Genomic DNA, 256,870 nt, shown 5'->3' on the forward strand with positions numbered 1-256,870 from the left:
GTATAAGATGTGAGGTCACATTTTTGGTTTGCAAATAGATATCCAATTGTTCCAGTCATTCATGTACTCATGTAAAGCACAAGTGTGCACCATGGGGCTGAATGTTCACTAGAGCACGTCCAGTTACACACAGAAAGGACACAAGAATACCCCTTTGTGCCACACTCCTTTCCCACGGTGGGAGACGGTGCTTGGCAAGAAGTGCCCTAGGCTTGGGATCAGATCTCTGCTCTGTTCCCAGACTGCCCCTGGCTCTCCGGAAGAAGTCATGCTGTCTCCCTGGGCCTCGGTTTCCTCTGAGCAAATGCCGTGAGAATCCTGACCTCGCTGGGTGGTTGTGAGGGCTGTGGAGGTGTAATCCGGCAGCGATTCTAGACACACTTCTAACTGAGGAGCTTTTCTAACGCAAGGAGATGGGCCTGAGCCAGAGCGGTAGGTGGAGGGACAGGGCTGGCTTGAATGGGACAGGAACTCCTCTTGCATTTCCAGGGAGCTGTATCTCTGGAAACCAGACTACTCTGGGTTGCCCTGTTCTCTGTTTCTTTGCGGTGAAACGGGCTTCCATTGCAGTTGAGGGACTGAGGTTAGACGTTGGGAAGAACTTTCCCTCTGCCGAAGGGAGAAGTGAAAAGGGCTAACTGAGTGGACAGTGGGCAGAGTAGCGTGGGTCTTTCGTGGCTGCTCCGGTCCAGACCGCCTGCCTTTCCGGGGGGTCCGCCGTGGCCCTGACCCGGCCGGGCCCCTTCAGGCTGCTGTGCCGCGAGCCCGTCCCTCGGGCAGAGCCCCCGCTGCCCTGCAGGTGGCGCCCTCGCGCCCGCTCAGGAGGCCGCGCCGACTGGGTCCCGCTCCGCAGCTGTGACCTGCGGCAGGGTCTGGTCCCCAGCCTGTGCCCCCAGCAGCCTGGAGCTGCAGGCCCCCAGCCTCGGCCCGAAGGAGCCGGAAGTAGCTGCTGTGACAGCAGGGTGAAGACGCAGAAAACCCTGGGTTCAGGGGCCGCCGACCTGCCCCAAACCGTTCAGAGGCCCCGCAGGTGGTCCTTTCCTGTGGTGGTGCTCCGCGTGTAGTGAGTCCGAAAAACCCGGTTCAAATCCTGGTTCTGCCCGTCACTGCCTGAGCACACGCGGGACAGTTCTTAGTTTCTCTGTTTTCCCACCTGAAAAAAGTGAATAATCCTTCCCATTTCATAAGGCTGTCAGACAAATAATAAGCACTTAATAATTGTTAGCAATTATTGTTATTCAGCAAACATGATGTGTCAAGGAATCAGGAAGGGTCTTATTGCCAACTAGATGGGCATTGAAGGCTAGAACCACAGCGGTTTCATTTTTATAAAATCTTTAAGAAGATTTAATTACAATTTTAAAACATTAAGTTGAGACTTCCAGGTTAAAGTAAATTTTGATATTCATTACTTATAATTTGTATTTGGCCTTTAAAGTTCGATAGATAGTTTTTAATATTTTAGAAAAATAAAATTATTTTTCACATACATTTTCAAAAAAATCAATTTTTACAGTTGATTTAATTTACATTTCTATGATAAAAATATATGCAAGTTTTGTACTCTGGATACAATTCAATTTTTAAAAAATCGCTTGGATCATTGAGAATGAGGGCAAATAGAGAATATGATAAAAAGAACAATTACAAAAGTGGAGCTCAGGCAAAAGAAAAAGAAATAGAAAATCTTGAAAGAGACAGCCTACTTAAGTTTTTTAAAGTGTCAACAACAAAAGTGAGTAGATTTCATTTGTATCCCCCAAAACCACTCACATGATTACTAGAGACGGGAAAAGGGGCTCGGTAAATAGCCCACCACGGACAGTCTTCAATAAAGATAAGTAAACACCAATAGGGAACATTGATGGGATGTTCTTAAAAGAATAAAATGATGTGCCCTACATTTATCCAAACACAAGGCTTTGTTCGGGGTGGGGGAAGGTACTAATGGCATAGTAAATAGAGAAAAAAAATAATAAAACCTAGATTTAGTCAAAATGACTTTAAATTTTGATGCTAAAATAGCCAAACATGTACGGTAGACTGTTAAAAAGTGAACCAAATAATTATCTATGCTGTAGAATTCAAAAGGAAATTATTAATTTGGAGGGTAAAAAGTGAGAAAAGAAATTGAAAATAAAATAAAAAAATAGAAATTGCTCAGATCAGTTAGATTGTATCAGAAACAAAAGCCACATTGAATGACTAACATTTATTGCATGAGTTTTGAACTACAGAAAAAGAAAAAGTCACAGTTAAGGGGTATTTCATTAGTTTTATACCTTTTATAAAAAATAAAGGTTTTGATTAAAGTGACAAACTGAATAAATAGCCTTCAATTATAGGCATTTGCTTTTAAAAAACTGTCAGGGATAAACCTATGACCATGCCACTAACATGATTGTAAAGAAAAAAGCGCATGAGCCAGAATTTGAGCCAAAAATGTAGAAAAGTTCTCTGCGCTGTGCACAAGTCATGGTTTCAGTTCACGCTAGGAGACGTGGCTTCAGCTGTGCCAACTGTCACAAGACTTTCTTTGGACAATTCAACAATTATATATGATATTTTCTGGATCTGCCCCAAGACAGAACATCTTGATGAAACACATATCAAATTTGACCTTACAACCACTCACAAACACTTGATGGGAATGCCAGCAAAAGGCTCTTAAAGGAGTCAGATGTAATTTGCACAAGATACAATATGACCAGAAGGGTTAGTGAAACAGCAGAAGATCCTCAAATAAAGAGCAAATCATGGTCTTTGACAGAAAATGAAATTATTTTTTAAATTTGTACTACCTGTAATTATTGGGTATAAACCATTGCTTGCCATTAATAATGTTAGCAAAGCTTATTTTAAGAAACAGAGGGGGCCAGCCTGGTGGCATAGTGGTTAAGTTTGCATGCTCTGCTTCGGTGGCCTGGGGTTTTCAGGTTCAGATCCCAGGCGTGGGCCTACACACTGCTCATCAAGCCATGCTGTGGTCATCCCACATACAAAGCAGAGGAAGACTGGCATAGATGTTAGCTCAGGGCCAATCTTCCTCACCAAAAACAAAAACAAAAACAAACCAGATCCAAATAGGCTGTGTCGTTTTTAAAAGGACTGAAAATATTTTTAAATGTTTAGAGAACATTTTTTTTTAATAAATAGAACTTTCACATAAAATATGCAATAAAAGTGATATTCCAATAAAACATAAGGAAATTAGAAAACGAATAAAATGCTCATATGACTACAAAGGAGAAGATTCCTATTCAAAGAGTCCAGTTTATAAGATTATTTTCTGGCCATTATAGATTAAGGCAGAGTCTCAACTGAAGAAAGAGTTGAACAAATGCACAAAATATTGGTATTTTTGGTTTTCTTTATAATATCCCAGTGTAGAAAAATGTGAAAGAATTTAAGAAATGCTATGGGTTTTTCATGCTAATTAAGGAATGTAATCAACATCCTGCTGCCTCCATCAGGAAAGTCGCGCTATGAAAAGTACCAGCTGGATTAAAGTGTGTGCTTAGGGCGCATCCTTTCACAACTTCCCTATCTCATCATGGACCAGCAGCAAATGGTTCACGGACGGGCATTCTGAGCAGCACCAAGATTCTGCTTCCAGAGGTGTTGAACTCTGTAAGTGATAGAAATTTATATGGAAAAATTAGAATATTATGTAATGTTTCCTGTGATGAGTTATCATATAGAAACCTGTTACACTGTTTGAAGATGATACATAAAATTTATGGTTCGTTTCTGGTTTTGTTTTTTAATTTATTTTTATATATTTTTGAAGGTTGGCACCTGAGCTAACATCTGTACCAATCTTCTCTTTGTTTTTCCTTCCTCTTCTACCCAAAGCCCCCCAGTACATAGCTGTATGTTCTAGTTGCAGGTCCTTCTAGTTGTGGCATGTGGGACGCCGCCTCATCGTGGCCTGATGAACGGTGCCATGTCCATGCCCAGGATCCGAACCAGAGAAACCCCGGGCCGCCAAAGCGGAGCATGGGAACTTCACCACTCGGCCATGGGGCCGGCCCCTATGGTTCCTTTCGGAATCTAAGTACTGCTTTAAGAAATATATCGGTAATTCCAATTGCTATTGTCTCAGAAAGTTGAAGTTTTTCCATATAGGATTTAAAGAAAAACTGCCTAAGAACTCAAGAAAGATTGCCTAATTTGGCATTTCTTCCAATAGAACAAAATTTTTGTAAAAATCTTTATTATAACAACATACTTAGTAATTTTGTTGAAATAAAAGGAGAGAAATTTTATGAAATAAATGAGTAATGTATAACGTATGCATGTTTTTATTTTATTATTCTTTCAAACATCATTAGCCCATCAAGAGAACCCTCAGACATACATAGCGTGTTGTTTCACGATGGGGATACGTTCTGAGAAACGTATTGTTAGGCGATTTCGTCGTTGTGTGAACATCACGGAGTGCACTGACACAAACCTAGACGGTATAGCCTACTGCACACCTAGGCTACAGGGTACTAATCATACGGGACCACCATTGTAGATGCGGTCCATTGTCTTACCGAAACATTGTACAGCACGTGAATTTGTAGTAATGATTAAATTCAATCATTGATGTTTTACTAACTCTCAGTCAAAGAAAAACCAGTTTTTGGTCACATGAAAAACACTATCTTTAATTATTGTCATTATGGAGGTATATTTGCTAAGGTAGGAGGCGCAAATATTTTTCTTTTAAGGAAGGGTTCATGAGCCTGAGAAATAACTTGTAAATATTTAGACATATAGTAGCTGGGCCTCCGTTTGTACTCTTGTTCCAGGCCCCAGAACTGTTCGGAGCCAGCCCGAGGACATCTGCCCACCATGAAGTGCTATGCAAATGGCGCATGCCTTTCCTGGGAGAGGCTGTGAGGCTTAATGGGAAAATCCTGGGTTTGAAACAAGAGGACCCACCTTACTTGCCTTATTTTCCTTCATCATCCACAAATCAAGGGCGCTACTGCCTGCCTCACAGCGCTGTTTAGAAACCATGTGAAAGAATTACATGGAAGCTCCATGACATGGAGAGGATTATCCAGATGGAAACTATTCTTCCGATGGCCCAGGACCCCTGGTTTGTGCCTTACCTCCCTCCTAAGGAACACTGGTTTGCTCCAGCTGTTGACTCAGTGGCAGCTTCAGGCCGACATACTTTCTATCACAGGCTTCCTCTTACCCACAGTTGACCCAAGGGTGGTCAATCTATGACATAAGACAGGAGCAGACAAAGATGAGCTGGAGCAGAGAACATTTTGATCTTCCCATTGATTCCCCTCCCTGCCCAGGACATCCTGGCCTCTGTTGTGCACTCAACAACTTAGGATGCTGCTCAACTCCTCTCTTTTCTACCCTGCCTCCCCTCTGCATCACCCTCTCTCTCTGTCTCATGCAGATAGTCATAATTTTCTTGTGGATTAAGCTAAGAAATAGTCATAAACTCTAAAGTCTTTTACCCAATGCATAAAAAACCGAGATGGCTAAATCAGTAAGGTGGTTGCCTACTAGAACTCATGAAAGAATCAAATGTTCTTGACAAAATTTAGAATGAAATTTGACCCCAGAAAATGGACCGGGTATCAATAAAGTTCACACACACACAAAAAACTTCACCATGACAGAAGCTATCATCAGTGAAATATGATATTGGCAAAAATTTGATCTACGAGCCAAATTTCTAATATAAAATTTAAGTAAAAAAGAATTGTTCCCAATGAAAATAGTTTCAGTCAACCCAGAATGAAAAAGCAAAAAAATTGGAATTAGCTTAACTGAGCTTTATAGAAAATTGATCAAGGAATTAAATTGACTTAATGGAGCCCATTCCGGAAAACTCTTTCCCAAAGAAAATTCATCAAAGTCAGCATACTTCCTGGTTACATGTCTGTATTCAAAACGTCTCCAGTAGATTCTCCGTGGAATTTTCATTAAGAAACAAGGAGAGGTGGTCTGTGGTGGGAATTGTACCTGAGAGGTCACGCCGTAGACGGGCTGGGAGGGTGTGATGGGCAGAGGCTTTGGGGGTGGGCCCCTCTCTCCACAAAAATAGATTAAAAGTTACATGCGTTGGTATAAAGATGAATCTAATCCAGGCTAGATTCATCATTTTGCATTCATTATTATTAAATTCACTTTTTCTTCTGATTTTAAAATAAGTTAAAATTGAAACATTTTCACGGGCCCCTAAAAAGTTTCGTGGGCCCTAGGCACCATGGCTAATGGCTAAGTCAGCCCAGGTAGGGGCCCAGGTCCAGAGTAAGCAGGAAACTCGAGATGAACCTGGGGGTGGGGCGGGGCGGGATGGAGGGGAGAGACAGGGCTTCATCTGCATCGAAATGGAAGGTGCCAGAGTGACGGCTCCAAGCCCAGCCTTCCCGAGCTTCCAGTGGCCGTTGTGTTTTTCCCAAGGGCTGGGAAAAACATATCCATTCACATACCACTGCACAATGACTGTTCCCCTTTCAAGGAGCGCTGGGTGCATTCTCTTCTTGCAACCTAAAGAGCCCAACTACACAGTCAATTCTAACGTCCCCTCCCCAGACTCGTGGAGCCCCTCTCAGGGCAAATTCACCTCATGGTGTGGGCCTGGGCTGAGCTGTCTGCGTGGAGGACAGCCAGTGTGCACTGGATCCCCTTCCTGACTCAGCTGTGTGCTCTTTGGGGCCGAGATTGGATCTTTCTCTTCAGACCCACCCCCAGCCCTTCCACCTCGTCAACAGGCCCACACTGAGTGTCCACTGGGTGCCAAACGCTGCACCATAGGCCCTGGGAGCACAGCTTTAACTCAGATACGGCCCTCCCTCCAGGAGATCGCTCAGGGCCAGCTCAGCCTCGCCACTACAGACCTTTGCGCCAGATAATTCTTCGTTGTGGGGGCTGGCCTGTGCATTGTAGGATGCTCAGCAGCATCCCTGGCCTCCACCTGCTAGATGTCAGTAGCACCACCCCCCAAATTGGGACCATCAAAAATGTCACCAGATATTGCCAAATGCCCCCTAGGGGGCAAAATCTCCCCAGTTGAGAACCACAGGCTTAGGGAATGGATGTTGACTACAGAGTCCGCGAGGGCTCAGGGGGCACAAAGTAGCTCATTGTGGGCTCCCCCAGAACACCCGTAGTTAGGAACTGAAGGGTGGAGGATGTCGGTCTGGCTGTCAGGATGCTTCACGGCTGAGCTGCTGCCTAACTTGAGCCTTGGAGCACGTGCAGCCCTGGAAGAACTGACAACATCACGGAGGGGGATACTGAGAGAATTCTTATCAAGAAAGACTGAGGAGAAATAGGCTTCTGTTCATTAGGAATGATTGGGGTTAGATATTAGGTAAATCTCATTACCAATTGGAGACAGGGGGCAGGTATAAATACCTAGAAAATCTTAAGACAATACATAGGTTACCCATGAATTTAAATCTAGTCTAAAGATGCATTTTGTTTTGTCTATCTAGTAATAATTTAATTTTGAAATGATTTTAACTGCTTCGTTTTAGCCACAGTCCCCACCATTCCTTATCACCCACTGACCTGATTATTCATTTACAATATTTTCCTTGCCAGGTTTCTGAAGGCTTGTGAGTTTGTGCTTTTAAATATAAAAAGTATGTGCTGTATGGACCCTCTCCAGATCCTTGGACGAAATTCAGGACATCTGGAGGCCCAAAAGTTGTGGGCAGGGACCATGAGGCCCTGAAAGGCATCTAAAATTCTCTGAGCATTTTTCTGGTGAGAGAACCCCTGACTTTCATAGAGTTCTCCAAAGGGCTCCCCATCTCGCCTGAAAGAGGCCTGGCTGGGGTGGGGGTCTCTGCGGGTCCCTGGAGAAATTTTGTGCAATCAGCAAAGGAGAGACCCAGGGCTGAATTCTGCTCACTTTCCCCCCCATTCTATTTTAATTCAGTTGGTAATTCAAAATATTACTGCGCTGTGAGATCTGCTTAGAGCCCAGGCTGTGGCTGTCACCGGAGGGCTGGGCGCATTGATTTAAGGCACAAAGTGAGTTACGTTGTGAAGCAAAGAGAAGCCCTCGGTTCGGGATTTCCTCCTCCCCTTTAGAGGCCGCTTTGGAGGACACAAAGCCGGAGGACGAGGCAAGGAGCGCAGCCGGGAGGCGGCCGGCAGCCGGGGGACGCTGGGCGGGCCGGGTCTGGCGCGGCGCGCACGGGTCTCCATAGTTCAGCCCAGGAGTCTCTGACTTCCGGGCCTCTCGCTGGGGCCGCGTAAGGGTGGAGGGTAGCTTTGGGGAGGGTTTGTGAGGTGGAGGTTGGGGACAGAGCAGGAGTCCTGTCCTCAGACTCAAATCCCTTTTTCTTCAACTGAGAATTGGAATTGTTCTTTGAGACCCAAGGACAGCAGGGGCATTTCAGCACGGTCAAGAACTCTCCTTTCCACTGAAAAGACAGCATCTGGGTGTGATTTTCCTGACTTCTCTGGGTTTTTGGTTAACCCTACCTCCGTGCAGATTTTGCCCAGAGGATCTGCTGGGTTCCCCAGGCCTGGGCGGAACTCTGGATTCCTGGGTAGGGTGGACAGGCTGCACAGTGCGTGCGTGGGGCGGGGAGGGGGGTGGGGAGGGGTCCGGGGCTCACCCTGACCCTGACCCACTTCCCCAGCTGAGCAGCCACCAGAGAATTCCGTGCTGAGAACTCTGGGCAACTAGTTTGCTTGGGGGGGATGGAGAAAATGAGAAACTTTGGGGATGTCCTTGTCTGACCGGGGTTCTGCCCCTACCCTGGGGGATGCCCTCGTCTGATGGAGGAGACACGGCCCTCCTGAGGGGCTCCTTGAGGAGGAGAAAAACAGGGCCCAGAGCACCCTGCAACCAAGAGAGGGCACCCAAATATAACCAAGAAGGGCGAACAAGTGCCCTGCCCATCCCTGAGCCCAAGACAGGGAGGCAATTCACATTTCCCTTCCCTCTTCCCACCCTTGTCAAGCCTCACCCCTGCCCATTCCTGAGCTTTGCTCTCTGCTTCCCACCAGGAAACACTAGACACCAGCTGGTTCTGCCCAGTGGCTGCACATTACCATCAGCTGGGTAGTCCAGGCCACACCTGGACACATGAAGTCAGAATCCCTGGGGCAGGGCCCGGGCATCGACGTTTTGTGTAACTCCCCAGGTGACTGCAGCGCGCAGGCAAGTCTGAGAATCAGCGCACCAGGAAGTGCTTCTGAACCTGTTATATGCATACCAGTTACCTGGGGATACAGGTAACATGCTGACTCTCATTTGTAGGTTTGGGACAGAGCCTGAGAAGTGTCATTTCCGGCAGGCTCCCAGGTGGTGCTGATGCTGGAGGGTGTAAAGAACCTGGGCAGAGTGTTGTGAGAAGAAAGGTAGCTCCCAGCCCCCCTTGCTTCTTTGGAAGCTTGTGTTCATTCATTCATTCATTCACTCAACCACTCACCCACCCACTATTTATTGAGTTCATTCCATGGGCCGGGCTCTGTGCTAGGTGCTAGGAATAAGGTAGAGACCAGTCAAGCTTCTGCTTTCAAAGAGGCTGCATTCCAGCGCACACGTAAACCAATGCAGGAACAAGTCCATTCCTGTGGGTGAGAGAGGCTATGCAAACACAGAAAGCAGGGTGCCGTGATGAGGGGCACCCAGGAGGTGGTGGGTGGTCGGAGAAGGCCTCACCAAGGAGCTGACATTGGAGCTGATGGCTCACTGAGGAGACACAGCCAGCCCCATGGAAAACAGGAGACAGTTCCTGGCAGAGGAAGGGCAGTGCAAAGGCTCAAACCAGGAGTCCAAGAAGCCCTCAGGGTGGAGCCAGGCGAGTGACGGAGAGGGACTAAGAATGAGGGCAGGGTAGGGTGGGGTGGGCAGAGGCAGGGGGCAGCTCGTCGTGGTGGACCTCCCAGGCCTGGTGAGAAATTGGATTCTGTTTTTGGGCAATGGGAAGCCGTTAGAGAGTTTTAAGCAACTGATTTTTGTTCTAAAATGATGTCTTTGCCGGCTGTGTGGACGCGGGATTCGAGGGAGGCAAGAGTGAATCCCTAGGGGCCAGCCCGGTGGTGCAGCGGTTAGGCGCACACATTCTGCTTCTGCGGCCTGGGGTTCGCCCGTTGGATCCCGGGTGTGGACATGGCACCGCTTGGCAGGCCATGCTGTGGTAGGCGTCCCACAAGTAAAGTAGAGGAAGATGGGCATGGATGTTAGCTCATGGCCAGTCTTCCTCAGCAAAAAAGAGGAGGATTGGCAGCAGTTAGCTCAGGGCTAAACTTCCCCCCCCCAAAAAGGAGTGAATCCCAGTGGTGAATAAAGTGGACTCTGTAGTGCAACACACACACACACACAGTCCTCTTTCCTCTTCATACCTTCAAATACCCAGGAGAGGCCCCAGTCTTTGGAAGGCCCTGTGGGAACATCCAGACTTCCACCTCAGCCAGCAGCTCTTCTGTCAGCCGCAGCCTCAGTCCTGGTTACTCCTCACCCTGCACAGCCAGTCCATCAGCTCCACAATCTACCCTCAGTCCAACCACATCTCCCCACCCGCCTCAGTTCTGGCCACCCTCCCCTCTCTCCGCAGTTCTTGCATTGTTCTCCCCACTTCCTCTCCTGCCCCTGCAGCCTGGTGTCCACACAGCCACGGAGCCACTGAGGTGTGGAGAGGTGATGTAACTGGCTCCCCCTCCCACAGCCAGTGAGCAGGGTCAGTCTTCGTCCAACGTGACGCGGCCTTTCTCAGGGCTCCGTGAAAATGAAAGGCTGGGCAGCCACTCTGTGGTGTAAGACACTGCTTGGCTTTTCCTTGGGAACAAAATAAAATGTATTTTCTTTGAATAAAGCCCAGCTTTAAACAAGGTAGACATGCAGACAGGCCTTCAGGTGGTTTTCTGGGTCACTTCCTTCTGTGCTGTCTGTGACAGCTTAGATGTGATGAGACAGAGAACAGATAACCAAAGAGCAACAGAAACCAAGAGAGCAGAGCCCCCTCCCCACTGCTTTCCCGCCAAGCCTGGGGCCGAGGGAGACCGGCCGAGGCCCCGCCCAGGCCCATGCCAGGCGCCAAAGTCACCTGGGCTCCTTTCTGGACTCCTGTCCAGGATGTGGAGGCAGCATGATGAAGAGACTTAAACAGCAAGTCCACGGACTCAGGCTCCGCTCTGCCCCCAGCACACAGACCCCAGGAAGTCACCACATGCCTGAGCCTCTGCCCCTCTATGAAAAAGAGATGCCCACTCCACTGGTTCCTCAGGACCACTCTGAGGGGGAACTGAAATAATGAAAGGACTCTAAATGTTTAATGTACAGCGTTCTTTAGAATCTCATTCAAACTCTAATTTGGACTTGGTAATATTTAAACATGCTTTCTTTTCACAGCCAAGAATAAAAATGTGTGCCTCCCGAATCCGTTACTTCACAGACGCAGAAAGGGCAGGGGCAGTCTTGCTTATTGTTGCATCCCAGCAGCCAGCAGAGTGCCTGGTAACTGCTGTGAATCCTTCTAGATGTTTTCTGTGCATTTACATATGTGTGTGTATTTGCACACACACAAACACAAACACAGTCTACATCCATCTTACTCTGCAATCCATACAGCTTTTGAAAGTGCATCAGGGAAGACAGTAAACAGTAGGAGGGGCTTGGAGAGAGGCTACAGGGGGCTGTCATGCTGGGTCGTCCAAAACCTGACGTAAACTGGCAGTCCAGGGATGCTGAGGAAATCCATACCAAGGAGGCTTGATTGCTGGCAAAACCTTCGTCTGTTTCTGGGCTCTTCTAAACATTTTGTGGAGCAAGTACCAATTTCAGCAGATCTGCCACGGAGGCTGCAGATGAAATGGGCTGACGTTCTCCTCCGGGACGTGGGAGAGCGCTGGCTCTGAGATCTGCGTCCCCACTTGAGCACCGTGTGGGACCCCTGGGCTGGAGTCAGGAGTTAGTGGATCATGGCTTCCTCTTGGGGACAATGGTTCAGACCATGGAATCCGGGATCAGACATACCTGGCTTCCAGACCTTGGTTTGTCAAATAACTGAATGACCTCTGGCAACTTGTTTAACTTCTCCAAGTTTGTTTTTTCATCTGTAAAATTCACATAATACTTCCTCCCAAGATTGTCAAAAGAATTAGAAAGAACGCATGTGGAGTCCTTTTGCAAGAGCCCACCTGCGGGCACTCAGCCGCCTTAGCTGTCATTATTACCACCATTGCCTGGTCTTCGGTTTTGGAAAGGAAAGGCTGCCCCAGGCAACCTGCTAGCAGAGGGAGAGTGCTCCAGGCTGTGACAGGGCAGGGATGGGATCCTCTCACCTTTGCTGTCTTGGCAGTAGCACATGACAAGGAGGGAGGTGTCCAATAAGTATTTAGTGAAGAGAACTGCATGACCTTGAGCAAGTTACTTCAACAGGGTTTCATTGTCCCACCCACCACCAGAGTCAGGCTCGTGTCACGGTGAGCCGTACATGAGATTTAGTTGGAGGCGCGCCTACAAGGGTGTTTGTCCCCTCTCTGGATTCCTAAACTGAGATGATCAAGAAACACCAATCCAGAACGATAGTTTGTGTTCCCCAGACACTAAGAACTCTGAGTATTTGTTCAAGCTTACAAGACGTTGCCCAGGGGATGCCTTCCAGTGGGTATTTCCAGATGGAGGCAGTGCCTCTCCATGTGGTCTGCAGGGGTTGAGAAGATGCTCTCTCCTCCTGATCACCTCGCCTGCTGTTGATGGGATTGGGGAATTTGTTGGAGGCCTCTCACTCTATTTTTGAATTGCAGAGATTTAATTGCATTGCTATTAAAAAGGAAAGAGAATAACAGGAATTAAATTAAAATCACGCATTTTTGCCAAGACCCTCCCCTGCACCTTGCCCTGGGGATTTAGTTCCTTCTCTAGTCCTCAAAGAGACGAATGCTCTTTACTGGATTTCCTAAACTGAAATGGAGCAGCCATTCTCACCTCAGTGATTTCACCAGGTGCTGATGAGAAAGAGCAAAACCCCAGGAAGACACGGCTCTCCCAGGCGGCAGGCTGAGCTGCAGGGAGCCTGGGTCGCCTCATCAGATGCTGTCTGTGTGTTGACCATCAGTTCACGCGCTGCTCTATTTCTGATCCTTCACAGGACTTTTTCTTCCCCTCTTGCTGTTCTCTTTGCTAGTGCTCCTTGATGGTTTGCTTTGCAGTCCTGTCATTTCACAAAACCCTTCCACTCCTAGAAGAGGATTAGCAAAATCACACGGAGTTGCAGCTACTTAACATTCAGCAAAGGCAGCGTGCGCACGCAAGTTACCAGTCACGCTCACCAGATGGTAAATGTATCTCTTTTCACCAGAAAGTGAGCAGCAAGCGTTCAGATTCATCACCACTGTGACATTAAAATTCACATTCGTCTTCAATTTGACATCCTCAATGAGTTAGTATAATGAAAATCAATATTTTATCCCTATATTGCTAACCATTTGTAACAGTTACAATAATGCAGATTGGGGATTAAAAAAATTGTCATTAAACAAAATCTCACAACTTGCAATTTTGATATACTCTGTATTTATACATACTTTTTCAATTCCTCAGAGTTCTATATTTGGAATGGGCTAATGGACATGGCACATGTCAGGAAGAATAAACATCTAGCAGCTGATGTTGGTGTCTGCATGTACATATTTCCTTTTATTTTACTGAGGTCCTAATAGTTTATAACATTGTGAAATTTCAGCTGTACATTATTTTTAGTCAGTCACCATATATATGTGCCCCTTCACCCCTTGTGCCCACCCTTCAACCCCCTTCCCCTCTGGTAACCATTAAACTGTTCTCTTTGTCCATCTGTTAGTTTCTCTTCCACATATGAGTGAGATCATACGGTGTTTGTCTTTCTCTGTCTGGCTTATTTCACTTAACATAATACCCTCAAGGTCTATCCATGTTGTTGCAAATGGGATGATTTTGTCCCTTTTTTATGGCTGAGTAGTATTCCATTTTATCTATATACCAAACCTTCTTTATCCAGTCATCAATTGATGGGCACTTGGGTTGCTTCCACATCTTGGCTATTGTGAGGTGATATCTTAGTGTAGTTTTGATTTGCATTTCCCTGATGATTAGTGATATGAGCATCTTTTCATGTGCCTATTGGCCATCTGTATATCTTCTTTGGAGAAATGTCTGTTCATATCCTCTGCCCATTTTTTGATCAGGTTGTTTGTTTTTGTTATTGTTGAGTTGTATGAGTTCTTTATATATTTTGAAGATTAACCCCTTGTCAGATATACAACTTTCAAACATTTCCCCAGGTGGTGGGTTGTCTTTTTGTTTTGTTCCTGGTTTCCTTTACCTTGCAGAAGCTCCTTACTCTGATGAACTCCCATTTGTTTATTTTTTCTTTTGTTTCCCTTGCCTGAGTATGCATGGTATTGGAAAAGATCCTTCTAAGACCAATGTCAAAGAGTGTACTGCCTGTATTTTCTTCTAGTTTTGTGGTTTCACGTCTTACCCTCAAGTCTTTGATCCATTTTGAGTTAATTTTGTGTATGGCGAAAGACAATGGTCTACTCTCATCCTTTTGCACGTGGCTGTCCAGTTTTCCCAACACCATTTATTGAAGAGACTTTCCTTTCTCCATTGTACATTCTTAGCTCCTTCGTCAAAGATTAGCTGTCTGTAGATGTGTGGTTTTATTTCTGGGCTTTCAATTCTGTTCCATTGATTTGTGTGTCTGTTTTTGTACCAGTACCATGCTGTATTGATTACTTTAGCTTTGTAGTATATTTTGAAGTCAGGAATTGTGATGCCTTCAGCTTTGTTCCTTTTTCTCAGGATTGCTTTAGCTATTCGAGATCTTTTGTTGCCCCATATGAATTTTATGACTCTTTGTTCTATTTCCGTGAAGAATGTCATTGGGATTCTGATTGGGATTGTATTGAATCTGTAGATTGCTTTAGGTAGTATGGACATCTAAACTATATTTATTCTTCTAATCCATGTGTTTGGAATATCTTTCCATCTCTTTATGTCATCATCAATGTCTTTCAATAATGTCTTATCGTTTTCATTGTATAGGCCTTTCACCTCCTTGGTTAAATTTATTCCTAGATATTTTATTCTTTTTGTTGTGATTGTAAACGAGATTGTGTTCTTGAGTTCTCTGTTAGTTTGTTATTAGAGTATAGAAATGCAACCTATTTTTGTACGTTGATTTTGTATCCTGCAATTTTGCTGTAGTTGTTGATTATTTCTAACAGTTTTCCTATGGATTCTTTAGGGTTTTCTAGATATAAAATCATGTCATCTGCAAACAGTGAGAGTTTCACTTCTTCATTGCCAGTTTGGATACCCTTTATTTCTTTTTCTTGCCTAATTGCTCTAGCCAGTACCTCCAGTACTATGTTGAATAAGAGCGGTGAGAATGGGCACCCTTGTCTTGTTCCTGTTTTCAGAGGGATGGCTTTCAAATTTTTTGCCATTGAGTATGATGTTTGCTGTGGGTTTGTCATATATAGCCTTTATTATGTTGAGGTACTTTCCTTCTATACCCTTTTTTTTTTTTTTTTAAAGATTTTATTTTTTCCTTTTTCTCCCCAAAGCCCCCCAGTACATAGTTGTGTATTCTTCGTTGTGGGTCCTTCTAGTTGTGGCATGTGGGACGCTGCCTCAGCGTGGTCTGATGAGCAGTGCCATGTCCGCGCCCAGGACTCGAACCAATGAAACACTGGGCCACCTGCAGCGGAGCGCGCGAACTTAACCACTCGGCCACGGGGCCAGCCCCTCTATACCCTTTTTATTGAGAGTTTTTATCATAAATGTATGTTGGATCTTGTCAAATGCTCTCTCTGTGTCTATTGAGATGATCATATGGTTTTTATTCCTCATTTTGTTAATGTGTTGTATCATATTGATTGGTTTGTGGATGTTGAACCATCCCTGCATCGCTGGTGTAAATCCCACTTGATCATGGTGTATGATCCTTTTAATGTTTTGCTGTATTCAGTTTGCCAATATTTTGTTGAGGATTTTTCCATCTTTGTTCATCAGTGATGTTGGCCTGTAATTTTCCTTCTTTGTGTTGTCATTGTCTGGCTTTGGGATCAGAGTGATGTTGGCCTTGTAAAATGAGTTAGTGTTCTGTCGTCTTCAGTTTTTTGGAGTAGTTTGTAAAGGATAGGTATTAAACCTTCTTTGAATGTTTGGTAGAATTCTCCAGAGAAGCCATCTGGTCCTGGACTTTTATTTTTGGGAAGGTTTTTGATTACTGTTTCAATCTCTTTACTTGTGATTGGTCTTTTCAGATTCTCTATTTCTTCTTGGTTCAGTTTTGGGAGGTTGTATGAGTCTAAGAATTTATCCATTTCTTCTAGATTGTCCAATTTGTTGACATATAGCTTTTCATAGTATTCTCTTATAATCCTTTGTATTTCTGTGGTATCCATTATAATTTCCCCTTTCATTTCTTTTCTTTTTTTACAACTAACACTGCTCCAGTTTTGTTTTTGTTTAAAAGATTGGCACCTGAGCTAACAACTGTTGCCAATCTTCTTTTTTTTTTTCTTCTCCCCAAAGCCCCCCAGTACATAGTTGTATATTTTAGTTGTGAGTGCCTCTGGTTGTGCTATGTGGGACACTGCCTCAGCATGGCCTGATAAGCAGTGCCATGTCCACACCTGGGATACAAACTGGTGAAACCCTGGGCCGCCAAAGCAGAGCATGTGAACTTAACCACTTGGCCATGGGGCTGGCCCTCATATTTCTAATTTTATTTATTTGAGCCTTCTCTGTTTTTTTCTTGGAGAGTTTGGCTGAGGGTTTGTCAACGTTGTTTATCTTCTCAAAGAACCAGCTCTTAGTTTCATTGATCCTTTCTATTGGTTTTTTGGTTTCAATTTCATTTATTTCTGCTCTAATTTTTATTATTTCCTTCCTTCTGCTGACTTTGGGCTTTGTTTGTTCTTCTTTTTCTAGTTCTGTTAGGTGAACTGTAAGATTGCTTATTTAAGATTTTTCTTGTTTGTTAAAAGGTGGGCCCATATTGCTATGAATTTCCCTCTTAGGACCGTTTTGGCTGCATCCCATATAAGTTGCTGTGGTGTATTTTCATTTTCATTTGTCTCCAGATACTTTTTCATTTCTCCTTTAATTTTGTTAGTGATCCATTGGTTGTTCACTAGCGTGTTGTTTAGTCTCTGAATATTTGTCACTTTTCCAGCTTTTTTCTTGTAGTTGATTTCTAGTTTCATAGTATTATGATTGGAAAAGATGCTTGATATGATCTCAATCTTCTTAAGCTTATTGAGACTTGTCTTCTTTCCCAAAATATGGTCTATCTTTGAGAATGTTCTCTGTGCACTTGAGAAGAATGTGTATTCTGCTGTTTTGGATGGATTGTTCTATACATATCGATTAAGTCCATCTGGTTTAGTTTTTTGTTTAATCCCACTATTTCTTTTTCTTTTTTTTTTTTTTGACTTTTTTTTTTCTTGAGGAAGGTTAGCCATGAGCTAACATTTGCTGCCAATCCTCCTCCTTTTTGCTGAGGAAGACTGGCCCTGAGCTAAAATCCATGGCAATCTTCCTCTACCTTATATGTGGGACGCCTGCCACAGCATGGCTTGATGAGTGGTGCGTAGGTCTGCACCTGGGATCAGAACTGGCAAACCCCAGGCCACAAAAGCAGATCATGTGAACTTAACTGCTGTGCCACTGGTCCGGCCCCATAATTCCACTATTTCCTTGTTGACTTTCTGTCTGGATGATCTATCCATTGATGTAAGTGGGGTGTTAAGGTCCCCTACTATTATTGTGATGTTGTTAATATCTTCTTTTAGGTTTGTTATAGTTTCTTTATGTCCTTTGGTGCTCCTGTGTTGGGTGCATAGATATTTGTGTGTTACATCTTCTTGGTGGAGTGTCCTTTTGTCATTATACACTGCCCCTTTTTGTCTCTCATTACCTTTTTTATCTTGAAGTCTACTTAGTCTGATCTAAGAATGGCAACATCGGCCTTCTTTTGTTTGCCATTATCTTGGAGTATCATCTTCCATCCCTTCCCTCTGAGCCTGTGTTTGTCTTTAGAGCTGAGATCTGTTTCCTGGAGGCAGCATATTGTTGGGTCTTGTGTTTTTAATCCATCCAGCCACTCTGTGTCTTTTGATTGGAGAATTCAATACATTTACATTTAGAGTGATTATTGATACATTAGGGCTTAATGCTGCCATTTTATCACTTGTTTTCTGGTTGTTCTGTATTTCCCTTGTTTCTTGTCTGTGTATTTCAGACTGCCAATTTAGTTTAATAGTTCTCTATGATGGTTTTCTTTTTTCTCTTTGTTTATCATTTGTGTCTCTGTTCTGATTATTTGTTTAGTGGTTATCATGAGGTTTGTATAAAAAATCTTGTAGATGAGATAGTCCATTTTCTGACAGCCTCTTATTTTCTCAGTCCAAGAAGGTTCCATCCCTATCCTCTTGCCCTTAAAATTTGTTGTTGTCACAACTTATTCCATTTTGTGTTGTGAGTTTGCAGCTAAAATGATGAGATTACAGTTATTTTTGATGTTTTCCTTCCTTTTATCTTTAATGTTATAATTGTTTGCTAACCTATTCTGATAGAATGCTGCAATTTTATGATTTTGTCTGCCTATTTATCTCTTTGCTCAAGGCTTTGTAAACTCTCCCTTTTTTCTTTTTCTTTCAGGTATCAGGGCATTCTTGATCATTTCTTATGTGTGTGTGTGGGGGGTCCTGTGGCAATGAACTCCCTCAGCTTTTGTTTATCTGTGAAAGTTTTTATTTCTCCATCATATCTGAAGGATATTTTTGCTGGATAGAGTATTCTTGGCTGAAAGTTTTTATCTTTCAGGATTTTGAAGATATTATTCCTCTCTCTCCTAGCCTGTAAAGTTTCTGCCAAGAAATCTGCTGAATGCCTGAAAGGGGTTCCTTTGTAAGTTATTTTCTTCTGCCTTGCTGCCCTTAATATTTTTCTTTGTCATTGACTTTTGCCAGTTTTACTACTATATGCCTTGGATAAGGTCTTTTTACATTGATGTAATTAGGAGTTTAATTAGCTTCTTTTACTTGTAATTCCAGCTCCTTTCCCAGGTTTGGGAAGTTCTCAGCTGTTATTTCTTTGAAGAAGCTTTCTGCTCCTTTTCCCCACCCTTTTTCTTCTGGAATACCTATAATCCTTATGTTGCATTTCCTAATTGAGTCAGATATTTCTTGGAGAATTTCTTCATTTCTTTTTAGTCTTAGTTCTCTCTCCTCTTCCATCTGAAGCATTTCTACATTTCTGCCCGCCAAATTGCTAATTCTGTCCTCCATAATGTCAGCTCTGTTATTTAAGGACTCCAGATTTTCCTTTATCTCATTCATTGTTTTTCATCTCCAACAGTTTTTTTTTTTTTTGAGGAAGATTAGCTCTGAGCTAACATCTGCTGCCAATCCTCCTCTTTTTGCTGAGGAAGACTGTCCCTGAGCTAACATCTGTGCCCATCTTCCTCTACTTTATATGTGAGATGCCTACCACAGCATGGCTTGCCAAGTGGTGCCATGTCTGTACCTGGCATCTGAACTGGCAAACCCCAGGCTGCCGAAGTGGAATGTGTGAACTTAACCACTGCACCACCAGGCTGACCCCTCCAACATTTCTGATTGGTTTTTCTTTATAGGTTCAATCTCCTATGTGAATTCCCTCTGTTCATTAATTTTATTTCTGATTTCATTGAACTGTGTTTCTGAACTTTCTTGTAACTTTTTTTAATGATAGCTATTTTGAATTCTCTGTAATTTAGATTGTAAATTTCTGCACTGTCAGTATTGATTTCGGGGTGCTTGTCATTTTCCTCCTCGTCTGGAGTATTAATATACCTCCTCATATTATTTGATGGGGTGCATTTGCACCTTGGCATAGTGATAGTATCTGGTCACAGATTCCACCTGCTGCCACTGTTTGCAGGGGCTGGGGGGGGGGGGGGAAGCTATGTATTCTGAGCCCACCCTGATCTCTGGCATCTGTGCCTGTCCTTTGGAATCTATGCTGACAGGGCCCATCTGTGATTGTCCACTTGCAGCTGCTGCTTTACAAACGTATGTGCAGGTGCTCTGGCAGGGGTTCCTTGCTCTGGCCAACCCACAGAGCTGGTGTGCCAGGTGGGGGAAAGGGCACTTTCTTTCGCATGTAATCCTGGGGACATTTTCACTCTTCCCTTGCTATCTGCCCTCCTGGGATGCTGGCTTGATGAAGACACCCGGCAATAGCTTAGCCTCCTCTGTGTGGAGCTTTCCCACAGCTGGGAGGCAATTCAGAGAGTGAAGATATTCCTGTGGAGAGCTGCCCCTCCCTCTCTCCTCTGAAGCCATGCACAGTCCTGCGCCCTAGGTTGCTGCTGTTGGGGGAGGGAGAGGAGATCCCTTTACGTCCTTCCATTTCCTCCTGGGGAGTCCAGCACCACCTTGGGACGTACAGCTGCGTGGGTCTTTCAGATGTTCATTGTGTTGTGTGAATATCCTGTTGGTTTATGAATGTCCTTTTTGTTGCATCTTCGTGGGGACAGTCTAAGGGAAGAGCTCGCTCTGCTATGATGCTGATGTCACTCTATTTTTGTTACACCATGCTTTAGTAGTTAGCTTTTGTTAGTTTATAAAAAACTTTAAGATCAATTAGTTCTCTCTTATTGGGCTGTATTATGAGGCAATTGAATCCTATGGGGTGGAACACGTTCCTGATGCTACAATGCAAAGCCGGGGAGCCCTGACTCCTGAGTCCCAAATCTAGATTTCTGCCCACCTAACGTTCCCTAAAGATCTCTGAGTTTGGCTTTAGCTGGTTTTCAACAAATTAAGTGGCAACCCTAGCTAGTTCATTTTCTATGCACTTATGGAGAAGAGTGGTTGTTATGGGCTGAATTGTGACCCCCCAAATCCATTTGAAGTCCTAACCTCTAGGACCTCAGATTGTGACTATTTGGAGATAGGACCGTTGAAGGGGTAACTAGGGTAAAACGAGGTCATATGAATGGGCCCTAATTCAGTATGACTGGTGTCCTTAAAGAGATTAGGACACAGAAAGAGGGATGACCATGTGAGGACACAGCAAGAAGGCGGGCATCTGCAAGCCAAGGAGAGAGGCCTCGGAATAAACCAAGCCAGTTGACACCTTGATTTTACACTTCTAGCCTCCAGAACTATGAGAAAAATGTCTGTTGTTTAAGCCACGCAGTCTGTGGCATTTTGTTATGGCAGCCTTAGCAAATACAGTGGTCCAGATTGGAGGAAAATGTACAACTGACATTATATTTTTTCTCTACAATTGAGACACTGTGTTATTAATTATGGCTCATTAGTTCTAAGTAGCAGAAATCAAATCCAGCCAACTTAAGCACACATAGGGGATTTATCCTAAGGAGACAGTGGTTTCTCATGAAACCAGAGTGGAATGCAGCTGGCCTCAGAGATGCATTAGACACAGGGCCTGGGGCACTGTCAAGATTCTGTTTTCATTTCTGCTTTCCACTGTGTATCTGCTTTAGTTTTTTTTTTAATCCATATCAATTTTGGATGCCAGGGAAAAAACTGATTGGCCCAGCTTGAGTGAGGGACTCACCCCTGGTCTAAGTCATGGCTAGAGGAAGCAGGGTCACGTGGCACACAGAGGCCATCACAGTCTGTGGAGACAGAGGCTTCCTCAGGAAAGGAAAGACCATGAGGCTACGGAATAAGTCCTCTGGCGCATGAAGGGGCTGTCCCCTCTCAAGGGCAATGGGGAGACACGTACGTGACGTTCAGTGTGCTAAAGCAGGATGGCTAACGTCTTAACAGTTTGGCTACAAAATCAGAGAGCAGCCTGAGCCCTCATCTAGACCAAGAACTGCTCACACCCTTATGGCTATGTCCCAACTGGGGGTGACAGAGGAGGAAGAGATGTCAAGAAGCTGATTAGCAACCTGTCAAAACATGTGCACCCATCAGCTGGAAAAAGTAGATCAGTGATCGACTGGGATTCCATTATACAGATGCGACAGAATGTTTAAATCCAAAAAATAATGTGCAATGAAACATAACATGAAGCCAGTCTGGCCTCTGGTTTTATATGTACTTGGGAGCCTAAATCATTTTTCTCTGAGAAGTGAGGGGAAAAGAATAAATAATGCTTATTGTTCGAAAGAAGAGGCAAGTAGAAAAGCCAGGGAGGAGGAACTTTCAAATAACTCTAAAGCAGGTAAAAATGGTTCCCAGCCTGGACGAGCAGGGGAGAGGGCATCCTCGCAGCTGGCCAGCGCCTCGTTCCTGCTCACGCTGCTCCCTCGTCGTCTTCATCTTGGTGCTCAGGCCCGGAACCTGCGCTGAGAACCCCTTCGCTGACTGACCACACGAGGCGGCATTTCTCTTTCCTGAAACTGTTTTGTGGACACTGTGTCCCCCATGGACTAAACCTCCTTAGGATGAGGGCCCATGTAAGATCCTCTTCCCCAGTTTGTCTTCAAGGGCCCGATACACCTTCAACGAACATCTGTGGCCTGACTAGTTGTCACAAGCTGAACAGGAAATGATGGTTAGAAATTTGCCTGCTGGGCTCAAATAATCTTAGAATAATTAGAGAAGAAAGAGAAAATATCCAGCTATATTCCTTTTAAGATAAAAACTTTATTTTACAATTTTATAAAGCAGCTTTACATTAAGCACAAACAATCCATTTACTTTGTATAGAAACAAAATACCTTTCCATCTGCAAAAAATCAAGTTTTGCTGTATATAAAACTAACATGTGCACATTGTGCTTAAACTGCAAAGTCTGTACAGCTTTACAAAGGACTACCCTTCAGAAGGGCATCCAGTAAACTCTTTATTGCATATTTAACACATGGTATATAACCCACATGTACAATGGAGAAGAATCAAGAAAAACAGTTACAAGGAGGATGAAAATAGCAGCTTTCAGTGAAAGTTCGCACACTGACAAAGAAAAAGGACTGCCACATCTGGAAAGTTGTGCTTGTGTGTCATTTTTGTATTTGCTCATGTACACTGGATGGTTTTTGGATGAAGCAGTTATGTACAATAAACCCTAAAGGGTCAAACTTGACCTTTATCTGGAAACTTTTGGCTGGTTTTACAACTGAAGTGGCAATAGATTTAATTTAACCTCAAAGCTAACTCAAGATAAGTGTAAAAAAAACTATGAGCATAATCTTGAAACAAACATTTAAAGAAACAAAACAAAATAAAACTTTAAATACATTCCCCACTCTCTCTAAGCTCAGAGTAAGTAAACACTTTACATGATTTAAACCCCAGAAAACTCGGCAGGTGTTTAGGAACCAAAGCTCAACGGCTGGTCTTGGGCAGTGTTCCTCTGCATACGTCCCCAGCTCAGCTGCATCAGAATCGCCCGAATGCCTGTAAAAATGCAGTCTATCACCCTTCACAGGCAGATTTACTGAGCATCTGGAATCTGTATTTCAACAAGCTCCCAGGTGATTCTGAGGCATCCTAAAGTTAGAGACCCACTGGTTTGTACTGACAATGCTGCTTCAGGTTCAACTCACCCTCTTCGAAAATTCTGGGATCACAAGAAAAAGCAAGCTGCTGTTGCAATGTGGAAGGCAGTGTGAAACCAACAGCATTGAAATGGGAATGCCATTTCTAGATCAAAATGTCTTTCCTTATTCAGTGGAAAAGCACAGCCACATTGTTAAGGCACTGATATTTGTCACAGAAGCAGTACCATACTGTTTTCACTGGTTCCCTTAACCTGAAGTACCAGTATGCAAACACAGTGCAGAAGTCTGGACTGTCCTAAATAATAACAAATACAATGAAGTAAAAAGGGTTTCCAGATTGGAGAAAGTTTATTTTTGAGCAGTGAGATTAAAAAAGGAGTCCAGATATTCTTGTTGAGACATCTAATGTATAAGAACCACAAAGGTCAAAAGCTAGGGGGAAACTTAATAACCCACTTTGTTGTGTTGTTGTGGACAAAAGAGAGTTGTGGTCACGTAAATTGGGAGTTTAAGCTTACTTTTCCACGGCCAGTTTAATATTGTCTTCAGTGTAGATCTATATTGTCTTCTTTGCTACTGCTCCCATTGCCACTAACATACATATTTTGCATATATATAATATTCATATATACGTATATATTTCCCGGTTTCTAAGTAGTGTTTGGGGTGAGTTCAGTTAAGATGTAGTGTGCAGGCAGGTGCTCACGTGGCTCTTGCTGTGCCTTTATTATAGGTCGCAGACAAACTGCACTGTGTTTGTCAGACTCAGTCCCCTGAAAGTGTGGGGTCTCATATTTCCACTCTGTAAGTTGTAGTGCTGACTTAGTGTAAAACAGAAGACATCAAAATCAGCCTCCCTGGGTTTTGACTAACGCCTGAAGCCGTACAGCAGACACTGTCCCGGGTACGAGGGCTAGGAAACCTATTTACGTGAGGTACAGTGGGATGTAAAACCCGAATGAAGGCCTGATTACACGTGTACAGCAAACGCAGTAGGACCACTTCTATCCAACAGCTGAAAGAATTTAAAATTGAAATTGCAAAGGAAAGGTGAATGGTTTGAAAAGTTGATGAACAAGAACGATCTAAGTAGGAAAAAATCCTCTTATGATTCTTGGACGTAATATCTGACCTAGTATTTTTCTGTAAAGAGAAAAAAGATCCTCAAAGGGCAGTGGTGGTGGACTATCACAATTACTAGCTCCTTCCCGAGTGTATAATAAAATCTCTGAAATGTCCCAAAAACATCCCCCCGAAACAGACAAAACTCTTGAGTGTAGCCTGAAATGAAATACAAAAGTCTAGATAGCGACAAAAACAACCATCACAGTGGGGATGGGGAAGACAGACTGATTAGCAAACCTTTACTGATTGTAGATCAAGTTTCATAAAACAGCTAACATTTTTGTAATTTCTTGTGCAGTCAACAAGTTTCACTTTAGTTGTGCTTACGTTATATAACTGTGAAGCCTGAACACTGGCTGTGTTTTTAATTTACACATTTTCAGAAAACCATAAATTCAAAATATTCTCCATATATAATAAATTGAACAAATGCAACAAATGCTCATTCACCCCCAAGAAATGAATCTATAGAAAAGAAACATCATTTTAAAAAGTTGCACACAGTCCACTATTCAGGCTACAAGTACATATTTACTGATTATAGCACATTATTTTTTTAAAGTCTGCTTTCAACATAAACATAAATAATCACATTTTAAAAGAGCCCCATACTAAGTTGCCAGGTAAGCGCTAGACAGCTGGCCACAAGCAGCTGCTTACCATGATCTTTCCCAAACCGAGAGGGACCGGCTGTCTGTGGAAGTGTACAGGATGACAAGCAGGGCAGAGTGAAACAGCTTTGTTCAGCCCATTGACTAAACACTTTTCTCTAAATGCCACCTAAACACCCAACCCATGGAATGCAATGATCTCAGAAGACTGGTTTTAAGGATCATTTATCACTTTGATGTAACCCACAAAAAACTAGTACGCAACCTTTTAAAATGTGTCCATGCTCTGCCGAGACAGAGCCCATAGTTTCCGTGCGCAGCAGAGGCTGACACAGGATTTTGGTTCTGAGCTTTAGTTGTGCTTTGCCCTGCCGCCCTTAAGGTAGCTCTTCCACCTCTTGACAAATTCTTTGAAGATCGGGGACTCATCGATGGTGCTGAGCAGCTGCAGCTGGTTGATGTGGGTGGTGTGATAGTCCCAGCGGGCCAAGTTGGGGGCAATGCCAAGCATGAAGTGCCGGAGGTCATAGATGGTTCCTGAGCCGGTGTCGTACAAGGGGAGCATAGCTTTCAGGGACTCCATGCCACGCTCATACAAGGACTTTGCTTCTTTCCCAAGCTTTTCCCCTGCAGTTTCTTTTAAGTCATACAGCCCAATTAAGGAATACATAAAGCCATTTAAAACAAAAGAGCTAGGTGTGGTTGGATATTCTTCATACCAGTCGTGTTTATTCATAAACACAGCTTTAACTCCATGCTGCTCTGATGGAAACTTGTACGGGGCTGTTGCCCTTAAAGCTGAATTGAGGAATACGTGGTCTTTTGTTAACAGATAGGCCCTGACTAGTGTAGAAATGGCTTGCCCTTGGGCCATGGCAGAGTACCACCCTGGCTCTAAAGACTTGAACCCTTCTCCTAACTTACGGGTCACCATTATTGGCCAGCCACCTTTCTCATCCTGGTTCCTTACCAGCCAATCACTGGCAGCAAAGAATGCGGCCATGTGGGCTGTGGTACAGATGGTAATGTTGTCGAGGAATCCTTTCCCTTTTGCAATCAACCTAACCACCTTCTTGGGCATGATTTTGGTTGGCTTGACAGCTTTTGTGTTGGAAAGACCCACTCCTTTCCTGAGGTCAGTGACTAGGTCCCTGGTAACAGTGCTCCATGAAGTTCTGGGCCCGATGCCATAGTATATGTCTCTTTCTTTAAAAGCAATTAGCTGGGTATTTGAGACATAATGTACAGTGAAGAGCTGATTCTTTTCTGTCGTCTCTAGAACCACGGACACACTTCCATTTGTCAAGAACTTGAGGTCAAATGAAATAATAAAATCTTTTGTGTTCCCCAGTTGCAAAGATACACCTTCACTGGTTTCTGCAGGAGGAAAATATACCAACAAAGACCGGTTAGAATAAAAGCTCCTTGTATTTAAAAGTTAACCACAATTCATCCTTGACAATCACTGACCAGACAAAATCAACACTTCCATATTTTATGTGTCAGATCATGATCATTTATTTATTTTTGGTGAGGAAGATTGTCCCTGAGCTAACATCTGTGCCAATCTTCCTATTTTGTATGTGGGACGCCACCACAGCATGGCTTGATGAGCAGCGTGTAGGTCTGTACCTAGGATCCAAACCTGTGAACCCCAGGCTGCTGAAGCAGAGTGTGCAAACTTAACCACTATGCCATTGGGCTGGTCCTATTATATCTTTACTAAACTAACCACAAACAAATGACAGAATTGGTGAGTCCATGATGGTTTGTCAACATCAGGCCAAAGATCTTACCTTTTGACTTGTCTAGTTTACATTAGAGAGTTATCAGAGCAAATGGCTACGGTATTGTTGATCAAACTGCCTTTTCTACTAGATCAAATGCTAGCTGACCCATTCTGTATACCCATTCTGCCAAAAGAAAAAAATAGCCAAAAGCTGGCTCAGCATATTTTGTTGTAAGAGAGAAGCTAGAAGGAAAGAATGGCTATACATGAATTTAAAATTTTTTATTTAATTAACATTTAATAAGTATTTACTGTGGTCTAAGGGCTTTATATACGCTAACTCATTTAATCCTCATACAAATTACAAGAGCAGGTGCTACTATTAGTCTCAATTTGTGGATGAGGAACCAAGACACAGAGGAGTTAAGTAATTTGCTTAAAGTAGAAAGAGTTGAACCCAGGTTGTTGAGTCTGGCTCCATAATACATGCTCTTAATCACTATTTGCTGCTGAAAATGATAGCTTTGTTTTCAGGTATTTGCTGGAACTATGAATAACATATCTGGAAATTAAACAATGGGTTCATGCAGGCTACAAAAAGTGAGGGATACTCGGGGAGGGGGAGAGAGAGGCTTTGAGTTAAAACAAAGACAAAAACAAGAACCTTGTTTGAGGGCCGGCCCCGGGGCCGAGTGGTTAAGTTCACGTGCTCCGCTTCGGTGGCCCAGGGTTTCGCGGGTTTGGATCCTGGGCGCGGACATGGCACCGCTCATCAGGCCACACTGAGGTGGCATCCCACATGCCACAACTAGTAGGACCCACAACTAAAATATACAACTATGTAGTGGGGGGATTTGGGGAGAAAAAGCAGGAAAAAAAAAAAAAGGATGGCAACAGTTGTTGGTTCAGGTGCCAATCTTTAAAAAAAAACAAAAAACCTTGTTTGAATTCTTACTCTACGACTTACTAGCTTTGAGATGCTCACCAAGATAGACCTCTTTGAGCCTTAGTTTCTTCATGTGTTAAACAGAGATATTACTGCTTTGGAAGGTAATTGTGAGGATTAAAAGAAAAAAGATAGTGGCTTGCAACGGTCAAAGATGATAACGATTCTTCTTCTTCTGAAGCCATTGGCTTCAGAGGTTGATAAAATAGTAAAAACTGTTTTACCTGGCAAGTTATCAAAGAAGAATTTTCTCTTGCATGTCTACAGTGAGTGCAAGGATGCCTGACTCCCAGAAAGATGATTTTCTGAATACTGCTGGTTTAGATTTACCAGGAAAAGAAACTGAGCATATTAAAACCAGACGGCGGCAGCAGCAAGAACAAGCACAATGACGGCAAATATATGTAGTGCTAATTTTAAAATATTAAAGGTGAATGTGTATATCTTGATCTTTATGGAGCTTAGGAAACACTTTCACATGTATTATCTCACTCGATATTTAGAATAATCTTCTGAGGCCAGCAGAACAGGAATTACTAACTGCATTTTAGAGATGAAGATACGGAGGCTTTGCAAGGTTAAAAGGTTTGCCCAAAGCCAAAAGCTAATTAGTAGGAGACAGGGACTAGAAACCAAGATTCCTGGACCCAAGTTCAAAGACTATGAAAAAGGAATGATACTGGAAATGACATCCCCATGAGAATAATCAGTGGAAACGTTATTTCTCTTAAATAGAGCCACAGAATCAGATCTGCTTTGAGGAGTCCTTGAGGAAATCTTTAGTGCGTCACCAGGAGCAAAGACCGGAAATGTGAACTGATGATGGTGTATACAGTGGGATTAGCTTGGAGAGTTATTAGCACATTGAGTTGATTGATTAACTCTCCCAACACTGGATTCTACCAGTGTGGATATCATTGACCCAAGGCTCTTAATTACTTCATTTGATGGAAGAGACAATTATGGATGTTGTAACAAGAATGAGAACATCTCGATAGACTTATGCATCAAATGATGCTTTGAGTGACTTTTTAAAAAGTGATTTCAGAAGTATACTTCTAATACACTAAAAATCCATTTATTCTAGAAAAATGTCAACATGCAATCTCTCTCCTTTTTTTTGGTGAGAAAGATTAGCCCTGAGCTAACATCTGTTGCTAATCTTCCTGTTTTGTATATGGGATGCCACCACAGCATGGCTTGATGAGCGGTGTGTAGGTCCATGCCCAGGATCCAAACCTGCAAACCCTGGTCTGCTGAAGTGGAGCACATGAACTTAACCACTATGCCACTGGACTGGCCTGGCAATCTGTCTCTTAACTAGCATTTTTCTGCATCTGTAGTAAAATGGAATCTGATGCTCAGTCCAATATCCCTGAAACACAGCAGGATTCTGTATTGACTTATGAATCACTCAAGATTAAATTATACTCAGTAGAGCAGACTATCTTTATTTCTTCATTCTTAGGGTTATGCCCCATTAATAAGACAGTATTATTAACTATGACATCCATTCTCACAAAACTGGATAACAAAGACCTATCTTTAAAAGTCCAAATGGGAGGAAGCTGAAGAAGTACCCATTTCCCCACCAGAATTCCATTCTGATTTTCACTTTATGTATAAAAATCCAATGAAATGATATAGTTCAATCAATTACCTTATGTCTCAATATAACAGATTAAGTAACTCATTAATGAAGATGTCACGAGATGTAACCTTGTAAAAAAGAACTATTAATTTTCCTAAACTCTTAAACACCACCAAGAGGGGATTATTAAGCTACACAGGAGAAATGACAGAGAAGTCACAATCTCCAATTTAAATTGATCAACCAACAATTGTAATCTTCGCAACAATCTTATGAGATAGGTCTTTTAATTCCCATTTTATATAAGTAAGGAGAGGTTAAACAACCTGTCAGCATCACTTAGAAGGATCTGAATGGTAGCAAATGGGATATGACTATGGTTGTGGCAACTACTTTGGAAATATACTAGGCAATATACCATAAGACCTCCAATACTGGAGGTCTTATGCTTTCTGGAGACCTCTGCTTTAAATATACTAATAGAAAGTTTTGAGTTTCCTAACTGTTTGAAATCCACAGTCCCTCCTCTCTCTGAGCAGTCATCCCAGGAGTCACTCTAAGTGTCTATTTTTGGTCTATGTGTACACGTACTTTAGGCAACAAAGGATGATAAGCATTTAAGAATAGTCTTTAAATCAATGTTTTCAAATACAATACAAACTGTTATCATTCATTCAGTAAGTTTACCACATGGAATGAGAAGAGGCCCTACTCAGAACCTCCAGGAACACTGAGAGACAAGGATCAGGCAGAAGAGAATCTCACAAGAAGCCTGAGGAAGAATCGCTACAGAGAGAGGAGAAAGTGAGCTCACGGAAATAAAATGAAGAGAGTACTTCAGGAAAGGGAAAGCTAATTTAATTCAATAGAGCAGGACAGGTATAAAGTTTCAACTCATTCCATTTTAAAATTAGGAAGAGGAACAAAACATTATTCAACGAATAAAACAATACAAAATATACTGCAGAACCATGTTATGGTTCTTTCCTCTAGATGATTTTGTCCCCTTTCAGGGAAAATAATTCAAGGCCAAAAACATAGAAAGAAATAAAAGGCCAAGAGCATTCAGGGCCTGGTCCTCCAGAGCTTCATCTCACTTAGGCCTATGCTTTTATGTGCCACACAATGATATTTCAGTCAACCAGGACCACATATGCAACAGTGGTCCCATAAGATTAGCACCAGGTAGCATAGGCGTGTAGCAGGCTATATCATCTAGGTTTGTGTGAGTACACTCTATGATGTTTGCAGAATGACGAAATCATCTAATGACGCCTCAGAATATATCCTCATCATTAAGCGATTCATGACTGTACAAGTCCCAGTTTCTTTTCAACAGTGATTCTCTGAATTGATCTCCTACGTGGTCTATATCCACTATAAAGCCTCATCTTCCATATCTACTCCTTAATAAAACAGTCTCACCTCTGTGATTTCCTTCTGCTCTGAGCAACAACTCCTACGTAACTCCAACTCACTCTCCCTCATACACTTGTATCAAATTCAACGCCAAGCATATCCAGGATATCAAAACCACCAGCTCATTCCAAGCTAGCACACTCCCACCAACAGGGAGTTCCAACTGTGAGTAGCTTGTGTTCCACTGGCAGAGTGGCTGTCACATAGTTCTCTCCTCCATATGCTTAAAACAACCTTAGGAAGTAGTTTTATCTCTAGGTACTGGCTGCACAACAAAGGGCTAAAGTGAGTGTCCCTCACTTAGATGAGGGGACCTATGCTTTCTATTACCCAGGACATCCAAAAGTGTACAATGAAACCTATTGCTCTAAATAGGACAGAGTTCTATTTAAAGACTGTTCTAGAAAACTTCCCAGCACTTGGGGAAATCAAGATAAGGGCTGCTGTTTTCCACCCTAACTCAATGTTATTAATTAGTGCAAAAATAAGCTCCTTGGTTCACCCTAAACCTAAGGGCCTTTTGCTGAGTCTAATCATTTCCTGCTGCAATAACCTCTTAGGTACCACAAGCTAAATATTCTTAAACATTTCCACGTACTTTCTCACCTAGCCACATCTGTTGTTTTACAATAAGCAAAGATGCTCTATATGCTGGAATATCACAGAATGACATAGGAGAAAAAGAAGTTCTAGTCACAGAATAAAAACTAAAGGTCACCCATTATTTGCACTGCCTTAAGCGCTCATAAATCCATTACGTAAGGCCATCTAGAATAAGTAGATTTGTATTGTGGCTTTCAAGGTCTGTGAATTACACAGTCATCAATAAAGGACAAGGAGAGAATACAGAAGAGGTCCTACAATCTTTTCTCTCTTTTTATTTACCAAATGCAAGGCTAGGGGAAGGAGGAAGGGTTCTGTTCTTGACATTTCCCTGTAGAGAATTAAGCCTGAGGTGCTAACTAAAATTATTTCATTGTCTTTTTACGTAATGGACTCATTAATTCTCATGGATATTGACTAGTGGAGAAAAACACATTACATCCTAATTAATGAGACTGTCTTAGTAAAAGGGGAAATGTTGCATAATGTTAATTTGATTTTATAAACGATTTTATTAATGAAATAGTTTTACATGAAGTTTGAGACAATCTAGTACATTAACAAAATTCAATATGGGAAGCAGGCCTGGTTGGTAATCTGTATTATCTTGAAAAAATAAAAAGCTACTAGTAAAAAACAAGGCAAAGGAAAGGATGGTTCTCTCTATAAAGGAAAACTTCTACCATAATGCAAAATAGTTTAAAAATTAAAGAATAAATACTGTATTGAAATATTAAAATAAACCAAGGAACTTCATTCCTGTGAGACATAGATCCCTGGGAGATACACAGCATGCAGTAAGCTCTATTTTAATATTCAATCGATGGCTTGGCTCTTCACACAGTAAATACTCCTTTTAGAACCTTAAATTTTTAGAGTTCCTTTTTGAGGGATTTCACTTGGGTGACACCATTTGTTTCTTTACATACATAACATAAAGGGTTTGCTAGAGTGTTTTCAAAACCATAAAAACAATTTTCAGGGAGTTATCAGTGCATACATCAACATAAAATTAGCAGATGCATATTACACATCCCTTACCTGGAGCAAGGAACTGTTTGACATTGGTGAATCTAGACTTGTCAGCCACGCTGGCCACAAAGCAGCCCTTTGGCACGGTCCAGTCATTCAGCTTGCTGTTTTTGTCCCTGTCTTCTGCTGTCTCATATACCTCTATGTGAGGGGGCTTCTCAGTTAGATTCTTGCTGTAATGACTTAACCCATACTGTGCAATCTGGATTGGGTAGAAATAGCCTTGAGGGCCCCACTGGGTAGATAAAGGTACACCTATAAAATAGAGAAACAAAGCAAAAAACCACGTCCAGACATTTACAAGCCTGTTTTGAACACCATTCTTCATTGTTTTACTTCTGGGGGAGGTTAGAGGGTTATCAGCAACTTTTGAGCATTCTTATTATACTGCTGATATAATTACTAAAAACTAGTATCAAATTAACCAGATAGAAAAAACAAAATTAAGCATTCATTCACTCTCTTTCATTATTTGTTAATTGACAGCAATGCAATGCTGTAGAGTATCTTTTAAAGACTTTTTTATGTGTATTACTTTTCTCATAGCTACAGATGTCATGTTTCATAATCCTGTTTCATATATTCAAGTCGTGCACAATTTAAATACATGTAGATAATGTTACCACAGTTTTATTCTAGAACATTAATCCTGAAATTTTCTTAAACATTCATACTTAACAATCAAGTTAATTACATACTCATCTCTCCCTCCAATGTCAAGATGTTGTCTAATAACTATATCATCTGATGGTTACAAGTATTTGCTTAATAAGGCAGTTATGCCCAGGCAACAAAGTATAAGCACAGCTTGTGTTCTTTTTCATATCCTTCGTGTCAAAATGTAATTCTTAAGAACAAGGAGTGGGTTTTTAAAAATGAATTCAAGTTTTATATTTAACCATAGATTATTGAAACAATTCTTAATGGATTACCTCTTGTAAAATTCTAAGCAAAACGTTTAAATGTTTGGTATCAGCAGTAATTTCCTACATGGGAAATACAGTAATACCACATTGCACAGAATTCTGTATTGTTGCGTACGTGTTGAGAGATGAACTCCTATCTGTAGTTGTAAAATAAATTAACAAGCATCAGATGGGCACAGCAGAAACTGGGAATCCAAAAATCCGGATGTGTTCTGATGTAGTTTCAAAACAGTTTAAGGAATTAGGGACCACATAGGCTAAGAAACCTAGACTAAAGATAAGCTTCTTAACTTCTGCATTCTTTCTCCAAGGGTGATTTTTTTTTTTAATTCAAATGGAATTATTTTCACTTAATAAAAGGAAGGTTTATACAATCTCATTAAAGATGAGTGATAACTACAACAATGTGCAACTGGCATAAGAATTGATAGACTGATCAACGAATGGAATAGTAGGCCAGAAAAACACTCTAGTATTCAAAATATTTTAGTATAATGATAAAGATTGCATCATGAATCAGTGGGGAAAAGAGGAGATTATTCAATACACATTAGGGAAAAAAAATCTAAAATTAGATCCTGACCTTGTACCATTTACCAAAATATAAATCAATTTAGCTGGACTAAAAAGTTAAATGTAAAAAGACAAAATGATAAAACTGTTAGAGAAAATAGGGATGAACAGCTGATCATGGTGTGGCAAATGACTTTCTAAGCATAAAAGGAAAAAGTAAAAAAAAAAAATCCCTAAGTTTAGTAAACAAAAACTAATAAATCATAAGTAAAATGAAAAGCCAAATTCAGTTTGGCTTTCTGGTTAATCCTAGGTCTGAAATACAAACTCCAGAATATTTCTAATTATACCCATAAGGAACCCTCACTGCTCCAGGTTTTAAAGACAATATGTAATAGACTGTAGGAGTTCAGTATAAATTCAGAGAAAACGATGTCTTAATATGTATTGTCTTATTCTGAGGACTTTAAACCTCCATGCAGAGATGACACCTGGCTAGTCTGGCAACAAGACTGCATTGGTACATTGATATGCTCATTGGATGGTCTCTCTCCCTTTCCCATCTCCCCTCACAGGATAATAACTGTATATTTTAAAGCAAAATTTCTGGAGATGCCGTGCCTTGACCTTACTGGTGAGAATTTTAGATTCTGAGGTAGGTTAATGGAATAATCCTAGTTGATCAGGTATGTTCTTATTGAAGCTCTAAAATCACACCATCTAGAAAGTTGCCCTAGATTCAGACTTAACCTGTTCCTCCATACTAAGCCAGAGCGACGAAACGTCTGTTGATAGTAAGCTATGTATGTATCTGCTGTATAATTAGCGCCTACAGTTTCTTATTCCTCAACACAGTCAGGATAGAAAAATGCAGTGGAGCAGATACCAACCTTCAACCCCACTTATGCACTTGACTCTGTCTCGGACTTCCACATTGTAGCCTTCAAAGGACATAAACACACCATCAGGGTGATAAGGGGCTCGCTGTGCATAGACTTTGGAATAGCTATGAGAGAATTCAAACCGATCATAGCCATCATACTGAACCACCTTTCCATAAACATCAAAATATTTCTCTACCCAAGTGAATGGAAGAAAGACTTCATTCCCCTCTCGTCTCCCTTTAATTGTGTGTTCATCATTAATGAGACAGTCGATTTCTTCATATTTGAGTCCTAACACCTTGCTTCCCCCATTGCTGTTGAAGCCCCCAACGACAGGGGGTGCTTTCTGCTGCTCCTGAGGGAATGCCTCCTCAGCCCGTTTGCCCACGTGGTTCACATAGTTGTTACTCTCAGATGCTGCTGCTCTTTTTTCCAATCCATCCACTCTGAAGCCACTACTCAAATGCCGTGGAAACTGGATCGCTTTGTCGCTGGAACACTTATTCCACAAAAGTACTGTGACCAAAGTGAAGAGTGCGCAGATGATAATCAAAGTCTTATAGTTGACCCGAGCTGCCAAGCAACGCATATTCAGACCATACCTATGAGGCAAGAAGAAAAATGCATGACAGATGTACTGCTGACATTTTAGAGGCTACAGTTTTATTATTTATTTATTTTTATGGTGAACATAAGGGCAATTTTATTAATTGTATGTAATCTGATCAGATTTAAAATTACTACTCAAACTTTTCAGCAGAAACCAAGAAAAGGCAAGAGGTACTTCTCCCTCTTAAAATGCTCAGTTAGCAGGATCTGGTAAAGCAGAGATTCCCAAACTTTCTGTTTGTGGCTCCTTTGATATCTCAGCAATTTTTTCACAAAGTCCCTAGGCCAAAAGAAATACCTAATTGTTCCATTTATTAAGTAGCTGGGCCCAAACAATTTAATATATATTTTTGTCCTAACAACTTAGTAGCTGTTTGAAAAAACTGAAAAAACATTACAGGTCTTATCAAGGTAAACAGCGACATCCATGGTGCTAAATCCAACAGGGGATTTCTAGTGCTTGTCCTACTTGACCTCTCGGCAGCATAAAACAGTCAATGACTCCTTCCTTCTTAAAACACTTTCTTCTCATGGCTTCTAGGCACCATTCTCTCTTGGTTCCTCTTAAACCCCACTACCTGTTCCTCCTCAGTCATCTTTGATCATTCCTTTTCATCTCTCTGAACCCTAAATGTTGGAGCACCTTAGGGTCCCAGTTCTCAGACCTCTTCTTTACCTCTATTCACTCCTAGGCGATCTCACCCAATCTCATGGCTTTTAATACAATTTCTATGCTAACTACTCCCCAAATTCTATCTCCAGGCCAGACATTTCTTCAGAACTGCAGACATATATAGCTAAGTGCTGATCTGAGTAACTGACATCTCTACTTGGAGGTCAAATGGGCTTCTGAAACACAACACCCAAAATCTAACTCCTAAACTTTTCCCTCAACCTGTTCCTCCTTTCCTACTGCTCAGACCAGAAATCTGGACTCCCATCTTGCTCACCCCATATCCAATCACTCAGGAAATCCTGTTGGCTCTACCTTCAAATTATACCCAGAACCTGGCCTCTTTTTATCAACTCCACTGTTGCCACATCAGAGCCACTGTCATCTTTGCCTTGGAACACTGCGACGATGTCTAATCTGGTCTCCCTGCTCCTGCCCTTGCTCTACTATTCCACCCCAAGTCTCTTCTCAACACAGCAGTCAGAATATGCTTTTAAATGTAAGCCGGATCACATCATTCCAGTCACGATGGAAGAACAATTTGATGCTGTTGTCCCTGCTGGCTACAGGGTGTATCAGCCAGTTGTGACTGCAATGCAAGCAGTCCCAGGTTGCCTGTTGCTGGGGTCACTGAGAAATATGGAAACTTATGGGTTAGTTATATGTGCAATAAACGGAATATCGCAGCCCACTGAGAGTAGGGGGAGGAGTCTCACTGCTGCTTGCTGCAGTAGCTCTGTAATTTATTTTATGTTGTAAATGCACACTTATTTTACTGTTTGTAATCCTCCTCTCCCTTTTGCCTCTCAATAAACCCTTTAGGCAGCAACGAGATTAAAAAAAAAATCAAACTTCAAACTGAAAATGTTTAATGAAAAATTACACAGTGAATTTCTGTTTTTCAAGAATGTTGATGGTGGGGGCTGGCCCCGTGGCCGAGTGGTTAAGTTCGCGCACTCCGCAGCAGGCGGCCCAGTGTTTCGTTAGTTTGAATCCTGGGCGCGGACATGGCACTGCTCATCAGACCACGCTGAGGCAGCGTCCCACATGCCACAACTAGAAGAACCCACAACGAAGAATACACAACTATGTACCCGGGGGGCTTTGGGGAGAAAAATAAAATCTTTAAAAAAAAAAAAAAAAAAAGAATGTTGATGGTGAATGGTAATTCACTCATTTCTTTTAATTCCAAGATAAGGTAAACTTTGAGTTCCTGCATGTCTGAAAACAACTTTATTCTGTTCTCACCACTGATTAATAGTTTGGCAAGACACAGAATCCTTGGTTGCATATTATTGCCTTTCAAAATGCTGTGGGCAATATTTCACTGTCTTAAAGCATTAAGGATTACTGATGAGAGGTTTGATTTCACTCTGACACTTGTCACTTTGTACATGACTTCCCTCTGGAAGTTTGTTGTTTATCCTAGAAATTCTGCAGGTTCATGAGAATGTGTTCACCATATCTGACTCACTATTTCAGTACTTGGTGTGCCCTTTTAATCTGAAAACTTGCGTTCTCTTATTCTTTTTTTTAAAGATTGGCACCTGAGCTAATATCTGTTGCCAATCTTTTTTTTCCTTCTTCTTCTCCCCAAAGCCCCCCCATACATAGCTGTATATTCTAGTTGCAGGTCCCTCTGGTTGTGCTCTCTTGTTCTTGTTTATGGGACGTAGTATCTTCTTGCAGCTCTGACTACATTAGAGCTCCTTTTTTGTAAAATTCTCTCTGATAAGCTCTATTTTCTCCAGTGGCAGTTTTTCTGGTTATTTTAGTCTCTCTTTCATGCTTAGTTTTCCTCAGATCTCTGCTTACTCATTCATATTTACTCATTCATATTTAGGCCTGAATGACTCATTAGCCGACAGAGTTCCTCTGTTGTTGTGAAGATGGTCTGTCTTTTGGCTAGACCGCTCTGCTGAGGGGCACTCTGTGTGGGCTGGGTGCAGGCTGACTGGCAGTGTTCCTTTAGGGTACGCAGGTGGGGAGCCAGAATGACAATGGCTTTTTTTCTTTTGTTCTGGGGCTACAACTTGTATTCTAGAAGCCTTAGCTTTTCCCAGTTTCACTAAAGAAAATCTGCCTGGTGTTTTGGCTGACGTTCATGCCAGCTGTCTGCAGTCTGGGCGCAGGGGTGCGAGAGGTATGGGGACGTGAGGAGAGGGCACAGTTGTGCCTTCTAGTACTTGAATAGAGATCCAGAAATCTGTTCAATCACCACTCTTTGGTAGTCTTCCTATTTATTGTTATTGGTTTCTTCATTTCTTATTTCTATAGGTTCTATTTCAGTGGGGCATCAGGAGGAAAAGGAAACAAAGATATGGGTTTGGTCCATCTTGGAAACCATACACAGATTTTTAAGAGTCGAACCCAATAACATACTTTTTTTTTTTAAAGGATAGTTTTTCTTTAAAGATTTTATTTTTTCCTTTTCCTCCCCAAAGCCCCCTGGTACATAGTTGTATATTCTTCGTTGTGGGTCCTTCTAGTTGTGGCATGTGGGACGCTGCCTCAGCGTGGCTTGATGAGCAGTGCCATGTCCGTGCCCAGGATTCGAACCAACGAAACACTGGGCCACGTGCAGCGGAGCATGTGAACTCATGCCACGGGGCTAGCCCCCCAATAACATACTTTTATCATTGGCATCGTTACTACAAGAAATGTATTGAATGCTGAAAAACCAAAGCGTGGTACAAACAAACCTTCAGAAACAGTGTATTTATAGATTGAGGATTTCCTTATATTGTAGTACAGGCAAACTAATAACACTAAATGGTGTTTATTAAAAAAAAAAGTCCTTCATTAAAAACACGTAACAACATTTGAATCATTCCTCTCTACTTATGAAACTGGGCTACCATTATGATGAGGGACAAGATGGGAAAATCAAAATTAAAAACTTTCAATAACCTTTTTGCCCAGATTTTGTTATCTAACACCATTCCTTACTAACGGCAATGGGGCTTCTTAGAGAAACGGATGATTCCAGGTCTGGGGCCTTGCCATGCCAGAAAATAAAGAAAACTTTCAAATCAATGGATTCATAATCTGGGGGATCAAAAATGCAGTAGAGGATAGATAAAACAAGATTGGAAACCTAGGGATAACTGCTGAAGCCGAAAGACATGCTGGAGGTCTACTGTATTTTTCTCTATACTTTTGTTAATGTTTAAATGTTTCCATAATTTAAAAAAGTAGTATCATAGCAAAAAGTACAGGACTGGAATCAGCCTGAAAAGTCCCCTTCTCCATTAGTCAAAGTTGAGAGAATTATGACTGATGTTGACTGAAACACACAGAATCAATGAAAGTCCTTGAGTCTACAATGATATTCAAAAAGGAGAAAGCTAGAAAAAAACTTGGGTCATATTCTGAGCTGGTGAAAATTGGTAACTAAGTGAAAGAATTTATTTCGCTGGCCATTGAAAGAGAACAAACTAATAGCCCCAGATGATAAAGAATTCTATTTTACAGGAAAAGAGTGGCTAATAATGTAGAAGAAAAAAAAAATTGGAAAATTAGCATTATGCAATCCCTCAAGAAATTACTAATTTAGGCAAGTATTATATTTTAGGTATATGCCTGCTAGGGACCTAGGGATTCATGCTGTGCAAAGTAACACCAAATACATTCTTTTCTAATCGCAAGAAGAAAGAGGAAACTCTACAGTGAAGGGATCCAATGGTCATTACCCTAATTCAGCGGTCAAATTCAGTCTCATTAATGGTGACTCATGCAGATACTGTCTCTTGATGAGCTAAAATAAAAAGTACAAAATCTTTCACATATCCCAACCAAAAATGTTTAACTTGGATCTCCCAGGTCTTAAGATTTAACTTCTAGCTGATAGGAAATACAAAGGATAGAAGAACAAGTTAAATGAAGAAGCAACCAGATACATCTAGGTGAAACATCCTACAGGAGAGTTAGCCCTGTCTCTTCAACAAATTAGTGGCATGCTGGGGCCAGCCCAGTGGCATAGTGGTTAAGTTCACACGCTCCGCTTAGGTGGCCTGGGGTTCCCAGGTTCGGATCCCAGGCGCAGACCTACACAGCGCTCATCAAGCCATGCTGTGGCGGCATCCCACATACAAAGTAGAAGACTGGCAACAGATGTTAGCTCAGGGCCACTCTCCCTCACACTCATAAAAATAAATAAATTAGTGGTATGAAAAGAAAAAGGATACTAAATTAGATTTTTTTTTTCTTTTAGAGGCTTAATGGATATAACAACCAGATGTGAAACTTGGTCCTACACTGGGAAATTTGACTACAGAGTTGATAAAAAGGATAGATGGAAGGACATCTGGAGATTGTTATTGAAAAAAGGAGGTTATAAAATAGCACATATAGTATGATCTCACTTTAGTAAACAACGCACATATATAGGTCTTTATTTTCTATTTTCCATGATTATATTTACCATTTTTAACCATAAAAATTGAAAATTAAGAAGGTCAAAGTCAATTTTGTTAAAATACTGAAAGAAAGAAATGTAAATTTTAAGTTAAAAATGTCTATAAATAGTTTTCAAAATAGGCACTGACATTTTTGGAGGGGAAGGGAAAGAGAGCAGAGACAGAAGGAGGATGAAGAGAAAGAAACCATGAATACTCACATGCAATATTAACTACCAAATAGGTTCATCTAAAGGTAATCGTGATAATTTTTATTATAATGTTGCTTAAATTATAGAAAACTGACCACAGAAATTCAAAAATTAAAAAGTAGATTATATTTAATTTTACTAAGTATAAATGACGATAACTTTAAAAGCTAAAACCAGGGTCTTCTGCTGAGTGGTGACACACTTCCTACTGATTTTAAAGCTTCTGCCACATCCATGAACTAAAATTAACCTTTCAAGTTAAAAAAAAAATCTATAAATTCAAAAACCTTGAAACCTCATCTATTGCTGACCGTAAAGATTTATTTCATTAGAAACATAATCCAACAAAACTTGATTTTAGTAACTTTGGAGAGCCAAAACAGAAAATACCATTCAGTAGGCATCATAAAGAAACTGTGGAATAACTTCTTTGCAGAAATAGTTAAAAATTAGGGAAAACAAAATATAACTTAGCTTTCCTTTGGGAGATCAAACTGTTCTCTTTTTAAATGATTCGCAATTCAAAACCTCATCTGTGATGCCTCATCTTTCAAATTTATTTTCATAACTGAATATTTCAAGTAATCATTAAAATAATTCAGCAAACATTAAAGGTGTGGATATCACCATGAGTTTTTAAAATATGAAGGTCATGTTTCAGTTAAGAACAATCTTTAAATAAATTTGTAAAAAATTTCATTGAAAGAAATAACTGGCTTTTACTTTCCTCTGAATAATGTAAACCAAGGCTTGCTTGCTCATTACTTTCTCTTATTTATATATCTAACAATTTACATTTCTTATAATACTTTGGTACCAAGTAAACAGAAGGAATAGTAGTTAATGGATAATCAAACTGACTTTTTGGTTCAATCAGCATCTATTCAGCAGCTACTGTGTGGCGGGTAAGGCATTATCTCTGTCCCCGAAGGCCAGATTAGTGGGAAACATGCATAAAATATAATGTTATGAGATAGGAACTGTAAAAAAGTTACACAGAATATGCTATGAAACAGAGAGGAGGAAGCCAGTAACTCTCCCTTAACTTTTTAAGGCGTGAAGGAAAGCTTCAAGGTGGAATGAGTAAAAGATTGACAGCCAAGCATGCTCCCAAATCAGGGTATTTGCACTTGCCACACCCTCTGCCTGGCACTCTGGTTCCCCAGATGTCCATTAGGCTTGCTCCCTTATTTCTTCAGGTCACTGCTTAAGGGTCAATTTATCAAAGAAGCCTTCTCTGGCCACCCTATCTAAAATAACAATTGTCACTCCATCATTCTCTAGGTCCTTATCAGCTTTATTTTTCTTCACAGCATTTATCATCACTTGATATTACACATTTTAGATTATTAGCCAACTCCAGTCCACTAGAATCTAAATTCAATGAGGGTTGGGATTTTGCTTCTCCTGGTCAGGGCTGGATCCCCAGGGCCTAGAAATGTGCCTGTTTCATACTAGGCATTCAATAAAGATTCACTGAAGGAAGAAACATTGTTAAGTATGCAATTTAAAAACACAGACAATTGAAATAGACAATTTTGTTTTCCTTCTCGTAACTGGGTATTCTGAAGTGATAATCTGAATAAAAATGAACACAACTGACACAACAGAATATGGATTGTGATGCTGTATATTGGCCAACTCTTTAAAACAGATTTACAATTTAATTACTGCTATTAGTAATGTTCCATTTGTTTACTACTCGATAGACCAAGATTTAAATCACACAGTCAAATGGGTAAGTAATCTGTGATAGCGCTAACTCAAAGGAGAACTGCCTAATATTTTTGGTGGTTAGGACTCTTCCAATAATGTAAACAAGTAGCATTCTCTAGAAATTACTTACAGTAAAAGACAAAATGAGAAGGTAATTTTGCTAGTCCATTTTTTAAAAAATAAAGTTAAAATAATCTTTGATACAAGTGACTCACAATGCTTCAAATAAGATTATATTTCTAGGCAAATATCCCAAAGAAACTGAGCAGGAGGTATATAGTATATTGTATTATTCACATTTTACAGATGAAAAGACTAAGTTATAATAGCCCACAAGAGCTTCACTAAAGAAGACAGGGAAAACAAAAGACCCCGAATAACCAAAACAATCCTGAGAAAAAAGAACAAAGTTAGAGGTATCCCACTCCCTGAATTCAAAAGATACTACAAAGCTGCAGTAATCAAAACAGCACGCACTGGCAGAAAGACAGACCCACAGATCAATGGAACAGAACTGAGAGCTCCAAAATAAAACCACACATCTATGGACAGCAAATCGTCAACAAAGGAACTGAGAACGTACAATGGGGAAAGGAAAGCCTTTTCAATCAGCGTGTTGGGAAAACTGCACAGCCATATGCAAAAGAATGAAGGTGGACCATTATCTTACATCATACCCAAAAATTAACTCAAATTAACTCAAGGACTTGAAGGTAAGATGTGAAACCATAAAACTCTTAGAAGAAAATGTAGGCAGTAGACTGTTTGACATTAGTCTTAGCAGTATCTTTTTGAATACCATGTATACCTAGGCAAGGGAAACAAAAGAAAAAATAAACAAATGGGACTACATCAGACTAAAAAGCTTCTGCACAGCAAAGGCAACCATCAACAAATGGAAAAGACATTCCACTAACTGGGAGAAAATATTTGCAAATAATATATCCGACAAACAGTCAATTTCCAAAATACGTAAAGAACGCATACAACTCAAAAACAAAAAAAATGACGAGTCCAATCAAAAAATGGGTAGAGGATATGAACAGACACTTTTCCAAAGAAGATATACAGATGGCCAACAGGCACATGAAAGATGTTCAATGTCACTAATTGTTAGGGAAATGCAAATCAAAACTACAATGAGATATTATCTCACACACATCAGAATGGCTATAACGAACAAGATGAGAAATAACACGTGTTGGAGAGGATGTAGAGAAAAGGGAACCCTCATACACTGCTGCTGGGAATGCAAACTGGTGCAGCCACTATGGAAAATGGTATGGAGATTTCTCAAAAAATTAAAAACAGAAATACTGGGTATTTATCCAAAGAACATGAAATCAACAATTCAAAGAGACTCATGCACCCCTATGTTCATCGCAGCATTATTCACTATAGCCAAGATGTAGAAGTAACCCAAGTGCCCATCAATGGATGAATGGATAAAGAAGATATGGTGTATATACAGAGACACAGTCACACACACACACACAATGGAATACTACTCAGCCATAAAAAAGACAAAATCGTGCCATTTGTGACAACATGGATGGACCTTGAGAGTATTATGCTAAGTGAAATAAGTCAAAGACAAGTATCATACGATTTTACTCATATATGGAAGATAAACACACAGATAAGGAGAACAGATTAGTGGTTACCAGAAGAGAAGGGGGTGGGGGAGGGCAAAAGGTTTAAAGGGGGCACATATGTATGGTGATGGATAAAAACTAGACTATCGGTGTTGAACATGATGCAGTCTATAGAGAAACTGATATATAATAATGTACACCTGAAATTTACACAATGTTATAAGCCAATATGACCTCAATAAAATAAAAAAAAAAAAGAAGAAAGACGACAACAGTGACAATGCCAAGGCAGATAAGAACTTAAAACATGATTAAAGATTGTGTTTCTCCCCATTTTACAGATGATGAAACTGAGGCTTTGTGATGTTAAGGAATTTACCCTAGGTCACAAGATTATGAGAGTTCACTTGAGACTTGAACTCAAGTTTGTTTGTCTGACTTCAAACCCTGAGCTCTAACTGATGTGACATAGGGTATCTTGGAGCAGATATAAATTGTATTTCAAAAGCTGAATGTTACTCTTCTCCAGCAGGTATTCTAATTTATAACAGGTTACCAGATTGTGAATTGAACTCGGATGCTAACAGGCCTTATTCTAGACAAAGGTGAAGTTTGACTTTGAATCAATAGTTTGCATGAGCTAAAAAACAATTTTAGGAAAAGTTATCTATTTATTCTAAAAATTTACTAGCAGTTCTGAATGAAGCTACTGGAATTTTTGAATCTTCTCCAAATTCAACAGTATAACCACATGCCATATATATATATATTTCTTTTTCTAAAGATTAGCACCTGAGCTAACATCTGTTTTCAATCTTCTTTTTTTTTCCTCCTTCTCCCCAAAGGCCCCCAGTACACAGTTGTATGTTCTAGTTGTCGGTCCCTCTGGTTGTGCTGTGTGGAACACCGCCTCAGCATGGCCTGATGAGCGGTGCCGTGTTCGTGCCCAGGATCCAAACCGGTGAAACCCTGGGCTGCTGAAGCAGAGCGTGCGAACTTAACCACCCATCCACAGGACCAGCCCCAACATGCCATATTAATATTAGAAAAGAGTAGAAGTGAGAGTCATAATTATGAATACTTACATATATATAGTCCAATAAAGCTACCTGGTCTCCAAGTGGATTCGAATAATTAAGCCCTTGAAAATAGGATCCCTATTGGCCCCCAAATCCAGCAACAGCTTACAAATGCATTACAATGCTTCATTTCTGCTAATAATTAATATGATGTTCTGGGATAGCTTATTGAAGCAAAACCTTCTCCAGAGATAGAAAGGGAGCTTAACAACAGTTTCATCAGTCCATGTTAATTTGAGGTCTTGAAAATAATGTACGGATGTTCTAAAAATCCCAAGGTGGCAGTATACATAAGGAGAGTAACTGGCATTAGTATAGTAAGTTAGGGTGTGAAAAAGCAGAAATCTTAAGATAAAAATATTTTTATTCCATGATTGTCTTTTTATTAGTCACGGCCAAAAGAAACCCCCACAACCAAAAACAAACCACAATCCAGAATATAAATGCTTTAACTTTTTTTTCTTACTTTAATTTCTGGCAGGAACATATAATCTTGGATACAGATTGTCTGTAATTACCCTCAGAACGAAAAATACCTGTGACAGCAAAGCTCGGATTTATCTGCTCGTTACTCAAACGAATCTGCTTTGAAGCAACTTAAACCAATACTCCCACTTTCTCTGCTATTTTCGTATACACATAGCCATTGCCACAAACGGAAAAAATAAAACAAAAATGAAAAACTTCAAACTACAGAGATAAACGAGAACCATCAAATGAAGAATGTGTTAATTATATAAATAAAAACTCAAGGGCAGGCCCTGTGGCCAGGTGGTTAAGTTTGTGCACTCCACTTCGGCGGCCCAGGGTTTCGCCGGTTTGGATTCTGGGCGCGGACATGGCACCGCTCATTAGGCCATACTGAGGCGGTGTCCCACATGCCACAACTAGAAGGACCCACAACTAAAATATACAACTATGTACTGGGGGGATTTGGGGAGAAAAATCAGAAAAAAAAAAAGATTGGCAACAGTTGTTAGCTCAGGTGCCAATCTTTTAAAAAAAAGGACAATCAATTTGCAACATCTGATAAAAACAAAAAACCAAAAACAAAACTCAAAATAGAACTCAGGAGCTGAGGGAAGGGACACTTGTGGTACTGTGCTGTATTTGCAAGAAGACTTGAGACCACCTGGTGTCTTTTATTAGCCAAGAACCTGAAAGCTCACATTCTTTTTTCCAATTCCTTTTTTTATTGTGGTAAAATACACATAACAGAATTTACCATATTAACCATTTTTAAACGTACAGTTAAGTGGTATTAAATGCATTCATAATGCTGTGCTACCATCACTACCATTCATCTCCATAACCCTTTTCATCTGAAAAGTAAAACTGAAACTCATACCCAGTAACTCCCTATTCCTCTCTCCCCTCTAGCTCCTTGCAATTACCATTCTACTTTCTGTGTCTATGATTTTGACTACTCTAAGTATTTCATATAAGTGGAATATAAGTATTTGTCTTTTTCTGACCGGCCTATTTCACTTAACATAATATCCTATAGTTTCATCCATATTATAGCATACGTCAGAATTTCCTTCTTTTTTAAGGCTGAATAGTATTCCATTGTGTGTATATACCACATTTTGCTTATCCATTCATCCACTGACAGACACTTGGGTTGCTTCCACCTCTTGGGTATTGTGAATAATGCTGCTATGAACATGCATGTACAAATACATTTTTGAGACCCTGTTTTCAATTCTTTTGGATATATACCCAGAAGTGGAATTTCTAGACCCTATGGTAATTCTATATTTAAGTTTTTGAGGAAACACCTTACTGTTTTCTACAGTGGCTGTAACATATTACATCCCCACCAACAGTGTACAGGGTTCCAATTTCTCTACACCCTTGCCTACAAAAAAACCTTTTTTTTTTTTAATAGTAGCCATTCTAATGTGTGTGAGGTACTATCTCACTGTAGTTTTGATTTGCATTTCCTTAATGATTAGTGATGTCAAGCATCTTTTCATGTGCTTATTGTTCATTTGTATGTCTTCTTTGGAGAAATGTCTATTCAAGACATTTGCCCACTTTTGAACCGGGTTTTTTTTTGTTACTGGGTTTTAGAAGTTCTCTCTGTATTCCAGATATTAATCCCTTATCAGACATATGATTTGCAAATATTTTCTCTCATTCTTTGGATTCTTTTTACTCTATTGATTTTTGTTCTCCTTTGATGCACAAAATTTAATTTCCATGAAGTCTAATTTGTCTATTTTTTCTTTTGTTGCCTGTGCCTTTGGTGTCATATTCAAGAAATCATTGCCAAATCCAATGTTGTAAAGCTTTTGACCTATGTTTTCTTCTGAGAATTTTATAGTTTTAGGCCTTACATTTATGTCTTTGATCTATTTTTGAGTTAATTTTTGGATGTGGTATGAGATAGGGGTCCAACTTCATTCTTTTCCATGTGGATATCCAGTTTTCCTATCATCACTTGTTGTAAAAGAGTGTCCTTTCCCCACTCAACGGTCTTGGCACTCTTGTCAAAATCATTTGACCAAATATGCAAAGATTTATTTCTGGGTTCTATTCTAGTCCATTGGTCTATATGTCTGTCTTTATGACCATATCGCGCTATTTTGATTACTATAGCTTTGTAGTAAGTTTTGAAATTAGGAAGTGTGAATCTTTCAGTTTTGTTCTTTTTAAAGATTTTTTTGGCTATTTGAGGTCCCTTGAGATTCCATATGAATTTTAGGATGGGTTTTTCTATTTCTGTAAAAAATGTCATTGAAATTTTGATAAGGATTGCACTGAATCTGTAGATCACTTTTGGTAGTAGTGACATCTTAACAATATTAATCTTCCAATCCATGAAAATGGGATGTGTTTCCATTTATTTATAATTTTCTTTAATTTGGAAGTTCATATTCTAAGCCTGCCAGGCCTTCCACTTGACACACTTTTGCAGGAAAATCTTAGTGTGCCAATAGGACACCAAAGTAATCTGCAAGTCAAATAAAAAGTAATGTGGTAGGTAGTTAAGAAGGGAAAGATGATTGAAAGAGCTGTATGGGGAGAACATTGACTGAAGCAGAACATGGATAGTATACATTGGTCTCCAAGAGAATATTAACAACCATTATGGGAGACTCTCTTCAAACACAGAATGATTCACTTACAGATATGGCTTTCCTTATCTGTAGTGCAAAATACTTTCATATTCATTTCTTCATTTAATTCCTGCAACAATCCAATGAAATGAGCAGGAAAATAAGTGCTATTTTACAAAAGAGAAAACTGAGGCTCAGAGATATTAAACAGCTCGTGTAAATTGGTGAGATAGAGCCAAGCTTGGAATCTAGGTCTGTTGATTCCAAGCTCTATTATACCAGTGATTCCCAAAGCCAAAAGATTAAGTCTCATCTGGGCTGGAAATACATGTTTCAAGATCTTCAGAGATGTCTGATTAGGTTTGGAACCAATATATTACATCAGCAGTTCTTAAATTTTATTGGGCACTAAAATTACCTGGAAGGCTTGTTCAAACACAGCTTGCTAGGCCCTACTCCCAGGGTTTCTGATTCACTAAATCTGGGTAGGTGCCCAATGAGTTCCCTGTCTAACCAGTTCCAGGTGAGAAACCTAAGCTGCTGGACCACACTCTGAGAATCGCCGTAATATACCACATGATGAAATATATGTGTTGCCCAAACTCAGAACTATTTTAGGCAATTCTGAAGATTAAGGTCATTAGCACACTGATTTTTGCAGAATAATTAATGCATATTCCAGTGAGAATGACTTCAGTTAATGTCCTTGCTTTCTAAAATTAACAAAACAGTGATTCAAGAGTTAGCTAAACCTAAGCATAAAATCATACTTGGAAAAAAGTTACAAGTCCTGGCTTTTGCCTATATATTGAAGGATCTCTCAGTCAGCTAGAGTATGTTTTGAAACAATTCTTTCAGAAAAGTTAGGTGTGTAGTATATACTTAAAGCCTTGCAGAACTGAAAATGTGTGTGGCTTCTCAAAAAACTTGGCTCAATAAAGAATTTTGGGGTCCAAATTGTCTACAGAACTCTGTAGACACTCCTCAATTGTCTGCAGATATTTAATTGTAAAAATAATCTAAAGCTAGTCTTCCTTTGTAAATAACTTATTTCTTTTTTTTAAAGATTGGCACCTGAATTAACAATTGATGCCAATCTTTTTTTGTTTTAATTTTTATTGAGTTAATGATAGGTTACAATCTTGTGAAATTTCAGTTGTACATTATTGTCTGTCAGTCGTGTTGTAGGTGCACCCCTGCACCCTTTGTGTCCACTCCCCACCCCACCTTTCCCCTGGTAGCCACTAATCTGTTCTCTTTGTCTACATTTTTAAATTCCTCATGTGAGTGAAGTCATACAGAGATTGTCCTTCTCTATCTGGCTTATTTCACTTAACATAATTCCCTCAAGGTCCATCCATGTTGTTGCAAATGGGACGATTTTGTTCTTTCTTTTTTTTTTTTTTTACAGCTGAGTAGTATTCCATTGTGTATATATACCACATCTTCTTTATCCAATCATCAGTTGCTGGGCACTTGGGTTGCTTCCACATCTTGGCTATTGTAAATAATGCTGCAATGAACATGGGGTGCATGGGACTTTTGGAATGGCTGACTTCAAGCTCTTTGGATAGATACCCAGTAGTGGGATAGCTGGGTCGTATGGTAGTTCTATTTTTAATTTTTTGAGGCATCTCCATACTGTTTTCCATAGTGGCTGCACCAGTTTGCATTCCCACCAGCAGTGTATGAGGGTTCCTTTTTCTCCACAACCTCTCTAACATTTGTTATTATTAGTTTTAGATATTTTTGTCATTCTAATGGGTGTAAGGTGATATCTTAGTGTAGTTTGGGTTTGCATTTCCCTGATGATCAGTGATGATGAACATCTTTTGATATGCCCATTGGCCATCTGTATATCTTCTTTGGAGAAATGTATGTTCATGTCTCCTGGCCATTTTTTAATCGGGTTGTTTGATTTTTCATTGTTGAGTTGAGTGAGTTCTTTATATAGTATGGATATTAACCCTTTGTTGGATGTATGACTTGTAAATATTTTTTCCCAGATAGTGGGTTGTTTTTTTGTTTCAATCCTGTTTTCACTTGCCTTGAAGAAGCTCTTTAGTCTGATTAAGTCCTATTTGTTTATTCTTTCTATTGTTTCCCTTCTCTGAGAAGGCATGGTGTCTGAAAACATCCTTTTAATACTGATGTCAAAGAGTGTACTCCTACATTTTCTTCTAGAAGTCTTATGGTTTCAGGTCTCACCTTTAGGTCTTTGATCCATTTTGAGTTTATTTTGATGAATGGTGAAAAAGAATGGTCAATTTTCATTCTTTTACACGTGGCTTTCCAGTTTTCCCAGCACCACTTGTTGAAAAGACTTTCTTTTCTCCATTGTATGCCCTCAGCTCCTTTGTCAAAGATTAGCTGTCCATAGATGTGTGGTTTTATTTCTGGGCTTTCAATTCTGTTCCATTGATCTGTGCACCTGTTTTTGTACCAGTACCATGCTGTTTTGATTACTGTAGCTTTGTAGTATGTTTTGAAGTCAGGGACTGTGATGTCTCCAGCTTTGTTCTTTTTTCTCAGGATTGCCTTAGCAATTCGGGGTCTTTTCTTGCCCCATATGAATTTTAGGATTCTTTGTTCTAGTTCTGTAAAGAATGTCATTGGGATTCTGATGGGGATGGTGTTGAATCTGTAGATTGCTTTAGGTAGAATGGACATTTTAACTATGTTTATTCTTCCAATCCATGTACATGGGAATGTCTTTCCATCTCTTTATATCGTCACCCATTTCTTTCAGAAAAGCCTTGTAATTTTCATTGTATAGGTTTTTCACTTCCTTAGTTAAACTCACCCCAAGGTATTTTATTCTTTTTGTTGCGATTGTGAATGGTATTGTGTTCTTGAGTTCTTTTTCTGTTAGCTCGTTATTAGAGTATAGAAATGCTACTGATTTGTGTAAATTGATTTTATACCCTGCAACTTTGCTGTAGTTGTTGATTACTTTTAAAAGTTTTCCAACGGATTCTTTGGGGTTTTCTATCTATAAGATCATGTCATCTGCAAACAGCGAGAGTTTCACTTCTTCCCTCCCTATCTGCATTCCTTTTATTCCTTTTCCTTGCCTAATTGCTCCGGCCAAAACCTCCAGTACTATGTTAAATAAGAGTGGTGATAGAGGGCATCCTTGTCTCGTTCCTGTTTTCAGGGGGATGGTGCTCAGTTTTTGCCCATTGAGTATGATGTTGGCTGTGGGTTTGTCATATATGGCCTTTATTACGTTGAGGTAGTTCCCTTCTATGCCCATTTTGTTCAGAGTTTTTATCATAAATGGTTGTTGAATCTTGTCAAATGCTTTCTCTGCATCTATTGAGATGATCATGTGGTTTTTATTCCTCAGTTTCTTGATGTGGTATATCACATTGATTGATTTGCAGATGTTGAACCATCCCTGTGTCCCTGGTGAATCCCACTTGATCATGATGTATGATCCTTTTGATGAATTGCTGAATTCTGGTTGCCAAAATTTTGTTTAGAATTTTTGCATCTATGTTCATCAGCGATATTGGCCTGTAGTTCTCTTTTTTTCGCGCTGTCCTTGTCAGGGTTTGGTATCAGCATGAGGTTGGCCTTGTAGAATGTGTTAGGAAGTGTTCCATCCTCCCTAATTTTTTGGAATAGCTTGAAAAGGATAGGTATTACATCCTCTCTGAAAGTTTGGTAGAATTCCCCAGGAAAGCCCTCTGGTCCTGGAGTTTTATTCTTTGGGATGCTTTTGATGGCTGTTTCAATCTCTTTCCTTGTGATTGGTCTGTTCAAATTGTCTGCTTCTTCTTGAGTGAGCTTTGGGAGATTGTAGGAGTCCAAGAATTTATCCATTTCCTTTAGGTTATCCATTTTGTTGGCATACAGTTTTTGTAGTATTCTCCTATAATTGGTTGTATTTCTGTGGAGTCTGTTGTTATTTCTCCTCTTTCATTTCTGATTTTGTTTATTTGAGCTTTCTCCCTTTTTTTCTTTGTAAGTCTGGCTAGGGGTTTGTCAATTTTATTTATCTTCTCAAAGAACCAGCTCTTTGTTTCATTGATCCTTTCTACTGCCTTTTTTGTTTCATTGATCCTTTCTACTGCCTTTTTTGTTTCAATAGCATTTATTTCTGCTCTGATTTTTATTATTTCTCTCCTTCTGCTGACTTTGGGCTTTGTTCTTCTTTCTCTAATTCAGTTAGGTGTAGTTTAAGATTGCTTATTTGGGATTTTTCTTGTTTGTTAAGATGTGTCTGTATTGCGATGAATTTTCCTCTTAACACAGCTTTTGCTGTATCCCGTATGAGTTGGTATGGCATGTTATCATTTTCATTTGTCTCCAGGTATTTTTTGATTTCTTCTTTAATTTCTTCAATGATCCATTGCTTGTTCAGTAGCGTATTGTTTAGTCTCCACATCCTTGTGCCTTTCTCAGCTTTTTTCTTGTAATTAATTTCTAGCTTTATAGCATTATGATCAGAGAAGATGCTTGTTATTATTTCATTGTTTTTAAATTTGTAGAGGCTTGCCTTGTTTCCCAACATATGGTCTATTCTTGAGAATGTTCTGTGCACACTTGAGAAGAATGTGTATTCTGCTGTTTTTGGATGGAGTGTTCTGTATATGTCTATTAAGTCCAGCTCTTTTAGCTTTTCATTTAATTCCACTCTTTCCTTGTTGATTTTCTGTCTGGATGATCTGTCCATTGATGTGAGTGGGGTGTTGAGGTCCCCTACTATTATTGTGTTATTTTTGATATCTTCTTTTAGGTTTGTTAATAGTTGCTTTATGAACTTTGGTGCTCCTGTGTTGGGTGCATAGATATTTATAAGTGTTATTTCTTCTTGATGAAGTGTCCCTTTGATCATTATATATTGTCCCTCTATGTCTCTCTTTACCTGCCTTATCTTGAAATCTGTTTTGTCTGATATAAGTATTGCGACACCTGCTTTCTTTTGTTTGCTATTAGCTTGGAGTATTGTCTTCCACCCCTTCAATCTGAGCCTGTGTTTGTCCTTGGGGCTGAGATGTGTTTCCTGGAGGCAACAAATTGTTGGATCTTGTTCTTTAATCCATCTTGCCACTTTGTGTCTTTTTATTGGAGAGTTCAATCCGTTTACATTGAAGGTGAGTACTGATACATGAGGGCTTAATGCTGTCATTCTGTCGCTCATTATCCGGTTTTCCTGCGTTACCTGTGCTTCTCGTCCTGTGTGTTTTAGCCTACCCATTGATTTCTGCAATTTCTTACGCTGGGTTTCTTAGATTTTTCCTTATTTATGTTTTGTGTTTCTGTTCTGTTTTTTAGTTTGGTGGCTACCCTGAAGTTTATATTCAGAACTTCGTATATAACATAGTCCATTTTCTGGTGGTCTCTTACTTCTTAGCCTAGAATGATTCAGTCCCTTTCCTCTTCCCCTCCTAAATTATTATTTTCATCTCTTATTCCAATTCATGTTGTGAGTTTGTGGTTAGAGTGATAAGACTGGCTTTGCTTTGGTGATTTCCTTCCCTTTATCCTAGTGCTATAGTTGAATATTCGCTATCCTACTCTGATTCTATCTATCTCCCTACTCTGTGTTTTATGACCCCTTTCACCCTTTTTCTCTTTTTTCAGGTATGAGAGCCTTCTTGAGGATTTCTTGTAGTGGAGGTCTTTTGGCTACAAAGTCCCTTAGCTTTTGTTTGTCTGGAAAAGATTTAATTTCTCCCTCATATCTGAAGGATACTTTTGCTGGATAGAGTATTCTTGGCTGAAGATTTTTATCCTTTAAAGTTTTGAATATGCTATTCCATTCTCTCCTACCTTGCAAGGTTTCTGTAGAGAAATCCGCTGAAAGTCTGATAGGGGTTCCTTTGTAGGTTATTTTCTTCTGTCTTGCTGCCCTGAGTGTTTTTTCTTTGTCATACATTTTTGTCATTTTTACTACTATATGTCTTTTAACATTGACAAACTTAGGAGATCTGAAAGCTTTCTCCACACACATTTCTCCCTCAATCCCTAGATTTGGGAAATTCTCTTCTATAACTTTGTTAAGGACACTTTCTGCTCCATTTTCCTTTTCCATGCCCTCAGGGATTCCCATAATTCTTAAGTTGGATTTTCTCATTGAGTCCTCTATTTCTTGGAGATTTTCTTCATTTTTTTAAATTCTTAGTTCTCTTTCTTCCTCTGTCTGGAGCCATTCAGCCTGTCTATCTTCGATTATGCTAATTTTCTCCTCTATGGTGTCTACACGGGCATTCAGGGAATCCGTATTCTGTTTTATCTGATCTATTGTATTTTTCATCTCTAGTATTTCTAATTGATTCTTCTTTATAGTTTCAATCTCTTTTGTGAAGTAACTCCAGAACTCGTTGACTTGTTTCTCTATATTTCCCTTTACCTCATTGAGTTTTTTGATGATAGCTACTCTGAATTCATTGTCACTTAGTTTACCTATTTCCAAGTCCTCAGGACATAAACCTGTGTTTTTACTGTTTTCCTTTTGGTCTGGAGCTTTTATAAATTGCTGGATGGTAGAGGAGCGGTTTTGGCACATGATGCTATCATTTGGTTGCAGTTACAGCCTGTCACCACTAGGTGGGGGTTGAGAGCAGTGCCTTCTGAGCCATGTGCCTTCAGCTGTGATGGTGAAGCGCAGCGCAGGTCGGGGGAGGAGGGGCACTTTCTCTTTCGCACCGACCTGGATTAGGATCAGCTCTCGCTCTCTGCTTTACCTGGGGCCCTGGCTTGATGGGGTTCCCCCATGTGAAAGCTTTCCCCCATTAGAGGGTTTCCACTGCACAGGTCTGTGGGAGTCCTGGACAATCCCGCAGACATGCAGCCCCTACCCAGCTCCTTCCCTGGCCAGGGGCAGCGATCTCAGTCGCTAGGGGAAGGAGGGAAGCTCTGTTTTACCCCATTCCAGCTCCTCTGAGGGTAGCTCCAGCCTCTCCGCCCTCCATCATTTGGCTGCTGTGGGTCTCTGGTGATCTCTTTATTACTAGGATTTTCGGGTTGGAATTCAGTTGTTCCTTTGGTTGTAGTTTGGAGGAGAGAGAATCCCAGGTGAGCTCAGTCTGCCATGTTGCTGACATCACAGCCAATCTTTTTTTTTATTCTTCTCCCCAAAGCACCCCAGTACATAGTTGTAGATTATAGTTGTGACTGCCTCTGGTTGTCCAATGTGGGATGCCACCTCAGCATGGCCTGATGAGCGGTGCCATGTCTGCACACAGGTTCTGAACCAGCGAGACTCTGGGCCACCGAAGCGGACCGTGCAAACCTAACCACTCAGCCATGGGGCTGGCTCCATATAAATAACTTTTATATGTTTGTTCTTCCCCTTGCCTGGATGCCTGATTATTATTTTTTTTAACAAAGGAAAGCACAAAGTTTCACCAGGATAGGTTTAGTTGTGGGTTTCTTTTTATTAAGTTTTCTTGGTATTTGGCAACAAGCCTGTTTTCATTACAAACTTGGATCATCTTTAGCTCAGAAAAATGTTTTTCCTAGAGTGTGTTTAATAATTGCTCCTGTTCAATTTGTTCTGGTCTCTTGCAGAACCTCAAGTATCTATATGTTGGATCTCTTTTACTCTATCCTTTATGTCTATCATCTTTTTCTTCATATTTTCTTTTTCCATCTCTTTTCCCATTTTCCTTTGCATTCTGGGAGAGCTTCTCAAACTTGTATTCTGTATTACTGAGTCAATTTTCTGAAGTTTCTAATCTGCTCTGTATGGTGCACAATTTAATTTGGATACTGCGTATTTAGTTACTATGCTATTGTTGCTTATTTGGATGCTGCATTTTTAGTTTCCAACCTATTGTTTCTTACTTTATCAAATACCCTTTTAATTTATGCCTAGGCATTAGCTAGCCCCCTTTCATCTCAGTCTACTGTTTTGTGAACTCATTTTCCATGTCTTACTTCAAAGACTCCATAATTTTTTTTAACCTGCAACCATAAAAAAATGCTTTCTAAAATTTCCTTGTTATTGAAGTAACCTTCAATATCAAGAGTATGCTTTTGCCCTGTATTGAGTGCTACATTCCTCCTTTTCAGTGGCTGCAGAGTCTTATCTCAGATTCCCTCCTCCCGGGGTATTTCCTGTAAACCAGTAGCTGGATCTACAGCTTGATAACAGTAGAGTTTGATCTTTCGGCAAGAATACTTCATGATACAGGTGTGAACTTTCATCAGGAAGTATATAATGTCTGATAGTATCTCTTTGTTATGTTATGATTACTCTGTATGTTTAGGTGTTGTCAGCCTCATTGAGCCATTATAAAGTTCTCCATCAGCAGTCTGTCTAATAGTTTTAGCAACCACTGATGGATTGTTTCATTAGGGGTTGCAAAATGGTGATATTCTAATTCTATCAGCCCTTCTTAATGTATTAGCTGAAATACTTCTGTAAAGAAAATCTTGCCCTTCTCAACTATTTGGTTATCTTGAAGTATATAGTTTGTAGAGGAAAAGCAGAACTTATGCTTGAATCTTTCCATTTATTTACCAATTTTCAAAATAATGTTTCATGTTTCCTTTCCTTGTTTCAGTGCTGGTGTACTATTTTTAGATATATTTAGTCATTTCAATGGTGACTGGAGGTGGGGTTAAAAAAGGCAGTCAGATGCCTGTACCCTGACTGATAACTGAATCTGTCAGGATTAGGTTCTGCTGCTAGTAACAGAAAGCAAAAATGAGTCCTTCTATGTTCCAGCCATTGCTATTTTTCACTCATGTAAAAGAAACCTAGAAGTAGGCGGCCTGGAGCTAATATGCAGCTACATCATCAAGGACCTAGGCACTTTCTACCTTTCTATATCACGCTATAGCCCAAGAGAGTTACTGAAGCCTAGCCATCATGTCTGTGTTGCAGCCCAGAAAGAATAGGAAAAGCAGAAGGGAAAAGAGTCTATCCCTCAGCAGAATGTCTTAGCCACTTAGGTACTCCACAAATATTAAATCGGAATGTGCATTATTCAGTCACATTGAGGGTGTGTATCTAGTCACAGTGTTATAGTCATGTATATCTCCAAACTAATCTATTGGCTTATGTTACCTATATGATAACCCAGTCTTCCCACAGTCTGGAGCTTGTGCTGAGAGCCATCACAAGCACTCCACGGGTAGGTCAACCCTGCTACCCTCATCTATCCACAAACCTTCATGAGACATATTTAGGTTAAAAAAAAAAAAACCCACCAAACCACATCTGAATGATAAAGGAAGTTGTTCTTTTTCTGAAGGGGTCGGGGGAGAGGTTACAGGGAAAAGAAATATTTAATGAGCAGTTTTACCAGATGCCAAGTGCTCTACATACTTGCAGTTACTGAACTCAAGTCAGAAGCAGCAGCTCTCGCTCCCCAGCATATAGCGAGGAGACTGAGCAGCTCTGAACTCTGCCGAAGAGAGACTATTAGCAAGCACACCCTGGGATTTAAAGCTAGACTCATCTGGCCTCAAAGTACAGCTTCTTTACATCAGCCCACAATAGCACGTTATCCGGCTCCAAATCACTATTTACTTTCTCACCAACTGGTTGAGAGCTGAATGATCTGTCCTTGGCTTGTGCAGACGTCTTAAACAACTAGCACTACGCAGCACCTTCTGAACTAAAATTTGTTTCTGAAAAGAGCTTCTAAATGTATTCAGCTTAATTCTCTCTAGCATTGAAAGCAATAATATAAAGAACTAGGACAGCAATGTTTTTAAAAGAGCAAAGAGCAGCTTTGTATCCAGAAAAGCTGAACAATTACAGTGTAGCTAAAATGTTCTTTGAAGTATTGTAGAGTACTTAACTAAAAAGGCTCTCTGCTTCTTCTAAGCAATGTGTCAAACTAAGCATATGCTATGTAAATAAATCAGTTCAGAAAGGAGTCCCAGGCTTGCTCGCTGAGTAAGATTTCTCCCCTCATTAGGAAAGCCAAGAGAAAGAAACCCTAATGATGTGTTTACTCTGCATGGCTCACGCACAGGGGGACTTTGCAGTACAAACTGGCAGAACTATCCTAAGAAGTTCCACAGAATAGCTGCTGCTAAATTGTTATCCAGTTTGGTGGAATCCTGCAAAACAGGACTAACACAAGGGGAAAGGCTCATCAAGTTATTTGCTTACAGGAATTTTAACCAATCATAAGGCATTAAGATAGAGTCTTGGCCATGGAGAAGAAGCTGTATGTGGAAGAAATCTTTGCCCAAGCTGATTTTTAAAAGTGAGTAATTATTGGGCTAACTGTTGACAGGGAAGTCGTAGAATGCAGTTTCGAGCTACTTCACAAAGCAACACAGGAAGCACCACGTTGGAAAAAATGATTGAGAGACTGTGTTAACAGGAATCTTGTGAAAACAATCTGTCAGGCTGTTAGATAATACTGTGAATTCTATTTTCTAGTTAACTCAGTGGTTTTTTAATGTTTATGATAAAAAGATCTAATATACCAGCCTTAGACATTGTATAATCTTTCGCAATTAAAAAGCATGATAAGGTGCACTCACATTTTAGATTTCTTTTAATAAACAGTTAAGAGAATACAGAGGAGGACATAGGGAAAGGGGGACTTCATAAAAAGGGAAGGAGAGGAAGTGGCTAGCAGTTCTGAGCTCTTATTAGTGTAATCACATTTAATTCTCATAACTACAACGTGGGCATTATCTCCATTTTCCCAGTAAGGAAATGGATATGGAGTCAACTGTTGACTCAATCACCTACTTACTAGCTTTGCTCCCACTGCCAGTTACTTCACTTCTGTGAATCGCAGTTTCCTCATCAGTACAAGAGGACTAGTACTATCTACCCCAGAGGTACCTCACAGGGTGGTCCTGACGACTAAATGAGATAATGTATACACCTAGAAAATGTTCAAATGTTAAGTTCCATTTTTCGTCTTACCCAGAGGTTACTAACTTGTTCAAAGTCACAATTTGTCCAAAATCTAATAAGAGATATAGCTGGAAACTGAAACCAGATTAAAGGACTAGAACCCAATTTTCTAACTTTTAGTCCACTGTTTGCCATTATACTACATTTTCATTGAACTTCATTTCATATCATTTATCCTTCTACTATTACAGCATACTGAATTTAAAAAGCATGTCCCAAATGTCATATAGTATCCTCCAAAGTCTCAAATCAGTCAATAAGTTTCTTCATCCCCAATTTCTAATATAGGAATCAGAGCCCTCAATGAGGTGTCTCATATTATAGATTATCTAAGACTAAGGAATCTATGAACTAATCTCTCAAGGTAACGCCATATTAACCCAGAAATTCTAAAACTAAATAGCTTATGAACATGAATGTTTATAGCAGTTTACTCATAATAATTCAAAACTGGAAACAACTCAAATGCCCATCAACTGGTGATTGGATAAACGGTGGTTCATCATACAATGGAATACAACTCAGCAATAAACTGATACCTGATATCTGCAACAATATGCATGAATCTTAAAAGCATTTTGCTAAGTGAAAGAAGCCAGACACAAAAGGTTACTTAATATATGATTCCACTTATGTGACATCCTGGAAAAAGCAAAATTATAGGGATAAAAGATCAGTAGTGGCTGGAAGGAACTGACTATAAAGGGGGACAGGGGACTTTTAGGGGGTGATGGAAATGTTCTTGATTTTGATTGCTGTGCTGCAGGTTACATGACTGTTTACGTCTGTCAAAATTCATCTAACTGGCTCTTCTAGTCACCAAGATGGCAAGACAGGTCATTCCTCTCTTTGCTCCCCTTCACAAGAACAAGAACTAACATCTATTCAAGAACAAGACACCAGTGAGAGAATCCTAGAATATGATGGTGAGGCTGAAGCACCTCCTGCCCCTCAGAGACCAAGGCAGGCTTCATTAGAAGGGTAAGAGAAGAGGCTACACACTGGCCACATTGCCCCTTTCCCCCGGACAGCACAGCATCACATAGAGGGGTCTCCCCTGAACCTCTGCTAGCTCCAATGGGAAAAGAGAACCCAAGGAGGTCAACCAGCCTCCCCCAGCATTGTGGGAGCCCCTACTCTGATCTCCCACTATGGGGATTGCAGAGGAATCTGCAGGGCCCAGCCACTGGGAATCTGACTGGGACAAAGAAGGGTAGAGGGGCTTGCAACAAGCAGCACAGTGATCTTGGCAGACTGAATCCATAACTGCAGAGCCCAAGTAGCAATCCCAACCAATGGCTTGCTTATCTGCAGAACCAAGCTTGGGGCACGCTCTGACCAGGGATCTCAGCAGGCTGCGGATGTGCCTGATTTGAATCCTCAAATAAAGAGTTTTGTCAACCCTAGAGCGTGGTTTGCCCAGGCCCAGGCAAGGTGCTGGGTTATAGCCCCACCTGCTGTAGAGAGTGCCTTCCAGCTCCATCTGACCAGAAGGATTGGTGACAACTCTTGGAAGCTGTGTGGCCCAGTGGTACTTGAGCCAGGAGAAGGGTAGACAGAGATGATGGTTTTCAGAGCAAAGCCAGCTGCCCTGTTCAGCCAGGGAACTTGGGGTGTGAGTCGGCTTGAGTTAAAACAGCAAAGAGCTTCACGTATTTTAGAGGTGCTTCTCCTGCTGTACCTGGGCAGGGAATCTAATTCATAGTCCCACTCACAGTGAATATACCCTTCAGCCTGTCCAAACAGGGAACCTCATCAGAGCACAGGGAAGCTGCACAGCCCATTCAACAGCCCTATGTTCAGTGGTACTTGAACAAAGAGCACAATCTGTGTCTTCCCCTATCTGCAGAGCAAAAGCAGTGGCCTCACCTGACCAGGGAATTCAGTGCTCACTCAGGTCTGATTTGGGCCCCCAAAAAATGAACTGTACAAGCCCTGGGCCCTGATCTACTGCCTGCCAGATCAGGAAAGCTAATTCATAGCTCAGTCTACTACTGAATATATAGTACCTAGTCCCAACCATCTAGGAAGCCTGACCAGAGAATTTAGGCAACCACAGAGCCCATCCCACAGCCTCACTTGTGTAGGGAACGAAGACAGTAGTCCTATCCAACTGCTCTCAACCAGTGACACACTATCCCCGATCCCTGTCCTCAGAGCTCGAATGGTTGCCTCACCCAAAAAGACCATAACAGGAAGCCCCACCTGCCCAAGGACACTACTAGCAGACACATCCAGAAACCCAAACTGAGCTGACTGGTGAAAAAATGCCTCTGTCAAAGCCAACCTGTAAAGTCTGAAAGAAGAATTATATTACTCAAACGTGTAGATATCAACATAAGGAATCAAGGATCACAAAAAAATCAGGTATATATGACACCACCAAAGGAAACAGTAAACTCCAATAACAGACCCTGAAGAAAAGGAGATCCATGAACTGTCAGACAGAATTCAGAATAATCCTCTTAAGGAAGTTCAGTGAACTACAAGGAAACACAGAACAGCAACTACACAAAAGTAGGAAAACAATGCATGGACAAAATGAGAAGTCTGACAAGGATATAGCAACCATCAAACAAACAAACAGAAATCCTAGAGTTGCAAAATACAATAACTAAACTGAAGAATTCAATACAGAGTTTCAAAAGTAGACTCAACCATGCAGAAGAAAGAATCAGCAACCTGGAGAAGAGACATTGGAAATTACCCAGTCAGAAAAGCAAAAAGAAAAAGGAATGAAAAAGAGTGAAGAAAGCCTACGAGAAGTATGAGACACAATGAAAAGAAACAATATTTGCATTATGGGAATTCCAGAAGGAAAAGAAAAAGAGAAAGGGACAGAAAATATATTTAAAGCAATAACGGCTGAAAACTTTCCAAATGTGGGGCGATAAATGGACATCCAGAGCCATGAGGCCCAAAAGACCCCAAATAGGTTGAATCCGAATAAGGCTGCACCAAGACATATTACAATTAAATTGTCAAAAGTCAAAGACAAAGAAAGAATTTTAAGAGCAACAATAGAAAAGAGAGAAGTTACATACAAGGGAAGCTACATAAGACTATGGGTGGATTTCTCAACAGAAACTTTTCAGGCCAAGAGAGAATGGGGTGATATATTCAAAATATTGAAAGAAAATAATGGTCAACCAAGAATTTTATACCCAGCAAGGCTGTGCTTCAGAAACAAAGGAGGGATAAAGACTTTCCCAAACAAACAAAAGCTGAGGGAGTTCATTATCACCAATCCTGTCTTACTATATATTCTGAAGGGAGTTCTTTGAGTGGAAGTAAAAGAATGCTAATTAACATCATTAAAACAAGAAATGGTAGTATAAATCTCACTGGCAATGTTAAATATATTGTCATAGTTAGATTCTGCAATATGGTAATAGTGATGCATAATTCACTCACAAGTCTAGTTTAAAAATTAAAAAAAAAAAAGAATGTAGCAAAAAATAACCATAAACACAATAATCTGTTATGAGATACAGAATATAAAATCATGTAAATTTTAACAGTAATAACCTAAAATGTAAGGGGGAGAAGAAGTAAAAGTGTAAAGTATACGAATTCTACTGAAGTTAAGTCATTATCAGTTTAAGATAGGGTGTTAAGTTATTTTATGTAAGTCTCATGATAACCACAAGGGAAAATCTTGCTGTGATTACACAAAAGACCACTATAAAGTAGTCAAAGCATACTGATATCAAAAGACATCAGGGGCCGGCCTGGTGGCACAGTGGTTAAGTTCACACGTCTGCTTCAGTGGCCTGGGGTTCACCAGTTCAGATCCCGGGTGCAGACATGGCACTGCTTAGCACACCATGCTGTGGTAGGCATCCCACATATAAAGTAGAGGAAGATGGGCACGGATGTTAGCTCAGCCTCAGGAAAAAGAGGATTGGCAGCAGATGTTACCTCAGGGCTAATCTTCCTCAAAAAATAAAGAAACAGCAGATCTGAATAACACTATAGACTGAAGGGACCTAACAGAGATATACAGACTATTCTATCCAACAACAGCAGAATAGACATTCTTCTCAAGTGCACATGGAACATTTTCTAGGATAGACCATATGTTAGGCCACAAAACAAGTCTTAGCAAATTCAAGAAGACGGAAATCATACCAAGTATCTTCTCTGACCACAATGGCATGAAACTAGAAATCAGTAACAAAAGGAAAACTGTAAAATTCATGAACACATGGAAATTAAACAACACTCTCCTGAACAAATAATAGATCAAAAATGAAATTAAAGGGGAAGTAAAAAAGTTTCTTGAGACAGACAAAATGGAAACACAATATATCAGAACTTATGGGATATGGCAAAAGCAGTTCTAAGAAGGAAGGTCATACCTTATTAAAAAGCAAGAAAGATCCCAAATAAACAACCTAACTCTATGCCTTAAGAAACTAAAAAGAGAAGACCAAACTGAGCACAAAGTTAGCAGAAGAAAGGAAATAATAAAGATTAAAGCAGAAATAAATGAAATAGAGAATAGAAAAACAATAGAAAAGATAAACAAAATTGACAAACCTTTAGCTAGACTAACCAAGGAAAAAAGAGAAAGGACCCAAATCAACAATACTATAAATAACAAAGGAGACATTACAACTGATATCACAGAAATTCAAAGGATCATAAGAGGTTACTATGACCAACTATACGCCAACAAACTGGACAACCTAGAAGAAATGGAAAAATTCGTAGAAACATACAAATCACCAAGACTGAATCAGGAAGAAATACAAAGTCTGAATAGAGCAATTACTAGTAAGGAGATTGAGTCAGTAATCAAAAATCTCCCAACAGAGAAAAGCCCAGGACCAGATGGCTTCATTGATTAATTTTACCAAACATTTAAAGAATTAACACCAATCCTTCTGAAACTCTTCCAAAAAAATCAAACAGGAGAGAACACTCTCAAGCTCATTTTATGCAGTCAGCATTCCTGATGAATATAGATGCAATAATTCTCAATAAAATACTAGCAAACTAAATTCAGCAGCACATTAAAAGGATCATTCACCACGATCAACTGGGATTTATCCCTGGGATGCAAGGATGGTTCAACATATGCAAATCAATGTGATACATCACATTAACAGAATGAAAGAAAAGAATCATATGATCATCTCAATAGATGCAGAACAAGCATTAGACAAAATTCAACATTCATTCATGATAAAACTCTTAAATTAGGCAAAGAAGGAACATATCTCAACATAATAAAGGCCATAAATGACAACGCCACAGCATTAACATTATAGTCAATAATGAAACAAAGTGAAAGCTTTTCCTCTAAGATTAGGAACAAGACAAGGGTGCCCACTCTCACCACTCCTATTCAACACAGTACTGGAAGTCCTAGTCAGAGCAATCAGGCAGGAAAAAGAAACAAAAGGTATTGGAATTGGAAAGGAAGAAGTAAAACTGTCTCTATTTGCAGATGACATGATTTTTTATATAGAAAATCCTAAGGACTCAACCAAAAAACTGTTAGAACTAATCAATGAACTCAGTAAAGTTGCAGGATACAAAATCCACCTACAAAAATCAATAGCATGTCTATACACTAATAATAAAATTTCTGAAAAAGAAATAAAGAAATCAATTTCATTTACAATAGCATCAAAAACAATGAAATATTTAGGAATAATATATATATATATATTTTTGGTGAGGACTATTGGCCCTGAGCTAACATCTGTTGCTAATCTTCCTCTTTTTTTTTTCTCTCCTCAAAGCTCCAGTACATAGTTGTATATCATAGTTGTAAGCCCTTCTAGTTCTTCTATGTGGGATGCCATGACAACACAGCTTGATGAATGGTATGTAGGTCTGCACCCTGGATCCGAACCAGCAAACCCTGAGTGGCTGAAGCAGAGCACATGAACTTAACCACTATGCCACTGGGCTGGTCCTGTTAGGAATAAATTTAACTAACAAAGTCAAACAGCTCTATGCTGAAAACTATAAGACATTGACGAAAGAAATTGAAGATGACACAAATTAATGGAAAGGTATCTCATGTTCATGGATCGGGAGAATTAACATTGTTAAAATGTCAATACTACCCAAAGCCATCTATAGATTCAACACAATCTCTATCAAGATTCCAAAGGCATTTTTTACAGAAGTAGGAAAAAACACTTTCAAAATTTACCTGGAACCACAAAAGACCCTGAGTAGCCAAAGAAATACTAAGAAAGAAGAACAAAGTAGGAAGTATCACACTTTCTGATTTCAAGCTATACTATAAAGCTATAGTCATCACAACAGTATGGTTTTGGCATAAAAACAGACAAATAGACCAAAGGAACAGAATCGATATCCCAGAAATAAACCCAAGTATACAGAGTCAACTAATATTTGACCAGAGAGCCAAGAATATTCAATGGAGAAAAGACAGTGTCTTCAATAAATAGTGCTAGGATAACTGGATATTCACATGTAAAAGAATAAAAATGGGGGCTGGCCCCATGGCTGAGTGGTTGGGTTCGCATGCTCTGCTTCGAAGGCCTGGGATTTCACTGGTTCAGATCCCAGGCGCAGACATGGCACCGTTCGTCAGGCCATGCTGAGGTGACATCTCACACAGCACAACCAGAGGCACTCACAACTAGAACATACAATTATCTAGGGGTGCTTTAAAGAGAAGAAGAAGAAAGAAGAAAACTGGACCCATATCTTGCACCACACAAAAATTAACTCAAAATGGATTAAATACTTAAATGTAAGACCTGAAACCATGAAAACTCATAGAAGAAAACATAGGAACAAAAAGCTCCTTGACGTGGGTCTTGGTAATGATTTTTTCCATGTGACACCTAAAGCACAAGGAATAAAATCAAAAACAAACAAGTGGGACTACGTCAAACTAAAAAGCTTCTGCACAGCAAAATAAACCATTAACAAAGTGAAAAGACAATCTATGGAATGGGAAAAATGTTTGCAAACCATATATGTAATAAAGGGTTAATATCCAACATATATAAAGAACTCATACAACTCAATAGCAAAAGAACAAATAATCCAATTAAAAAATGGACAAAGGATCTGAATAGACATTTCTCCAAAGAAGATAGACACAAAAGGCCAACAAGTACATGAAAAGATGCTCAACATCATTAGTCATTAGAGAAATGTAAATTAAAACCACAATGAGATATCAGCTCATGCCTATGAGAATGGCTATCATCAAAAAGATAAGAGAGTTGGGGCTGGCCCCATGGCATGGTGGTTAAGTTCAGCACGCTCCACTTCAGTGGCCCAGGTTTACAGGTTCAGATCCAGGTGTGGACCTACACCACTCGTCAGCCATGCTGTGGCGGCGAGCCATATATAGAGTGGAGGAACACTGGCACAGACTTTAGCTCAGGGCTAATCTTCCTCAAGCAAAAAAAGAGGAAGACTGGCAACAGATGCTAGCTCAGGGCTAATCTTCCTCAGAAAAAAATAAAAGAGAGAGACAAATGCTGGAGATGTGGGAAAAAGGGAATCCTCGTGCACTGTTTGTGAGATTGTAAATTGGTACAGCCACTATGGAAAACAGTATGGAGGATCCTCAAAAAATTAAAAATAGAACTACCATATGATCTAGCAATTCCACTTCTGGGAATATACCCAAAGGTAACAAAAACACTAACTCAAAAAGGTATCTGTATCCCCATCTTCATAACAGCATTATTTACAATAGTCAAGACATGGAAACAACCTAATTATCCATCAATGGATGATTGGATAAAGAAGTTGTGGTACATACACAGTCAGCATTGCTTAATGTTGGGGATACATTCTGAGAAATGCATCGTCAGGCGATTTTGTCGCTGTGTGAACACCACAGACTGTACTTACACAGATCTCTATGGTATAGCCGACTACACACCTAGGCTATGCGGTACAGCCATTGCTCCTAGGCTACAAACCTGTACAGAATGTTGTTGTACTGAATACTGTAGGCAACTGTAACACAAGGCTAAGTATTTGTGTATCTAAACACAACTAAACACAGAAAAGGTTCAGTAATACAGTATAAAAGATAAAAAATGGTCCGTCTGTATAGGGCACATATCGTGGATGGAGCCTGCAGGACTGGAACTTGTTGTGCGAAGTCAAGGAGTGAGTGGCGAGTGAATGTGAAGGCCCAGGGCATTATTGCGCACTGCTGTACGGACTTGGTAACCACGGTACACTTAGGCTACACTAAATTTATTAAAGAATACTTCTCTTTCTTCAATAATAAACTAACCTTAGCTTATTTTAACTTTTTTACTTTAAAACTATTTTTTAAGTTTTTGACTCTTGTAATAACACTTAGCTTAAAACACAAAAATACTGATTGTACAGCTGTACAAAAATATTTTTTCTTTAGATCCCAATAAGCTTTTCTCTATTTAAAAAATTTTTTATTTTGTTTTACACTCTAAACCTTTTTGTGAAAAATGAAGACATGAAAACACACATTAGCCTCGGCCTACACAGGGTCAGAACCATCAATATCACTGTCTTCCACCTCCACATCTTGTCCCACTGGAAGATCTTCAGGGGCAATAACATGCCTGGAGTAGTCATCTCCTATGATAACATTGCCTATTTCTGGAATACTTCCTAAAGGACCTGCCTGAAGTTCTTCTTGGGGGGGGTGTCACTCTTTTCAGATATACGTTCAGGATGGTTTGCTTGGTTTGCTCCTTTTCTTCATCACAGATTTACTGGTAAGCAGAACATGCACCATGAACATTAGTTTCTATTAATGAAAACCTTTTGGTATTGCGTTCCATGATTTTAAACTTTTTAAGGAGCTTGCCGCAGTCTGTAAAAGCTTCTGCTAACCACTTCACTATGAATTTTCCTGGGGGATCTTTTTCCTCTGCAGTTTCCTTTTCTCCTGCCTCTTCTTCAGTTATGTGCTCCTGTTCCAGTTCCAGCAACTCCTCATCAGTCAGTTCTTTAGGAACCACCTCTAGGAGCTTCTCCATGTCATCCTCATCCACACCCAGGTTAAGCTGTTTGCCATCTCAGGCACAGCCTTGATTTTTCCAACCTCCTCATCCCTGGCAAATTCTTTGAAGTCACAGACAAATCTCTTGAGTTTCTTCTTTCAGATGCCATTCATGCACTCCTAGGAGACATCGCCCCAAGCCTAAGCAAGGTTCTTGATGCAGTCAGATGTTGTAATCCTTCCAGAATTGCATCAGTGTCTTCTCAGTGTCTTCCTCAGTTGCAGCAATGGCCTGGGAAAGACCCTCCTCGGGTAGCAGGCCTTAAAAGCTGCTATAACTCCTTGATCCACTGGTTGGATCAAAGAGGTGATGTTCGGAGAGAGAAACACTGCTTTGATATTGGGATGAAGATCACCAATGGAAAGAGGATATTCAGGAGCATTATCAACAATAAGCAAAATCTTGAAAGGTATGTTATTCGCCAAATAGAACTTCTCTATTTCGCTGGCACAGCAATTGAGGAAGGCATCTTGGAAGAGAAGCTGGCTACCCGTTACTCCTCATGGCTCCTGTAGCACACGGGCAGTGTGTGCTACTGATATGCTTGAAGGCCTTGGGTTCTCACTGACAAAGGGTTTCAATTTGTAGCCTGCAACATTGCCCCCAAGCAAGACTATCATCTTGTCTTTAAAAGCCTTGAAATTGGCCTTATGGATGAACAAAAGTCCTTTCAGGCATCAGTTTCCAGAATAGGGAGGTTTCATCATCCATACTGAATATTTGCTCTGGCAAGTAATTTTCCTCCACAATCAGCTTATCTAGAGTTTCCAAAAAATCTTCAGCTGCCTTCACATTAGAACTCGCAGACTCACCACTCACTTTCACATTGTGTAATGAATAACAATTCTTGAATTGTTTAAACCTCCCAGAGCTAGCAGTAAATTCAACATCATAGTAGAATCCAGCCTTTTCTTTCAACATCACAGACTTTTTGCTTTGGCTGTGATTGTCATGGTGCTGAGAGGGATACGCTCCTGTGTCTGGTCTTCAATCCAGGTCATTAGAAGTTTCTCCATGTCTGATACAGGCCCTTCTCAAATTTTTGTTAGTCTCATCGCCTTCAATGAAGCAGATCCGTTAACAGCTTCCACCACTTTGTTCTTCTTCAAGATCATAACTATGGTGGAATGGGACATGCCTGACTGGTAAGCAATAAACCATCACTGATCTTCCATCTTCATGGTCCTGAATCACTTTTAATTTTGCTTCCAGGTCAATCACTCGACATGGCCTCTTACTGGCAACCTTAGCAGTGGATTTTGTAGGTTTAGTGGCCATGATGAACAAAACAACATGAGATTAAATTGAGCACCAGAGAAAATGATACAAACAAGACAAAAGTAAACATGAGACGTATAAGGCTGCTGCCAGAATAACACAGCATACTGTTTTACAGTAAACTTTTTAAAAAAATCTAAGTAGAAAGAGTACTCTAAAATAATGATAAGTATAGTAAATACATAAACCAGTAACATAGTCATTTATTATTATCAAGTATTATGTACTGTACATAATTCTGTTATATACTTTTATACAACTGGCAGCACAGTAGGTTTGTTTATACAAGGATCACCACAAACACGTTTAACACCTTGCACTACATTACAACAGCTACAATGTCACTAGGTGATAGGAATTTTTCAGCTCCATTATAATCTTAGGGGACCACCGTCATATATGTAGTCTGTCGTGGACCAAAACATTGTTATTCAGTGCATGACACTGGAATATTACTCAGCCATAAAAAATGAGGATTTCCTATTATAAGATAAACAAGTACTAGGGATGTAATGTACAACAAAATGACTATAGCTAATACTGCTGTATGATATAAAGGAAAGTTGTTAAGATTAAATGAGCACTTAATTTGGTTCCCATCACAGTAGGCAAACAAAAGAAAATGTCTATGTCTAAGAACTGTCTTTCTTTTGAGGACGATTAGCCCTGAGCTAACATCCACTGCCAATCCTCCTGTTTTTGCTGAGGAAGACTTGCTCTGAGCTAACATCCGTGCCCATCTTCCTCTATTCTATATGCGGGACGTCTGCTACAGCATGGCTTGATGAGCAGTGCATAGGTCTGCGCCCAGGATCCAAACTGGTGAACCCTGGGCTGCCGAAGTGGAGCACGCAAACTTAACCGCTACACCACTGGGCTCACCCCAGGTCTATTTTTTAAGTCAATAAAGAGTAGGCTTTATCTATCTACATCGGTTCATTTAATCAACACACATGTGTTAAACATCTATTATATAGTATTTTAACATTTTCCCAAATAAGCTCTGAAAAAAGAAGTAGGTGTCTTCCCCTGAAAAGAACACTTTTCTCTAAGCTTCTGCAATTTTTATTATCTCATAAAAGTCGATAAGAACAGCAATCAAGAAACAAACACAATCTGCCTTTCCACAGAATAATATATTGGTAAGGAACATAAATTTTATCAGCAATAAATGTGAATTAAATAAGATTTAAGCTAAGATTTCCCAGATGTACAATTTTCTAAGCAAACAGGAAGGTTACCAAATTGAATTAACTTCAGCACTGTAGGAACTTTCATTTAATTCCTACTTAAGACTTTATTGCATACTGAACAAAGAGTACAGATAATTTCTATGGGTTTTTAAATTTAATATGAATGTAAATTACAACACAGAAATTCCATTTACCTACATAAATAAGATGGCTGAAGTAGAAATGAAGTTTACCCAAAATAGTATTTCTTAACGTATAGAAATACATTTCTATACATTTTCTAAGGGTTGAAACTAAGTTTTCACTGACATTCATATCAACAGTCTCAGATCTTGGCTCTGGGATTATTTACCAAGGTGAAACGAATTACAAATACGTGGCAAAGAGAAAAATGGTATCTTTTGTTTTTCTTCCCAAATCGAAATCCTTTTCTCCATAAATGTATGTGCATATATCATGTATACTTCATATATGTACGCATATATACATATGTATTTTCTTCCTGAAACAAGCCCCACCAAATAGCCCACACATTGCTTTATGTTTTTAAAAAATTACTCCTTCAAAACAGAATTTAAAGTGTTATCTCACATCCCATAAGCTTTAGGTTTTAAAATGTGCCAAATATTGATTAAGGAGTAAGAAATTAGGATGGTACACAAATCTTCCCTTCTCTGTTAAGCCAACCACAAAGCAGCTCTGGCCTCCAGACAATCCAACAGGAATATGGGTTATAAACCAAGCTTCTCTTATGGTGCCCTATGATGCGCATTTGTAATAAGGATAGAGATCATTCTTTTTTGTTAGTGCTAAAACTCCATCTCTAGGAAGCACGGTGAATTTAAAAAGAGGCTTAACATTGTACACTGAATTTGAGTACATGACACCAATGTCTTCCACCCCTCACTATTGCCGCGGGTAGGGAAGAGGGAGGGTGTGCAACTCTGTTATTGACGTCTGTTTCTTGACTGAAAATTAAATTCTTCCAGCAGTTTCTTGGTGTGAATTTACACAGTCTGATGCAGAAATGAAACAAGGGGAGTTTATTTATAAGGGAAAAACAAACATAAAGTCAATGAAACTTTTATATCTCATTCTCCACTTTGGTCACAAGAATTGACTAAAGAGGTCATAGGAATTTGGTGGTTTCAAGACTTTTGGGGGTCATATGGATTCTTTTAAATGTTTTTCATATACTTGAGACCTAAAACTCTGGGAGATTATAGAGCACCTTAAAGCTAAATATGCCCAACCTGAACATACATTTCTGTAAGGAACTCCTTAAGATGGCTCACCAAATTCTAAGCTAGTGTCCTGTCCTTCAGGCCTTTCCAAGAAAATGAGAAATTACTCTAAAATGCCCAAATGGATACTCTACAATCTTTAGTAATGTCAAATAAGTTATTTCTTTACAGTATTAGAAAATTATTTCTCATTTGTATATTCCCTGCTTCATTATTTGCTGTCTGCTGCTCCTCCCCAAACAGTACATCCTCCACTCAAACAGAAACACTCTTGATCAGTCTACAATTTTAGACTAACCTAAAGCTTGTAACTCTCCAAAGATGAACTTCTTATATGCCCTTACTGTTGCATTTCCATCAGAAAACAAACTTCTTAGGAGGACAAAACATGTGTGAATGGATCTCCGACCTCCACCCCTGACCCCTAAGTGCCTAGGACAATACCAGTTTTGTTTTCCTTTCATATAACGGTCTAATTATTCCTGGAATACATTTGAATAAATTTCTATGAATATAATTCCCATCTCAAATTCGATTTTGCTATCCCAAACACTGAGTTAAAGGAGAAGTAGCTGGTTTGGGAAGAGTAAAGGATCCCAAGCTCTGCAACAATGGAAAGCATCTGGAAAGCAATGCATCTTTTTTTTTTCCCCCTAAGTATTTGACATCTTTAAAACAACTGGAAGAATAAAATAAAAGTACAACTCAGCAATCCCTATTTTCACGAGAAACAAACCTAGGAGGAAGGAAGGAAAATGGGTACGTGAGTGTACACATACAGGTTTCATATTGTCATACCCGTTCCATTGTACCAAGTGACAAAATCAAGATATTTTTTCCTGGAAAAACATTTTGCAATATGACACAATATTATGTATCCCATTTAAGGTGTTGTTGCCTAGAAGTATCACTGATTATTTAGAATATAATATTATACCTGGATCAGCCACTAGCTGTTAGAAAAACATTAATGACTATTCAACCATACTCTCCTACCAAATTGATACTATTGGCTTGACCCATCAAAATACTCATAAAGGAAGTTGTCCTCTAGCTTAAATAATTAGAATTATGTTATTTTCCTGAAAATAAAAGGGAACTATAATCACTCAGAGAACAGTCTGTTATACTCCATGTAAAGATTTATACAAAAAGCTGAAAAACATACATATCTTAAATGGGAAACGCTCATAGGTATATATAAAGATATTGAAAACATCCTTCAAGAGCTAGAGAACAAACAACAACAACAACAACAATATAACAATGAGATGGGGGCATGTGCTGAGTATATTACAAGTGCTAAATGAATATTCCATCAACTCACTTAATATGTGATATTTTAGGAATGACTGGACAAGAAACGAGAGGTAGCAAAAACAAAATCCCTGTCTGCTTTGAAAAATTTGGTGAAATTTAGATATTTTGCTAGTTCATTATTAGTGTACAGAAATGCAAACTATCTAGCAGAAAGAGAAGTCAAGAATATAATCCCATTTACAATTATAACAAAAAGAATAAAATATCTAGGAATAAATTTAACCAAGGAGGTGAAAGACCTATACACTGAAAACTATAAGACATTGTTGTTGAAGGAAATCGAAGAAGATATAAAGAAATGGAAAGATATTCCACACTCACAGATTGGAAGAATAAATATACTTGAAATGTCTATATTACCTAAAGTGATCTACAGATTCAACGCAATTCCAAGACATTCTTCATGGAAATAGAACAAAGAATCATAAAACTTATATGGAACAACAAAAGACCTCCAATAGCCAAAGCAATTCCAAGAAAAATTAACAAAGCCAGAGGCATCAAAATCCCCGAATTCAAATTATATTACAAAGTTACAGTAATCAAAACAGCATGGTACCAGCCAAAAAACAGACACACAGATCAATGGAACAGAACTGAAAGCCCAGAAATAAAACTACACACCTATGGACAGCTAATCTTCAACAAAGGAGCTAAGAACATATAATGGAGAAAGGAAAGTCTCTTCAATAAGTGGTGTGGGGGAAATCTGGACAGTCAGGTGGAAATTAATGCAAGTAGATCATTATCTTACACCATACACAAAAATTAACTCAAAATGTATTAAAGACTTGAATGTAAGACCTGAAACCGTAAAACTCCTAGAAGAAAATATAGGCAGTACACTCTTTGACATTGGTCTTCGCAGTTTGAATACCACGTCTACCCAGGCAAGGGAAACAAAAGAAAAAATAAACAAATGGGACTACATCAGACCAAAAAGTTTCTGCAAGGCAAAGGAAACAATGAACAAAATGAAAAGACAACCCACCAACTGGGAGAAAATATTTGCAAATCATATATCCAACAAGGAGTTAATTTCCAAAATATATAAAGAACTCATATAACTCAAAAACAAAAAAACAAACAACCCAATCAAAAAATGGGCAGAAGATATGAACAGACATTTTCCCAAAGAAGATACACAGGTGGCCAACAGGCACATGAAAAGATGTTCAACATCACTAATTATTAAGGAAATGCAAATCAAAACTACAATAAGATTATTTCACACATGTCAGAATGGCTAATTAACAAGACAAATAATAAATGTTGGAGAGGATGTGGAGAAAAGGGAACCACCATACACTACTGGTGGGAATGCAAAACAGTGCAGCCACTATGGACAACAGTATGGAGATTTCTCAAAAAATTAAAAATAAAAATACCATACAATGCACCTATCCCACTGCTGGGTATTTATCCAAAGAACATGAAATCAACAATACAAAGAGATTTATGTACCCCTATGTTCACTGTAGCATTATCCACAATAGCCAAGATGTGAACGCAACCCAAATGCCCACTGGCTGATGAATGGATAAATAAGATGTGGTATATATGTATACAACGGAATACTATTCAGCCATAAAAAAGACAAAATCATCCCATTTGCAACAACATGCATGGACCTTAAGGGTATTATGTTAAGCAAAATAAGTCAGACAGAGAAAGATAAACACCATATGATTTCACTCATATGTGGAAGAGAAACAAACACATAGATAAGGAGAACAGATTAGTGCTTACCAGAGGGGAGGAGCAGGGGAGGGGAGCCACAGGAGAAAAGGGGTACATATGTATGGTGACAGATAAAAACTAGACTATTAGGGATGAGCAAGATGCAGTCTATATAGAAACTGATATATAACAATGTACACCTGAAATTACAGCATGTTATAAACCAATATGACCTCAATAAAATAATTTTTAAAATTTAGATATTTTGTCTTCAAAAATCTGAAGTATAATAAAATCTGTCTCACTGTCCAGTCACCTATACCTAAATAGAGCACCAGGAGAAAAACTGATTTTTGTCAGAATTACAAAGTGGATTTCAATTCTTGATCATTTGTTTTCTTTTTCAAAAATTTACTTTCACAGTCTTGTTTAAATTATCTACATCAAGTATTCCATCTGAAATACAGGCCTTTTTACTTCTTTAGAAGGGAGCCACAGAATGCAGACAACTTCTAGAAGCTGGAAATGCAAGGAACAGATCCTTGCTAAAGCCTTCCGAAGGAACACAATTCTGCCACACCTTGATTTTAGCCCCAGGAAACCCATTTTGGACTTCCGACTTCCAGAACCATAAGATAATAAATTGTGTTGTTTTAAGCCCCTAAGTTTGTGGTAATTTGTTACAACAGCAATAGGAAACTAATACATCTAGCTATTAGTAAACCCCAATAAATATTTACTATTTCTACCAACCCCTGGTTGTGGATACTTATAGAATCTGCACCTTAATACCACTTCAATAATCAAGTTTGGCAGGTATAATCTTTTGGCTAACAAGAGAGCAAATCCCCATTAGAAGGAAAACATTAAAACTAAAAAACAGGGATGAATCAGGCCTCTGTGGTAGACTACAGCTTAAAGAACATCAACCACGGAGAGAGAATGTTGAAGTTTGCATTTGTCTATTTCTCCTTTCAGTTCTACTAATTTTCTTTCATCGATTTTAAAGCTCTATTATCAGATGCCTACACATTTTAGGATTGTTATAACCTCATGATGAACTGACTCCTTTTACAATTATGAAGTATCTCTCATATTTCTTGCTCTGAAAACTACATTACCTAATATTAACATACGAATTCCAGCTTTCTTTTGGTTAGTGTCCACACTAATCTTTTCTCATCTGTTTACTTTTAACCTATATCTTTATACTAAAAGAGGACTACTTGTAGACAGTATATAATTGAGTTTTTCTTTTTAAAAATCTAAACAGACAATTTCTTTTAACTGGAGTGTTTATACTATTTACATTTAATGTGATTATTGATACGGTGGGATTTAAATCTCTATCTTGCTATTTGTCTCATCTTTTGTTGTTCTCTTCTTTTTTTTCTGCCACCTTTGGGTGAGTAATTTTTATGATTCCATTTCGTCTCCACCACTGACACATTAGCTACACCTCTTGTTTTTTCTTTTACTTCCACTTATGTTATAAACAACACAATATATTGTTATTCTTGTTTTAAACAATTATCTTCAAAGAAAAAATCTTAAATGAGGGGGAAAAGGCTTTTATACCTACTCAAATATTTACCATTCCCAGTACTCTTCATTTCTTTTTGTAGATGCATCATTTTCTTTCTGCCTAAAGAACCCCTTTTAAACATTTCTTGTAGTGAAGGTCTGTTGGTGACAAATTCTCTCAGCTTTGTTTACCCCCCAAAAATCTTTATTTTGTCTTCATTTTGGAAAGATCTTTTTTTGCCAGAAACAGAGTTCTAGATCTTTTTTTTCTTCTTCCAGTACTTTAAGGATGTTACTTCCGGCATGCATAGTTTCTGATAAGAAGTTTATAGTAAATTTTATATATTAGTTATTTAAGGTAATATATTTTTACTCCAGCTGCTTTTATGATATTTTTTCAATATTTTTGTCATTGGTTTCAACAACTTGATTATTATGCCTGGTTCTTTTGCTTGGAGATTTGTGAACTTCTATAATCTGTGGGTTTACAGTTTTCATCAAACTTGGGACATATGTGCCCACTATTTCTTGAAATAATTTTTTGTCTCCACATCCCTTTCTGAAATTTGTTATATTTGTGTTAAACTGCTTGATATTGTCCCATAGCTACTGATTCAGTGTTCTTTTTCATTTTCAAGTATTTTTTATTTTCATTTTAGTTGCTATTGCCATGTCTTCAGGTTTTAACTAATCTTTTTCTCCTGCAATGTCTAATCTATTAATCTCATTTGCTGTATTTCCCATTTCAGAGCCTGTATTTTTCATCTCTAGAAGTTCTATTTGGGTCTCTCTTTAAAAATAACTTCTGTTTTCTCTTTGGTATGTTCATGTTTTCCTCCACCCTCCCGAACGTATGGAGTATCTTTATAACTGCTGCTTTAATGTCCTTGTCTAATTCAATCTTACATGTCATTTATTTCTCTCTTCCTGTTGGTTGATTTTTGTCCAGGCTGTGGGTCATATTTTCCTGCTTCTTTGCATGTCTGATAATTTTTTATAGGATGCAAGACATTAAGACTTTTACATTGATGACTATCAGATTTTTTTTCAGATTTGTTATGGATATACTTATCTTTTGTGCTTAATCTTGACTATATAGATATATTGCAGATTTTTTAAAAAGCAGAAAATGCTATTTATAGCAAATATGAATGGACAAATGAATTTGTGCAATTTAGTTATTTTTTCCCCTCAACAAATTCTGAAGTGTACAGTACAGTATTGGTAACTATAAGTACAATGTTGTATAGCAGATCTCTAGAACTTTTCCATCTTGCATAACTGAAACTCTATACCCACTGAATAGCAACTCTCCTTTTCCCCTCCCTCTAACACCTGGCAACCACTATTCTACTTTCTGCTTCTGAGTTTGACTAATTTAGATACCTCATACAAGTGGAATCATGCAGTCTTTGTCTTTTGTGACCGGCTTATTTCACTTAGCATAGTGTGCTCAAGGTTCATCCAGGTTGTTGTATGACAGAATTCCTGCTTTTTGAAGGCTGAAGAATATCCCACTGCATATACCACATTTTCTTTATTCATTCATCCACTGATCAACATTGAGGTTGCTTTAACATCTTGTGTATCATAAATAATGCTTCAATGAACACAGAAGTGCAAATATCTCTTCAAGATCTTCATTTCAATGACTTTGGATAAATACCTAAAAACAGGATTGCTGGGTCATATGGTACTGATTTTTCGTATTCCTTTAAGTGTTTTTGAGCTTTGTTCTAGGTGTACTTAAGTTACCTGGAAACAGTTTAATCATTCAAGGCTTACTTTTAAACTTTATTAGGTGAGAGCAGAGTAGCTTTTAGTCTAGGGCAATACCCTTCTTAAGACTTTACCCAGTACCTGTCTATTAGGAAGTCTTTCCACTTCGGCAGATGGGGCTACCTCACTCTCTGTGATCTGTGAGGACTATTCCTCCTACTCTTTCCAGTGGTTCCTTTCCTAATGTTGAGTCATTACTTCACACATACGCACAGATTGATACCAGCCAAAGACTTGGCGGGGCCCTCTACAGGTCTCTGGAGCTCTCCATTTGTGCAGTCCTCTCCTTTCCAATATTTTGCCCTCAAAATGTTCGTTTCCTTGTCATCTCTGAACCCCAAACTCAATCCTGTGAGACTTCAGGGCCTTTAGGTTTTCTCTCCCTTCACTGCGGGTTCACTTCATTTGTTTCTCCTTTGAGGCCATTATCCTGAATTGACTTTTATCCAATGTCTGAAAAGCTACAACTAAGAAAGAAGCAGCAAAGTAGAGAAGCTGATTCTCACCATTAACAAGTTCCATTTAATTGTTATGCCATTGTTTTGATGCCACTTAAAAAGCCTCACCATATTTGTAGCTGACTTCACAGAGGCAAGTGTTAATTACTAAACCATCTCATAAATCTCTTTCTATAGAGCACGTTCTAAACCAAACATGACCGAGAAGGATAATCTTCCATGGAAATGTAAATTTTTCTTTGCCTCTCCTTGTCCCATGAAAGGAACACGTAACTTTCTGGCTAACTCTCCAAATATCCATTTAACTTCTTTAAATTAAAAATTTTAAATAAACTTTTTATTATAGTATAATACACAGAGTGTACAGCTTGATTAATTTTCACAAAGTGAATGCACCTGTGTAACCAGTACCCAAATCAAGAAATATACTACAATAACACAAGTTTGGTTTAACATTCAGAATTCAAATTAACAGAAAAGGGGGGAGGGGGGTCATATCATCTCAATAGGTTTTATCAAATAGAAGCATTTGATAAATTAACCCAGTCATGATTTTATTACATGCTTATAGCATCTATCAGCAGAACAGAACTTCCTGAACCTGCTGCATAGAAGATCCCCTTACTTTATTTCCCTGTCAAAACCCTTCCCCCAAAGTAACAGCTGTCCTCATCTCTGCCACAGTAACTCGGTTCTGCCTGTCTTTAAACTTCACGTAACTGGAATTATACCACCGGTACTCCTTTGTGACTGGCTTTTTCCACTGAACATTATGTTCCTGAGATTCACTCATGTGGTTGTGTGCTGCAATAATTCATTTATTCTCATTGCTGTATGCTATCCCATTGTACAAATATACCACTATTTAGTTACCCAATTTGCTGCTGAGCATTTGGATTGTTCCCAGTTTTTGGCTATGTGAATACTATTCTATGAACACTCTTGCACATGTGTTTTGGTGAACAAATGTTAGCATTTCTATTGGGTATATACCTGAGAGTGCAACTGTCAAGACATGTGGTATGAAAAAGTTCAGCTTTAGTGAAAAACAGTATTAACCAGAGTGGTTAAAGCAATTTACATTCCCGCCAGCTGTGAAAAAGGAGCTGCGGTGCAACGCCTCTCACCAGCATTTGGTATTGTCAGTCCTTCAGTCTAGCCAGTCTGCAGAGTAGGCAGTGGGATCTCATTGTGGGTTTAATCTGTACTTTGCAGGCGACTAATGAGATTGAGGATCTTTTTTTTTGAGGAAGATTAGCCCTGAGCCAACATCCGCCACCAATCCTCCTCTTTTTGCTGAGGAAGATTGGCCCTGAGCAAACATCTGTGCCCATCTTCCTCTACTTTATATGTGGGACGCCTGCCACAGCATGGATCAACAGTGGTGCCATGTCCGCACCTGGGACCCGAACCTGTAGGGGGTGGGGGGAAGTTTGGTGAGTCACATTGATTGAGTTCTGAATGTAAAACTAAACTTGTGCTCTATGACCTCTCTCTCTCTATTTGATTTGCTAATATTTTTAGAATTTGCTCACCTATGTTCACAAGAGAAATGGACTTGAAATTTTCCTTTCTTATAACGTCCTTATTAGGTACTGATATTAAGGTTACGCAAGCCTCAAAATGGTTTGGGAGATATTTTCTCTCTTTGTTCTCTGTAAGAGTTTTAGTAACACTGATGTTATTCCTTCTGAAAATTCTTGGAAGAATTTATTTGTGAAGCCATCTGGGCCTGGAAATTTCTTTGTGGGAAAGTTACAAATTACAGAGTAGATTTCACTAATAAATATGGAACTATTCAGATTTTTAATTTTTTGTAAGTCTTAACACATTCTGCTTTTCTAGAAATTTGTCCACTTCATCTAAATTTTCAAATCTATTGGCATAAAGTTATTTTAAAATAACTCACCTTTTTTTTTTTAAAGATTTTACTTTTTTTCTCCCCAAAGCCCCTCAGTACACAGTTGTATATTCTTTGTTGTGGGTCCTTCATAGTTGTGGCATGTGGGACACTGCCTCAGCGTGGTTTGATGAGCAGTGCCATGTCTGTGCCCAGGATCTGAACCAACGAAACACTGGGCCATCTGCAGCGGAGTGCACGAACTTAACCACTCAGCCACGGGGCCAGCCCCTTGATCTTGGCATTTGAGAGCTTCCTATACTGATCCAAAGTCTATGCTGCAGTCCAGTGCGGAGAGACATTGGGGTCTCTCTGAGAGCCTGTGGAAGTCCTCGATGTTTCTTCTGTTTCACACTCAGGTCAGAATTGGGAAGACAGCGAGCACATTGGAAGACTGAGAGGTGGTGGTGGTGGTTATGGCGTCTTAGCTGAGTCAGAGGTTGGGTTGGTGGGATGTAAAGGATACTTCTTCTGTGTCTGCCTGCCTCAATGTTGAAGGTAGAGGTCATTGTCTTCCGTGGCTGATGTGGCTGATGTGAAAGGCTTGAAATACCTAAATCCTCACCTTTTTTAATGCCCGTAGGATCTGCTAAGATGTCCCTTTTTCATTTCTGAAATTGGAAATTTGTGCCTTTTCTATTTTTTCTTCATCAGTTTCCCAGAGAACTTATCACTTTTATTAAAAATACCAATTGTGGGGCCAGCCCCATGGCCGAGTGGTTAAGTTAGCGCGCTCCGCTTCTGTGGCCCAGGGTTTTGCTGGTTTGGATCTCGGGTGTGGACATGGCACCACTCATCAGGCCATGCTGAGGCAGCGTCCCACATAGCACAACCAGAGGCACTCACAACTAGAATATACAACTATGTACTGGGTTGGCTTTAGGGAGAAGAAGAAAAAAAAGGAAGATTGGCAACAGATGTTAGCTCAGGTGCCAATCTTAAAAAAAAAAAGTACCCATTTTATTGATTCTTTCTTTTGTACTTCTGCTTTTTACTTCATTAATTTTGGCTTTCACTTTTATTTTCTGCCTTTTACACTCTTTGTAGAAGAATGCTTCTTGAAGGGCTTATGTTTGACCCAAAGCCTTTGTTCAAAAAAGATTACCCCATTTTTTACTGTCATAAAAAAGTAAGTTGCTGACTCCCCTGATTTAGTTATCTAACAGTTCATTGTATTGAATACTATGTTTTTAAAAGCTTCCTCTGACACACCTACTCTAGTATCAGCTCTATAATGAGCAGATAATATTTAACACTAGTGACTTGTGTTGTTATAGGGCTTCACTAATACTGATATTCTCTCCCCAAAGTATCCTTTTATATAAAGGGAGTCTCTAATGATTAGTCGGATACTCTTACTGTAGAACATACAAATTAGCCTAGTCAGGATAATCAAGGCCTGGGGCAGTAACAAATATTCCCCACACTCTTAGTCACTCAGCAAAACAAATTTATTTCTTGCTCACAGATGGTCCACTGACTCAAATTATATTTAAATAATTAATCACCAAAGATTTAATTAGGCAATAATTTTATATATGTGTGCATATAAATACATATATTTTTAAAATTTATTTTCTTTTTCTACTGACACCTAACAAGAATATACTAATTAGTTAGCAGGCTTACTCTTGCTGAAAACATCAAGTCTATATTAAAAGTCCTGATTTACAGATTAGGAATATGCATGAACATGAAGTCCCTATAATGTTTCCATGTAGCCATGTTTTGATTTTCATAAGGAGCTGGAATTCATGTTAGTGTAAACTTTCCTGCTTGACAATATGGCTATACTCTGAAGACCCCATTATTCCTAAACTGCCTGGCAACAAACACTATGGACAAAATAAAACTGCTACATTTAAAAAGTGACTGATGGGCTATATTATTGCCTCAGATTTTCCTATCTTATGCATTTGTACATTTGTAAGACAGAGAGGGTTTAAATAGACCAGAAAGTTTATGAGATCTTTATAGAAATACTCCATTTGCAATGTCTATTTATCTTAAGACAGTACTCAGAATTCTACCTAGTTTGACGCTTCCAACAAAAGCAGTATTTGGAACTTTGCCAAAATCATGTTTATTACTCATGGAGTAGCTCTAAAATGTTAATAATTTGGAACAAAAGTGATATTTGTGTCAAAGAGCTAATTCTTATTCAACTCATCTAAAGCTAAGGAGTTTAATGACAGAAAATGCCACGATCACAAGATAGTTTAATCACTATATCTAATAACAAAGAATTGAAATAGGGGGTGTGTGTGTGTTTAAGAGGGTGAGGTTTGATGCATTTAGGGCCTTAAGACCAAGAAAAATCTGAAGCTTCACATATACAACATTGGGAAGCTGTACAGAATAGTAGTTAAGGGTGTAGGATTTTAACTGTTCCTTCTGGATTTGAATGCTGGTTCTATCACTTAACACTATGTCTTTAAGGAAGTTATTTAACTTGTTTATACTTCAGTTTCTTCATATACCATATGGGTTTAAAGAATAACTACTTCACAGGCAAGGATTAAGTGAGTTAATGTACATAAACTGTTTAGATGAACCCCAGGTACATAGAAAGTACTCAATAAATGTTAGGAAACACTACCATCACCACCACCACCATATTACAAAAAAAGTGAGAAGACAGGGAATTCCACGAGAGCTGATGCAAGGATGCCTACTGCACTGCAGGCATTCCCAGAATGAAGGGCTTACTCTGCACTATGCCAAGCCTAGAGAGAGCCAAACATCGAACCCTTCCTTAGCTCCCTCCTGCAAAAACGGGGAAAAGAAAATCTTAAAAAATATCTGGCTAATTTTACATATACTGCATTACTATAGGGAAATATAGTACTAGAAGCACTTAAATTCACCAGCACAGTTGCACTGGGGATGCCTGTTCTAAAAACAAAAAACAAAACAAAAATCCCTATTTATTGGTTAAGAACCACAAAAGAAAAGTAGACCAACTAAACTTTTTATGTTAGGTTTGCTACTGACATAATTTCTGGCATAAGAATCACAGGGAATAATCTTGGAAACCACAGTCCAACTACCTTATTTACAGACGCACACCAAAATTTAGATCTAGAGAAATTTAATGACTCGTCCAAAGTCACACAATTAGTATTGGCTGCACCAACATCAGAACTCAACTCTACTGATTTCCAAGGCTGTGCTTCCCATTTCAACTTACTGCCTGTTGATCTACCCGCAACATCGAAACAAGTACATAAGAAGATAAATAAATAGACAGATTCAGGTAATGCTTTTTTTATCCTCCTATTGAGTATTGCAACATACTTTGCCCCGGAATGTAATAAAAGAATAATAAATTTTGGACTTCTTCCTTAACAAATGTCAACTAACATTTAGCTTTTTTTTTTTTTGGCTGAGGAAGATTTGCCCTGAGCTAACATCTGTGCCAATCTTCCTCTATTTTTTAGTATGTGGGCCACCAGCAGAGCATGGCTGTTAACAGAGTGGTGTAGGGTCATGCCTGGGAATAGAACCCGGTCTGCTGAAGCAGAGTGCACCAAACTTAACCACTAAGGCACTAGGATTGGCCCAACATTTAGTACTTTTTAAACAAAAGGTCTAGAGTTTGACTATTTATATATACAGAAACAATTTCCCATACAGTTTTATCACACTTGAAATATTTTCGGTATTTATTGAGAATTTTAATATGCTAGAAATAAATACTAAATAACTAATGACTGGCCCATAGATAAATTTACATTAAGTGTACAATAAGACCAGTAATATAATGAAAATGTTAAGAAAAACTCTCACAACTGACAACAATTCTACATATAGTCGTTAATTCTGACAGTATAACATTACTACAAAGTGAAATACCATTAAGATAAAGACAGTTTAATCACTGTGCAAATGGAATTTATTGATCTACCATAAAATAGTTTATTGATAAAACAGTTTAAAGCATTATTTGCAGCTATACAAGAGTTGGCTTTGCAAATGTTATACTGAGTATCATTTCTAAGAGTTTAATTAGACTATTAAAAAGTTACCGCAAATGTGAATTTTTGAGCTGAATATTTTTACTGCTAACAGCAATGCAGACATGTATTATTTCTGATTCATAGATGATTTTTATTTTCAAGAAAGCTATTAGTTATCACTAACATCATTAGAGAATCCTTTCTGAGGCATCAAATGGAGACTTGGTCATAAGATTAGCATTAATGAATATTACGCTGTCAGTTCCCCCATATATCATGTATAAAATAGGTTTTCCAAAAAGTGAAGCGCCATTAAGGTTGAAGGAAACACTACATAATGTTGAGATAATCTCAGTCTTATCTATTAGTTTCCTTCCCAGAGGCTTAAAAGTTTAGAGAGAATTTCTAATAATTTTCACCCTCTAGGAGAAGCAGTAGAGTATAGTGGATAAGAGTGTGGACTGTTAGGTCAGAAAACAAAGGTTCAGATCCTGACTCTGCCACTACAAGCTGTGTGACCTTGGAGAAATTGTCTTTATTTGTAAAATGTGGGTAATCGTATACATGTAGGCTAATTGTGAGGATTAAGTTAAATAACATGGAAAACAAAGTGCCTGACTTGGAGTCAATCAAACAAAAGCTGCTCAAAAGAAGTTAAACTCCATCCTCCCTCCACTCCCCCACTTCAGAAACGCTGATCTCAGCACTGTAAGGTACAGCTGACACTGTCAACAAGTACAGCTGCTTGTAGCTGCCGCTTCCTTAGTCTCGGGCTCTAAAGCATAAGCATACAACCGAAGACACAAAGTCATGTGACTTCCTAGTCTTCTATAAATAAGGAAGTACACTCCCACCAAGACCTTAAAAAAGAAATGAAAACTCACACTTTCCTCTTTTTTTTCCCTGCTGTTCAGGAAAAGGGAAGAAGGAAATAAAATATATATTTATAGTATAAATATATACATACATAGTACTTTTTTTCCCTTCCACAAGGCTGGGAAAACACTGTCTTATTTATACCTTATTTACAAAGAGAGCCTGAGAAGGTAGGACAATATAAGTTCTGTACTGTGACCAGAGCAGCTACTGTAGGAAGGCCTGAACTTTCCAATTTAAAACTCGCTGGTTTAAACGCAAAGAATGTCATCATCGTCATGAAAACAAACCTGGGTTTAGCCACTAGAAACGTCAGCGATATAACCACTCTATGAAATGGTATAGTCAAAGAGACGTGCTCATTCTAAAGCAGACAAAAAGTCATCTTCCCATTTATGTAATGACTTCTAATACTAACATTATTTTCAGAATCTGAATATGTAAATAAATACTGTTTTGGCTTTCTCCGCTGAAATAGGGGATAACTCACCTAGTTACCTAGAATCTCTGTCAACAGAATCATTCCTAATTACCCAAACGATGTGACAGGAATGCTATCCTTTAAGGCATACAGTATTTTCCCAATTTAAGCATATATTTTACATAATATAGTAAGTTCTTTTTTTTTTTTAAAGATTGGCATCTGAGCTAACAACTGTTGTCAATCTTTTTTTTTTTCCTTCTTTTTCTCCCCAAATTCCCTCACTACATAGTTGCATATTTCAGTTGTGGGTCCTTCTAGTTGTGGCATGTGGGATACCGCCTCAGCATGGCCTGATGAGCTCTGTCATGTCTGCACCCAGGATTCGAACTGGTGAAACCCTGGGTCACCGAAGCAGAGTGTGTGAACTTAACCACTCGGCCATGGGGCCGGCCCCCATGGTAAGTTCTTAAAAGGACTTTATACAGCAAACAAACAGAAAAATCTATTTAAACAATATGGTATCCTAGCACATATTCTAATAGATTAAATGTAGGTCTTTATAAAACAGAATTAGTAAATATAAAGCTCCAATAGGGTAAAAGATCAGTCATTAAAACTTGATATGTCTTAATTCCATTCTGATAAAAGCTAAGTGTAAGCTAAGAATTCAACGAGTTATTGAATTATGGGATTTTTAGCAACAGTCTTTGAAATGCCAGAAAATAGGTGATGAGTATTCCACCCATTTTTATTAATTCAGCTCAATGAAGCAATATATTTTTAAGCTATCAGTCAATTTAAATGCTTATGTAAAGAAGCCCAAGTTTAAAAGCATTCATTTCTAATCTCTTTCACCTAATATTAACTGATTATTTATAAGAACAGATCGAAAGCTGCAAATGTTGACAGACATCCCAAGAAAGTATCAGGTTTTCTTTGCTCATTTGATAGTCAAAGGGGAAAAGATCTCACCTAAGACCCTAAAACTTCTTTTTCTAAAAACACATCTGCCAATCCAAAGCCAACCTTTGGCACTAGCAGAACTGATCACACTTCACCTTGCCCGGCATGTTTTTCAGTCACAGATGTCATCTATGAGAAGATTCTGATAAAGCAACCTAGCTTTGGACAATGAAATTATCATTCAGATACTCAGCTATATAAAAACCATATATTCATTCCATCGTAATAAGCACAGAAAATCAAAACTCATACATGGAACTGTGTATTTTATTATAAAATATAGCCAAATATTCAGAGATGATGGCAATTAGTTCAATCAAAAATATACTGGAGAAGACTCTACCCACCTGGTTGATTATGAAAGGAGAAAATCAAGAGCAATAAAAGGGACCAGCTGACCCTTCAAAAATATATGAATGGCATATCAACATCATTAGTCACTGGGGAAATGCAAATTAAAATGAGATACCACTACGCATATATTAGAACAGCTAAAAGATAAAAACAAACTGACAATACGAAGGTGCTGATGAGGATGCAGAGCAATAGGAACTCTCATACACTGGTGGTAGAAATGCAAAATCGTAGAAAGTTTGGCAGTTTCTTATAAAGTTAATATACAATTATAATAAGGTGCATAATCCCACTCCTAGGTATTTATCTAAATGAAACAAAAACAAAAACCACATAAAAAACAAAACACCTTTATGCAAATGTTTGTGGTAGCTTTATCAACAATTGCCCAAAGCTGGAAACAACCCAGACGTCCTTCAACAGGTAAATGGATAAACTGTGGTAATTAATGGAATGCTACTTGGAAATAAAAAGGAACAAACTAATGATTTATGCAACAGATAGATGGATATTAAATACATTTTATTAAGTGAAAGACTCCAAGTCCTAAGAGGCTACATATTATATGACTCCATTTATATGAAATTCTGGAAAAGGCTAACTATAGGCATGGAAAACACATCAGTGACTGGCAGGGTTTGGAGGTGGAAAGAGGGATTGACAACAAAGGGGCAATACAAGGGAATTTGGTGGGTGATGGAACTGTTGTTGGTAAACACATGACTCTATGCAAACCCTAAAGAACTGTGCAACACAAAGTGAATTTTGGGGCCGCCCCTGTGGCCAAGTGGTTAAGTTCATGTGCTCTGCTTCAGCGATCCAGGGTTTCGCTGGTTTGGATCCTGGGCATGGACATGGCACTGCTTGTCAGGCCACACTGAGGTGGCATCCCACATGCCACAACTAGAAGGACCCACAACTGAAATATACAACTATATACTGGGGGGACTTGGGGAGAAAAAGCTGGAAAAAGAAAAAGAAGATTAGCAACAGTTGTTAGCTCAGATACCAATCTTAAAAAAAAAAAATGTGAATTTTACTGGATACAAATTTTAAAAAATCAAACAAGCCAGAGTGTCAAGGAAATTGAAGACGGAATGCAAACTGACAAATGAATCTAACTGTGTTACAAATGAATGGCATAGCAGATTGAAAGAGATAAGGAATAAAAGACCTGACTTAACTGACTTTGGAAAAGAGCACTTTGGCTGGATACTGTGAGAATAAAGGATAAAAAGAACTATACGCAAACACTGTATTCTGTTTGGTAAATTTGTTTCTCACAAGAGTATGGGATAGCAATTTTGAAACTACTATACACACCTAGCAAATATGTAAATATACTGTAGACAATGAGAGTCAGATTTCTTACTGTGGGAGAAAGAAGTTACATATAAGCAAAAATGGAATGCTAGAATAATCTCTGTGGTACTAGATTGGACTTGGAGGTATCAGTATGAACTAAATCATTATGTATATACAGATAGTACGTACAGAAATAACCATAGATGGCTATATATATGTGGGTTAGTATACAAGCATACATTTCCTAGCTCTGACCCCTGAAAGACCTCAAAGTAGTAACACCTCAGCAGCAATGAGCACATCTAGAACCCAGATTTTGGTTTCTGCATACTCTTCTCCAATAAGATGAACCTGGCTCCTTGGAGAAGTGGGTGATTCCAGGCCTGGGGCAGGGAAAACATAAGATGAGCCTGGAGTATCTTGTAGAGCGAGAAAGTAAGGGGCATTGCTTAAAACAAAAAGAACAGATACACTGAAAGGACACAGAAGCAAACTTCAAAGGGCTCCCAGTGGCCAAAGCTGAAACAATTTGAGCAACAAAATAAATATCAGTATTACTGATTCTAATGCAAAGAATAAAATAAAAATCCATGAGTGTACACTGATGTAAATAAATAAGTGAAATAATTAAATATGGGGAGGGGCAACTCTTTCTTACAGACGAATTATAATTAATAAATGTAGAAGGAAGGAATGGAATAGAAAATCACCATCAGAACATCAGAGAAATAATTGCTGCAGGCAAGATCCACCAATAATTGCTAAAATTAGTGGCCAAACTTTAAGGAGAAACAGGAAATTTATGTAACCTCAAAGCATTTTTCCCAAAATATTTATTAATTAAGGGAAATATCGTAACTTTACAGTGGAGAAATCTGGCAGACACCACTATAATCAAGTGATCAAGGTTAATAACATCATCAGTAATGAGACATACTGACATCACGTAACCCCTGATATCATACAGTGAGAAGGACACACCACTTCTCTGGTATTCTTTCCTAAAATCTGTAGGTTCAATCTAACTATCAGAAAACATCACAGAAAATCAAATTGACTGACATTCTGCAAAATACCAGATCAGTAGTCTTCCAAAGTGTGAAGGTAATGAAAGACAAAGAAAGACTGAGAAACTGTCAGAGATTGGAGGAAATGGAGGAAATACGCCAAACAATATAATGTGGGATCCTGGAAAAAGGATGTTAGTGGAAAAGTTGGTGAAATTCTAATAAAGTCTGTAGTTGAGTAGTCAATGTTGATTCTTTAGTCTGATCACAGTACCAAGGTTATATAAGATGTTAACATTAGGGGAAGCTGAATGAACACAAAACTCTGTACTATCTTTAGAACTTACTTGTACATCTAAAATTATTCCAAAATAAAAAGTTCCTTAAAAAAAAGAGAGAAAAAAAGCTTTTATTTCTCTCTTTTAAATCTAAGTATCCCCTTCCTGATTGCCAATTCTCTGAATAAAATTCTCCCCCCACCCAAAGTTATTTGGTAGAAAATAAAATGACTGTGTATAAAAAAACAACTTTAAAAAATATATCACAAAGTTTTTTAAAGAAAATCCTAGAGTGGTCAATTAAAGCAAGATTTTTTCACATTATCTCCTTTGCAAATAAACATTGGAGGTTCATTTCCAAAGTAGTTTCTGTACCGCCCTAAAGGCTACTCAGTGACATTGATCAGGGTCTACAAAATTAAAAAGTTGACTGCTATAGACTGAATGCTTTCCAAAATTCATGTTGAAATCCTAACCCACAATATGATGGTATTTGAAGGTGGGGCCTTAGGAAGGTGATCAGGGCTCATGCCTTCATGAATAGGATTAGGGCTCTTTTTATAAGAGAGACTTCAGAGAGCTCCCCTGCCCCTTCTGCCATGTGAGGACACAGTGAAAAAGCAGGAAGTGGGTCCTCACTAGACACCAAATCCGCTGGCACCTCAATCTTGAACTTCTTAGCCTCCAGAACTGTGAGAAATGAATTTCTATTGTTTATAAGCTACCCAGTTTACATTATTCTGTTATAGCAGCCCAAATGGACTAAGACATTGACATCCTAGTTACACTGTCAGTATGAATACCTTCAAAGACATGAACAGAAAAAACTCCAAAACAAGTCCATGCAAGCCCTTCCTTAACCAGCTATATATACTACTCTAAAAGACAAGTAGCATATTTAATTTAAAGAAGAAATTCTGCCCCTGTCTTCAACACACACATTTAATTTCAATGACACTGTCAAACTGACAATGACTCAGTATTTGATTTTTAAAGTGAAATATTTTATGAGGACCTAGAAAAGTCTAACTAATCTAAGTTTGTATGGAAGAAAAATATCAAACTGAAAACATTTCTATAAGTTTATTTCTCCTTTTACTTTTGAGGACCACACTGAAACATAAGTCAGGGAAGATTAATTTTAAGAAGATCTCTCAAGATATGATTTCAATAGAAGTAAAAAGCTTTAGCAGTACCTTTCTATATCATCCACCATTTAAAAGGGAATTCTTACTCATAAGTCTCAGTCTATGAATCAGATAGATACTTTCCAAACCCAACTCAGTTTAGACCGCAACTAAACTTACTACGGTGGGCTCATTCACATATTCAAGCTATCAAGATTTCCATCAATTCTTCTGCAGCTTAATTTTATTCATCTTTCATAATTCAAATATCTAACACTCTACTTCTAAATCTATACTGATTTAAATGCATGATAGAATAAAATGATGCAAAGTACATTCTTACAGATAAATTTCCAGATTTCCCCCTTTAAAAAGTAATTTTAAAAAGTCAAACTTGTTTTATAAGAACACAAGCAAAGATACCTCATACAAGTCTATTAGGAAACCAAATATCTCAAGTTACGCATGACATAAAAGAGGCTGTTTTTCAAATCAAATAGTTCTTAAGAGATGAAGATTTCAGAAACTTATTTTGTTAAAACTACCAAAAAATTTTTTTTCCAGATTTTGGTTTCCAAAACAGAGAAATTCCTTTATTTGATATTCCTTGGAAATTCTAATTTATATGTCATGCTTTAAAAATACGCTTTCTTCAGCCAAGAGATTCCTAAGAAGCCTACCAAACATTTTATAGGCTTTCTAGGCTTAATTTCTCCTTCTATCTTATGTTTTTTAAACATTCGTAATTTTAGGAATCACAAATAGGTATGAGTGATTCAGTATAAAATTCATAAAGAAACATAATTTCAACTTTAACCACTAAACATAGTTTTATATCACGTTTTCATTTAAAACTTCATATACTCTAAACCATTCATATTACTAGGACAGATATTAAAAACACATTTATCATTACTCTCAAAATATTTCTACTTCTGTTTAAACTTACCAGGAAAGGCAAAATATAATTAAATACATTTGTGTGAATATTTTTTTAGAGTAGTAACAAGCTTGACTAGTATCATACAAACTTTAATTTTTGAAAATCTAAGCAAAATAAAGACTTCTACTTAGAAATAAACACTTTGCATTTAACTGCTCACAGAACTGTCTTATTTTTAAAATCAATCATTTCAGAAAGCTAATACCTCTTCCTAAGAAATAATACAGACTCTTTACTTCAAGATGTTTGGCCTAGGGTAGGAGCACACACACTAACACGCATATGCGAAACCTCTAATCAGTTTTCACACATGACAACACTTAATAACAACTAAAATCAGTTAGCTATCACTTCACATGTTATAATTATACAGCATAGTAAGACACCCTGATTTGGTCTTCTAGGCCAAGGGTCAGCATGCTTTTCTTAAAGGGCCAGATTTTAGACTTGCAGGCCATATGGAAGCTGCTGCAACTAATGAACTTTGCCACTATAGTGGTAAGAGAGCCAGAGACAAAACGTAATGAATGGGTGTGAATATGTTCCAATCAAACTTTATTTACCAAAACAGGTGACCGGCCTGTGGGCCTTGGTTTATTGACTCCTGCACTAGGCAAACAAATTTGATTATCAATACATAACACCTTCAGCAAACGTATAATCACATGTCCCCCTCATATCTGGAAGTTGTTACATGGAACATTAGCTATTCAAATAGCAAAGGAAGCATGAAAATATTTCCTGAGGTCAGAATCTCAGGTAGACTGAAAAATTAAAATGTGTTAATAAAGCACACATTAAAATTAAGTTTAAAAATGTATAATAAGGGTATAATTAAATTTTATTAAACAGTCTTACCTTAATCAAATGAAAGAATCTAAACTCTAGTACATGTCTGGTTTCAAACTCAAAATATATTTGATCAAAACTTCAGTTTCTTGTCAAACTCCTGGAGAAACAAAATTAAAAACCTTTAAGTCTGGTTCTAGCACTGGATAAAATGAGGTAATCACACTCCAACCCGTCTCTCTGAGTCAATGTAGCTACAAGACTTGGATGGAATCCATTAAGCAGCTATCTGAGGACCATGAAAAGCAAACTGTAGCAAGCAGATTGGGTAAGAAGACCAGAATTTGAAGTACCACTGAAAGAGCATTTCGTTTCTGACTGGCATCCTCCAGCCTGAACTTAATACAGCCCCAAACCCAGAAGAGGGCATTGGCACAGAGAACTCCTCCAGAGAAGCCCTCTAGTGCTGACTCTAAGAGGGGAACGAATCTCCTAACACTCACAATAAAGTGTGGAAATCCTTCCCCAGCTTCCCTCCGTGGCCCCCCGTCCTCTCAAGCTTAGCCTCCTGTGGCAGGTATGGCAATGGAGGCCACCTGGACCCTAAAACTCTGAGGGAGGGGAACATCTTCCTCTCTGATCCAAAGAGCTGTGGTCCCAAGAGGATGTGGTGAATCCCTGCTGCTTTTTTCTCTCTCCCTCTTTTTTCTCAAGTTGTCCTACCACTTGGCCCTGGATATGGGCACAGCTGTAAGGAGTGCACATTAGAGAGGGATAAACTAAACCCCATCTTTCTGACTGGAGAATGGAAAAGGGTAGTCCCAGGGAATCCGAAATTACTGGGAGATCCCAGAGAGGGAGGAGCTGGAGAAAGCAATGCTTCAAAGTTGTTTATAATGCCTTGGCTCACCTGCAAGCAGCACATGTGTGGATCTGATCCAAATAAGCATACACAGACTCTGAGACTTAAACTATGGGATAGACCACTACCTCATTCCAGACTGGTCAATGGGTGGTGCATATGTTGGACAGAACCAAAGAGCATGGCAAAGACTCTGAAAAGTGAACTGATGTTGTAACCACAACCCACAGCAACTTGCAGTCTGAACCTAACTGAATTGATTGCCTACTAAAACAAATATATCAACATTCTGTGTAGGATTTAAACAAGTCTCATAATACTCAAAATGTTCAGGATATTACTTGGCATATGAGGAACCAGGAAAATCTCAACTTACATGGGAAAAGATGCCTACATCAAAAAAGCAGAGATGCTGGAATTATCTGAGGCAGATATTAAAGATATTAAAGCAACTATCATAGAATGCTTCACCAAGTAAGAACAAACATTCTTGAAACAAATGGAAAACAGAAAGGCTTAGTAAAGAGATAGAAGATATAAAAAAGAACTAAATGCAAATCTTAGAATTAGAAAAATACCAATAATCAAAATTAAAAACTCACTAGAGGAGCTCAATAGTAGAATGGAGATGAAAAAAGAAAAAGTCAGTGAACTTAATATAGACGAATAGAAATTATCCAATGTGAATAAAAGAGAGAAAAAGATGGGGAAAAAAAGAAGAGTGCCTCAGGTCAACATTTGTGACTCTAGAATCCCAGCAAGAGAAAAGAGATCAGTGTAATAAAAATATTTTAAGAAAACATTTTCCAAATTTGATGAAAGATATAAACACACAGATTCAAGAAGCTCAGCAAACATGCAAACAAAATAAATACCAAGAAATCTATGACCAGACACACACTAATAAAATTTTAGAAAACTGAAGATAAAAATATCTCGAAAGGAACCAGAAAAATTTAGCATTACTTATAGGGGGAAAAGTGTTCAAATGACTGTGAATTTCTCTTCAGAAAACAAGCAAGCCAGAAGGAAGTGGAACATTTTTAAAGTACTGAAAGAAAAGAACCTTCAACCCAGAATTCTACATCCAGCAAAAATATTCTTTGGAGATGAAAGTGAAATAAAGATATTCTTAGATGAAGGAAAACTAAGAGAAGTTGACAGCAGAAGTGCTTTGAAAAAAGTTGCTAAAGGAAATTCTTCCAACAGATGATACATGACACCATAAGGAAACTTTGAAACATCAGGAATGAAAGAAAAGCAACCTAATTGTTAAATATATGAGTAAATATAATAGACTATTCTTACCTTCTTAAGTTCTTTAAAATATGTTTGAGACTTGAAAGCAAAAAGTACAAACGTCTGATGGAGCTTTCAATGTATATATTGTAATATGTACATAATACAAATAATATATAACACAACTACAGCATAAAGGAGGGGAGTAAAAAGTTTGTATGGTAGCACAGTTTCTACGTGCCACTTGAAGTAGTAAAATATTGATTCTAAGTAGACTGTGAAAAGTTAAGTATACTGTAATCTCTAGAGCAACCACTAAAAAAAAAGCTATAGAAAGATATAGTTAAAAACACAATCAATAAAATTATAAAGGAATACCTAACCAAAAAACAAAAAAAAATTTCAGTAATTCAAAAGAAGACAGGAAGGGGAAAACAGAGAAACAAAAAACAGAGGCAACAAATGGGGGTAAAAAGGAAGAAAATGGTAGACACAAATCTAAATATATCAATAATTATATTAAATGTAAAAGATTTAAACATAACAACTAAAAGAAAGTCAGAAAAGAATAGTAGAAAGAAACATTCTTTAAATATAACGCTACTGGTAAATGAGGCCATTGCTGAAAGGGACCATGAGCCAAGGAAAGCAAACAGCTCTAGAAGGCGGAAAGAACACGGAAACAAATTCTCCTCTGGAGGCTCCAGAAAGAAGGCAGTCCTGCTGACAACCGGAATTTAGTCCGCTGAAACGGGCCGCAAACTTCTGACCTCCAGAACTGTAAGATAATAAATTTCTACTATTTAAGCCACTGTTCGTGGTAATTTGTTACAGCAGCAATAGAAAACTAATAACAATGAATCATAAAACAAATCTTTACAAACTTAAAAGAACTGAAATCACACAAAGGATGTTATCTGACCAAAATAAAATCAGACTAGATATCAATAACAGAATAACAGGACCATCTCCAAACACTAGGACATTTTAAAACACACTGATAAGTAATCCATGGGTCAAAGAGGAAGTCTCAAGGAGAAACAAAATATTCTGAACTGAAGAAAAGTAAGACAATATATCAAAAGTTGTGGGATGAAGCTAAGCAGTACTCAGAGATGTTACAGCATTAAATGCTTATGTTAGAAAAAAGAAAAGTCTAAAATTAGTAATCTAAGCGTTCATCTTAAGAGACTAGAACAAGAATAGCAAATTAAAAAGTAAAAGGAATGAAATAAAGAGGAGAAATCAATGAAACCAAAAGGAACAAAAAGTCAAACAAGATATAAGTAAATATAAAGACATACTTTGTTCAGACTGGAAAACTCAAAATAGTAAAGATGTCAATCTCTCCCAAACTGGTCTACAGATTTAATGAGATTCCAATCAAACTCCCAGGATTTCTTGTAGTTATAGACAAGCCAATTCTAAAATTAATATGGAAAGGCAAAGGAACTAAAGTAGCCAGAACTATTAAAAACAAATTAAAAAAAAGAATAAAGTTGGAGGAACCACACTATTCAATTTTAAGGATTTAAGCTATAGTTACCAAGACAGTATGATGTTGGCGAAGGGACAGATACACTGATCAATGGAACAGAATAGAGTGTCCACAAACAGCTCCATACAAACATGGCCAACTGATTTTTGACCAAGGTGCAAAGACAACACAATGAAAAAACGACAGTCTTTTTGAAAAATGGTGTTGGAACAAGTGAGCATCCACATGCAATGAAAAAAACGAACTTTGACCTAAACCTCTCCCTTCATATAAAAATTAACTCAAAATGGATCATAAACCCAAATGTAAGGTATAAAACTATAAAACTTTTGCAAAAAAAGGGACAAAATCTTTGTCACCTAGGGCTAGGAAAAGAGTTCTTAAATATGACACCAAAATATATATAACCCATTAAGTGAAAAGTGATAAATTGGACTTCATCAAAATTAAAACTTGTGTTCTAGAAAGATATCTAAGATAATATAAAGACAAGCTACAGAAAATTACACATCTAACAAAAGGACCTGTATCCAGAATATATAAAGAACTCTCAAAACTCAGCGTGAAAACAATCCAATTTAAATATAAGCAAAAGCACACCTACTAGAATGGCTAAAATCCAAAAAACCTGGCAATACAAAATGCTGCCAGAGATGTGGAGCAAGACAAACTCTCACTCATTGCTAGTGGGAATGGAAAACGGCAAAGTAACTTTGAAAAACAGTTTGGCAGTTTCTTATAAAGTTAAATTTACACTTCTCATACAACTCAGCAAATGAACTCCTAGATATTTACTCAAGTGAACAGAAAATTCATATTCACACAAAAATCTGTACATGATTGTTTAATAGAAGCTTTATTCATAATCACCAAAAACTGGAAGGAACCAAGATGTCCTTCAACAGGTTGTTAAAAAAAAATGATTGAAGAAAAGAAGCGGACAGTCTCCATTCAGAGAACTGCAAAATGGTGTGGAAGGCAGCAAGCTTTTATAGGATTAAGAATAAAGAACAAGGAAGAGAAAAACAGAAAATATCTGATTGGCTAGGGCCACATAGTCGACCATGTTTGGAGTGAGAAAGCCCAGAGCTGGCTTGGTGTCTGGGGGTTGGAATGACTAGATATACTGATTTCTGGTCAAGTGGAGTATTTATAGGGATACAATAAGTTTTAGTTTACTGACAGGGCCCCCCAGGCAGGAGCAGCTTCATCTTGGCCGACAAAGTTATTTCAACAAGGTGAATGGAAAAACCAATTGTGGTACACCCATGCAACAGAATATTCTGCAGGAATAAAAAGGAATGAACTATTTGATTCATGCAATGACCTGGATAAATCTTAAATGCACTTTGCTAAGCGAAAGAAGTCAGATCCAAAAAGCTACGGATTATAAGACTGCATTCAGATGACACACTGGAAAAGGCAAAACTATATGAAAAGAAAAGAGATTAGCAGTTGTCAGGGATTGGGGGATACAGGAATGGCTGACTACAAAGCAAAAGCACAGGTGCGATATTGTGATTTATAAGAAACACATGTATTTGGTCATCTAGACGACCAGTTATTTCTCATATATATTTGGTCTTTGTCCTAGGTTTCCTGGCTCACAGCACCCAAAACCACCGGAATTTCCTGAGTGATAAGAGCTTGGGAGCATCCTTTGTTATAATATTTGGTCCCCTGTCCTCAGTTCCTGTAACTGCTTCAGAGCCTTAAAAGTCAAATAAATGAGTGTCTTGTTATTCATAACAAGCCCCTTTCCACCACAACTGGGTTTACGTTGATGAAGTGACTTTTGGGAAGCACCTAAGGACGGGGGCTGGTTGCCAGGAGAACCAACCATGTGACTAGAGGGTTGAATCAATCCACAACGGCCAATGATTTAATCAAGCAAGGCTACGAAATTAAAGCCTCCATAAAAACCCCACAGGAGGGGTTTCAGAGAGCTTCCAGGTTGGTGAGCCACGGAGATTTGGGGAGAGTGGCATGCTCAGAGAAGGCATGGAAGCCCCACACTCTCTTCCCATTCTTTGCCCTATGCATCTCTTCCATCAGCCTGTTCCTGAGTTGTATCCTTTTATAAAAACCAGTAACCTAGTAAGTAAAATGTTTCTCTGAGTTCTATGAGCCACAACAGCAAATTAGTCTAACCCAAGGAGGGGGTTGTTGGAACCTCTGATCCACAGCTGGTGGGTCAGAAGCACAGGTGACAACTTGGGCTCTCAAATGGTGTGTGAAGTGGGGAGGCCGGGGGCGGGAGGAGGGGACATGGGGGGCAGTCTTACAGGACTGAGCCCTTAACCTGATGCTATCTCTGGGTAGGCAGTCTCAGAATTGAGTTGAATTGTAGGACACCCAGATGGTGTCCAAGAAGTGCTTATTGATGTGGGGAACTAGGGAACTCCTCCCACCGCTCACAGACAAATATGCTCACTGTAATTGGGTCCAGAACCTTTTAACAGGAGAATTTTTAGAGTGATGAAATTGTCTATATGGTACTGGGGTAGTGGATAATGATCCTGTGCATTTGTCAAAATCCAGAGAACTGTTCATCACAAGAAGTAAATTTTGTATGCAAATTTAAATGTATGCAAATTTTAAAAATCAACTAAGATGCTGAGGAAATTTCAAGACAGAATGCAGTCTGTGACAAATGAATCTGACTGTATTACAAATGAATGGCATAACCCCACTGGAGGGAGTAGGGGGAAAATGAGCTGGTCTAAGTAACTTTGGAAAACAGTGTTTTGAATGGAAACCTTAAGGCTAAATACAAAAGGACCTGTACATAAACACTGTACTCTAGTTGGTAAATTTATTTCTCATGGGGGTACTGGTTATCAACTCTGAACTTGCTTTACAGACATTGGTATGAACTTAACACACATACTGCTTAATATATAATACAGATGAATAAATACAGAAACAATTACAGATATGTATAGATACATGGATTAGTATACAGATAGATAATTCCTAGCTCTGACCTCTAAGAGTGCCTAGAAACAGTGACACTCCAATAGCAAGGAGTACACCCAGTACCCAAACATTGATCTCTAAACACGATTCTCCAATACAAGAAACCAGAGTTCAGAGAAATGACTGATTCTCGGAGTAGAGTGGAGAAAATACAAGATGAGCCTGGAGCCTCTTGTAGTGCCAGAAATCAAAGACACACTCAAAAAAGAAAAGGACGGGGGGGCTGGCCCCGTGGCCGAGTGGTTAAGTTCGCGCACTCCGCAGCAGGCGGCCCAGTGTTTCGTTAGTTCGAATCCTGGGCGCGGACATGGCACTGCTCATCAGACCACGCTGAGGCAGCGTCCCACATGCCACAACTAGAAGAACCCACAACGAAGAATACACAACTATGTACCAGGGGGCTTTGAGGAGAAAAAGGAAAAAAATAAAATCTTTAAAAAAAAAAAAAAAGAAAAGAAAAGGACGGGGACATGTCAAAAGGGACACAGGGGTCAACATTGGAATAACTTTAGCAACAAAATAAATAACATAGTACTGGATTATAAGCCAAGGTATAAAAGAAGTATTGATATAAATGAATGAATGCACAAATGGAAGAGAAGGGACAAACTGCCTCATAGAAGAATTCCTAATAGTGTATGTAGATACATCCCCATCCGTAAAATGAAGCTTAATAACCCTACCCTCTTGAGTGTAGGCTGGAATTAGTGACTCATTTGCAAAGAACAGACGATGGAAAGACAAAAATAATAAGTTTACAGTGGACAAACCTAGCAAACACTATCTTAACCAAGTGATGTTGTTATGTACTCCCTGATATGATGTGATGAGAAGGGCATTTCACTTCATTATCACCTCTGATATACTTCCCTAAAACCCTGAACTTCAGTCTAATCATAAGAAAGACACAAGGAAAACCCAAACTGGGGGACATTCTACAAAATATCTGACTAGTACTAGTACTCAAAACTATCAAGGTCATGAAAAACAAGGAAAGACTGAGAAACTGCCACACACCACTGGAGACTAAGGAGACATGACACATGCAGTGCGGAATCCTGAATTAGATCCTAGAATAGAAAAATGAGACTAGTGGAAAATCTGGCAAAATTTGAGTTTAGAATTTGGATTTTGGTTAATGTAGGGTATCAATGTTGGTTTCCTGGTTTTGACAAATGTACTTGGTTTTGATTTTGTAAGATGTTATCATGGAAAGCTGAGTAAGGAATATAGAAGAACTCTCTGTATTATCTTTGCAACTTTTCTATAAGTCTAAAATTTTAAAAAATGGACAAAAGATTTGAACAGACCCTTCACCAAACAGGATATTTGTATAGCAAAAAAGCACATGACAAGATGTTCAACATCATTAGCTATTAAGAAAATGCAAAATAAAACCATCACCAGGGGCCAGCCCCGTGGCCGAGTGGTCAAGTTCACACACTCCACTTTGGCAGCCCAGGGTTTTGCCAGTTCAGATCCGGGGCATGGACATGGCACCGCTCATCGAGCCATGCTGAGGCGGCATCCCACATGCCACAACTAGAAGGACCCACAACTAACAATATACAACTATGTATTGAGAGCTTTGGGGAGAAAAATGAAAAATAAAAAACCTTTTAAAAAACCATTATTAGATATTCCAAACCTATTAGAATGCTAAAACTACCAAGATTGCCCATACCAAGTGCTGACAAGTCAGCAGAACAACTAGAACTATCATACATTGCTGATGGGAACACAAAGTGGCACAGCCACTTCAGAAAACAGTTTGGCAATTTCTTAGTAAGTTAAGTTACATACTTCCTATATGATGCAGCAATCCCACTACTATATATTTACCCAAGAGAAATGAAAACTCACATTTACACAAAAGCCTGTATAGGAATGTCTGTAACATCTCTATTCAAAATAGCTAAAAACTTGAAACAACCCAAAGTTCTTCAATGAATGAATGGATAAACAAACTGCGGTACATTCACACAACCAAATATTACTCAGCAATAAAAAGGAATGAAATAGTGATATACAAAACAACTTAGATGAATCTTAAGGCACTATGCTGAGTAAATGCATGTGTAACCATCCCAAATCGCTATGTGATTCCATTTAATGGCCATTTCTGCAAAGACAAAATAAAACGACAGAGTGGTTCCCAGGGGTTACCAGTGCAGGGGGGAGGGGAACAACTACAAACGGTTAGCGGGAGGGAGTTTTGTTTTATGAACTAATAATGATCTGTCTGAGTACTGACTGTGATGATGGTTGCATGAATCTACACTCATGTTAAACCTCATCAACTCTACACAGAGAAAGTCAATTTTACTGCATGTTCATGTTTTAAAAATTTCTGAAAAACAAAAAACCTTTAAATCATCGAAGTTTTTCCAGGATATTTAGTTTGGATTTTACAGTCTGTAAAAATCCTCTTGCTTATTCTGGCTACTTTTAAGATAGAGCTAGTGACAAACTTTTCAGCTCACTCTTGACACAGAATCCTGGCGGGATCAACAGCCTCAGTGTCAGCTCCTCTAGGCGGTGCCTCATCTGCAGAGGTGTCTCATCTGCTAACAACCACAATCCCACCTAACTGAAGAGAAAATCCTGAGGTCTACTTAATGGCATCATAACAGAACTTTCCTTCAAGTTTTTTCTTCTAAGAACACACTTATAGCCAGAGAATGCCACGGAGGGAAAATATGTGATTAACTCTACTTCTACTGCATAGAAGCATTCTGAAAATGAAAAACTAAAACATAATCATTTGTTTCCACCCTTATTATGATGGAAAAAATCAGTTGTTTTGTTTGAATAAATAGGATAAAGTAAAGCAAGGATGTAAATCAGATAACATAATATTTCAGAATTAATTCTACTCTTCTGCAAGAGTTTATCCATCTTACCTGAACTAATACAATAGTACTATAGGCTTCCATTGTCCTACACACACATGTGGCACAAAACATTCAGATCCATATACTACAGGAATTAATTTAAATTAAAAAAATCTAAGTACAAAGGTACTACCTCTCTCCTGAACATCTTTTTCATATTATTTAATCTATCTAATTCTTAAGTTTACCTTAGGTGTTATTTTTTGAAATCATATTCAGCCAACTATTTGCATTTAAGTGAAACTCGATGACTACTTATTTTTAAGGGTAACAACTGTTCTCTATTGTGCTAGTAAATGTAGCAAAAATTTCACACCGCTATACTTTATTTAAAACAATCAGAGATGTTAAAAAAAGCCAATCTGTAACTGCACTAACTTGAAATGGAAAACAAAAAACCTCCGTGAGGAACAGGTTTTGCCTTAAGGCCTTTTGTTTTCCTAATATTACATTCAATTAGAAGTGAAATGGCCTGCTTCAAGAATTTAGGTTTAGTTTCCCCAGAAACACATTTGGAAAAATATATGACTTATGTCTGGAACCATATCCTTTCTAACTGAAGCCATTTGTGTGTGGTCGCTGTAACAGTTCACTAAGGCCAGTTTAGTTTCCACCCCCATTAAACAGCGCCTACTGCACATCTGTATGTTTATTGCTCCATGTCAGCTTCTCAGCAGATGTTCAATTTACTAAACAAAGGCTGCTTTAACAATTTAAATCTGACTCCTAAAGATGCACCTGTCAAAAGCTTTCGGTAAGTCAGTAAATTTCATCTGTCTCTCTATGGCACTGCATGTACTTAAGTCACTTCTATATATACATATATATATATTTTGTGTGTGTGAGGAAGATTGGCTCTGAGCTAACATTTGTTGCCAATAATCTCCCTCTTTTTTTTTTTTGCTTGAGGAAAATTAGCTCTGAGCTAACATCTGTGCCAATCTTCCTCTATTTTTATGTGGGACATTGCCACAGCATGGCTTGATGAGCAGCACAGGTCCACACCCAGGATCCGAACCCAAGAACCTGGGCTGCTGAAGCAGAGTGCGCTGATCTTAACCACTATGCCATGGGGCTGGCCCTTCAGTCACTCCTATATTTTAATGTCCATGACCACAGAGGGGTTTTTCACTCTCTTTTTAAAAGAATCAAGAGAACCTCATTTTTATTATTGTACCAATCATTGTTATACTTCCAGCTGTCTTCAAAAGTTTCCATGTAATAGAATTTTTACATTTAAATTATATCAAAGAGGATGCTACAGTTTCCAGACACTGAGGCATCAAAAAAAGTTCATAGAAATTAACATTATCTAGTTACATTTTAAAGATTACAGTGCATCAAACCACCTCTATAAAATAAAAGGTAGATAAAATGTTGCTTCACCCAAAACCAGAATATGAAAATAGCCCTCTCTACGTAAGCAAATCAAATGAATTTTCCACCCACTATTCTAAAATTTCTTTTAGAAATGAAATTTTGTGTAAATATATTTAGGCTCTTTGTTAGGAGACATAAAGAGTCATATTGCTAATCATCCATAAATAATGGTAAGCTGCCAAAGAATAATGAAGAAATTTTGGATGGAGAGCTTAGTATGTATTGAAATTAAGAAGGTGGCCTACTGGCCCCATGGCCAAGTAGCTAAAGTTCCACGTTCTCTGCTTTGGCGGCCCAGGGTTCATGGGTTCAGATCCTGGGTATGGACCTACTCCACTCATCAGTCATGCTGTGGAGGCATCCCACATACAAAATAGGGAAAGACTGGTACAGATGTTAGCTCAGGGCTAGTCTTCCTCAAGCAAAAAAAGAGGAAGACTGGCAAAGGATACTAGCTCAGGGCAAATCTTCACTAGAAAAGAAAAAAAGAAGGTGCCCTACGGAGTGACATCAGCAACATGGCAGAGTGAGCTGTTCCCTTTATCTCTCCCCCTTGAACTACAACTAAGTGGACATTCATTGACCAGTGGAGGAGACACAAACAGCACAACAGGATGCCTGAGAGACCCATACAGCTGTACATCTGAAGGTGATGGATGGACTAGGCCCCTGGGGAAGTAGTGGAGATAGGTAAGCACTCCCCTACCCTTCCCCAGCAGCCCTGTGCACACATATGAATGCTTTCTCAGCTGGAAGGAGCACCCATAGTGCAGCTGTGGTCCCACAAATAGGAATGTGCTGAGGCATTACTGTAAGAAGAGCTGGCAGCAGCCTGCAGCCTGCATGCGAATACTTTCCTGGCTGGTGGGAGAGCCCACCATGCCACTGTGGTCAAAACAAGTGGCCCAGGCTCGGAACATACAAAGAAGCCCTGCCCACCAAGTATAGTGGCTGGTGCAACAGTAAGAAGAGGTGGCGGCACAAGTGTACGCTTTCCCAGCCAGCAAGAGCACTCATAGTACCGCTGCAGCCCCACAAGTGGGAATGCACCTCAGTGTGACTGTAAGAGGAGGTGGCAGCCCTGAGCCCACACATGAATGTCTTCCTGGCTGGTAGGAGCACCCGTCATATCCCCACGACTTCCAGCAGATGGGGTGGGCTCAGAAACACAGCTCCTGCTTCCTCCCAGCGATAGTAGGTGGAATCTGTGACCTGATACCACCACAAATGTGCTGGCAAAGGATCAGGTCATCAAACACCATGAGAAACTACATTAACAATTCACAGCAGAAGGAAAATAGCAAGTCTCCAGAAACCAGCTCTGAAGTCACAGAAATTTATAATCTAAATGACACAGAATTCAAAATAGCTGTTATAAAGAAACTCAACAAGTTATATATAAAAAAAAACTCATAAAGACAGTTCAATGACCTCAAGAAAGAAATCAATGAGAAGAAGGAATACTCCACCAAAGAGACTGACACTATATATAAAAAAAAAAAAACAAGCAGAAATTCTGGATATGAAGAACACAATCAATGGGATTAAAAAAATAATCTAGAATCTTGAAAAAATAAAGCTGACATCACCAAAGAAAGAATTAGCGATTGAGAGGACAGAAATACAGAAATGCTTCAGGTGGAGGAAGAGAGAGAACTAAGATTTAAATGAAGGAACTCTTAGAGAAATATCCAACTCAATTAGGAAAAGCAACATAAGGATTATAGGTATTCCAGAAGGAGAAAAGAGACAGAAAGGAGCAGAGAGCTTGTTCAAAGGAATAATAGCTGAGAACGTGCCAAAGCTGGGAAAGGAATCGGACTTACAAATGCATGAAGCCAATAGAACTCCTAATTACACCAATGCTAAAAGATCTTCTCCAAGGCATATAATAGTAAAACTGGCAAAAGTCAATGACAAAGAAAAAGTGTTAAGGGCAGCAAGGCTGAAGAATCTCTATCAGGCTTTCAGTGGATTTCTCGGCAGAAACCTTACAGGATAGGAGAGATTGGAAGGATAAATTCAAAATAATGAAAGACAAAAACTTTCAACCAAGAACACTCTATTCAGTGAAACTATCCTTCAGATACGATGGAGAAATAAAAGCTTTCCCAGATAAACAAAAGCTGAGGGAGTTTATCGCCATGAGACCTCCCCTACAAGAAATGATCAAGGATGCCCTCACACTTGAAACAAAAAACAAAGGTCTATGAAGCTTTGAGCAGAGATAAATAGAAAAAAATCAGAAATCTGCAGCTCTCTCTAACAACAAGGTAGCAAATACTTAATTGTAACTTAAAAGATACAGGGAAATGAAGCATCAAAAGTAGAACAGAGCCGGCCCCGACGGCCTAAGGGTTAAAGTTCAGTGTGCTCCACTTAAGCAGCCCGGGTTTGGTTCACAGGCACAGAACCACAACACTCATCTGTCACTAGCCATGCTGTGGTGGCAGCTCACATAGAAGGACTTACAATTAGAATATACAACCATGTACTGGGGATTTCGGGGGGAGGGAATAAAAGAGAGAGAGGAAGACTGGCAACAGATGTTAGCTCAGGGCAAATCTTTCCCAGAAAAAAAAAAGTAACTATAAACACTTCAACTTAGTCACAAACTGACAACAAAAAACAGGATAATTTGTGACAAGAATAACTGAGAAAGGGAAGAGCAACAGGATGAAACCTGTTTAGGCAAATGGAGATAAGAGGCTATCAGAAAACGGACTATCTCACCTACAACATCTTTTATACAAACCTCACGGTAACCACTAAAAAAAAATCAGAGCACAGCTACAATTTATAGAAAGAGAGAAAACTGAGAAAATCACCACAAAAAAACCACCAAAATGAAATGGCATTCAGAAAAACAAAGAAAGAGAAACAATGGAAATACAGAATAACTGGAAAACAAGAGATGAAACGGTAGTGTTAAGCCCTCATATATCAATAATCACTCTCAATGTAAATGGACTGAATTCCCCAATCAAAAGACAGAGTGGCTGGATGGATAAAAACAAGACCCAACAGTATGCTGCTTCTAGGAAACATATCTCAGCTCTAAAGACAAACATTAGGTTCAGGGTGAAGGGATGGAAGACGATACTCCAAGCAAATGACAAATAAAAGAAAGCAGGTGTTGCCATACTTATATCAGACAAAGCAGGCTTCAAGATAAAAAAGATAATGAGAGACAAAGACGGGCAATACGTAACAATAAAAGGGAATTTCCACCAAGAGGACATAACACTTACGAATATATATGCACCTAACACAGGAGCACCAAAGTATATAAAGCAACTATTAACACACCTAAAGGGAAAAATTAACAGCAACACAATAATAGAAGGGGACCTCAACACCCCACTTACATCAATAGAGAGATCATCTAGACAGAAAGTCAACAAGGAAATAGTGGATTTAAATGAAACACCTGTCAGATGGACTTAATAGATATATAGAGAGCATTCATTCCAAAACCAGCATAATATACATTCTTCTCAAGTGCACATGGAACACTCTCAAAGATAGACCATATGTTAGGAAACAAGGCAAGCCTCAATAAATTTAAGAAGATTGAAATCATATCAAGCATTTTTTCTGACTATAATGCTATGAAACTAGAAATCAGCTACAAGAAAAAGGCTTGGAAAGTGACAAACGTGGAAACTAAACAACACGCTACTGAACAACTACTGGATCAATGAAGAAATCAAAGGAGAAATTTAAAAATACCTGGAGAAAAACAAAAATGAAAATACAACATATCGATTTTTATGGGATGCAGCAAAAGCGGTTCAAAGAGGGAAATTCATAGCAATAAAAGCCCACCTTAACAAATGAGAAAAACTTCAAATAAGTAATCTTAAACTATACCTAACAGAACTAGAAAAAGGAGAATAAACAAAGCCAAAAGTCAGCAGAAGGAGGGAAATATTAAAAATTAGAGTAGAAATAAATGAAATAGAGAATAAAAAAGCAGTAGAAAGGATCAAGGAAACTAAAAGCTGGTTCTTTGAGAAAATAAACAAAATTGACAAACTATCAGCCAGACTCGCCAAGAAAAAAAGAGAGAAGGCTCAATTAAATAAAATTAGAAATGAAGGAGGAGAAATTACAACAGATACTGTAGAAATACAAAGGATTATGAGAATACTATGAAAAACTATACGCCCACAAATTGCATAACCTACCTAGAAGAAATAAATTCTTAGACTCATACAATCTCCCAAAACTGAACCAAGAAGAAATACAGAATCTGAATAGACAAATCACAAGTAAAGAGATTGAAACAGTAATTAAAAACCTCCAAAACACAAAAGTCTAGGACCAGATGGCTCCTCTGGAGAATTCAACCAAACATTCAAAGAAGATTTAATACCTATGCTGCTCAAACTATTCCAAAACATTGAAGAGATGGAACGCTTCCTAACTCATTCTAGGAGGCCAACATTACCCTGCTAACAAAACCAGACAAGAACAGCACAAAGAAGGAAACTTACAGGCCAATACCACTGATGAAGATAGATGCAAAAATCCTCAACTAAACACTGGCAAACTGAATACAGCAACACATTAAAAAGATCATACACCATGAGCAAGTGGGATTAATACCAGAGATGCAGGGATGGTTTAACATCTACAAATCAATCAGTGTGATACACATTAACAAAATGAGGAATAAAAATCAGACAATCATCTCAATAGATGCAGAGAAAGCACTTGACAAGATCCAACACCCATTTATGATAAAAATTCTCAATAAAATAGGTATAAAAGGAAAGTATCTCAACATAATAAAGGCCGAACATGCAAACCCACAGCCAACAGCATACTTAACTGTGAAAAATTAAAAGCTATCCCTCTGTGAACAAGAACAAGACTGCCCACTCTCGCCATATTCAACACACACCTGGAGGTTTTGGCAAGAGCAATTAGGCAAGAAAAAGAAACAAAAGGAATCCAAATTGGAAAGGAAGAAATGAAACTCTTGCTGTTTGCAGATAACATGATTCTACAGATAGAAAACTCTGAGGAATCCATCAGAAAACTATTAGAAATAATCAACAACTACAGCAAAGTTGCAGGTACAAAATCAACTTACAAAAATCAGTTGCATGTGTATACACTAATAACAAACTGGCAGAAGGAGAAGTCAAGAATACAACCCCATTTACAATCACAACAAGAAGAATAAAATATCCAGGAATAAATTTAACCAAAAAGGTGAAAGATCTATACACTGAAAACTATAAGACATTATTGAATGGAAACAAAGAAGATATAATATAAAGAAATGGAAAGATATTCTATGCTCATGGATTGGAAGAATAAACATAGTTAAAATGTCCATATCACCTAAAGCAATCTACAGATTCAATGCAATCCCAATCAGAATCCTAATGACTATCTTCATGGAAATAGAACAAACAGCCATAAAATTTATATGGAACAACAAAAGATGTTGAATAGCCAAAGCAATCCTGAGAAAAAAGAACAAAGCTTGGAGGCATCACAATCCCTAACTTCAAAATATACTACAAAGCTAGAGTAATCAAAATAGCATGGTACTGGCAGAAAAACAGACACACAGATCAATGGAATAGAACTGAAAGCCTAGAAATAAAACCACACATCTATGGACAGCTAATCTTTGACAAAGGAGCCAAGAACATACAACGGAGAAAGGAAAGTCTCTTCAATAAGTGGTGTGGGGGAAATCTGGACAGCCACGTGGAAATTAATGCAAGTAGATCATTATCTTACACCATACACAAAAATTAACTCAAAATGTATTAAAGACTTGAATGTAAGACCTGAAACCATAAAACTCCTAGAAGAAAATATAGGCAGCACACTCTGACATTGATCTTAGCAGCATCTTTTTGAATACCATATCTACTCAGGCAAGGGAAACAAAAGAAAAAATAAACAAATGGGACTACATGAGACAAAAAAGCTTCTGCAAGGCAAAAAAAATCATGAACAAATGAAAAGATAACCCACCAACTAGGAGAAAATATTTGCAAATAATATATTCAACAAGGGGTTAATTTCCAAAATATATAAAGAACTCATACAAGTCAACAATAACCCCAAAAAAATCTGATGAAAAAATGGGCAGAGGATATGAACAGATTTTTCTCCAAAGCAGATACACAGATGGACAACAGACACATGAAAAGATGTTCAGCATCACTAATTATTAGGGAAATGCAAATCAAAACTACAATGGGATATCACCTTACACCTATTAGAACAGCTATAACTACCAAGACAAAAAATAACAAAAGTTGGAGAAGATGTGGAGAAAAGGGAAGCCTCATACACTGCTGGTCAGAATGCAAACTGGTGCAGCCACTACAGAAAACAGTAGCGAGACTTCTCAAAAAATTAAAATAGAAATATCATATGATCCAGCTATCCCACCCTGGGTATTTATCCAAAGAACATGAAATCAACAATTCAAAGAGATTTATGCACCCTATGTTCACTGCAGCATTATTCACTATAGCCAAGACATGGAAGCAACCCAAGTGCCCTTCTACGGATGAATGGATAAAGAAGATGTGATAGATGTGTGTATATATACACAACGCAATACCACTCAGCCATAAAAAAAGTCAAAATCGTCCCATTTGCAAGAACATGGATGGACCTTGAGGGTATGATGTTAAACGAAATAAGCCAGACAAAGAAAGACAAATACCATATGATTTGACTCATATGTGGAAGATAAACATAAAGAGGACAGATCAGTGGTTGCCAGAGGGGAAGGGGGTTAGGGGGTGGGTGGAAGGGGTAAAGGGGCACATATGTATGGTGACGGATAAAAATTAGACTACTGGTGGTGAGCATGATGCAGTCTATACAGAAAGTGACAAATTGTGTATACCTGAAATAAGACAATGTTACAAACATTGTGGTCTCAATAAAATAATTAGAAAAAACAAAAAAGAAGGCACCCTACGACCCCACGTGACATTTATACTTTGTAGCCCAAACTTGTGTAACAAGTATATAGAGCCACCTGCCAAAGTTCTGACAAAAAGTTCTGTGACAGTCAAGTTTGAAATTAATGCCTGCTGGGTCTGTTATCTATAAATCTCACATACCTATTCTTACTCCAATCCCTCATTACTAAAGTTCCCCATTGCTGCTTTGGGACACTACATAATACAGAATTGTAACCTTGACCATCACTGCAAAAAAATTAAGAATAACCGTGTTTAGAAGTCTTTGACAGTTGATAAGAATCCTGCGGTTTTCTCATAAAGAAGAGACTGACAGGGGCTGGCCTGGCGGCGTACAGGTTAAGTTCGTGCGCTATGCTTCCGTGGCCCAGGGTTCGCAGGTTCGGATCCCAGGCACAGACCTAGCATCACTCGTCAGGCAATGCTGTGGTGGCATCCCACATAAAACAGAGGAAGATTGGCACAGATGTTAGCTCAGTGACAATCTTCCTCAAGCAAAAAGAGGAAGACTGGCAACAGATGTTAGCTCAGGGCCACTCTTCCTCACACACACAAAAACAAGTAGACTGACACCCAGCACATAATGGGAACATAACAGGGAATTCTATATGGGGACAGAAGCTCTAAGATAGTAAACAACAGAAAGTAAATCTCTTTCATTATTTTAAAAAGCCTATCCATCCACAGAAAAGCCATACTGAGAAGTTTATTTTAATGTGCTTCTTTAAAGTTAATTCTAATGTGCTTTTAATGTGTTTATTTAATGAAGGCAATTCTTCACTATGTATTGATGAATACTGGTTTAAGCAACTAGCGATTTTTCTTTTTAATTGGGCAAATATTTTCTGGCTACTAAATCCAGGGGGAAAAAACAAAAGTTTGCCAATTTATACGATGACAGCATTTGTAAAGCTGTCTTTAGCACTTCAGAGTTTTTACTAAGAAACATAAAATGGAGTACAAGATAACTTTTAAGGCCTTTTAAACAACTTTTCAGCAGGTGTCTGATTAAATCTTAAATTGACATCTGAGTCTAGAGTGCTGAACTCAAAATTCCTCACTGCTTTTGGAACAGAAAATAGCAGAAAAGACAGGTGAGTTAGGTTCCTAACAAGGCGAAGGAAAAACAAAGTAAGGCGCTGTTAACAGTCTCTGTTGAGCATCTAGGACGCACCAGTACACTGTTGTGGTGGTGAGGTGAGGAAAGGGCCAAGACCAACACTAGTACCAGCTTTCAAAGAACTTACGTAAATATGAAATACATGAAAAATCCTTTAGAAAGCACCACTATATCTGCTTTGCTTGTTTTTATAAATATGCTCCTGTTACATAAGGACAAGGACTATGTCTTGTCTTGTTCACTATGATAGCCCCAGTGCCTTATGCAATGCCGAGAACACAGAAAGGACTCAAAAATTATTTGTTGGATAAATGAAGACCTTCAATAGCTACGTCAATGCTGACACTTGGCTTTCTTGACCCCAGTGACCTAGCCTCTTTGACAGGTAGAGTAATGGCCTTTCCAAGATGTCCTTCTCCTTTCACCTCCACCCTCAGCCTAGCTTCCCTTACAAGACAAAAGGGACTTTCAGTTATAATTAAGGTTAAGGACATTGAGATGGGGAGATTATTCTGGATTATCCAAGTACGCCCAATCTAATCATGAGTCCTTTAAAGTGGAAGAGGAAGACAGAAGGTGGGTCAGAGAGATGAGATGTAAGGAGGAGGAGATACTGGAAGTGTGAGTGGGCCTCGAACTGGCTTTGAAAATGGAGGAGGGAAAGATACAAGCCAAGGAATGAGGGTAGTCTCTAGGAGCTGGGAAGGGCTCTCATCTGACAGCCAGTAAGGCAATTGGGATTTAAACCCTACAACTGCAAGGAAAAGAATCCTGCCCTACAGCCTCCAGAAAGGAACACTGCCCTGCTGAAATCTTAATTTTAGCCCAGTGGGACCCCTGTGTTATCCTACCGACCTAGAGATAATAAATTTATTATTTAAGCTGCTAAGTTTGTAGTGATTTGTTATGGCAGCAATACAAAACTAATACACCCCCTTTAACCTCTACTCTAGCAACCTGAATATATAGCTTCTTGCCATCACCATAACAGTACTTCAATAAAACACCTAAAATTCCTAAGTGCTTCAATCTGATCACAATCTCCTATTTTTAACTCTTCTACTTCACACTTCTCACACTTGTCATTATGAAGGAAAGAGCGTGTTTAAAAGGATGGACATCTTGAAACAAAACGAATTAGTATTTTCTACTTACAATGTTTGATGAGCATTGTGCCAAAGAGTACATGATAGCCCCACAGAATGGTTATAAACAAACCACAAATTTCACACTCCCTGCAACATGCAGTACTAAGGACACACACAGAAATGTGTTATTAAACAACCCAGTGTGTCAAATCCCTAATAACTTACTTTCAAAGGAAAAGCCTTTTGTTTTTAAATCTGGAACCATTTCTTTGCCTCTTTATATTTATACACTTGCTTTTTAAAATATTAAAAACAACCTCATAAACAATCTGTTTAACAGTAATTAGAATTTTATCTAGCTAAAACAACAGCAGAGCATTCCAAAACACAGATGGCAGAAGACTTTCTCCTTGCCTGATCAGTGTCACATAACTGCTCTCCTATTTCATGATTAAGAAGAACTTTGTTGCAGGCTATCTCATTTACAAAGTACACACTAGTGTGTGAAAGGACAGATTTTTTAAAGAAAGCCTTTGTTCAGCAGAACTCTTGGCTATTTCTCAAAGTAAGGATTTTTCCTACTGCCCAGATAAAACCTAGCCAAATATATGATTAAGGAATCAGAAAAGACATAAGTCTGTCCTATTGATTTCACTCTGGTTCCAAGTCCTTACGCACACTAATTCCTTACGGAGCAGGTTCCCAAAGTTGGAGCTCTTAAAAATCCCAATGCTCCAGTTCCACCCTATAGCAATTAAATCAGAACGCCTGGGGATGGGACAGGCTCGAGCATTTTTAAAGATCCCTAAGTGGTTCCAGTAGCATTTACTATTAGCATGTGGCATGGTACAGTGCACTGAACGGAATCAGGAGGCCTGGGATCTGGCACTGGCTTTGCCATCAGCAAGCTCGGGTACATCACTGGGTAGCCACTTCCTCATCTATAAAAAGATAAGGCTGGAGAAGTTATTTCTCCTATCTAACATGTTATAAGTCCAGGATGAGATTCCTTAGTTCTTTTCTAAAGATTAAATTGCCTTCACATTTAAACTATGCAAAAAAAACCCCCCATGATCTGATACTTATTCCAACCTGTTAAGAACCTTTTGTAAGGAAAGATTATTTTACAGTAGGGATCAAATTTAGCTATATTTCAATTGCACAGATTTTGATGTATTATTATATCTATCCAGGTCATAAAATAGTATATGTATTGCAAATGACTGGGAGGTCAAGAAATAGTCTAATAACAGGCTCTCTCTCTCACAAGCTATTTATATATAGCTTATTATAAATGCCTGTTTTAACTTTTCACTAACATTAACTTATTTCATAAATGCAAATCATTAATGACACCAGAAACATGGGTTCAAAGAATCCCTGAGTAGCAGGTTAATGTCTGACAGCCTCAAACTGAATTCTCACCCCTGGCCAGCCCTCTTACAAACACATGCTACCAGTTATGAAGGTGCCTGGGAAAAGGTTAATTCACTCAACAAGTAAAGCATTTTATACTACGAGGCTTGGGGACAGGGTGGCAGACTTCTAAGATGCACCTCCAATGATCCACATCTCCTGGTATTCACATGCTTCTGTAATCTCCCGTTCCTCTGAGTGTGAGCTGGGCCAAGTAACTTCCTTCTAAAGACGATAATATGGTAAAAGTGATGGGATGTCACTTCTGTGTTAGGTTATAAATGATTGTGATGTCCTTCTTGCTAGCATTCTCTTTTGCTGGCACTCTTTCTCGCCCTCTCGCTTACTTGCTCTGATTTTGACTGCTTGCTCTGAGTGAGATGCGCTATGGAGAGTTCCATGTGGCAAGGAACCAAAGGAGGCCTCTGGCCAACAGCCCCATGAGGAAATGAATCCTGCCAACAACCATGTGAGCGAGCTAGGAAGTGGATCCTTCCACAGCAAGCTTTTAGATGGGTTGCAGGCACAGTCAACACACTGATTGTAGCCTTGTGAGAGACCCACCTAAGCGGTTCTTGCATTCTTGACCCACTGTGAGACAGTAAATGTTTTGAGCTGCTAAGTTTTGAGGTAATTTATTATGCAGCAATAGACAACTAATAGGCACACAGCAATGAATAACAACACTGTACTAAAGGAACCAAGAGTTGAGTAATGGGTAGGATCAAGGTATTAACAATCTACTAATGGGTGAGAGGCATGTAAATAAATGTAATAAAATGTTTAGGTGCTTTGACAGAAGTACACATATAGAGGGTACAGCGGGGACATAGGGTCTGTGTTTAGAAGGGCACAAGCACCGAGGTTCTTTAAAAGGGAGGAATAAGAGTTGTAAGCATTAAAGTAAGAAATATAATGGTCAATTTGGAAAACTACAGGTAATCTAGGAAGACTGGAACACAGAGGGAAGAGATGATTAATCATCTTCCAACTTCAAGAGTGTGCACGCATTTACAGGTAGCATAAGAGTCAAAGAGGTCTCTAGTATTTTATATAGTATAGTTTTAGTTATATTAGTATAGTAAACTCTCAACCCTCACTAGATTATAGATCATCATTTTATTATGGAATAATATCACTGATTATGAATAAATTGGTCCATGCTCCAAGACAGGACGTGGCCAGGGCCAACTCTTCCACCTATACATTAGATCCCAATTCCCTTTCAGCTATTCAAGGAAATTGCTCCAGCAATTATCTCTTCTCTTTACTGCACTGTCAACTATTCCCTCTCTACTGGATCATTCACATTCCATATTTAAAAACAAAAATAAAACCCCCTCCCTTAACTCTACATGCCATGTGTGCATAACTTCCCCATTATAATAAAACTCAAAAGTGTTGTCTATACTCACCAAGTGCACATGTCCTCTGTCAAAAAAGAAACAACAGGCTCAAAAAGGAGTTGCTTGTGCTAAATCACAGGAGAGCAAAACCAAGACTTAATATCTAACCTAAGCGTAGTTTCAACCTCTCTTGGAATGCAACCTTTAACCAGTCAACCTGGATCACCTGATCACCACTAGTGAAGTAATCTGCATCAGACCCCCATCCATCCCCACAGGAACGTGACTTGCCTGAAATAATCCCTTCTTTTCTTTGACTTCCTTGTCCCACACATTTTTTGCCTTTAAAAACCTTCCATTTTGTACAGCTCCTCGGAGATCCTTTCTGCTTTCTAGATGGGATGCTGCCAGATTCATGAACCGCTGAATAAAGTCAATTAGATTTTCAAATTTACTCAGTTGAATTTTGTTTTTTCTTTACATTTCCCATTTTCTCTTGAATCCACATCAACCAAGCTTTTTTCTCCACCTATGTGCCAAACTTGCCCTTTAATAAGTCACCAGTGACTTCCACATTGCTAAATACAATGATCGGTCTCCCTCTTATTTTAACTATGACCAGCAGCTGACACAAATAATAACTCCTTCCTTGAAATACATGGCTCCCAGAGCACCCAACTCTGCTGGTTTTCATGTTTCTCATTCTCTTATGCTGGTTTCTCATTACTCTACCTTGTAAATACAGAACGTTCTAGATTTCAATCCTTTGACCTCTTCTCTCCTCTGTCATACTGTGATTCATAAGAAATATAAATTTGGTCTTCTTTCTTGTTTCTGGCACAGAGCTCCTAAAACTCTTGTAATTCTGATATTTCCTAAGAGATGAGAATGATCAAGGTGTATTTTGTTATGTTAACAACTTTTGTAAAGCACCAAAAAATGGAGGCTGGTTACCAGGAGAACCAACCATGTGATTAGAGGACTGCAAACTTTCAGTCCCATCTCCCCCCGGCCCCTCCCCACAACCTCTGGGGAGGGGAGAGGGGCTGGAGGTTGAATCAACCACTAATGGTCAATGATTTAATCAACCATGCCTAGGTAATGAGGCCTGCGTAAAAACCCAACAGGAGGGGTTTCAGAGAGCTTTCACGTTGGTGAGCCATGGAGATTTGGGGAGAGTGGCATGCTCGGAGAGGGCAGGGAAGCTCCATATTCTCTTCCCATACTTGGCCCTATGCATCTCTTCCATCTGGCTATTCCTGAGTTATATCCTTTCATAATAAACCAGTAATCTACTTAAATAGAGTGTTTCTTTGAGTTCCTTGAGCTGCTCTAGCAAATTAATCAAACTCAAGGATGGGGTCGTTGGAAGCTCTGATCTATAGCTGGTGGGTCAGAAGCAGAGATGACCTGGACTTGGGACTGGCTGGCATCTGAAGGAGTGGGGGTAGTCTTATAGGACGGAGCCCTTAACCTGTGGAAATCTGATGCCACCTCCAGGTAGACAGTCAGAACTGAGTTGAATTGTAGGACACCCAGCTAGTGTCCAACAATTGCCTGGTGTGGGGGAAAAACGCACATACTGGAATTGGGTGCAGAATAGTACTTCCATCTATACTCATTCTGTAGGCGGTCTCCTCCAGTCTAAGGACTTTTAATATCATCTACAAACTAATGATTCCACAAATTATTTATAGATAGATAAATAGCCTGGTCCTCTCTCCATAATTGTCCTGTAATACTTCCAACTACTTACTCAACGTTCTTTACTTGGACATTTAATATGCATTTCTCAACATGTTCAAAGCCAAACTCCCAATTAACCTCACAACCACCCCACTCAAAAACCTGCTCCTCTCCCACAGTCTTCCCCATATTAATAAATGACATTTCTAAGCTTCTAGCAGCTCAGGTTAAAAATCTAGTGTTAGCCCTGCTTCTCCCCTCCCTCTCATCTGTTATCCATCAGCAAAATCGTTGGCTTTACTTTTAAAACAGAATCCAACCATTTTTTACCATCACCACCGCTACCACCTTCACATGGATTATTACAACAGTTTCCCAAATGATCTGTTTTTGCCTAGAAACCCCATTTGCCCACCAATGGTGATCCTTTAAAAAAATAAGTCAGGCCATGTGATCACTCTGCTCAAAACTCTCCAATGGCTTCCTTTCTCAGATGAAAAGGCAAAGTCCCCATAAAGTTTCATTAACTAGCTGCCATTAGACTGACCTCATCTACTCTAGGCTCACTCCACTTCACTTACACTGGCCTCCTCCTTGTTCCTTGAACACACTAGGCACACACTTTAGGGCCGTTGAACTTGCTTTACCTTTGAACAGAATGCTCTTCCCTGAGATGTCTATATACACTGCTACTTCAGGCCCTCACTCAAATGTTCCCTTCTTTCTCTGGCCTGCTCTCTTCTAATCCCCATGCCTCCAAACTCTCCCTATTCCCTTTCCCTCCTTTATTTTTCTCTACAGTACTTACTGCTATCTGACATTCTATGTATTTTATGTGTATTTTCTGTCTCCCTTCACTAGAATGTAAGCTCCATGGGGCAGGAATTTTTTTTTTTTTGAGGAAGATTAGCCCTGAGCTAACATCTGCTGCCAATCCTCTTCTTTTGCTGAGGAAGACTGGCCCTGAGCTAACATCCGTGTCCATCTTCCTCTACTTTATATGTGGGACGCCTGCCACAGCATGGCTTGACAAGCGGTCCGCACCTGGGATCCGAACCGGCGAACCCCGGGCCACCAAAGTGGAATGTGCAAACTTAACCACTGTGCCACTGGGCCGGCCCCAGGGCAGGAATTTTTGTCTATTTTGTTTACTATTGTATACTGTGGTAGAACAGTGCCTGACAATACAGTCATGTGGTGCTTAACGATGGGGACACATTCTGAGAAATGCATCATTAGATGATTTCATTGTTGTGTGAGCATCAGTGTATTTACAGAAACTTAGATGGTATAGCCTACTACACACTAGGCTATATGGTACTAATCTTATGGGACCACCCTTGTATATGTGGTCCGTCTGTGTGGTTGACTGAAATGTCGTCACATGATGTGTGACTATAGTAGGCACTGTATTAATATTTGTTTAATGAATGATTGAGCCAACCAAGGGGATTTTCTCACTGATCCATTCTAATATAGGGGAGTAATCTGAATAATTTCAAAGGTACTGAAATATTACATTCATATTTCAATCATTGTGATTTATGTTCTGACATATTTAACTCCTTAATTATACTCATAGTGAGCTTATATTAAATTAGCTTGCATTCCCCTCAATGCATACTAATTAGGAGGGGAAGAGTAGCCCAGAATCATCATACTCAACAAGGAGCAACTAGACTGATTTTAAAAAATAATTTTTCACCGATAATCCAAAGTGGAAAATATACAAGCAACATTTCACAGAATGTAACTGTTAAGGATTTGCAAAGTCTACGAGTAGGAAAGGATAAGTACAAATTTCAACCAAATTTTACTAGTATAAAAGAAACTTTACGGGTAGATTTTATAAACTTTTTCCTAGGTAATTTATAACCTTTGCCTAAGATAATATCATGTGTTTTCCATCCATTTATCAATCTACACATTCTTCATTTTCCTTTCCTTTAAACTATCAGTGATAAAAGAAATTTAGATGAAACTATATTTAAACAGTTTCTCAAAGATAAGAACAGGACTTGACTGAGCTGAGATAAAATAATTTTATAAATATTACTTTTGTATTTGTTTAGTTTTACACACTTTCCAAAGTGCTTTCCCATCTTTAGCTATTATGATCTTCATACTAACACGCACAATAAGCAGGCAGATGTTATCACATCCTCCCCCACCTCCCACATATTTACACATACTTTACAGATGGAAGAAATTGAGTCTCAAAGAGAGTAACTGACTTGTTCAAGGTCACAAAGCTATAAGTGACTCAACCTGGACTATAACTGAGTTCTTTCAAATCTAAATCCACTGTTTTCTATCGTGAACTATTACTTCACCCAGTGATTAAAGAAAGGTACCACTTCATAAGTCTACAAAGACTTGACTATAAAAGCATCTTCCTTCAGGATTGGAGGTTTTCACATTCTGATATAAAAGTACTTTGCAGATGGTATAAATGTGCTAATATTCTTACAGAAAAAAAGGAAGAAGAAAGCCCAAGAAGTCAATAAAAATCAAGTAAAGAAAACTTAGTATCCAAAGCAGTAGTAACATGAGATTAATGGTTATTCTCTGCACACAAGATCAATGTTTCAGAACCTTTGAATTATCAAACAGATAGACGCCTAAAACCACTGCAGCCAGAGGAAGATATTTAACAGAGCCCACTCCAGGTAAAACGACTTATTACTGCTAGAACTCCTACTAGATCTCTATCTGAATAACCCTGGAAATCTGGACTGAAAATACTAAGAATGAATTCTTTTTGCCCTTCTCCCCAAAGGCTTAGCTCAGGGTCAAATAAACAAATGGCTCCATGACTCATTTCATCTGGACATCTTTCTGGTCTCCTCTAATATTCTAAGATGAGGAAAGAGAGAGACGGATTCCTTTATCATTCCAGCTGCACCCTAAAGCAATCCAAAAGCGGGTTAAGAGTCAAAAGAACTCAGAAAGAGTACATTCCATGTGAGATTAAAAGCTTTGTTCTTCCCATTATCAGAGCTTATGTATCTCTGACCCATATTAAAATTTCTCCTATAAAAATCTAGATTCATTTCTAAAGCCAAGTCAGGCTTACTTGGGACTCTCAAACTGCAAATATGGCTGCAAGCCCAGTAGGCAATAGCACACAAGAAATTAAGAGACTCTCGCCAAGGCAGGACAGCCATTCATTTCTAGGTCCAGGGAAGACTAACCTAAAAATAGGTAAGGTTTCCGTATTCCTGGTTTGGCTCTGTGGAACAGTATTTGCTACCTAAGATACTCTTCTCTTTCTTCCATTTTTCAGCCAATACTGAGGGACTGACATGTTACAGTTCCTTCAAGAAAATAAGTGGTTGGAGATAAGTTAAAATAATTTAACTATAAAGGTAAAAAAAAGACTTACACCTACTCTGTGTAAATAAGTGATCTAGTTAATAGTGGTTTGGGACCAACATCCCAGGTAATGAAAATGATCTTTGTCTGGAATATCCCCTGCAAAGGTTAAAATAGAGTGAGACAAGCAAGGTACCCAGGGCACAAAATTTAAGGAGGCACTGACTCTATAGGTAGTTCAAGTGCAGGGTTGGCACCTGAGAGTGAGTGCCTCCTTAAATTTTGTATCATAGGTACCCCACCTGCCTCACTCTATTCAGAGCCTGATCCACTGTGATATATATATATTCATCAAAGGCATAAGAGAAGATTTTGTGGCTACAGCAAGTACCTGAGCAGAATTTGAAGTTTGAGATCCTGATCACATTCACTGTGGCTATCTTCTGAACATAATAAGAAAAGAACAGGACAGGCTTGACATTTCTGCACATATTCTGAAATAAAGTTGCCTCAGAAAAAGAAAAAGGTTATAGTGTAAATGGAAAAGTTTAGTGTTTATAGGGAGATTTCCACTTTGAACATGAAGGACAAAGAGGGTCTGGAATTACCCTTCTGCCTAAACAACTAGAAACTAGACAAAATATAGGAAACTATTTTCTGACAATGAACAAAGGCAACACGAGACTGTGATCCCGGATTACTGCCCTAGAAGGAAAATAAATGAGACAGCCCTCCAGCTTTCTGCTCAGAGGTAACTTCCAGACAATGGTACAGAGAAGGGTAATTCCCCCAAAAACCCAGCAATACTGCTGAGTTGAAAAGACACATATCAGAGTTTATGGAAGCCAAGGTGGCTAGAAGCGGGAGGCGGGGCCGGCAGAATAGCTGAGAGGAGAGATCTACACAAAGAAAGAGATCCAAAAAATGCACGGGGGTCCTAGCAGATCTTCGGCTGAATATAATTTGTACACGTGGAGACTGAAACCCCAAAAGGCTGGGCAAAACCAAAATCAACCTCTACAGAAAGAAAACTACCAGAAAGCTGTAAGATGAACAAGCGTCAGAGTTCACAAAGGGCTAGCAATTGTTAAAGTTCCCAAAGTGGAGAAACCCTGCTGAATATGGAAGCCAACAGTGAACCCAGAAGGACCACGCCTTAGAAGTGAGGTTAAATTCATCCTAAAGACTACTTTAGGTTCACCCCAAAACTGCCTAAAAATAAGCCATGAAAGGATCACACTCACCTGCAGGTAACTTAGCTATTTACTAGAAAAGATCTCAACATTCTTTAGAGTAATACAAAATCCAACAAACAACATAAATGCACAATGATGAGCATACAATCAAAAATTATTCAACCTATGAATAAGCAATAAAATGTGACCCACGAACTAGAAAAACACAGTCAATACTAACAGAACCAGAAATAAAAGGAAAAGGAGACGATCAAATGAGAAGATCAAGATGCTAAAACAGTATAATAAATATGTTTGCTCAAAACGTAATGGAAAATCTGAACATAATGAGAAGACAAGGAAACATATAAAAAAGAATCAAATAGAACTTCTAGAGATGAAAACTACAATATCTGAAGTAAAAATATCATTGGATGGGACTTATAGTACATCAGTCACTGCAAAAGAAAAGATCAGTAAACCCGAAGAGGGGAACAAAACTATTCAAAAAGGGGATAGAAGGTAAAAAAAGACTCCAAAAAGAACCATATCAGACCTGTGGGACGGTATCAGCAATCTACCATATGTTTAATTGAAGAATGAAAACAAAAGAGGTGGGGTAATCTTGGAAAAAATAATGGCTGAGAAAATTTCAATTTTTGAAAACTGTGAACTCACAGTTCCAAGAAGTTCAAGGAATCCCAAGCAAAATAAACACAAGACACATTCACATAAAGTACATCATAAACAAATCACTGAAAACAGTGATAAAGAAAAAATCTTAAAAGCAGCCAGAGGAAAAAAGGTACATTAAATACAACAGAAGAAAGATAAGAATCATCACAGATTTCTCCTCAGAAGGTATGAAAGCCAGAAGACAATAAAATAAAATCTTTAAAGTGCAAAGAGGAAAAAACAAGGCAATCTAATATGCAGAAAGGCAATCTCAGGACCACTATCCTTAGAAAGGACTGCCTGCAAGGTTAGCCCTTGGCCGGAGTGTGTGCCCTTGGATTTCAGGAAGGTTCCTAACATTCCCTAACTAAAAACGGTGGTTTACTGTACCTGAAGTGTTTGTGCAACCAATTTGATTTATGCTAAACACCTGCTTTCCTTCTGGGAGTCTGGAATTGTAGTACATGCTAGGCAGAGGTTGCTTACATGACCAGCTCTCAATAAAAACTTGGGCACTGAGTCTCCAATGAGCTTCTCCATAAGAAAACACTTCACGAGTGTTGTCACAATTCATTGTTGGAGGGATTAAACATGTCCGGTGAGACTCCACTGGGACTCCTGGAAGTTTGTGCTTTCTTTCCTCCAGACCTCACCTATGAACCTTCTCCCTCTGCTAATGTGGCTTTGCCTCCTTTCGCTGTAATAAATCATGAGTATGACTATATGCCCAGTCCCGAGAGTCCTCCCAGTGAACCACCGAACCTGAAGGCAGTTCTGGAGACTCTTGACACACTAAAATTCGGTACCTAGCAATAATATCTTTCTGAACTGTTGATGAAATATTTTTCCAGACAAATAAAAGCTGAAAGAATTTGTCACCATAAGTTGGTACAATTAAAAATTTTGAAAATGATTTTTTTTTTAAAGATTTTACTTTTTTCCTTTTTCTCCCCAAAGCCCCCAGGTACATAGTTGTATATTCTTCATTGTGGGTCCTTCTAGTTCTGGCATGTGGGACGCTGCCTCAGCGTGGTTTGATGAGCAGTGCCATGTCCGCGCCCAGGATTCGAACCAACGAAACACTGGGCCACCTGCAGCAGAGCGCGCAAACTTAACCACTCGGCCGCGGGGCCAGCCCCTGAAGATGATTTTTTGCAGAAGAAAAATATTAGCTGAAAACATGAATCTATACAAAGGAATGGAGAAGACAAAAATGAGCATGTACGTGGAAAAATATAAAATATATTTTCTTACTTTTAAAAGCTTTTAAAAGAAAACTATTTAAAGCAAAAATAGCAATAATCTATTAAAGGGCTTGTAATATACAGAAGTAAAATCTATGGCAACATTTGGACAAAGGATGGGATAAGGAAAATGAACATACACTGCACTTAAATTCACATATTATATGTGAAATGGTACAGCCTTATTTGTGGGAAGACTGTGATAAATTAAAGATGCATATTATAACCTTATAGTGACCACTAAAAAGGAAAGAAAAGAAAAAAAGGTATAGTGCATAAGGCAATAGTGGAGATAAAATGGAATACTAAAATGTACTCAACCCAAAAGAAGGGAAGAAAAGAGGGAAAAAACAAAGAACTGATGGGACAAATAGAAAAGAAACAGATGGCAGACATACGCCCAATCACATCAATAATCACATTAAATATAAATGGTCTGAACTCCTGAATGAAAGGGAGAGATCGTCAGACTGGATGAAACAGTGTATACAAGAAACCCACTTTAAATATAAAAACAAAAAAGGTTAAAATTAAAGAATTGTAAAGATATGCCAGGCCAAGACTAATCAAAGGAGAGCTAGAGTAGCTATATTGATATCAGACAAACTATATTTTACTGCAAAGACTGTCGCTAAGGATAACTAGGGTCATTTCATAATGATAAAGGAATAGATTCATCAAGAGGATATAAGAATCCTAAACTAGTAACTGCTTCAAAATGCATAAAGCAAAAACTGATAGAATTGAAAGGAAATACAGACAAATTCACAATTATTGTCAGAGATTTCACCACTTCTCTCTCAATGACTGACAGAATAAGCAGACAGAAAATTAGTAAGGATATAGCAGACTCAAACAACTTGAACTGACATTTATAGAAGATTCCACCCAACAACAGCAGAAAACACATTCTTTTCAAGTATACATGGAACCATCATTACCCAAGATATCCCGAGACATAAAACCATTCTCAACAAATTTTAAGGATTTAAAATCATATAGAGCATATTCTCTGAAGACAACAGAGTTGAATTAAAAATTAAAATCAGAAAACTTCTGGGGCGGCCCCATGGCCGAGTAGTCAAGTTTGTGCGCTCTGCTTTGGTGGCCCAGGCTTTCGCCGGTTTGGAACCTGGGCACGGACACGGCACTGCTCATCAGGCCATGCTGAGGCGGCATCCCACATGCCACAACCAGGACCCACAACTAAAAATATACAACTATGTATGGGGTCTTTGGGGGAGAAAAAGGAAAAATTTTAAAAAAAAGAAAAGAAAAATAATATTTAAAAAAAAACCTTTCATTTGTCAGATTCTATTCCCTAATGTGGTACACATGTCCTCATTTTTCTTATTCTTTAAATTGTACACTCACGTTACCTCTTCTTCATTTGCAAAAATAATAACATCTTCCTCAAAAAGAAGCTGTAATCAATAACAGTAAGCATGAAAAATGCAATGAAGATAGGAGTGAGAGAGCAAGGGAGAGTGGGATTCCTCCATTATAGTATTTTTAAGTTTACTTAATCTCTAAATGTCAATGTTTTCTTTTATGAAATGGGGACACTAATACTCTCCCATCAGATGAGAGGAAGAATAAAATGACATAAATCTTAGGTATTTGGTATGTTTGTATACAGTCACCTGCACAAAGTAAAGTCAACATATGTTAGCTTCCTTCTCCCTTCAATGCCTATACACGGTATCTCCCATATATAAGAAAAAGACATACTTAAGACAGGTCTTCTCATTTAGAAAAGGGTAAGGCCCCAAATCCAAAGTGACAGATAACAGCAACTAGCTTAGAGAAAAAAGATGAATGAAATCAATCCAAGAAGCATGTATGCTTTGTTTCACCGATAGTAATAAGATACAGAGAGAAACTATCATCAATACTCTATAGCTTATTAACAACATATCCAGATTCAACTTGTACATTAACCAAAGACATGACGAATATATTAAGTAGTATTTTAAAAGTCAAATTCCTTAGTGTCATCTTAATTTCATTCAACTACTTAATTTCATTCAAATACTAAATTTTGTTCTTCAGAGTCTCAGCAATGAATTATGGTATCTCCTTTGGAAGTAATAACCAAACTCCACCCACATTTCTGTGTGAAACCTCAGGGCTCTTTCAAAGAATAATGTTCCAAGAAAGAAAAAGAACAGAGTGCATATGAGTAAACAATCAATACTTGGAATAAACAAATGTCTCCATCATACCCAACAACCCTCATAAAACTACAGTTTACAATTTACTCCATAGTTGATATCTTCAAAAACAGCTGTAACCAAAAAACCAGGGCAAAAATTTGAAGTAAAGAAATTGTGGGGAATACTTGAAAAGTAGCTACTGGGATATACTAACTAGAATCAAGCATTCAAATAGCTGTTCTATGATAAAACGTCTTTGTTTTATTCATTAAGCACCTAATTTCAAAAAGGCTGCATACATCATTGTCTTCTACTGATATATCTTGAATACGCAGAATCTAAGATCAATTATTTATTTTCTAGGACCAGAATCTCTCATCTTGTTTATGTTTCTTTTATTTAACTACCTATTCTTCGATTAGTGTAATAATTAAGATAATTTAAAATTGTGTGCTACTGTATACTTTCCAAATTCCCTTCACATCATTTTATTTAACTCTCATAAGAACAACTTGGTGAGAAGACGGGTAGGATTATCTCCGCTTACAGAGAAGACACAAGGTCTGAGAGAGGAAGTGATCTGCCCACGATCACACATGCCTGGAAAGCAGTGAAGCCAGACTTAATCAGAACCTTAATCATAACCCAGCTAACTTTCCACTTTATCACAATGCTTCAGGCAACTTTTGAAGAGAGAAAGGAGATACACATTCAAATCATTAAAGTTTCTATGTAAATAGTAGCTAAGCCAATTATCTGCAGGTGAAAGAGGTTAAAAATTATCAGTTACAAGGAGAGAGAGATTCGAATTTGCCAACCATTCCAATCTTTTCACTACTCCCACATTCCTTCTCTTTTTAAATAAAGGAATGCTTAATAATTGCTGTACTGCTTTATATGACAGAAAGCTCTGAACATGGGCAATTAAACCAAGAAAAGATGAGCACGCATACTTTGACTCATTATGAAAGTACAGTAGTCCCCCTCATCTGAGGTTTCCCTTTGCACAGTCTGAAAATATTAAATGGAAAATTCCAGAAATAATTCATAACTTTTGAACTATATACTGTTCTGAGTAGCATGACGAAATCTTTTGCCGTCCTGCTCCATCCTGCCTGGGACTTGAATCACCCCTCTGTCCAGCTTATCCACTCAGTATACGCTACCTGCCTGTTAGTCACTTAGTAACCGTCTGAGTTATAAGATTGACTGTAGCGGTCCTGCAGTGCCTGTGTTCAAGTCACCCTTATTTTACTTAATAATGGCTCCAAAGTGCAATAGCAGAGATGCTGGCAATTCAGATATGCCAAAGAGAAGCTGTGAAGTGCTTCCTTTAAATGAAAAGGTAAAAGTTCTCAACTTAAAAGGAAAAAATCATGGTATGCTGAGGTTGCTCAATTTATAGTAACTTTTATTACAGTATATTTTTATAATTGTTCTATTTTATTATTAGCTATTGTTAATCTCTTACTGTCCTAATTTATAAATTAAACTTTATCATTCTTATGTATGTATAGGAGAAAACATAATATATTTAGGGTTCGGTAATATCTGTGGCTTCAGGAATCCACTGGGGGTCTTGGAACATATCCCCTGCGGATAAGGGGGGACTACTGTGTAACAGAAACAGAAGAGATAAAAAACCTCAGAGCACTAGGTTATAACCAAAGCCGACATTGTGACAGTCTGCTCCAATATCCATTCCACATCTCTTAGCGGCAGCAACTTGGAGAACTGACTTCAGCTGAAGGGTGGGCAGAAATTGACCTCACTGACAGAAATTGATTCAGAAATGAGGAGGAATCACGCCAATGAGATATGAAGAGAGGTTTTCTGGTAGCTTCTGGTTAAGTTTGTCCTTTCTGCTAAGAGGAAGCCAGACTTCTTCTTCCTTATAGAACATATGGATCCTTCCTGGCAACCACCATACAACTACAAAGAGAATCCTCCCTTGGTACAAAGCCAGTATTATGGATAGCAAAGTGGAACGATGCAAAGAATCTGAATCTTTGGTGTCTTCATTAAGGTACTGACCAACTATTCCTGAAGCCTACTGTGCCTCTGGACTCCCAGTTATGTTAAGCTAATAAATTTCCTTATTGTGTAAGGCTGTTTAAATTGGGCTTCCTGAGACCTAGAGCTGAAAGAGGCCCAACTGAAACAGACACTGAGATAATTCACTCAGCTGAGGGACTACAAAAGGTGCCTAAGACCCAAAATGAGTTCTTGGATTTTTAAAAAGATCACTGTTATTCCATTAGCAGGTAATTTACATGCAGTGATATAAAACAGATGAAACAAATTATAGAGAAAAACTTGAAAAAGAAATAGAACCACTCTATGCTTGTTTTTTAAAATCAGTATTTTTTTCTGATTTGAACGTTCCTGAAAGAATTGGAGGGAAGCGGAGCTCATGAGGGAGGAAAGGCATCAGTCATTACTCTGCCCTGCCTGCCCAGAGCTACGCCTACACTGAGGATGTGGTTGGGAAGTTGCAACAAAATCATTGTTAATGGGTTACAACCAGTTCTGAGAAACACTAAACCAATGCCCTACTGATTTTACTACTGGGGTTGACATTCATGTTTACAAAAAATTTCTGGATGCTGAAATACACAGAATACTTATAATTCTAAGCAATACTAAAAGGGATAAGGCTACAAAGACATTACACGGGGATAAAACAAATTCCAAAACTGCACTACAATTTTTGCCATTCTCCAACACTAGTAGCTTCTATGTCTCCATTTATGGTATTCCCTCTATTTGGGATCTTCTTTACTAGCTCAGTCTGTTAAAGTCATTCTTGTTCTCCACTGGGCTCTCCCGTATCACTGCTTCCCTAGAAGCTTTCTCAAATGCTATGTGTTTTCTCTCCCAATTCCTCATATCACTGGGCCTGGGGGTGAGCTAGGTATCCTCCTCTCTCCTCACTGCTCCTTCCAGACCATTCTTCCTCACTCTTCCCTAAAAGTACTCAAGTTGGAATCTCTTGTCAGGACACTATAACCCCTCACTTCCTCTCCTTACTGCAGTTATGTACCAAGGCCTCCACGTCATTTCTTGAAGATTTTAGCTGCTTGCTCGTTACATCCTCTCCAGCATTATCACTGTCATAATGTTTGAGAATCTCAACATCCACACACACAATATACCAATAACTGCCTCCCAGCTTACACTCCCATATTAAAGAACCCACTCTGTCCAGCCCCTGGATAGTAGAGCCTTGTGTGCCAAGTCACCCAGTTCTCTGAAACACCATGTGTAGTCACCTGAACCAAACGAGCTACAGTCTCTCTCTCTATAATTTAGAAAGTAACGCAGAGAAACAAAGTTGAATATAGTGACCTCAGATATAAGAGCAAAGATATTCAGAGTTGGAGTTAGTGCCATGGCAAATCAAACCACGTAAACTCAAAGTCAGGTAACTGACACTATAAGCATGTAGAGTGGCCTAGACTGCAGAAAAGAGCAGCATGGAGCAAGCACGCAGAAAGAGGCAAAGACAGAGAGCACATGGCACCAAGAGAAAAGGAGGGAGTTGGGGTCATCCACTTTACTTGGATGTCCCCCGTGGAGGCACAGTTATATTTTATTTTCAGCCCTTGGTTACTGGTGAGATTGCTGGTCCAACAACAGGGAAATGGCTTATTTACTATAAATTTAGACAGTGGAATATTAGACAAACACTGAAAAAACTTGCTTTCAAAAATGTTTTGCTACATGGAAAAATGTTCATGAATGTAATAAAAGCCAGAATAAAAAACTATACACACATAGTGATAACTTTGTTTAAATGCACATATAAAAATAACGCACAGGAAAAACAACAGAAGAAAGCAAACCCAACAGTAAATAATGGTGGCTTTTGAGGTAGGAAATATGGTTGATTTTTTTTTCCTACACACATGTTCAAGTTAACTGATAATAAAATTAACATTGCAAAAAACAAGTGGGGTTATAGTAGGCAAATGTAAACACTTTAATTCAATTACACACAGATATTGTGTGGTTATTTAAGTACTATATAGTATTCACACAAATGCTTCTACATTCTAAAAACTAATTTTGAAAAAAGATCTCTTCCTTTCCATTAAATATGAAATTCTTTTCTTTGTTTTATTTTTGTTCCCAGTCTTTTTTTCCGTGTTTTAGTTGTTGTCACTAATAAATGATTACATTCCCCTTCACAAGAGAAGCATATACTTTACTTTATTCCAACATTTTTAAGAGAATTTAATGCTTCATAATATACCTCAAAAAACTTCATGGCATGAGTGTATCTATGCATCCAGTGACTATTCAATGTAATAGACCTATTAATCAGTACTAAAAAGTAAAAACTAATACAGGTACAAAATGTTTTGAAGTGACCCTTTTATTACAGAGATGGAGTCAATCCATCTCAAGTATTTACTAAAGGTAGGAGCACAAGAACCAACACCAGGAAAAAGATTCAAACCTTATTCAAGATTGATGTTATTCAAAGCCCTAAAGACACATTTAAAAAACAGAGCAGCGATAAAGTAACATTCCCTCATGAATTAAACCAATTTACTTTAGCTGCATAGATTTATTCAATTAAGAAGCTTAAGGGGTTAGCCCAGTGGCCTAGCAGTTAAGTTGGCCATGCTCCACCTCAGCAGCCCAGGTTCATAGGTTTGGATCCCAGGCACAGAACTACAACACTCATCAGCCATGCTGTGGCAGCAACCCACATACAAAGTACAGGAAGACTAGCACAGATGTTGGCTCAAGGCTAATCTTCCTCAAGCAAAAGAAGAGGAAGATTGGCAACAGATGTTCACTCAGGGCCAATCTTCCTCAGCAAAAAAACAAGAAAGAAAGAAAGAAAGAAACTTAGGAAGCCAGCCCTGATGGCCTAGTGGTTAAAGTCTGGTGCGCTCAGCTTCAGCAGCCCGGGTTCAGTTCCCAGGCACAGAACAACACCCCTCATTTGTCAGTAGCCATGTTATGGCTGTGGCTCATATTGAAGAACTGGAAGGATCTACAACTTGAATATACAACTATGTACTGGGGCTTTGGGGAGGAAAAAAGAAAAAAAGAGACAGAGGAAGACTGGCAACAGATGTTAGCTCAGGGCAAATCTTTCCCGGCAAAAAAAAACACTTAGAATCCCTCAATAAAATAAAACACACTCATCTCAAAACAGTCCTTTAACTCAAGTTCCTCAAATGAAACACTTTTTACTTCATTCACATTTATTGCAGACACATCATCACATAGGTTGTAAAATTCAATCTTATTGATCTCCATAATTCATAGGCAAAGATAAATCTTATCTTTTTATAAAAGGAATTTTCAGAGGCTTTTTAAAAATAAAAGATAAAACATATATAGGACATTCCACCCAACAACAGCAAAATACATATTTGTCTCAAATGCACAAAGAACATTTTCCAAAATAGACCCTATCTTAGGCCACAAAAAAAGTCTCAGTAAATTTAAAAAGATTGACACCATTCAAAGTATTCTCTCCAAACACAATGAAAAACTATAAATCAGTAACAGAAGGAAAACTGGAAAACTCACAAATCGTGGAAATTAAACAACACACTCAACCAACCAATGCGTCAAAGAAGAAATCACAAGTGGAAATTAGAAAATACTTGCAGACAAATGAAAACATAATATACCAAAATGCACTGGATGCAGCGAAAGCTGTGCTGAGAGGGAAATTTATAGCAGTAAATGCCTATATTAAAAAGGAAGAAATATCTTAAATAAATCATCTAACTTTATACCTTAAGGAACTAGAAAAAGAAGAGCAAACTAAACCCAAGATAGCAAAAGGAAGGAAATAATAAAGATTAGAGTAGAGGTAAAGGAAATAGAGACTAGAAAGACAATAAAAGAATCAATGAAACCAAAAGTTCATTCTTGAAAAGATCAACAAAACTGACACATTTTTAGCTAGACTATATCAGAGAAGAATCAAACTAATAAAATTAGAAATTAATGAGGGACATTAGTATTGATCTTAAAGAAATAAAAAGGATTATAAGAGAATATTATGAACAACTGATTGCCAACAAATTAGATAACCTAGATGAAATGGACAAATTCCTAGAAAGACATGATCTATCAAAATTGACTCAAAAAGAAATAGAAAATCTGAACATATCTATAATAAGAGATTTAATTAGTACTCAAAAACTTTCCAACAAAGAAAACATTTAAAGAATTAACATCAACCCTTCTCAAACTTCTGCCAAAAATTGATGAGGGAACGCTTCCTAACTCATTTTAGGATGCCAACATTGCCTTGATATCAAGGCCAGACAAAGATACCATAAGAAAACTACAGATGAATATGTACAAATATGCACAAATATAGATGCAAAAATCTTCAACAAAACACTAGCAAACTGAATCCAGTAGCATATTAAAAGGATTATACACTACAACCAGGTAGTATTTATCCAAGGATTGCAAGGGTGGTTCAACATATGAAAATCAATCAAGGTAATACACCTCATTAATATGAAGAAGGGAAAAAAATGATCATCTCAATTAACAGAGAAAAGGCATGACAAAATTCAACACCCTTTCATGATAAAAAATACTTAGTAAATCAGAGAAAAAAAGCTTTCTCCCTAAGATTAGGAACAAGACAAGAATGCTCGTTTTCACCATTGTTATTCAAACATGGTACTAGAAGTTTTATCTAGAGCAATTAGGCAAGGCAAAAGAAACAAAAGGCATCCAAGTTGGAAAGAAAGAAGTAAAACTATCTCCATCTGAAGATGACAAGATCCTCTACAAAGAAAATGCTAAAGATGTCACAAGAAAAATTAGAGCTAATCAACAAATTCCACAAAGTTACAGGGTACGAGATCAACACTCAAAATCAGTTGTATTTTGACATACTAGCAATGAACAATCTGAGAAGGAATTAAAAAAAAACTTCATTTACAATAGCATCAAAAGGAATAAAACACTTAGGAATAAATTTAACCAAGCAGGTGCAAGACTTGTACACTGAAAGCAACAAAAGACTGCTGAGAGAAATTGAAGAAGATCTAAATAAATAGAAAAATAAATGTTTATGGGTAGGAAGACTTTAAAATTGCTAAGACGGCAACATTCCTCTAAGCAATCTACAGACTCAATGCACTCCCTATTAAAATCTCATCAAGGGGGCCGGCCCCACGGCATAGTGGTTAAAGTTTGTTGTGCTCCACCTTGGCGGCCTGGGTTTGCAGATCCAGTTCCCAGGCATGAACCTACTCCACTCATCAGCCATGCTGTGGCAGTAACCCACATACCAAATAGAGGAAAACTGGCACAGATGTTAGCTCAGGGTGAATCTTCCTCAGAACGAACAAACAAACAAACAAACAAACAAAACCTCAACAGTTTCTGCAGAAATGGAAAAGCTGATCCTAAAATTCATATGGAATTGCAAGGGATTCCAAACGGCCAAAACAATCTTGAAAAAAAAAAGCTGGAGGACTCACTTCTCTATTCAAAACATAACGTAAAGCTACAGTAACCAGGCATTACTGGACAGACATACAGATCAATGGAATAGAACTGGGAGTCCAGAAATAAACTCACTCATCTACAGTGAACTGATTTTTGATGAGGGTGCCAAGACCATAAATAGAGAAAGAATAGTCTTTTCAATAAATGGTACTGGGATAACGGGATATCCACATGAAAAAGAAGAATTTGAACTTCTACCTCCCCAGCATATACAAAAATTAACTCAAAATGGAGCAAAGAGGAGCCGGTCCCGTGGCAGAGTGGTTAAGTTCGCGTGCTGCTGCAGGCAGCCCAGGGTTTCATCGGTTCGAGTCCTGGGTGCAGACACGGCACCGCTCACTGAGCCATGCTGAGGCAGCATCCCACATGCCACAACTAGAAGGACTCACAACTAACAATATACAACTATGTACCTGGGGGCTTTGGGGAGAAAAAGGAAAAAAATAAAATCTTTAAAAAAAAAATGGAGCAAAGACTTAAACATAAGGGCTAAAACCATAAAACTCCAAGAAAAAAACAGGGTTAAATCTTCATGACCTTAGATTTGGAATGGTTTTTATACAGACACCAAAAGCAGAGCCACAAAAGAAAAAAACACATCAGTTGAACTTTACCAAAATTAAAAATTTTTGTGCATCAAAAGATACTATCAAGAAAGTAAAAAGAAAACCTATAGAATGGGAGAAAAATATTTGCAAATCATGTCTGACAAGGATCTAGTACCCAGAATATATAAACAACTCTTACAACTCAACAACAAAAAGATAAATAACCCTATTAAAATTTGGGCAAAAGACTTAGATAGATATTTGTCCAAAGAAGATATATGAATGGCCAATGAACACATGAAAAGATGCTCTGCATCACTAGTCATTAGTGAAATGCAAATCAATACCACAATGAAATGCCACTTCATACCCACTAAGATGAATATAATTTTAAAAAGAGAAACAAAAATAATAGCAAGAAGGTAGAAAAAGTGGAACCTTCATATATTGCTGGTGGGAACATAAAGTTATACCAGCTATGGAAAACAGTATAGTAATTTCTCAATAAATTAATCATATAATTTCCATATTACACAACAATTTCATTCCTAGACAGACACATGCAAAAATTAAAAACAGGTGTTTAAACAAAAAATTTCACACAAATGTTCACAGTAGCAGTATTCACCATAGCCAAAAGGTAGAAATAACCCAAATGCCCATCAATGAATGAACAGATAAACAAAATGTGTTATATTCATACAAAGAAGTATTATTCAGGCATAAAAAGGAATGAAGTGATACATGTTATGATATGGATAAGCCTTGAAAACAATATGCTAAGTGAAAGAAGCAAAACACAAAAGGGCATATATTGCATGACTCCATTATATGAAATATTCAGAATTGGCAACTCTATAGACACAGAAAGTAGAATAACGGTTGCGAGGAGCTAGAGTAATGGGGGAATGGGGATTGACTGTGTAATGGGTACAAGGTTTCCCTTTGGGATGATGAAACGTTCTGGACCTAGACAGTGGTGATGATTGTACAACAACGTAATGTACTAAATTTCACTGATTTTTACATTTAAAATGATTAAGATGGTAAATTTTATGTTATGTTACGTGTACTTTACCACAATTATTTTTTTAAAGACCTAGAACTGACACAGATATTAGAATTAACACGGAAGGATATTAAAATAGTTAGTATAGCCACATTCCTTATGTACAAAAAGTTAAGTAAGGGACATGGAATATTTTTTTTTAATTGAGTTATTGATAGGTTACAATCTTGTGAAATTTCAGTTGTACATTAATGTTTGTCAGTCATGTTGTAGGTGCACCACTTCACCCTTTGTGCCCACCCCCCACCCCACCTTTCCCCTGGTAGCCACTAAACTGTTCTTAGTCCATAATTTTAAATTCCTCATATGAGTGGAGTCATACACAGATTATCTTTCTCTCGCTGGCTTATTTCACTTAACATAATTCTCTCAAGGTCCATCCATGTTATTGCAAATGGAATGATTTTGTTCTGTTTTGCAGCTGAGTAGTATTCCATTGTATATATGTACCACATCTTCCTTATCCATTCGTCTGTTGCTGGACACTTAGGTTGCTTCCACATCTTGGCTATTGTAAATAATGCTGCAATAAACATTGGGGTGCATAGGACTTTTGGGATTGCTGACTTCAAGCTCTTTGGATAAATACCCAGTAGTGGGATGGCTGGATCGTATGGTAGTTCTATTTTTAATTTTTTGAGGAATCTCCATACTGTTTTCCATAGTGGCTGCACCAGTTTGCATTCCCACCAGCAGTGTATGAAAGTTCCTTTTTCTCCACAACCTCTCCAACATTTGTTGCTATTAGTTTTAGATATTTTTGTCATTCTAACGGGTGTAAGGTGATATCTTAGTGTAGATTTGATTTGCATTTCCCTGATGATCAGCGATGATGAGCATCTTTTCATGTGCCTATTGGCCATCAGTATATCTTCTTTGGAGAAATGTCTGTTCATGTCTGCAGCCCATTTTTTGATTGGGTTGTTTGATGTTTTGTTGTTGAGTTGCGAGAGTTCTTTATATATTATGGATATTAAGCCTTTGTCAGATATATGACTTGCAAATATTTTTTCCCAGTTAGTGGGTTGTTTTTTTGTTTCAATCCTGTTTTCATTTGCCTTGAAGAAGCTCTTTAATCTGATGAAGTCCCATTTGTTTATTCTTTCTATTGTTTCCCTTCTCTGAGCAGACATGGTGTCCGAAAAGATCCTTTTAATACTGATGTCAAAGAGTGTACTGCCTACGTTTTCTTCCAGAAGCCTTATGGTTTCAGGTCTCACCTTTAGGTCTTTGATCCATTTTGAGTTTATTTTGGTGAATGGTGAAAAAGAATGGTTAAGTTTCATTCTTTTACATGTGGCTTTCCAGTTTTTCCAGCATCATTTGTTGAAAAGACTTTCTTTTCTCCATTGTATGCCCTCAGCTCCTTTGTCAAAGATAAGCTGTCCACAGATGTGTGGTTTTATTTCTGGGCTTTCAATTCTGTTCCATTGATCTGTGCACCTGTTTTTGTACCAGTACCATGCTGTTTTGATTACTGTAGCTTTGTAGTATGTTTTGAAGTCAGGGATTGTGATGCCTCCCGTTTTGTTCTTTTTTCTCAGGATTGCTTTAGCAATTCGGGGTCTTTTGTTGCCCCATATGAATTTTAGGATTCTTTGTTCTAATTCTGTAAAGAATGTCATTGGGATTCTGATTGGGATGGCGTTGAATCTGTAGATTGCTTTAGGTAGAATGGACATTTTAACTATGTTTATTCTTCCAATCCATGTACATGGAATGTCTTTCCATCTCCTTATGTCGTCATCCAATTCTCTCAGAAAGGCCTTGTAATTTTCATTATATAGGTCCTTCACTTCCTTAGTTAAATTTACCCCAAGGTATTTTATTCTTTTTGTTGCTATTGTGAATGGTATTGCATTCTTGAGTTCTTTTTCTGTCGGTTCATTACTGGAGTATAGAAATGCTACTGATTTATGCAAATTGATTTATACCCTGCAACTTTGCTGTAGTTGTTGATTACTTCTAACAGTTTTCCAATAGATTCTTTGGGGTTTTCTATATATAAGATCATGTCGTCTGCAAACAGCGAGAATGGAAGATATTTTTTAAAATAGAAATTTTAGAGGTGAAAACTACGACTAAGATGAAAATACACTAGTGGGATTAGCAAGGAGTAGACAATGCAGAAGAAAAGATTAGTGAGCTTGAAGGCATAGCAACAAAAACTATCTAAAATGAAGGAAGAGAGAAAAAGGAATTAAAAAAAGAACACCAGTGAATTGTAGAACTTGAAGTCGCCTAACATACGGGTAACTGGAGTTTCCAAATCTAACGAAACTTTCCAAACTTAACGAACATTATAAACCTGGCTGGGGTTTTATAATATATACAAAAGTAAAATTCATGATAACAATGCCATAACAACAGCATAAAGGCCAAGAAGGGCTTTATAAACAAGCTCAACAAAACCCAGTCACAAAAAAAGAAAGAAAGAAAGAAAATTGCACCAAGGTACATCATAATCAAATTGACCAAACCTAGTGATAAAGGGAAAATCTTAAAAGCAGATAGAAAAAAAAGACATGTACAGAGGAATAAGAATAAGGTCAACATCAGAGTCACAGAAACAGTGCCAATGAGAAGACACTGGAGCAACATCTTTAAACACTGAAAGAAAAAAACTGTCAAAACAGAATTCTATACTCAGCAAAATCATCTTTCAAAAATGAAGGCAAAATAAAGACAGTTTCAGACATTCAAAAGTGAAAAGAATTCATTACAAGCAGACCCACATTACAAAAAGTGTTAAAGGACATCCTTCAGGCAGAAGGAAAATCCAATACAAACATGGCTCCAAATAAAGGAATGAAGGACTCCAGAAACGGTCATTTCAAGGGTAAATATATAAGATGTTTTTATTATTTAAATCTCTTTAAAAGGTAACTGACTGTTTAAATAAAAATAACAGTGTACTAAGGGCTTATAACATATGTAAAAGTAAAGCACGTCATAACAATAGCATAAAGGCTAAGAAAAGAGAAATGAAAGTATACTTTTGTAAGGTTCATATACTATCTATGAAGTGGTATAATCTTCTCTGAAAGTAGACTGTGATAAATTAAACATGTATACTATAAACACTAAGCAAACACTAAAATAACCAACAAGGAGTTACAGCTAATAAGGCAGCAAACATGATAAAGTAGAATCATAGAAAATACTCAATTAATCCAAAAGAAGACAGGAAAAAAGAGGAAAGAAGGAACAAAGAATAGACAGGACAAATGAAAAACAAATAGCAAGATGACAGACTCCAACATAACCACATTAAATGTAAATGTTCTAGACATTCTATTTAAAAGAGAGATATTATCAGATTGGGTACAGCAGCATGACCCAAGTAGAAGCTGCTTACAAGAAACACTTTAAATATAAAGACACAAATAGATTAAAAGTAAAAGGATGAAAAAAGATACACACACACACAAGCTGGCACAGGTGTAGTAACATAAGACAAAGTAGATTCTTAGAGCAAAGACTATAACCAGGAATAAAGACAGTCATTTCATAATGATAAGCAAGTCATTTCATCAGGAAAACATAGATCCTACATGAGTAAGTAAATAAATAAATCCTAAATATTTATTCCCCCAATAACAGAGCTTCAAAATACATGAACAAATGATAGAAGTGCATGGGGAAAAAGACAAACTCCCAATTATTTTAAGAATTTTCAATACTTCTCTCTCAAAAAAATGATGTAAGACATAGGCCAAAAAAAAGGCAAGGACATAAGATTTGGACAACACTATCAACCAACTTGATCTGACCGACATTTCTAAAACGCTTTAATCAATAGCAGCAGAATACACATACTTCTCAACAGTACACAGAACACTTACGAAGAAAGACCATATTCTGGGGCAATAAAACAAGGCTAAATAAATTCAAAATGACTCAAGTTATACAAAGTATGTTCTCTGACCAGAATGTAATTAAATTAGAAATCAACAACAGAAAGATCCTAGGAAAATTCTCAAATATTTGGAAATTAAAGAGCACACTTCTAAATAATTCATGGGTTTAAAAAAAGGGAGGAGGACAGCAAATTAGAAGATATTAACTGCATGAAAACAAAGGTACAACATACTAGAAGTTGTGGGATTCTGCTAAAGCAGTACTTAAAGAGAAACTAATAGCAATAAATGCTTATATTTAGAAAAGAAGAACGGTCTCAAATCAATGTTCTAAGTTTCCACCTTTTAGAAACTAGAAAAAGAGTAAATGAAACCCAAAGCAAGCAGAAGAAAAGAAATAATAAAGATCAAAGCTGAAATCAACATAACAGAAAAGAGAATAAAGAAGAATGAATGAACCCAAAAGGTGGTTCTTTGAGAAGAGAAATAAAATTGATAAACCTCTAGACAGACTGATCAAGGAAAAAAAGAAAGATACAAATAACCAATATCAGGAATGAAAGAAGTGACATCATAATAGATGCTATCGATATTAAAAGGATAAGAAAACATGACAACTTTATGAGAATAAATTTCACAACTTAGATGAAATAGACAAATGTTTCCAAACCACTTATATAACAAAGGACTCATATATAGAATATATAAAGAACTCTGAAAATTCAACAGTAAAAAAACAAAAAATTCAATTAAAAAATAAGGAGAAGACACAAAGAGACATTTCACTAAAGAGGATACACAGATGGCAAATATAATAATATGTTCAACATCATCAGTCATCAAGGAAATGCAAATTAAAATCATGATGAGATACCACTACTCACCTATTAGAACATCTAAAATAAAACACTGTGACAATACCAAACGCTAAGGAAGATAGAGAAATATACCTCTCCTACCATGCTGATGGGAATGTAAATGGTACATCACTCCGGAAAATAGTTTAGGAGTTTCTTAAACTATACCTTCTTAAATACACTTACCAAATTACCCAGCAATAAACACTCCTAGACATTTATCCCAGAGAAATGAAAACTCACATCCACACAAAACCTTGTACACAAATGTTAATAGCAGCTGTATTTGTAATAGCCCAACACTGGAAACTACCCAAATGTCCATCAACGGGTGAAGATTAAACAAACTCTTGTACATCCATACCATGGGATATTGTTCAGCAATAAAAAGGAACTATTGAGACATACAACAACTTGGATGGATTTCAACGGAATTATGCTGAGTAAAAAAAGCCAGTCTCAAAGGTTACAAAGTATACGATTCTGTTTATATAACATCCGGAAACGACAAACTATAGAGATGGCAAACAGATTAGTGGCTGTAAGAGGTTGGGGGATGGATGTGACCATAAAGGCTCTTTTTGGTGATGGAACAGTTCTGTATCCCCATTGTGGTAGTGATTACACAAATCTACACATGTGATAAAACTGTAAAGAATTACAGACACACAAACGAGTACGTGTAAAATTGATAATATTGGTAATATCTTCTAATTTGCTGTCCTCCTCCCTTTTTTTAAATCCATGAATTATTTAGAAGTGTGCTCTTTAATTTCCAAATATCTGAGGATTTTCCTCGGATCTTTCTGTTGTTGATTTCTAATTTAATTACATTCTGGTCAGAGAACATACTTTATGTAACGAGTCATTTTGAATATAATTAGTTTTGTTTTATTGCCCCAATAAATACAGATCTGAATAAGATCTGCAGATTTTACCAATGTCAATTTCCTAGATTTAATACTGTACTATAGTTATGCAAGAGGTTACGGGTGGGGAGAAGTGGATGAAGGGGCCTCTCTGTACCAATTTTGGAACTGCCTGTGAATCCACAATTACTTCAAAATTTAAAAATGTTAACAATACACTCTTGACCAAAAGAAAAAATTCAAGCAGTATAAAAGTGTACACAATCAAACCAAACCAAAATCTTACTGAGATCTCAGACTTCCAATCTCCTAGCCTCTCTTTAGAAGCAACTACTCCCTTTCTTGTGTATCCTTTCAGAAAAATCTATGCACATAGAAGCATAAACGTGTTTACTAACATGTGCATATATAATGTGTATTTACATTCATATACACAGGTTACTTTTTCACAGTAATGTCACTGTACCATAAACACTGTCTTGCAACTTTCTTTTACCCAATAATATGTCTTACGAGATGAGCTCATGCAGAAGTGCCCCTTTTTTCTTTCTTTTCATGGCTCTGTGACATCCCATTGTGTGGCGGTACCATTGTTTCTACAACCAGACCCATACTAGGAGTCATTAAGGGCTTTTGACAATATAATTAATACTATAAGGAGCAAAGATAAATTCTCCAAAATTATTGAGTCAAAAAGTATAAACATTTATCATTTTAATAAGCCAAATTGTCCTCCAAAGAAACGGCACAAATTTATATTCCTGCCTACAGTGTATGAGAATGAGTGATTCTACACATTTCTGCCATTATTGTATATAATCTTTGGCAAAGTGAAAAATCTGGCAAGTGAAAAGTGCTCTGCTGTTTAAATCTGAATAATAATAATGTTATTACTAACACTGGATACTATATGAAATCATAAGGTGTTGAGAATAAGCGATGTACCCAAGAGAAAGTTTTGCTATGGGGAATTATAACCAAGGAAGAAATTTAAAAAGGCTGGAGTTGGAAAAGTCCTTAGAGGATAGACTGATAAAACCCTACTCAATACATGCTTTAATGCCTCCTCTATTCTCATTTTAATTGTTAAAAAACCTTCATTATGGACCAATACTTCCCTTCCTCTAACTTTCATTCATTGTTCCTAGTTCTAACCTCCAGGGATGCAAAAGATCCCTCTTTTAATCCCTCTTCCACGTGCCATTTCTTCATGTGTTTCACAGAATCACAGATTTGAGACAGGAAGAATATTAAAGATCATTCAATCACCCAATATGAAAAGCATTATCATATACCCCACTAAAGTCTTTCTTCCAGCCTGAAAATCTCAAATGTTTCAATTATTTTTCAAGGATCTGTCTCAAGACAACGCTTCATTCTGATTAATCTCCTCTGAATACATTGTTTAGCAATGTCCTCCTTAAAATGTGGCAAATAGTACTGAGAACACTAAACTAAATACAGAGTAGAAAAGGATAATTAACTGTGTTTTGGACAACATGCGTCAAAATAATGTTGTTTAAATAGGTGTTAGCCTTGGGGCAGTTATAATAAACCAGTGACTCACCAATTTCAGACAGATAAGACATACCCAGGCATACATCTACTTTGAAAAAGAAACACCACCACCTATTGCTAGCCCTCCAAGTCTCCAACTCTGTATCTGGGTAGAATTTAAAAAAAATATTCCACTATGGAGCTTTGCTTGTCCCTATCAAATATATACACATCAAATATAAAATTATTATAACAAATATTTTCTTAGACAAAGGAACTCTTGAGGCACACCACTAAAAATGAATACAGTTCAATCTTCCCATCACTCCATTAAACAATTACAAATCCACCTACATATATAATTATTCAGACTACATTTCTCTATCTTGTCTACAAACATATCAAAAAAGGTTGTCAAATGCTACATGGACAACCTTGCGGGTCCCTTTCCTTGTTTGTAAAATAGCACTAAATGAGGCAATCTATGTAAAGCGTTTAACCCAGTGTCCAGGACAAAATTAAAATCCAGTAAGTGTAGCTATAATTCTAGATATACTATGGCCAGAGTATCTCCGGACGTACCTCCCAGTTTACTTACCCTGAAAGAAAAGAAAAGAGGCTAGTGTGGCACAACTTGTTCTCTGTGAACGCTTGCCGGCTCCTAGTGATCAGTATCTTCTTTTTTGTTCAATAATCTGAGAATTCGTTCAGGAATGACAGCAAGCTCATCAGTTCATTATTATCTGCAACCTTTACTTGTTTTCCAACATTGTACATACTTCAGCTAAAACACTCTTTTACACATGGCAGGTGTTCAAAAAAAATGGTTTTTTGAATTCTCTTAAAAAATCAGGATGCATTTCTTAGTTTTGACAAATGTACCATGGTTATGTAAGATGTTAGCTTAAGGGGAAGCTGGGTAAATATGGGAATTCTCTGTACTATCTTTGGAATTCTCCTATAAATTGTATCTATTTCAAAATTAAACATTTTTAAAAATCCAGATGATCTTTTCCCATTCCTGATAAACTCTGTCTTAAAACTCCTCAAATAGTACCAACCATTATTAGGTCCAAATTCTTTAGCAGTCTTTACGGTCTTATAAGACCTGGAACAGGAGACATGAATTCCAGCAAAAAGGAACTCTCAAGATACCTCTACTTATCCTGGGCCACACAGAGAGTTAGTATCCAGTAAACAATAGTCATCCCAAAATTTTATTTTTGGAAACAAGGGCCTTAAAAAATCTATCCCCAAAGCAAATATCTTTTTCCTAAAGCATTAAAGCTCTACAGAATCAGTTAAAACCTATGACTCCTACTGCTTAAACCACTTATTTAGCTGTGGCATTCAAGTCAAGTTCAAAAAAATCTTTGATGTATGAGACAAATTACTCCTATACTATTAGCATGAAAATCTTTTTAAAAATATATCTATAAAATACATTTCTATCATGGCTGACTGGTTCTTAGAAAAATAAGAGTTTAGGAAAATGATGAATTTTATTTGCAATAATTTAAGCTCAAACTTTCACTGTTAAGCAACAAAGTTATAAAAATTCTGCTAAAACTATAACTGTCAAGCAAAGAAATCCTAAAATACCTAAGAATAATATCTTTCCCCCAAATGTTCTCCTAAATACTTTCAAATAGCTTTTGTACTTTAAAGAGTTTCTTTCAGGTATCAACTGTCTAATTTTCAAAAACTTGGCTTTCCTTTTTGGAGGAGTACTACAGAATTGGTACTATAAAGAGAAGTGCTATTGTCAAAGAATCAATCCAATAATAAAAAGAGCTAAGGCCACTTGTCTTATAGAAAATTACTGCCAAATGCTGCCAGACCCTGCTTTTCTTCCTTCTGGGCCAGTAGCCAGATACTAATCATTTTTAGACCCCTTCTAATTTTTAGTACACAATACCACATCTGAACTAGACAGTATTTTAATGAATGTTCTCCATAATTCGTCTAATGTTTTGGCACACGCACGTACACACACGATCTACACTGCAGTCCTCTGGAAGCAGACATAAGAAACTGATAACAGTGTGGCCTCTGGGGCAACTGTTTGGGGCTTCAAATTTGGTACGTTTTTGTAATAACTATTCAAAAATTAATTTACGTATTAAAAGGAAAAGCTACAATAATAAAACATTAATTCTAAAGTATTTTACCTTACAAGATAACACATGAGGCATTCTTTTAAAAATCTTTTTAAAAATTTTATTATGTAATTGTTTTAAAAACAATTTACAATATTCAACTTCATTTATAATCAAAGAAATCCAAATTAAAGTTGGATCATTTTTGCTTATCAAATTAGAAAAGGTTTTTAAAACTAATACTGAATACCGGCATATAAACTGGCATAACTTTTCTACAAAGCAATGTGGCAATGTCTAACTTTTTTAAGGTCTTCCCTTTTGACTGAACATTTTTATTCCAATCCTAAGAAAATAATCAAGCATGGAGAAAGATTTATGCACAAAGATTTTCATCAATGTTATCATCAGAGGAAAAATGTTCAATAATTGGCAATGTTAAATCATTATACACTGATTCATAGAATAGTGTGCTGCTAATAAAAACAGGGTTTTGAAACAATTTTAACAAAGGAGGAAAATCTTCATGATATAATGCTTTCTGGGGGGATAAACAGTATACAAATGAATAAAGATCTTCACGGGAAGAGGAGGAATGCATACCATGTTGTCAGTAATGCTTATATTTGCACTGAGGCATTTGTGTTGGTGAGGAAGATCAGCCCTGAGCTAACACCTGGTGCCATTCTTCCTCTTTTTTCTTTCCCTCCCCAAAGCCCCAGTACACAGTTGTATATCACATTTATAAGTCCTTCTAGTTGTTCCAAGTGGATGCTGCCACAGCATGGCTTGACAAGCGGTGTGCAGGGCCGCGACCAGGATCCGAACCAGCAAACCCCAGGCAGCTGAAGTGGAGCGCACAAACCCAATCACTACACCACTGGGCCGGCCCCTCTCCAAGTTGCTAAAATAGGTTGCTAGAACTTATAAAATCAGGGGGAAAAATATAAGCTATATATATACACATACATGCAAACACATTTATTCTTAAATTATAATACTGCAAAACTGATGTGGTATTTAAACAGCTGAAATAAAAAGTTAAAACTTTCTAATTAATAACATTTATGGAAGCCAATGACAAACTAACCCAAATTACTATGTATTGTTAGGATCATTTTTACCACATAATAAGCACTACTAGCTAGCTTATTTTTACATCAAAACAATAAAAAGGAGGGGCCAGTCCCATGGCCGAGTGGTTGAAGTTCCACGTTCCGCTTCAGTGGCCTGGGTTCATGAGTTTGGATCCCGGGTGCAGACCTACTCCACTCATCAGCCATGCTGTGGAGGCCTCCCACATACAAAGGAGAGGAAGACTGGCACAGATGTTAGCTCAGGGCTAAACTTCCTCAAGCAAAAAAGTGGAGGAATGGCAATGGATGTTAGCTGAGGGCGAATCTTCCTCACATACACAAAAAAACAATAAAAAAAGGACTTCAGACTATCATATGGTACAATATGGACAGAAATTAAATCCCATCAAAGAGGATTAATAATGTAATTATGAGTTAAATTATAATAATGCTTATCAGGATAAATAATATCCCTGGGAGAAGGAATTGATTCAACTAACATATAACATCTAAATTAATAAATATAACCAAACTCTTCCTTTAAATGGACTGAATCTGCTAACTGAAAAAATACTTATTAATGAATTAATTGTAAATTATCATTTATCAGGCATTAACTAATCTGCATATTTTCAAAGGTAGATAGAATTTACCTCTAAAGATTATTTCCCCCACTAGTTGCCTACTGGAAATCACAAATCCCACAAGGTTACTATTATGCTTAGCCCCCTCAATGGGTTGCCACTGCTCTAAGTCCAAATCCCTTACACTGGTTACGAGAGCCTCCATGATGTGGTCCTTGCTTTCACTCCCTGCTCCTCCCTCCTCACTTGCTTCCTATGCTCTAGGCCAGGGGTTTGCAAAGCGTGCTCCTCGAACCAGCAATATCTCCCTTATCTGTGAACACGTTAGAACTCCAAATTCATGAACCCACTCCCATCAGGAGATTCACATGCACCTTCTAATTTGAAAGCCAGTGCTCTAGCCCCCCTGAATTGCCTGCAGATCTCCAACTTGCCCTGCTTTCTCTCTGAAAACACAGTTCCCTACCTACAGTGCTCTTTTTACCCTACTCCCAACGGGGTATCCCATCCACCTTGATTCCTACTCATCTTTCAAGCCTTCGCTTAGAAATCACTTCAAAAGGGAACTAAAAATATTTCCAGAATTAGAAAAACATTCCTCAGTATTTCCTCTACTATTGTAGGGGCTGTCATTTGCATTCTTCATCAACTAAAGCCATTTCTAAAATTACTTAAGGCCATCAAAGAAAGCCTCTGCCTGACTTATCCTAAAACATAAGTTATTAATACATGACAGAAATCAAAAACAGATTCATAGCTTTTCTACCCATGCTATGAATGCATTGGTATAACTGTTTCAAACTCTACAGAACTGTAGAAAAATATATGGGAAAATAGCCAACCAGTTCTGAAATTCACATCTTGAAATTAATTAATTTGAATTTTCTCTTTTCTGCACATATTTCTCCCATCTTCTGGAGGAAGGAGAACAAGTAATATAGAATATGGTTTTTTTAAAAAAGGCAAACCAAGAGGAAAAAGAAACGTGTAGGGTTACATGTTTTATGCCAAATATATTTTAAAAAAGCATGGACCAGAAACTGTTCTCCAATATTTTTAATAAGTTTGAGATAATCTCACAGTACATGATTAGTTAACAATTTATCTTCAGTCATTTAATGATCACTAGCATGTGCTAAGAACGATATGGGATTAAGAATTATGTTGGTCTATCTATCTATCTATTGAGAGAGAGAGAAGAGGTTAACTCCTAGCTATTCAGTCAAGAAATGAATCCTTATGCCCACCAAAAGACAGGTACAAAATTGTTCACAGCAGCTTTGTTCCTAAGAACTAAAAACTGGAAATGCCCAAATGTCTACCAACTGTAGAATAGAAAAATATATACTCATACAATGGACTACTGCACAGCAATGAAAAAGAATGAACTACTGCTAACTTAAAAACATGGATGAGGGGCCGGCCCTGTGGCCGAGTGGTTAAGTTCGCATGCTCCGCTACAGCGGCCCAGGGTTTTGCCGCTTCAGATCCTGGGTGCGGACATGGCACCGCTCATCAGGCCACATTGAGGCGGCGTCCCATGTACTACAACTAGAAGGACCCACAACTAAAATATTCAACTATATACCAGGGGGCTTTGGGGAGAAAAAGGAAAAATAAAATTTAAAAAAAAAAAAAAAGGATGAATCTCACAGACATTATGTTGAACAAAGGAAATCAGACGTAAAAGAAATGATTTGATTCCATTTATATGAAGTTCAGGAATAAACAAAACTAATCCAATGTGATGGAGGTCAGAAGAGTGGTTACCTTTGGGAAGTACTAACTAGGAGAGAGCATGAGAGAGACTTCTAAAGTCTTAGAAGAGTTCTATATCTTGATCTGGTTGGTGATTACGTGTTTACATATGTAGAAATTCACTGAGCTGTTTATGATTTCTGTACTTCATATATAATTTTTTAAGTCCTATTAAAAAAAAACAACATGGAAGAGAAAGTTCCTCTTCCTCTATGCCAGCAAGGAAGGAAGGAATGAAGGTTAGATCAAATGATCTTCAAGTTCCTGCTTTAAAGGTCAATTGTCTTATTCACTCACTCAACAAAAAGTTGAGCACCTACTTTGTTAACAGGTACTGTTCTAGGTGCTGGGGATATAGCATTGAAAAACATCCCTGCCCTGGTGGATCTCAGTTATAGGAAGGGTAGAAAGACAACAAAAATATAGAGTACAGTGGATACAAAAAAGGACAAAAAAAAGAATGCAAGGAAGAGAAATATGAAGAGTATGTGTAGAGGGGACGTTGTACTTTTAAACAACGTGGCCTGTAAAGACCTCACAGGAGGGGTGATATTTTAATTAAGACCTGAAGAAAGTAGGGAGGCAGACACGAATATCTGAAAAAACAGGTTCCAGGCCTTCTGAAACAGCAAGGAGGCCACTATGGCTGAAGGAAAGAGAGCAAGGGTAAGACAAAAAAAAAAAAATAATAATGAGAGGTTCTTTTCTTCAATCTTTTCCTCCTTTCACACCCCTGCAACTCTTCATTTAAAATCCAACTTAAGAAAAATCTTTTCTACATAGAAACTTGTGTAACCACTAGCCCAGTCCACACTGACCTAATCTTCTGAGCTCCTGGAGCTGTGTCAGTCACAGCATCTTTAGACACTATCTTGCAGTGAAATCTGTACTGCCTCCCACTCCCAAATAAACCAAGCCTCTTCAGGGCAGTGACTAGATTTTATGCTTTTCTGAATCTCTAGTAGTTGACCCATGGTTAGCATTTAAATGGTTACTGGTAAGGCTGATGCTAATAACAACTTCATCAGGCATAAAAGTAGTAAACTGTGGATAGATTTTTTAAAAGAAAAAAGGAGGAAGGAAGAAACCAAGACTAGGGAACTATGTGAGTAAAGGCACTGAGGTGTCTCCATGTGTCATGATCCAAAGTCAGGATTTTCTCTGAGCCACGTCTTTAAGTCTCTGAGATCCTCAACATCGCTTTTCTAAAAGCAACGCTGGGCTTTTTCTTTCTTGGGGAGAAAATGAGGCATCTGGTGTTCCTCTCAAACAATGGTTTTAAAACACCAATGTTCATAACCAGCTTAACAACAAAAATCTTAACCAACTAGCTGTGCAATCTTGAGCAAGTCATTCAACTACTCTTGCGTATGTCAGTTCTCTCACATGCTAAACGAGGGAGTCAGATTAAATGATCTCTAATCTAAAGTCCAACCAATCTCCAATTCTCTATGTTAACTTTTTTGGAAAAATAGAGTGGATAAACCTTGCAACCTGCTTTTTCAACTGATAAAATGAACAAAGTATCTATTAATAATTTAAAATACACTGAATAAGCAGTCATATTCAGAAAGCAGTGCAGTATTTTAAAAAAGCATACACTTTGTACTAAGACAGACCCGATCTAGTCCTAGCCTGCTTCTTAGGAGATAATGACCCTGACGTAAGTTATTAAATTGTCAGGATTTGCTTTGAAAATTAAAGGCAATGTACGTAAAGCACTTATGAAGCCAATATAAACACCCAGACACATTGGCAACAATCATTTCCCATGCAGAAAGCAGTCAAGGTAAAACATCTACCAAATCACTGATGTGCAAGATCTGAAATACCCAAACTAGTTAATAACTCTCCTCGCAATTTCAGATATAGGGATTAGAGGTTGTCTCAAAATTCCCCAAGACTTTTCTGCAAGTTTAACACAGTAACCCTTAACTCCTACAGTGCTAAGAGTTTCCCATCTTAAATACGAGGATAAGAACTACAGATCTAATGTCAGTTTGTGGTCAACAGGGAAAGAGAATAAGATAATTCAGAAAGCCCCAAATTTTAGAAAAATAGGGCAAGACTGAGATTTGGGCTTAACTCACCTGAGACACTATGAAGACATTAATCTTGGCATTGAGAGTTCAAACATGTAACGAGAGCCAGCAGTGTAAAATAAGCAATAGCAATTCAAAAAGTAATACGACAAATATAAACTTGCCTTTAAATCCAGAATGACACAGACATAAATAATTACAGCATATTAATGAACATAAGAGAATGAATGAACAGGACAAAGAGAGTGAATAACCCAGTGGGGTGAGAAGAGGGAGAACCAGAGGACACAGAACATTTAGAAAGCAGATAGTGCTTAAGCTGCATCCTGAAAAACCAGTAGCCTTCGTCAGCAAGACAGGAAAAGGAAAAGCAGGAGACTATATGAGAAGGCTCCAAGTTACGAAACAGTACGGCTCTTTTAGTGAACTGATTTTACTAATACAGTTGAAGCTAGAGATTTGTGGTGGGGGAAATGCAGGAGATAAGCCAGATTAAGGGCCTTGTAATGATAAAGAGTTAGGACTAAACACTGCAGGCAAGGGAGAAGTAAGGGTTTTAAGAAAGAAACACTGAACAGATTCGCATTTTAGAAAAATCACCTTGACAGTAGTGTAAAGGATGGATTAAAGAGGGTCAAACACTAAAGGGGTCAACCTCATTCTATACCCAGAGTTAAATAAGGACATTACATTATCATATATATATTCTATTATAGAACCAGGGATCAGAAATAAAAATAATAATGCTTTAATTGATAAAGCTAAATTATCAAAAGGAAATCATTTACCTTCATGAATATATATTCTGGAATTAAGTATTTCCTATATATCTTAAAAAGGAAGAGGCTTCTAAAATTCCATATGGTACATAAAAATTACATGGAATAGGTATATCCTGAGAACTAGCTACTCTTACGGCATCTATCCCTTTTTGTGCATATAATACTGCAGATCTGCAACATAAAAACCAATGCAAAAGAATCCCTGGAATTGGAGCTTATATTGATTATAAACAAGGACTTCTCTTACTTTTATATATCCAGATACTGAGGCCCTGAGAGACTAACGAATACCTAAAGTCACATGGTTAGTAGCACAGTGAAGAGCGGAATTCATCTTATGATTTCCTTTCAAAAAACTGCTTTAGTAATACCACATTTATGATTCCAGAATTTTGAATGATAATCCAAAAGACGCTCTGGTATTGTCATTTTCAGCAGTGTCATAATGAATTATAAAACTATTTTTATGTTTCATATGCCTCACAAGAAAAATGTATCTCATAGATACACACATATTTGACAAAAAGAAATCTCTTCCTGAAGTCTGTGCCACAAGTAGAACACCTCCTCCTCTGCCACAAAGACACACCCTGTTATTCTCCAGGGAGTCTGATGACTTCCTTTCTCAAACTCAGGAAACAATTAAATTTAAAAGAAGAAAGGCCTAAGATTAATTTATCTTTATATAAATATATATATATATCTTTAACATGTTTTAACATTTTACTTAGATCTCCGTCTTTTTATTTGGTTGTACTCCTCACTTCACCCCTATAAATTTTAGATCCTTGAAATATATTTTTTCCTTTACTAGTACACACAAGTGGAAGTGGCAACAGTGACAAAAAGCCTTATAAATACTGAACATTTCACAAATTTGCATGGTGACCAAAATGTTTTCATTTTTAGACTTCTCTAATTTACACTTAAGTGATGTCTGCTCATTGAAAGACATTCAAATAATACAAAAGCATAAAATTAATAGCTGTCTTCCATGCCTCTGCAAGTCTCTCCTGAAGAATCTCCCAAACACTGGAAAAACTGATGCGTGTCCTTACAGACTTTTTTATGCTTAAATAACAAAAGGTGCTAATCCGCAAAGAGTCATATATTTAACATTCAGTCTCTACTGATCATAATTTAATCTTTCTTTAATAATTCAGAAGGTAGATCATTATCTTGCTGGGTTTCTGGTTATCATGACAGACATCAATTATATTATCATTCAGGGATTATTAAAACAAACTGAGCTGAACCCCAAGTTCTCTGTTTATTTCTTCCTTATCAGCATCTCAATTATTTTATGTATTTATTTTATTTGTTGTCTTTCTCTCTCTCTCGGTGCAGGTTACATGAGAGCTGGAATCATTATACCTCCAGTACTGTGATACCTAGCAAGATAATCTAATACTTGTTGTCTGAGAAGTATGTTTACTCAGAAATTAGGAAGGCTCCTTTTTAAAGTTATTGAAATCTGAATTTATCATTTGTCTTTCAAAAATGAGGGGAAAAAAAGGTATGCTTACAGTTTTTTGGCCTTAGTTACAAACAAATATGCCTGCTCAAGTGATTGGTTTTGATAGCTATAAAAGTCACTTAGGCACTTTGGTTTGAATTACAACCAAAACAAAAAGTAGTAAGATCTCCAAAGAGTTAAATATTGCTATGTAGGATTCCCTTGTTTTTAAAAATGATTGCAAAATTCAAGGATCAAGTACATTATTCCTAATCTTTCTGGTTCTAAGATCAAAAGAAATGTCATTTTTAAAGAACTGTCACTCAGAAAAAGACTAAGGCAGGCAAAATTCTTTGCTTTGGCATACTCAAATTTGTCTGTTTACCCAAAATTACAGAATTACTATGAGTACGGGCTCCACTACTTGCCACATCAGACTTCACCTACAGGCCTCTGTGACAAAGTTGCTACCTAATCAGAAGAATTGTCAGGCAAACGCACAGGCTTTCGGACCTATACATTTTTTTTTAAACCACATACACACATATATATACATGTCATTTTATTTGAATACCACCTAAGTCTGGGCTAGCTATCAAGAACTCTGTCTAAGATTCAAGACTAACTGTACCTTTACAATAAAACTGTTAAGCAGGATTCTGTAAAAGGGCTCTGTTAGCCATCCTTACAGGTCTCAAATGACGTTTTTGCAGAGCTCCAGATTTGGGACCTCAAATTCCAATACCTTGTTTGGAGGCTGAACTTGAAGTTATCCCTCTCCACAAATGCTTTTCAAAGGACAGAGAGAAGCCAGAACACACTTCCCAGCACTACTTGACTCTGCCTAACACTCAGGTAAGACTTTAGGACAGATCTAATAATGCAGATCAGCAAAGCAGACCACCTAGGAAGGGAAGCCAAAACCACACAGCCTTCCCCATCCTCAGCGGATTCCACGCTCAAACTGAGGACACTGGCCGCCTAAAGAATCTACAGTCTACATGCCCACCTAAGGTGCTGCCACTCTCTTGCTCCCAGAGCAGCGAAAACAGCACGCCCAGACAAGGTTCCCGGGGCAGAGAAAACTGCAGAACAAACCCACTATTTCTCCAACTAGACAACATAACGGATCAATGCTCCAACTAAGCATTGAGTAAATCTCATCTAGAGAGAGAGAGAGATCCGTTCCAGGATGCTGACCAGCCACAGCCTGTCTCCTGGGCTGGGTCAGGATGCCACCAAAGCCCCCTTCCTCCCCGAACCGACGAAGCGCACGCAGAGCCGCGCCCTCCATTCGTGATCACCCGGAGACCCGCGAACTCGCCCTGTCGCCCCTGAAAAGACTGGAGACCATGCCAAGTTACTGCCCCCCTCTGGGCAAAGCAAAAACCCAAGTAAAGACGCTGGTCTCCGCCGTACACCCTCCTGCCCCCAGCAGCCCACTAAGACGGCCCCTGCAGGACGCAGATACATCGCCCTCTCGCCCAGACAACCCGATGAACAGACCCCTCTTCCCCGGAAACCTAATATACTGCTTTTTCATTCCAGGAATGTGAAACAGACGCTCACTCCCGCTCAAAGGACCCCCAAGACCCCAATGATCTGCCCCTTCAGAGACCTAGTACCTTGCTAAACTGAATCCTCTGCCTTCCCAAAGAGCCTGGGACCCCCATAAAAGGACGCCTTGTCCCGGAACCCCGCTACACCACCTCAAGGAACCTCAGGACGCTAACAAATCTCCCTCGATCCCGAGGACCCGGGACCCCCTACGCCGCCACCCACCCCTACCCCAAGCCAGAAGAGCCCTAGGACCCCCAATAAACCGCCCCCTCACCCCGAGGAGCCCTGGCACCCGCTGCATCGCCCCGGGGCGCACGCACCCGGATCCCACTGCACCGCCTCCTCGCTCCCCGCACTCTCGAGCCCCGCCAAGCCTCGCGCCCACCAGGCAGCGCCGCGCTGCCCCCGGAGCCGCCCCCGTCGGAGCCCGCCAGCCCCGGCTGCTCCGTGTGCCCGCTCCCCGACCACTCCTGGGCGGAGACGCGCTCCGGGCTTCCTCACCTGGGCAGCGCTGGAGGGCGAGCGGACCGGGCAGCCCTGAGGAAGAGAAGGAGGCGGCAGAGAAGGGATGGCCCAGGCCTGCGGCTGCCGCAGCTCCAACCTCCCCGCGAGGAAGCGCTTATGTGAGGAGAGCCCTCCCGCTCCGAGCGCAGCCGGGAGACCGAGCCACAGCCGTGCCCGCCGCTCTTCCCGCGAGATCCCAGCCACGGCGAGGGGCGGGGCCACGGCGAGGGGCGGCAGCGACGGCTCGAGTGACAGCCCCGAGAGCCTGTCGGCGGCGGCACGGGAGGCGGGACTTGGAGCCGATTAAAACCAATTGTAAAATAGGAAAGGTGACTCGCCCCTCCCGCCCCTTCTCCCCACTCCCGCCTCTCATCAATAAACTATGGGAAAAGGTCCAGTAATCCTAGGTAGTAGTCAGAGGCGGTGGGCGTTTTCGGGAAGGGCGCTTGAGTAGTGAGGCTTGGCTAGTGTCTGGTCCTGCCCAGCGTGCGTGGATACACCTGGTTTAGGGAAGAATGCCGTCTTCACACCGTGTAGTCTGAGGCGCTGTTACCCTTGGTTACTGCCCGGCCTGAAGTGCGTAAGAGGTTAGCATCTTCGTGGTTGATGGCGCTCCCTACTCGGGTTACCCGGGTCTAAACCTCGTTTTCCCTACCTCGGCCTCCCCTCCCTCTCCACCTCAAACAGGGCGCCATTGTTGAGATGCCTGTGTTTTCCAATCCCCATCTGGTCTGGTCTGACAAAGGACTCTTTTCTGATTCGTGCTTTTATTTCTACTTCAAGCCTTCTGGAAGAGCGAAAAGTAAATCTCACTTGAGTCGCCATTGTAACAAATTCCAAAATTACATGAAAAGTTGTATCCTTGCAGACCCCAGTGTCTGGCACACGCAGGGCACCAAATAAATGTGAAAGGAATGAATGAAGAATGTGATATTTAAATATGTGAAATCTCGACCCACCCCAGAAAATTCTGGCTTCCCTAACCTTTCCTCTACAATGACAGCCGATCTTTTCCCCCTTAAGTCCAGCTCTTCATTATTATGCCTATCCTGTAGCCTTCATTCATAGTTCCCTCCTCGTTCCCTTACCCACAGCAAGAAGTGCCCTTTCTCCTCGTCAAGGTTAACCCCTACACCAGTTCACTGCATCTCAGCCATCCCCATATTTTGTTCAATCAACTATCCTTTCTTTTGCCCATTATCAATTTTTCCTTCTACTCTAGCTCTTGGCTCTCACAAACACACTGTCTCCCCCATCCTCTGAACAGAACAAAACCACCCTACCTCTTCCACTCTCTCAAGCTACTCTATCGCCTTCTCAGAATTACACTCCTTGAGAAACAAAGTGTATCTGCTGTCTCTACTTTCTCATCTCTTATTTTTCCCACTACAATGTTGCTTTCACCCGCACAATCTACTCTTCTCTCAATGGTCACAAAAGACCTCTTTCCTAAAGGACAAATGGTCTATTTTGGGGCATCTTTTTCAAAGACCTCTCTGCAGCGTTTTGACAACGCTAGTCATCCCCTCCATTGGCACCTGTCTGACTACGTTCTCCTGATTTTCCAGCTACTCTTCTGACTTTTTTTTTTTGTTTCCTTTCCTGGTTTGAAAACTGTTGCATATTAATGTTTTCTTATCTTATAGCCACACCTTGTACATAATACGAAAAATGGCCACACAGGGTTCTACACTTTGAGAGCCAATAAGTGGCTCAGACAAAAGCTGTTAGAAGAGTCCAGAGGGAGGAGACATGACTATGAGTCTGGGTCTTAAAACAATAGCTTGGCCCATACAAAGGCAGGGCAGAAACAGGCCTTTTAGAGAAAAATAGTATGAACCTGAGCACAGAGAAAAGGATGTGGGTAGAGACTGGCTGTGTGTTGGCCAATTTGGTGGATAGAAGGTTCCTGCAGAAGAGCAGTGAGAGGTAAGATTAAAGAGGAGCCAGCAGTAAAAGGCCTTAAAAACCAGGGCAAGCTGATTCAACTTAATCCTGCATTAAGTGGGGAACCAGAATCAACCGTAGCATTTGTAGGGCCCACAAAAAGGCTACATGTGGAGGCCCACATATCAAATGTCTAAATGTGTAAAAGTTATAAACCAAGTCAACAATCTATGAAATTAAAAAATTGTATTCTTTTACCTTGACAAATATACTTTCGTAATAAGTTGGAAGAGCAGGTTTGAACTTAGAATTCTGGGACTTCTCAGAGATCTCTACTGGAAAAGAGAGAGCTGGTTCCGACACAGAGCAGTCTTCCCCCTCTGATTCCCACAGCCGGGTCAGCCCTGTGCTGCAAAGTACTGCCCTCCATGGGTGCTCCAGCTCACATGTCCAAGCTCCATTCCCACTTTCCCCTCTACAAAACTGTCATTTCTTGGCACTCCATGGGTCCAGGAGTAGAATCTCAGGACCTAGGGGAGAAGCCCACACAGGCCGTAGATGCACGCTCAGGGCCATTTGGACAGAGAATTCTGGCTTCTGGGTATCTGGAGGGAGCTCTGAAGGAGTAAAGTCAGCACCGGGTGGGCACATTCCTTTGGCTTGATGAGTTCCTGCTCACTCTGTAGGAGTGCAGCTGGATAAGGGCCAGAACAGAGCCTCTTAAAGGCAGGCCCCTCCCACCTGCCTCTAAAGGTGGTACCAGCAAAGCCACTGAATTTCTTTAGTAGGGAAATGACATAAATAGTCGATCTGTATCTTGAAGTATAAATCTGTGTGTTTTCTGTTTCCCACCTCCTCTGCTCTTGCACTGGTATCTTAATGGCAGGACCGTACTGGAAAGGAAATTCTGTTCTTGACTCTGCTCTATCCTTACGTGGCATCTCTCTCCAATGCCTGGTTTCATACATTATACCATTCTTTGATTCCCTTATTAATTAGTGTATCAGAAATTCAGGTGTCTCTAAGATAGTTTGGAAGTAGCAGCTCTTGAAGAGGCCTTATGTGAAGGGGACACAGGCAGGATGAGTACTGAAAAGGCAGTGAGCCACCACAGACAGGGGCACCCCTCCCACCATCTGTCTTTATGGCACAACGCTTCACTCTGTGGCCTGACAGTCACGCTCTGTTCTCACAACCTCTCCATCTGGTATCAAGTGCTCCCTTCCTCACATCATGCGCTAAGAGCCAGAACCACCATGGTTTCTGCTTTTGAGATCCAAGCCTAGAATTCTGCCCATGGATCCCGCACGTCTCTCAGTGGTGCTGCGGATGATTTCGGCAGGAGGCTTTGGCGCTTGCTTGATCCTAAGACTGGAGTCTGCTTGTAGCCTTAATCTCACCATCTGTGCCTGGTCTTTGCCAACCAGCAGAACGGAACCAGCTAACTTCTTACTCAGGTCTTACCATCTGCTGCCTGTATCTGACCTATTAGTCTAGGTGAGTACAGCCAAATGCCTCTCTCCCTATTCAGTACCCATCCTTACTGGTGTCCCACTCTCTGAGCATGCCCCGGGAAAATCTGTCTCCTGGCTACTGCATATTCACAAGGGGCACAGAAGACAGTATTATTTGAAAAGCCAAAAGAAGAAATCTGACTCTATCAGACCTAACCTCCACTCCATCCTTTTAGAGTTTTGGGGGAGCACCCATTTGGTTAGGTTGGAAGGCTGAAATTCTGTATGAATTACCCCAAGACTGAGGGAACAATAATCATCTGTCCATTTGCTGATTACAGACTAAACCTCCGACTTTGGTTTGTTTTTTGCAGATACCCAGTCACAAAAGGGGAAAATCAAGAGAATTATAGTGGTTTAAAGTATATCCACAAGTTCTTTGATACACTTTCCTTCAAGAGATGCAGCTTAATTCCCCTCCCCCAAAGTATGCGCTAGACCTAGTGACTCACTTCTAGCGAAAAGAATATGGCAGAAGTGATGGCATGTGACTTCTGAGACTAGGTTGTAAGAGGCGCGTCAGCTTCTTCCTTGGTTTCTCTCTTTGATCACTTGCTCTGGAGGAAGCCAGCTGCTGTCATAAGCACATTCAAGCAGAGGCCCGCATGGCAAAAAACTTAGACCTCCAGCCAACATCTGTGTGAGTGAGCCATCGTGGAAAACCCAGTCAGCCCCAGTCAAGCCTTCAGGTGCCCGCAGCCTCAGGCCAACACCTTATTTACAGCCCACAAGAAGCTCCAGGCACAGGTGACTTCACTGGTGAATTCTATCCAACATTTAAGGAAGAAATAACTTTTCAGTATATACCATACAGAATGGCTATCACTTTCTTGCAACGAAAGAACAATGTGCTGAACCCAGCTTGCAAGTAGCTTTTTAGGAACATCTTTGTATAATTCTTATCATACATTTCACTACAGACCTTACAGTACAACATTCATTCACTGAAAGAACACTGTGCACATAACAACGTTTCAGTCAACGACGGAATGCATATACTATGGTGGTCCCATAAAATTAGTATATAGCCTAGGTGTTTAGTAGGCTATACCATCCAGGTTTGTGTAAGTAGGCGCTCTATGATGTTTGCACAATGACAAAATTGTCTAACAATAAATGCATTTCTCAGAACATATCCCTGTTGTTAAGTGATGTGTGACTGTAAACTCATGAGAGACCCTGAGCCAGAACCACACAGCTAGGCCTGTCCCAGGTTCCACATGGGAACTGTGTGAGATAACACATGTCTATTGTTTTAAGCCACTTCATTTTGTCATCATTTGTTACACAGCAATAGCTAGCTAGTATAAGAGGGTTGAGAGTAGTTCAGTCTACTCCTACTCCTGCAAAACACCTAAAAACTCACGTCCTGCTAATCACCAAGCACTAACATTACCTAAAGAGCCAAGAACAATAGATTTGTAGCCATAACCTACTACATCTAAAATTCAAGCGGTGCTGCACCAAAAGAAAGTGAAAGAAAGCATTCGTTGGTGGGAACAAAGATTCCAGTGCCTTCAGACTGTTAAGAGCATCAATTGGACATAACAACCGTCTCCATTTAGAGGCAGAGAATGGTAGGTCTTGAGCGGCAGGGACACTTTTCACTCTCAAAAGCTTAGAGTGCTTCACAGACATGCTGCTGTCATCCACTCTTATGGGAAGGTATATGTTTCCATGAAAACAGAGAGGAAAAATCTCAAAGATCCTCTTACCCATCCATATTCACTAAATAAAAAGTTGGAAATTCCATCTGCAGGGGCCCTGTCAAAATTAAATTGACATCCTGACACCATTAAGTGCCCATGTGAGAGCAGAGTGTTGGACAGCAAGAAGATTGAAACTCTTTCTGAATGTAAAACTATATTTCTGAAGTCTTAACATTGTGAATTAAGATTCAGTGGGAGAGCAATTTCCCTATTAAACGAAAATTGAGGAAAAGCCACATAAAAAGGAGACTAGCTACGCAAGTTATATGCTTTGGCTGTCTAAATTCATTTTACATATGGAAGAACTATATAGATGGACCATACATACAAAGAGTCAGTACTTTACAAGTTGACCAGGAGATAACTTTTAGCTAAGAAGATATATATGAGATTCATTTGCATTTCCATGATTCAAATGACCCTAACACCGGTGTCGTGAGCTTCCATTTCCTTTAGCAGGGAGGGCAAAAATTAAGTCTTTAAACCACAATATTCCAGAAAAACTGAATTCTGCATTCTTCTCTCAACCCTTCACCATCAAATTGAAAAAATTAACAAATATTTATTGGATGGCTACTAAGTGCAAGGCATTGTGAAGAGACAAAGTGTAAGCCACGGTTCCTGCCATTAAAAAAGCCCATATGGAGTAGATGAGAATCAGAAACATACAGTGCCTTGCATATAGTAAGTTCTCAATTGCTAGCAGATGAGCTGGCGAAAAGCATCCTGGGCAGTCACTCTTGGTTATGTAGCCAATAGCAAGAACTCCATCCCTTCCTTCCTTCTAATAGGTTCCTGCTTTTGTTCAGCATTGTGCTCGCTCGTGCCAGGAATGAACCTCATTTGTGCTAATCCAATCTCTGCTATTCCATTCCCCTTTGCCAGATATTTGTTTTCTCCTGCCTTCTGGCCAGGTTTCCTGGATGGCCTCTAGAAAAGCATTCCTTTCTCTGGGAAAGTCTTCTTTCCACCTGCTCCCTTCTTCCTTTTGCTTGGAATACTGGTGTTAAGTTGTGGTGTTTGGGGGCTGTGACAACCATCTAGTGATGGGGAAATAAGGCCATGAATGATAAGTGATAAATGCATAGCATAGACAGAGCAACATAAATTCAGGGCCCGGAGAGACCACTTACATTTGGAGTGGTAGAATGAATATAGGTTGTTTTTGCCTGCCTGGCACCCATTTCTCCTTCTTCTAGTACCAGTATCTCAACTTTCCTTTGGGGAGCCACCCAGCTCCCCCTCTCCATTCACACAGTTCTGTGAAGCTGACCCCACCCATGGGTTTTAGGAGTGGACACACATGACCCAGACCTGGTCAATCAAAGCACCATATTTCTCAGCCATGGCAATAGGATCAGGTGGGCATGTGACCCATCCTTCTCTGGGACTTTTGTTGGAACTTTTAAGAAAGAGAAGTTCATTTTCCCTGAGGTTTTTAAGCTGGTAGGATGTAACACTTGAGTTTCTGGGGCTACCATCTGAACCTGATTCTCACCGACTCCTGGCAAAATTAACTCAGAATGAAATCAACAGATCAGAAGAATCAGAAGAAAGAGAAAGGTTACTAATGATATTTTTCCTAAACTCATAGTTAAAGTCTATCCCTGGACTTATCAATTACATGAACCAATAAATTCTTTTTTACTTAAACCAGTTTGAAACTGGCCTCATCACTTGCAATTGAAAGAGTCCTAACACAGGCGGCTAGGGACAGTCATTCAGAGAAAGTGGGATGCGAGCTATACTCCCAGGATGGATAGAAGTTTGATAAACAGAAGAGGAGGTGGCGCTTCTGGATAGAATAAACAAAATTTATTTGCAAACGCAGTGTAAACAAAAGCTTAGAGTCAGTGACTAAAAACTGAGTCTGGTGGAGCAAACAATTCACCTTAGAGAGTAAGTGAATAGAGAAATATAGGTCAGAATCAGATTACAGACAGGCTTGAAGGCCAGGAAGAGTCTGAGCTTTATTCCAAAGCCAACTCCACTTCAGAGGCTTTTAAACAGAAGAGTGACCTGATCAAACCACCGTTTGGAAGATTAATCCAGTAGGATCTCACAGGCTCGACTGAAGCAGAGAAAGCTCAGGTATGAGACAGTTAGGGCAGAATCCAAGTACAGAGTCTGCCTAAGATGAGAGGACCTTAACAGTAGTTGACTATTCAGCAAGGCAAAGCTTATCATTTTTTTTATTACCAAATAGTAAGGAAATTCTTGATGAAGTTTTGACTTAGAGACATAGTACTTACAATTGGTCATGTATACATTCCACAGATATTTACTATAATCTCAGCACTCTGCTGGATGTTTGGTACATAATAAGAGATAAGACAGGTGTGAAGACCAAAGTCAATGAGCCATACTTCCTTGAAACAAATAACTAAAAACAACCATGATAAGTGCTATGAAAATTATTGGGCACTATGAGATCATTAGGTCCCTAGGAGTCAGGGAAGGCTTCCCAGAAGAACTAACATTTAAAATGACACCTGGGAGTCCAGCCCCGAGTGGTTAAGTTTGTATGCTCCGCTTCCGTGGCCCAGCATTCACTGGTTTGGGTCCTGGGCGCAGACCTATGCACCGCTCATCAGGCCATGCTGTGGCGGCATCCCACATAGAATAATTAGAATGACTTACAACTATGTGCTGGGGCTTTAGGGAGAAAAAAAAATGACCCCTAAAGCATGAGTAGGAGTTAGCATGGTGAAAGGGGTTGACGAGCAGAAGCATGCTAAGATTAGGTGGCATTCCTATCAAAGATCTGACAAAATTCCAACATGATTTTCCTCTAAAGAGTTAAGTAGAAGGCCAGATTATGCAGGGTCTTATATGCTATGAGAATGATTTGGAACTTTATAATAAGAGCAATGTTAGCATGTTTTTCTGAGATTGGTCAATTCCATTTTCTGATGTGATCACAAAAAGGAGGCAAGGAAGGGACCAACCTCATACATATTCCAAGTGGGTGGTCATTAGATGGTGGGACTCTAAGATTTTGGAGAAGGTCCTCTGCTTTGAAAATATCTCCTCTGCTTGCAAACTGTCTAAAACTTTTGGAACACAAAATCATTCAATACAACAATAAGAGATCAAAACTTAAATGCTAATTTCTCTAGGAAAAGGAACACAGTAACTTACATTTGCACTAAGATTCAAACAACTGACAGCTGAACTTCCATGAGAAGAGGTTTTGAGGTCACAGAGAGGTAGAGCACAGGGGGAAATCAGATATAGAAAGCTGGAAGAAGAAAAATCAGAGAGAGGGGAAAGGGATACACGGAAGAAACCCTGGAGACACCAGGGATAATACCTAGGACATAGTACATGCTCAACAAATATTTGTAGGAAGAAAGTAAGAAAGAAATCTCATAATTTTATCAAAGCTTGGCACCTATTTCAGGCAAGCAAACTGTCTCTTTTCTCCCTGAGCCCACATGTATCATGTACTGGGAAGTCTAGGGTCAAGAAAGAAGAGGAGACACATACATTCTCCAGAAGTCGTCAGGGTGCATGGAGCATGACTTATGATCCAGCTGGTTCCTGGGACGACAAGGTCAGACAATGGCTTTGCCTTCCAATGAGGAAGACATCCAGCTTTTTACCAGGAAGGCCAGGAGCTCGGGGAGCGGGCAGGGACAGAGTCCTGTGAGACCAGTGGGCCGATAACCATGGCAGGCACTGCATTTCCGTGCCTGCAAGGTCGAGGCCCAGCACCTGGACTGGGGTGACCCTACATCTCCGAGGCCTCACTTGCAAAAGTCACTGCCCTTCTTCTGACATTTCTTTAGTAGTACCTGGAACAAACTGTTCATTAGCAACCCCCAGAGGCGTTGTGTAAACAGCCATATTGAATCGTTATTACTGACCAAGAACCATTCATACCTGTAGACTTTTATATGTATGTTAGGGCAGAAAAATCTCAGAAAAAAATGCTTTTGAGTAGTTAAGGAAGGTTTCTATTTCTCTTTCAATGCAGTGCAAAAGATAAACCTCCCATTTTCCTTGTGCACATTTCAATTAACTATTGTATTTTTGCCATATTCTTATAAGCCTCTGCTGTCAGAATAAAAACACTTCTGGAATAGCTTAGTAAACTAACTATGTTAATGGTAACTTGACCTTTCACTGATTTCAAATTAACCAATGGGGAAACAGTAAGTTGCCTTAATTAAAGCATTGCCTTCATTAAAGATTATTAGATGGGTGAGAAAAGGGCTCTCTGAAAACCAGCGTGTGCTCTGCGGCCATAACGACCCCAGAATTTTGCAGGTGGCGTGATTGAAGGGTCCAGAATTGAATTTGGTGATTAGATATCTCTGCAAGATATGAACCATGTTAACAATGATTCCTTATCCTCAGTATGTTCCAAAGATTGTTTCCATGGTGATCTACATTGTTTTGTCTAAATTATTCTTCATGCCGTTTTTTCCCCTTCCATCTAGATATTTGTGAAGCACCTATCACTTGAGTATCTCTTCTCTGAACAAGTCCCCAGGAGAGGAAAGAGAATATTTCTTGGAAGAAATGAAAGGCTGACACTTGTCCCAAAAAGCCCAATTTGTGAGATTATGTAGGGCCTGAGGTTCTCTGTAGAGGGCCTCGCCTCCTGGGGTCCACTTCTGCTCGGGTGGTAGGAAGGCAAAAGCCCCAGTCCACATCTTCCATCACTTCTGAGGTGTCTTCTCAGGAGTCTAGTCCTTTCCTGGCTTTGGACAGAGTGGTAAATTGGGGTGCGGGAAGTGGGCTGGCTTGGGAGGAGATTGCCCTTAGAAAACAGAGGCCTCCACTGTGTAGCAGAGACAATGCTACTTGTATATCAAACCGTTCCATTTTCTCCTGACACACAGGAAGATTTAACTTTCTAGGTGTGGCCAGGTACTAGTTCAGCCAGTGAGGAGGGCAGAAGCAATGAACACCACTTCTTGGCCAGACCCTAATATCTCCTGAGATATCCTTTGCTATCACTCCTGCCACATCTACTGGCTGGCTAGGCACAGAGGAGCTAGTTGAGGATTCTAAGGTCCTAGAAGATGGAGGGAACACTGGATGGAAGGAGTGGGTCCTGAATCACCATGTGGTAGACTGTCAAACACTTGAAATGATGTGAGTGAGAAATAAGTCTCTGTGTGAAGCTACTGAGATTTGGGGTTGTGTCACAGCAGTCGGCCTAATTGATGAGATATGATAGGTTTCTGGGCAGACCCAGCAACAGATGGCAGCAGGAAGTCCATATAGGGAAACAAAATGGAGTGACCAGAGATGAGATGGGCAGGAAAGAGGTCAGAGTCCTGATCAGGGTCCTCAAGGTGATATTAGCAGCCACAGCCTGACATTAGCTGAGCATGACGAGAGGGAGTCTTGGGATCCAAGGACCAGGGATCCCACTGGACTCCAGCCCCAGAGGGCATAGTTTGCACAGTGAGGGCAAGATAGAACCTTCATTCCAAAGAAACGAGATGGAGCATTTAGAAATGAATCAGGCAGGGCAGGAGTTCGAGCAAAAGGATAAGACACAGACCTGGTGACTAAGACTGCGCACAAGGCAGAGGCCTGGACAAAGGAGAACATGGCAAGAAGCTCTTCCCTGGTCCAGAGATGTGTCAGAGGAACAGAAGCGGTAGCCACAGCATGGGTGGCTCAGTGTCAATCTTCCAGGGTAATAATACTCAGGGAGAGATCTGGTAGAGTTGTACTTATAGGCGGGAACAAAGTTGCCTTGGCAACCACAGTCAGAGGACAGCAAAGCATGGAGAAAAACCAATAACACAGTGGGAGATCAGGGAACCAGAGCTCAGTAAGTGAGACAGGAGTCAGGAGACCATCTATGGGGTCAGGAGGTGAGAGATGGTGGAAATAAGAGGTTAAAAGAGTAATCCAAGAAAAAGCAGCAAGAATGGAGCTTAGTTATCAGTCACTTTCCTTCTAATACCAGGTCAGGTAGGCTTCAAGGATGGCAACAAGTGGGAGATGAGAAGGGGCACTGATGAGCCAGGAGGTCAGGCAGTACCTGACACCATCAACTAAGAAAGGAAAGCAGTCACCCCAAGGAAACAGCCTCATTCCTCCCTTGAGGATGTGAATAAACCGTGTCAATGCATTGGTGAGGTCTGGCTTCCCCGGAACATCACTATAACCCACGTGTTCTCACATGGAGAGGCAGCGCTCATCTCATTCAGCTAGGAGGTGGAGTTACCACTCTAGCTGCAGGCACTGGACAATCACCTGTTACTTAGACACTCATAAAAGAGTTTTTATAGGCAATGAGGTATAAGATTGTTAACATTTGCATTCTGCCCCATGCCAGGAATTTGGCTTGCTGTATATGAAGGATGAGAGTTCTGCAGGTTGATCATTATGGGGCATATGGTATTTTATTGGGAGACGTGGTCAGCAGCTCATGGGATAATTAAGCTCTCATCCAGAGGCCAAGGGAGCTCAAAATGACCAGGGATGGTACAGGCACATTGAGTTGGAAAAATGGTTAGTTGAGCCCAGGATTCTATCTCTGGTGAAGAGTGGTAGATGATTCCCCACAAGATCCTCACTTTGGGCTGAGATTTCAATGGCCTTAGGAAGGGTGTCCACAACATTCTTCCAACAAAAGAGATACAGCCTTTTGTTTTATAAGCTGAAATCAAATTTCCAATAATAAAAAAAAAAACCTCTCCAAGAGAAAATCCACTCGCTTAGAGGCTATAGATAATTTTTAACACTATAGTGTAAATGAGATTATCTATCGGACACTTTCCAGAGCAGATTTTAATTGGGGAGAGGTAGAGATTAGGGTCTCAGCAGTAGGGGTAGAGTGGGACTATGAAGAAGGTAAAGCTCACAGAAAGAGAGGTAGCTGGGATGCCACTGATACCCCATTACAATGTGACCTCACCTTACTGCTCCAGCCTCTTCCCCTGCTTGTCTGCCCACCTTTCACACCTGTCCTCCAACACTGCACAGATGTCTACCTTTCTCAAGACATATCATGTCTTTTCGAGTCTCTGTGCCTCCCATGTGTATTCCCCATGCTTGGGATTTTTTTCTACTCTATGGTCTCTGCCTGGACATCTCTTACCTCTCTCTCCAAGTCCAGGTTAAATTTTATCTCCCCTGTCCCATCTTGTCCTCTCTCTTGATCATGGTGACACTTTGAGACTGCTTCAACCAATAGAGTACAGCAGAAACAACACTATTGACTTCTGAGTCTAGGTTACAGAAGAGCCGTGCACTTCTGCCTAGCTCTTGGAACACCAGGTCTTTGAACTCAGCTGCCATTGCCTGAGGAAGCCCATGTGACAACATCCCAGGGAAAGGCCATGTGTCAGTGTCCCAGTCAACAGACAGACGTGCGAGTGAAGACACATCCAGATGAGTCTAGCCCTTGGCTATTGAGTCACCTCCAGCTTTAGTGGACACCCTTCCTATGGCCATTGAAATCTCAGCCCAAAGTGAGGATCTTGTGGGTGCTCCAGTCTCCCCAGCGGAGGTCCCAGACGTCATGGAGCACAGAAAGCATTTCGTGCTGTGCCTGTCCGAACTCCTGACCCAAAGAATACAGGGACATAATGAATTGGTTGTCTTATGGCACAAGTTTTGGGGCAGTTTGTGTTGCAGCAATAGGACCTGGAAGAGATGATAATATCTGTCCTGACTATCTCACAAAGTTGTGAAGATCAAACAAGATTAGTATGTCAGACCATGCTCTGCGCGTTTCTAAAACGTCTACAAATAAAATTCATTGAGCTTACGTGAGGCGGCTCTGCCCAGCATTCACTGCCCTCCCCACTCCCTGCCCTTGCCAGTTCCGAGCGCCGCTATGGAACTATAAGACTTGAGGGACTCAGTTTGAAAACCACAGTGTTCTTACGCAACCCATTCATCCTAGGGACGAAACAACACAGGCCCAGAGCGGCTTGTCCAAAATCACACAGTTAGCTATGTGCTTGCTCTAATTTTTCATCCTGCCTCCAAAAAAAGAACTATTTAAGGTAGGACCAACCTTGTCTGGGACCCAGAAAGTTGCAAGCAGTGACAAACAAGATCATTGTACGATATTTCTTTTCAAGTCTCAAACAGACGCTTGGAGCTGTTGCCCAAGCATGCCAAAGACAAGCCTGTTTCATTTCCCTCGTTCCCTCCCCTGTCCTCTCCCACTCGGCCCCAGCGGCACAGATCATTTCGTTGGGTAAAACAGAAAGACTGAGCAGCAGCTTCTCATAGAGCTCTGCAGGCTGTCAGCTCAGTGATGAATGGAGAGCTGAGCTAATGCAGGGGCCGCCTGGTTTGGGTAAAGCTCTGTCTGATCACCCGTCATTGGCATTCATGGAGAGTTCCTAATTGTCACTTGGTGATGGGGTGCTGCACTGTGCTTGAGTGTGTGGGGGCCTCTCACCGTTATTAACCTTCATGTTGCCCCTGTATCAGTGAGGGCAAAGGCAGGCTGGGATTCCAATCAACTTATATTTAATGCACTGCCTCTCTTACTCAGCTAATATCCCAACTATTTCAATGGAAGGAAAAATAAATAAATAAATCCCCAAACCAAGCCAAGCAGGAAGGATAAAAGTGAAAATTACTGACCCGAGTACAGCAACATCTTTCCATCTCACGAGGTACGTTCCTACACCTGGGAAGGCCCTGTGCGTATTGATGAAGGACCCCTGACATTCTGAAAGCCACGGATTCATCAATCACTGGGTATGAAAAAGGCTTTGGTGCCTGTCCCCTGAAATAAGGGTGTCGTTCATGTAGGATTTATGGCTCACGGGGAAGGCGATTTATCTAAATGGCTACAGAGAACATTAATAGGAGACTTTAACATTTCCAATCCATGGAGCTGGGAGCTTTACGTGGGAACCCGGCAATATCAGGTGTAAATGAACTTTCAAAAAAATCTATGGATGCAGGAATTACTGAATATTTATTTGGTTGGAACGTTAGTGTCTGCATACTCGAAGAAGGGATAATGAATTCTCTTCAAAGACAAAGCAAGGTGTTTATCATAGTGTTTCGTGGTAGAGTACAGGGATTTTAAATTTTACAAATTTTAAAGACGAGCATTTTTATTACTCTAAAAGTGTGTGTTCACTGAATAAAATTTGGTAGGTATAGAAAAGTCTAAAGAAAAAACTAAATCACCCGTATTCCCATTCTGCAATGATAATCACAGTAAGTATGCTGGGTGTCTTTCCTTCCAGTCTTTTTTCTGAGTATGTACACACACGGGCGCACACACACACACACACACACGATTTTATGTTACATGATGGCATATAATTTAAAATTGAGAACTTTTGTACTACAGCTTTGCATTCTGCTTCTTCACATTATGTGATATCATTCCATATTCTTCAAAAGTATGTTTTCTAGAAGCTACATAACATTTAGTCATATATATGTACCATAATACATTGAACAATTCCCCTATTATTAGACATCTAGCTGTTTGCAGCTTTCACACTGTCTCTGAAATTTTTTTGGATTAAATCCCAGAAGTGAGATTGCTGGATGAAAAGATACATACTTTTTTATAAGGCACTTGACACAAATTGCCTTGACAGTTTTGCAGGCACTTTATTTTCTCTTTTTCTCCTGTAGTGGGCCATGTGTGGGCGATGGGCCTTCAGCCTGACTTTTTATCCCTTCTCCAAGAATGATTGTGGGATGTGTCACTCTCCTCTGCCACTCCCTGGCCCCCCAATTCCACAATGTCTGCCTCTGTGTTTACTCCCAAACCTTACCTGGGAATGTGTTTACTCGGTGTTCCTTATACATGTGATGTCTTTGCCACCTGTACTCACTTGGCCCCTTTTCTCCCCTCCCACAAGCCCCACCCATCTTCAGGGTCCAGTTTAAATCTCTCCTCCCCCACAGAGGCTGCCCGGACCACACTGTCCTCAGGCTTCTCTCCTGAACTGCTCCGTAATTTATTGTCTTCACACCACTCCTCCGACAATTAATCACCACTTACCAGCTGTATGACCTTCAGTAATCCCAGAAGCTTGTCGTGGGAATTTAATGAGATCAAGCCTATAAAATAAATACCTGTCACAGAGTGGGGCACATGCCGCAGTTGAGCAATAAATGGAAGCTGTTATTATTATTATTATAGCCAGTTTGCCTTGTGACATTTCCTCTGTTTGATGTTAACACCCTCTTCCACTGCTGTTTAACTGTGTGTGACCTGGATTCCAAATTCCCTGTGGGCAGCTGCTCCATGGCACCTGGAGCAGTGTCCTCTTGGAAGAAGCTCGCAGGGAACATTGCTGCTTATGACCAGGGAGTAGGGTCATCCGAGTCTCTCTCCCTTGCTTTCCCCAACTGTTTTTGCTATTTAGGCGACCTTGGAAGCCAGAGCTCTCAACTTTTCTGCCACTTGAATGACTGTCTAGGCTGCTAAAGCACATAGCAAGCTTCAGTGATTCAGGGCTAGTTTGTATTTATTTGATCGGAGTAGAAATGTGACTGTGTATGTGCGTCAGAGTTTCCGAGCTGAAGGGAGCTTAGAAGTCACCTTGTCCCTTACACCCATTTTCCAGATATGGGGCGCTGCCTGAGTGCTGTGCCTGGGTTGGCTGCTAGAAGACCTGGGCTCTGACTATTCTACTCATGAAGCTCTGTGTCCTAGACGAGTCACTACCCTTTCTGTTTTCAGCTTCCTCATCTAAAAAATGAGACGGTTGGACTAGATAATATCTAACATGCCTTCCCAACTACATTTTATGATTCTATGAAACTGAAGCCCAGAGAGATTAAGAAACTTTCCCTAAATTATGGAGAACAAAGACTAGAGTAAAACTTTGCCTTAAATTCCAGAGCTTGGTCACTCCAGTCTACCTTGCTAACCGAGGCACTCATCTAGTGCCTTCCATACGTTAAACTCCTAGAAGGATCACAAATGGGTATAAGCCAGGGGCCCAGTGCTCACGGAGCTTACAGTCCGGATGGGAACACAGGTGCAAACACATTACAAACCTGCTAGGTTCTTCCTCAATATCTATTCTCTTCTTTCACACACACAGTTAATAGAACTCCCAATTTTAACTGAATACGTAGTCATGCAGAATAAAGTTAAATCTCTTAACCTTTGTTGCAGCTAAGTGTGGCCATGTGATCAAGTTCTGGAGAGTGGAATGTGATCAAAATTGTTCTGCGCAACTCCTGGGTCATTGCTCTCCCTGACCTCATTTCCCCTTTTCCCACTGGCTGGAATGTGAACACAGTGATGAGCCGTCTTGGACCACATGAATAAAGTCACCATCCTAGGCATTAGCAACAAGATATGAGGAGCCTGGGTTCTGGGTGCTGTGGAGCCACCACTGGACTGATTACTCTTGCACTGTTAGAGAAGGTAGAAATATATTTCTAGGTGTTAAATGAGGCAAAACTATTATTTTGGGTTTCTGTTACAGCTTCTAAACTCACATTCTAACTAATATATGCGCCAGTTGAGGACCAAAGGTGTTCATGGAACACAGGTGAGGGAGCCATTCCTGGAAGCTGTGGTGGTCAAGATCCTTACAGGTAGAGTGTGAGCCTGGTTAAAAGAATGATGGGTGGAGGGACAGAAAAGCTAATCTCAATGAAGTCCATGGTACCGAGCCAAGTCACAGAAATGGCGGTATAGACGGTAATTTGGAAAGAGACTACAGAGAAGGTCTGTGTAAGATTATGATTTCCAAACCAACTGATCATTGGAGGCCTAAAAACAGATTCCTGGGTCCCAGCACCAAGGGTTATGATTATGGTAAACCAGAGATGGGATCTAAGAATCTGTATTTTGAAGCTTCCAGGTGATTCTGATGATAGAAAGCACTGTGTCTGCAATAAGAAGCTACAATGGGACCAGATCATGGAGGCCTTTAAAAACCATGCTAAGAATCTATTGCTCCCAAGACTGTGCTTGGCACCACCTGAACTTCTTAGACTGTGCTTTTAAAACTAATTGTCAGGTAAGAGGAATTCTAAGAGAAAGCCCACATGGCATTCTAGAAATGTCAGACTGGGCTCTCATTCTGGCTCTACCCCTTGCCAACTGTGTAGCCTGGAGCAGGAGCCTCCATTTCTTTATCAGGAAAAATAGAGAAAAGCAGTGTTGCTGTGGAGATGAAATGGGAAAATGTATGCACAAGTATCTAGCTCAGCGTAAACACCCAATAATGTCACTGAAATGTTAGCTGCCTCCAGGCATTGTGTTCTTGTTCTGCCTGCTGTGTATGAGGTGCGGTGATCTGGGGGTTTGGTAGGCTGGAGGTGATGATCTAGAGACCAGGATTACAGGCCTGCCTCTGGCATCCCATCACCTTAGACACTGGGACCCTGGCACTCTGCCAGAAGTAGACCATGCCATCATGAGTCATTGGCCTGGATAAACAATTCAATCTTGTTATTATTTAGCACTCTGTGGTCACTGCTGGAGACTGGCCAAAGTCAGACCAGGCCTCTGTGGCACTCAAGGGCTCTTGTGGACTCTCCTGCAAGCTCAGCCTTCAGCCTTGATTTCCATTAGTTCAGGATGGAGGAGAAAGGGCACATTCTGGAAGCTCCCAGGGTTCTGCACTGTGATATGGAGAAAATAAAAGGGCTTAATTACTTTGGGCTAAAGTACATAGGCATTTGACATTTTGAAAAATGGTTTCATGACATTTCTTTGATGGGTCTGGACCAAAGGCAGCTGCTTATACTTTAAGGAGGTGACAGAAAAGGAGGAGAGAGTGCAAGAGAGGAACCTCAGTATTTTAGCAATACTCCCTTATATTTACATGGTGCTTTTTACTTTTCAAAGAAGCTTTACATTCATGACTAAATTATTTGATTTTCACAATTACTCAACAAGAGAGAACAGGGGGGTGAAGAAATTCTGCCACTTACTAACTGGATGTACCTTGGCAAATTAACTTCTTTGAGCTCATTTTTCTCTTCTTTGAAATGGGGATATTGGTTGTTGTGCAGCCTTGTGGCAATAGTTAAATGAAATGGGAGTCATCAACAAAGTCCCTGGAATAGCTGCTAGCACAGAGCAGATGCTCACTAGCTGTCAGTTTCCGTATCCTCCCATTATATAGATGAGAAAACTGAGGCGAGAGAAATAATGAAAGTCCATAAAGTGATAGGAACCAGCGTCTGCGTGTTGCCTGGTACAGGGGTTTTCCTCATTACAACATATAGACTCTCAGGAAAGCCTAGTTCACAAAATAAAACAAAGATTGCTTGTCATATTTCCCCCTGAATTCCATACTGGAAGTAGAATCTGAAATAGATTCGTGGAGCTCCCGATAAGCAGGATGAAAGGCAAGTGGGAGGAAAGAGACTCACTGTGGAACGCCACAGCCGAGCAGATGGGCGAGGGGAGGAGGAAGCTCATGGGGAGTCTGGCTTCAGGCAGTGTGTCTTCTCTGCCAAGCTTCCAGTGGAACCAGCTGGCAGAGGGCACAGAACGAAACGCATCCAGAGCTAGAGGAGGTTCCGACACAATGCTGGGAGGACCTGCCACAGCGATGCATCACCAAATCCAGGCTGGAAATTATCCGGACAGATGGAATGAAATGAATAAGATGAAATCCCAAAGAACTAAACCCAAGGTCATGCATTGGGTTCAAAAATTCAATAGCACAAAATATTGAATCAGAAAAACTGACCTGAAAGCAGAAAATGCTTTCCATTTCCTCTTTGAAATGGCAGTCAATCAGAAGGCAGCCTGATGTAGTAGAAAGAGTACCAAATCAGGAGTTAGGAGTCCCTACTCTGCCCCATCTCTATGTAAGCTGTGAGTCACTTGACCTCTCTGGGCCTCAGTTTCCTTTTCCGGAAAATTAGTGGTTGGACTATTAGAGAATTCTTACGGTTTATTTTAACCTTGACATACAATTCTATCTCATTTTATCCAAGTCAAGAAGACTTGGTAGTTTTAGTTGACTCTAAGTTCAATAAGAGCCAATAATACGCAAACAGTAGTTGATGCCAACTGAGGGTTCACAAGTAGGCCTACAATGGTCATTTAAGACAAGGCAATAGCCTGGCTGACCTCAGTTGCTGGGCAGACCCCTTTTTAGTAGTCAATTTGGGGGATAGGGCACATTTTGAGGGGTCTATAGGAAAACTAGAATCTGTCCAGAGAAAGCACTTCAGAATTGTGAGAGATCATATTTGAATTTGGAAAAGTTGAGAAATTGGAAATATTTACTCTCAAGAAGAAAATCCTGAAAAGGAACATAATAGCTATAATTCCAATATCTGACAGGCTGCAGCTTAAAAGATGAATCAAGATTATCCTGCGCTCTAACTTCTGCAGTCTGGACAAAGTGGGTCAACTTGAGCTCAACATATGAATCTGCCACAGTGCAGCTGGGACAGGAGACCCATTAGGCAGAGAGAGCAGGCTGTTGCTGGAGGTGTGCGCCAGTGCCCAGGGACCAGCTTTGGGAGGCACAAGGTGAAACCAGATGTGCTCTGAGATTTCTTCTAATTCTGAGATCTGAGGATTCAAATCAACAAAGGAGCAGGAGAGACAAGACGAGGCCACTGGAAAAATGAGAGGAGCAGGGTGAAGGGAGATAAAGAGGAGAGGGGCTGGCTGGCTCTGTAAATGCCATATTAATTATGTGGCCACTGTAGGCAGTGATATTAGACCAATTAACAAGCAGACAGGAGGCAAAGCAACGTGGCCGGTGGATCTCCTCCCACAGCCTGAATGTGGGGCAGCTGATTAGGGTGGGAGTGATGGGTCGGCAGAGCTCAGCGGTTTCCGGTTTCTGTTGGTTTTGTCTTTTAGATTCTTGGACCCCAGAGAGCAAGGATCTTGTTTAGATCTTTCTGTTTCCCCTTTGGTGAGCTCCTGGCACCACTTCAGACACACCACTGGTGCTCAATAAACATTTTGTCAAGTGCCTCCAACAAAGGGACAAAGGAACAGCTGGAGCTCAATAAACAGTTATTGACTCAATTAATTAATTAATTAAGTAATGGAAAATTGACCTAGCCTTTCATTCTGATCTCAGGAGGGTGAAACTATGAGAAAGGAAGCTCACAATGGAGACGGAGATGGAGGCGATGAAAACTAAGGAAGCAAGAAACACGTTGGAGGAAGGAAAAGAGAGAGGTGGGAGAAAAACCAAAATACAAATAAAGATCAGTGATGCAGGACCATCAACACTGGCTCCCAGGAATGGCACTCCATCCACCCAGCTGTCCATCCATCCATCCATCCATCCATCTATATTAATTCATTCCATTATCCCTTTATTCATTCCTTTGACCAGACTTTGTCAAGGACCTACTATCACTCTAGCTTGTTCTAGAGACCACCTAAGACACCATGAGGCATAAAATCCAGCTACTGCTTCTAGTAACTATACCAGAGGCTCATGAAAAGAATACTTTTCAAAAATAAAAAATAAAAGATGCATGATGGTTCAAGGTCATACACCAGCTCTGTAGCTTCCTAGGCCACCAGGGGCTTGACTGGAGGTGAATCTAGGAACATCATTTTTGAAATATTTTTCTGGCTGCCTCCTATCCATTCTGTGGCACTTCAAATTTCTTCCTATGCAATTCTGAGGGTTCCCAACAGGTGACACACTATGTTAATGGGGGCCTAAGGGCACCTGACACCAGCCTGCTCATCTGCTCTGCCTTGCTGAGCTGAGGTCTTTGTCACCACCAATGGTATACGCAGCAGCCACAGAAGGTGCCTGCCAAAGTCAGGTGCATTGGGGGCACCACCAAGGGCCCTTTTGCTGCTGCTGGTACTCTCTGGTACTTGTGCTGAAGCCACTCATGCCCCACACCCGCCCATGCCCCACACCTGCCCATGCTCCACCTGGTATTGGTCTCCAGGCAGGGGACACTCTCTCTCTTCCCACTGTGGCAGCAGTTGCTGGCCCCAAAGCGGCAGCTATCTTAGACCATTAGCATCTATGACCATCATCGTGAAGCTGCTCTTTTATAATTACTTTTTTGTAGCCCTCCCTTCAGAAAAGCGCTCAGACATCAGTCGAGTGGGGCTGGCAGAGGTCATTCTGAGCAGCAGGATCCACATCCCCACTCCCCACACTCTGGGTCGTTATCCTTAAATCTAAGTTCCGTGACTCCCTTCTGTCTTCCTTTAGGATAAATTCTGTTCCAGGAGGTTCCTTGATTCCTGCTGTAAATAGACCCCTAGTGAGTCTCCCACCAGTCCACCAAACCAAGACTTCCCTGCCATCAAAGGATAAACCAAACGAGTTGTACAGAATGTGGTCTAGGTCCTAACTGGTTGTGCAGCCTGGAACTGGGTTGAAGATTCTGGGGCCTGATTTGAGCTTAGCAGGACAGAGCACAACGCAGTGATTAATTATTGACGCCTGCCACAGGCATTGGAAGGGCAGGGGCCCCACGCGCGCCACCTCTATACCCTCCCTGGTCTTGGTTACTGTTTGCCTTAGGAGAGTTATGAGGGGACAGGAAGGAGAGGGACTTAAGATTTGCTAATACAAATATTTAATAGTGGATATCTCATTATATCTCACAACAACTCTGAGAAAGAGATATTACTGACAACTCCTCTTACAGATGAAAATCTAAAACTTAGAGAAGGTAAGTAATTTCCTGAAAGCCAGAAAGTTTCTAAGGGGCAGAGTCAGGATCCCTACCCATGTTTGCCGGACTGTGGAAGCTGTGCTTGGTCCACTGCCCTGTGTAGTCTCCTAGCGCGCAGCTGAAATGGAATGGACCACAAAGCCATTGAGGGCAGCAAGGAGGACTTGGGTCATGTTCTAGACAGAGCTTTATCCATCACCATACGTAGGCAGGCATGTCAGTAACTCACCCTGGCAATGATGATGGCTGATAGCGATAAAGACTGTGGGGATGTTGCCAGGTCCTCCTCCTCATAAAGGGTTGGACTTCACAACAGTAGAGAACGGGTTAGTTGCCCCCAAAGGCATCTTTATATGTGATAGATTATCAGACTGACTCCCGATCATTTCAAAACGCACATATTCATCAGCGTTATCTAAGCCCCACAGGAGCACTCGGCCAGGAGATTCACCCAAACGCTTTATCTAACTGCAGACTGTCTTTGTCCTCCTTGCTGACACCAACCACAGTAGGCCAGTCACTTTTGCCTCCCAGCTGCCTTTGACCATTGTGGTGTCTGAATGCAGTAGCTGGATTTTATGCCTACAGTTTTCCTGTGGAATTTTCCAGTTTAACAAAATATGACATACATATGCTTCAATTCCATATTTATGTATCTCCAAATCTAGCCATTCCAATTAAGGAGTGCTAAGGTTTCATGAGAGGCAAGTACAGTATGCCCCCCTGTCCAACCCACTCCATGACACACACCTGGCAATTCCACCTTCCCTTGTTCCACGCCCCTCTGTGGGCAGGAAGTGGGGTTAGAGGTAGGTCGACTTTCTTCCATCAACAATGGATCATCGCAGATGTACTGAGCACTCAGCCTGGTGCTGATCACTGTGGAGAAGACAAGAAAAGATGGAATTCACAGACTCTGCCCTCTCAGAGATGAGGAGACCACCCCATATACAACCACACCATGTAGCGTAGAATTCAGTGCTGAATTGTGAGGCAAAAAAAAGAAAAGAAAAAATTTGAAAGTCAGAAGTAAATGTAGACCTGCATTTTCAGACAAAGCCTCATGACAGGCGGCAGGAGGCTGGGGGGTTAAATCTGGGTCTCAAAAGAGGCTCGGATTAGCATCCGGAGACAAATCTGGGCTTGGGTCTGGGCTCAGTCCCTCACATGCTGGGCAGCCTTGACCACGTGCCTTCTCTAAGTCTGTTTCCTAGTCTGTCAAATAGGATGATCACATCCCTGCCCAGGACTGTGGTCTTGACCACCCCCCCCCCCCAGGGACCCAATAAAATGGCAGAATTATGATATAATCCCTTAGTGGCAATTCTGACATCCCTAATGCCCTGAGAAACAAAAGTGATTTTTGTAACTCGTTTGGCAGCCACATCCAACGTGACCTGACCTATCTGGTAGGAGAACGGGTCTGAATCGAGGGGAACCTATTGATGATCTTATTTATCCCACACAGTGGGAATAGTTACATATTTCACCACAGAAAAAATTAATGTGTCTGATTATGGCATGCTGTCTCAGACCCCACCGGGGGTGATATGTAATACACTACATATAATGTATTCCTATAATAAAATCTAAGCAGTTCTGAGCCTGGAAACACTCTGGCCACAGAGATCTGTGTTATTATACAGCCTTGGCTAAAACGAGAACAGTGGGCATTTCCAACCTACTAACCCCTATGTGTCAATTGCTATGTAGAGTAAAGCTCGCAGACTTCTTTCTGTAGAGGGCCAGATAGTAAATATTTTAGGCTTTGTGGGCCACAAATGGTCTCTGTTGTAACTAGTCAACTCTGTTGCATGAAAGCAGCCATGGCTGCGTTCCAATAAAACTTTATTTACACAAACAGGCAGCTGGCTGGGTTTGGCCTGTGGGCTGAGGTGTGCCAACCCTGATGTAGAGGAATGGGTTTGAGAAACGGAAAGAGCTCCAGAGGTCACGTGCTCCATCCCACCCACATTTCACATTCTGATCTCTGAGAGGGGCAAGCAAAGACAGAGCCAGGTCCAGAGTCCAGGCCCGTGGCTCTCTCAATACCCACATTATTGTGGCAAGTCCCCGTGGTGAGTCCCTGAAGTGGACTCCACTCTGCGGCACAGGCCTTCGGACACCTGGGAGCAGGGCAGAGGGCCAGTGAGCCTCTCTGGATCCTGACCCAGTGCCAGAGACCATCGGAAGCAAAAGAGAACCTGCATTTCCTCATGAAACAAAATGAAAATGCCAACTCAAAAATCAAAAGTGATGAGAAGTATGAGACCAAGTCTCAGTGCCCTTCATCTGTAAAGGCCATTTGGCCAGCTGGCGGGGCTGCAGGGTGGTGTTGCCAGCCAAGAAAGACCACGTCCAGAGTGAGTTGAGGGTGGCAGATGACAGCCACCCAGGGCCTGGGGGCAAGGGCCAGCTCTGCTCGCCACCTGCCACACTCCCTCCTCCTCCTCAGCCAGGTCAGGGAAGAGCCTGCCTTTTGGTCAGGAACCACAGGGTGCCATCCCCCTCCCCAGCTTCACTCCAAGAAGCATAAAGCAATGACAGGCGCTCCCTGAAGGCCCCGGGGAAGGGTGGGAGGGCACAGCTCGGGTGGAAGCCACAAGAGTGTGCCTGCTAGGAGAGAGGAAGCTGGGGGCAGGAGCTGAGCAGCCAGCCTGGGCCCAGGAAGCCACTGGAAAGCCGAGGCCCTGAGGGCAGCCCTGGAATCATAAAGCCCTAGCAAAAAGGAGCTTAAACAATGCTGTATTTCAACGCTTGCTCCCATTTTACCTGCGAGAAGACCGAGACCCAACATTGCACACTTGTAAGCAGCAAAGCGGGAGCTACAAGCCAAGTCCTGAGTCTCAGCCCAGGCCTCTTTCCACCAACAAATGATGTCTTACCTAAAAGGTTTTTGTCATGGGAAACGTGTCAATCTATAAAAATGGATATAATGGTAGTACCTATACCATGGGGTTGTTTGAAGGTTAAATGGATAACTACACAGAATAAGCTTTCTTACAACTGGGTTTCATCACTTGGCCGTCCCGTTGCTCCTCTTTGTTGGTTCAGACTGACTAATTGATTTTTTTGTGGATGAAAAGAGTGCACTCACTGGTCATTGATCGGCCCATCATAAAGACTTCTGCTTTGTATTAGCTGAAAGAGAAGGCATGATATGCTGCTGACTATGTAGATACTCACCCTCCATCTCTGTCTGTCCTCCAGCTATATCCTCTATCTTCTTTTCCTATATATATGTACCTAACCTTGTCCTGCAGACCAGCTCAGAAACAAACAAACAAAACAGAAGAGTGACTTTCCAATGCCCCGCCCCCGTGCTGCCCCAAGATCAGGGGGAGTGTAGGCAGACAGCCCAGAGAGGCTTCTCACACGCCCCACCCTCTGCACCCTCACTCTCAGGAGCCCCAGGAGGCATCACCGACTGCCTGGTGGATGCTTCTAACTCGAAGCAACAAGTCCCAACTGAATGCATCATCTTCCTTATGCACTGGCTCCCTTTCTCGATTATACTGACGGAGACAGGATCACACAGCAGCTGAGAATTCAGGGTCTGGGAGCAAGGATGCTGGGCTCACATTTCAGCTCTACCATTTACCTGTAGGTGACATTGGGCTAGTTACTTAATCTCTCTGTATCTCAGTTTCTCTATCTGTAAAATGGGGAGAATAATGATGCCTGCCTTACAAGATTACTGTGAGAACTCACCAGTTAATACACTATATAGACATATGAAGCACCATACAAACCTGAGCTATTAGCGTTCTGCGCTCATAGGCTCCATTCTTACTTGTCGCAGGCCCAAAATGCAGGGCAGGCTTGGATCCAGTCAGACCGGGCCACACTGTGCCCTCACGTGCTTTACATTTCCAGCTTTGCCTTCGCTTAACCACAGCCTCCACGCTCTTTTCCCCTCTGAGTGGCTCCTGTGGACGTCTGCTGAGAGTGGGTTTCCGTGCTCCGGAGTTTGAAATCACACAGCTCTGCCTGTCTTGGAGCCCGCTCTCAGGCATGGCCTTGCACTGCTGGGTTCCTTCTCTTTTTCTTGAAGAGGAAGAGTTAGCTTTCCAAACTTTTTATTTCAGGACCCTTAAATTTAGCTTCCCACCACTGAGTCAGTCAGCTCTCCTACTAAAGTCAGTCAATGCAGACAGCCACAGCCGGTTCCTCTTTCCTTCCTTTAATGTTGAAAGTCGCGGGTCAGTTTTCAAGACTGGCTCACTTTTTAGAGTGAAAGAACATTTTCTCCCCAGCAAAGGTCTCAAGTCAGTGCTCAAGCACCTGGTTTGGTTGCGTTCCCCAGGATACCTTGAGAATGGTTCAATAAAGACAGACCTGTCGGTCAATGGATTGGCTGGGTGACTGACAGCCCTTCCAGTGAGCTGGGCACAAGGCCCCGGGGCCAGCGCACAGGGCAGGGGAGCTTGGTCCCAGGCCTGCAGCATCCAGCATCTAAGCCCTCCGCCCTAGTTTCTTTGATCTCACTTTAGTTTTCTCTCTCTTTGGGGCACACTTGGGCCCACCTGGCTCCTGCACAGAACCTGCTGGGATCCTGCTCCATCAGGGCTGGAAAACCAGCTCCCATGGGTACTGGGGGGGCCTTGCTGGATTCTGCCTGGCAGGGGGACTGTGGCCCAGTTTCCCGATCGATACCGCTCAGTGGAGGCCTTTTCAGAAGAGGGCCGAAGAAAACAGGCAGGGGTGCTTGCTTAGTAAATGGACCTTTGGGGATGGGGACAGCATTTTCCTTTTCTTCTCTTAGCTACTTGTCGTTATTCTAGTTCTCTTTCCTCCTCTTTTTTCCCTCCTCCGCTCTCCTCTCTCTCAGCACAGTAAAAGGTATTGTATGTCCTACAGTAACAAAGTAATAGCCTTTAGCTTTGTCATATCTGCTTCAAATAATTTTTGGAAGAAGAGGTATAAAATAAATGAATGGATGAGTGGGTCACAGCAAACTAAGCATATGGCACTTGAGCTTGTCTGCCCATTCTTGTAAGGGACTCCTTTTTCACCTGGTTTCCTAAAGTCATTAGGATGGGGAAAAATTCAGTGCTGACCACACCTTCCTGACAATGCTCTTTGTCTTTAAATCGGAGTTTTTTTCACTCATATTTGTGAGGAAGCTCACATGAGTTTGATGAGTTATCGCATCTTCCCTAGGTAATTGATCCTTGATCTAGGTATGCTGTCACCAGGTGGCAGGTCAGTGGTGCCCCTTTGTTGCCTGCTGTTCAAATGTCTGGAGTTTCCATAGTCAATGCTGAGAAACACAAAGTCAGCTTACTGTTCAACTCCCCTGTGTAACAGCTGGGGAAACAGGATCAGTGGGATTCGGTGACTGGTCCGAGGTTGCACAACGAGTGTGACAGGGCCAAGGCTAAGGGGGTATGAACAGCACGAGTTTCCTGGAGCTTAGAGCAGAGTTATTTGGGATTAGAGTCAATCAAGGGCTTTCTGTGGTTGGAGGAGTAGAGGAAATACCAGTGATTGGAATCTCCAAGGAGCCCCTAAACTTAAGCCACCTTCCTCCTAAGCTAACAGTTGTGGAAAAGGACGGAGTGGAGGTTTCTCTCCTTTGGATATATTTTCTTTCTTTCTTTTTTTCCTTTGGTGAGGAAGATTGGCCCTGAGCTAACATCTGTGCCAATCTTTCTCTATTTTGTATGTGGGATGCCGCCACAGCGTGGCTTGATGAGCAGTGTAGGTCTGTGCCCATGACCCAAACCCACAAACCACGAGGCACCGAAGCAGAACGCACAAACTTAACCCCTATGCCCCTGGGCCAGCCCCAGATACATTTTTTTAAAGGCAAAGGGGAAAAGAAACCGAAGAAGAAAAGAGACTGAGAAAATCCTGACAAAGCCTGGAGAGAAAAGGAGCTGGTTTGTGGAGCCTGGGAGAATAAGCAGCCGACCTCTTTGGACAGCCCAGGCCACCCCTGGGGTCAGGGAGGGCGTGGATCTGGGTTGCTGAGGAGACGAAACCAGGTTCTGGCTGGTCCCTGGCCAGAATGCCCACCTTTACCACCCCAGTGCTCTGGGCCTGAGCCACAGGCCTCCCTAGGTCTTTAGGAACCACCCTGCCCAATAGAAGACACCTACCTGAGGCCTTGGCTCTGTTCCTCTCAGTGGCCCTCCATTTGCGGGGCCACAAAGTGATCTCTCAGGGCAGCACAGGCTGTTTGAGGAATCCGAGGAAAAGCAGCCCTGAAATTGCCCTGAGTTCTGAAAATTGCCCCAGGAGAGACTCATTCCTTTGCCTAAAGCAAACTTTAGCATGCATCAGAAGCCCCCAGAGGACCGTTAAACAGATTGCTGTGCCCCACCCTGGTCTGGAGTGGGGCCTGAGAATACGTGTTTCTAACAAGCTCCTAGAGAATGCTGACACTACAAGTCCTCCCACTCAGAGCTCTGGGCTTCAGTATTCCCCAGTCCCGGGCTCCGTCTTTCAGAGAAGTGATGCGCTGAGATGAGAGGAAGTCTTGATTTGGAATTAAGCACACTAGGGTTTGTCTCTTGTCAGGCATCTTTGGGCAAGTCACTTTACCTTTGTAGGTCTCAGTTTTCTCACCTGTAAAGTGAGAGGTCTACTGAATAGGATATTCTTTCTCTGAATTTTATCATTATGTACATTATGAAACTGACGTGTGTTTTTGTTTTCAGGGCTCCTGTTCCCCCTGCATTGGAATCACCCAGGGGCTTGTTAGAAATGCACAATCTTTCTTAGCCATCATTTTGAGTAGAGACTGCTAGTTTGTCTTGCAAAAACCATGCTCTTCTTTTTCCTTTACTACTAGATTTGCTGACTGTAGCTTAGTCGGAGAGCCCCCAGGATAAAGACTACATTTCCCAGCCTCCTTTGCAGTCAGACGTGACCAGGTGACTAATTTTGACTACTGGGATGTGAGTAGATACAGTATTTGCAGCTTCCAGTTTATACTCCTACAGGGAAAGAGTGTGTTCTACGCTGTGCCTTTCCCCCTTCCTGCCAGTAGAAAAGGCAGCGAGCCTACTTTCTTTCAGTCAATCAAAAAATATTGATTGATGAGGGCCGGACTGGTGGCGTGGTGGTGAAGTTCTTGCGCTTCGTTTCGGCAGCCTGGGATTCACAGGTTTAGATCCTGGCCGCAGACCTAGCATCACTCATCAAGCCATGCTGAGGTGGCATCCCACATAAAATAGAGGAAGATTGGCACAGATTTTAGCTCAGCAACAATCTTCCTTGCCCCCCCCCACAAACAAAATATTTATTGAGCATCTGCAGGCAATCTTCTAGCCACTTGAGATACATCAGTGAATAAGCAAGACGGAGATCCTGCCCAGTGGAGTTCATGGTCGAACAGGTGGAGACACACAATAAACATACCTTTTTGGAGGGGCCCCGACTCAACTAGCTCCAGGCGCCAAGAAGCACGTGATACTTTCAAAATGTGTGCTGGGCCACAGCGCTCAGCAAGTCAGGTGGGTTCTCTGCGTCCTCGGGTGGGTTTTTGTGAAGCCAACCAGCTTTGACTGCTGCACATACACTGTGAGGTGGGCTCCAGCCCTGTGCACGCACCAGTGTAGACTAACGCCTAAGAACAGCCCCTTCTGATCCGCTTTGCTCTTTACAGCATGGGTTCTCCTCTTTTTACCTTATCTGATCCAAAATCACCCCACAAAGGAGATAGACATGAAATCACATGGAAACATAAGAATACTTAAAAAGCCACGTGCAGACAAGGCAGCAACCTCAATGTCTCGGCTCTTGAGAGAGGAAACAAGAGGTGGTGTGAGAGCATGAAAGAGGATAAATTTTGGCTGGGCTTGGACTGAGGACAACAAACTTGGGAGCCCCAGTGCTGTGAGTATGAGGATTACAAAAATTACCATTTCTCTGGTGCCCCAGGAACCAGTGTGCTGGTTGCAGCACGTATACGATCTTGCATCATCAGCCAAGGATGATAAATACTAAAGTATATAACAGCCAGTAAGGCCTGGACACCAAGCTGGCAGAACTGACCCTGCCCACATCTCTGGGACCGGGTCTGCCGGCTCCTGCTGGGTCTGCCATGATCCTCAGGCTGCTGATTCTGTGGACATCTGGGGGTCTCAGAAGGGGGCCTGGCTAGAGTGTTTGGAGGCGAGGGAAATCCAGGGGCTTAAGGGAATGGCTTTTCACCAACCACTATGGATGCATTCAAATGTTCTAGCAACTGGAATACTTCTGTTGATGTGCACTGGCTGAATAACAGCCTCGCAAGGGAGGTGTTGATATCCCCATTTTAGAGATGGCGGTGCCAAGGCTCAAGGGGGAGGAGATTTCCCGAGGGCCCGTGCTAGTGAGTGAAATACTTGACTGGGAAGGAAAGGTGGTCACAGTTGCTGGGAGGGCGGGGGAGTGTCTGGGCCACAGCTTTGGAGGGAGAAAAGGATTTCAGCTAGGAAATCTCCCCTGACAGTATTCATCCAAGGAGCTTAGAGAAAAGCAGCCGCTCATCGGATAGCTTATAAGGGGGATCTCAAAGCAGGTTTTCCTCCCCAGAGAGCCCTGAGTCTCATGTTAAATACGATGAGAACTCAGCAGCCGTGCCCAGACGCTGAGGCCTCCCTCCCCACTGCCCAGCTGGAAAGCCCTGTGTGCAAGGAACGGCATGGAATGGAATGTCCAGATATTGCCAGGCAGAGGGCCATGGAACAGAACATTTCAACGTGGCGGCAGGAAAGGCCTGGCAGAAATCGAACCATTTGGCTGAGTATTTATGAAGCACTTGGCCTGTGGAGCATTAGCAGTGTAAGAGGTCACTGGCGAGTCCTTTCACTGGGTTTCCAATCACGCAGCCAGAGAGGAGGAGGGGAGGCTGAGTGTCTCGCTGGAGCTTCAGCCACAGCCCCTCTCTTTCCTTTGGTTTGTACATTCCAATTGCACAATAGGGTTCCATGGCTAAAAAAAATCTTTTTAAGTTGGCAAACCACTGACCTCATTCACTCACATCACATTCTACTGATGAGGAAACTGAGGCACAGAGTTGGAGTGACTTGTTGTCACACAGTGGGAGTGGCCTCCTGATGGCCAGTCCATACTCTGTCCACCTGGCCTCCCACCGCTTTACATGTGCCTAACACTCAGCTGGGCAACGGGGTGAGAGAAGAAAAGAAAAACAACGCTCGTCCTCACGGGTTGGGCAAACTTCCTGGTGTAGAAAAGATTGAAACACCCAAAGCTGTCGTCCCCGGATAGATTCTGTCTGGCAGACAGGCCAGGCTGCAGAAGCTCAGTTCTGGAATGTCGGTGATGAGGGCGTGACTTGAGCTGGGTCCTGAAGGAGAAGTGTGACTTAGAGGAGCAAAAAGGAGCAGGGGAGACACTGAGGAGGACCAGCGTGAGAAAAGGAGCCAGAGGTGGCTGTGGGAAGACCCCGACTTGAGGAGGACGGTAGCCCTGCCTCCGTGCCAGTCAGGTTACTGTCTCAGACCACAACTGTTCTTCAACCATATACCAGAGTAAGATCAGAGTAGTTGTTCCTCTGCTGGCCATCAGAATCCCCTGGGGGCTTTATAATAACACGGAGTCCTAGGTTTTGCCAGTTCCGAGGGATGTGGTTCAACTACTACACTCTGAGAATCTCGAGACCTCTGAGTTCGCTTCTGGCCCTGAAATTCTGTGACTTTATGGTGCTTTCACTGGCAGTAGGATCTGTCTGCACAAAAACTCAAAAAGCATACTATTCTCCAACATCTCCTATGGAGAGGCGGTCCTTGGCAGATGTGTGCCTGTGCAGAGCCTGCAGGAACAAGAGATGCATTGTTCAAGGAGGGCAGAGGGTCCCACCTCCCGATCTCTCCCGGCTCTTCAAGTCCCCGGGCACATACATCCTTGCCTGGTGATGCTTCTGCTCCAGGGTGTTCATCCAAAGCATGATGGCTATTGTTTGAAGCTTCCATGCCTGGGGCTTCTCCTGGATTCCAACCATTCCCTCTCACCCAAAAAGCCCCACAGCCTCTCCCTTTCACCCATCTCCCATCTCCAGGCTGCATACATACCCATTAACAGCTGGCTGATGCTTTACGCTCAGCACTAGGACATACATTTTTTCAAATTGAAAAATTATTTTTATTGGATAGTTAATCTAGTCTCACTGAAAGAAAATTAGGAGTTATATATTAGAAAAAAGAAATGAGAAAAGTCTCCCTAAATCTCATTTTAATGATACCCACTGTTGAGATTCTGAGATATATTTTTCCAAAATTTTTCTTATCCAGATGAAATCTTATCACATTTCTTTATAAATTCACTTTCCATACTTCTCATCTTATATTTCTTTGAGAGAATAAAAGTTCTCAGACAGGAACTCTCCTATCTTCTCACCACTAGGCCTATGAATTTATCTCCATCTGTACGCACACTCTAGCCTTCTCTCCTATTGCAATGGAAGTGGACTTACTCATCTCAAAAACCAATCGCTTGGGGGCCAGCCCCATGGCCAAGTGGTTAAGTTCACACGCTCAGCTTCAGCCACCCAGTGTTCATGGGTTTGGATCCCCTTCTCAGACCTACATCACTCATCAAGCTGTGCTGTGGTGGCATCTCATATACAAAGTGGAGAGAGATTGGCACAGATGTTAGCTCAGGGACAATCTTCCTCACCAAAAAAACAGAACAAAACAAAAAAACCCAACCCCTCTGCCCATGAGGGCACTGGATGCCATCCCCTCTCTCCTCCCAGTGACTCCACTCTGGCCATTTCCCCAGCTCTCTTGCATCCTCAGCATCTCATTCTCTGGATCATTCCAGCAGCATAGAAACCTCCTCTAATAGCTCATCTGTTTAAAAATCCCCTCCTTGACCACTGTGTTAGTTTTCTGTGGCTGCTATAACAAAGCACCACAAACTGGGTGTCTTAAAAACACAGAAATTTATTGTCTCACAGTTCTGGAACCTAGAAATCCAAAATCAAGGTGTAGGCAGGTGTTCCCTCTGAAACCTGTAGGTGAGAGTCCTTCCTTGCCTCTTCCTAGCTTCTGGTGGCGGCTGTCAATCCTCCGTGTCCCTTGGCTTGCAGCTGCATCTCTCTAATTTCTACCTCTGTCCTCACATGGCCTCCTCCCTGTGTGTCTCTGAGTGTCTTCTCTCCTATAAAGACACCTATCCTTTTGAATTAAGGGCCCATCCTCCTCCAGGATGACCTCTTCTTAATTTACATCTTAATTACATCCGCAAAAGCCCTGTTTCCTGTAAGTCACAGGCACTCAGGGTTAGAACTTCAACATAACTTGTGGGGACACAATCGAAGCCAAGACCACCGTGACTTCCTCCTGCACCTGCTCTGTCTGTTTCCCTCCCCTGTGATACTCATCTAAGCAGGTTTCCTCTCACTGTCTCTGCCTCTGTACCTCCTGGTCCTGCTCTTCAAGGCTCCGTACTCGCACTTGTCCCACCACTCCATGGGGATTACTTGGGTCATCGGCCAAGCCACTGTCACTATGATGCCTGCCCTGATATCAGTTCCCCTACATTAAACCCAGCATATACAGGGTTAAAATCAAAGCACTCTTTCCCTGCTTACTCCCTGGCTGCCTGGCTCCAGAATCGCTATCCACCATGGAGACAAACAGCCAATTCGCCCACCTGGGTTCCTTATCATCTCCACCTTTTCCCTGCAAGTAGTTTCCCAAGGCCAAATACAGGCTGGTGGGAAAGCTCTGACCTGCAAGGCCACTGACTCCCCGCTGCCTCTCTACAAGCAGCCACAATCCTCACAAACCTTTAAAACCCCTCACCTCCCCTCTTTCAGGGAGACAAAATGAAAAGAGACAAACTTGAGGGCTCACTCTCGTCTCACGGCTGATGTCACCAGAAACAAAAACCCTTTCCTTGCCTTAAGCCTGGTGTTCCAGGTGTTATTTGGCCCCTCTGGTGTGGCAGGTAAAGAATCTATGTTTGTAGGCGGCAACAACCTGGCGAGCCAGCCAGGAGGCTCTTGCCTGTGGCTCCACGGCCCCAGGCCAACTGGGATTTCCTGAGAAGCAGTCCAGCAGCTGCCTAGGTGATTTGCCCTAGGGACTGTCCCTAGTACTTCTGTCTGACTCCACACCACTGACCCAAGGCACATCTTCTTATGGCAAGGAAACAGGCTCTAGATCTGTGTTTGTTTGTTTGTTCTCTGTTCTGGTGAGTCGACGAACTCTAAAATAGGGTAAGACGCCTCGGGGATGCCCCTGAACTTCCTTGCCCTCCTCTGGGGTCCCTTCCATCCATGGAGGGGCTATCTTGGTCCTTTCCATCCACAGAAGGGCCATCTGGGTGTGAATTTGGAGTGGGAATATTTGTAGGACTTTCTACCCTCAATCTGGGAACTGGTTCACTGGTATCTGGCTTTTCTGTGTCTGAATCTGTATGTCTGTCTGTCGCTGTGTATTGGAATGGGAAACATGCTGCCCGTCCCCAAGCAGAGCCCATGGGGCCTAATTCTGAGTAGATGGTCTAATTATAATCATAAGTCAATGTCTAAAAGTGATGATTTTCTTTTATAACACTGCATGGCCATAATATTCTTTAAACCTGGAGAGAAAATGGCCAAACAATGGATCCTTAAGTTGGAAAATTTTTAGAGAGCTCTCATCATAAACAGCTGTTTTATTGGTACCTAGGCAAAGATCAAATTAAAAGGAAAATGCAGTGACTAGTCTTAAAAACGTAATCAAACTTGGGGTCTCAGCTTTTTCTTGTGGTTTTACAGATGCTAATGAAAACATGAAGTTAACAAAGAGAAATCAGAAAGGGAAAAGTCACAGGACTCATCCGAACAGGATGAAAATCTTCAGCTGGTTATTAAAAAGGAAAATGGGATAAATAGAACAGACATAAAGCTAAAACAAAGGTTTTATTAAAGCACTGCCTAAGGTTGGATGGGCAAAAGGGAACCCCCTGTTGGCCTCCTAATATTAAAGGACATCAGACAAACCTGTTCTATTCACGCTAGTTTAAAAAAATTTTAAAAGTCAGGAGGCTAAAATCACAGTGAGAAAGAAACCTGACCAGCAATTGTTTGGGGCAACAGTTAGGCTGCTCAGCTTATAAGACAATAAAGATTAAAGTGCTTAAGCTAATATTATATGAAGAGGTTGTGTTAACCTTGCCTGAATGTTTTTTTGGGAATAAATGTTATGTCTAATTGGGAATGCTTTCTCTACATAATATTGTAATACTGAAACTTGTTAATGAAATTCTAATGCAAGTTATAGTTAAAAGTATGGGTTAAAAAAATTAAGATAAAGTTTTGTAAAAATTGGTATATTTAAATGGGCTTTATGTAAAATAATCACCTCTCTTTTGCCCAACTGTGTTGTAAATTATGTCATGGGGATAAACATTATGTCTCACTGGGGAACGTTTCCCCCGCCTTATACTCTAAGAGCATATAAATCCAGCCTTCAGGCTAGGTTAATTAAACATGCTAAGGAGATCTCACTTTAAAATGGCCAGAATGGGGCAATTTCAGTTCACCCAAACTGACGTATGCAATTGGAAAAAGCCAGCTACAACAATGGGAAGCCTGTTTTAATCTTTTGAGGCTTCTAAATGAAATAAAAAATACTTTACTGCCTCTTTAAGAGAAAATAATTAGATAATTAAACATGCCAGTGGCCTAAGCCAAATATGCTGCTTCTCGCTCTTCTCTCGCTGAGATTTGCCCCTACAACTCCCCCAAAATTCCTGGTCTAAAATGAAATAAGTAAAAATAAGTAAACTTTTGAGAAAATTTGGAATTGTAACAGCCGTTCTGGGGAATCTCTGTTTCAGATGAGTCCACCTTAGGGGTCACCCTTAAAAGAGAGGATTCAAATTTCTCATAATGGAATGCAGTCTTTAATTAAAGACTTCTAGAAGGCAAAGTTATTTAACATGACATAAAATGGTCTTTGGTAAACAAAAGCCTGTTTAAGTTTGCTGGTTTGATTTAAAATAGACATGTCCTCAAAGTTATCAGCACTGGATATAATGCAGACACACAGCCCGGCTTTACTGGTCTAACGAGCTCATGTTCTCTTTCTTACAAAATTTGTCGGCAAGAACAATAACTTAGAATAACAGCTGATTTTGTTTAATGTCTCATGAGGTTTTTATAGATGATCTAAATATAATCATTGAGAACAGGTAAATTAAATAAATGTAAAAGGATAAATGTTTTTGGAGAAATTTTTTAACAATAATTATTTGTTATGATATATGTACTTAAAACAACTTAAAATGATGGCTAACTGCTTTGATGTCACACAAAGTCTTTGAGAGTAATCCAAACATGATTACCAAAAACAAATAATTTAAATAAATAAAAATGGGTAAAATTTTTGAGTACAGTAATTGTGCTTTACGGTCTATATACTTAAAAAACAGCTTCCAAGATCTTTTTGGTGATTTAAAACCTTAGCGTTTTACTACATTAAGTTAAATAACAAAAATCTATTGAGTATCTGGGTCATCTTTGGATAGGACAGAACGCTGAAACATTATTGCTTAACATGTCCAAGTTTATCTGCTTTTGACTTATTATTACAGAAAAACTAAAGTGTTTGGGTCTATTAATAAACACACCTTGTGTTTTATTACTATAAAGTAACATGTTTCTAAAAATTATAGAAAGTATTTGTAAATTTGTCAAGCCACAGAATGCCAATATAAAAAAAGGTTTATAATTGCTTACTTGGTTTTTATTTAGAAATTAAGGTTTCTAAGGGTTAAAGATTCTAATTAATATATGTAATTAAAATTACTAAAAATTAATAAGGAAAAAAGTCTTCGTATTCAAGGAGAGTAAAATATGTTTTAAGTAAGAAGGTATAAAAAATAAAAGTATTTTTGCTTGTTGGGTTTAAAAAAAAGATAAATTTGTCCTAAAGTACTAGAAGGGAAAAAAGGAAACCTGGGACAAATTCTGAATGTAAAAAGTAAGTGACAAAAGGTTTATAAAGGTAAAATCCTGAGAAGTTTTGTGCCTGGTCAAGTTGGCTAACATTAAAGTAAATCCAATTAAGTAAATAAGTTTTAATGTCAAAAGTAAACTGGTACAAAATTAAAACCTGGTCTTCTCCTTCTTAAAAAGATAATTTTCTTATACTTTTAGTCTGCTCTTAATTAAAAAAAACATTATGAAATGTTGTTTTCTTTGAGTAGTCTACCAGAAGGACAAAGATTTTATGTTTTATCAAAATAAAAATACTATATTGTTTTTATCAGGTCCTTAATCACAGATGCTAAGGTTTTTCTTACAGCTATTTAATTTGCTGCAGTCACCTAAAATTCTTTAACTCTCACTGTGGTTAAAGGGATAATTAAACATTGCGTCATGGGGACCTATGATATTATATGGGTAAATGTTATTGACAAAAATGTTTTAAACACTGTATAATGTTAATAAAATTCTGCTCTGCTCTGACTGTCAGCCATAATTCTGGTTGTTGTCTTGGAATGCTTTGTGTCACAAGAATGGTCAAGTGTCTTTGTCAATTGCCATTTTTAAATGTTTGTTATTTTCAGACAGTTGTTTTACTCTGATGTTTTTGTAAATATGTTTCATCTTCAGAGAAATTCATGAAAAGGACTCTGGTGTTTACTCTAAAATACAGGTTTCTGATAAACATTCAGATCGTAAAACTAAACTGGGTAAGAAATCACAAAACTCTAACAGAGAAACCGATGACTTCATGAAACTGCTGACAGAAGGTTAAGATCAAGAACCAATTACACAGGACTGAATAAACTGATAGGAATGATTATAATTTTTATAACATTTAAAATAGTGCTGATGTTTTTAATGTTTTGTGTTTTGTTTTCTCAGATTTAAGAAAATCTTTTTTTCTTTTCTCTTATGCTATGACATAGCAATTTGATGAAATTATGCATTTATAAACAAAATTGAAACATTTATCTTTTTCTCCCAATTTTATCCCTCCAGAATTTAAAAATTCCTGATGAGTAAGTATTCTTATTCTCATGGCTATATGGTTATTTGCATAGGTTCAATAAAAATCTGTTCTTCTTGTAACAGGACACAATTGGAAACACTGTTTATAATATCAAGGCTTTGACTTGAAGGTCATATTTGAAAAAAACATACAGATTGGATACAACAAGGCAGCTTTTGAGGAATGAAGGTTGACTTTCTGGAATAAAGCTACTTGGAAATATTGGCCTGGTACCTTGCTTATGGGTTCCCAGTGCCCTTGTAAGGTTGAGTAAAGAATGTCACTCCCTCTGGCAGACGCAAGGAACCCCAGGATACTTTGGGAAACCTCTCAAAGAGAGGAAGTCACCCAAATCTGTAGGTATTGCAGGCAGAATCTGATGACAAGTTCTTGGTCTAGCTTTCCTGGCCTTGAGAGGCCTTTAAGTCCAATCTGAAATTCCTTGTAAAAAGTTCCAGCAAAGCAGATTTAAAAGAACCTATAAAATCAATTGCTATTCCTACTGTACAAATGTAAATAATTGGGCCAAATTTATTAAAACTAAACTTATTTTACAACCAGTTAGTCTTAATTTGGCTATGTTTGGTAAAACTGAAGATGATTTCAGAGAAAAAATTATGTTTCAATAGAGACTATAATACACATTTGTGGATATTAGATTCTGGTTCCATTGATTGTCTTTGAGGTTTTTGTTTTATATCTGAAAACTGGACTGGATCCTGAATTCTTCTAGTCTCCTGAAATATCTGAAATAAAAAATCTCCAAACTAATGTTTTCCATTTTTGCCATCATTTTCATTTGGAATCATTGAGAACTGAACCTGCCCTTCTTCCTGAAGCTTTAAAAATTGAAGCTGGAGCACTTGGTGTAAACTTAAGAGAGATTCATGCCTGCTGCTGTGTAAGCCACTCAGAAAGCTACCTGAATGCCAGATGACATCATCAGAGACATTCAAACTGCAAAAGATGCTTTGACCCTGAGTTCTAGGAACCTTGACTGGCTGCCCCCTGGGCTCAGGAACTGATTTATAATTTGCTCCAACCATTAATATTGTTTTTTTCTTTTTGTTTCTCTAGAAATACTTCTTATTAAATACCTGGTTACTTACTTACGTGACACAGGCCTACCTTTGGAAGCCCACCTGCATCACTGCCTTATGAAAAGACTGGTTCAATGAGATAGAAGCCCTGATTCAGCAGGAAGTAGCTAGATCGGTCATTGCCCCAAATCCCTCAAGATTCAGAAATGAACGTAAAATAGGGGGGAATTGAGGCTGGCCCTGATCAGTTCCCCTACATTAAACCCAGCATATATGGGGTTAAAACCAAAGCACTCTTTCCCTGCTTACTCCCTGACTGCCTGGCTCCAGAATCCACTATCCACCATGGAGACAAACAGCCAAGGTTGCCCACCTGGGTTCCTTATCATATCCTCCTCCTTCCTGCAAGCAGCATCCCAAGGGCAAACAAATGCAAGCTGGTGGGAAAGCTCTGACCAGCAAGGCCACTGACTCCCCCTGCCTCTCTATAAGCAGCCACATTCCTCACAAACCTTTAAAACCCCTGACCTCCCCCCTTTCAGGAAAACGAGATGAAACAAGACAATTTGAGGGCTCACTTTCTTCTCCCAGCTGATATCACTTGAAATAAAAACCCTTTCCTTGCTGTAAGACTGGCATTCCAGTTGTTACTTGGCCCCTTTTGTGTGGCGGGTAAAGAGGCTATGTTTGTAGATGGCAACAACTATGCTACTCCTACAAACTCTTACCTGATCTCGCTGCTTCCACCTTTGCCTCTGAATTCACTTTGCACTGAGCTGGAGTGATTTTTTGAAAATATAAATCAGATCATGTCATTGCTCTGCTCAAACCCCCAGTAGCTTTATAGTGCACTTAGAATAAAATCTAAACTCCTTACATAGCCCACACGGTTCTTCCTCCTCTGCCCCTGCATACTTCTCTGACATCATCTCCCCCATGTCCCATTTACCCACTGATTGCCATTTATAATTACCTGTCTTACTTCTGTAGGGTCTCTCGCCTCCTCTCCCCTAGAATGTGGTCCGCAGGAGAGAAGACGCCTTGTCTCTCTTCTCACGTGTTTACCCTCCAGGTGGTACCACTAGGGTCTGATGCATGGTAGGTACTCAAAAACTATTCATTGAACGAGTGCCATCATTGTGGTAGACAGCCTCCAATGACCCCCGATGATCCCTGCCTCCCAGTATTCATGCTATTGTGTAGTCCCCTCCCACAGTGAATAGGGCTGATTTGCACAATCAATAGAATATTGTAGAAGTGACAAAGTGTGACTTCTGAGGTAGGTCATGAAAGACAATGTGATCTTTGTCTTGTTCTCTAGGATCACTTGCTCTGGGGGAAACCAGTTGTCATGTCATGAGGATACTCAAGCTGTCCAAAGGAGAGGTTCATGTGTAGAGAAACTGAGGCCTCCTGCCAACAGCCACATGAACGAGCCATCGTGGAAGCAATCTTCTAGCCCCGTCAAGACTTCAGGTGACCAGAACCCCTGCTGACATTTTGACTATAATCTCAAAAGAGACGGTAAGCCAGAAGCCATCTCTGAATTCCTGACTCACAGAACCTGTAAGATAATAAGTGTTTGTTGTTTTAAGGCACAAAGTTTTGGGGATGATTTGTTATGCAGCCATAGATAAGTAATATACTTAGAAATACATTTTTTCTTTAAAAGGTAGGATCATAATATACATACTGCTCAGAAAACAACTTATTTATTTAAAAAATATATCATGAACATCTTCTGTGTCAATAAATCTATATCTACAATCATTTGTTAATGGATGTTCAGGATTTCAGTGAATAAATGTACCACAATTTAGTTAACCATTCATCTAAGTCTCAAATTTTTTACTATTATAATAAAACTTGCAATGGCCATTTTTTTGTCAGTGTTTTTGTTTATTTTATTGAGCTCATATTGGCTTATAACATTGTGTAATTTCAGGTGTACATTATTACATTTCAGTTTCTGTATAGACTGCAGCATGTTCATCACCGATAGTCTAGCTTTTATCCGTCACCATACATATGTGACCCTTTATCCCTTTTGCCCTCCCCCGACTCCTTTCTCTGGTAACCACTAATCTGTTCTTCTTATCTACGTATTTATTTATCTTCCACATGAGTGAAATCATATGGTATTTGTTTCTCTCTGTCTGACTTATTTTGCTTAACATAATACCCTCAAGGTCCATCCATGTTGTCGCAAATGGCACGATTTTGTCTTTTTTGATGGCTGAGTAGTATTCCAGTGTGTGTGTGTGTGTATTTCATGTTCCTTGGATAAATACTCAGTTGTGGGATAGCTGGACATATGGTATTTCTATTTTTAATTTTTTGAGAAATCTCCATACAGTTTTCCCTAGTGGCTGCCTCAGTTTGCATCCCCTCAATGGCCATTTTAGTGATTAATTCTTTATGACATTCACGATTTTCTTAGGATAAATTCTTAGAAGTGGAATTGCTGGGTCAAAGGATATACTTTGGGTTACATGTTTTCAAATTGTGTCTCCAGAAAGCTTGTATGATTCTTTCCATTAGGATTTGAGAGCACCTGTTTAGTAGGCAAACTCTTTAAAAACTTTGACTATTTTGCCCATCTGATAAGTTTGTAAAATTGCCTTTGATTATTTGAATGTACATTTCTTTGGTTCTTAATTACAGCACCTTTGAAACTGTGAGTGAGAGGCCCTGGGTGGGGAGTCTGAGAGGTGGAGAGGGCTCTGCCAGCCCATTCTGTTGCCCAGCCCACCTCCCCCACCCCCAACAGCCCTTGGGAATGCCTGGGCTTCCTCTGTTTCTAAGCTATCCCCTTCTTTTTATCTCCCCAGGGGGTGGGCCGAACAGGAGTAAGGGATTTCCTTCTCAGGCCAGGCTGGAGTCTTGGTTTGCCTGTGTAGATGAAGGTGCTGGCATTGCTAGGCCCCCAGCCAGCCGGCCCTGTCCTGCAGGCTGGCTGGGTGAGGACCAGCTGTCTGCTCTCTTCACAGCTGTGTGGGGAAACTCTGTTCTCACAGACTGCAGCAAAAGCACTGCCTCCATTTCCCCACTCCCAGTCCATTCTGCCAAGGTGCTTGAAGAAAAGAAAGGAAATGGTATTGAACTTAGTAATGCCACTGACAAAACCTGGGCTAGCTTCATAGTCAGAGACTAGCCATTTAGAGCTCCCCTCATCAGAAAGAAGATGGATGTGGCTGTTCTCAGGGAGCCTTCCTGCCCCTCCTGCTCCCCTCTATTTTCTGGAGCACGTGGAGAAAGGCGAGAAAGGGGAGGAGGGTGCCAGAGGAGAGGCAGGGAGAGAGGGAAGGGAAAAAGAGGGAGGGTGAGGGGAGAAAAAGGAGAGGAGAGGTGGAGGAGAGAGAGGAGGGACAGAAGAAAGAAGAAGAGGATGCAGCGCGTGGGCTCTTGGAACACACCCTGAGTTGTTTGGCAGTCAGTGACATCCCCAAAACATGCAGCTCAACTCCCAGAGCCGGGGTGAGTGGCGCTGAGTGTATGGTGACTCCCTGGGGAGAAGGGACAGGTTGCGTCATACCCCAGAACAGCAGGCGCTAATCAGACTTTCCCAGTTTTCCTCTCTGCTAACCCTGCCACAGCCTGCTTTTGAAAAGCCCCTTCAATTTCCAGAGCATTTCAGATCTTCATCTCAACTTAAGTACCCTGCAGAATAGGAGGACACCTGCCCTGGAGGTTAGCCACGCCTCTCATCCTTAGAGTCCCTCCGCCCTTCCTCCCCATCCCCCACTTCTCCGGGTAATTCTGAAGCCTGCCCAGCACTCTGGCCAGGGTTGTGTGGTTCTCTGAAGACTTCTGTTTCCTTGGAGCCCCCACAACCTGTCAAAGGTCCAGTTTACTCATCCAGGTTCTCCCTAACTTATTTTTCCTCCAGAATGGGATGGATGGTGATGGCCTGATGTGTGTTGGGGTGTCGTGGAAACACTCACCTGTCCTCTGGAGCCGTCCATTCCTGGGGAGTGGGGGTCTCTACCTTCCCTCTAGGTAACGAGAATCTGGCCTCATATACCTGATGCAGGTTTACACACGTCCCACAGTTCAGTTACCTCCTTTGAGCTGGACGGAGAGGGAGGGGAGAAAAGAGCCTCAGTTCTCTCCTGAGGCTGTAAAACGCTGGACCACAAACCGTAACCCCAGAGGCATGATTTGCTCAAGGTCACAGGGTGAGCAGGGTCTGAGGTGGGACCACAGCTTTGCCTCTAGACCCTGTTCAGAGCTCTTCCATACCCCATGCTCAGGGCTGCATTACGATTCCCTGGGCCTTCGGCACTTTTGCCTTTGTGGGCCCCTTCCACCATAAAAAAATATTAAAAGTTGAATTTTATGATTGCATTGGTATGAAGACAACTGTAATCCAGGCTAGATTCGTTATTCTATATTCATTATTATGATGTTTATTTTCTTCTTCTGATTTTAAAAGAAACTAAAATCGAAACCTTCTCATGGCCCCTCAGAGTCCCATGGGCCCCAGGCACAGAGCCAGTTGTCCTAAGGGACCAGCGGCCCGCCCTGCTGCCTCGCATTAAATACGCTGTACAGACACACCAGGGCTGCTCTTCAAAGTGCTTGCACGGATATGGAGGGAGATGAGATTATTAGAGAGGAAAAAGAGCTAGTGATTAATAATGTAACACACCTGTGCGCCACACAGACCTCCCGCTGGGAAACACACAAAAGCTCCCGCTGATCCCCCACGCAGCCAAGAGGCTGGAGTTCGGGTTCCCCTGGGGTGCTGGATCCCTCTGGGCCTCACCCACCCCTCAGTCCTCACCTCCCACCCACCCAGAGGAAACTGGCTTCAGGATCTGCGCGGATCCCCAAACATCTGTCGAGTGCCGCTACAGAGAGAGCACGCTCCTCTTTTTTCTCCTCGGGGCGAGTCTACATCAAGGACTTTTATCATGAAGATCAAGTGGAAGTGCGTTGTGACTGGGGCCGGCCCCAATGGTCTGAAATGATACTGGGAGACGGTGTGTTCAATTAAGAGGCTAAGTTACTCTTTCTGTGTGAGCCTTTGAAGATGCTAGGTAATGCCTTCTGTAATTCCACTTCAGGTAATTGCAAGAGTCACAGCCTATCTTTTTGCCTTCAGGGAGGAAGTAACTAGAGCAGAGATGGAAAATGTGGGTTACACGGCAGGCCCCCTGCCCAGATTGGAGCAGACGTTTCCACTCAGTCGCACTCTGTCTGCAGAGATGAGAGCGGGCCTTGGGATCCTTCACAGCCTGGCAGTGCAGTGTTTGGGGCACCTACAAGTCCACCCAATTTACTGTCCTAGTTGAGACCTGTTAGCCATCCCTCGTCTCAACCATTCACTTCAGTCCTTACCCCCTCCACTCTTTTTGTAATTTTAAAGAAATCCGTTCATAAGGAATCCCAACAGCACTGTATATTTTTAACCCTTGAAATAATTATAAGCATAAATACATATAATCACCGTCCCTATCTTACAAAGGCATAAAGTGAGGCTCAAAGAAGTTAAATATTTAACCTAGAACATAACAGGTAATAAATGATGGAGCTGGGGTTTGAATCCAGACCGACTAACCCACGTCCAGAACATAACTTAAGGGAGATGCAAATTCTAGTAGGATAAACCCTTAAGTTAATGATGAAACGTTGACTCTGGCATTCCTGGCAGTGGGGAGCTAGGGAAATCAGAGTATCATGACTCCAGAACGACATGATGTGAGTCTGCCTAGTGACACTGAGGTCTAATTTGTTCTCCCATCAAAGGTGCTGTGTGCAGGCTTTATAAGAAAGGGACGAGCGATGTTCTGGGGCACTTAGATCTGTTTCTCCAGGGGCACATCTGCCTCTCTTGGGACGCTCTCCGCTGCACTCCTTTTGGCTCCTTGGGAGACCCTGGCAGTGTCTGGACAAGAGTCAGGCTCCAGGGTGGCCCTGTGTCAACTGCTGGCTCTCTTCTTAACCCTAAGGACCCAGAGTTACGGGAGAGCTCAGCACTTCTGTATTTCCACCAGTCATCTGCCTGCAGGAAACCTTGAGAGCTGTGAGTCACGCACCTGAAAGAGATTAGAACGACATAGGGGAAGGTAAGCAAAGAATCAGTCCCACTCAGCACCTGGCAAGGATGGTGGTGACACTGGGCCACTGGAGGTGAGACCCTCCACTGCAGGGCCAGCCCAGCAAAACAGAGGAAAGCAGATTGGGGGAGTTGGAGGGGAGCCCCTTATTCTCGTTTCTGTGCCTCCTTCTCTGTCTTGGCATCCCATCCACTTCTATCGTCTTTTCCTCCTGGCCCACGCCTTTGGGATACACAAATCCCCATCTGGAGACCCTGTCCCCTTCCAAGGCTTTCCACCTACACATTTTGTCTATGAGAAATGAGGTGGGGCAGGGCCCGGGGGAGGATATTAGTGCACATTGAGTACCTATTATGTGCAAGAACTTATTTCACCTTCAGCCCTTTGAATTGGCTGTACAATCTAAATTTTACAGCGGTGCAAATGAAAGCTGAAGAGATTAAGTAATTTGTCCAGGGCCACATAGCTAGAAGGTGGAGCTAGGAGTCTGTCCCAAGTCTGTCTGACTGTACTAGTCAGACAAGACCTCCCCTTCCCTCCCCTCTCCCTGTCCCAACCTCCTCACAGCCCATCAAGCTGTGCAGTAAATCAGAACTATCACACTGATGAGTGCATCCCTCCTGGGTAACACCCTCCTCACAGCAGGGTTACCAAGACATCAGAATCACCTGCAGGGCTTGTTAGACACCGATACTCCCTCCCCCAGAGCCTGATTTGGGAGGTCTCGGGTGGGGCCCGGGAATTTGCATCTCTAATGAGCTCCCAGAAGCTGCTGCTGTTTCTGCTGGTCGGGGGACCGCACTTTGAGACCCAGTGCTCCAATTCATAAGGTTGGGTCTCTAAGGGTGGAGTTGCAGCCTTATAGCAGGAAAATATTTGGGGCTGGAGGGGTTTTTCCAGCAACCCTGGAATCAGACCAAGTAGGCAGCTGCCTCTTCATCCCCAGGCAGGCTGCTTTTGCTCAAGTCTTTGATGTTCTTCCAGGTGAAGCCAGGGAATGTGCTCTGTAACTTGATCTTTGGGGAAGGGAACCCAGTGCCTGTCTCTGGCCCTGGTGGTGCTGGGGGCTGCAGCGGCCAAAGCATACGGCGGTGGCGAGAGGAAAAGCCCGGGCGGCAGCTGCAGAGTGGAGTGCACAGGCGGAGCCTTTGGTTAGCGGGAGTCCTCTTTGCTCTCAGGGTGAGTGTGACAGGGCTGACAGGCCACAGCAGGTGCGCCCCAGCCACAGCTGCTGCCCGGTCGTCGACACAAAGCAGGAAGGGGGTCAAAAGACAGAGCAACTGCTCACCTCGGGGCACCCCACCGAGGACTGGGGAGCTGCCTCACTGCCTGACACATGCTGAGCAGGGCGCAGGAGGGAGCTTCATGCTCACCCATCCGTCCCAGGAACACTCTCCATGCGGGGTGGACCCAGGCCTCAGGCAGGTAGGAGAGGAGTTGGGTAATGAGGGCACTGTCTGAATGACTGCGACGACTCCAATGCCAGTGCCCCTGACTCTACCCAGTCTAATGAAAGCCAACATTTATTGGGCATTTACTGAGTTCCAGGCACCAGGCCAAGCTCATTAGATGGATTCCATCACGTTTATTCCTTACAATAGCACTATCAGTTTTTTACTATGCCCATTTTACAAATAAGGAAAGTGGGGTTCAGAGAAACTGGGGAACTTGCCTAAAGCAGCACAGATACTAAGTAGCAGAGCTGGGATCTGAGTCTAAACCTATCTTCTGCAGATCTCAGGCTCTCAGCTATACTGCCTCCTTTCTGAGCTGGGATTCCCATGGTTCATTCACGCATTCATTCATGCATGCATTCCCTCACTTGAACACTTCAGGCACTGGGAGCAAGAAGGGAAGACCCCGTCTTTACCCTTAAGAAATTCACGGATGCAAAGAAGAAGAAGGCGAGTGACAGAGTGATAAATGCTGTGAAGGGTAAAGTACAGGGCTAGGGGTGTTAGATGAGGGCGCCTCACCCATCTGGGCAGGGAAACAGCCCTGGGGGCGTCATTAGAAGCTGTGCTGCTTGGATAAATGAATGAATGAGCCATTCTCCTGACCCCTGGTTAAGGGCTCGCTTAGTCTGGCTGTAACATAGGTTAGGGACTTACCTGCTTTAATTCCCATTCCAGGAGTTCTCAAACTTTTTTGCACATTGGTATCACCTGGAGAGCTTTTAAAAATCCCTATGCCCTGATCCATGCCAAATCAATCAATCAGAATCCTGGGGTCAGTACTCCCCAGGTGATTCAACGTGTGCAGGGTTTGAGAGCCACTGTCCTAGACAGTTCTTGTCTAGACACTCCGAGAGAGAGCCTAGAAACTCTTACCCACTTCTCGCTCCTCTTGCCCAGTGAAAGATCCAGGGTTCCAGGAAAACTAGAGTGGGCCCCTGGTGATTCCACAGTTCTCAAGCAGAGGCATTTTAAAGGCCTGGGAACACCGGTCATGCTTTTGTGACTTCTTCCAGCTGAAGGTTGAAACTTCAGAAGAGAAAAATGGTTGTGAGAAGGGAACAGCTGGATAGATACATAGAGTGAGACTGGAACTCCAGATCTATATTTATCTTTAGCTCTCCGACTAAGCACACGCAATTGCATAGTCAGATCTGGCTCTGGTATTCTGGACCGTGGCTTATGCAATGGAAATGGTTTGCTCCTAGCAAGGGCCTCAGTGCTTCTCAGGAAGACTTGGAAGAACCTTTTTGGTAGAAGAATTGTAATAACAACAATGGCCATTTGTGAGCTCGTAATAAGGGACGTGCCAGGCCAAACATTATTCCTTTAATCCTCACACCAAATTCAAGAGGTAAGTATTGTTATTATTCCTATTTTAGAGATGAGGGAATGGAGGCCCAGAGAGGCCACCCAGCCAATAAGCAGCAGAAGCAGGATTTGAACCCAAATTCCAAAGCTCTTCCCACTGGACCATGCGCCTCTGCTGAGTATAAGGGAGCCCCTGACATGATAAGGGGAACTCTAACCTAAAATTTAAGGGGCTGAAGGAGGCCGGATGAAACTGCAAAACCAGACTCAGTGGAAGGGTCTCTTCTATCAATTTTTCTCTCTGTTGATTAGATCATTTCCATCAGTAAATGTGTAAAATCATACCTCCCATCTTTTAAAAAGTCTTTGGCTCCACTGACCCTCCAGTTAGGGCTCCATTTCTCCACAAAGCACAACGTTGTTTGTATTAGCAAGAGAAGACAGTGGAGGGAGGCATGGGGCAGTCCCTGCATTGGGAGGGCTCTGTGTCCTTCAGGTGGTGGTAGGGGCGTATTCTTGTCTTCCTTCTCTCCTTTCTCTCTCTGCCTCCCCAGGAAGCGCTCTGCCAAGTCTGGGGCACGAGGGACTGCAGATGGCCGGACAAGGATGGTGGCAGTAGAGAACTGAGGCGAGAACTGAGGCCAAGTACTGAGGCAGAGGGCAGGCTCCTGCTCCCTAGAGGTAGGGCCAGCTCTGCCTGACACGTGGTGGGTATTCGGACTTCATTCTCCCAAGCGCACTTATGTCCTACGTTATTTATTCGGGATCTGAAAGAAACCAACATTAGTGGAAAACCCACAATATGCCAGACACTGTGCGAGGTGTTTAACATGCTTTCCTTCATTTACACCTCAAGTGATGAAGTACAGAATGATGTCTCCATTTTACAGAGGAGGAAACTGAGGATGAGAGACATAAAGTCCTTTACCAAGGCAGCAGCACATGTTAAGTCAGAACTTCAATCCGAGAAAGGGCCTGGGGGAGCTTGCCTTGCTGGCTTATCTCAGAGGATCCCAAAGAGCATGTAGGCTGAGGGAGAAGGTAGCTCAGTGGCCACAGTGACTTGTAACCCACCTAGACCCTCATTTCATTCCGTTGGACCTGGACAACACGCTCCAGCCCACATGCTGGGTCGGCTCACGGGGAACATGGCGTGGTGATCACTAGATCACACATTTCATGACTGCTCACGTCAGGGGGAGCACCTGATGCCGTCATTTCAAACAGGTTGCAAAGAAACAAGTGAGGGCGTAGCTGGGGCAATCTCACGATCTAGGCAGCTTGGGAGGGGGGCTTCCCAGAGGAGATGGGGCTTCAGAACCCTGGGCGGGGAGCCAGGTCAGGGTGGCGGTTGGAAGTGGGGATGTGGGCTCAGTTTCTGACCTGGCTCTGCTTACCAGCTGTGTTGGCTAACATCTCCCAGCCTCAGACTTCCCATCTCTGAAATGGGAACAGCCTTTCTTCCTAGGGTTGCTGTGGCAATTAGATGAGATAAAATACGTGGAGCGCTTGGCACATAAATGGTAGCTTACTAAGCGGTAGCTAGCTGACATAGAGGAGATGGTTTGCTTTTGGAAGTGAAGAGAGGGGAGCTATAGCTCAGAGACAAGGGAGGCCATTTCTTTCTACCCTCAGACCTGAGAAGGGACACATTCAGCATCTGGGCCACCCTCTTCAGGATTCTTAGAGAAGAATCCTAAGAATTTATGGAGATTCCCCATAGATTCCTGGAGAATTCTGCTCCCAGGCTGCTAATGGATAGAGGCTTCCTAATGTCGAAACGTCACATATTTCCCTGTGGCTGCTTGTGAAGAGAGGATGGGAGGCACCTCCGTCCACTCCCAACTGCCCCTGGCAGCCGGGAAGCTCTGGAGAAATATGGGGTGATCTGTAACAGCCAGGGACGCAGTTCAGAACCAAGAATACCTCAGGCCCAGCTTTCCAGAGCACGTAGCCTGTCCACATGTTGTGGTTGCTGTTTGCCGTCTGCCTCACCGAAACCCCGCCAGCCTGCCCAGCCCACCCCCCTTAGCCCCACCCTGAGGCCCAGGCTTCCTGCTCTCGCCACATCCGAGTTGTCCACCTTGAGACAGCCCTGAACACAGGAGACAAAAGAAACTGGTGTCAGCCCTTTTCAGGGAAGGCTTAGAAACGGCTTCACCTATTGAGCGAATGATCCACAAGAAGCAGGGACCACAGGGAACATCCCTGCTCTCAAAGAATGTACTACTCAGCTGTGAGCGCGGAGGAAAATCACAAAGCGTGTCATTAAGGATCAAAAGGAATGTCCTAGACAATAAGCGCTTGAGCCCTTTGAAGGAGACAGACGCTCTGAGCCTGGGGTGCAGCGGGAAGGCTTAACGGCAGAGCTGGGGTTTGAGCTGGGCCTTGGGAAAGAAGGATTTTACTGAGATAGAGAAATGAAAGGGTTTTTTCATTTGATGGAGTGGCTGGCCCAAGCAAAGGTGTGAGGGCAGGAAGGTGCAGGGCGTTTGGAAGCAGGGACGAGGCCAACTTGATGGGGCAGCCTGCGTACAGGCTGGGAGCAGAGGCACGGGAGGTGGGTGAGGCCGTGCCCACCAGGCCATGGCAGGTGGTGAAGGGCAGCCCAGATGGATGGATGGAAGTCTTGGGCTTGATCATGTGGGCAGTGGGGGGTCGTGGCAGGGTCTTTAATCAGGGAGTAGTCTGTTAAAGCCTGGAGGAAGTGTGCTGGCTGGGTGGGGGGAGAGGCACGGATGCAGCAATGCAGTGGTGCAAGAAGTGATAGAGGTGAGGACTCAGGCTGCTTGTGGCAGCCACAGGCACTGACTGCAACAGAGTGGCAGGTTCCATTGGAAGAAGACTTGAAGGGGTGATGTGGCTCATTGGCCGTGGGAGCTGAGGGGGAGGCAGGAGTCAGGGGCGACTCCAGCTCTCCAGTTAGAGGGGCTGGATAAAAAGTGTCAAAGAGTCATGAAAAGAAATAAGGCTGTGTGGGAAAAGGCTGAGTTTTCAGGGGGAATCAGCAGGAAATGTAGACTGCAAACCACTGTGTGTGCAATAGGGAGCGAGGAATCTGGAGTGTGGCAGGTCTTGGGAAGTTTCTCTGAGAATCCAGAGACAATGCAGCAATTTCAGATGCTCACTGGGGAAGCCTCAGCGCAGACACAGTCCCATCCTCACCTCCTGGGCCCTTCTTGTTCCCCCATCCCTCAGTCATGAGCAGAAGCTCCAAAAACAGCCCCAGGGCTGCCCTGATGCCATCATCCCAGGTCAGCATTTCATTATTTCACTCCCAAACAACAGGAGTCATGTAATAGTGATATTGTCGCACCCAATAACACTTGAACAGTAAAAAGGTTAATTTTTTGAAAAATCTGTGCAAAAGGAAGATGTTCAAACAGTTGGGCAGACTAATTGAAAGCTAATGTTATCACTAAATTGAATTTCAAATGAATTTTACATCCATAGTTCATTTTGCTAATTTCATTCTCTGCATCCTATAATTTGTTGACAGTGATTGATTATTTAAGTGAATAATGTCTGTGTACCAGGATCATTTAGTACTAATAGAAAATGCCACACATGATCATAATGTTAATGAATATTGTTTACTCAAATTTTCATTACAGACTTAGAAGGTTTTGGGTCATCAGAGCTAGCCCCAAGATTCTGGAGACCAAAGTGAATGTGGGGACCCAAGAGCACGGAGGTGATCTCCACACCAGGGGCTGGGTGGGTCCCTGTACCTTTAAGACACAGGCCACAGCCTCACATCATTCATGGGCTATCTACCGCTATTGTTTTTTTCCGGCAAAAAGAAATTAGAAACACACACAGATTCCTGGTTTGGAATCTAGGAATCTCTTTTGCATAGATTACTGGCTATGCTGGTGATGAGAAAAATGTGACTTGGATGTGGGGAGTGAGCAGGAGAGGTAAAGAGAGGTTTATGATGGAGCCAGAGCAGTGCTATCTGGATAGAGCTATCTGGATAGAGCGCGCGCACACACACACGCACACACACGCAAATCCAAGGGCCTGAAATTCTCAAATTACAAGGTACATCAGAATCACTAGGATTTTGGTTTAAAAACGCAGAATCTCCAGACTCCACTCTTAAAGAAAGCTAGGCAGGGGCCCTGGAATCCGCAGGTTAAATGAGCACCCGGAGTGAGGTTGATGTGGATGGCCCATGATGACACTTTGAGAAACACTCTTCATCCCCAAACATGCACCATGACTTGCCTTGAACTCCTTTCCCAACTATTTCTGGCACACTCTATTCCTTCCTGCCTCTTCTCTCACCCTCAAACAACTTTATGAAATAACCACTATTATTATCCCCATGTTATCACTGAAGAAACTGAGGCACAGAGCGGTGAAGCATGTAGTGGTCACAAGTCCAGATTCTGGTAACTGACCTGGAAAAGAATCTTGCTTTTGATTGTTACTGTGCAACCTTGGGCAAGTAAATTACTTAACCACTCTGGACCTCACTTTCTTCAACTGTAAGTGGGGATATGAATCCTTCCCTGACAGAGGATCAAGTGGGATTAGGTAAAGCGCTTTGCATAATGCCTAGTGCCCAGTGAGCACCCAGTGAACTGCAGCTTCCTCTCTCAGCTGGCTCTGGACACGGAGCTCCACCCAGAAGGAGACCAACAGTAGCAGAGGCCAAGGAGAATGAGACGGCCAGCCCCAGCGGAGGCGTGGGGAGGCTCTGACCCTCACAAGCACAGGATCGGGCCCAAAGTTAATTTATTAAAATTTTCATTTTAAAGGTTCAGTTATTTTTAAAGTGTACTATTCTACAGCGATATAGTCACAGGTGTGAAAATCACCTGTATACAATGTTCTAGCATGGCTTGGAATATCAAGGGAATGAAAACAACGGAAATGTTCAATTGATGGCTGGTTAAATCATTTTAAGGTTGATATATACCATGAAATGCTCTGCCACTGTAAAAGGAATGAGGAAGTTCTCACGCGCTGATGGAGAATACTTACAAGTTTCAGTGTTAACTGAAAATCAGAAATAGATGATAGATGGATAGACAGATAGATAAAGTCTAGAGGGATCGAAAAGAAACTGCCATCATTTGCCTTTGGGGAGAGGAACTTAACTGGGGCTGGATGCAAGGAGGTTGGAGGAAGACTTTGCGATAAATCTTCTCGTACCTTTTGAATTTTGAACGATGTGAATGTATGATCTATTCAGAAAATAAATAATAATTAGAAACTGGAAAAGTGTACTAACAGTTATTTATTTATTCATTCACAAAACAAATGTTTGTTGAACCCCTGCTAAGTGCCAGGCCCTCTTCAAGCGCTGAGGACTCAATGAGCAAAACAGGCAAGAATCCCTACCCCTGTGGGCTTATATTCTGCCAGGAGAGAAGCAGTCAACACAATAAAGGAATGGAGTACAGAGCACGCTAGAAGACGGTAGATGCTGCGGGGGGAAAATAACGCCGTGTGAGCGGAGTGGGCGTGCAGGGAGTCCATTTTAAAAGGGTGGTCAGGGTGGGCCTCTCTGAGATGGTGAGGTTGGAACTGCGACTTGCAGGAGGCACAGGAGTGAGTACAGAGCCCTGGAGAGGCGCCTTTCAGCCAGAGGGGAAGGCCAGGGCGAGACTCTAAGGGGGAGAGCGTGCATTCAAGGAACAGAGAGGAGGCCATAGTGACTGGACTGGGGTGGTCAAGATGGAGACAAATAGGAGAGGGGGTCAGAGATAGAGGTGGGCAGGGAGGGGGCAGATCAGATAAGGCCTTTCAGGCCATGTGAAAAATTATCTTGTATTTTGAGTTAAGTGGGGAGCCACTGGAAGTTTTGAGTAGAGTAGGGTGGTCTGACTTATGGTTTAAAGGCTTGCTCTAGTCTGTGTATTGAGAAAGGACCATAGGGAGATCAGGATGGAAATGGGAAGATCGATTAGCAGGCTGTTACAATAATCCAGGTAAGAGATTCTGGTGACTATGAGCTTCCTAGGGCTGCCACAATGAATTACCACAAGCTGGGTGGCTTGAAACAACAGAAGTTTATTCTCACAATTCTGGAAGCCAGAGGTCCCAAATCAAGGCTTCAGCAGGCCTGTGCTCCCTCCAAAGGCTCCAGAAGAGACTCTTTCTTTGCCTCTTCCAGCTTCTGGTGGCTCCAGACACACCTTGGCTTGGGACTACAAAACTCTGATCTCGGCCTCCATCTTCTCATGGCCTTCTCCCTGTTCCCTGTGTCTCTGATCTCCCTCTGCTCCTCTCTCATAAGGACACCTGTCATTCAATTAAGGGTCCACCCTGAATCCAGGATGATCTCATCTCAAGGTTCTTAATTACATCTACAAAGACCCTTTCCCAAATAAGGCCACATTCACAGCTTCCAGGGGCTAGGATTTGGACGTATATTTTTGGGGGCCCTAATTCAACCCACTACAGTGGCTTAGGACCAGGATGATAGCAGTGAAGGTATTGAAAAGATTCTTGATACATGTTGAAGGTAGAACCAACAGGATTTGAGGAGTAAGAAAATGAGGAGTCAAGAATGACTCCACAGTTTTTGGTTGAGCAACGGGAAGGATGGAACTGCCACCAACTGAGACGGGAAAGACTGCAGGATCAGACTTGGGGGAGAATACAGATCAAAAGTTCAGTTTTGAACATCTTATGCTTGAGATGAGTATTAGGCATGCAAATGGAGATGTCAGGTAGGCAGATTGATTTAATGCTAGAGTTAAGGAGAGCGTTCTAGGCTAGAGACATAAATTTGCAAGTCATCAGCATATAGACGGCATTTAAAATCATAAAACTGAATGAGATTGTCTCAACAGTGAATGTGTCAGGAGAAGAGAAGAGATTCTGTGCCCAGGACCGGTGCTTGGCTATGGGCAGAGATGAATTTGATGGTTCCTGCTCCCAGGTAACCCACGGTCCAGGGTGGGAGACAGATAGGTACAAAAATAATGCCCAGAAGTGTCCCAACAGCCACCCAGTCTTCTTCCCAAACCAGCACCCAGGCCACCATGAGGCATGGCCACCCTTCCTCCACATGTCCTCCATGTGGCCGATAGGTCATAGCTTCTGTTGTTATAGACTTCCTTCAGTGATGGGTTCTTTTGCACATCCATGTATGTAAGAGTCAGAGCAAGAAGAGGGAAGGCAAAGCCCCATGCAGTTTGGGAAAATTCCCTTACACCCTCCAGGAAGGACCTGGGCCCTGCCACCCCCAAATTCATCTCTGCTGCAGAAGACGGTTCCCATTGCCGATTTTTCTTTCCAAACAAAAGGTCAGTCAGACACATCAACCCAGATCAAAATAACTGCTTATCTGAGTGGCATCACCAACCTCTTTCCATTTCTGCAGGCTTCCACCCCCATTCCTATTTGTTGAAAGATGAAAAAACAAATATATTGGCAGGTTGTCATGAAACATTTTCTCCCCAAATCCAATCTACTGTGTGTGACTCAAATCTACGGATAGTCTTAACAAATTAGAGTCAATGCTCTGTCTGTAGCATGGCTGCTCGTTCTTCTCGAGTTTGCCTTCACAATGAAGAGGCTGTAAAGTCTGATGAGAGATTTCTCCATTTGGGAAACTTGTGTGTTTCTGTGGGTGGTTGATGGAGCCGAGTCAGGAGTGGTCAGTGAGAGGAAAGCCAAGGTCAAGAGTGTTATACTTTTGTTGACTGTCAGTTTACTATGTTTTATGGCCACAGAATCTAAGTCCTTGAAATTATGCTTTTGGGGTAAAGGGAAGCAGGAATTTGCCTATACTGTTGGAGTTTCAGTTGGCACAACTAATTTATACATGGTTTAAGATGTGCATATCCTCTATCCGATCATTCCTCACATGGGAACAGAGCCTACAAACATCCTCACATGTGCACTCAGAGCACACTGCAAGGATATGACCTGCAGCCCTCTTACTGTTAGCGGAAAACTGGCAACAACCTAAAAGTCCATCAACAAACACACTTTTCTGTACCATCTGTAAAACAGAATGCTATATATCTTATGAAAGCCTGGATATATCAGTCTGTGAGGGCTGCCACAGACTGCGGGGCTTAAACAACAGAAATTTATTTTCTCAGAGTTCTGGAGACAGAAGTCTGAGATCAAGGTGTCCGCCAGTTGGTTTTGTCTGAAGCTTCTGTCCTTGGCCTGCAGATGGCCGCCTGCTCACTGTGTGTCCACATGGGCCTCTCTCTGTGCATGCACGTGTATGGTATCTCTGTCTGTCGCCTAATCTCCTCTTCTTAAAAGGACACCAGTCATATTGAATTAGGGCTCACTCTAAAGACTCATTTTGGATTAATTCTCTCTTTAAAGGCCTTGTCTCCAAATATAGTCACATTCAGAGGTACTGAGGGTTACAGCTTCAACATATGAATTTTGCGGGACACAATTCAGCTTATAACACTAGACTAGGTCCATATACTATGACTCGGAAAAACGGCCGTGAATGTTTTGCTTAGAGAAATAAGCAAGTTGCAGAAGAGTACGGATAGTATGATCCTAATGCAGCTTTAAAAATAATGTGTGTGTGTGTATTGAAAAACGTCAGCAAGCGCACACACACCAAACAGTTAACACTGGCTCTCTCTGGAGACTGGGATGGGAGGGCAGAGGACTCCAGCTTTTTATTTTATGGATGCCTGCATTTTTTTTTCAATAATCAAGCAATAAGTTTGTAATTTAATTTTTGCAAATCCGGCAGGAAAAAAGGAAGGCTGTTCCTGCTCCCTGGGAAGGTCCAATGACAGCGAGTGCCTGAGTATTTTCATCATCGTCACCGTATCAAGTGCCTACTACATGCCAAGTGTTTTAGCGCAATGCCATAAGCTACATATTAGTACCCCTAGTTTACAGATGGAGAACTTGGGCTCAGAGAGGGTAAGCAGTTGGCCCGAAGTTACACAGGTAATTAGCAGCGGCAAGAGTCAGACCTGGGTCTCCAGAGGCCAGCCATTGGGCCATGTGGATGGCTTGAATGAAATCTTTCCCTTTGTTAGAAAAACAACCCAGGGGGTCTGCTGCTGAGCTTGTTGATGGTAGGGAATTAGTGACATTTCCTTAGAGAATGGGTGTCCCCCTTTGGCTACTGGGGGCTAGACCAGATGACCAGGACAAATTCTCCAACTGCTACTCCTTCAGGCTAACATTCAGGAGTGCCCACCACATGCTTGGCTCTGTTATAAATACTTCACATCCATTAATAGATCCCTCACAACAACCCCATTTTATAGATGAAAATAGCCATTGCACAAAAAAGCTCACAAAAAGAGAAGGAATCCGAATGAGCATGTATTGCTGGCTTTGTGCAGGTTACTGAACATCTCAGTGCCCTGCTCTCAATTATTCACAATATTGAGGAGGCAGGAAGAGCATGAATAATATAAACTCCTTGATAATCAAAAAGGGTCAATTGAAAAATGTGGGCCAGATGGCAGCTCACTTAATGGAACCACCATTAAGTGAGATAATGGATGCTCCAGTGCCAAGGACAGTGTCTGGCACAGTGTGTGTGTCCTCCTGGACAAGGAGGAACTCAGTCTCAGACCACTGGCAAAGGGCTAGGTGCCAAGGACGGGCACTGAGCAGGGCCACATGGATCCTCGGGCTGCAGAGTGTGAGCCTACATCCAGAGGTGGAGCTGAGATCCAGAGCCAAACACACAGTTCAATCAGGATCAATGTGGGAATTCCAGACCAGAGCTGAGAGTTCAAGCTGAACGACGTAGAGCGAAGCCTGGGGGTTCTTCCTTGGTCAGTGGGGCAGAGCTGCAGGAGGGGGTCTCTGCAGCGGGTAGGAAGTGAAGATGAGGAGCTGGCAGGCTTAAGCTCACACGTAGGTGCTGAACACAGGCTAGCTTCCTTTCATTCTGAAGCCAGAGTGTTATTAGTGCATTGGTGACATTTGGGGTGCCTTGGAACTTCGTATTTGTAGCCAACATTTTTATTGATGCCCTCAGGACTGGTCAGAGTTCACTGGGGTACTGAGTCCAGCTGGTGATTTCATGGAAGGAGTCTTGTTCAAAGCCATGCACAAAAGAGAAATAGACAAACTCTCCAAGACAGAATGGGACCCACGGGGATGAATGCAAAAGCACACAGTTAAAGATTCAAAATGTCACTGCACAAGACGGCTGGAGAGGCCAGGCTAGACAGCACTTTACATGAAGACTTGAAGTTACTCCCCTGGCCACAAGTTCCAAGTGAACTTAAAGTATAAGATGACACAGCTGCTAGGAAAAGCTATTGCAAATTTCACCTGCAGTCTTAGGAGCGTGGCATTTAGGCCAAGCAAGGTGAGGGTTCCACCATCCTTGGGGCTGGCCAGACTTCATCTGAGTATTGCGGCCAGCTGTTGAACAGCAACAGTTGTAAACCAGCAGCCCAGGGGCCTCCTCCAGCCTGCAGACACATTTTGTTTGGCTTATCCAATGCTGTAAGAAACGAAAGTTAATAAAAACCCTGATCTGATAAAAATCGAAAGTTTTCAAATAGAAACCCAGATTTCCGTCAGCTTTTGAAGGGCTCAGGAGATCTGGCCGCATGCTTTAGTGATGACGCTTGGCTGGATCTGAGTGCTATCTGCTTCCTTTAGATGGAGCACTTGCTTGGCAGTTTGTCACAGTGCTCACCACTCCCTACCGTCCCCTGGTAGCGAGACTGAGGGCTAGTTGTCTTTACCAATGAATTTGCTGAGAAAAACTTCTCTGTATCCCTGTCTCTATGAAAGGTGGGAAAACGAAAGAGCGAGAAGGCCATGCGATTGTACCGTCCCCGGCCCGCTCTGTTTGTCCTCGTTACTAGCCTGCTGTCTGAGGAGGTTTGAATTTGCAGTCCGAGGACAGTGCACATAGAGGAGGAATCTTAGCATAGCGGAATCTAAGCACAGCACGGAAGCACAGAGGCAGGTCTTATGGGGAAGGGTTAGAGCTACTGTCGATGTTTAGCCTGGAGAAGAAAAGGCTCAGAGGATGCATGATTGCAGAGTGCAGATACTGGAAGGACTGTCGTGGGGCAGAGGGACTGGCCTATATGTTACTCCAGTGGGCAGACCAGATGACGAGAGTTCCAGAAAAGCAGACTTCGGCCTAATATATGGATGAGTTTTTGAGCAACTAAGCTTTCCAAATAGGAATGAGTTGTCTAGAGGAGTGGAGAGCTGGAAGAGGTGAGGCAGAAGTTGTCAGGCGATGGGGCAGAGAGAAATGAGGAGGCAGTGCACAGCCAGGAATTCTGGTCCTGCCGTTTATTCACTGTGGCCTTGAATAAGTTAATTAACTTGATGCCTCTAAAACAGACATTTAAATTATGCTATCTTTTAGAGATGTGGTGAGGGTAAAATTAAAGAGGGCAAGTAAATTATTTTCTATAACGTTTGGCATGTAGTAAACACTCACTAAATGTTAGCTTATTCTTTCTAATTGGGTGAAAGGTTGGATAATTTATTTCTAAGAGAATTGCCAAATCTAAGTTCTGTGATTTTATGTCTCATTCGTCTCCATTTCCTCCCTTCAAGAAGTTGCTGAAAAGAAAGAAAACGAGCGAATTTCAATCTCATTTTCTTTTATTGCTTCTCTCCTACTCCCACCAAGGCACTTCTAACTCATGCCACGGCCACAGGCTAACTACGGGAACTACAGACTTTATTTTTAGCTCCTTCTACGGCCTCTTCTTTGGTGCCAAACATCCTGGAAGTCTGCTAAGGTTTGCAGAAGATGTGCTTATTTGAAAACATTTGCCCATGTCTTCATTGCTTCACATCTAAAGTTGACTGCCCTGGGACCTTTTATCAGTACTGATGATATCAATGGGCTGAATCAAGTTCAAGATCAATCAGCTTCTTATGAAACCAGCCTGAAAGAGGCAGACAGACAAATACGAAATGCTGAGCCATTAAATTGAGACAGAGACTTCTTCCTCTGAGCACGGGCTAAATGTGTGGTGGCTATATGGGATGCTGGGCTTGTGGTTTTATGGATAAATTTGGTAGAGAAGGGGAAAATCACGAGAGGAACAGGAGTTTGTTTCTTTTTCTAGAGAAGCTGGCTGTGGCAAACTCTGAGAAATAGATACCCATTCCTCCTTTCTCCTTCCTAGTCAAAACCCGCATCTCGTCCAGGATGTGAATGTGCCGGTTAATCACACTTCCCCAGTCTCCTTTGGTGCAGCTGGTTCTGACCGATGAAACCAAGGCTGACTTCTTGTTGCATAAGCATGATAAACCTCCTACTGTTTAAGTCACTGTTTATCAGATGTTCTGTTACTTCCAGGCCAACAGAGTCTCTACAATTCTCAAATCCTCAATTGGGTGTCCAACAATTCAATTCTGATACGATCTACCTGGAGTTAGCGTCAGATCCCATAGGTGACGAGATCGGTGCCACAAGACTGCACCCACTTCAGACACCAGTCACGAGTCCCTGGCCACCCACACCTCTGACCAGCTGGCTAGAAATCAGGGCTCCCCATGACCCCCTCCTCAGGTTTGATAATTTGCTAGAATGGCTCACAGAACTCAGGAAAACACTTGGCTTACGTTTACTGGTTTATTATAAAAGAATATAACTCAGGAACAGCCAGAGGGAAGAGATGCATAGGGCAAGGTAAGGGGAAAGGATGTGGAGCTTCCATGCCCTCTCTGGGCGCCAGCCTTCCAGCACTTCCTTGACTTCACCAACCCGGAAGCACTTCGAAACCTGTTGTTGAGAGGTTTTGGGGAGATTTCATTACGTTGGCATGATTGACTAAATCATTGGCCATTGAACTCAATCTCCAGCCCCTCTCTCCTTCCTGGAGGAGAACTGAAAATTCTCACCCTCTAACCCTGCCTTGGTCTTTCCAGCCACCAGCTCCTATCCTGAAGCTGTCTAGGGGACCTCAGCCACCAACTATCTCATTAGCATACAAAAGACATTATCATTCAGGAGATTCCAAGGGTTTTAGGAGTTCTCTGCCAGGAACCAGGGACAAAGACCAAATATTTATTTTTTATTATACCACAGAATCATATCTGATTCATAGGCCAACTATTTACTAGGTGTCTCCATTAATTTTCACTGCAACAAAGTACTCCAAAACTTGGCAGCTTAAAGCAGCTGCCATTTTATTATTTCTCATGACTCTGTGGTTGACTCAGGCTCAGCTAGAGGATTCTTCTGCTGGTCTCTCTTGGGGTCTCATGTGGCTGCAGACAGACAGTCCAAGATAGCTTCACTCACATGCCTGGCACCTTGGCAGGGACAGCTGAAAGACGGGGACCTCTCTCTCTATATATAAGGTCTTCCCACATGGCTAGCCTTTTTACATGGCAGCTGGATCCCAGGAGTAAGCATTCCAAGGGGGCGCGCTACAATGGGCAGGACTTTCCAAGCCTTTGCTTGCATCATGTTTGCTCATGACCCAGTGGCCAAGCCCAGAGTCACTGTGGGAGGAGACTCCACAAGGGCCACCAAATTAATAGTTTACCACACCAGGGATGTCGTAGAAGTCATAGGTTCCTTATGTAGAGGATAGGACTATATTAACCCCCAAGTCCCTTCTGAATAGTAGATTCCTTCTTTTCACAATGTTTTTCACGATTTCATCCTTCTTCCTTTTCTTACTCTTTTCCTTTTCCTCTCCTTATCACTAACCCTCTCCCCAAAAAAGCAAAACTGTGCCAAGTTCGTACAGAAGCATCCCAATAAATTAAGATCTAGGAAGCAGGATCTGAACTCTTTAAACTCATTATAAACAGCCTACTGACATGTTTTGATTGGGGCTCATTTTTAAAAGTAGTGAAATTTCATATTGGAATTCAGATTCGCAGCTTCTCTTGAAAATTTGAAGGAGCAGGCAATTCGTGGGCCCACATTCTTTCAGGACAAGAACAGGAAAGAGCTGAGTTGGGACTCCCATTTCAGAAGAGCCAGGGCTCTCCTGTTCACCACAGTCCCCACCATTCCATATTGTCTTGTTCAAATTGAAACCACAGGCTCTAATTTGACTTGTCTGCCCCACTCATTTCTGATGTCCGGCCTCTGAAGGTTTTCTAGTTGCAACCCCTGCTTTAAACTTTCTTTGAATTTTTCTCCCTTTCACCATTCCCTCTCCCCAACTTACCTCCTCTCTATAAAATGTGCTCATTGTTATTTTCCACTCACTTGCCATAATTCCATTATTATGTCTTATCTAAAGCCTTTCCCAGCTTGAAGACAGCTCGTCAAATAATGTCTTGCCTTTCATTTAAACAATGCCAAAAACCCCACCTCCTTTTAAAGCCTTGCTTGACTTGACAATGGTAAAGCAGTAGTAGATTCATCTGGATTCTACTCCCCTTCATAATATCTCAGGTCAAAGTTTGACTACAAATGCCACTGTTTCTGGATTATAGAAAGATGCACAGGACGCAAGGACAGAGTCTTCTTGTAAAGTAATATTCTATAATGTGAGGACCAAGAAACACAAGGAAGTCATTTTCAAAAAGACACATTTGGTCCAAATTTGGACACTCCCTGAGGGCAGGGGTTCTCAAAGTGTGGTCCTTAGAGCAGCATCACCAGCATCATCTGCAGACTTGTTAAAAATGCAGTCTCGGGCCCCACCCCTTACGTATTGGATTGGACACTGGGGAGGAGGCCCAGCAGTCTGTGTTTTAACGAGTCTTCCAGGTCATTCCAGTGCACACTGCAGTTTGAAAACCACTGACTTTGCACCATCCCATCCCATTAGGCCTTGAGGTTCCAGTTTGGGCAAAGTGGAGTAAGCGGACCCCTCCCCAAAGGACAGCTGGTTCTGCTGTTCTTTTTTTGTTGTTAAGATTGGCACCTGAGCGAACAACTGTTGTCAATCTTTTTTTCTCCTTCTGCTTTTTATCCCCAAATCCCCCCAGTACATAGTTGTATATTTTTAGTTGTGGGTCCTTCTAGTTGTGGCTTGTGGGACGCCGTCTCAGCATGGCCTGATGAGTGCGCCATGTCCGTGCCCAGGATCCGAACCGACGAAACCCTGGGCCGCTGAAGCAGAGCGCGCGAACTCAACCACTGGGCCACGGGGCCGGCCCCTGGTTCTGCTGTTTTTAAAAATATTTTCCAAAGTTTCTCATGGCTGCAGGTGAGTGATTCCCAAAGTGGCTCAGCATCAAGACTACCTGAGGAGGGTTTCCAGCCCCCGACCCCCTGAATCAGTAGTTCTGGGCTGGATCCTGGAAGCGTGGGGTTTTAACAAGGTCCCCAAGTAATGCTAGTGATCACTGAGGTTTGGAAACCGTTTGTACAAAGTACTTGCTACTGGGCTCACCTCCTTCCACCTCCCACTCAGCACGGGCTGGGGAAATCTGGCTCTCAAGTTCCTAGAAAACCACTTTCAAAGTCTGTTGATTCTGGTGCTGGTTTTGGAGGGCCGCTGAGTAGCACCAGGGCATCTGCAGAGTGACACACTTGTCTACACACCACACCACTTCTGCATGCAAACAGCAGCTCTCCCGCCCAAATGCCCACATGGCCAAACTATTTGGTCAGCCTGCCCTTTGGGGCTTCCTGTGACGGCATTTGACCCATAATATGCTTTCTGCCTGGCCACAGGGGATTGTTTACAGACCTTCTGGAGGGCTAATAAATAAATGATGGGCTTCTTTCTGGCCACGGGAAACCATCTCAAGGTCAACGATATTGCAGAGCAGGGCTTTAGAGAGCTTGCTAAGATTAAAAAATCATCAGCTCCCACTAACCACATCCCCTCTTTTCTGAAACTTTGAAGCCTTGCTACTGCAAAAAGGAGCACAATTAAGCCTCGATAAAATTTTAATAGCGGGAATTATGCACTCTGCAACCAGCCTACAATTAGCCGTTGCTATGCTACGGGCAGAACCTAATCACGATAATGAGGCAAACAAAGGGAGGGAATTAATCAGGGCTATAAGGTTAGTGCACAGCCGGTTCCATCTCCGAGCACTGATTTCTGAAACAGCAGTTGGGCCCCTGGGAAATCTCGGTCCTGTGCAAGGTTAGATTAGCTGGTGTGGGGTGAGTGTGTCTGTAATCTTCTGAGTAAGGAAGGCCATGTGCAATATCATTCCTACCACCACCACGAGGATGCAGTCATTTAAAAAAATGCCCCTGCTCTGTGCAGGAAACTATGCTAGATTCTGCGAGAGAGACCTTACCATACAGGACACGAGCCCTGCACTCTAGGACTTTGCTATTCCAAGTGTGGTACCTGGACCAGCGGCATCAGCTCCAGCTGGGAGCTTGTTAGAAACGCAACGTCTCAGGCCTACCCCAGACCTCCTGAATCACAGGTGGATTTTAACAAGATCCCCAGGTAATATGTGTTCCCACCAAAGGAGAGACACCCTGCTCTAGGAGCTTTCAACCAGTAATAATAACAGTTGTCATTATAATCATTATAACTATGATTTCTGCCAGATTCTGTGTGAGGCAGTCTACATGTATGATTATCTCACTGAATCCTCACCATAAACCCATGAAGTTCCCTCCATTATGCATATGAAGAAACTGAGGCTCAGAGAAGTTAAGAAACCTACCCAAGGTCACTGAACTAGTAGTAGGAGGAAATCAAATTGTGACTCCAGGGTTTTCTGCTTGCAAAGCCTGGGTTCTTAGCCCCTGGTCCACAGTGCCTCCCATCACACATGGATGGAGGGTAACAAAGACAATCACAATTCAGATAAGTATACAATAAAGGGTCCTAAGTGAGTTTAAAAAGGAGGGTAGTATTAAGAGATCACAAAGGGGCAGTGGTCTCTTTTGGTTGGGGTGATCGCGGATGGAGGAAGCAGCATCTGAGTTGGAATTTGAATAAGTAGGATTTATGCAGATACCTTGGCAGGAAGGGCATTCCAGGCAGCAGGTTTGGCATAAGCAAAGCATGATGAATGTCTATGTGGCTAAAGAGTAGAACATTCACTTAAGTATGATACGTGTGTGAGGTGGGGCTGACTTCAGAAGGCCTTGAATGTCAAGATAAGGGTTTGAACTTCATTAGGCGGTGATGAGGATCCATGGAGGGTGTCTGAGCTGGGGGCGCGTCATGGTCAGACCAAGCTCTGTCATGAACTGCACAGAGAAGAAGATCAGAGGGACGCTGAGAGCCTCAGCCACCAAGGGCTCTGTGGGGTCTGAGAGGAAGGGGTGCCAAGAGATCCTGCGCAGAAAGTGGGGGCAGGGCATTGGCATGAGTCAGCACCTCCGACTCCACGCTCCACCTTTGGTGACTGAGAGAACACTGAGTCAGGGGAAAGATGTCTGGGGAGAAAAATGGTGGTGTGGTTTGAGACGTATTACATTCGATGTGATTCACAGCCTCCCACGAGCAGCATCAATTTCACTCAACAGATGTTTATTGATAGGGACACCAAATGAATAAGGCATTGAAGCCAACAAGTGACAGCTCAGAGTAACTGAGTACCAGGCCCAAGCTTGGCGCTTTACAGGCGTTGCCCTTCTGACCCCACTACAGTCTCCTGAAGTGACTTCTCACCCAGTGGCTCGAAACCCAGGATGCACATTATAGTCACCTGGGGAGCTTTAAAAGTTACTCCCTAAAAGATGTGTGCACTGTCCCTCTGTTGAGTGAGGGTCCTGGAGGGTGGTGAGGGTCTCAGCTGAGTCTTGGTGGAACCTCCAGTTCTGTCGATGCCCTTCAACCAAAGACCGCCAGGAACATATCTGTAGTTAAACCAGCTGCCTTTCTTCCTCACTGCAGAGAGGGAGAATGCATGCCGCGGGGAATGGTGGGTGCGTTCTCCCTGTGAGAGGGTGTTAGAAAGACCCAGTTAGAGCACTTGGGCTCTGATGGGGTGAGGTCGGGGAGGGTCTGAGGACGTGGGGGTTGCTCTAGGTTGGATGGCTTCAGAAAACCAGGCAATTCTATGACTGTCTCCTTAAGTCTCACTATGGGAGGGGAGAGTAGAATGAAGACAAAGCTGAAATGGTAAGTTGAAAGTGGCAGTCACTCATCTTGGCCAAGAGAGGAGATATTTGGTATTTGGTGGGTGGCAGAGTGACCTTGTTTTTGTCTGTGCTTAGACAAAACTATGAAGTGGCCTTGCTTCCTCTCATTTTATCTTGGTCTCAGAGTAAACTTGCCTGAGGTTGGTAGTCTGTGAAATCATTTATATCTGATAGAATCGTAACCTCGCTTAGGTGTGAGTGTCAGGCCGGCTTCTGAACATTGGGGACATTTTCTTTCACAGCCCACACCCTCCTTTCCACTCCCATTCACCGTCCTCCCCCTCACCCCCAGCAGCAAAGGAAAGAGAAGACAGAGCAGGGAGGGGGGAAGGAAGAATGAAGAAGCTTCAAAGTTAAGGAAGCAAAAAGCAGAGGAAAAAGAAGGAAAAGGTGAAGGTGGGTGTGGGGAGAGTAAACCGTATGGATTCTGCTTCCCAGCTTCAAACGGAACCACATCTCAACTAAGTATGGGTGGCTGGGCAGAAGGGCCATGACGGAGCTACCAGGATGAGTGAGAAGCCGGTCGTTAATTTCTTGTTGCCTCTCAGCCCAGCCCGCAGGTGTCAGCAGTGACCTTGCTGCCCATCCCCCCTCGGAGAGAGCGCTCTTTCCCGCCATCTGTTTTGCATCAGTGATTGGTGATGCTCAGTTCGGTGTGAAGGGGAATTTACTCTCGGAAGGGGAGAGGGGCGGGCAGTGAGCGGATCCAGGGAGACGGGGGCCTGCAGCTCTGGGAGGGCATGTGCGAGCACGTGCATGCTCACTATGGCTTAGAGAAATCTCAGCCAGACTATTCCCTAGGCAGATTGACACCCAAGGTGTGTGGGCCGAGGTCTCTCCCTGAATCTGGAGTCTGGCCCCAGAGCAGGTGTCTGCAGCCTCCTGGCCTCAGCTCCAATTTATCCAGTGGAGGCCGGGTCATGTGCCTGAGCCCTTTAGCGCTCCCATCTGGCTCAGGGGCTGCCGACTGACAGCCTGTGCCATTCCTCCACTTTGGGGCTGGCTCCATGAAACTCAGATGATTCCAGGGCCCTGGAGGCAGCAGGATCCATGTGGCACCAAACATCCCATGTCTTCTGTGCGTTTCTTGCCTCGGCTCAGCTTTCCTTCTTCCTGGAAAGCCTGTGCCTACCCTGCCCTAGTCAGCCTTGCAGACTGAGCGCAGACGCCTGCCTCCCTGGCAGGATCAATTACCCCTCCTCCACGTTCCTAGAGGGAGGCCTCTGCCCCGCTTCTGCCGAGCAACTTCTCCCACTGTACTCATCAGTGCTCCTTACCTGAGTCTCTCCTACTGCACAGGGAGCTGGCTTATTTATCACTTGGTCCCCAGCCCCTGGAACTTGGCCAGACACATAGTGGCCATTTGGTAAACGTTTGGGAAGGAAAGGGAGGGGAGGAGAGAGGACTGGATTGCCATTCAACATGGCCAGCCCTGTCCGAGGGGCTGTGGGGCTGCAGAGGTCATAGGTCCTCCCTCCGGCAGCTGCCTGCAGGTTTGGTTGCTGTCAAAGACGGGCCTCAGGTTCCTCATCTGGGCCAGGCTGCAGCTCTCGCCCCTGCTTCCTTCTCTTCCCATCTGATGGGATTTTTATGGAGTCAGGAGTGACTGAGCCAGACCAGGGAGAGTCCTAAACTCAGGAAGAATCTAGACCACAGAAAGCAGCAGGTGCTTTGGTGTTAGTTCAGGAAGCCCTCAAAGGAAGGGGTGACTGGCAGGGGCTCCCCTATTGATGCAATTTCAATGAAGACTTTTGTTGCTCTCTAGAACCAGCTTCTCACTGAAGCCACAGAGAAAAAGAAAACCGACACCTAAGGCAAAGTCCCCAGGGAAGTAAGATGGGGGAATTGGGGATTAGGAAACATACTCCTCAGCCTCTGAGCTCCCTTGGGCAGAAGCAGAGCTCCTGCAGCCCTCTCCTGGGGGCTGGGTCCCTGAGCAGACGTGGGCTGTCCTCTCCTGGTTCGTGTCTGGGTCCCTGCAGGGGGGACCTGGGCCCATGATGTTCAAGTGGGGCTGAGTCTCCTCTTCGCAAACTCAAATTGCGGAGCTTTTCAATGACACACTTAGGCACCTGGAGCTTCAGCGGAGATGCAGAATGAAAGCGATGGTCGGCTCGCACAGAATGATTCATAGCATTTGTAATTGACGAGATGCATAAAGAGAATAAGGAGCGGCAGTAAGGTAGGAGGGGTTTCCTGTTTCATCTTGAGATGAACACAGCGGTCAGCGCCTCAGAACTCGCCAACCTGTCAAGTCCTACCTCAGGCCGTGTGCAGGCCTCGTTTCAGAAGTTCAGAGATTCAGTCAGGGGGAAGGAGGCCTGGGGAGAGGGTGGGAATAACATCTGAAGTGTCCCCCTGAGTCCACGCCCATGGGACGTGAAGGGGCGCTGGGGCAAGTTGTGGCAGTTGTGATTTCAGTGAGGCCTCTTGGCATAGTGGAGTGAGCAAAGCCCTGGAAGTCAGCGAGGCCGGGGTTCAGATCCCAACTCCACCACCTCCTCGTGCTGCGATCTTAGACAAAGCACTTGAACTCCCCAAGCTTCTGTTCCACCTTTGCTTTTGTTCCATCTCCTGTAACAAAGAAGCCATGGCCCTCCTCTGAGGCTGCTGGGATTTGGATTAAAGGAGTCAGCCTATAGGAAAGGAGGGAGCACAAGGCCTGGCATGTTGGAGATGCCCAAGAAAGGAAGCTCCCTTCCCTCCCCCCGAAGCCCTTTACAGGAGAGGAGCATGCCCTCCCGGGACCCTCGCTGCCGACACACCAGGCAGCCTGGGTCCTCACAAAGCTAATTCTCCAGGAATTCACAGGTCCCTAAACACTCCATGGGTGTGTCCTTGGCAAAGAGGAAGCAGCTGGCTTGAGGTGATGGTCATGGGGTTCCTAATATCGACTTTCCTACGTGTAAAGCAGAACTTCTAATTTGTCCTAAAGAGCATCCATCCGCCCACAGGAAGGGCCTCGAGCTGGAGCAGGCTGGGACTGGATGCCAGTCTCTCCTTCCTCATCATGATTTTATCGACTCTAATCGCCTCTCTGTCCAGACTTCCAGACTCCAAGTTTTCAGCTTCAAGAGATTCATCTCAGAGCCACCCCCATGGGCCCCTCATCTGCTGTTTAATTGGAGAAGGGGGTGCTGGAGGCCCCAGTGCCTTAATGGCATTTGTTAATGGACAGGTGCAATTACCCCTGCCATACTCCCGCACACTGCCAGGCAGACGGAAGATGATTAAGGGGATCTTTAAGACTCCAGCTCCCTCCAGCCCTCTCCACTAATTGAGCAGTGGAGGAAGTGATGTTGAGCTCCCCCACACCTTTCTTTAAATTAACTCCTGGCTCCAAAGTCCTTCTCGGAGCACTGCCTTGGCCACATGGCTCAGAGTGTTTAGTTCCAGCCCCATCCGTCACCCATCACTTAGGCACCGGGCCCAGCCAGATCGTCAGTGGATCCATCCATCACCCACAGACTGCGAGTGGACTCGGGGTGGGGGTGTGTTCATGGCCCCCAGAAGGTGACATCATCCAGCCTGACTATAGCACCTGATTTAACTGAAAGGCAGTGCAAAGGTGTCCCACTGTCCTTTGACCTTAGCCATCTGTGCTTAGCCTCAGTCTGGGCCACAATCACCTACTGACTGATCCACTGCTCCCTGATTTAGTGCATTCTCCACCTGGCAGCCAGAGTGATCAGCTTGAATCATAAATGGGCTCAAGTACTATTGTTAAAAACCCTTCAACAGCTTCCCAGTTTACCCACAATTCAATGCAAGCCCTGTGTCACGGTCTATCAGGCCACAGGTGGCCTAGTGCCTGGCACACTCTGCATCCTCAACCTATGTCCTCTAGCCCTTGCTTACTAAGCTCCAGCCACACTGTGCTTCTAATTCCAGTTCCCCAAACTTACTGAGCTCTTTCCAACCTCAGGGCCTTTGCACACACTATTTCCTCTGCTTGGAAGAATCTGCCTTCACACTTTTCATGGTCAGCCCCTTCTCACCCTTTAGGTCTCCATTTAAACGTTGCTTGAGAGAGGACTTCTGTTGTTCTGTGACTTATCCTAAGTAATTTCCCACCTTCTTAGTTCTTTTTTTAAAACATTTGTTTGTTTCCTTCAAAGCATGTATCACAATTTTCATTATTTAAGTTTTGTTCTATTGTTATGTGTTTTTGTTGTCGTTTGTCTCACTAGGCTATAAGCCCCATGCAGTCAGGATCCTTCTTTTAGGTCACTGTTTTATCCCAACGCCTCCTGGAGGGCTTGGTACTTCCTCACTCATTCAGCAAATATTTATTGAGCACCTACTCTGTGCCAGGCACTCTCATAGGTGCTGGGGACACAGCAACGAACAGAGAGGAGAAAACCTCTGCCCTCCTGGAGCTTACATTCCAGAGGGGCCAGGAGAGGCTGGCGATAAACAGTGACATAGTAAGTCAATCATGTAGGATGAATTCTTTCCATCAACCAAGGCTACTGGCTCTAGCTTCCCCAGGTCGCACCCCTTCTCATGCTTCTTGCATTTCCTTCCTCATTCCCCACAGAAACTCTCCCGCCCTGTGTCCTGTTGCAGCATGGTGCCGTCGGGGAGCCTGGACCGCAGCGCTGTCAAGTGAGCTTGGATTTTGGCCTGCCCGGCATTCATTCCCCTTTCTTCTGGAAACAGAATCCCAAGTTTTCTCCGGGGACCTCTCCCTACCCCAGTTGGATACAGCCTTGGTAGGACAGTCATTCACAGCCTCTGCCTTCTCCCAGCCAACAGGCGGCACTGGACCCAGGCGCTCTTGAACCTGAGTCTTCAATGGAGAGACGAAGATATAAAAACGGAGGTCTATTCATTCTGACGAAACGCTGTCCCTTCATTCCTGCCACCCAGACTCTGGAAGCTGCCCGGCTTCCTATCTTGTCCAATCACTTGCCTCCTCTCCTTTCCTTCAGAAGCTGGACCACAGCCCTTTGGTACACTCTTTCTTGTTGACGACAGCGGGGGTTGGTTTCTGTTGCTTGCAGCCAGAGATCCCGGCCGGTGCCGAGCCACGCTGGCTGCATCAGTACAAGCTGATACGGCTGCAGAGCGGTTCTCTTGTTTGTTGGTGGGTGAAGTTTGGTTACAAACCTGTGTTTTTGAATATCAACTTGCTTGTCAGTAAAATGAGGACAATAATAGCATGCTCCTCTTGGGGTTATTGTGGGGATTAGAAGACTTGAAGAGTTCACATGTGAAAGTGCCTGGCGGGCTGCCCTCTCTCCTCCCGCCCTCTTCCTAACCTCTCATACAAGTCCAGGAGGAACCGTGGTAAAGTAGGGAAGAAGGTCCCCACAGAGGTTGCCATGGGAACCCCAGTCACATGTGCAGCATCCTGGGGGGTGCCTGCAGCTGCTGGGGGGCTAGCTGCAATGACTCTGCCTTTTGGAGCAGAAAGACCCAGCTGTTCCCATCCCCCTAGGTCCCAACTTGGCTCAGTTCACAGAACTCCAAACAGAGCAGCTGTTCATCGTGGGAAGATGAGAGGAGGAAAGTACTGTGTGCAGCTCTCAGCTTCCAGTCTCAGGGGAGGCTGAGAGAGAGGAAGAGCATTATCCAGCTCAGAATTCTCAGACTGGAAACAAGCCTTAAGAAGCTGTGGAATCGATTAACCCAACAACAAGCCTTCAATGAGTCAGTTCTGGGAGCCCAGCACTGAATGGGTAGGCAGTGAGGGGGCTGGAGGACCAGAAAACATTAGTGGAAGACCTCGGCAGAAACAAAAATAAAAATTAAAAACAGCAACCCCCGTTATCCTTTGTGGAGCGCCCGCCGTGTATCAGCTAAGTTCTTTACATACATCTCTGTAGCCCACACTATAAACTACCAGGATGTGTTAGGATGCCCTTTGACCCATGTGGGGGCTGAGCTCAGAGAAGTTACAACACATGCCCAAGTTGTTACCTAACCAGGTGACATCACCTAGAATGATCCGATCATCTTACAGACCGATTCATTTGTTCGCTCACACCCAGAAATTAGTTGTATGTTCCAATACAACAAATTTGTGTGTGCTTGTATACAAATGTCTAGCATGTTCTCGGCTCTGTGCTAAACATGCTTGGAGTTCGGTAGAAGAAGCTCATGTGCACACAGGTGTCAATGATACTGGTGAGAAGCAAAGCAAGGACTGTGAAAGCAGTGGGACAGGACAGCGGCAGTGCCGGGAACGTCAGGGTGAAGTGGGGAGATGTTGGCTGGACTGGGCCCTGAAGGATGGAGGAGCGGCAGTTTAGCAAAAGAAATGGTGGAAGCAGGGAGGAGGGAATTTCATGTGGTGAGCCCAGTGGCCTGGCGCAGGGCAGCTTCCTCCAGGAGGCCCTCAGCTGGAGCTCTGAGAACATGGGGCCCCATGCCACGGGTGGAGGCCAGACTGAGCTGAAGCCAGACCGTGAGCTGAAGCCAGACTGCAAAGGGCCTTATGTGGGATGCCAAATGATTTGAATTTCATCTGGTAGGAAATGGGAGGCCTCTGGAGGGTTTTAAGCAGGGGGGTGATGCCGTCAGATTTGCCTGATACCCAGGATGGACTGAAGGGTGGGCCCGAATAGGGGCAGGGATCCAGCCAGGAGACTGTTGCTACTGTGCAGTGGTCCAGTGGGGGTTAAAGGGACAAGGGCTGTGGCAGGGTGGGGAAGAGGGACAATTAGGAGAGACATTTCAGAGGTGGAATCAGTAGTCTCATTGGCAGGAAGCTGAGGACAAAATTATATTCCTGCCAAAAACCTCTGGGTGTGTCTCCGGAGTGTTCCGGTGTGTGTCTGTCTACATGCACGTCATTGCATGCACGCCTGTGCATACACACGTGTGAGGCTGCAGTCTGGATGCCCCCGTGTGTGTGAGCATCTGTGTGCTCTCAGGCACTCTGCGTGACTGCGTTTGTGTGTCCGTCTGCTGCTCCCAGTCCCGCTGGGAAGCCCCATCCCCTGTCGCGCTCCGGGCTCCCCAGGATTCTGCATGCCAGGCGCCCCCAGGGACTTAAGCTGCTTTAAAGGCCCCACTGCTAACAGGAGATGCAGCTTCCATGCCTGTTTGATGCTGCAGCACAGACCTCCCCACCCCACAGGTGATTCTTCCAAAGGAGCAACTGGGGGAGGAAAGAGAGAAAGTCACCATTGGGAGTGAAGCTGCGCCCGCCCCTGCTCCTGCTCCAGCCCTGGCCACGGACCTCCCCCAGACAGGCTTTGATTTGACAACAGCATTTTCCCCAGGCGGGTATCCTGGGGGCTCAGGGGGTTCTGGGAAGGGCTGGAGAAGGGGGTAGGTTCCCACAGCTGGGGAGTCCCCATGTGGGTGTGAAACAGGCTGCCCATGGGCCTGCCGTCCCCTGTCAAGGCCCCGAAGTCTTCACACTGACTCCCGTCTGGGTGCTAACTGATCCCTGGTGGCTGTGTGATTGTGGGCAAGTGTGCCTCTGTTTTAAAAGGCATCGACTCTCGCCTCCCACCCTTCTTAGCATTAAGTGAACTCAGGTGTGCGACGGCCCAGCACCCGGCCCATCAGAGGAACACAGCAAATGGCAGTTATCAGAACTACTGTCATTGTCATACAGTGTCCGTAAGGCATCTCCCCATCTCAAACTGCTTCCACCATATAAGAGTTTTATAAAAGGCAGGGTGCTAGGGTGCTTGGAGGGGCTCAGAAGAGCAAGGGTCCACTCTTCCTAGGAAAGGGGCTGGATCACGGAGAGCTTCCTGGAAGAGGAGACTGCGAGTCTTGAAGGACAGCTGGATTTCACCAAGTGAGTCCAGGGGGAGGGCATCCAGGCCAAGGAGAGGATTTGCTGAGGTGTGAGAGGGGGTCTGTGAGGTCCCCCCTGCTGTGGCCAGGCCCCAGGGCTTGTGTGGGAAGCGTGCTGCAGGCTGCAACGTGGGGCAGGTCCTGTGAGTGGTGAGTGCCCTGGAAGGGTTTAACTGCACCAGGAGTGCTGGGCGGAGGGGCCTCAGAAAATCTCTCTAGGCCAAAAGATCTTTCCCCTCAGGTGGCAGGCTGTGTGCGGTGGCTGCCCAGATGCCCCTTCAGTGAGGGCCTGCCGGGAGGGTTGTGGCAGGCACAGCGGGCAGCCCATCAGGACTGCCTCAGCTGCGAGGGCAGCCATACCCAGGTCACCCACAGCCACCCATGGCCAGCGACTGACCGATGCTGGAGTGGAAAGGCCTGGCCACTGCAGCCGAAGTCAGAACAACTTTGAGCTGTTCATCCAGCTCCAGGACTCGCCTAGGGGTCAGCCGAGGCCACCGTGGGCCTGCACGGCGGCTGGCTCTCCCTCTGCCCCCTGCTCTCCCCCCCTCCCCGACTGGTGCGGATCCCAAGGGCCCTCCCAACAAAGCTGACGCTGCTCAGCTGCATCTCACAGAGCGGGGCTCACCCTTCTGGGCTGACTGTTGTCTTTCAGACTTCCCTCCACCCATCCCGACCCCCCCCTTTAAAGTCAACTTTGTTGTTGAAGTCTAACGTGCATACAGAAAGGGACAAAACTCAACGAATGACGTGCAATCCAAATCCTTGCAAAGTGAACACGGCCTGTAGCTATCACCCAAAATTTTATCAGCATCCCCTGGATTCCCTTTGTGCCTCCCTCCTTCCCAGAGGCCACCGCTCTCCTGACTTCTACCACCACAGGTCTGAGGTGTGCATGTTTCTGAACTTGAAATTAACGGACTCATATAATGTGTATTCTTATGTGTCTGGGTTCCCTCAACTTCACGCGTGTGAGATTCACGCATGTTGTGGCCGGCAACGGTGGGTCGTTCCTTCTCACTGCTGCACACATTTCCACCATCTAAATGACTATATTTATCCATTCACTGCTCAGGGGCATTTGGGTAGTTTCCAGTTGTGACTATTATAAATAGCTCTACTATGAACATTCTTGTACATGACTTTGGTGCATTTTTAAACAAATTTCTGTTAGATACATACCTGGTTCAGGATATCTGGGGTAGGTATGAATGTATTCATCTGTAGTGACACTTCTGAACTGTTTTCCAAACGAGCTTTACCTATCTAAGAGTTCCAGCTGTTTCACGTCCTCATCAACACTTGATGTTGTCAGACTTTTAATTTTAGCCGTTCTGGTGTGGTTCTCATTTGAATTTCCTTGATAGCTAAGGAGGTTGCAAATCTTCTTGTGCTTCTTGCCCATTTGGATATGCTTCTTTGTTGCTTCTTTGTGGCTTCTTTAAGTTTTTTTGTCTTGTTGATTTGTGGGAGCTCTTTATATATTCTGTATGCAAGTCCTTTGTCAGATCCCTTATGTTTCTTTTTTAAGATTCAGATACCCCCAGAGATGGGGGGTGGGCTTTGGCCCAGCATCACCAACACGTGAGTGGTACCAAATTGCTTTCTCCCCTCTCTGGGCCTGGGAAGCCCTTCCGGAAAGGAGGTTTCCTCAGTGAGGCTGCATTTCCCTTTCTCTTACCAGTCTTCTTCTTCTTTTTTCCCCCCAGTAATTTTATTGAAATTATAATGGTTTATAACATTGTTTAATTTCAGGTGTACGTTATTATTTATCAATTTCTGAATAGACTTCATTGTGCTCACCACCAGTAGTCCAATTTTTGTCTGTCACCGTACATATTTGCCCCTTTACCCCTTTCACCATTCTCCCAACCCACTTCCCCTCTGGTAACCATTAAACTGTTCTCTTGGTTCATGTGTTAATCTTCCATATGTGAATGAGATCATATGGTGTTTGTTCTTCTCTATCTGGTTTATTTCGCTTAACATCATACCCTCAAGGTCCATCCATGTTATTGCAAATGGTACAATTTTGTCCTTTTTATGGCTGAGTAGCATTCCATTGCATACGTATACCACATCTTCTTTATGCAGTCATCTGTAGAAGGGCACTTAGGTTGCTTCCACGTCTTGGCTATTGTGAATAATGCTGCAATGAATGTAGGGGTGCATAAATCTCTTTGGATCATTGATTTCAAGTTCTTTGGATAAATACTCAGTAGTGGGATAGCTGGGTCATATGGCATTTCTATTTTTAATTTTTTGAGGAATCTCCATACTGTTTTCCATAGTGGCTGCACCAGTTTGCATTCCCACCAGCAGTGTATGAGGATTCCCTTTTCTTCACACCCTCTACAACACTTGTTATTTTTTGTCTTGGTGATTATAGCCATTCTGACTGATATAAGGTGATATCTCATTGTAGTTTTGATTTACATTTCTCTAATAATTAGTGATGTTGAACATCATTTCATGTGTCTGTTGGCCATCTGTATATCTTCTTTGGAAAAATGTCTGTTCATCTCCTCTGCTCATTTTTTGATCAGGTTGTTTTGTGTTGTTGAGTTGTATGAATTCTTTATGTATTTTTGGAGATCAACCCCTTGTCAGATAAATGATTTGCAAATATTTTCTACCAGTTGGTGGGTAGTCTTTTCATTGTGTTCATGGTTTCCTTTGCTTTGCAGAAGCTTTTTAGTCTTATGTAGTCCCATTTGTTAACTTTTTCATTTGTTTCCCTTTCCTGAGTAGACATGGTATTTGAAAAGATGTTGCTAAAACCAATGTCAAAGAGTGTACTGCCTGTATTTTCTTCTAGGAGTTTTATGGTTTCAAGTCTTATATTCAAGTCTTTAATCCATTTTGAGTTAATTTTTGTGTATTACCAGTCTTCTTTCAGCTGGGAGAAACTGAAATACAAATGAGGAGACACAGAGAAGAGCCAGGAGCAAAGATCTGGAGGTGTCACAGCAGAGGGGAGGGGTCGGGAAGAGCCTGACCTCCCCCTCCTTCTGGGCACTAACAGGTGGTGAGCATCTACTGCCCAGCCCTGAGTGAGGAGATGGGAAGGCCAGCAGGAGCACCCCGGCTCAGGACGCCTGGCAGGGACTGGGGGAGATTGAAGCACCGCCCCCTTCCGGAGAGACAGCGCACTGAGCCCAGGGGGCGTTGGAGGACGAGATGAGGAGGAAAAACCAGGGGGCCAGAATGTCTCGGGGGGAGATGTGACCCCCTCAGTCGACAGGACTGTCTTTTTCATCCCCAGATGCCTGGCCCTTAGCAAAGTGCCCTGTATGTGCCCAGCGGAAAGTAAGGCACATGTACAACTTCCTGAAAGTAAGTTGTGTGAGAGGAGAGCCTGTCGGTGCTTGTTAGTGTGAGCTGAATGAATGAAGTTCAAAATGCCATGTAAATAATAATAGTTTCATTTCATAAGCACCTACCATTTGCCAGCACATTTACATACTAGCAGCTCATTTAATACAATTAAGTCTCTCCATTTTCAGATGAGAAGTGGTAACTTGTCAAGGTCACTAAGCTGGAATTCATAGCCAGCTCTGCCTGCCTCCAAAGTCTGTGTGCTTTCCCCCTCAGCCACGCAGCTTCTCATCAGGGGAACCAGAGAGGGCGGCTTACCAAGGTATTTCCCAGGCAGGAAGCGCACGCTCCTCCCTTCCAGGTGAGGGAACCCGGAGGCCCAACAGGGGCTCTGAGAATAGGAGGGGGATCGAGGTGATAAAGGATCCCCTTATCCTGCGCGTAACCTCCTTCCAGGTCTGTGTCATTGCCTCCTTCCCCTCTCCCTCCCTCTGTTCCTTCTTTCCTACTTTCTTTCCTTCCCTCTCCCTCCCGTCCTTCCTTCCTTTCTTCACAGACACTTCCTGAGCACCTACTCTGTGCTAGAGTCAAAGTGAACAAAACAGACACAAAAATCTGCTGTCACACAGCTCGTGCCCCAGTGGTGAGCACAGGACACGTCATCAGTCAGAGGGCTCTGTGAGAACACAGACGAGGGGGACGCTGGAGGCGTTCGTGTGTTTGCTCTTCCTGCCGCAGATGTTCCCCCGCGTGGGAGGGGGCCCCAGAGGCCTTCGTGTTGCTGGGTGAGCCTGAGCCACAGGCTGCTGTTGCCAAGCACCCAGAAGACACCCCTCCCCTTCCTGGCTTTTGTTTTGTGAAAACACATTTTCAGAGGAATTATGCTGTATGGTCTGAGAGAGGGAGGGCTTGGAGCAGGAGAGATGGAAGCAGCTGGAGTAGAGAACCGGGGAGCTTCTCCTGACCAGAAAAGGGGCAGGCTTGGGAGGTGGGGACCATGCCCTGAGGGGCACCTCAGAGGGGAGAAGCCATCCAGGACCCTACTTATCACACAGTCTCCCAACCTTGGCAAAGATGCAAATAGTCCCCACCCCACACACACGCGCGCATACACACGTGCACACATGTGCATGCACACACGCATGGAGGGGACATCCCAGAGTGTCTAGTGTTCGGGGTCCAGGAAATCAGGGCACAGCCATTACCCGTGTCTTCCAGGGTAGGACATGCCCAGGGGACCTAGCCTGAACGATGTGGATTCTGTAAGGCCCTTGAGACCCTTGCTTGAGTGGGGAGGAGCCCCGACGTCAACTGAGATGGAGTTTCCCACCCTCTCGACCACCCCCAGTTCCTCACCTGGTTCTCCCCACTTCATGTTCAGACTCTTTCCTGGCCTCTGAACTATCACAGTTTTTCTAACCTTCCTCATTAATCCTCTACCCATTCCCTAACTCCAGTGGTTGAGCTCAACCCAGAATCAATATCTACTTTTCCAGCATCTTGCCCATATCTGAGTTGTTGAGACTGGGGTGACACTGTGGGAGGGGGCAGGGGTATGAAAATGGTACTCCTCATTGGGGCGTTGTGAGGATTAAATGGGATGACCCACGTGCAGCATTTAGTACAGTGCCTGGCACGTAGAAGGGGCTCAATAAACTTTAGCTATTGTTATTAACCACCTCTTCAAGCAGATGGGGATCTGGAACCCAGGCCCAGAGGCATGGGGGCGCACGACACCATCAAGAAGTTTGATTACAAACAGCTGATGCAGCACTGGGCTCGTGTGAAGGCAGCCAAAGCAGGGAAGCGACCCAGGATCTGGAGCACGCATGTCATCACATGCGCCCAGCTAGGGGTTTGTGATTTCTTCCTGTGGGCTCTGGGAAGTACTGGCGTTTTTGGAGCAGGAATGCATATTTTAGAGAGCCCACTCGGCCACGGTGTGGAAGACAGATCTGAGGGGGGAGGGACTCAAGGTTGTGCTGCTGCATGCCATCGACGCTGGTTTATGAGGATGGCACTTCAGCATCTGGCCAGGAAATATAGGGAGAGGGGGAGTCTAACCTATTTTCCAACAACATCTCATCTTTGGTAAGTAAGCAACTTTACAGTCATGTTAATTGTACTGTCAAGGAAGTGATACAGCAGGAGAGGGAAAAAAAAACCTGTAAAGAGATTGCAAAATAGAAAACCCACCAATGTGGCTCTCCAGGTGACAGTGATTCAGGGACACAGAAGTGTTAAAGTTTCTGAAATCCTAACACCTCCCCTCCACTCCCATGTTCCACCCACTGGCCCCAGGAGGTCTCTCCCTCAGCTTGTGCATTAATTAGGACTCTGTCTTGCAAGCAGCAAAACAAACAAACGAAACCTCTGCTCCAACGGACTTAAACAGTAATGGGAAGTTATGGATTTGCTTAACTGAAAAGCCTAGAGGTAGTGCTAGCTTCAGGTGAAGCTTGATATAGTGGCTCAAATAATGTCATCAAGTGTCTGGTTTCTCTCTGTCCTGCCACCTACAATTTAGGCTTCATCCTCAGGCCTCGCTTGGAGGACCTCCAGCAGCTCCAGGCTTTCCCCTCGTAATTATAACTGGTTGCATTGGTGCCTGACTTCACATCCTTACTGTACTTTTTCCAAGCCAAGGGGGAGTCTCTCTGCTGGTGGAAGAATCCCTCTCTCCCAGAATAGCCTCCCTCTCCTCCTCTCACTCACTTCTGTGCCTCCTTGCTTCCCACTGGCACTGAAGGCTTATAGAGCCATCCCTAAACTAGTCAAGGTGGTAGTGGGGGCTGGGACACACTATTGCCTAAGGACCCACCATCCTCACTCAAAACACACAAAACACCAAGGAGGAAGGGTGGCTTCCCAAAGGAACCGGCACTCAAAAAGTGGGATGTGGACACGGGGCCACTATGACAGCACCTTCTCCACGTGTCCTCCTTACTCTCTGTGACCACACCTCTGAGACTTTGGGGCACCTCTTCTTTTCCCATCCTCTAAGTATAGGGTCCTCACGGTGCTGTCTTAGGTCTTCTCTCTCCCGAGCTGTCTCATCCTCTTCCCTCTTCCCTGATCACCCATTTGTTGATGACACTACATCACCAGTCCAGATGTCGCTTCTGTGCCATGAAACCATGAATTTCAGCTGCCTCCTGGACCTGTCCACTTGGAGGTGCCTCTGGGGCCTGAAACCCCACATATCTAAAATCCAACTCGTTCTCACTCCCCCAGGCCCCACGGCTCCAAACCTGCTTCCCTCTGTGTCCTCACCATCGCCACTGAGCTGGAAACAGTCATCCTTGACTCCTTTCCCTCCCTCATTCCCCATACCTAACCGCCCCCAGGCCATTTATCCCTCTGGAGTCCGTCCACTTCTTTCCAGCCCTGCTGCCTGGCTCCTGTCAGGCGCTCAGGAAGTCCTGGGTGACCAATGGCTTCTACTCCAGCTGACGCCCCACCCCTGCGCCGCACAGCGTCCTCACTGCCCCCTCGGCCTGGGTCACTGTTGCACCGACCAGAGCCCAGAACAGCGCCTGGTGCATTAAGACGCCACAAAAAACATGTGTTGATTGAACAAATGAACGAATGAGAGAGAAAACAGTAGGGGAATTCTTGGGGAAAAGGATCAACATCTCTGCAGGCCTGGGAAAGCAGGCAGTACCTCAGCCCACCTGTGCTGGCCTTGTGGCCTTTGCCCCTCCTCACGCAATGCTCTTCAAGCCGAGGCCTGCTCCCCATGGGGCAAGGGGGCTGCAGAGAGAGGGGCTTCTGGTGTGAGGCAGCCAGTAAAGCAGAGGATTCCTAAAGACCCTCCAATCTCTGAATCCTGAGAATCCAAGGGTTTGGCTTTTCCCTGAAGCTCAGGACTGTTAGCCTCGGTTACCACCTGGAGCAGCTAAAGTTGAATTGCTCCATTTCTTGTCTGAATTCACTGGAAAACTAGCACATCGCAGCAGGGGCTCTGGGAACAAAATGTGCTTGTTTCTCCCCGACCCTGGTCACGGGCGGTGGGCATGTGGGCTAACAACACTTAGGATTTCAGTGACTGCAGTGACATTGCAATGTGTATCAGGGAGCAGGCAAATGTGCCTGTTTGGCTGTAAAGAGCTCATGAACTTTATTAACCTTCTGGGCCTTGGCAGAGACGGCAGGCACACAAATGTGGCAATAGATATGTGGCTTCGTGACTTTCGTTTTCTCTGTGAGGCCTTTGTGCTCTTACAGACAAAGACTTCCTCTTACCTCTGTCCTGCTGAACACAGGCCTCCTGCAGCCCTTGATGGCCTTGGAAAGAAAGGTAAGGAAGGAGAAGAAAACTTGGTTTTGTTGTGTTCCTGCCTGGGCCAGCTGCTGTGCTGGGCACCTCACAAGCATCGTCTTATTTAAGCTTCACACTAACCCCAAAACAATATCCTCCCCATCCTCATTTTTACAGATAAAGAGACAAAGGCCCGGAGAAGTCCCCTGACCTGCTGGAGGTTAAATGCTTGGTGAATGGCAACACTGGGACGTGAAGGCAAATCTGTTCTCCCCACAGCCCTGGAGGCACCAGGCTGATGACACAATCGTGTTCAGATTTTAGGGTCTTGGCAAGCCGCACCACAGATGCCAGGCGATTTATCGCACTGCTTTTGGCTCTGGCTCCCAGAAAGTCTGAGTAGTAAACCTTACAGAAGAGCCCAGTGCTTCCTGTTTGCAAGAAAATAATACATATATATCATGAGAGATTCTCTGCCAGGTTTCTCCCTATGTGATCCACCTTTTATTACGCTGGTTGAAACTTTTTTTTTTTTTTAAATGCAGAGTGGGGTACCAAGAAGAAAACCAAAAGTGAGCCGCAATCTCTCTGGTCAGATTAATCTTTACCGACATTTGGAAAAAATCTGTTAACTATACCTATTGTGGTAATCACTTCGCAATATAGACATGTATCAAATCATCATGTACACCTAAAACTACTACAACATTATACTTAAATCATATCTCCATAAAACTGGGGAAAAAGTCTAAGTTTAGAAAATTCAAGCAGCAGGAAAATTTTTAAAATTATTTACTATTCCCTCTATTCTTCTCCCAAGGCAATCTTTGCAAACACTTTCTTGTGCTTCCTTCTGGTAAGAAGGAATACATATAATCCTATCTGTATGGCTCTATTTTGTTTTTTACGCAAATGGGTTCACATGATACTTCCTGGATGTTCTGCAGCTCATTCTTTTCCGCTCAGTGACATGTCTAAGACGATCTTCCCGCTTTCGTACAAAGCCACCCAACTTCCTTTTGCTGAACACATAGTGTTCATATTCTTTGCTCATTTAAAAATCTAGTTTAGGGTCTTTTTCTTATTAAACTCTTTATATATTAAAGAAATCAATTCCCGGTCAACTTTGTGTGTTACAAATAGGTTTTCCTTGTTTAATTTCAAATAAATGTTGGCATTCCTTGCTTCTAGAGGGAGGTCAAGTGATTGCCTCACAGGATCACAGGGAGGGCAAGAGGGCTCTATTAGTTTTCTATTGCTGCCGGAACAAATTACCACAAACTCGGTGGCTTAAAATACATCGTATGTATTGTCTTGCAGTTCAGGAGGCTGGAAGTCTAACATGGGTCGGCAGGCTGCATTCCTCCCCGAGGCTCTGGGGGAGAATCCATGTCCTTGCCTTTTCCAGCTTCTAGAGACCACCTTGGCTTGTGGTCCCTTCCTCCATCTTCAATACCAGCAGTGTACCATCTCTCTCCTCTCTGGCCGGTTTCCATCCTTACATCTTCTCTCTCTAGCTAAACTTCCTGATTCCCCCTGATAAGGATCCTTGTGATTACATTGGGTCCATCCAGATAATTCAGGATAATCTCAAAATCTTTAATTTAATCACATCAGCAAAGACCCTCATGTAGGGTGACATATTCATAAATTCCGGGATTAGGACCTGAGCATCTTTGGGGAGCCATTATTCAGCGAAGAAACGGAGGAAGGGTTGGTAGTATTGCCCCAAAGCATAGCCATTCCCCCATCTCCAGAACTCTGGAACTCTCTACATGCAGTGTGACTTAAGCCTCGTCTCAGACCTCTTGCAACCCTGCCTAAAAGGCGACATCCTCGCTCTTCATCACCACGTTTGTTTCTAACTCACCAGCCCCCTTCACAGGGCACAGGGACAACTTATTGAAATCAGCACCTGTGCTGAGAAATTAACTCTCCCAGCTGGGTCTCAGTGTCTCACTAGATTGTAAGCTCCTGGAGGCCAGGGGCCAAGTTTTAAGCTTTTGTTGTTGTTGTTGTTATTTTTATATCCCAAACAATATGCTTGGCACAGCACCTCCTGCCACTAGAGAGAAAAGGAAGGAAAGAAAAAGGAAGAGAGGGAGGCAGCTGCCTGCACCGTCCTGGACAAACAACTCCCCCCCCCGCCCCCTTTCCCGGGGGTCTCCCTCACCTGAGGCTCAGCATGACTTCTCTTTCCCCTCAGTAACTGGGTGTTCTAAGAGGACACTGCCCACAGGCAGGTCCTAGAGCCACTCGGGAGCAAAGGCTTTGCAGAAGATCATGCCCTATTTTCCCCCCAGCCTTTGATGCCCTATTTTCTACTTAGTGGAACACTGGAACCTCGAGAGCGATAAGGACACTGAGCAGGAAGTGGGGCTTCTTTTGGGATTCTGCTGGGAGTGGAAGGGAGAGGAGGGCAAGAGGTAGTTTCCGACATGGGGAAAGAGTTCAGATATTGTGTCTTGTTCAGATACTTGTCTCTGAGGCAGGGGGATGGACTGAATGACTCTCAAGGTCCCTTCCAGTCTGACGTGTCCATAGCCACCATGTCCCCACCTCTGCAAATCTGCCCCGGGCCATTACTCTGAAGCCTCCAGCCTTAAGACCTCCCCGGGCAGATGGCCATGGAACTTTTTCCTTCCTGATTATAAAATAGCTCTTATTACCAAAAAATTGACAAATTCAGAAAAGCATAAAGAAGCAGGAAAATATAATAACTATAATCCAGATATCTGGAGGGAACTATGGTTAACATTTTAGGCTATTTCCTTCTAGTCTTTTTTTCCAAGCATATATATATTTGGGGCCTTCTGGGGAGGGGGGTGTCAGGAGATCAACTTGCTACCCATAAGTGTCCCCAGTGGGTAGATGCTTTTCACGCCCAGGGGCTTCCCATGAGGGGGGCTGCTTTGGCCCACCCACCAGGGAGGAGGTTGGAGATCCTTTTTCTGCAGTGACCCTGGACCTTAAGGAAGACTCCAGTTCTGTACTGAATGAGGACAGAAGACCAAGTCTCATAGAACTGGAGTCCTATCTGTTGGGATGGGAAGGTAAAGTAGGTATCTCAGATATTCCATGGACCTCCACAAGGTCTCCTACTTGGATCTCTTGCCCCCTCTCCCCTCTTCCTGTTGCCCCTCTGACTCTTCAGCTCTTTCTGGTCAGAAATCCAGCTCATCCTCTTCTGGGCATGACCTCTCTTCATAAAACAAATGAGGAATTCTTTTTTTTTAGATTGGCACCTGAGCTAACAACTGTTGCCAATCTTTTTTTTTTTTTTTCTGCTTTATCTCCCAAAATCCCCCCAGTACATAGTTGTATATCTTAGTTGCAGGTCCTTCTAGTTGTGGCATGCGGGATGCCACCTCAACGTGGCCTGAGGAGCAGTGCCATGTCCGTGCCCAGGATCCAAACCCGAGAAACCCTGGCCTGCCGCCACAGCGGAGCATGTGAACTGAACCACTCAGCGTCGGGGCGGCCCCATGGAACTCTTAAATCTACTCCTGGGCCTCCCACAGTCCTGGCCTCTGGCTTTGACTGGTCACGTCTTTTCTCCACTGCTGCCAGCTTCTCCTGCTCCCGAAGAGGAGAAGTAGGTTTCCCGGGAGGTAGGGCGAGGGAGGAGGGGAGCTCCGTTCTCTGGGATGCAAGGGTGGAGGGCGGGGAGGCGGAGGTCGTCCACCTAAACTGTAGCTGCTTCACCCAACGGTGCATCTAAAATAAAATGTATCGCACTATCCCAAGACCAATTTCCTCCAGGAAAAAAACACAACCACACAAATAATATTTGACCCACATAAGAAATTAATATTCTTCCTATGACTGTACTTGTAACTCTATTTCCTGTGAGCAAACACTGTGACCTTATAGCCCAAGAGAACATTTACCTTCTCTCCGCCAAGGTTAGACGACAAGATATCCTTCATTAACTTGACAAAAAAGCATATTGCTTTAATTGCTTGGAAGGGAAATAGGGATGGGTGTGGGGTGGCAGGGCGCGCAGAGTGAGAAGTCTCTTTTCACTCTTTCGCACCTATTTTTAACATACTTGAAATTATACAATTTTGTATGCTGCTTTTTTTCACAATATGATAAGCATTCTCCCAAGATTTTAAAAACTCCCTAAACACTTTGTCTTATATAAGCACCATTTTAAATGACTGTCTAACATTCCATTGTAGAAACACAGCCTGGGACTTTCAGGGGCGGAAAGTCAACGTCCCAGGATTATCCTTGCTAAAGTTAATCCCTTAGAGCCCTAATAACTAGCTTAGGAATTGCTGGAGACTTTCCAAATAAATTGCTAACAGGGAACTGCTTACGTTAGATTGGAAATGCTGCTCTAGGTTCTTGAAGCTGTGTGCAGAAGGCACGGCGGCCAGACCTGCTGTAACCCTGGGAGTCAGGTCAGCACACCTTTCCTAAGGGCAGCCAAGTTAAAAGCATTAAAAAAAAAACCCGCGAAAGACACACTACCTGGGTGATTGTGTCAGCAGCCATCAGTCTGTCCCCAGGGAGGAGAACTGAACACACTGCATGTTGGACACAGGCAGACAGTTCTATTACTGGAGTGACAGGCCCGGGTCCAGCAAATTCTTAGCTTTGAACCCTGACCATCTCTGAGACTGTGCAGCCCTCGGTTCCTAAGCACATTAAGGAAAAAAACTAAGGAAATGCCCAGGACTTATCCCATACAACATTCCCCCTGTATCCGCGGTTCCACTTTCCACGGTTTCAGTTATCCATAGTCAACTGCATTCTGAAAATATTAAACGGAAAATTCCAGAAATAGACAACTCATAAGTTTTAGACTGTGCTCCATTCTGAGTAGCCTGATGAAATCTTGCGCCCTCCAGCTCCATCCTGCCCGGGATGGGGGTCATCCCTTTGTCCAGCGTATCCCCACTGTGTATGCTACCCGCCCACCCATCAGTCACTTAGTACCCTTCTCGGTTATCAGATCAACTGTCAAAAAACTGTCGCAGTATCGCAGTGCTTGTGTTCAAGCAACCCTTATTTTATTTAAAAATGGCCCCAAAGCACAAGAGTAGTAATGTTGGAGATTCAGATACGCCAAAGAGAAGCCATAAAGTGCTTCCTTTAAGGGAAAAGGTGAAAGGTCTCAACTTAAGGAAAGAAAAAAAATTGTACTCTGAGATTGCTAAGATCTACAGTAACTTTTATTATAGCACATTGTTATAACTGTTCTATTTTATTATTAGTTATCATTAATCTCTTACTATGCCTAATTTATAAGTTAAACTTTATCAGAGCTATGCATGTATAGGAGAAAATACAGTATATACAGGGTCTGGTACTATCTGAGGTTTCAGGCATCCCCTGGGGGTCTTGGAACGTCCTCCCCGTGGATAAGGGGGGACTGTTGTACTGATTAAAGAAAAACATCAGATTTTCTTGCTCTGGAGAATCCTAGAGAAAGACAAAGCTTCCTGCTCAAGTTTTGCAGTCTACATACCCTAGAAAGCCTTTCTGGAGGCAGGGGGTAGGCCACACGACCTCGAATAGGTACTACCTCCACCCCCACCACACCCACCCCGAGGTTGAGGATCTATGTTCCTTAGTCAGGACTTGGCCAGAAACACTGGGACATCAACAATTTCACAGAGTACTCTGTGCCCAGTTTTTGTCTTTAATCTTGCAAACCCTATTTTCAGGCCTCATCCTCAGGGAGACTTGGTCACTAGGACAGACATTTCGGAATGACGAGGAACTCAGCTGCCGACTACCTCAGGTCTTCTCAGAGGTTTCTAGCACTCAGGAGTTTCATCCAAACACCTGCCGGGGACTTCCACGGAGGTCAGGGGAAGCTCGCTGCCCCATTGAGACTCTCCTATGCCCTCGCAGAGGGCCCGGCCTAAACAGATGAGGCTTAGAACTTGGCAGGAAGCGGCAGGAGAGGAAGCCCAGCTCCATGACCTCACACGCAGCTTCCAGCTTCCGGCAGCCAGCCGGCCCACCTCCTCTTGACCCACGCCCCACCCCACTCAGACCTGTGATGTGCCAGTAAGGGTTAGCAACACGACCTCCCAAGTCTGTCTTGGATCCATTTCTCTTCCTCCCCCACACCAACTCCCCAGAGCAGAAGCAATCTCCTCCCTGGCTTACCAACCTCTGAGCTTTCTGCCTTCAGTCTGTTCTCCATACCACCAACCTGATCTTTCTGATCCGAGAACTTCTGATTTGAAGATGGTGTAAAGTTAGCAATCCCCACTCCTTTTACTGGAAATAATCCCAAACCAAAAAGGAATTGAGAAATAAATACACAAACTCCATTTTTAGTGAAAGTAGGAGACACCTAAAACACAAAATAGGTGCAAGAGTTGCCAAAACAATGGATCTTCAGCAGAGGCACTTATAGGAAGAAGTGAAGTGAGGACACTGTGCTGCAGGGTCTCAGGGACGGCCTGCAAAACACTCATCCAGAGGCAAGGGGTAGGGCTGGACATGCCATAAGGAAAGCGCTCATTTGCAACAGCAGGAAGCAGGTGCATGTGCTGGCGGCATGAGTTCTGCTGGACTAGGACTACGTGAGGCATCAGCCAGACCAGCCATATTTGTAGGAGGTGCTCTGTCTCTGTGGCCACAGGGGAAGAGAGACTTTGCACTGGAAAAAGCCTCACCATTGGCTGGAGAGAATTCAAGGCTAAATGCACTTATATTCACCCTGGGTCATAAGGAAAATTTAGCCTACCTGCAAGACGACCTTGGCTGCTCTCGTCCAGGAGGTCCATGGGGAAGGAAAAAAATCACCTGCCTCAATGATGAGTAATGTATACAAAGATATGACAAGAAAAAAGGTGGAAAAAGAAAAAGAAAAAAAAACAGCAGGCAGAGAAGACACACCAAAAAAATGTTGCCATGGAGCAGATAAAAATTCTCCCCAGAAAAATAAGAAAACATAGTGAGGTAATTGCCTCCATGAAGAAAGAACACACATTAGAGATGATAGAAGAGGTCATGGAACAAAAGGAAAAAAAGAATCCTGAGCTGGCAGAGCTCAAGCAAGAGGTGGAAGAAAAAAAGGCAACCATCCAAACTTCATTCTTAAAATGCAGTCTAGGGCCGGCCTGGTGGCACATCGGTGAAGTTTGTGTGCTCTGCTTTGGTGGCCCGAGATTCACAGGTTCAGATCCTGGGTGCAGACCTACATACTAATTGTTAAGCCATGCTGTGGCAGCATCCCGCATGCAAGATAGAGGAAAATTGGCACAGATGTTAGCTCAGGGCCAATCTTCCTCACAAAAAAAAAAATAAAATGCAGTCTAAAATCTGAAGAGGTAAAAGGGAGAAGAAATACTGTTAAAAACAGTGAGAGATAACCTGAGGAATAAGCAAAGTCAGTAAATTAAGTGGAAATAAAGAAAGGATTAAAGAGAAATGATAGAAATGAAAGACAGAGAAGATCTGTGTCTGTGCATGAAGCATCTCTGAGGGGCACACAAGAAGCTGAGGATTTGCTCCAGTGAGGGGCCTGGGAGGATGGGGGGAGGTCGGGGGTGGAAGGGAGAATGTTCACTTTCTGTCTTAAAATTTTGGCTTGTATGAATATATTAGCTCTTCAAATTTTTTTTTTTTAAAGATTTGATTTTTCCTTCTTCTCCCCAAAGCCCCCAGTACATAGTTGTATATTCTAGCTGTAGGTCCTTCTGGTTGTGGCACTTGCGATGCTGCCTCAGCATGGCCTGACTAGCGGTGCCATGTCCATCCTGGATCGGAACCAGTGAAACCCTGGGCTGCTGAAGCTGAGCGCTCAGACTTAACTGCTCGGCCAGGGGGCCAGCCCCTTCAATTGTAGTTAAGCAATCCCCACAGCCCCCCAGCACACATACACATTCACAGATCTGATTATGTCACTCTCCTCACTTAAAACCCTTGAGTCGTTCTCATCACTGTTAGAGTAAAGAGTGCACACCCCAAAATGGCTTATTGCCCCACAGGGCCCTCCTGAGGTTGAAAGGAGACGGTAGATGTGACCTGAGACCGGGTCACCCAGGTATAGGGCCATGAGGATACCGCCTTGGTGCCCTCTCCAGCCTCACCTCACCTTCCGGCCCACAGGCCCTAACAGCGGCCAGACTCCAGACCTCTCGGCACACACTGCTCCCTCGCACAGTGCTCTCCCTCCTCCAAGCCCCCCACAGCCCACCTTTTGCCTTACTCTGCCAAATGTGCTATAGGTCTGAGCTTCCCTCTCGGCACTTACATATTTTATCAATTCTAATACGCACATTTCTCCCTACATTTTCACATCTAAAATGAGAATAGGTCTTCCAATCCATGGCATGTCACAGTTTAATCAGGAGTAAGTTTGTGATGCACAAGTTAATGGTACGTCTTACGACAGAAGGCATCTTAGATTCAGTGACACACGTTATCTCACTGGGCTGTAACTGCCTAGTTCTGTGGCTGGCTTTCCACTAGGGGGGGTATCTAAGAGGGCAGGCCGGTGTGTTATTTTTCATTGAAAGCCAGTGGCACTTACTGGAAAACAGTAGTTACTCAGTAAATAAATTCTGCAGTGAAGCGGAAAATTTCAGAAAAAAATTGGCTTGGGGAAGGGCATTTTCTCTTGAAAATTTCTGAAAATTTTTTTCTCCTGAACGCTTCTGGTTTTCTCTGGGTCTTCAGATCTCCAAATAGCCAGACTTGATGACTGAATGAAAGAAATCAAGTTTCACATAAAATACATCTTTGTGTTTCCTTTTGGGGCTTTTTGGTGAGGTAGATTGGCCCTGAGCTAACGTCTGTGCCAATCTTCCTCTTTTTTATGTGGGAAGCTGCCACAGCATGGCTTGATGAGCAGTGTTAGGTCTGTGCCCAGGATCCAAACCTGTGAACCCTGGGCTGCCGACATGGAGCATGCGAACTTAACCGCTACGCCACCAGCACAGCCCTCCATCTTTATGTTCCTAACAATAGGACTTTAGATCTATAAAGGAAAGTGAAATAAAAGTATTGCATGTATTTCTATTTTCTTTCAAAATTTCCATCTCATCCTTACTTGGTTCACAAGGTATAAGTGAAAAAATGGAAAAAACACATTCATTCATTCATTTAACAAACATCCATAGAGTCTCCACGATTTGCCTGCACTTCTCTCTGTGCTGAGAAGACGACAGTAAACAAGACAAAGTCCCTCCCCACTCCGGAGCTTACAATCTAACGACGGATGTGAAATCATAACATACTCACAAATAAAAACATACTATGGGCGCCAGCCGGGTGGCGCAGCAGTTAAGTTCTCACATTCTGCTTTGGTGGCCTGGGGTTCTCCAGCGTGGATCCTGGGTGCAGACCTACACACCGCTCATCAAGCCATGCTGTGGCAGGCGTCCCGTATATAAGGTAGAAGAAGATGGACATGGATGTTAGCTCAGGGCTAATCTTCCTCAAAAAGAAAACAAAACAAAGCATAGTATGTCAGAAGTGGTGATGATAATGATGATAACATGAAGATATAGCATTTTATTACAGGTGTGGGTCCCCAAGCTTATCTGATCATAACAACTAGCAGGGAGCTCGTTAAAAACGAGCCAGACCGACTGAATAGAGATCTACAGGGGAGAGGCCTGGGCAGAATTATTTGAAGGAGTGCTCCAGCTGATTCTTGTGATCACCAGTTATGTAGCCTGTATCACAGGTTTTGGACTTGGCACCTGGTAGAAGCCCATGGACAGCATTAACGTATGCGACAGCCAGGTCCCTCCCCCACAGATTTTGATTGAATCCATCTGCGGTGAGTCCCGAGCTTCTGTATTTCTTTAAAAGCTCACTGGTTAATGCTAGCGAGCAGCCACGGTTGAGAACTGCAGGCTACACTGGCTCGGGATGGCTAGAGATCGGCATTAGCCGCTTGCTGCCCTCGGGCTATGCACTCCTGCCCAGGAACTAGGAATTAGCTCTTGCATCCAGCTGCCTGCCTGTGTCCAAAATTAAAGGTCTTCAGATGGCTGACTCAGGTACTGTGTCTCGGCATCTGGTTTTATACGTCTGCTTTGGCTCCTTCTTGGATACGCTTCCTGTACCGGGTGAAGTCTAAGAGGTGACCCCGACTGTGACACTTCAGCCACGCCTGGCCTCAGTACCTCTGCGCACAGCTGTGACAACCCGGAGCAACACTTCCAATCATCCAGCACAAGCCACTCTATTAGTGATTTCTTTGGAAAGTCCCTGGTGTATCATTTCCATTAGTAACTTCAATTTGAAACCCTATCAAGTCGACCAGGTGCTTTGCCAGGAACCCAATATGCAAACACCCTAAATGCACCCTCTTAAAAAAGAGAAAATGTTTTCCTCCTTCGGCTCAAAATTTCCAAAATCGTTACCTCCCTACACCTGGCATCTGAGGGGACTTGAAGAGGGAGAAGAGACACTCAGGCATGAGGAGCGTAGCTATTCTCTTTTCCTATGCCCAGCCTCTGAGGTCCCTCCCGCGCTGACAGGAAGTCAGCCTCAGTTGGAGCTGTGTGACCCCTGTGCCTCAGTTTCTCCATCTGTCAGTGTTGCTGTCAGGATCAGGGCTGACGTGATGGAAGCACACGTCCTGCAGCTTGCACGTAGTAGGCAGCTCTGATTGTCGTTACCTCCTTCCTGCCTTCTGGGGCTCTCCTTCCAGAGAACCGACTGTGTTGGGATTTTTTTATGTCGTTGCTCGATGAGGTGGAAGCGGCAGCCCCGCTGATTAGAACGCTGGTTTGCCGGGAACGGAGCGGTTGTGTTGACATTTGCAGAAAGCTTTCTTGGAAGCTTTAAACGATTGCGGATCTGAGCCTGCTGGCGTGGCCTGTTAGTGATATTTCTAGGGCTGTGACGACTTGCCGAGTTCAATCAGACACCTGGGGAAAGGGCAGAATAATTGGGTTCCTTTAGGGTTCCGGCAAGGTTAGCTGAACACCAAGTCCATTTCAGCAGAAAGGAAACTAACATGTATTGAGTGTTACCTGTCAGGCACATAGGAGGAGCTCGATAAATGCTGACGAGCTGAATAATGTGAAGGAACGAATAAATTAATTGCGTAGGCCAGAACGAACTATGCATTTTTACTCTGTTCTATGTCTTTTGCTATGTATAAATGGCTAATTTCAATTATATATGCATTTATTTGAGCACAGCAACATGTCAGGCCCCGTACCAGGCTCCGGGGACATAACTATAAGCCAAACAAAGTCTCTGCCTTCTGAGAGCTCTCAGGGCAGACACGTAACAGTGAAGGGGGAGTACTACCCGAATTCCTTGCTGTGGCTGCCATGACAAAACACCATGGACTGGGGGCCTTAAACAACACACATTTATTCCCCACGGTTATGGCAGCTGCAAGTCCAAGATCAAGGCCCAGCTGATTCGGTTTCTGGTGAGAGCTCTCTTCCTGGCTTGCAGTTGGCCACCTTCTCACTGTATCCTCATGTGGCTTTTCTGTGGTGCATGCAAGAGAGAAAGCCCTCTGGTGTCTCTTCTCATAAGGATGCTAATCCTATCGGATCAGCGCCCCACCATATAACCTCACTTAACCTGAATTACTTCCTTATTGCAAATCTGGGGGTTAGGGCTTCAACACTGGAATTCGGGGGAGGGGGAGAGAGGACAGGAACAGGAACGTTCAGTCCATAACACGACCCTACAGTGTGGTTAAGTCCTGTGATGGAGAAAACCCTAGAGGCACCTAACCCAGCCTGGATGGGACGCTGGGAAGGGGGAGATCAGGTGAGGCCAGTGGAGGAATGGAAACGCGGGCTGGCTGGGAAGGCTGAGCAAAAAAAGGTAGTTGGTGGAGAGAATGGACGAGCCTGCCAGGCAACGGGCCTGGAGGCAGGGAAGAGCTCTGCTTCGCAGGGAACCGGAAACTGGTTAGCAGGGCTGCTGCAGGGAACAGAGAAGAGGCGAGGTGGGGGAAGTGGGGGAGGTGGGGGGAGGTCGGGGATGCCCCAACCAGCCTTGCAAGCCTTGCTGGGTCATCTGATGGGCAGGCAGGTGTGCCTCAGGGAAGGGCAAAACGTGTTGTTGCTGAAATGACTTGATGGAGGAAACATCAGCTCTTTGGTAAAGTTCCATTTAAGTATTTCTTTTATTTGAAATAACATGGGTGGAGATGGAGGTTCCCATAAGCTTTGTAATGGTTTGGGCCTCTAACGGTCTTAATCAGCCTCTGATTGTGAGCTCCTTATAGCCAACGGGAGCTAATGAAGTGTTTAGGCAAGGAGATAGTAAAAATAGCCCAGCTTTCTCTTTGTTCCCTCTCAGGTGCAGGGGAAGTTGGTTCACAAGCGTCATGCGGCAGGCTTGGCTGCCGAGATGCGGGCGCAGCCGAGGGGGAGGGGAAGGGGGCGGAGGCGGGGGCTGAGTTGGGTACTTGATTTCTCCCTGGATGCGGCCCGCCCGGGTGCCTCAGATCGGCTGTCCCCAGTCCGGCTCCAGGTCCAGAGCGCCCTCCTACCCGCCTTCTCTAAGGAGGCCCAGGCGGGGCGGGGACAAGTGCAGTGACCAGGGGGCCAGATCCCAGACACGGAGGCCCGCTACCTTGCCCCTGGCAGCCAGCACCTCGCAGGGATGCTAACCCCGTCCATCCTCTCTGTGCCCCCTCCTCCAGTCTCCGGTGCCCAGGGCCCCGATTCTTTCCTAGGCCTTTCTGCAGAATCTGCCGGGACTTCCCGCGCCTGGGGACTCCGGGGTGTGCCGCTGACCCTGCAGGGCACGCGTAGCAGAGCGCCTGGTCACTCTGCCCTCCTCCAGGCGCACCACTGAGACCCTTGCCTCCTTTCCCGGGATGGGCCACTGCTCGGCCAGCCGCCCCTGCCCCTTAGATTGTAGACATCCTCCCCCATCCCCACACTCCCCTCTCCTCAAATCGCACAAAGGGAACGCAGGTTCCGGGGGCGGGAAAGGCGGGATCGAATCAAGTAGTTCTTGTCATTCTCCTCCTCAATTAGCGCCACTGTTGGCAGCTTCTGCCAAGCCAGTCCTGGGCCAGAGAGAGGCGTTTCTTGTTAAGTAAAGTGCCTTCCTCACTGCAGCTGTAAAGTGCCCCCTCAACTCACCCCTCTCCCTTCCAGCTCCTCTGCCTGCCTCTCCCTTTTTATGATTTTCCTTGTTTTACCCCATAGGGAATACACAAATGCATTTTCACTGTGAGAGGCTGAAACAATACATGCCTGAGACTACAAAGCAAAATGTCAACACCATACTGCATTCCCTCCTCCTCAATTTCCACCTCCTTCGTCCTGGGTGGACTCGCTGCCAGCGGTTTCCATCCTTGTTCCAGGGGAGGTTCCTGCATTTACACATGTATGAAGATACATATTTGTGTCTATACGAATACGGCTTTCCTACATAGATGCGTATATGTACATGTGTTTATAACTTTTTTTGTATTTTTATATACTTGGGGATATGCCATAAGCGTTGTGCAGATTGCTACTTCACACAATAATGTGTTTTGGGGTGCTGTCAATGCAAACGTACAGATCCCTGTCCCATTCTAAGAGCTGCATGTTCCAAACTGGATTTCTCATGGTTTATTTAACCTGTCCTTATTGACATTTCTGGTGTTTTTCTTTATTTGCTTTTACAAACAAGGAAGCAATGACTATTAGGTTAGTTAGCTACTGCTGCCTAACACCTTACCCCAAAACTTGGTGGCTGTAAACTATAATGAATATGTACTATTGCTCACAGTTCTTGCCAGTCAGGAATCTGGGAGCTGCTTGGCTGAGTGGCTTCTAACTTAGCGTTTTTCACCAGGTTGCAGTCAAGATGTTGGGTGAGACTATAGTCTCTGAGGTTTGAGCAGGGCTGGAGGCTCTGCTCGCTCCAGGGCTGGGAGGTGGGTGTTGACTGATGGTGGGGAACATCAGTTGCTCCCCACGTGGCCCCCTCCACAAGGCTGGCTGAGTGTCCTCACAGCGCGGAGGCTGCTGTCCCCATAGTGAGTCATTCGAGAGAGCAAAGCCGTGGCAGCAGTGCCTGTTATGACCATGCCGCAGACGTCACACACTGTCACTTCTGCCACGTTCTGTGCATTAGACGGGAGTCTCTAAGTCCAGCCCTCTTGAAGGGAGGAGCGTCAAAGAATTTGTGAACCAGAATACTTTTAAGCCACTGGTACTATCCTTTTACATCATCTTTATGTACTTGTGTGAATATTTCCTTAGAATAGATTTCTAGAACTAGAATTGCTGGGTCAAGTGATGTGCATTTTTAATTTTGATAATTCCCCTGTGTGTTAGAAACTGTTAACTTTCCCTCAGTACCCACTGTCTCTCTTCTTCCTGTTAGCAATGGGTCTCCTGAGTTTTAGCTGGGCACAGCTTGAGAATATATTTCCCAGCCTCCCTAGCTGCTGTGGGGACAGGAGCTAAGTTCTGGCCAATGGGAAGTATCGTGTGAAACTTCTGGGTCATGCCCTCATAAAGAGCTGTTCGTCCTACTTCCTCTTTCTGCGTGGAGAACCCTGTTTGGAGAACAGATGTGGTGGTGGGAGCCAGCTTCCATCAGGTGATGAAGGCAACACCCTTGGGGATGGTGGGTGACACAAAGAAAGGACCCAAATCCCGGATAACCTCGTGGAGCCAAGCCCCCCTCTTCCCAGGACTTCCTACCAGCTTAGACTTTTGTATGAGAGAAAACTAAAACTTCTGTCTTGTTTAAGCCACTGTTGTTTACTGATGATTTGCTTTCTAAAAAGGTCTCACTAACAGTGTCTGAGTATCTATTCCCCCAATTCTTGCCATACTAGGTATTATCAATCTTTAAAAATTGACCAATCTGAGGGACTTCCCCTTCACTTATGACTTTATAATCTCCCTCATGTGCTGCTATATCGAATGGTAGGGGCAAGATGAAGGATATTGATAAGAAAACCTACCGCAATCTGGGTTAATAGAAAACGTGAAGAAGTGATGTTGCTTTTGAAAAAGATATGCCTACGACTCTAAAGGTACACGTCCATCCCCAAGAAAGGTCTGCAGAGATGCTGTGCCCACTCTCAGAGGCATTTCAGCCCACCTGCGGAGAGGGGGCATCTGGAAAGAGACAGCTAGCTAGCAGAGCAAAGTGGACTTGTCTGGCTGTCCAGTTATCGGGGCTGACCCAGGGGCCTCGGGGGAGCTATGATGGAGGTTCATGCATTTCTTATGCTACTCTGGCAAGACGTGGAGGAGACCTGGGAGAAAGTTGCGGCAAATCGCTCGGAGTATAGGCTGTGGAGTTAGACTGCCTGCGTTCATGCCCCATCTCTGCCACTTCACTCTGTTGACATGTATTTACAGCGTGCCTCCTGTGAGCCAGGCACTGTTCCCAGTGCCTGAATCCCATGAGAAACTGCTGCATCCCGAGCTTATCTTCAGAGAGCTGAGCCCCACAACAAGCCGGACTGGGCTGCAGTTCCCTCCCCTGGACAGTGGGGACAATACCAGCACCAACCCCCGGGGCTGTTGTGAAGACTGGAGGGAGTACTGTGTGTATCAGATTGTGCCCACAGCGCCTGCACAGCAAAGGCTGCCATAACTGAGAAAAGCCGTGAAGGGGAGACAGTCTCCAGAACTCCCAAATTTCCTCTCTGTGCCCTTTTGTCCCACCCCCTGAAAAAACCCTGCTTTTGTAAAAGATCTTATAAATTCTTTCTCACTGAAGTGAAAATGATTGGTGTAGTTTTTGCGCTACCTCCTTTTACGTTTGCCCATAAGTGGGGGGCACACTGTGTTTGATTAGACCGCGGGAAGGAAGGTCTAATTATGAAATCTGAGGCATCAGCAAAGCTGAGTGGGTGCACTTGGCCCACTTGGAGGTGCTTCACTGCTGCCGTTGAAATGATACCTTTTAGGGAGCTGGCCCTAATCTCCTCTCTTCTGTCTTCTCCTCGCTCTTCTCTCCTGTTTCCTCCCGTCTTTTCCTTGCCTAAATGGCCATCCGAGTCCCCAGTGATTCAATGTGGCTGCGTCTCCACGGGCAGGTGTGCGTCTGTTTAGTCACATTGAAAATAAATCACTTGGCCACACACGGTTGATGCGTCAATCTGTTACTTTCTTCTGCTTTCCAGGAACAGATTGCTCAAGAAGCGAATAACTGTTGGGTGAAATGTGAGCTGGGAAAGAAGAGAGAGGAGGTGGACAGAGCCCTTCCAAGCTCGCTCTTCAGCTTCCCATCCAATCAGAGAGGGCATCAGTCATGCCTGCAGTTATGCCAATCAGACAGCGTCACGGCTGCATTCTTGGGACCAACCACAGTGGGCTGTGGAGGAATAAGGTTTGGGGAGGAGAGGTTTGTGGGGCTTTTTCCTGAACACCTACTATGTGCCAGGCCCTGTGCTTTCTTTGGCATCTATTCTCTTCCAAGGGAGATCAGGATCCTGGCTGAGGGACGCTGGACAATTTCTCCTTTGAGGGCCTCATTTCTTCAGACTAGAAACATTGCATCATTCTCTAGTAATTCTTTTTGGTGTCATGGAAGAGTCTTGCAGTTAGACAGACCTCCACCACTGTGGGCAGATTATTTAGTCTCTGAGCCTCAGTTTCTTTATCTCTAAAATGGGGATGGAGATCAGGATCAAATAAAATAATGTATTTAAGACACCTTATAAATAGACAGCTCAAAAGTGATGGTGTTTAATCTCTCTTTCATAACACATACACAACTTCACCTTCTTAGAGACTTTATAGTTTTTACAGATTAGGGTAGCAGTGTTCTAGGAGGGGTAGGTGCATGCGTGCGTGTGTGTGTGTGTGTGTGCGCTTCTTATTCTTGAAAACAGTCTGAGGGAGAGAGAGCTGGATATGGTAGAAATCTTGGCACTTCAGAAGAGCAGACCCAGCCTCAATAAAACGCTCTCGGTGGGGGGATAGTAGGTGTCGAAAGATGCCCCCAGTGAACAAGGTCTCCTGCAGCCTCGCCCTGTGTGGTCAGCCTCCACATTGAATCTGTGCTGCTCGGTGACTTGCTTCGACCAATACAATGCGGCAGAAGTGACACTGGGACAGTTCTGGGCCTAAGCCTTAACAAGCCCTGGAAGCTTACACTTTTGTGCCTTTGGGGGTTCTTGAGCCAATATGTAAGAAATTTGGTCTCTCTGTGCTGGAGAGATCATATAGAGAGAGCACATGGAGAAGGAGCGACCCTGAGACAGAGAGGCCCAGGGTCTCAGAGTCCCAAATAAGCCCCGCCTTCCAGCCACCCCTCCAAGGCCCCAGCTGTGTGAGTGACCCAACCTGGATGCTCCAGCCCAGTCCCGTCCCCTGATGGCTGTTGCCCCAGCTGATGTCACGTGTGAGGGAAGAACTGCCCAGCTGACCGGAGCATCCTGCAGACTCATGAGAGAGAATAGATAAGAATGTTGTCTTAAGCCGTTAGCGTTCGGAGTGGTATGTTACATAGCAATAGGGAGTTGAAACAGTCAGCAATGTTTTCGAGCTTTCACTCCATACAAACCACGGACGCTCGGTATGAGCCATACCCAGGAGCCACCCTCGGGAGTTTCATTTGGGTGAGGAGATTGTACACAGGAAGAATGCAATTCCCGACATTTACTAATCCACACTCGAGTGTGTCGTTAGGAGCACGGTGCACAGATCTAGTGATGGGGTTGGGAGGCAAGGCAGGGAGCGCTTCCTAAAGGAGTTTTAATCTGGATTTTGAAGGAAAGGGCAGATGACATTAGATGACATTTCAGAGAATGGGGCGTGGAGCATTGCCAGCAACGTGGCAAGAAAATGAGCCAGGAAGAGGGAGCTGAGAAACTTAAAGCTTGGTATTACCTGGATATAAAAATAGTGGGGCTAAAAGGCGACTGCCAAGTCGGGTTCTAGGCCTGCAGCTGGGACCTCAGAAAAGCAGGTTATATTGTGATCTTTACTGTCTCCATCCCATTTGGTAAAAATGTAACTTGCAAATTGCAGCCTCCCTTCGCTGCTGAATTATACATGCTCATGAGTGCGGAGTCTCTGGGGGCAAGTTCCTCTGCAGCACCCACTGGAGGCGGCTCAGGAGCATGTGCAGACCCTGTTGGCAGAGAGCACTTTTAGGTCTCCCCCAAGGACAGCTTATGTGTGTGGGGGGGCCAAGGTTGTCAGGGCCCCTCCGTGTAGCTGCGGAGTGGAGACTTAAAACGACTGTGGAGCGGCAGCCTGGAGCAGAGCTAATTGGTTGGTAATTAGCAAGCTAATGGCTCACATCAGGGATAATGCAAAGCAGGAGCCAGGTGGCAGGAAATGACTCCCAAGTCCCCCTCTTTGCTTCCCTCCACTCCGGTGTTTGATGGGGCTTTCACCTCTCCTACCTGCGAAGATCTGGGTCAGGTTTGCCCCCTCAGCTCTGGGAGTCAGGGCCAGGCCAGAAGGAGATGGCTGAACCCAAGAAAAACATTAAGAAACCCAAGAAACTGCTAAGAAAATGAGTGATTCTGCCCTTCTCTTGAGGAACAGGTAGGGGGCCAGTGCAAGTTGGAGGGGAGAGAGGGGCAAGTGGTCCCTACTCTAGGCAGAGAAGGGCTGAGTGAGGGCCAGGGGTTCAGGTGGCTTGGCACAGCATCTCTGCTCAAATTTTAGGGTGTCACCTGAGTTTGTGGGTCCACCCAGCTTACTCCATTTATGAACTTGGCATACACTGTTACTGATTTTTATAGCTACTCAGTGAATCAGTTAGAAATGTGTTTAAGTAACAACTTCCTACTGACAATGACCTAAGCAATAAGGAAATTCCCTCAATTCACAAAGAACTATTGAGAGGTGGCTGGCAGAGGTGACCATGTGCCAGGCACTCTTCTAGGAGCTGGGGATACAGCAGGGAAAAGCTACCTTCCTGTCCTCAGAGTGAGAGGCAGGCCAGGTGAGGGCAGGGGCTCGACACTGCCCTGTGCCCCCCGCTCTCTCTCATTCCCCTCCATTCATCCCGCGTGTTGGCTTCTGCCCCACAGTCATAGGATCACTCAGGATGTCCAGGAATCTTAGTCAAGACACGAAGCAGGAGACAGAGGTGGCACCAGCCTCTCCTGTTCCTTTTACCAGAAGAAAAGCTTTCTCAGAACCCCCTGCAGATTCTCCCTTACCATCCCTGGGGACAACGGGCACGTGGCCAACACTCTCATGGCCACAGGTTGTTTCTCACGTGTGAAAAGAGTTTTCATGACTAGTTAATCTGGTCATTATTTATCACCTGGGGTTGCCCAGTGCAAAGTCAGGGTTCAGTTTGCAAGGGAGAGGGGGAAAGGATATTGGGGTCCAGTCATCTTGCTCCCTCACTGAAGACAGGGTAAGGCAGACACTGACAAAGACTCCCTGGCAAATACACTATTGCAAATCTTAAGTAAACAGTGAAACAACTTTAAAACAACATTAGATACAACCCAAGATCAAGTAAAAAGTCCTTGTTTATTTACTGCTGTTTACTAAGCTCTTTTCCAAGTGCTCTGTAGGAAATGTGAGGAGGATGAAAGGATCCAGCCTCAGGGAACTTTCAGACCAGCTGGAGATCACACACACACACACACACACACACACACACACACACACACACGTGTGAAACGACCTGTGGCAATGAGAGCAGAAAGGCTTTGGTAGGAACTGAGTGCACACGTATGGAGTGGAGGCACAAGTGAAGGCAGTTGCCGTACGAGGCACTCATACTGCCTGCCCTGCCCACACCACCTCTAGAGAACGTCACGTGTCACAGCTCCTAAAGAGGGAGTCCTGTGACACCCAAGCCCCTCCACACCACAGCCATGGCTGATGGGACCAGACATGGACCCCCAGCCAAAGGCAGCCAATCCACTGGCTGGCAGCAAGGAGGTGAGCCGAGCCACTCCGATGCGCTCTCTGGAGAATCTGAAGCAAGAGATGCAGAGACGTCCCCCCAGCATGAGAGGTCCTGATACTGGGTGGGCCGAGTCAAGGGGCCACACGGGTCCTCAAGAAAGAAAGGGCAGCCTCGCTCCTGATGGGTTCATCCTGTCCTGGGGGTGGGGGTTGCCTGTTGCATCCTGACCATCAGCTTTCCTTTCACTAGGGCTGGTTTAAACGGATTTTGGACCTCGGCTTGAATAGTCTTGCTGTGGAAAGTCTTGGCCTTCACCCCTTACCCACCCCTTCATCTGCTTTTTACCCAATCCATCCCCACTCCATCTGCCTTAGTCCAGCTCCTCTTCCCCAGCTGCTTGCTCTTCCTGCATTTGCTCCCTGCCCTGTTTCATGATCCACACTGTGGATAGTGATCTTTCTTACATGACCCTGTCACGCCCTTGCTTTCGACCCTTAAGTGGCTCCTCTTAGCTTGGCCTCCAGGCCCATGGCAACCCCTGCACTCCTCTCCTCCAGCCACCCGGAGATGAGCAGTCACAACTCTGTGCCTGTGCGCATGCAGGACTTGTGTGTACCAATATACCCTCCTCCCTCACCCCCACCCCATCTCCCAGTCAATTCCCACTCCTCCTCAAAGACCAAGGTCGGGGTCATTTCACCCCCACCCTGACCTTGACTCCTCCCTCCTTCGGCCACCACAGTGCTTCGTGAGTCCCTGCACCAGCGTCTGCCGCATTGTATTGGCACTGTTGGCCTAGGAGTTTCTCTCTCACTGTGGGGCAGGGTCTGTGCTTCATCTTGGTGTCCTTGTCGCCCAGCACCCTGCCTGGTACAAGGTGGGCATTCAACAAACGCTTTGGGCTGAATGAATGAATGAGTAATTTTCTAATGGTAAAATAGGCCTCAGCTGATTTGACAGGGTTTTGTTGGGGGAGTGGGGCATGAGGAGGGGGCTTTCCTTCCTGGGAGACTAGCCTTGGGGCAGCCATGGTGGAGGGTCAGGTGCTTTTTGGGGCCCTCCTGCCTCCTGCCCTGAAAGCCCCTGCGTCTCCCTGCTCCCATGGGGATGCGGGGACGGGCTCACCGAAACTGGCCTTCCCGTCCCCATCCCCAACACCAGAACCGGAAGGGCCCGGGAGCATTTCCCGTTTTCCTCTTCCGGAGAGGAGGAGCACGGAGCCGGAGCGCAGAAGGCAGGAAGCCTGGCTCAGATTTGATAAACAGGCAGGAGATTTGAGAAGCAAGCGGGGGAGAGACGAGCATACATTATCCCTGGAATTCACAATGCAGGCTAATGAGCCAGGGAGCTGTGATTTGGTCTCCTGCCTCCTGCCGCCCAGGATTAGCTGCTTTGGGGAGGGACTCGGAAAGGGGCACCGTCTGCTGCAGTGGTGTCCACACAGCCCGGCCAGGGCTCCCCCCAGGATGCATATGGGGGGTCTTTGCTGACTCCTGGGGCTCCCCCCTAGAAGGGGAAGACATCTATTAGGCTTCCAAATGTGGCTCCTCATAAAGGACCTGAACACAAGGGGCTGCAGACTCCTCCTGGCGGCAGGGGGGTGACCTGGACATGGGTGCCCAGCAAAACCTGACCATGCTGGCACCCCAATCTCAGACTCCAGCCTCCAGGACTGTAAGAAATACATTCTGTTGTTTGTAAGCCACCCAGTCCCAGTCTATGGCACTTGGCAATAGCAGTCCAAAGGGACTAAGACAGAAATAATCAACATTTATTGAAACTTACTACATGCCAAGCACTGTTTTAAGCACCTCATGCACAATAACTCATTTAATTCTTATCCTTACTCTTTCTAATAGGTACCGTTATTATTATTGACCCCATTTTACAGATGAGGGAACTGAGAGCAGAGACCTTGACTCTTCCGTCCACTGTGCAACTCCAGCATCAGAATGGTAGGAACTCAACAAACCCGCCTGTTCGGAATTCTACTTGACAGCCCCACAATATGCTCTAATGTGGAGCCTGGGGGGCAAAGAGCTCCCAGACGACGGCATAGGAGGCCCTGGGAGACGGACTGAGGCTCTGATGCCATGCACGGGGCTCTGTGCCTCCCTCCCGCCCTCTTTTCTTCCATACTTATTTTTTGAGGGCCTCCTGTAATCGAGAACTTGTGCACAGAGAAATCAGATTTAGTTCCCGCCCCCAAGTAGATTACCATTACAATTTAATAAGCTGGGATAATCTATGCATAAAAATTATGGTAAAGTAATAAACAACATAAAGAGAAGCAGACAATGTGCTATAATAGTTTTGTCATCCACCCATTCATTCATTCACTCATTCAGGGAGCATCCACTGGGCTAAGCCTGGGATGCAGGGATGAGCGACCTCAGCCCCTTCCCGTGGGATGAGGCAGTGGCTGCCTCCTCAGGGTAGTAAAGGCTTGGGGAGAGCAGCCCAGGAGAGCAAGCTCCAGGCCGGAGTGCCTGCGCCCACATCCCTCTCGTCTCTGCTCAGAGGGGTGCTTTCCCCAGAGCTGGTCCTGCCCGGGGTACGGCCTCCAGCGCTCTGGCCTGTGCAGAAAAGCAGGTCAGTGAGATTTTAGACTGACCGTCCCCTTTTGGTGTCCATCTGGCCTCCCTCCCTCCGTGGTGGCTGGCAAAGGGCCTCAGGCTCCTGGCCTGGCTGCTCACACACAGAGCCATCCACAGACAGCGCCCAGCCTCTTTCTCCCCTGCCCCCGAGCTTTGCGGGGTGATTGATGGGGCTGCTCTCGCTCTGG

At 42.1% G+C, this 256,870-nt stretch overlaps 1 protein-coding gene and 2 long non-coding RNA genes across 4 annotated transcripts; 1 reads left to right on the forward strand and 2 right to left on the reverse strand.

The window, feature by feature from the left end:
- Positions 1 to 254: 254 nt before the first annotated feature.
- Positions 255 to 4,286, forward strand: LOC138917227 (uncharacterized). The gene is made up of 3 exons (XR_011424949.1): positions 255 to 432; positions 3,474 to 3,630; positions 3,856 to 4,286. It is a non-coding gene; the product is annotated as an uncharacterized lncRNA (long non-coding RNA).
- Positions 4,287 to 22,573: 18,287 nt separating this feature from the next.
- GLCE (glucuronic acid epimerase) lies at positions 22,574 to 153,826 on the reverse strand. Of its 2 annotated transcripts, XM_023654752.2 has the most exons (5): positions 153,545 to 153,826; positions 92,503 to 92,593; positions 34,836 to 35,431; positions 32,516 to 32,761; positions 22,574 to 26,563 (listed from the first exon to the last, which is right to left on the reverse strand). In XM_023654752.2, the coding sequence occupies exons 3-5, from the start codon at positions 35,416 to 35,418 to the stop codon at positions 25,539 to 25,541; spliced, it is 1,854 nt and encodes a 617-aa protein (XP_023510520.1). In that variant the 5' UTR covers positions 35,419 to 35,431; positions 92,503 to 92,593; positions 153,545 to 153,826; the 3' UTR covers positions 22,574 to 25,538. The 2 variants fall into 2 exon arrangements, with proteins under 2 accessions (XP_023510520.1, XP_023510527.1); XM_023654759.2 differs by lacking the exon at positions 92,503 to 92,593 and having other exon boundaries at positions 153,545 to 153,787.
- A 17,193-nt stretch (positions 153,827 to 171,019) lies between these two features.
- LOC138917228 (uncharacterized) lies at positions 171,020 to 181,568 on the reverse strand. The gene is made up of 5 exons (XR_011424957.1): positions 181,334 to 181,568; positions 175,980 to 176,108; positions 172,292 to 172,350; positions 171,969 to 172,169; positions 171,020 to 171,212 (listed from the first exon to the last, which is right to left on the reverse strand). It is a non-coding gene; the product is annotated as an uncharacterized lncRNA (long non-coding RNA).
- Positions 181,569 to 256,870: the final 75,302 nt, after the last annotated feature.

Source organism: Equus caballus, chromosome 1, assembly GCF_041296265.1.
Source record: "Equus caballus isolate H_3958 breed thoroughbred chromosome 1, TB-T2T, whole genome shotgun sequence".
NCBI classification, from domain to species: Eukaryota; Metazoa; Chordata; class Mammalia; order Perissodactyla; family Equidae; genus Equus; species Equus caballus.

What these genes read in the sequence shown, in the direction of transcription:
- GLCE (XM_023654752.2), bottom strand. Translation starts at nt 35,418, where the DNA reads ATGCGTTGCTTGGCAGCTCGGGTCAACTATAAGACTTTGATTATCATC. An exon ending in GTGCATAAGTGGGGTTGAAG is followed by an intron (nt 32,762 to 34,835) that starts GTTGGTATCTGC and finishes TCTATTTTATAG; the next exon opens with GTGTACCTTTATCTACCCAG. An exon ending in CAAACAGTTCCTTGCTCCAG is followed by an intron (nt 26,564 to 32,515) that starts GTAAGGGATGTG and finishes TTCCTCCTGCAG; the next exon opens with AAACCAGTGAAGGTGTATCT.